The 287,035-nt window shown below is 35.1% G+C and overlaps 11 protein-coding genes across 15 annotated transcripts in view; 4 read left to right on the plus strand and 7 right to left on the minus strand.

The window, feature by feature from the left end:
• Window positions 1–3,012: 3,012 nt before the first annotated feature.
• Window positions 3,013–45,516, minus strand: LOC144436346 (contactin-4-like). The gene is made up of 20 exons (XM_078125123.1): window positions 45,422–45,516; window positions 32,463–32,544; window positions 24,026–24,331; window positions 22,863–22,958; window positions 20,249–20,470; window positions 19,718–19,814; window positions 19,061–19,269; window positions 18,368–18,664; window positions 17,186–17,476; window positions 12,162–12,325; window positions 11,066–11,183; window positions 10,589–10,747; window positions 9,960–10,121; window positions 9,504–9,574; window positions 8,690–8,921; window positions 7,740–7,855; window positions 7,120–7,309; window positions 6,681–6,796; window positions 5,358–5,538; window positions 3,013–4,703 (listed from the first exon to the last, which is right to left on the minus strand). The coding sequence occupies exons 2-20, from the start codon at window positions 32,524–32,526 to the stop codon at window positions 4,600–4,602; spliced, it is 3,195 nt and encodes a 1,064-aa protein (XP_077981249.1). The 5' UTR covers window positions 32,527–32,544; window positions 45,422–45,516; the 3' UTR covers window positions 3,013–4,599.
• Window positions 45,517–57,036: 11,520 nt separating this feature from the next.
• LOC144440915 (neuronal cell adhesion molecule-like) lies at window positions 57,037–138,931 on the minus strand. 3 transcript variants are annotated; one of them, XM_078130384.1, is made up of 24 exons: window positions 138,820–138,905; window positions 117,904–117,933; window positions 103,734–103,900; window positions 94,724–94,832; window positions 93,333–93,508; window positions 92,764–93,054; window positions 89,392–89,509; window positions 88,558–88,745; window positions 86,850–86,981; window positions 86,392–86,529; window positions 84,929–85,056; window positions 82,769–82,913; window positions 81,968–82,252; window positions 80,015–80,385; window positions 79,450–79,678; window positions 78,404–78,519; window positions 77,083–77,284; window positions 75,870–75,989; window positions 74,715–74,891; window positions 73,786–73,908; window positions 67,546–67,716; window positions 65,987–66,118; window positions 63,770–63,857; window positions 57,037–59,795 (listed from the first exon to the last, which is right to left on the minus strand). In XM_078130384.1, exons 3-24 carry the CDS (start codon window positions 103,813–103,815, stop codon window positions 59,558–59,560), a joined length of 3,759 nt encoding a protein of 1,252 aa, XP_077986510.1. In that variant the 5' UTR covers window positions 103,816–103,900; window positions 117,904–117,933; window positions 138,820–138,905; the 3' UTR covers window positions 57,037–59,557. The 3 variants fall into 3 exon arrangements, with proteins under 3 accessions (XP_077986510.1, XP_077986502.1, XP_077986518.1); XM_078130376.1 differs by lacking the exon at window positions 117,904–117,933 and having other exon boundaries at window positions 138,820–138,931; XM_078130392.1 differs by lacking the exons at window positions 117,904–117,933; window positions 138,820–138,905 and adding an exon at window positions 111,975–112,083.
• A 4,252-nt stretch (window positions 138,932–143,183) lies between these two features.
• Window positions 143,184–156,783, minus strand: LOC144453757 (calcium-independent phospholipase A2-gamma-like). Its single transcript, XM_078145103.1, has 8 exons — window positions 156,617–156,783; window positions 153,961–155,386; window positions 152,861–153,012; window positions 152,384–152,650; window positions 151,494–151,554; window positions 150,756–150,947; window positions 149,115–149,313; window positions 143,184–148,210 (listed from the first exon to the last, which is right to left on the minus strand). Exons 2-8 carry the CDS (start codon window positions 155,299–155,301, stop codon window positions 147,957–147,959), a joined length of 2,466 nt encoding a protein of 821 aa, XP_078001229.1. The 5' UTR covers window positions 155,302–155,386; window positions 156,617–156,783; the 3' UTR covers window positions 143,184–147,956.
• Window positions 156,784–158,157: 1,374 nt separating this feature from the next.
• On the plus strand, window positions 158,158–166,545 carry LOC144433776 (protein SHQ1 homolog). Its single transcript, XM_078122142.1, has 11 exons — window positions 158,158–158,312; window positions 159,283–159,347; window positions 159,839–159,964; window positions 160,597–160,796; window positions 161,230–161,342; window positions 162,157–162,281; window positions 162,825–162,979; window positions 163,849–164,026; window positions 164,592–164,752; window positions 165,313–165,781; window positions 166,469–166,545. The coding sequence occupies exons 1-11, from the start codon at window positions 158,170–158,172 to the stop codon at window positions 166,543–166,545; spliced, it is 1,812 nt and encodes a 603-aa protein (XP_077978268.1). The 5' UTR covers window positions 158,158–158,169.
• On the minus strand, window positions 166,392–173,662 carry LOC144450335 (protein lifeguard 4-like). Its single transcript, XM_078140967.1, has 5 exons — window positions 173,323–173,662; window positions 171,917–172,025; window positions 170,596–170,701; window positions 169,783–169,934; window positions 166,392–168,016 (listed from the first exon to the last, which is right to left on the minus strand). Exons 1-5 carry the CDS (start codon window positions 173,447–173,449, stop codon window positions 167,761–167,763), a joined length of 750 nt encoding a protein of 249 aa, XP_077997093.1. The 5' UTR covers window positions 173,450–173,662; the 3' UTR covers window positions 166,392–167,760.
• Window positions 173,663–175,034: 1,372 nt separating this feature from the next.
• Window positions 175,035–206,234, minus strand: LOC144439860 (endoplasmin-like). Its single transcript, XM_078129099.1, has 28 exons — window positions 206,034–206,234; window positions 203,690–203,792; window positions 203,267–203,408; window positions 202,583–202,699; window positions 202,130–202,255; window positions 201,528–201,733; window positions 201,265–201,376; window positions 200,595–200,697; window positions 200,103–200,214; window positions 199,368–199,557; window positions 198,686–198,856; window positions 197,772–198,014; window positions 196,933–197,178; window positions 194,339–194,475; window positions 193,626–193,860; window positions 192,989–193,126; window positions 188,252–188,329; window positions 187,235–187,317; window positions 186,703–186,757; window positions 184,876–184,984; window positions 184,297–184,335; window positions 183,606–183,655; window positions 182,914–183,040; window positions 182,177–182,278; window positions 181,225–181,407; window positions 180,589–180,723; window positions 179,990–180,040; window positions 175,035–176,260 (listed from the first exon to the last, which is right to left on the minus strand). The coding sequence occupies exons 1-28, from the start codon at window positions 206,083–206,085 to the stop codon at window positions 176,004–176,006; spliced, it is 3,702 nt and encodes a 1,233-aa protein (XP_077985225.1). The 5' UTR covers window positions 206,086–206,234; the 3' UTR covers window positions 175,035–176,003.
• A 516-nt stretch (window positions 206,235–206,750) lies between these two features.
• LOC144438489 (uncharacterized) lies at window positions 206,751–228,551 on the plus strand. Of its 2 annotated transcripts, XM_078127539.1 has the most exons (19): window positions 206,751–206,834; window positions 207,563–208,265; window positions 212,461–212,647; window positions 213,488–213,722; window positions 216,632–216,837; window positions 217,250–217,410; window positions 217,958–218,438; window positions 219,249–219,488; window positions 220,104–220,305; window positions 221,210–221,393; window positions 221,880–221,931; window positions 222,475–222,585; window positions 222,631–222,834; window positions 223,503–223,630; window positions 224,533–224,719; window positions 224,940–225,090; window positions 225,774–225,923; window positions 226,433–226,539; window positions 227,164–228,551. In XM_078127539.1, the coding sequence occupies exons 2-19, from the start codon at window positions 207,651–207,653 to the stop codon at window positions 228,327–228,329; spliced, it is 4,767 nt and encodes a 1,588-aa protein (XP_077983665.1). In that variant the 5' UTR covers window positions 206,751–206,834; window positions 207,563–207,650; the 3' UTR covers window positions 228,330–228,551. The 2 variants fall into 2 exon arrangements, with proteins under 2 accessions (XP_077983665.1, XP_077983655.1); XM_078127529.1 differs by having other exon boundaries at window positions 222,475–222,834.
• Window positions 228,552–231,431: 2,880 nt separating this feature from the next.
• LOC144442039 (tubulin alpha chain, testis-specific) lies at window positions 231,432–235,079 on the plus strand. Of its 2 annotated transcripts, none has more exons than XM_078131320.1 (4): window positions 231,432–231,713; window positions 232,875–233,097; window positions 233,507–233,655; window positions 234,003–235,079. In XM_078131320.1, the coding sequence occupies exons 1-4, from the start codon at window positions 231,711–231,713 to the stop codon at window positions 234,981–234,983; spliced, it is 1,356 nt and encodes a 451-aa protein (XP_077987446.1). In that variant the 5' UTR covers window positions 231,432–231,710; the 3' UTR covers window positions 234,984–235,079. The 2 variants fall into 2 exon arrangements, with proteins under 2 accessions (XP_077987446.1, XP_077987440.1); XM_078131314.1 differs by lacking the exon at window positions 231,432–231,713 and adding an exon at window positions 232,614–232,765.
• Window positions 235,080–235,951: 872 nt separating this feature from the next.
• Window positions 235,952–242,715, plus strand: LOC144438701 (large ribosomal subunit protein eL29-like). The gene is made up of 4 exons (XM_078127849.1): window positions 235,952–235,971; window positions 238,115–238,183; window positions 239,636–239,700; window positions 242,497–242,715. Exons 2-4 carry the CDS (start codon window positions 238,147–238,149, stop codon window positions 242,572–242,574), a joined length of 180 nt encoding a protein of 59 aa, XP_077983975.1. The 5' UTR covers window positions 235,952–235,971; window positions 238,115–238,146; the 3' UTR covers window positions 242,575–242,715.
• Window positions 242,716–256,739: 14,024 nt separating this feature from the next.
• LOC144443624 (dual specificity protein phosphatase 7-like) lies at window positions 256,740–264,446 on the minus strand. The gene is made up of 3 exons (XM_078133201.1): window positions 263,673–264,446; window positions 262,368–262,733; window positions 256,740–258,972 (listed from the first exon to the last, which is right to left on the minus strand). The coding sequence occupies exons 1-3, from the start codon at window positions 264,043–264,045 to the stop codon at window positions 258,629–258,631; spliced, it is 1,083 nt and encodes a 360-aa protein (XP_077989327.1). The 5' UTR covers window positions 264,046–264,446; the 3' UTR covers window positions 256,740–258,628.
• A 17,933-nt stretch (window positions 264,447–282,379) lies between these two features.
• The window catches only part of LOC144438751 (uncharacterized), a 9,387-nt gene continuing 4,731 nt past the window's right edge, over window positions 282,380–287,035 (minus strand). Inside the window, exons 9-13 of the mRNA XM_078127945.1 lie at window positions 286,638–286,706; window positions 286,249–286,404; window positions 285,006–285,092; window positions 283,770–283,970; window positions 282,380–282,620 (exon numbers count right to left, since the gene is read on the minus strand). Coding sequence (XP_077984071.1) covers window positions 282,516–282,620; window positions 283,770–283,970; window positions 285,006–285,092; window positions 286,249–286,404; window positions 286,638–286,706 — 618 coding nt within the window. The 3' untranslated portion in view covers window positions 282,380–282,515. The remainder of the gene's footprint in view (window positions 282,621–283,769; window positions 283,971–285,005; window positions 285,093–286,248; window positions 286,405–286,637; window positions 286,707–287,035) is intronic.

Consider the following 287,035-nt stretch of genomic DNA (forward strand, 5'->3'; position numbering starts at 1 on the left):
TTACCGAGTAAATTAAAAAATTCTCGCGGCTTCTGCTAAGACGTATATTCAGTGATGACTTGGGTGACAGCCATGCTAGTGTATTTGTGTATGTCTTCCTCTGTCTGTTTGTTTGTTTGTCTGTCTGTCTGTCTGTCTGTCTGTCTGTCTGTCTGTCTGTCTGTCTGTCTGTCTGTCAGGTCTCTCTGTCTATGTCTGTCCCCTCTCTCTGTCTCTGTCTGTCTGTTTGTTTGTCTGTCCGTCTGTCTCTGTCTGTCTGTCTGTCTCTGTCTGTCTGTCTCTGTCTCTGTCTGTCTGTCTGTCTCTGTCTCTGTCTCTTTGTCTGTCTCTGTCTCTGTATCAGTCTCTCTCTCTCTCTCTCTCCTCTCTCTCTCTCTCTCTCTCTCTCTCTCTCTCTCTCTCTCTCTCTCTCTCTCTCTCTCTCTCTCTCTCTCTCTCTCTCTCTCTCTCTCCTTTGTTGAACAAACCCCAGGAGCAGTCGTTTCCCTAAGCTGTAGTTTGCAATTTTTTTGACTTACCAACCATACATTTAATTATGAGGCACTCAATAGCCAGCCGAATGTGTGTCTGCCACCAAAATATCTATGCATACGTTCTCACATTTGTATAATAATGTATTTAGAGTAAAATTTGGGTATTGAAGACAATTTTCAAGTACTCTATAGTTTTCGATAAATGTGTATTGTTTGAAATTTTATGCCACTAAATGGCACCCTACATGTCGTCATTTTTTAAACCAGTGCTTACCGTGGAGGGGGACACCCCCACTAGTTGTCATAGGCGATGCTGTTTCCGCCCAAAGTCAAGATTGAAAGAGAAAGTATTTCCAAGTACAGGTTACAGCCAAATGTGAAAACTTTTTCGCAAAACCCCACATCTATTTTTAAAGTAATCTCTCCGCATGTTATGTGTGAACGCTGAAGTTGATTTCCACAGTTAGTTTAATGTAGTGTACCACACTGTACATTTCTGAAGTAGTGCGGGGGGGGGGGGGTTTACTGCATAATTAAACATTAAAATATGTGTAGCCGGGAGTGGGGGGCACGAAAATTCTTGGGTTCATTTCGGGATGGGTATGATTATTTTGGGAGCGCTAAGGGGAGGGGGGGGGGTGCAAAATAATTTCTCCCAGCCCCCCCCCCCCCCCCGTCTTAAAATTCTAACTCCAGCCTAATACAATCAAATTGTTGTGAGAAAACGTACTGATTTGCATTTCGATATTTCTAGATAAGTGCTTCGTTTGGCACTTTTCTTCCTAGGTCAATGTGAAGTCCCGACATGTCAAGAATTTGAAAATAATGACCTGTGGCCTTTTCAATACAATACAATACAATACATTACAATACAATACAATGCAATGCATCTGATCTTCAATGTCTTTGTGAGATCTTATAACTCAGTCTAGACTGAAACTAGTCTATCTGCTAGACCTCGGAGGTTCTTCCGATACAATACGACACACGGCCGAACATCGCCCAACACAGCCCAGCCCAGCCCACACACACATGAACGCTCACAATCCCTACACAAGCTAGGATGATTTACATCGTGAATTTTGGTTTAGTGGAAAGCTCAAATTGAGTAGGAAAGGAAAGCCTTGGAACAAACATCAGTAATAACATGTTGTGAGGGAGGGGGTGGGGTGAAGGTGGGGTATTCCTCTTCTGCAGTGGAAGCTTTCACAAAAATTACTCAAAATACATTTGAGTAGTACCCCCTCCATCTATATGGAATTTTCCAGTGACCACCTCATCCCCATCTCGGCTGTAAATTAATAATTTCGGACAATAGATAGATACAGGGTGATTTACACACTAATAAACAGATAAGTACCAGATACCAGACTTACAGGCCAATAGACAGACGAGTGTAGCCTAGATACCTGACATTTAGCACACTTACACAGACTTACACACAAAGAAATGAGCACTACATACCAGACATGTACACTAAGAATACAAACACCAGAATTTGTATACCTCGGTCTTCTTTTCAGATTTATTGTGTTCATTCACAGAATAAGTTTAACACATGTAGTGTAGAAACCATTCATTCATGACAATGGCTACAGTTTGCATTCAAATATTGAAAATTTTTACCCAATTTATATCAAAAAGTTAGTGTTAGATTCTTATTCTCAAATTTTACATCACGAATGGAAAATGAGCTGGGTTTTTTTCTTTGATTGACAGCTACGACATGATTACATCTGACAAAGACATCACCCCTGGAGTATTTTTAAATTTACTGTAAAAAATAAATGTTACATGGCAGTTGGGAGGGCAACGTAATGCCATAACAGCTGATTAATTGACCCTGTTTCAGTATGACCTTTCAATCCTTCCCTCTAGCATCTATTCTGTTGTTACACCCCTAAAGCAGAACCAGTCGATTTCAAATAATAGCCTGACAAAGATGAATCATCAGAAATTGATTTGGACTTGTAATGAGGTGAACTTGATGACAATTGGAGCACTTTACGTCAAGTAATCGAGTGCAGATGGGTTGTTAGGTTACAACATGACAAATTGTGAGACAGTAGTGAATAACACGGCTGCACACGAACACTTGCAGTAAATGATGTCTGCCTAATTTTGTCAGTAAATTGCTGATTTTACAAGGTTGTTTCATTGTATTTATGACTGGTACTAATTAGTTAGTCGTGTTGTGTGTAATGTAGGACTTGATTGTAACAGTGTCTCTGTGAAATAATTCCTTTTATACACAAGTGAGTACATCATCGTAAACTTTATCAGAAATAGTGCTTCTATTTTACAATAGCAAATTCATCTCTCGTTTCAATTTACCATTAAGACCTGATTCACAGTGAGGCTGAAATTTGGAGATTTGAATATTATACAATATTTGATTTAGCTGAAAACATTTAACAGTTCTATCAGACTGTTGTCTACGCCTCACAAAATGGCTGCCATACTATGCATGCACTATGTGTGTAAATCCATTATGAACAACCTCCCCTCCCCCCACCACCACCATACCCCTCAACCCCCCCACCATACCATACCTCTCATACACTACAACAAACTAATAAAATGGTCCCTTTCGTTATCAACCCTTCAAATGTTTCTTTTTCATTAAAACCTCTCTAGTGCACGATATACAGTTAAAGTTTTCTACAAAGAAGTTAAAATCGTTATTATTATCTACATCAAGACGAGAAAGTATAAAAGAATATATCAGTTGAGAAACATCACATATACGATAATCAGCAAAATCTGATTGGCTACTAGACTGGTTGGTTCCATGATCCAGCTACATGCTCAACATCTGTGAACTCATATCAATGCAAGAACAACATTTGATTGGTTGAGCCATAATGCAGACAAATACAGTCCTTGTTATTGGTCCATGATGTATGTGTAGTGTCAGGTGACTGTCATGTGACCAACGCCCTCAACGACCACCAAGGACTGCGGGGGAATATTCCAAGACATGGCAGAACTGATCTGGACTTGGACTACGAACTGAGGAGCTACATACGAATACCCACTGATTCACCGTCTAGATCCCAGATATCTCTACCCAAGTATTTCTACAGCTACTTTATTACGGTAAGCCAGTTTCCGTAGTTACAGAGATACTTTATATGCACATGTACACTGAAATACGATAACTCTGATTGGATGATTCAAATCCAAATTTAAATTATTTGAAATTCTGCTCTTTGACTTCATCCTGTATCAACCAATCAGGGAATGTGTTACATCAACCAATCAGGTCTTGCAGACTAAAATGCTTTAAGTTACACCAACATAGATAAGCCACCATATTTGTTCAATCCATATATATTACATAGCTTAGACTTCATGTCAAAACACTTTTTTTTTGAAGGAAATTAATAATAATAAAAAAAAAACACTTACAAATTGAAAAAATGTTCAGCCCTGTGTAAAATACAAAAGGTATACGTAACAGTTAAAAATAGTCTGGTATTATTAAAACATAAAATGAGCTTTCAAAAAGATGATTGAGATGAGCAAAACATGTATGTTAAAAATTTCTGAATAAATGATCTCACCAAAAGAGGTTTACAATAGTATTTACAAAGTGTACAACTTTGGCCTATTTAACTTTGATGAGAAATAACCACACACACAAAAAAATCTTCTTGCCAAGTCTTACCACAAGTTTTGGGTAGCTCTTATGGTTTGCATAAATAGTTTTTTGTTTTACTGTATCTACGTTAGACTGCAAGATACGTCGTATCGTTGGTTGCAAGGGCAGAATGATGTGTCGTATCTTACAGAGTCTATCTACATCTACTCATTCTAACTAGCCCACATGGCATAGAGTTTAGAGTCATTTGGGACATTCACATGCAAATTAATGCACTGTCACTCAAAATGACTGGAAAGTGAGAGATTTACCACCATGCTAGGGGTGCCTAAACTGTAAGTACTAGTTTGTTGGTTTTTATTCACTCAAGTAAATTTATCAGAGGTCAAATACTGTCCAGTTTATTGTCATTCTTATTAGATCTACATTATTTGGTTTTCAATAATTTTAGAAACATGATGAAACCTAGTTTACGACATTATTTTTTTCTCTTTGATTAAAAAAAAGTGGCAAAAGTTGCTGCTACCATAAATATCTTCCAATGTGCAGTAAAAGGGACATTGACAATAAAATGAAAGAGAAGCAATGCATGCTGGGAGCTCTGCTAGTCTGACGTGCAGCACCATCTGAAAGTAAAAAAAATACAACAATAAGTGTTGAATATCGATTACTGAAAACCTAAAAAGAAATTTATTATGTATCAAAATCTTCATAAATATATGTAATAATTGAGTTCTTTTTAAGTGACAACTTCTAATGCAAAAGAAACAATTATGTAGGTGCCATGCAGTTGGTAGAAGTAGTCAAGTTGATATGTTGATTATCAGTTAGAAAATGAACAATTGCAGCCATTAAAATTATCAAATCCATGTGTAATGTTTTCATTAGAAGCCTGTTTTACTGCACTGTGAACAAATAGCAATGCTTATCACTGTTCAATGTGATTGGGTAAAGGATCCTACTGTGTTTATTGTGTCTCTATTATTGTTAGTCTAGAGTTGAAAAAAATGTCTATCTTTGTCAAAAAACCTAATGTCACATGAGGGAAAGACCAAGCCAACATCATTTTAGCTGTAAATTGGGGAGAAGGGGTGGCATATATGGTTAAAAATTTGACATACAGAAATTTCATAAAAAGTGTACTGAAATTTATTTCTTGCAGGGAAATATTAAAATATATGAAAATAAATCTCAAATATTCCCTCTCTATTCAGATACTGGAATCAAACTAATCCACTTTCTACCTGAGGACTTTGAACTACAAATATATAAATACTTACACAATCCGATCTTGATGGGGTCACTTGACACTCCATCTCCTCCTAAACTGTAACCTTGAACTTGTACAAGATAAAATCTTCCTGGTTGTAATCCATCTACGGTTCCTTTAGTTGAATCAGCTCCTTTGACCGTTACTTTGCTTGCATCACTTTCAAACAAACCATCAAGGTAGTACAGAACCTGAGAAACAGGCAAAAAAATTGATGACTATAACTCATGCAAGCCAAGGTGAATGTGTTCAAACAAACAATATGTAACTTATAACATGACTGTTTTACATTACAACAACAACAACAACAACAACAACAACAACAACAACAACAACAACAAAACTATATCATTGGAGCAGTCATGTTTGAAATATGAGTCCAATCAATCAATATCCTCATTATTTTTTCCAATTTTTCATAAATTATTCTTGCAAAAGGTAGAATTATATCATTCCCTAGTATATCTTTCGATTTAGTCTAACTACTTTGGACATAAGGGTTTTGTCATTATTCATTTTCAACCTAAAGTGACAAAGCCCCTTATGTCACCCATAATTTCCTAAGCCAAAAAAGAAAAAGGGGGAATATAATATCAAAGTATCATATTATCCTGTCAAATTATAAAAGATTATCATTATGATAAAATAGATTGGAGGGAACAGACAATAATGAATTGTTAGTATTCTTATCATGATATTCAAGAACCTGGGATATAGCCGATGTACTAATTAATAGTTACATTGTATTTCCCTGATATTATTAAGTTCTAGTATTACTATCATGATAGTCCAGAAACTGGGAGAAAATATGAACCAGATGCAGGGGTAATTCAATCTCAAACTGCAGTGACTGGCATCAAATTTCTTCTCAAGTTTCAGTAAAACTTTAAAGAATTTAAAATATAGAACACATCAAATCTTTCTTTTGTGATACATATGTACACACGTGATATGCTCCAGGGCAAATGTACTTTTTTAATACCAGTAAGTGGTTCATGTAGACTATCTGCTTTAGTTTTTGGTTGTCTATAGCAAGATTTCTGTGGTCCATATACGGTAAATATCAATGTTGGAGTCATTTTGTCTGTGGTTTAGCTATCACTTTTGTCTCCATGTGTATTTTTCTTATAGAAATCGCCAAATGCTTTGACTAAAAAATTCTTAAAATCTCTGCAATACAGAATCTGATAAATCAACTAATGTACACATTATGATCATGACCCAAGTATACTTTGTACTTTTTCAAACAACACCTTAATTTTGTCACCTTTTGGCAAAACAAAATGTTGGAAATGTAATTTATTTGATTCCTGTGTGGTCAATGATATTTTACCTTGTAGCCTTCCAATGGTTCCTCACGTCCACCGGTAGAGATTCTATTCCAGGTCACAGCAACACTGGTTGATGAACTGACTGCTGCTTTGACATTGACAGGTGCCTCCAATGGTGCTGAAAAAATACAACAGAAAGTACTTTTAAAATACGGCCACATGCAACATTACATTTGCACAAATTACAGAAAAAAGTCAGTAAAGAATGTATGACCATTGCAAATAAGGACAAAAAATTTACAATTTGCAATAAAATGATGCCTTGATCAATCTCTTATATTGACATAAATTCAGTAACCAGTAGTGACAGCCATCCATTGTCAGAAATTCTTCAAAATTCAACCACTTTCTCTAGAGGGCGCTATACCTTACCAGTCACATGACTGTTTTTGGCTCAGACACAAGCCAAACACTAGAGGGTGCTATCACACACGTACTGACCTGCTTTCAAAGTCTTAGCTCTGACAGTATCCCTACTAGTTGGTCCATTGCCACCTCCACTGTAAGCCAACACACGTATGTTATAGGAAGTTTCTGGCTCTAAATCTTTGATTTCAAATGTGGTTCCTGTATCAGCTGATGATCTTACTGATGCCATTGACTCACTCAGGGAAGTTGACCAAAACATAACCTATTCAACAGGATAAGAAAGACAAACAATTTTCATTACTAAGTATGAACCCAGAATTCACAAACATTCAATTCTTGCATCACTTAGAAAGTGCACTGTCTTAGATAATACATCTACAAAAGCTAACTGTTTTGGTAGAAAAACAAGAAATAAATTACTACTGTCATTGAGAAATAGTTGAAATATCATTTTACAGGTTTCAAGGTATTTCCATAAACCTTTCATATGTGGGGACTTTTTTTGTAAACACAACAGGGTAAATTCTCACTGAAAGTGATAACTGACTCCTTCATCTCAACTTGCTTTTGTTATTCACGGTTTCATATAAATATACACGGATATAAAAACTTGTAAATATTAGGAAGGGAAAAAACAATGAAATCCGTGTACATAGCACATACTTCTTCATATTGTTTGAACTTGTACTTACCTTGTAACCCTGAAGTTTTCCCTGCAAATTGGTGGTATCTATTTTGGTCCATGAAACCTTGATAGAACTTCCAGATGTGGCTTCAGCGTAGACATCACGTGGATAATCATTAGGAGCTGTAAGGAAACAAAAGTTCTCATCTTAATGATCACGGTATAGTGGATCAAGATTGTGGCTTGCAATGCAATCATTTACAACTCCACCCTTGCAGCAGTTGTCAAGAGATGCTGCCAACGTTCATCAGAACGGCATTTTATCAGTAGTTGACGATTAAAATTAGCTTCAATGGCACTGAAAAATCTTCCTTATCACATCATCAAACTGACATATTGCTACAAAAAACAATAGCGGGTGCCTATAGTTAGTCACATGACAAACAAACACGGTGACAACCTACACCAGAGAAACCTGCTATTGTTTTGTATTGATTGATGTGTGTCAGTTTGATAGTGCGAGTCTTAATGTCAACCACTGATAATGCAACGTTCTGATCAGAAGCATCTCTGGACAACTGCTGCTACAAGGGTTGTACTTTTAATTTGAGTAACAAAATGCAGTATACTATGAAAGCGACAAATGTGATGAAAAAGGCAAGTCAGTGAATCAATCATATTGTAGAGAGTGTAGTAACACCAGGACCGTATTTTCACACTGGGATGTGTTTAATGTGACCAACTTTGAAACAGGTTGAACGGTTACAAGCTATCCCAAAAAGTACACAATTTCTCTACCAAACTAGTTCATATCGTCACAATCTGTTGACGAAGTGATGGATGTAAGCCTTGAAACTAAGAGAGGCCAAATTGACAGTTTGTGTCTCTAAATGGAAGAATACTGATATCAAGATCTTTATCTCAAATTCAACATGGTCATAGTTTATCAAGAACTGCTGTACATTTTTTATTGTCAAAGACATCATGAAATAGAAAAAAAAACCACCAGATTTTTACCTGCTTCATGTGAATGTATAACAACAATAGTACTGTTTGGACCATCTCCCTCACTATTATATGTACCAACACGTACATCATACTGTACATATGTAGGGACACCTTTGACAGTGTATTCACCAACATCATCATCTGTGACGACTCCTTTAGTGAAATCTCCACTTTTACCAGTTCTCTTCCAGTACACATAATATCCCAAACCAGGAGCATTCTGCCTCTGTCTCAAGACAGGCTGTCAAATACAGGTATACAAAAGAAAAAGTGTGAAAACAGTAGCAGATAGGCTTATGGCAGGGGGGCGCTATGTATACATGAACAGGCTGTGAAACAACCACATAAACAAAATGTGAAAACAAAAGCAGATACATTTACGATAATGAGGGCGCTATGTATATGTCATAACAACATACTGCAAATGAACTTTCAAAGCCCATTTCTGATATTTTCCTGCCATGGTTTCTAAATGTTGGGGTGGGGAGAGGGGGGGTTTAATCAAATTTTATAACAAAATGAAAATATTCATTAGTTGTGATTTTCTAGACTGATTGTATATCCTGATTGAATATATAAAATATGTCACTGGGTGTTGTGACATGATAATGGTTACATTGACTGAAATAAATAGATGAACTACATGAAGAATGAAAGAATGTGTGATGTGGGCTCAAAGTGGGTACAGAATTTGAAATTACTGAATGGATTTATTTTAAAAAAGTGTTATATTTCATTACTACAGGGACAATGATGTACACAAGATATAACAAATGTCCTGGAGTCTCCGAGGAAAATATTGAATATGTCAAGAAGTACTCACCTCCCAAGTAATTCTTAGATCACCAACGTTACCACCTCCTCCACCTACGTTACTTGGTGCATCATATGGTTCTAAGAGGAAAGAATTACACAAGTTTATAACATTATGTCAGGCTGCATTTTGACTTTATCTTCATTTACACTACATTTTAGACTAGTCCTGTCAATCCTATGCTATGTACTTTTTTACTTTTACATTTTCTTTCGATTTGCCTGTTTTGTCTTTTAAAACTAGGTTGATTTGGGTAACAGAAACAAAACAATTTTTTTTTGGCCTTATATGAAAATTTGACCGAGTTAACACATTGTTGAATAACAACTCCAAATATGACCTGCCTTTACATACAGTTCCATCCCTAAGTAATGTGACTTCTTATAAATAAACCACTATGACAGGAGGACGTACCATGTTGAGTAAAACTGGACAAAAAAAAGCCTCTATATCATGTTCACTTACTATCTCTGGCAGTGAGTGCTGTATTCGGTGGTGATGGCCAGCTAGGCTGTCCTTTTCCAATGTCGTTGGTTGCTGTCACACGGAACTCGTAAGAACTCCACGGTGACAAGTTATTTAGGCTAGCTGTCAGACTTGCTGCTGAACTATCACCTGGAGGAATGTCTGGAAATATTCACAAACAAAATGACTTATGAACTACATGTATCACCTGGAAGAGTGTCTGTATTACAAAAGCAAATAAATTTTGAATGTTTTGAATGTCTTTAGCAAGACAGTTCTCTCTCTGTACATGATATTCTGAGACTATCATATATGTGTATGCTGATACACAACAAAGTTTATAGCTATGTATGTTTTTTGATTGACAGAGGGCAGTATTCAGTCGCTCCTACAAAATTCTATAACCTTACACATTTTGACTGATAGAGGGCAGTATTCATAACCTTACGTTTTCACTGACAGAGGGCAGTATGCAATGTCGCTAGTACAAAATTCGATAACCCTACATGTTTTGACCAATGGTGGCAGCAATCATTGTCTCCACTACAAGTTCTACCTTACACATTTTGACTGATAGAGGGCAGTATTCATAACCTTACATGTTTTGACTGACAGAGGGCAGTACTTACTGTCTCTTTCAACTTTCCATTCAGGATCATTGTCTGTACGTGATTCCACTGTGTATGTTTTGATTGCATTATTATTATCTGTTCCCCGACTCCATCTGATCTGACATGAGTTGGCAGTGCAATCAAAGGGTCTGACACCAGCAGGAGGACCAGGTGGACCTACAAAGAAAAGAAATGCAGTCAGTGAACTAAAACATGATGTACCACACACACAATAGGGTAAACTTAGTCTCTGTAGACGGCTGAATTGATGACAGGTGGACCATCAGGCCTGGTATTGAAACAAGGGTAACCTGACAAGCATGCGCTCCTGGTCTCCAAGTACAGAGTTGGCAAGCTAGGTGGAGAGAATGCCTGCCAGGTTTGACCACCAAGCCAAGCCTACTACACTGGCTACGCTAGACAGGTTTTGGTGGTGAATTATAAATTGATTAATGTTTAGATAATCTATGTTGAAATGATAATTGTTCACCTTACCTCTGATTTTGAGTTCAGCTGACCTAGACACTTCATCTATGGTGGTATGTGCTGTACATGTATAAATACCGGACTGACGTAACTCTGCTTTTACTATCTCCAGATTTCCATCTTTTAGCTGTCAACAGAAATAAAGATAGTTTGAGAGTATGATGCAAACCAACAAAAACTATTTACAAAAGACAACGTTATCTAGATCTCAGATTTAAAGTTGTTGTCACACTCATCACATCAACTCTTACCAAAACCATGCAGTAACAAAAATGACCACCAGTGAACGTGGTTTACATAACATAATACTGAATTTCAGATACACCACATACTCACATCCATATAATGTCATCAACAATTTTTTAAATTTTGAATTCTGAGAAAGGGAGTGCTTTAGTCTACTTATCAGGGGTCGAAATGAATTTTTTTTTTGTGTGTGTGTAAGCATGCATATAGTGCACCTTGACATTGAAATTTACCTGCACATGACGTACACACAATATTTTAGTTAAAGTCTATATATTTCACATTGGATTGCAGTAAATATATGATGCCTCAACTCAAAAATGGAATTTATAATGACAACATTTTAAAATTACCAAGACAAGAATGGTAGACTCAGTTTATTATTTCATTGCCTTGAATATTTTTTAATTATTCGATGACTGTCATCATAATACATCATTGTAGGCTGATATCACAAGTTGTCACATTAAATACTACACTATACATTTACTATGACAGTTTATATCATCATTATCTCATGTGATTCCTATACTTGTATAAATAGGGTTATGGTAGGATTATAATGCATATTTCAAATGGTAGATCACTTGGTGCAATTTCCATTGCTTGCTTCAAAAGCCACAACTTGTACATCGGTCTAGTACGTCGATCATCAATTTACTAGACTGATGTACAAGTTGTGCCTTTGAAATTGATCCGATGACTTGGTACTCTACGGAAATGGAATAAATTACAACTAGAACTAAAGTACTCATATCGGCAGGTCACCGTACACTTTATTTAAACTGCTGACAAATGTTACAAAAACATAATTTACAACCAGATGTAGGTCAGATCGAGACATGACAAAGTGACTTACCCTCCTGTAATGTGAGTCATCATCAAAGTCAAGTTGAAAGCCGTCCAATAACCAGATGTAGGTCAGGTCAAGAAGCGAATCACTTGTAGCTTTGCAGGTCAACGTTGTCTCTTGACCAATGCTGATGGTTTTGGCTAACGGCCATTGTGTTATTGCTGTGCCATCTATGGACAAAATAACCACACATATCAGAAGTCTGACTGGAGAAGAGCACTGTCAAAAGTAGAAATAATGCCAATGGTACTGAAGCCAAACTGGTTGCTGTGTTGTTGCCAAAATTTAGGAACCCTGGGTAACAGAAATGTTGATAACTTATTGCGTAATCTCCATCTATACTGTACCACCAGTTTGATTGGGAACCTAGTAACACGACATCGGAGTTCAGCAGATTTTACCAACGAAACGCACTTAGCAAAAAACATGAGGTTGACTATCTTTATTCTAACTTCCTATATAGATATGACCTCACTTCAACTGTTAACAGGGTAGAAATAAACTTTGTAGTTTACACTGATATTTTCTGTTTCAATACTACAACAGTGTTTACCATCAAAATTTGCTTGTAGATATATTTATTGCAAATCCTGAATCTGTATACCCCCCCCCCCCCCCCCCCCAGTCAGCTTCTCATTAAAACAACTGTTATCAAGCCTGCATACTTCTAGGCATTTCCCAAAATCAGTTAGTCTGTATTTTCAACATCAGAAAACTGAATTTCAAGAGTGCAAAAATTAGACAAACTGGACGGATATGTCAACAAAAAACTGAAGTCACTGTTTACTAATAGTTTACAGAATTCAAGGTGCTTTACTTTATAATATGCAAATCTCTAAAAAAATAAGGACTTGATAAATTATTTATATGATAATGTCAAAGCCTAACCGGAATGTTATCCAATATTTCATGCAAGGCTTTGCAAAGAGTTGTTTTCATCTCAAATTACAGCTTTGAGCATCAACTTGGCTGAACTTATTCAGTTTGAAGCAAGCATAGATTTTATCGATCTTACCAAAACCTATTTTGAATACTAGTACATTTTGATGAATGGCAAGACTAAATTTGGCCATAAGGTTGAAATGTGAGTATTCAAAGAATGTGTACTATAACAACTATATTCTACTTGAGAAAGAATGGAATACAAGATCCTGGAATAGTCAAGATGGGAAAACATGTTAAAGTAGTTATTACACATCTAGAGATGATAAGCAATTTAGTCTACAACACATTATCAGTATGTAGCAACAAGTAGATTTCTATGTTTCATGCCAACACTTCTATATGGTGTTCACATCTACAGAAAAACACAGCATTTTCCACAGTTGTACTGCAGTCATGCTGTTAAAGGCCAAAAAAGAATGGTTTCTGGTCAGGACAATTTCTCTAAAGTGATTGAATGATTGCAGCTGTCTCCTCTGAAGCAGCAATTAATGAGGGGAGGGTTATTTTTGTGTTCCCGGATCTGCATGGGCCTCGACAGCGATTTTTTTAAAAAGTCTCAACAAACCTGTCACTCAATCTACTATTTATGGCAGTTACTGTTCTTTTTAGTTAGTATTTTAGAGCAAGTGTGTATGTGGAGCAGATGTCATTTGCTTGTTCACGATTGCAGCTGTCTTCACTGAAGCAGTAATTAATGGAGGGAGGATTACTAGTATTTTTGTGTTTCCCCCTGGAGCTGCAGACTGCATAGGCTGGACAAACACGCACACACACAAAAAGACTGACGCAAGGTTATTTAAGTGATGTGTGTGCTGACCAGAAACAATTCTTTTTTTTTGACTAAAGTGGCCATATGGATGAGGCTTGGGTATTTATTTTGGATTTTTAATTTATAAAACCATTTTATCATGGCTTCCTACTCAAAAAATCAATGGGAAACAACATTGACTATAAAAAGTCAGACTCTGTGTTTGTAACTTAATACATTGCAAATTTAAAGTATAATAAATATGTAAAAAGTTTGTTATTGTATTGTACGATAACAAAGATTTTACACATTTATCAGTCTTTTGTTGCAATTTATTGAGTTACAAACACAGACTTGGCATATGTGATTTTTCAAGTAGGACACCATGATAAAATTGTTTCACAAATTACAAATTCAAAATAACTACCCAATCCTCACCCATATGGCCACTTTAATTGAACTTCTACCACACACTGCTTGAAGACAACTCTAGCTAGCCAGAGAAGTTTAGCGTAATAGTATTACACAACGTACTCTTGATGGCACAGCAGCTTATCAAGTGAGAAATTTAAGCACATAACACATCACCCTCTTGAGGTGACTATGCAGTACTTTGCAGCAGATTATGAAACGGCACCCTCCGAAGCTTAGTTTGGTACATGCACTCAACATGCTTTGCGCTTACCCAAAGGTTCTTTAGGATGGGTTTATTGAAAACCAACACCAATAATTCATGAAATTAATCCCATTCAAGAAAAGTAAAAGGATAGATAAACAAAGTAATTCAGAACTGAGCATGACGTTCTAGAAAAGACAAGCTGGAGTACTCTATGAAGATGAGGATGTTGCATAGCAATGGTGTGAAATAATGCTACAATGTACCTAAGTTAGGCTTCAAGGTCAAGTACTGACATCATTAATCAATCACACATGCACTTGAATGTCATTTCTGACATACACTGTAGACATGTTTGTCAGTGGAATCCATACAAACTCTTATCTGTGTACAAGGACATCTTCCTGTTTATCACCATTGCATTGTCTACTGAGAAGTTCACAGCAATGCAACGTTAAAGGGGAACATGCCACTCCAGGGAATAAAGGTATTTTCATAAACTTTGGTTTTTGGAGATCCATTTTATGACTTCAAATCACTTAATTTTCACATGATTACCAAGAAACACAAAATTGAAACTGTTTTTTTTTTTCAACTCTATTGTTCTTTCAATTATACACTTATCTCATGGTCTCAGCAGACATGAATACGGATTAGATGAACACTGAATATTCATGACTCCTAAGTACTCATTTCCTTTAGATAAAAAGTGATCAACATACATTGTTCATCTAATAAATATTCGTGTCTGCATGTTATGTTCCCCTTTAATGAATATGAAAATAGACTTGACAATCAACTGAGGTACAGGGTAGCATATTTTGATCATTCAATTACAGTTTAAATTAAAAGTAATTGTCTAAAAGTTTGAAATTAAATTTTGGTTTAAATATAACATAACATAAAAATATTGACACTCTAATGGAATTGAACAAAACAGAACAAACAAAATACACAAACAAAAAACAAAATGAGGCCAACAGAGATAAAATTTTACACCTTAAAAAGAAGTGTTTCCTGGGATTTTGACAAATTGACAGACCGAAGTCACTGAATAGAAAGGTTTTGGTTACTAGAAAGGTTAGAAGTATAAATTTCAATCGTACAAAACAGTGCGCTGAATGAAATAAAACAAGCCTTCACTGAAGACATAGCCCCCAAATCAAAAGTCATGTCAGTGAAAATGGAAGAGTTATTTCATTGGTACAGAGGGTTAAGCGACATAGTGACTAGAGAGAAATGGTCGTTATCTCTGAGGTCAAATGGAATACAATCACCAAATAAAAGATTGTATTAATATCAGTGATGGGTGATATTAATATTTATTACTATAAATCAGATTTCCTTCCTTTTTTACAATACACTTTTTCTCAGATTTTAATGGATATATGGGTAAAATTATTAAAATTGAATCATAAAATTGGAATTTCAGATAGGCTTTACCATAAACATTACTCATTGGTTTGCTATATAATCAATTTTGTTTTCGTTTTATAAAATCTGAAGAAAAAAAAACAAACTATTTTTACAGTCCAGTTTTAAAAAGTACAGTTAGTGTGAAAAGTAGGGGATGATGAAAATAATCCAGGAAATATGATATAGAACATGATATTGGGGAAAATGATGGTTTTTATCACAGCTTCATTTTGCAGACATTACACAAAGCACACTAACCACACTGGTAATTTATCAACAGACATGTCGTACATGCATATAACTATAACAAACATTCCCTTTACGCTGACAATACATGGCAATTATCATACCATGCACAAGACAAATTATACACATTCAAACAGAAAATACGGAATTTACACCCCTGGTCATTCTACTTCAATATGACACGCATTTCTATAATTGATTCAGTGGTGCTTGATCTGACACCACATTTTTTCACCATTTTTTTTCTGAACTTCAGCTTACACAAGTATATTCAAGTGATTCTCTCATACATATTATCATTCGACCAGAAAATACTTGTAATATGAAATTCAATGAATGTATGTCCCTACAACAAGTGACAGGGCCCCACACCCTTATTATATCATATATACTGTGTCTGACCACATCATTAAAATGTAACGAAACATCATTAAAATGTAACGAAACATCAGTAGATTGTAACAAAACATCAGTAAACTGTAACAAAACATCAGTAAAATGTAACGAAACATCAGTTAAATGTAATGAAGTATCAGTTAAATGTAATGAAATAGGAAACAAAATGATCTCAACATTGAAGTCAATGGGTACAATTTCACATCTAGCAGAGGATTCAACCCTGCAGCATTATTCACTGCAACATACATGTCAATACTATTCTTCATAAAATAGCTATGATCAACATGACCTTTGACAAACACATTATCATAGCATTTTAATATTTGTAGTGTTGTAGGGTTCCTGTATCTTGTAACATTCCATCTAAATCCTAAATCTGACTGTATTACATTGTATGGTATTCTACATACCATTGCTGACTTTACAACCCCATATAAAATTCACACCGACATTTATAACATTGTCAACTTTGTCAATTATGTAAAGCCAAGGTGCGGTATCATGGCTTTAGGTAATTGTACAAGTGTACCATAATTACCAAAAATCATTTGATATACCGGTAGTCAAAAAATTGTCTATGTTCTCAATAACCTAGCCTATATACTTGTACTCACCCACATACTATCTATCTTACAGTCCCAAAATATGCCCAGTACTCACCTCGAATTAAAAGATAACCTTGGCTCCGTGCATCTCCCAGGTAGTTTTCAGCAATACATGTATACTTGCCACCATCACTATTCTGTACGTTGTTTATCTTGAGATGACCATTCTCTAGGATTTCATAGTGTGAACTAGCTGTGATTTCAACATCCTTACCCCTGACGGTGTGTAACCATCGGAATGTTGGTTTTGGTGCAGCTTCAGGGTTGCACTCAATGATGACGTCACCATTCTTTGGAGCTGGCTGATTCTGAGCCAATGGTTCCTTGTCAAAGGAAGGTGCCAAAGCTGTAAAAGTAAACAGTATTGAGTTAAAACCCCAATATCTGAATCCCATGTTCTTGGATTACTACTGTCTTATCAGTCAAGCTATAGGGACTAAACAGGGTTGTTTTGTTTGTTTGTTCTGGAGCAACTTTTTAAATAGTTCTACCACACAACAATTTTTCTGACTCAAATTTATATTGAAATCATTTAAACAGTTCCACAGTAACAAATAGTGGAATCGAGTAAAATTGCAGTTCCACAGTAACAAATAGTGGAATTGGAGTAAAATTGCAGTTCCACAGTAACGAATAGTGGAATCGAGTAAAATTGCAGTTCCACAGTAACAAATAGTGGAATTGGAGTAAAATTGCAAAGTATATCCACTATCACTCATTTATGTAATCTACTAAATACAACAACAAGACTTTTTATTTATGTTTTTTTTTCTAGTTTGCTGACAGTTTGTTTTTCACAGTGATAACATAACCACCTTATAATAAATCAAGTTGAGATTCAGTGTTTACACTATCCTGATTACGGTGTTGATAATGATTATATCCACATAACCAAGTCAGCAATATCACTGTCACCCAATTGTGTAATCTACAACATAAGACAACTGTAATAATTTGTGTCTTTATTACTTTGCCAATAGTTTGAGAACCACCTTATAAACCAAGTTGAGATTCCATGTTTCCACTTTGTTGACAACAGGGTGATTATGTCCACACAACCAAGTCACCTGCTATCACCCACCTGTGTAATGTACCACATGCAGAACAATAGTTTGTGGCCATCTTAGTTTGCTGATAACTCATTTTCCTTAGTTAATAGAGGAAATTCACCATAATGGATTTGAGACTGCAGGACAACAGGTAGTGTAGACAACATCAAATTTTTGTGTAAACTTACCAAGGACTTTCAACTGTCCGGTTGAGTAGATGGCTCTTTCTTTATTCAGCAGATTATTGTAAGCTTTGCATTGATACATAGCACTATCTGACTCATCTTCTGCCTCTACTAGGTTGATGATGTTCAATCGTTTAAAATTGTTAGTAAAACTGTGTCTGGGTCTGTTTGTCAGTTGTTCTCCGTTACGATACCATGTATATTTCAATGGTTCAGTCCCCTCAGCTTCACATTCAAACACAGCGCTGCCCTGGATATCAGCTTCAATGTCTTGCAGTTGTTTCACCCATCGTGGTGGAGCTGTGTTAATACACACAACAAAATAGTCCCCAAATTATACAATTGCAGAGTTATCATCTTTTTTTTTGCATTATACTCTTTCACAAAAATGTAAGAAGTTTGTGGTTGTCTGCAATCAACGGGTCAAAATGAACAACTTTGTGATGCTATTGCATGTCTACTTGTCATAAAACTTCAATGTACAAACAGCAAAGAAGATATACTATAATGATATGCATTTATCATGTATGTATATCCACAGCACTGTATTGCTATGGATACAAATTTGTTTTAATTTTCATCAAGCTATAATTCATACATTTGATGAAATTTGGTCACAGGAACATTGTTTTAGTATTTAGCCAAGGTATAAATCTTATCTCTGGGTTAATGAGATTTGGAGATGGTTGTCTTTACCTCTGACATCAATGGTACCAGTAGAACTAGCCCTGGATGGGTTTCCACCTCCACTAGGCGTACTTTCAGCCGTACATTCATAGTTGCCTGCATCCTCCAACTGGATATTACGAATCAACAAAATTTGGTTCCTGTTGTCATACACAGCTGATGTTGGAATGCTTTTACCCACTGGTGCAATACGTCGCCACGACAACCTGGGTACAGGACTGTGAGGATACAGAAACATGAATTAGGATCAGTAGGTTACCATGACAACCGAGTAACAGGACTGTGAGGTAACAGAATTGTGATCAATAGGTTGCCATGACAACTGAGTAACAGGACTGCGAAGATACAGAATAATGAATAGGGATTAAAAGGTCGCCATGACAACCTGGGTACAGGGCTGTGTCCTTGGTTGAATGAAGACAAATATTGGGTAATAATATCTAAATGTACACCACTATTCATATAGTTAACTAAGCTAGAGGGAATCTGGTCAATTTGAAGTATAGTTTTATTGAACATTTGACCACAATTGTGGTGAGAATTTTACAACAACCTTGAAAAGTCAACTAGATATCCCATCACCACTACCACCAACACCACTTCCTCCAAACAAAACAGAAGTTAATAGGCACCACAATGTAGAAAGATCATGACTGACTGACTGACCTGCCCTTAAAGAAACATTCCAGGGTGACATCATCTCCCTCGAGGACAACTTGATCTTGAACAGAATGGAATACCGCTGGCTGCACATATCCACTTACTAAAGCAATATAAAAGGATATCATTTATAGATGTTGAACATTTCATAAATATGAGAAAAACAAACAGAAAAAAATTATCAGCAGTATTTATGGCATGAGACTACTCAGTAACCTGTAAACAGTACAGTTCATTACATACATACTCCAAGTCAAAATTTTACACTGTATGTCTTTTGATCTGTCTATACGTCAGTCTGTTTGTCTGCTTGCCTGCATATGTGTGTGTGTCTGTCTATGGCTGATTGTCTGTCTGTCTGTCTGTCTGTATGTGTGTGTGTGTGTGTGTGTGTGTATGTATGTATGTATGTATGGCTGTGTCTGTCAGCATAGCTGCCTGTCTGTCTGTCTGTCCCCTTTATGATTACAACTATGGGAAAGGTATTGAGATCACATGCATAAAGAAACATGACAGAATTGTCCTCCAACAACTTACATGTATTGGTATTGACAGAGAGACTAACTGCTGGACTATAGCGGAGATCTTGGCCAGCTCCTGAATTGGGATTGAGTATGTTCTTGACAACACAGTGGTAATTCCCAGCATCTGATTGTTCAACTTTAGCAAAGTACAGATTTCCATTGTTGGCCACCATTACGCGTTCATTCTCACGCACAAAGTTGGTAGATACGTCTTTATACCAATAGATTTCAAGTCCTGTAGACAAAAATATGTCTCTGGTTATTCATCAATCATACCCATGTGATTTAAACTGTAAAACACCATACCAGGGACAATGAATGGAACTGTTACAAACAGGGATAACTGAGTTGGAATAAGAACACTTGGTACAGCATGTTGTTGGAAGGATAGGGACAAATGTTAAAGCTAGACAGGAATATTGTCTGCAAAACTGTTTTGACAACACTTTTTTTCCCATTCATATTCCTAACTGGAACCGAGACAGACTTTAAAAGGCCCATGTGGAATTATTATGATATTTCAGTGAGGAATATAATTTTCTGGCACAGCTATAGGAAAAGTTCATTCTTCAGCAAATGAACAACCTTATTTATTGCATAACAGACTCAAAATTTAAAAAAAATGTTTAAAAGTGTAAATTGACTTGCAATAACAGGATTTAAACTATGAAATAAAACTGGAGTTAAATTCTCCCAAGATTGCTAGATTTTAGGAGGAAATTGTGTATCAAAAGAAACATATTTTGATATCCTTCAATTTCATATTTTGAAATCAGAAATGGAAGATTCACACAATTAATTGAAATATATCATGGAGATTTCCAATCTGACTAAAATCCAATGTAGATGTCGGCCAATCGTTCATTGCTATATTACGTCAGAGGCAATCAGGACGAAAACGTAAACATTGTACCACGAAGGTGAATTCAGGCAAAATAACGAAGGTAAACTAGCACTGAACGATTAGCCGACATCTACATCGGATTTTAATCAGAATGGGAGATTTTGAGACTGCTACCAGTCAGATGATTAGTTCAGTGCAGACTGTGACATTACATGCCTATGTACAGATCAAATTTATTTGTCATGTGACATCATGACCCAAGATGACCTTTGACCTAGGCAACTCAACTGAGAAGCCTCACCTGATAGTGCTGACCATTCCCTTATCACCTAATACATACATCATGCAATTCATCCTCCTTTATTAGTGTCAACATAAACATTTACAGTAAAAAATCAAACCATTTTACACAAATTCCGACCAACACAAAGTGTCCCTATAAAATACTCAATAACTTAAACTTGGTTACATATCACAAGATTTAGGGTTAAAGAATATTATACAGTAATAAAACATGTTTGAAACGTACAGCATGCCTTTCAAAGTCCATTGATTCAGAATATTAGTCAACTACCTGTATCACATTTTATAAAACGAAACATGATGAATACATGTTCATACTATAACTTTTTACACTTGCATTGAAGATACTAAAATAAAGAATCATTGGAGCAGTGATATAAAAGGCAGGGTACTGCTGATTCAACATGTTTTACGTACAGAACAAGGAATTCACATCATCCAAATACTGTGTCATCTTTTATTAGTAATTGTAACTACTTTTTTTACGAAGTCAACACATATAGTTTGCCAAATCAAATGAAGTAGCAATTTATGCCAAAAAATACTTTCTACATCAGCTGTAAGTTAGAAACTTAATTGACTTGGTGAGTTTCGAACAAGATGACAAAGTTGTTTGGATTGAAAAGTTACCATCACATAGACACATTGATTAGTTGATACCCTCTGACAACTTGGCATCAGAGCTTGTCAAACTATTCAAAGATGGGTTAGGGTTAGGGTTAGGGTTTTTGACAAGCTCTGATATCTCACCAACCAACCAAACCCAACCAATCCCATCATGACAATTGGCAAGAGCCAACCAAATATTTGGCCATATTTTCAGAATTGCTCACCTCCTGCTACAGTTATACATTGGGTTGACCACGACAAAATTATACATATAAAAAAAATAAAACAAACAAACAAAAAATAAACAGAGACAAACAAGAGGGATAACATTAAAACATGTGACAGTGGTAGAGCAAGCACTAGCGAGCATACACACATGACTCAGAATACTGTAATTTAAACCGGAAACATTTTCACTAAAGACTTTTTTTGCTTATTTCACTGGAAAGATATGAATGCCAAAATGTTTCCACATAGTTTTATGATTTATGTTCACTATTGTAGATCACTTTGGAGCAAAGTTTGAAAGAATTACATTGCGCACATACACAATGAATGGCTTGACAGACAGATTGGACACACTTGCATTACTATTTATACCTATCTGGTGTTACAAATTCACCATTTAAATTTTTTTTTTGAAATATGCCATTCCACACATTCAGTTTTTCTTTCCAACACACACACACACACACACACACACACACACACACACACACACACACACACACACACACACACATACACACACACACACACATGATATAATTCAATGTTTTTCTGCCTAAATTGTACATATTATGATTCAACAATTGATCACCAGGCAAGTCATAGTTTTACATTTAAATATTACCAACAGTCGTGGTCTTACCTGGATATGCTGATGGTGGTTTACATTCCAACATAAAACCAAGGTTTTCAGTTGCAGTTCGAGGTGCTTGGGCTTGTGTTGAAAATGGGTCTAAAACTATAATGAAAAGAAGAAATGATCTCAACCTACGAAGTAAAGAATTGTTTTTTTTCTGAAAAAAAATATGATTTTATATGGTGTTGACAGCAACTATCTGCCATCAATAACTAATTTTACTATATTTCAAAGGTTTGGTTTGTTAAAAGGATGGATATAATAGTGTGAGCAAACTTCCGAAAAAACAGCTAAAAGAAGTTTGCTGTCTAGTTAGAGCGCCCTCTATCAGTCAGTCAGTTGTATTAGACTGAGACTGGTCAGTTTCTTTGATGAGGGGGAGATTCAAGTCAAGAAAATATTTACATATCATCAATTTCAAATACATACTTTCATATCATTGATTTGTACCAAGAAATTAAAGAGTTTATTTTCAAGACTTGTGTTTTGTTACAGTGTCGTATATATCTGCAATGAATAAGTACAAAACAGTGTAATATTTCCTGACTATTTCTATACCCCAGTGGGATTTTCACAATTACCAAAATTCCAGCCATTCTGTACATAGAGAGAACAAGATGTGGTCTGTATAAGGTCCGCCGTGATGGGGAACCCTTACACATCAGTCAAACTCTCTCACATCGGGAGAGAAGGCTGGAGAGGGCAGAGAGACACGAAGATGGTGTTCCAGATTTGGCCAAGTCAGGGTTAAAATTGGTCATGGCCACTGTTTGTATAGCAATGCACGAAGCCATCAGAAAATGTGTAGAAAAGAAATCTGAATTTTTATAATAGCATTACAATAATGATAGACGTAGTTTGATTACTGGTAGAACAGTACTGTAAGAATTACATGGAAAGGAAAGGTATGTAACTTCATGTCTGTTATCTTTCTGCTACAATACTCAACTATTCCGGTCCTAACTTCTGACACAGAACAACTCACGAACAGTGCCCCTTATGGCCAAACCATGAAATCTTTTACCTCTCTCATAACCAGAATATGGTATATCAAAATATCAGTACAAACGTTTAGGACTAGCAAGTGAAAGTGAAGTTATCTGTGTCACATACACTTCCATCTATACTTTGGTAGAAGAAGTCACAACACCATCTAGATTGATACTTACATCCAAAGTCAAGACTAGCAACTCGACTGATGACAATACCAAACTCATTCTCAGCATAACATTGATAGTTGCCTTTGTCGACGTTAGATGTTGGCTCTGTAATGGTAAGTATTCCTTCCATCAACGTTAACCTGGTATCATCCAGGATATTAATGAGACGTCCATCTTTGTACCAAGAGTAGGTTGGTCTCGGGTAACCGTCGGCTTCACACTCTAAATATGCACTCTGCACTATGGAATCTTGATCAAAAATGGTGTCTTCTGGTTCTCGTGTTATATGTGGTCCCCTTGGAGTCTCGTCAACATCTGAAAATGAAAAAAACAAGAAGACAACTTAGCAAAACTCTGGAGACAGTTCGGGATTATTCTAAAAAGAATCTATATATAACATCACCCTTTATCTAAAAATAATTTCCTAACTCATCATTCAATGATTTCATTGTCTACATTCCTGTTACCACTCAATGTAAATACTAACAATGAATGTACACAATGATGAGTCTTTCAGTCTAAACTTTACATGAACACTAAAATAAACAGCGCCCTCTTGCAGATGTACATGGGTTAAACCTAGATAACAATGAAGACACAGTGCACTTACTACTATATACAATTTAGCAATAATCTAAAAATAAACACTACCATCATACAAATACTATTGTATGGATATATTTCATCTATTATGTCAGTTTCATACAACAAATGGATGTACATTTACAGGGTTCTTCATTCAAACTAAAACATTACAGAAAGTCTTTCACGGTTTGACTTTGGTGTCATTTTGTTTATCTCTAAGTGTCAAACAATACACAAAGCTCTGACACTGATGTCATTTGTTGTACCTAGGCCATCATAAAGTTCTTGTTTTAACATATGCTACAGTTTGTATATACCTTGGTCCCATTATCATACATGCCTGTCTGGGTGATTTAAAAAAAAAATATTTTGGCCCAAAGTGGAATATATTGTACAAGCTTAGCCTGTACAATGTACTGCCTACAACCGTATAAACTAAGTACAATCCCCAAAACTTATCTTTTGACATTAAATCCAATGCTACAAACTTCTAAAAGATATGGAAAACTTACTCTATTCACCATTTTTTAGCAGAGATTACACGAAGCACTTCAAATATGATATTGAATAGTCAGACTGTTTATCATCAATATTAGAGTCACGACTTGAATTACAAAGTGTTGTCTCTCACTCCACATATTGATTTTCTGGCACGCTATATTTACAAATATCCACAATCTAACATTGAATTTATTGAAGTCATTTATTGACGTATTTTTTTAATGAATAATACCTTAGATTCACAACATTCTGACAATATATATATAAAATATCAAGCTGATATAGAATACTGCATCTATCGACTCATATTCCCTTGGAATATATCGTACAGCTAGTAGGTGGTATCAGGTCATGTTTTTTTGTTGCTGGCATAGTTCCAGAACTAACATACAAGAAGCTGTGAGTTGCAAATATAAGTCAACTCTCTCTCTCTATCAGGACAGCTCTGTGGTATCCATGGTGACAACCAGGCTACTGATGACCCCTGACCCTACCAGCATGGCGTCTTCACTCTATCAGCTGACCTAATTTGCATTTTGCTATGAAATAATCTAGATCTACATCAAATTGTCTAAATAATTTGAAACATTATAAATATTCCAAATGAAATTTGAAATAGTAGATATTATTTTCATACAGTGATTGAAGAATAATTTCTAATAAACAAATTTTCAACTACAATGTGTGCAAAATTACCATCTATCTGAAATAATGTAATAATAATATAACATACAGGGTTCGTACACTTAAAGCAAAACAAAATTCCAGGACTTTCCAGGGGTTTTTCGTCAGTTTTCCAGGGGTATTCATATTGATTTTGGCCATTTTCCAGGGGTGTTGACACTAAAGTATATTTTTTGAATGACATCTAATTGTCTGATGTGGACGAGAAAAATCAAGAACAGTTCCCATATGTCACAAAACATTTTAAAGACAATCGACACTATGCAAGATATTGGTTTCAAAACCACGTTTACACGCTAAGATTAACGGAGAAACCTCTGTCCTACCCCCTAAGTAGCCGTTTCGTCAAGCTGGTGCATTGATCGTGTAAGATTGAGTCGCAGCATTCGTCAGTCTAATTCAGACATATCCAGAAAAATAAATCAAAAACTAAAGTTTGTCCTCGTTATTGTATGGTTTGATGTTACTAGATTTATAAGTCACCTAAAATAATTTTTTTCTTCCAAATTTTGAATAAAAACGTCATTTACGTAACGAAATTTCGAGCTATGAATAACTAAATACATTCATCGCTTGCGTCTCGATGTTTATGTACCGATGCCACGAGTTGCGGAACATCGCGATTTCAACTCAAATTTGACCATTGACGAATGTTACTGTACCGACAACATAAAACAGTAGTTATTCTTTTAGAACATGTAACACAAATACCCATTTATCGACAAAATAAAAGTCACAACCCGGAAATTCAACTGCACTTCCCTAGGCCCTAGCCCTAGCTTGTAGTATCAGTCGACTCGTGCGCCGAACTTGTAACAATTTCTAATCGAGGTTGATGATGCTTTGATACTCGCTACAGTGTTACGATAATCTTGTTAACAGACTTACTGTACATGTTACCCCGGCCGGGACTGTTACAATATCATGTCCCTGAAATGACGACTGGGAGATGTACGGAGTAGCAATATATGCAAGATCGAAAGAAACAGTGCGGCGCCCATTCAACTAATACGCACGGTCTGTGGGGCAAAGTGTCTCGTGGAACGATCGCTTGACTGTCTGGGTTCAATCGGCGTGAATTTTAATTCATCACCCAGCGTGGCGAATGACTTTGAAAATATTTTCGCGATTTCACATTTACGAGATTCAGAATCATATGAATGGGTGGCTCGAGCACGGACATGACGATCGTCAATATTAATCGATCGATTGAACATGATCATTTTCCAGGGTTTTCCAGGGGTAGGGCGCATTTTTCCAGGGTTTTCCAGGGTTTTCCAGGGAGGGTTTGAAATTCCAGGGTTTTCCAGGGTTTTCCAGGACCGTGCGAACCCTGAACATAATATGATTCCCTTTCCTCTCAATATCGGGAAATCGTCTTTATATTCTATTTAAATCTCAAAGCACAGTATGTTACATTTTGTACTCCTGTCTAGACCTACAGGTTATAGCTAGACAGACATCACATTATCATCACCTTTACAATTGTTGTTATTCAATCCGAGATACTCAAGGTCAAGGTACACAAGGTAACAACACAATATATCAACTGAAATCAATAAGTTAACATCTGAAGGATACATTTATGTGTTTTATGATTTTAAAGAAAACGGAAGGTCTCTGTATTCAAATATTCCAGAATCACTATTCACAGGAAGAGAATTACAGAAATCTGATTACCTACCAGTATTGAATTCAATGTGTAGAATTGTCGTGTTCAATTCTGTGTACTGCAAGTCAAGCTTTGTTACAACACAATAATCTGTCTATTCTGATTTCAATGTGGTTTACTTTTTATTATACAAACTACACATATATTCTAAATTACAAGTTATTTAATAATACTGATGTTCTTTTATAATTGTGTCTGTGAAACAAGATATGACTAGTATAAATTGTAAGCAAACCCAACCCTGAAACTACAACATATCCAAAGCAATTCTCTATTTTGACTAAAATAACCTATACCATGATTAACTATAAACTAAGAGATAAAACATAGTAGACAGTATGTTATGATTGAAACAATAGACAATAGGACAATTCTACAGGATGACAGATGTATGGGCAGATTATTTACAACTCAGTGTGAGTGCTGGACTGTTGTATACAGCATGGCGCAAATGGGGAAGGGTGCACAGTGTGTGCGGAATGGTTGTCCACAGCACGGCCCTAATGGGGAAGGGTGCACAGTGTGTATACACTGACGTCTACAATAATGCCAAGGAGGAGGATGTCAGTATGTGCTAAACTGCCAAATACCGGTACACTGGTACCTGGGATACCAGGGGAGGGGGTGTCAATGTGTGCAGAACTGCTGTATAACTGTAACACTAACAGTATACAGTACATGTGGCCAACAGAGGGTGGAGGTGTATGTGTGCAGAACTTCTGTATACAATGATACATAGGGTGTCACAGGGATCCAATGGGGGGGGGGGGCAGGGTCACTGTCAGGTGAGGTAATCGGCAATAACACATCTCGAAGTAGGTATGTGTGTGTATGTGGGGGGGGGTAGTCAGTGACCGTTCTCTGGCTCTGGACATTTATACGCAAACACTGTCATCATTCAACCCTTATTTCTACTATCATAGTTCACATCTAATATACAACACATGTCTAACATAAAACACCCAGTAAATGGTTTGTTTACCCTACCAGATATCAATGATATCTCACCAATAGTACATTACTGCCATTTATATGTCACTTAATCAGTGTGTCTGAAGTACTACAGATAAGTTTATCAATATTATCACCAATCCTCCCTACATCTATCTCCAAATCACACCAATATGAAAACCATATACATTTATGTACAAATCCAATATTGTGTTTTCAATCATCCAAGAACAACAACAAATACTCTTTAATTTACTGATGTGTGATAGATTATTTTCAAAACAAAGAGTACACACAAAGACAAATTATTTAGTCTCCCATATTAAACTAAGTGTGCAGAATGACCTGAATGGATGAGATGGACCAGATTAGGTCAAATTCATTGTTGACAGGACATATATCATACCATGTACTGTTTTGGTGCATCAAGCTGTTACAATGTCAATAGAAATAGAGTGTATTGTCTAGATCCAGGTCATACATTGTTCACTATAGACAGGCTAATGACAAAATGATAAAATATTGGGGTACAGCAGATGTTTAGTTTTGTTGCTGACTGACATAAAACTTAAAAGCCTTGTCCCAACCTGACAGATTCAAACTGAACGATTCAGTTTCTGTCCCCACAAGAAATCTAAGCTATAGATTTGAATTGACTAGCTCACCTTTACTTTTGTATTGGTCTAGAACTATTTTGAATCCTTCTCCATCCCACACACCCACCCACCCCCACCCCTGTTTTTTTTAACTGATTAAACTAACTCAGTTCAATCCGGTTTCAGTGCATGTTGGAACAGGACAAATGATTCTGATTCTATTTCAAACCAATTTAAAATTCCATGTACTGACACGGCTAAATCTCATATGAATATATTCAATGACAATTACATGTCATATTGGAAAAAATAGCACCAATGGCATTGTAACACAACTGTATTTGGCTGTTGCTATAGGTGTTGTCCTGTTACTAAGTATATTTGCATACATTTCTGGAACCTTTATTAACTTGCCTACCCTTCCCCCCAGTTTTTCATCTTTGCAATATAAACTATCATTTACATGTAACTGTTGCTATGGGTGTGGTCCTGTTGCTAGGCATATCTGTAATCACTTACCTACCCATCCGTTATCTTTGTAATATATTTATGCATCATTTCACTGTTGCTAAGGGCATGGTCATGGTTGATAGGGCCAATTGTGTCAAAATGTTTTCAACAATAACTGCAGAATAACACCGTCAGAAACATCCCTACCAAGTTTCAACCCCATTCACCACACAGTTTCAAGATATAAGTTTTTTTTACTTAATTTGCATATCATTGATGGGATCATCATGTTGTGAATACAGCTTCATCGACACATGCCCACATGCATCTCCATTAAATTTCAGCCCAATCTGCTCAGTAATTTTGGAATTATATATTTCTAACCAAAAAGACACATTTTTGGTCTAATTTGCATATCACTAATGGGATCATGTCATGAACAATTCATAATCTCAACACCCCTAAGAATGCTCCCATCAAATTTCAGACCAATCTGCCAAGTAGTTGAATTGGTACTACAAGTCAATTATGTATACATTTTGGTAGTCTACTGACTATCAATGGCTTCCAAACTGGGGAGAGAGATTTGAGATTTGACACATGGATAGCCTCTAGACTGACATTTTGGTATCAGTAAACACCGGAAGTTTTAACCTACAAAGTATGAAGTATCGCTACAGGAAAGGACTCGTAATATCAAATATTTGGCTCCTTTAGAGTGAACAAATCTGACAGCCATCACCATACTAACTATTCATCATATTTTACACAGAATGTGTGACATGCAAATATAAATTACAGAGCTAAAATTATTTACACTGGATTTATACCATCTGTATTTGCTTTTAAATTATCAAAACACATTTCAACCAACAATTACATAAAGCATAAATCTAATTGAAACATTTTTAGGTTTAATTTATTTCTCACATTTCAATATGTATATCAAAAAAGAAATTCGTTGCAAGTGTTAATTTGCCCTCAGATATTACACTCTAGCACCAAATAATGGTTTTTTTTATTAGTAATATTGAGTTCGGAGCCAGTGAATTTTAATATACAATGGAAAAGATGTATTTTCACCCTGAAGGTAGAGATATCGTACATTATATTATACCAGTATATTGATGGTGGAAATCGAGGGATCTGATTGGTCTAGACATCGAACTAGCGCGTCTAAAACAAGTGATAATGCACTGCTGGTACGATAATGCACTGCTGGCACGCGTCCAAATTTTGTTCGTCTACGAGCGTTGAGTTGTAGTCCGCCGTGATACTGATAGTGAACTCTTCGAATTGTCAGAGGAGGATTTTCTCTCAATGAGACAATATTTTATGAGAAATTATGAAGGAAATTTCGAAAGCAACCCAGTCATCGCGTATTTGTTCAAATCATCGCCTACTACATGTACTAAGGTCAAGGTGCTAGGCATGCACGAGATCGGTCCCAGCCTCGGCGCGGCACGGCTAGCTGGAGTGGAAACATTGGTGAGCTGTCCTGTCCTGTCATAAAAATGAAGCAAGTGAAAGAGGTTACACTGGCCGACTTACCATTAATCTAAATAGAAATTTGTCTGGGATCCCGTCCTAAATCTGCTGAGGTAACTTCCAGTAATATAAATACATTGTAAATATCAACCTGTCTATCACTTCACCGAGTCACGAATTCGGCCGGGAGCGATCGAAGCGAGTCACGAATTCGGCCGGGTGCGATCGAATAAACCACTTCAAGTTTATACCTTGAGTCAAACAGGTTGTTTATTCATCACTGTGCACTTTTAATGAGCCGATCAATGTACAGATTATCCCTAGAAACGACGAGCAGATAAAATAAATCCAGTTGCTGCACGACGTTCACATTATTGAGGCCAAGATCAGCTGTCTTGAAAAGCAGCGTTATTGTTATGCAAATTAGACACAGAGGCGCATACTATGAAACGCGAAAACGTTAGTTCTTATCTTGTTTCCGATATTATCAATATACTAGTATAATATAATAGCGATAAACCACCCCCTGGGGAAGGTATACCATCCCCAGGGGGTGGTTTATTGCTTAAATATAAACTAAAAGAAATACTTTATCATGAGGCATTGACTTTGGCAGTGTATTATTAATGAATCTAAAGCAACAGTAACTATAACAACAACTATAATTGAAAGAAAGTGTTTATGTTGGCTTTGTATTTTCTATCACTTCTGTAGATTGATAAAAATCGCACAGACATGAGTATCAATGTTTGATATAGTGTGGTATGAATTACAGACACATGAGAAACACAAGACACCATTATCATACAGAGGACGCCAAGGGAAACATAATATTAGATGAAATCAGAAAATGATGAGATGAAATGTTAACAGTTGTAAACTACTGGAGCAGTGACTCAAGACATCATTATCTCACAAAGGGGGCTCCACGGGAAACATAATATTAGATGTAATGTTAACAGGTCTATACTAAAGGAGCAGTAACTCAACAACACAGCTCATAAAAATTAAATATTTTATACAGTTACCATGGAAATACACAGTAGACATACAAAACATTATATTTAGAATGATGAATTGTCGACAGTGCTATGCTACTGGAGCAGTAACTCAATTCTGTGACTCCTAAATTAAATGTTACCATGGAAATAACAGACACACAAAACAAAATAACGTGAAATGTCAACAGGTCTATACTGTAGCAGTATGTCAGCTTAATAACACCTTAAGTATGCTGTAACATTATCCTGGAAATATTACATTATGTTTACAAAACATAATTTACATTCGAGGGAAATCGTGAAATTCTGACTTCTCACATATCATGGTTCCTATAAGTATGCTCCTGTAGCAGTATGGCAGCTCAACGACACTTTAAATATATGTTATAACGTTACCATAGCAATACAAAATAGACTAACAAAACATAATTTAGATTTTTAAATTTTAACAGGGAAATTTTTGAAAAATTGACTATCTACACATCATATGGACTAATTATGTAATTTAATATTCTTACCAGCAAGGCAGGCAATGACAGATGTCAAAACTACTGCAATCTTTACCCATGCCATTTTGACCATATACAGGTTCTTGTCAACCTGAAAAGGAAGGAAACACATATCAAATATTAATAATGTTGATAGAGTAGTAAGTAACACAAACGTACATGAAGAAATAGACTGACCCTAACATATTCAATAAATGATGCATTTACATACATAGACTAAAAATAGACCAAGGTCTATCTGTGCCACAAATACATCAGTTATGACCCTACCACTATTTCTGGTAAATTAAAGCATTCTAAATTCGAAAGCTTAGGGAGAAATTGTTTTCAATCTTTTAAGCTGACAGATATAATTGAAGTCACTTAAGGGGGCCTTGTCACCACACTCCAGACTTGTTTACCAACATAATACAAAAACCTGATACATTTTTCCACGCTCAGTAAAGGAAAATATTGGGAATATGACATTAGAATGGAGAAAAATATTTGGGAATTTGACATCAAAATAAAGGAAAATATTGGGAATAATCTAATAACATATGCATATTTTAAAACTATACAATTTCAAGAATCTCTATATTGAATATTTTACTAAGTTTCAGTATTCACTATACAGGTAATGGTATGTTATTTACAAGCACACATAATGAGATAATTCTTGGGGCATTCAGACTTACCCTCTTAAAAATTGCTAGCTAGGACTCAGAATTTATAGTAGTAGTCCAGGACACATAAACTACTGAACATCATATCTAGACTACCAAATTAATAGTAGATCAGGACACATTGACTACTAAACACTGTCCTAGACTACCAAGTTTATAAGGCAGTGGTAGGCTATTAGACCAATGGAAATCAACAGAAAATTATAACTGAAATAGTTGACTTGGCTAAATCTGACTGGCAGTAGTCCAGGACTATAGACTACTGAACATCTGATCACTATCTCTTGATTTTCAAATATACAAAGCAGCCAGTTTCACCACTGGAAATCAACAGAAAAATGTAGCTGAAATAGTTGACGTGGCCATTAAAATCTGAACAAATTGCTACAAGTCCTGTTTGTCCACAGATTAAATATATTGGATACACTGTGCAATGACTTTTTCTCATTTTAAACATTATATAGATATCTAAAATACTTTGTGAAATGCAAACTTAACTAGTTATATATTAACTGCCACTCATCACTTAGTTGATGCAACATTCTAATCACACATTAACAGTTACTGACAGATGATGATGAGTAACAATTAACAACGCAAAACAGTAAGATGTATCTTTACAAATAAATTCAAACTTTGTACTGCCCCAAAATACTTGGATAAATCCTAGCTTTCGACGCAAGTCTTCAGGTCTAACTCAGGGATGTGAGGTCAAGCATTGTTGCAATCAGAACATTAGAACCATCGCTAAACAGAGACGCGGGCCGATACACTTTATCACCTGTCTGGGACAATATTCTGAGGGCACATATGCGTAACCAATGTGTGACTTCACATCCCTGAAGAAGAGACCTGGGGAGTCAGTATCTTGGTGAAGTACAAAGTTTTAATTTATTTGTAACTATGCACCTGCACAGACGAGTCTTCATCATAATAGCAACATGTATCATTAGTGTATACTAGCCTCATATATGTAACACAGACAGACAAACAAAAACATGTACAGACCAAAACGCAACACAAACGACAGGATTTCTTTGGAAGTCATACATCAGATCATTACATCCACATTTGCTTGTTCAGCAATTCAATTTCAAACCAGTTTTACCCCTCAGGCGTCTAGGTCACTTTGATGTGCCACTGAAACACAACAATTTCTGGTGACACAGCAACATTTGACGTTATCCGATCACTTACTGATGACAAATGTGCCCTCTGGGCACTACTCACGCAAAACAATTTCTTGTGATCCACCATAATAATAAGGTGTTCCCCTTTCCCTTACTTGTGAAACCCCATTTTTATCATTTTGACCGACATCAAAAATATATGTCGATGGAATACTGGTATAAAACATAAAAATGACACAATGTTCTACATACACGTTGGTAAAACCTATTCACTGATGACTGACAAGAGTATTGTTGCCACCCAATTATTTATGTACAAGAAACATGTCATGTTAACCCTGCATATCACACTATACTACTATGTACTAGCAGCTTGGTTCATGTAGAGTTCAGTGACGGAGCTGAAATTACATTTTCTAATTTAGTTTTTGACTTCAAAGATGTCGGCGCTTACAGGGCTATCTAATAAAGTACTTGATACACACCACTGCTAGCGTCACCAGTATCAAATGATTTCTTTCAAAAGGTCATCGTCTTGTCGTCTAAGGAAGAACAACAGTCTCTGCCTTTTAACATCGACTCTATCAATTCTTCTGTCTGCATAAATAGGTTTAATAGTTAATGTGATATTTCACTAAATTTCTTCTAGGAATTAGGATAAATATTTGCTACACCTGTAGGACACATGGATATTTCTACTTAACAGTTACACGAACGCCAAACCCTGTGTACCATAGTTGTCATGCAGTCTGACATTGCTATTATATTAATCTGGCATTAGATTCACAATAATACTGGTGTACACTACAGTGACTTTCACAATGTATTTTATGATCATAGCGATATCCCATAATTACCAGTAAACCAAACACAAACCTACATGTATATCGGTACAACAGCCCTTTTATGAATTTCTCAACTTTGTAGGGAACATACAATCCATTTCATCCTTTGTACACACATAGGATTAAAGCATTCACATTGCAACCTCTACCCTACCAGGTCCCCAAATTTTACAGCTACGTTGACTGAGGCACAATCGTGGTTCAAATCTTGCACAAAAAATTGAGTCATTAGAAACAAATGGCAGCAGCAAGACTAAAGCCAACAATGTGCAGATTCTAAGCCTGCCATTCTAACTATTCTGATTTTGTTTGTTACGTACAACTTACATGTGACTTACATCTAGAGGTTTCAGCCTGCCATTCTAGCCACTCCGATTTTGATTGTTACGACTTACAAGTGACATACCTCTAAGGAAATTCTGTATAATCAAACTGTTAATATCAAAAATATCTTTCATTCAAAAAATAGCACACACAAAAGCTACCTAATGAAAAGTTGTTACATAGCACAGGTCATGAAATGTTTAAAACCATACCTTCAACTGAGCTGCATTGGCAATTGACAAGTCACCCCTACAAATTTACTAACAATGAACTCTTACAAATAAAAAGTCTGATGTCAAAGACATCCTTATATATAAGGGTGAGGTTTTTTTTTTTTTGTTTCTCATCTCCAATGGAATAGTCAGGCGGGTCGGGCGGGCGAAATAAAAAAAAAAGGGGGGCAAGAAAAAAAAATGTATTTTTTCAGTTCTATTCTCTGTCCTTTCTGTCCTGTTAGTCTCTATACAACTTCATTTCTCTTCTCTTTATTGAATTCCTTGTTACAAGTCTCTTTCCTTCATTTTAGCAAGGTTGACAAGTCCGTAGAACAACTTTGTAAGAAGATGATTGAATACTTATCATCCTGATGGGTGTATATCTGTAGCCATGAACTATTGTGTGATTTTATCAGGAGTACTAATACATTCGTCCTATTAATCAAACTGGCATTGCCATCGCTAACAATGTTTTCAAGTTATCCAATTTGAACTTTAGTATGTAACTTTTTGAAACATTTACGTGATTGTCATCAGTGTGCTAGATGAATTTTCATTTATATAAACCATTACTTCTATGAAACATTTTTCTTCAGTGTGAACTTGTCAAAATAATCCACCAGATAACATGTAAACATTTCTAGAACTCAGAACCCCTTTGGGATTTACTGTTTAAAAGTTTAAAAGGGTTGGGTGGGTGGGTGGGTGAGAGGGGGGGGGGGGGGGGGTTAGACGGCGGTGTTCTGCCAAGGTTTCCAACAAGTGGGGACACAGGCCCCTTGGTTCCAAAAAGTGGTGTCATTTGACAGGGAGTGGGGTCAATTATTATTGTCTATGAAATATTCATATAAATTATCTCAGACCACTATAGAGATACTGTGGTCTGAGATATTCCATTACGTATAGACTATTACCTAACTACATAAAAAAATTCCATTCATAATAACAGTTCCCAGTAAGCTATTTTTTGAAAATTGTGTACAACATTACACCTTAGAAAAAGAAGGCAATTAAGATTATGTAATTTTAAGTATATATATATATATATATATATATATATATATATATATATATATATATATATATATATATATATATATATATATATATATATATATATATACTTATATATATAAATGATATATTTTTTAGAAAGATTGGACAGCCAGGTAGTCACAATTTTTAATCTGAATATCAATGAATAGCAGTGCTCAAATCTATAATTCCCTTTTTTCAGACAAGGACAAAGAACAACTTCAAAATAAGTCACAGTGAACATATGATTGAATAAAAACTTTGAGAAATCCTAAACTTGTAACCACTTGTTTCATTTTTAAAATTGTTAGTACACTGCTGTGCTTATCATTCCCTCTTCAAATTCATGACATTTTGAAGAAAAAAAATCCCTGACTTTAAAAAGTACCAAATGTGAACGAAAAACTTACAAATAATAGTCAAACAAACTTTAAAATAATTTATTTTTTATTAATTAACCGTTACTGGCTGTGTATCATGATTTGGTCCTGCTATATCAAATGACAGCATAGTTACGTACCGTAATAAAACTTGCAATGATACGGAAAGCTGACATTAGGTGTCCTTGAAACTCAGAACTTGAATCTTTAACTAAAACTATCAACGAAGTCAAAGTTGGGATGCTCTGTAAATATTACATTAATTTTTTTCTGATTTGCACAACAAGTTCGTTCTTCATGTCTGACCGGGCGCACATGCATCGGCCGTCTGTAGTGGCCATGCCAGTGATTACGCATTGATTCAGTGCCCAACATTCACATGTGTCACTAGCACTGTCAACATCATGCAACACGATCCCCTAACACAGCTTTTTCGGAATCAAAATACACATGTACTCATTTAATTTAACCCATCAACAAATGAAAATCACAACCTCTCCCATAAATTTGGTTCACGAAGGCTTCTGAGCTGTGGCATGGCAGATAGATGTTCCGGAAGCAAGTTCAGTGTTTCGCACACGTCAGTGATTAGGTCAGAGGTCACGACAGTGACAGTAGACAAAACATGTGACGAGAGACGTCCATTTCGACGTCTCATCTAATCCCTCTAATGTTTTAATTTGTAGATTAAGTTTATCAAAGTTGATCTTTTTGTGGCATTTTTTATGTTAACAATAGAACTGCGCGTTGTCACTGTATCTTATATGATGTCAACAAAACTTTCCCTTACGCAGTCAGTATACTTCTTGTGGGATTCATGTCACGTCGAGTCAGAGCCTGGCCTGGTCCGACCGTGGACTTAGATAATTTTGATGTCTGCCATAAAATGAATGCGCCAAAGCGGCGCAAGGTGGGAAAATTATTGCTTCATTTGTAATTTTAGGGGGCCAATGTCGCAAGGTCGTGGCCTCGGCAGAACTGGCCTAAGACGCCATGGGGAACCTTACAATTTTGCTGTGCTCAGGGGTCGGTCGGAAATAAAAAAACTTTTTTTTTCTGATGTCGGAGCTGCAAATTAGGGTCGGTCGGGAGATGAGAAACAGAAAAATAAAAAGGTCCGCCCTAACAGACATGTGTGTGTATGAAAGTGAAACAATGTTTAAACCAGGTACAAACAAACCAACTATTAATTGTCAGAACACACCAATGTGCAACCATGATGTGAAAATGATGTCATGCCATTGTTAGTGGTATTGACAATTTAAATGACTGTATGAATACAAAATACCATTCCCATGGTGTCATCCTATAGATAGCTGCTCTCCTTTGGGGGCAATAGTGTCTACAAAGTTCACATAGTATTCTATAGATAGTTCTTTCCCCATGTATGGGGGATAATAGTTAGTATTTGTATTTCACTAGACATAGCATACCAGTAGTTATTAGCTCACCCCATTGGTACTTTACATAACATGGTTATTACCTCACTGCATACACTACTATGTTTGTCATATCATATCTATCATTAGTATGACTTATTTTAACTATTAAACTGTCTTGGTAAATAGAAAAGTTATTCCATTCTTTTGTAACAAATCTCCTGAGAAAACATTTCCTTTCAAATACTTTATTTCTGTCACTAATACATTTTCTGTTTTTAAAGTAAATTTTTGATCCCGAAGGTAAAGGTCACCATGTTAATATAGATTTCTTTCTTCAAAATCTCACACAAAACAGAGTATTGAAACTAATTTCATTTTTGGGTTGATTTATGACAAAACTTTTAAACCACAGGTTTTGATAAGGAACTGGTGACATCAAATAGTTGGGGTTTTTTTTAAACACACTTGACAGATTACATGGATTATACATAACCACAATGTCTTAATTCAAAAGAACAAGGATGTTAGAAGTCCTTGGAGGTTCATACTTCTTCAGTAATCATCAGGTAACAACAATGTCAATGTGTACACATCCCCTGTAATTGAAATGGTCACAGAGGCAATTCAAACACAGATGACAGTACAATGTACATAAATGAAAAAGGATTACATGGTGATAGTAGATAACCAGCACCATTAGAACTGATAATGTCAAGTACCATTAATATCATATACATACAGACAAGTCTGTTAATATTGTCATCAGTCACTTGTGGTAAGTTACCTTTGTGAAATTTACAGCTACACATAGCTACCAACTTACTAACTTACATGGATTCTGATCTCCATATTGTTTTAATGGTTTCTGGTGACACCATTATACCAACTAACTTTAATACATGACTTCTGATGTCCTCATTTTTTTAATGGTTTCTAGTGATATTAAAAACTACTATAACTAACTTGTCAGAGATATGGCTGTCCATGGATTGACATACAATGTATACACAAACAGACATGGGTCATTTGTATAACCACTCCTGGACTGTAATGACCAGGGCCTAATATATTTATTATATATTTATTATGTAAAATCCCCATCAAAAGACATAAAGTATGGGTTTTTATTATCAAGTGAATAATTCAAATAATAAACAATACAACTAATAGCCGGTATAACATGATATTTTATAGGTACTGTACCATACTATGTCTAGCCCAAGATAGGAAGAATTCTGAATACTAAAAACCCCTGAATACTATAAATTCTTAGAGACTGACGTCACATCAATTCATATCATTTATGACTAATCATATCAAGTGTTCTACAGCTTCTACAGTGACGTATGATGATAAATATCACCATTTGTGCAGGAGAGGGGAGGGGGTCAAATTATAGATATTAATAGTAAATATATGAGAAGCTTTTTATGACCAGTTGGTAAAATATAATCAAGTATGATTAATCTGAATATACAAACACGGTGTGGTATACTTTGCAATAAATTTTTTGTCTACAAATAATACATCAATTTTAAAAGTTTATTTTTCTACACAGTGATGGATGACACCAACTTAAAAAAGGTCATTTTGCTACAATTTATATACCTGCAAATACCACAACAGTATTTTACTATTCCCTGGTGACAAACAGTTGAAATTATAGTGAAATGTACAGAATTTTGTCCAAAAAATATGAAATCATATGAAATCCACAAAATAGAATTAATAATAATAATAATCTTTATTTATACTGGATAATTCTTTAAGCATAAACACTTGTCTCCCAAGAAGTCCAATGAGGGCCATACCTCAGGGGTTCAGTGTTAATGCAGGAGGAAATCAGAGTACCCGGGGAAAACCTGTGTTGTTCGGTAGAGTCAAACTGAACCCTGAATGGGGTTCGAATCCCGACCGCAGTGGTAAGAGGCAAGTGGTTTAACCACTCAGCCACTGACAACCGTTAATTGACTGAAATGACCAAAAAAGAATTCAAGTGAAATATTCCCATAAGATGTACCAGAGTCTAAAGGAGATGCTGGTAAAATACGTAGAGACCAGTCATATGAAAAACCCACACACTAACCGGGGAACAAAGTACAAAGTACAATGAAATGAAACTGTTATATCATTGTCAATTGTTTTTTTCATCTAAATATAGTTATGATTCACATATTGCATGGTCTGCTAGTTTCTATCAATATATCATGCGAATTATTTTTATGCTAGACAAGATATAAAATTGTTATTCTTTTATCAAAATATTCGAACTTCAACATGTTTCCTAAACTACTTCATCCTGGAAGGTAATAATTAATTCTTGTACCACTACCAAGGCTTCTAATCACTTACAAGTAGTGAACCTTTTGCATGTTCAGGCCGACAGGATTTGTTAAACTCTGTTTGCTGTCATCACTCAATATGTAGCTACTACATTTACAATCCATGTCATTCATGTCACAAAAAATTAATTCTGTTCACCTTTCATGTAAAAAAAAAAAATTTCTAAAAAGGAAGTCATTCTGCACGATTTCTGATTCTAAAACAGCCAAAGTGTTCCATCCCAGGAGATGGTGATGGATCTCTGTCGACAACACTGATTATCTAGATAACCCAAACGATAAATTCCAGTATTATGTACTATTTATGTATCCAGAAATTCATCAATCATGTCTTTCTAATAAAGGTTAATTGATAACTCAACCTCAGTCTTTTTTTTTGAAATATATCCATCAGAGATATTTAGTGTCCATATTACATGTCTCTGGTTGTCATAATTGGAGACATCAAATCATGGTTGTCTCTCAGTCTGAACTGATGACTACACACAATTAGTATTCTCCATGGCTGATCTGAATCTAATAGTTGGATACATCGGGGTAATTGACACAGGAAGAAAGACCATCCCTTGTGTTTACAATGAAGGGATTCCACCTGGAAACTGCCATCTATATTACCATTATCACAAACTGTGCTCATTCAGTTGAATGATTACCTTTTGATCTCACAAAGCTGACGCTGAATTAATGATAATATGTACTTAGAATACAAATATTCACAGTCAGCATTTTTCAAAGGTACGTAGAATTGATATTTTTGCTAAAGTTTTAAAACCCTGATGATGAAAGTGAGAATTGAAGTACGTACACATGTACATCTATTTGTGTCATTAAAACATGATTTGATTAAAAGCAGTTTGCACTTGATAATTCTGGATAAAATTTTGCACTGGCAAAGTTGATTCATACACTTTTGGACTGAGTTGAGTCCCTGGTCATATGATCCTCAGATGACGTAGGCGGACACTATAATAACCTGTCATCGATCTGGAACTAGATACCCTGCAGCAGAGTGAGAGGGCCAGGACAGCAACGATCTTCAAAAGAATCATCGAAAAGATCATGTGATCAGGTACTCGACTGACTCTGAAAAAGACAGCTTATGATCCAGAGTTATCAAGTTTAAACTAAATCAGTAATAAATTTTGTAAATTGCATACAGTTTCATGTTTTATTATTACCTTCATTTCTTGGAAGCCAAATAAAATGGCAATAATTTACCTACTTCCCTAAGAATGTACCAACATTACCGTCTCTAGTTGACAAAATGCAATTTGTGAACTTCCAACTTTGTATTTCATAAGGTACACACTACGAACTTTCAATTTGTAAAATATATTAAAACTGTCTTTTTAGATGCACTAAGGTAGCAAGGGTCATGATACATACAAATACATAAAGACTTTGAGGCCTGCTGATTTTCAAAATTACCAATATTGAACACATAGCAGATACATTGATGTATTCAACATGGCCAACGTACCAAGGAATCAGTTGAGGAGCTACGTATTCAAATGAGATTCAGTTTTCTCCGATAACAATCAGTTGTACAGATATACAGACAAAGAAGGTAAGTCTGGAAAAGTTGTTTTTTACTGTAAATTCATTAAATGAAGAATGACAAAAATATAGTTCACAGTGAAACTGAAGGGATTCCACTGTCATATCACTTTTTGAGTACTTGTACTTTGATATGAATCTTGAAATTCATTCCATGTCCTACATGTATTATTCTCTTCTCCTGTGCAAACATATATTAACTTTGATGTCAATGTATTTGGCGTATAAAATAGTGAATGTTAATTGTAAGAATCCTACTACATAAAATAGTGACTTTAATTGTACAGATCCCATGGGTCAACTTAGAGTCATTTAACATTGTCAACTCCAAATAAATCCTACGGGCCTACTTGTAAAAGTATTTTAATTTGTCAATCTGGAAGTACCAGTAGTACAGTTGGTGTCTGTCTTGTAATGTATATCTACTTTACGCAGAGTGAACTACAAATCATCCAGTGTTTTCTCATTCCTGTCATCAGTGACAGAGTAACAATCTCCAGCTGGTTTTCCAATTGCCACTGAACCTATTGCCCACAAATCACTCATTTGCTGGAGAATTGTAGAAAGTCTATTCTACTCCACATGAACGGTAATGTCAGCTGAAATAAATATATATATATATTCTAGCATAGTTTTCCTTTGGTTCAGTGTTTTTGTTAAAGGAATGTACACAGTAAAATCTATCTGAGATCAACGGACAATTTACCATGATATCCCACCCAAATTATGGTATGGAAAGCATTGCAACTTTTTACCAGATTTCTATCCTCCGTTACAAAGGTTTCCAGACCTAAAAGCAAAAATATTGGTTGCGTGTTTTATCTTAAAGTTCACAAAATATACCAAGTTTAGTTTGTTTATATTAAGATAGTTCTATATAGACTAAACTTTCCACTTCCCTATTCATTTCAGCAGTAATTCTGTTTTGCTCAACTTCTAATTTTTTGTATACAAACAAATACCCCCCTCCTCACCTCCCCCACCCCCCATTTAAAGCTGCACTAGCTGTAACTGAAGTATTATTTTTTCGATTAGTTATAAAAATTTTAAAGTACCAATAATTAGAAATTGTACATGTTAATTACAGGTCAATAAAAATCATAGTTTATTTCAGGGTATTAATATGGGCCACCAACCCAAAATATTAATACAATTATTGTATTAATATTTTGGGTTGGTGGCCCATATTGAATATACATTATACATTCAGGGGCACAAATAGTTCCATAGTGTCTATAAAATATACTATGGTGGAACAAATCAAAGTAAACTAGAGAGTACAACAAATATTAAATAAATTTACAAACAGTTACAATTATTCGTCTTTTTACTTTAAAGGCGTGAAACTAAAATAAAGCTAGATTCCTAGTAAGTACGTCAACCCTCAATTCCGTCAATTGTTTAATTTATAAAAAGAGGCTTTAAGTTGTACAGTAACAAGTTGATATCATGATCACATTGGGAGCATTGTCTTTTGGGTGTGGACCCAAAATCAATTTGATTGGATTTATTGTACTATATTATGAGTAAGCTGCAAAAATACATTCTATACTGTTCAGGGTATATGATATGAGTAAATTATTATTTATATACCAAAATACTTTCCAAAAAAATGTTCCAGCTGCAGCCAGTGAAGGCTGAATTTCCTTGCAGAAGTATATGAATAATCAGAATATATGAGATAATATCATTGGTTACAATATGCAGTACAACAAAACAAGGAATTTGTGAATATGTATTTCATGGCAAATATACTAGATTAGTGAACAGCTAGCTTACAATTTGATTATAGACATTGAAATCAAATATTCAAAATGCAATACAAATAGAAGTACATGTGTAACCATAAACAGAAGTGAGAAATTTCTCTCCACTTGTCTATGATAGATCATTGCCTGTCTGTTATATTGAAACCATACATGTGTTATTGAAACCAATTGTTAATTATACCTGAATCTGAGTACATTTTGAAAAAGTATTGACATTCCACTGGCCTGACAAATGTACAATATTATTGACTCCTACATATACCCATATTGTTACTGTATTTAATTATGTATTGTTTTGTTATTGAATGTCCATGGAAAAGTAACTAAGTAAAATTTAAAACATTTCATTCAGTTTCACAAACTCTGATCTCTGTCGACTGACACCACCCATCCGCACCTGAGCTGTGAGTCCATCGACATGGTGAGTCAGAACATGGTTGGCGTTCCATGAAACCATACAACACAGTATGTCGATTGCATTGCACTGTATTATTGAAGTAGCTTCCTTCAAGTTCAACCACCATGATTGAACAGTACATGGTTGTTTTATATATTGTCTTTACGTAGTTCAGTATTACTTGTCTCTTTGTGAAGAAAATTACAATTCACCCCATTTCTGGATAACAGTAACTAAATTATGAATCAACATTGAACAAAAGCGATCGTAATTTGTAACACAATTTTTGAAACGTTAGAGTGGTTCACCAGGTAGCATTACGTTTGAAGCCAGGAAATTACATTGATTCTATAATAATAGAATTTCCTCTACGATCTACTGTTGCAATATGACGCCATCGCGGAATAACTAAATCTTTTAAACCTTTTGGGTTTTTTTTACAATGTAACGATAATCATATAATTCACAAAACAAAACAATCCAATGGAATTCCGAAAAGCCAAAAGGGTAGCCATTTTGATTTCACCTCCAGGTGCGCGGCGACCTCGATTTTTATGCGTGAACATGTAACACACGCAAACACCACTGCTCCTTTGCAGAAACGTTACACGAATTTAAGCAGACACTCGACTCTGCAGAATAACAAGCTCCTAAATTCACATTGAGTTTGTCTTATCTTACTACTAACGCACACGTTTACATTGTCGTTCACCACCAGACGAGTTATGGAGGCGCTGCCTAGCTTGCCTTGACAGTGAAAGGTTTACAACAGTTAGTCTGGCAGATTTACGACACCCAGAGTGTCAATCGCACGATTTAATCAAATATTAACAACACTGTCTAACTTTGCAGAAACTAACCCTCCTCTTAAAACCTTTGACCATTCGATAAGGAAACGAAAGAAAAACAGTAACCGTGTGTACTAACCTTAGTTGCAGCTGGGCGCCTAGCCTGGTGGTGTCAGAAGAGATGAAACGGCAGCCACGCCGTAATTTCACCCCATATAAGGAAGTACCGTTTCCTTATAAGGTAAAAAAACACATTCACTCAAATAGGTCATGAATATGTACAAGCCTGACCTCTACACCTTTTTACCTGTTTATCAAGTTAGGCGAACTATAACAATGGATCGAACCATTTCGTACTGTGTTACAACCGGTATTATCATAACGAAACAAAAACAATCAGCCTACCTATTATGGTCTTCTTTTGAAGTTAGTAAAACAGATTCATCTGTGTACCGGAAAGGTCGGTTTGTCGGTTGTCGGTTGACGGTAGTGCGCTTGGAGGGAAGTTTAGCGAGACAAGCTTAGCATCTAGAATCACAGTGTGACTGTATATGTCCTGGGTCCATAAAGCCAACGATTTTTAAAACCTTTTTTTTTCTTCTTCTTCACATTTCACGATTCCAAGAGGCTGTGGTCAGAATTTACAGGAAGGGAGTTATTTATGAAAAGTATCTTCCAAGACCCTCTACAATTTCAGAATATATCTTGCTCAATCATCCATTTTTCAAGTTTATGATTGTATTACAGCCCTCCGTCATCCAATTCAAAGTAGCCAACACGAAATTTAAAACGGATTTCATTGGACGCCTCGCTAATATGTGAACATAGAGTGATGTAAGTGCAAACATTGCTCATGACACGGTTCTAAATATTAGGCATACAGCTATATGTATATACATGTATATGTGTATGATGCTCTCTGTAAACCACAACATCATCATGACCATAGCCTGTACTTGATGATGCGTAAAGTAAACAAAATATCGACAAACAGACAATTTGTGGTCGTACACTATTTTTATTTGTTCGTTCGTTCGTTCATTTGTTTGTTTGTTTTATTTACGGATTTGTTTGTTTATCTAATTATTTATTGTTTGTCGATTGATTGATTGTTTGTTTGTTTGTTTGTTTGTTTGTTTGTTTGTTTGTTTTAAACTAAGAGAACCAAGTGATGCCCCAAGTGACAGGTTTTTTCTAAATAGCAAAAAAAAATTTAAAGTAGAAAAGAAAAATACGATCAAACATGAAAAAATACCCATAGTGTTTAAAGCTTATTAAAAATTAGACGACCGCAGAGCTCCTCCAACGTTGAGTGTGGGCGGTTAATGAATATATATGGTCATGGTAAAATGAAAAATCTGAAATTGTAATAAATCAAATATTATTTCAGCATTGCAGTGGCTATAGTTTAATTAAACCAGTGTTTAATTAAAAATAACACTTTCTGATTCATAAGAATAGAATATTTAAAGTAAACATCCAATGCAGATGTCAGGACTTTAATTAAATTCCATTTTATTGAAATCGGCGCCTTTTAATTCGCCAACAACAGTAGATGGGAATTATGACACAAAACCGCATATAAAGTCTCTTTCGATGTAGTAAGGCTTTGACCGATAAACTTCTTGTGAAAATTGCACAAGTCGAGGAACTCATGGATACACTCATTTGGAAGTAGGTTACAGATAAACGAAAACAATAAATTCGTCCAACGTTTACCATTGACAGATATGATGAGAAATATTATTCAAGGTGTACTGCTATGCTGCAATTTCTTCACTATTTTAAACACTAATCACTGAAACATAAAAGTGTCTGTAAAATTTAGAAAGGTATCAAAGTTCTAGTTGAAAACAGAATATATCAACAGACAGGGAACTGAATAGATGTGTTAATATTTTCAACTAGTTTATGCAAGGAACTCGTTTTCTATTTTTATACATATATATATAATATCGTTACAGACTCATGAGAATATTAGATTCTAAGTTTAAGGTTCGAATTTACAGAGGCAGATAGAGGAGTTATAATATTCTAATTTTACATTTTAAAAAAAAAAGTGTTTTTGAGGCTGTCCTCAGCACTTCCGTCTTGCTACAATTCCTGAAGCCTTTAGTCTAGTGCTATCCATACCCTTCATCGCATTTTTCAGATCGTTCTTTCTTGGTTTAAAGAGACCAAGCTGTCATCCAAACCAAAGAAATGTGGTTATACTCATCCTAAACTTGGAAGAGAGATAAAATATCGTCATTACAGGTTTCTTAGAATCAATGTCATTCTTAGGCCACTTGGCTCTTCCAGTCCTCAAGAAACCCCTGCCTAATTTAAAGGTTTTAATTTTATATCTTTATGACAGCTGTACGTCTCCCGGGTTTAGTTAAAGACCAACCAATATTAAGAGCTTACAAACTGCATAAGTTCCTTATTCGATAAAAATTAGTACTTTCAATAATTTCTTTATGATATTATGCAATGATCATTTCAAGTTTAAAATACCTCTAAAAATATGTTTGCATTAAATACATGTCACGTGGTATGGACTACATACAGTGGACACTCTTCATGTGATATTCTCCCTAGGGCACTAGTACTAGCAGAGAGGTCGCTATTATTTATTAAACAGCCTTTTTGTGAAATATAAGTACTCCTCCAACACCAGCCATTATAGTCGGCAACGCAGTCAAGCAGACCATGGGCTAACATTTTATAATTAAACACGACTTTATACAGACAAGTTTCATTCAGTATTCATAATTTAATTAAATTACATTTTAATTAAGTTTTTATTCTATAAGAACGGATTATTTGAAGAACAATTGCAGAGGTGAGTGGTTCAATTAAACTGCATATCTAATTAACTTTTGTAATTAAATGAACACGTTTTTTTCAGAACAAATAACTGAGTGTAAACATTCATTGCAGTATTTAATTATAACGTGTTTTTTTTTAGTTCATAAGAACAAATTATTGCTCCATGCAATTGCAAGTAGCTGAGACTAAATTGTATATAAAGGAATATTGGCGCGAGGAAATTGCCACTCGCGTGATGTTTGCTCAGAAGATTCCTCTCGTGTGCGCCAGGCTTTGGATTTTTTTCATTCCACAATGACGTCACTAAAGTCTTCACGGCGGTACATCCTTGTTGATTTCATAGAGGGATCAGTTTATTATAATAACTGTTGTTACTAGCACCTAGCCATCATCCAAGGCACCTGTCACAATATGCCCCAGTTCTGTCAGTTTTTACCTGAGTGTTTCATTGATTTTTATTTCGTACATTTCGACTTTTACATTCACTGTTTTAAATTTACACGTCATTAATTTTGTCACTTTTTGCCCTGTATCTAATGTTTACTGTTATATTTCTAGTTGCGGTATATATAATTACCTGCCATTTTATTTACGTAAGTTTAACATGCAATTTCGTGCCTTTTCGGATTCCCTGATGAGGGCTAGATCTTTGTGTGGCCGAAACGCTGGAAATTATTAAGTAATTTTAAATTTACGGAGGACAATCAAACTTGTTTTTCAAACATATTTTCACAAAAAATAATTGAAATCAGTCCATATTTTTTCATAGATTTCTTGCTGATAAACATAATATAACCCGTCCTCCGTTCAACCCCCCCCCCCCCTTTTGAGGAGGTAGTTACAAAACTGCATCACAATAAGTGATTTACAGATTTTGGTAATAGTTATGGATGTGAGTAACAGTTAACAGTATAGAATTTATTCCAGCAGGGAAACTAGGCGAAAATGCAATTCCATCCTTCTGTCATATGTTTACTAACAATATAGAATTCTTAGCACAAGCCACACACATCTTCCTCGAGTAGGCTACATAGTAGTCCTGCTTGCATATGGAGTAAGTCCATCCTTCTCCTTCCCGCGAAGAAACAGTCGTGAAAACTTGAAAATGGATATGGCGCATACTGTGGCTGATTTGTGCCACCTTTGAACATTTTCAATCTAAAAATATAAAAGAACCCAAATTCTTATCAAATATATTCGCATCATTAAATAAATTGTCAAGTCTCTGTGTTTTTTGTGTAAGCAGAAAAAAACACGATATGGCTAGCTAGTCCTGCTTGCAGACGGTGCACGCGTTTCACTCAACACCTTGCAGACAGTGTACGCGTTTCGCTCACCTTCAAGCGAAAAGCAATGTAACCACCTATTTCGAATGCGTCAGCAAAATACTGACGCATAAATTACAAAGGAATTATATACCCAGCTATCAAATATTAGCAATCGATCGAATATACTCTCATTTTACATTTCTTTGACGATAGAAGTCGCTGGTAAGATAAAAAAAAAAAAAAAAGTGTCAAAATCGGAATTTTTCCAGTTCGAACTGTAATTTGAAACGTCCCACCTTACGAACACCCCCTGAAATTACGACTGGACTTGTGATCTCTGGATATTTGGTCTTCCGAACTGGGACGTTTGAAGCCAAGGCGAGGTAAATTTACTAAACAGTCGATTTATTGATAACATTTGACCACAGGGCGTGTTAATTCTTCAATAGTTACATACCAGCATTTCTAGTAAGCCCAATCACTTGAATCAACTACAACCTGCGTCTGAAACCATTTGGTGGTAATATATTCATGTCATTCAAAGCATGGGAAATGAAGAATTTGGATAAACTAAAAGGAACCTCAGACCACTATAGAAAATGTTCTATTATGGTCATGAAGTGAAGGGGGGGGGGGGGGGGACGATGATTTGTTCATGTCTCTCTTCCGCTATAAATTCAGACGTCAGCCCACGATTATTAAGGCCATGCTAGTATTCTATACTTTAATTTTTTTTTTCTACTTTTGTCCGCCCAAAGGTTACTGGTGAGATACCCTATAAAAAGATAATTGAAAAAATAACACACAAAGTCAATTGTTCCAATAAAAGAAAATATAGGCTGAAGACTCACGTGCAAAAGTACTGCTTCAATGTCAAATCGATCTACGATTCAAGCATGCATCGTCGAGCTGGATTTGATGGGGTAAAATATAGTTCGAGCACTTTACTTTACTTTATTGATCTATGTGTCACTTTTAATCAAAATCAAACTCGAATTTAAAGCCACACTAACAAAGAATTTATAGCGTGATACCCAACATTTTCGCATATGAATATTGATAGCTTGTCCACGAATGTTGACACATTGGACGAACGCATGAGGGCGCTAGTACTATATATTAATAATCGTTCGTCGAATTATACTCAGACCAATAGAACCAGACACATATCTATATATAGCATAGGAGCGTGTAGTATTTCTTTGATTGTTGTTTTCCTTGTCTACAATTTAAATATGACAATGTTTTGACTCGACAACATTTCCCCTACCTCTACGAAAAGAACATAAGCATTAATTTATACATTTGTAGTAGCATGATTCGTGTGATATTTTCCTTAGGAAAACAGTAATCAGCAATCTAAGCAATACTGCGTGTCCGTCTAATAGAAAGCCTGGTAATAGATAGTTACAACACTCATTTGTTGGAAACAAGACGAAAAAAATCACGGTCTGCCAGTCGATGCTAGTCAATATGGAGAAAAATTTATACCATAACATATGTGTGTGATAACATAGACGATGAAATAAGAAACCGCGATACTTGGCATCAGGAATGTAGCCAGAGAGGTTTAAAGAGCCTAGGATTACTAATATTCAATTTGGAATTTTCCTCTATCGAGCGGCAAGTTTTGTCATTTTTTAGTCTGAAAACACGTTCGACAATAATATATATAAATTGGCAACTATTTATATCTAGTCTACTGCCATGAGAATTATCAACGAATCTAACTAATCTAAAAGACGTCTACTTTTTATCAGTGATTGAAGTGCAGTCAGTCAGACGTGGACAATACATATCTGTCTGTGCCTCCTTCAAAATGTCCATCCAAAATATTAATACAAACTGCTATCCTTATAAACAGGTGCAATATTGGTGATATGAAAACGCAAACAAACGAATAGGAAAATGACAAAATGCATTCAACAAAAACGTCGACGAGCAAGCTAAATTTGCATAAACCTGTCAAAGACGCTGAATGTTTTGAGTAGTGAGATTTAGAACGACTTATCGACTACGTGTATAGAAGAAAATATCAAATCTCATTACAGTATCATGTGTCGTCACATAATATTGTCTTAATATTCTGACAGAGAGTATTTATCCTGTTCAACGATATAGTATAAACTATGTTTCCTGTTAGCAGCAAAGTGGGAGTTATTTTTAGTTTCGATTCTATGTGGATAGCTCTGGTACGGATGTAATTCACATTATAAACAATTGTATCATACAGGATATACTGATAAATTGTTGAATGAATTTGTTCAAAGTATCATTTACATATATATATATACACCTGCCATCTCGATCTTTGATCACTGACCTTGTAGATGTCCAGGGGGCCTACCCATTTGCTCTTTGCATTTGCGTTCATGTCTTCAGGCAAACATAAATAAACGATATTTTAATATAATTCAATTGTGATTGTTAAATCAAAAGAAAGAACAGCCGTAATATGATCAATATATAATGCGAAGAACTTTGTGAATAATCCACAGGAATTAAGAATAAAAAGTGACTTGAATTTACGATTAATTTCGCTAGTGTTTTTTTTCGATGTAATATATTCGGTGAACAACTTGAAGTGGTAAAAATGGAAAGGACGAAAAACGCATTCATCGAAGACATCGGCTTATATTGTCCTATTATATTGTCGGGTTTAAGTGCGTTAAATTAAATTTATATAAAATACGAAAAAATACGAACAATATTACAAATAATTTACTATTGGAAAGAATGCTTCCTAATTTTCCTGTTTTACAATGTTTAGTTTATCCTTAGAAACAACTATTTCTATTCCTATTCCCCTTACATACACACTAATTGGGATAATGATGCTTGTAATGAGATAAGTAAGTAGGGGATCTAGTTAATGAAATTAGGAGTGGGGGTGTCGGTGGCTGAGTGGTTATACCACTGGGCCAGGCCACTGAGAACTGTGACTGGGATTCGTACCCTGGGTTTATAGAGTGTCATTGAGTTTGACTTAACCAACCAACACAGGTTTTCTCATTGATGGTTGGTCCTTACTGGACTTCTTGGGAGAAATGTTTTTAAAAATTAAAGAACATTATAGCATAAATAAATAAAATAATAATACCATAAACCCTTGTGTGAAATTAAAAGTGTAGAGATACCATGCATCAAATGTGAAGGACACTCCTACACTGAAAACAAAATAAACCAATGAAGGTATGACCTTCGACACCCATGTTTTTTTTATGCTGCCAGAGTGGATCATAGAAGACTGACACCGCAAGACTGCAAAGATTCTCGAAAAGCGTCTGGCATTGCAATAAATATACAATTTATATTTTTGTTATATAGAAATAAAAATATCATTTAATAAAGTGTCTTTTCTATTTAAACTGCTTCGAAAAGATATAAACAATTTGTAAAAACCAACAGGGGTTATCCAAATCATGAATGCTGTTCATTTGATAGAGGTAGAATTTTGGCAAACAGAATTCCACTTTTATCAAATGAACAGCATTCATGAACATTTTATTCCCCAAGAGCGAAATTACGAATTCCAAAGTGTGTTTAACAATATTTCATACACATAAAGACATAAAGAGGTAGGAATGTATTCTTGGTTTTTGGAAAATAGTATCAGAACATAGTTATAACTAATGACAGTCGAATCTATACGAAGAATTGTGAGTATAGTGGTTTTCTTCCGGCAATACCACCATGTACCAGTGATATATGTGTAAATTACCCTAATACTCTTGAAACCCCTCTATCTTACATGTAAAGGAGAACATAGGCGAGGGTAACCTTTATCTCAGCTCTCAAACCTGGCCAGTATATTGCCAGTGTTCCAAGAATGTGAAACTCGTAACATTATTATTTCCCATAGTGCCTCGCCCCAGTGTAAAGCAGGCCTTTTTTTCTAACCACAGGGGACAGCAAGCATGTAATTGATTGCTCGATTGATTGATTGATTGATTGATTGATTGATTGATTGATTGATTGATTGATTGATTAAAATATTAATTTTTGTGTGAAATAAAATGATTTTATGTGTGATATAGATCAAAGGTTTTTGTGGAAACATAAAACCTTTTTCTTCTTTCCCTGGCTGGTTTTATCTCTTCCAGCAGTATAATTCACCCTTTCTTGACTAAATCTCAGACCACTAAAAATAGACTAAATAGAGACATCTTGTCCATTCCTCTCCTCTTATCTAAATTAAACCATTCCTAATCTTATAATTACCAAGGGATCGGTTACACCAGTGGTTTGCTTTATCTCTTATCTTCTGGGATATTATCACGCGGAATAAACACTCAGCCATGCATGGCTTATTACAGAAGAGAGTTACAGCATAGTAATGTGTTCACATATTCAATATTCACGTCTGACAACAAAAAAAGCAACAAAGAATTCCATATTCTAATTTTAAAAATTCACATATCAAGAAGTGGGGAAAATTTTCGAAATTTATCACTAATATCTCCAAACACAAACGACACATTTATCAGTCGAAACTAAGATCACTGTCTGTCATTTACAGCTAAAATGATGTAGGCTTGGTGTTTCACTCATGGGATATTACAGCTAAAATGATGTTGGATTGGTGTTTCACTCATGGGATATTACAGCTAAAATGGTGTCGGTTTGGTGTTTCACTCATGGGATATTACAGCTAAAATGATGTAGGCTTGGTGTTTTACTCATGGGATATTACAGCTAAAATGATGTAGGCTTGGTGTTACACTCATGGGATATTACAGCTAAAATGATGTTGGTTTGGTGTTTCACTCATGGGATATTACAGCTAAAATGGTGTTGGATTAGTGTTTCACTCATGGGACATTACAGCTAAAATGATGTTGGATTGGTGTTTCACTCATGGGACATTACGTTTTTGACACAAAGATAGACATATTTCAACTCTACACTAAGAATAATAGTGACACAACAAGCACAGCGGGATCCTTTGCCTAATCATGTTGAACAGTGATAAGCATTGCTATTCTTTTACATTGTACTGTGCAGTAGAAACAGGTTTCTAATGAAAACATTACACATGGACTTGATTTGAATGGCTTCAATTGTTTATTTTCTAACTGATAATCAACATATCAATTATACATCCCCACTGTGCACGACACCCGTGTAATATTAATTTATTCTTTTGCAGAGTGTGTGGTAAAATGTCATGTTACATTGCAGAGTGAAAGAGCAAACCAAAGTCATTCGTCAAGAAGTCATGTAATATTTTTGTAAAGGGTTTTGTATGCATGAATGAATGTATATGAATAATTGCCGGTTATGGATTATTGTAATATGCTAGAAAAATAATTAACCTAAATTTTTATATATTAATTTTCTTAATTAATATACATAATATCATAAACCATACAGTTCTGACCCAAATATTTCGAAGAGACTGAGCTCCTCTTCATCGGTGGGTCTCCAGTTTAAGTATGAAGAGGAGTTCAGTCTCTTCAAAATATTTGGATCAGATCTGTATGGTTTATGATATTATTTATATATAGAACCTCAGTGTAAAGTTATATACATATATATGATTGAGCACTCTACTTGGCAAAAGATGAATGAAACTCTATGTATGTATGTATATATTGCAGCATGTAAAGAAATACTGTCATACATTTTTTATGACATTATTTGATTGCACTTTCAAACCTCAAGTCACCTACAGTGATCAGTAGTTTTGACTGCTATCAAGAAAACATGCAGTACTTGCTTGTTTTTACATCCTGGCAGCCTGTAAACATAGTTCACTCATTGATCAATGTCATGGTAATTGATTGTCTCTGGACAGGACCATTTAAAGTCCATAAAGGGATAAATGATATCTTGTCTCCAGCCCATATAACACTATATATCTTTTACTTTAGTCTAATGTTTATGTGATATAAAGCTACTTGATTCAAAGACTGTATCTTGTATTCTGCCTCCCTGTCTGTCTGCCTGAGTAGTTGCTTTCATCAGACGACCAATCAGTCATTAATACAATGATCAGCATTATGGACTGTTGTCATGTCATGTCATGTCTTCGCTTTTCGCTTTTTGTCAAAAGTAATAATATGGCTGCCTTTAGTACCACACAGAACAATTCAGTCAAGTCCAAACTCTAGATCGTACACTGTTCATTTTTATTTTTGTTGAAAGTAACAATATGGCATGCCTTTAGCACCACACTGAACAAATCAATCATGTCCAAGTTTCTAGATTGTGCACTGTTCCATTTCAACCTTGAACTGTGAATTATGCACATTTATCACGTCCCCCATTCAACCTTGGACTGTAAATATGGTAAAATTGTGTAGCAGTTCCACTCAAGCAAGGACTGTACGTTGTGTAGCAGTCCCGTATATATCTAATTTGCCTACTTGAGTAAATAGTTTTGGATAAACGTGTATATACATCTTCATCACTTTGTTATTTAGTACTTTCTCATCAGTTGTAAGATTGGTATTTCATGTATGTCAGAACCAATCTACAGATAACAAGGCTATGTGTAATACTAATAGTTTTATACTGCTAATGCTGTACGTAATATGAGAGAAATGTAACAAAAGCCTTTGATGCAAATTTAATCAAAATAATTCCATTATATCAGCATGAATTATGTAATAATATAATTTACATCAAACTTGCAGGCAGAAATCATAAAAATTCATATTAACATAATGAGAAGCTGTGTAGCCTTGAATTATACCAGAAATAAATGAATAAATTGAATTGTTGATTAGTTAAAAACTGTCTGACGCTGTTACGAGATTAATTTAATAGACATTGAAATAGACCACTTATAGTTGTGATGTTGAAATATACATCGTTTGTGAAATGTTATGGGGTATCAGACAAAATGGAGACTGACTTTGCAAGTAAGTATTTATTGTTCACAATTTCTGGCTAGAATTAGTTTAATCTTACTAACTCCAATGTAATCATCTCCAACCATCATTTATTGAAGGATTTTCAAGTTGGTTACTAAGTATACACCCACTCTAAGTAGTCCCTTCCTTTGACTGTAAATATATACTGTAAATTGTGGTATAATGTAATTTGTATTCTGGTAGGACCCAGGGATTAGGACAACATTTTAGTGTAATTTACAAGAGAGATTTGTGTCAATACTTCTCAATTTACAAGTAATTAGGGTGATTACTTCTAAGTGTGTCAAGCAATCTCAAAAACAGAAATTCAGTTCTCTAAGGATTAGCTGTTGTTGTCGTAGTAACATACCCTGTCAGACAGTCAAGGTTTTCCTACATCAATCTGAACTTTCTTGATTAGATACCCCACTCAGTATTTTGGAACTATGCCATTCCAGTTATCATGCTGTTGTTGTAGTCAGTCAACTTGTCAGGAAACATATTCAACAACTCACACTAGCATCCATTTCGTGGACTACACATCAACTCAAGTATTACATGTACTTAGTAATTCCCAAAGGGGTACACACTCATTGTTAAAGAAGTTCATGGAGGAGACAGCATCAGCAGGCAGGGAGTAGCATGCACTGTTAAAACAGTCCATGGAGGAGACACCAAGAACATACAGGTAGCATCTCACAGTGTACTATAAGTTTATGGAGGAGGCAATGAGAGCACACAGACTGAGCCAGCAACTCACTATTGTCCACTATTAAGGTCATTTAAGAAGACAAAACAGCCACTACTACCAATTTCCACACAACAACAAATCTTTTATTGAGCTATAGTTAAGAACATTTCAGTGAAGTTTGGAAATACAGTAATAATCATCTGTAACAAATAAAACCAGCGAATTCCATTATTGAAGATTTGCTTTCCCTTCTACTTCAAGGCATCAAACTATTGAGATGTGTTAAACTTCTCATGGAATCAATCACTCACTCCAATCATCAACTTTTTACTTAACTACGTGTAGCGATCTGTACAACAGTAATACTATTTTCTTTGCTACAGCCGGTGTTTTTTTTTTTTGGTGGTGATTTTTAAGTATTTACCATGATGCTAACGTCTACAGCTTCAATCAATTGCACTTACATAATCTGGAGAAAATTAACCCTAATAATCTTATTATATGATTTGCAATAAAAAACACTCGACCAAATTTTCAGCTTTGCGAGACACAAGCATTAAACAGAAGGTGAGTCATTAAAATTCACTAAAAGTGGCAGTAAAACCATAGTGTTTTTTTTTTCTCATGATAAAAGCCCTGCTACAATGACACGCAGTAAAACTAACAATACTGACCCCTATACGCTGACTCAAACAAGTTACTATGATTATACCACGGTAAATTTGAAGAGGGACTTGCATGTCTTGGCAAGAGGCTATGTTATTGGCTGGCTGGTCCAAAAAAAAAGGCACTCTAGTATGGCATCGCTATTCACACACTTCTTCAAAATCCTCTCAAATTTACCTTGGTAAAACTAGCCTACAGTTTGTTTGGCATCTCTACAAGTTAGTACAATCACGTAAATATAATCAAATTTTTGACCACATAAAGTACAATGACTTATATCAAAAGACATGTATACAACATTTTGAACAGCTTTGAGATCAGCCATGCATTGATAAATTTACATTAAGAAATGTTTTGACCACAGTAGTCATCCAATATTGGCAAAAAAGTCCATCTTGATAAACTTCACTGATGTAACACTAATATAATAGGTTTTATTTAACATTAAAACACCGAACACATGGAATTTGGAGCTGCCAAGTACAAGAAAACAGACTTTAACACTGTTTAGTATACAAGGCTTAGAACAGCTAGTACGTGGAGATCACTTGATATAATCCACCAAATTATCAACATGTCGTCATGGCGATAAATGACTTTTGGTTGCCATAGTGATGAATGACTTTGTGAAAAGAACTTCTAACACTAAGAAGTTACTACGATTGTAATCATTTGTAAACTCCACAAATCAAAAGGATGTAATTTCTTTATATTCCGGTATAAATAAAACCACTTAGTCCCCAGCTTTTTGAAAATGATCTACTAAAATTTTAACTTTTTTAAATTTGAAGTATATTCTGTCTCTGCTGTACTACATTATTATAATATTTCAAATGTTCATGATGACACAGCCTGTCAAATTTGTTTGCCTGAAACAAATGGGGCTCTTTATTTCGCACCATGAAACGCACTAAAACATTTACAACATCTCTTCAAAAAAATCTCGTCTATAAATTGTTATACTTATACTTGTAAAAAATAATGACTTATAAATCTCTGCAGAATGAATTTAAAGAGACTAAATAATAACGACAATAAAACAAATATTTCAATTAGCAACTGCAGCATTGCAACCAATGTTCAGAAATATTTCAATTAGCAACTGCAGCATTACAACCAATGTTCGGAAATTGAGAAAAACAAAAAACAATAAATACTCTTGACTTAAAAACAGTCCATTTGGCTGACGTCTGGCATTGCGTGTGGTCCCGTAAAACAACAAAAAAATAAAAAATATACAGTGATTATACACGCATGGGACAAAATACAACCAATGGACTGTTACTGCATTTAAATTGGACTTGTAACGCTGCAGTACAGTGGTAACATTGAAATATTGTCACCCCTAAGGAGCGACTTCAAGTAAGAGAATGGTTCAACAGAAAACAAAACCATAATACACTTTTCTCAACTTTTTCATTTTACAAGAATACAAATAATAATTGATTCTTTTTCTTCTCTTTAAAAATTTCAATTGAAAGCAACTGATATGTGCCACTCTGGATGAAGTCACTACTTGGTCTAATGACCAGTTGTTTACGTAACCATAGCAATAGCTAGCTAGGGTGTGATCAGTTGTTTACGTAACCATAGCAATAGCTATGACGTAATCAGTACTACTATATAGTATTAAGTTGGAAAATGAAAATATACAGATTGTCACATTGCCTGTCTGATGAGAGAGACTAGTGTGTTTAAAAATGCCTGTGAAACTACTAATCTAAATCTCGGTATACACATATGGATGAACCATTTATAAACAACGGTCTATAAATTCTAATAATGTTCAAGAAATTGAAAGAGGTTTAGCCTTTGTGTCTTACACAAGGACATACAAACCCAACACAGAACACATAATGAGGCACCTTGCAGGTGATCCTGTTACAACAAGCATTGACTTCTTCCACAGATACTGGCACTTTAATAGCTGCCTTTTCTCATTATAGTAACTTCCACCACCCTCAGTAGTATTTTAGAGATGGTTACACAAATGTAGAAAATGCAGCGGGTGAGGACGCATCTCCATCAGCTGCTTGATCTTGCTGTTTCCTCTTCTTCTCATCACCGTACTGGCCAATAAAAGAGCCATCTTCATTGAATTGTCCGGTGTCACCACCATCGCCGTACTCAGCCATACTGTCCGTGTCACTGCCAACTTTACTGCTGCGGTGACTGGCATTGTCTGGCTTCTTTAGAGGTTCAGTCTCATCAGGGGAGTCTCTGTAATATGGATGAGAACAAAATGAACCGGTTTCATCATTGGCCATTGTATCTTTACTAATACTTGCCCAGTTTCTGAGAATTACAGACAATGGGAAGTGTTTGCCAGAAAACAGCACATAATGTAAAAGTTGACCATTTGGCAAGTTTGGGGTTGTTGCTAGATTAGAACTGTGATTGAAAAGAGAAATTTGTTAGCTTTTTGGAGTACCCTCAAGAACAACCATACTGTGTCCAGCTGTAAATGTGTTGTTATCTACCCAGTAAAATAATGACCTCAACTTGCCAAATGTATAGTCTTCTGGTGAATTCTTACTGTCTTTAACTGTAAAGACATTAAACATACTGAGACAACCACTGCATTATACTAGTATAAACTGTGTATTTTAAAACTGTCACGTTTTTGTCAAGTCAAGGACTGCATACAAATAAAAGCTTTGACCAGCCTTGGAAAAGTCAAAATAATTTTACAATCAATTCTACAAATCCACAACTTTTCTTCTCGGTAACGAAATATTGGTAATTTAGAAGTGTATAAGAGAGTGGACCAGCCAATGGCGTGAGTGTGAAATGCGCATAGCTGGCTAAATTCTTGAGAATACATAATTCAGCTGTTCTAATCATGACTGACAGAGAGGGTCGAAGTGATATAATCACCAGCAGTAAAACCTTATTCTAACATAGACATTTTTTTTATGTTCATGAATAATTGCCCTGGCCATACCAAGGCCTGTCAATGGTTTGTAAAAAATACATGCTGCCATAATTAGATATTATTCACAATATTTTTCCTTTTTCAGCCAAGGAAAATACTCATGAGCTAAGAGGCCTTTGTCACTATGAGTTGCTAGTCGTCCAGTGACTCGTAGTGACAACCCTTAGGTCCCAAGTATTTTCTGACTGAATGAAGCAGAATATTGGAGAATAACATAATTATACCAGTGCCACTATGAGTTGCTAGTCGTCCAGTGACTCGTAGTGACAACCCTTAGGTCCCAAGTATTTTCTGACTGAATGAAGCAGAATATTGGAGAATAACATAATTATACCAGTGCCAGTAATATCAAAGAAAAAATGGGCGAGACCAATGGCAATTTTGAATATTTTGACTCATATTTCAAACACTGCAGAACAAGTGACGGAGACACGCAATGTTGTGACATCTAACAACCAGAGTATATATTCCATATTTTTTGTTCAACTTTGCTCATGCACAATATAATAATAAAGCTTTACACTTTCGATGAACAAATGAAAAAAAAATATGTGAAATTCTTGACTCTAATTAACACAATACCACGGTAATTTGCTTTGATTTTATCAACTACACAGTATTATTATTATGTTAATCTAAAACTACCATAGTATCCATAAATTATTTTTAGATGGCTGGGTTATTTTGAGTTCAGTGATATTTGTCAGTGCTGGTAGCTGGCTACAAATACATAGTAGCATGTATGTTGTAGTCTCGTTACAATCCAGACATAACAAAGTTTACAACTACACATCACCATATGTTAATCTCACATTTTATTCATACTTGGTTTGGTAAAATGTAGAAAATATGTACTGATAATAGAAACTGTATGACTAAACAACTTTTAAAAAAAAATATATATACTTTATAATTCTAATTCCAATAATTAAGATATTTACAGGGTAGTAAACATTAAATAAAAAAATATTGTTTTGTTAAATGATAAAAGATGGGCTAAGCCAACTCATGTGATTAAATGTAAGTATTTCATTCATTTTATCATCCTGGGCAAATCCTTTTCTTTTTTTTCAAATCTGTGTCTATAAATTTTGATTCCTATACAATAGTTTTTATTGTGGAATAATTTAGACATAAATAACAAGTCATGCTGGAAAACTAAGTTGGAAAGCTAAACTTTGATGTCATGCTGGAAATCGGAAAGCTAAACTTTGATCAAGTCATGCTGGAAAACCAAGTCGGAAAGCTAAACTTTGATCAAGTCATGCTGGAAAACTAGTTGGAAAGCTAAACTTTGATCAAGTCATGCTGGAAAACTGTAGATATGTACAAGTAACAAGTGGTGGTGAGAAAACTGTTTGACATTCAACAAGTCTTCAACGCAAACATAACTATTACCATCCTGCACAGCATGAGATATGAGTAAAATGTTGTGTCACTGGTCTAATCATAGTTATTTCAGTTTGTATGCCTAAACAATACAGACAATTACAAGAGTAGATACACTCAGGGCATGACACTAAACTTAGACTAGATACAGCAGGACTTGACGCATAGAGATAATTTACAACCCACAAAAAAAACACTGATGCATTTGCTTGCTTGTGGTATTAAAACAGGAATGAGACAAGGTTCATGCAAAGACATACAATGTAATTAGTGTGAGCTAACTAAAAAGTATATATACCACATGGTGGAACCCTGAATCCCTTAATTCTGTTTATTGATAAAACTGTACACATTTATAACATATTGTCTGAAGCTACATCTGAGGCACCACCTGTTGTTGTTGTATCAGTTGCATTGTTATTTTTACCTAATTTTATTTGTACCTAAAGTCTTTCCATGGCTCACTTCATTCAAGCAAATGCACTGGTGTTTTTTCCTGGGTTGTTGACTACCAAGGTTTGACACTTTGCCAACTAAACATTGGAAAACTACCGTATCATACATCACTTGACAATTACTCATGAAAGTATTACTAAGGGATGATTGCACAATGTCACACAAGCTGAATAACTGAAACATTGTTCATTTAGGAGGGGAAGGGGTCTGATGTCAATGCGATTGCTGGACTTCATTTTCGTACTTCTAACCAAATTTCGAAATCTTTCATGCCTTCAATGATAAGCTTCTGTATTTACTAGAGATGTTGATAAGGTGATACAAATTTACTGATGTGAGATACAGTGCTGGGTTTCCGGTAGTATTTTGATGTGTTTACCATTGTCTAAGTAAACATGTTTACCATCATGTCTTTACATGCTACAGATCTCTCACCATGGTTTACATTGTACATAAACATGTGATATCACACTTGTGAAAATTTGTGGGGTGGGGGTTGGGTGGGGGGTTGTTGTTGTCCTAAAAGAACAATGTTCATTTATTAAGCTTGTGTGACATTGTGCGATGGTCCCTAACACAATTGGGTTGGGCACCATGAATATGTCACGTATGATGACACACACACATTCTACCGGTACATGTCAAAAATTGCAATATAACCATCTCTATTCTGCGAGTCTAATGTCAGAAAGCTTGGCCAACACAATTTTTTATTGTAGTAATTCACATCAGGACTTGTCAAAAACCATATGGTTCAGGGTATTTGCAGTCATTAGTCGCGTTGCCATTTAGAATCATTTATTCATGATAAATATCACATATGGTTGATATGTACAGTATAGTTTCACTTACATCTGGTGATCATGTTGAAAATACCAATACTGGGTATCTAATACGGCAATTACAATGATAATATAATAATAATGTGAGTAATACTATTATTATATATTATTGCCTTGATATTGGGTTATATGCATGAGGTGAAAGGGTGACATTACATAAAGTTTATACAAACTGACACTGTTGCAAAGTAGTATTATGATGTCACTTTAGTAGCACGAGTTTGTTTTACGACAGAATTTCTATTTATAAATGCATATTCCTCACAAATAAATGTTGATTTTGATGTACAGAAATGTGCATTTTGCTTCTGCATGTCAAAATAGTTCCAGGTTGATTTCAGTCAATATGAAAGAAAAAGTTCCGGGCTGATTTCGGTCAGTACCAGAATATACGGATCGCTACGTCATCATCACTTTCTCCATTGAAAACAATGCATAACGAGGTGGTCCAATATAAGTGACATACAATAAAACACTTTTGCCATACTGTGCTTTGAAGTATTTTATAACTGTTACCCTTAGCATGGACCAATAACGACACAGAGGATTACAGTCTATTTGTTTGTACTCACTTTCCCTTGTATTCTCTGAAGCCATCACCATCATCCTTGTGAGGATCACTCTCTATATCGCCATGGAGCTGATCTTCCTTCTCAGAAACTGAACGAATAAAAGATGTACGGTATGAATATTTCTGAGAAACTACATGAGTATCTAATGGTATTCTATGACAATTCTCACTCAATCAAGTCGTACAGTACATGTATACTAATAATGTATCTTATCACTTCAGATTACAAGATAGCAGTATCATAATTAGTCAAAAGTTACTGACTCTGAGCCATAACAGCAAAATATATCAAATTTATCAATTCTACTCATAGAAACCAAAGTTTTTGTCAGGAAGAATGAAACAAAATTATCAACGAATTCTAAACATATTTCACACATGTTTTATATATGTATAACATGTCTATAATATTCACGGTAAAACATATTTCAAATAAAGCTAACGGATGTCTTGCCTTGCATATAACCGTTTGTTTACTAGTAAGCTCAGGCTTTTGTGGGGAACTCTTTCATTGGAAAAATATGCTACGAAAATTTCATGAAGAAATTGCAATGAAAGTAATGTGATATTTTATTGAATTTGTATCAGCCACAACACTAATTTTTCCTTACTAGAACAAATTGTGTGATAAATTTCCTTTGTTGGTTGGCAAAACTTGGATGTTCTCATCAAAATTCCTTTGACATAAGTTCAAATTACAAATGTATAATAAATGCATATCAAACAATAAGACTTTCATCATGCCATGAAATTTTCAACAAATATTTATGCACAGAGGTCTTACAGAAACTTGAACTACTAAACAAGTCATCTAACTTATCTAGTGAGAAACCCACATAGCAATCTTTGGGCAAACTTCAAGTATCACTCTGTCAAAAGCACAAAGTTGGATTGGTACATGACGTTCTCATCAAAATTCCTTTCACAAGTTTCATTTTTTTCTGATTAAAAATGTCAATGAAATTGGTACATCATATGTTTGTTACACGAACTTTGATGAATACAATGTGTCCTAATGTGACTAAAGGCTTGAATCTACTGCTGTCTGCTGATGACCTCTCTGTCAGACACACAGAAAGAGGCAATGCCCATATGGTTACATGGTGAACTCTTTAACCTTTACAGTTGCATACCCTTTCCCACAGAAATTAAGCAAACAAAATTCTTGTTTTTTTTCAAAATTTTTGGAACAGATTAATTTTGTTTTAGAGCCAACTTTTAAAATACAATGTATGCTACTGAAATTCTGTCAATGTTTTTGATAAAAAGTGAAAATAACTGACAACTGTCATAAAAATATGGACTGACTATATTTTTATAACACATGTCTGCTGGTTTGAGGTTAACAGTTGTTTCACATTGTATTCACAGTGAGAGTCAAAATGTGGCACTCCCCTGTACAGCTGGAATTGAAAGTAGTTGATGTATTCCTCTAAGCCAGTAATCAAACAATATTGTAAAGAACAGAAGCATTGTACAATACGGCATTGACACAAGAGTGAGACAAAGGCCAGCAGTGAGGGTCAGACTACAAGAGTACCTCGGCATAGTTCCCGTTCCACTGACATGCTGATATTTCTAGTCAGTGTACTATTATTGAAATGTACTGATACAATGACATCACTTGTTGATGGGGGTCCCATATTCAGTTGTTGAATCCCACCCCGGTAAATGTAATACTATCTCACATGTAGTCAGGGGTGGTAGTGTTTCTATATCATCGTGTGGTTCAGTTTTTCTACATATATATATATCTCTAGTATGCATCTCTGCATGTATATAGTATGCACCAAGCCCAAGTCAGTTTCTGTGCATATGCACCGAGTCAGTTTCTCTGTATATGTAACTCTAGTATGCACCCAAGTCAGAGTTATTTAATTTTTTTCTGTATATACTATATCTCTCCAGGATGTGCATCAAGTCAAAGCTGACCAGTGTGCCCTCTAAGTCAATTTGACATGCCACTGACACACACAATTTCTAGTGACACACCAACATTTGGTGTTCCCCTATCTCTTACTATGTGGTGACTCACAAGAAATCCCAGCTTTTTCTTTCATTTTGACCCACAGCAACAACAAAACTTAACTATCATGAGAGGGCACACACTAGAGCTGACATTCCGTAGCTTTGAGATCAGATTTTTGATTTCAATATATCTATAGCACCTTGTATGATACAATTCTGACTATAACATTAATGATGTACAACAACTCACCGTGATATTTGCCACCTTTGTTCCTCTTGATCAGACAGATGATGAGAAGTATAATGAGAAGGAAGACGATAACACACATCAAACCGATGAACCATCCTTTCTTTACAACTGAATCTGACGCCTCCAATGCACCTGTCACACAACATTATACATAATGCTTAACTTTAATTACCAGCAATTAAAACCACAAGCCTGTTCAGAGATAGGGTAGTGAGTAGTTACGTAAACGGATCAATATCTGGACCTTTCAGATTACCTTCATGCTACAACAATATATTCTATAGACCTAATATCAAAAACAACCTTCTAGCAGGATCATCAATGGTATATATTTTATAACTCCAATTTTAATCAGTTTTATTTCTCAACAATACAGCAGTATATTAATGATTCAACATAGAATGATGTACAGTAAGATTTCTAATTAGTTTCAGTTCCATCTGTTCATAAAATCATGTAACTTTCATCAGGATGGTACATTTCCCAAACCTTAATTAAATTTAATTTCAACAAACACATAATATTTATTCAAACTTTTATCTGGATGGTACATATTATAAATATAGTGGTTTTTACTTTGTGTAATGCTAGACCACTAGCCCATTATATAATATACATAAAAATTACACACATGACAGAAAAAAAAAATGGTTGATTTTATCATTTTAATTAGTTTGATTTCAACAGAGACAGAGAGAACCAGGACATCTAACTACACATACTGGACATAAAATATGAATTCATACAATGAATGCATTTATAGTGAACACTAACAATGAATACTTTCACACCAGTGTGTTTTTTATAGAGAACAATAACTGTACTTATTTATGTCCAGCATGCACACAATAACAACTCTAATTTGACTGAGTAAATGACTGACGGTGTTTATAAGGATAATTAGATTCAGATTAATTTCTGTATGTATAATATCTCACATCAATATTATGTCTATGTCACTGCACATTCAAAAACTACGTTTTGTAATTCCAACATATATACAAACTACAGCATATTATCATGTATTGTCGACATCACTAATGTTAATGTTACCATCTTCAAATTAAATGTGGCTATTTCTCAATGCTGTAATTATCACGATATTATAACTTTACATTTTTATTTCCAAGTTATTTATACTTCTTTTATCAACTGGTGGATCTGAGACAGCTGTAAATGTGAATGACTTCATTAATACATGTATTATATTATATTGGCTATATTAGGACCCTTACATAAGGACTACCTGTTCTGAATAACTGATGGAACTGACAGCAGGTTACGTTATCGATACCGTTATTGATACTCACTGGTAAAATATCACATGATCGATCCAAGAGTTTTTAAAGGAACCCCCGCCGCCAATTCAATGGTCTTTTAACAATGCTGGCTATAGTACTATGTCATTCAAGACCAACTGTTAAAAGGTAACATTAACTAAATACTCTACTAAATATCTCTTCTATTTCTATATAGTTTAATGAGCCCGTATACAGAGTCTAACTTTGTTAGAGTACAATAAACAAGTCTAAAAATTGGAGAAAGAATGTGTACTTTACCTGCACCGCTAGTTTGTTCTGTTGCCAAAGGTGACTGGGCTGTACCCTTCATGTTGAATGCTGCTACTTGGATATCGTACCAGGTCCCAGAATCGAGATCACTCAGGACATGCCACATACGATCTAACGGGTCTATTTCCTCAGAACTTGTCCAATCGTTCTCACTGGTACCTACAGGGGTACAATTAAATGACAACACTTTGTAGGTAACATTGCAAACAGTACCGACACAGTCATAAGCAGTGATGAACTTTACCTACAAAGGGAAAGTTAATCCACAAAACACAACATGTACTAACTAGCCGAGCCCTGTACGTGTGTATGGCTTCACAATGGCCTCCCCCCAGTACAATAGGTGAAGCCAAATCTAGTGATGCATAAACCAATCTACATACAAACAATAGCCCGACCACAACCCTTACATTCACGTGTAGCATACAGAGTTAAAATGGCAGTAAGGGCACATACCTAAATCATTTCAACAAGTCAAAGACCCCTTTGAAAATAAGATGACAACACAGAACAGATGCTGCATATGCTGACAAGCATGTACAGTATATTCCACAACAAACTGAAGACCACTAGATATAACAAATATGGTGTATATCAACACAGCGACACTGCTGGATTTCTGTCTTCCAAATGTCAATACAGACAGTTACGAGAGCTCATCAGAATCAATCAATTGTCCATTCCATGCAACATAAATATGTAAGACGTAGAACCAACCATAATCTATAGACTTTCCCCTGGCTAATCTATTCACACAGTCTGTGCTGATGTCACAGCCAAACCAACAGTGTATCATGGGAACTCATTAATATTCATATATGTTAATGCAGCCCAGCAGCTATATCCTTATACTTTCCTTATATAGTTGTCACTTGATATGTCTCTATAGCATACCATTCCAATGACAACAGTAAATCATTTGCCACGAAAACACAACTGATCCCTCCCCACTCACTCACAACCACACACCCATCAACGTACACTGGGGACTGACTTCCAGAAAATTTCACTTTTATTCTACACAAAAAAAAAACACGAAATAAAAAAAAAAAGAACTCGTTCCCAAGGACTATAATTCACACAGTTGAGTCCACACTTTCATGACTGCTGACAGAGAGCTACCAATCTATTCTCCTTCGACATTCCAATTTGAAGTCTTGAGTAAAGAGAGTAAATTGATGGTATAAAAGAAAACAAGAGGTACAAAGCTTCAAGCTAGCATAGTGAGATGACAAACAACAGACACATGGCACTAATAGATGCAGATTTGCATTAACTAGGCATAAATCATGACATGAAATGGCTCTCTGTCACTCAATAAATGCTGGTGCTTCTCAACTGTGTCACACATCATACATTGGACAGTATATTAAAATTTAACAACGTACAACAATTACTTCAAAAGAAACTACACATGCCCACGCATAGCATTTAGTATTTTCATTAATATTATTTTTTTGGATAATCACGTATCACATATCAACCACTGGTAAATGTCAGTACAGTTGGAAACGTATTCTTTTCTAAATGCAAACAGTGACTCTATTTTGAGGTATGTATGCATTATGTGAATGGCGGTTTTGATCGAATTTGTGTGAATGGTTTTTTTTTTGAATTCATGAATTAGGGTAATCAAAATACAAACTCCCCTTTCGGTTTTTTTCCAGGCTAGCAGGTACATCATATTGCCATTCAGAAGATAGTAAAAAGCAAGGTTTTAGCCTAAGATTTGATAATTTATTTCTAACATTCAAAATGTACTTGATTATGGAAATTCTGCAAAAGAGATATGAATTCTCTTTACCATCAGTAAGTTAATCATTAATCTTATGGGTTTTGTAGACTGAGGTTGTATGGAGGAAGGGCTCGACTTTAGGAGGGTCTGTAAGCCGTACTACTACCGAGGTCTGCAAAACCCATAAAGGTTTTTTCATATCCCCCATGTAGTGGCGCAGAAACATCATTTGAATTACATAATCACATAAATTGGCACTGAAATATTATTTTATTCGGAGAAACGGCACAATAGTGAAGAAACTTACAAAGTCAAATCACTGAGTGAACGGATATCAATGAGCACGTGCACTTGCCATGTTTGGGCAAAGTGTACTGGGCTGTGATACCAAAAATTATTGCCTGGGTTTGATGCATGTGCTCTTCATTGAATCGAGACTGGGTATATGATAACGAACACTGTGGTTTTATTTTGACACATCAGAACACTCACTGTGTATATATGGTATATTCTGGCAGAAATTAGAAACGGCCAAAGGGTAAGCCACGCTGTTATTTATTATACAGAGGGCAGTGTTGCCACAATATAATCTAAAACTTAAGTTTCACAAGTTTTTTTTTTTTTTTGTTTTGTTTAAATATTTTTGGCAAACTTTTGTATGTACAATCATTCATGGCACATTGGATGAAGTAAAATCCTTGCACAAATTTAAGAAAATTGTAGTGAAAATAACACATTGCAATATTTTGCATATAAATCAAATTCTCCCACAAATATCTTGAAATTACAATATTTGACTATATTTGGTATATAAATGCAATTCTAGTAAAGATAAGTAGTTCTATTTCTTAAAATGACAGTATTTTACGTAGAACTTCTATTCTAGTAATGATAGGTTTATATGTAAATATCTTAAAATGACAGTATTTGGTGTATAAATTCTGATCTAGGGATAATCACGCTGCCTGTACTTGTAACTAGTAATTAACATTCAGGATAGTATGTAGCTAAGCTATATTAATGATATAGTATTTATGTCATGTTCAACATTGAATTATTTTGTTGAAATGAATCTCAACCTGTGACATGATTTATCTCCTTAAAGTGATCACTAGATTTCAAAGTACCATATTTTTATATTTCATCTCCCTACAAATGTGACACAAAAATAGTATATTAAGGTGGCACAGGCTGAGTTTACAAGCTGTTTACTCAAGTGAAAATACTTAAATAAAACCACATTCCCGTATAATGTTAATGTCTATGTATGCCTTCTTTAACATTATGATTGTATTCAGTCATTGTTAGAACAGTTGATTGTAAAGTAGGAATTTCCTGAACATTTTTTGATATATATCATAAATTATGTCATCGTTACATTGTATCATTTATGAGTTATATCTTAATACCATGTTTGAGTTCAGTCAATTGCAAGTGGTGGTTAAGGTGTGCTCCAGTAGGTGCAATAATGCGAGTACCTTTTAAGTATGCAGTAAAAACTACACCTAAACATGTATCAACTGACTTAATGTATTTAATGACTTGATATCACTTATCAGACTCGCGGTGTCAGCTTTTTAAAAGGAACCATCGTTTACATTGAGAATCTACAAGTCAAAATGTCTACTTACAACATTTTTTTTTCAAAACATTTGCCCTAAGTTTTTTCCAAATTCTAAATTAATTTAAATGTATTTGTGAAGTTATGATTCTTCTGCTTATTTGCTGCTAACTTTTCTCTTCAAAATTGTTCTGTAGCTCCAACACAGAGTATATCCTTGTTCTTACTGATGATGTATACAGGAAATATTACTTGAAAACTGACACGAAAACTCCCCATTCTGCTAACAGTTTACATACTATCTGATGGTACACGGGAGGTATAGTTGCCTTTTGAGTGGCAGTAGTTCTAGTAAATGGGAGGTGTAATTGCCTTTTTTTGAGTGGCAGTTGATGGCTGACATGGTCATAGCAGTAGTTTCTAGAAGTTTGAAGGTATAGTTGCCTTTTGAGTGGCAGTTGATGGATGAGGTCGTCATGGCAGTAGTTCTAGTAAATGGGAGGTATAATTGCCTTTTGAAAAAAAAAGTAATTTAAACACAATTGTTTACCTTTATCCAAGGAAATTACGTATATAGATATTTGTATGACTGAGTAAAATTCAATTATTTCCCAGATTCTGTATTTATATTTCTCATATAGCCATAAATTTCACTGGTAAGTACTAGTACATTGTAAGAATTTGCTTAAAACACACAATTTCAACGTGACAGTAGCAAATGAGACTATGTTACTAGTTCAGCATGCACAGACGGCAAAGTAGTTACGATTCATCTCATGCATGGAAATGGTAGATTAATTGACAATGTATACTAATCAACTCTAAAGTAAGAGTATGGGGGTGGGATGTAGATTTCAACAAAATATCTAATTATGTGGGGACAGATTTGAACAGATTTCAAGCTAATGATGGTGGTGTAGGAGGATATATATGACTCCAACCCCCTGTGGTATCACATACCACTCACTGTATAGTAACAACACTTCTTGATGGATACTTAATTAATCCCATCACAAGTGTGATTTAATTCCAAATTATTTTGTAACAGTGAAAAGACAAAAGGACAAAAAGATGATTGTAATGAGGGCGCTCTATCATATTCCTTGGTCATGGGTTAGTAGCACTACAGATAAGACGAACATGTAATGAGGACGCTCTAGCCCTGTTTTTGTAATCAATTCACACTTATGTTCCAAAAATGAGATGAGGAAAGGTGAGAATGCAATGAGGGCACACTGTCACTGCTCATGGTTTACAGTCTCTATGCATCTACCAAAAGTATTCCAACACCAGGCCAGCAGCAGCCAGCCAGGCAGGCAGGTATGAACAATAAATGTACAACGTGAGTGCTTTATCAAAGTGTGTACTTTTCAACACAATGAAGGAATAAAGGAAACCAAACAGGCAACAGAGTTGACACTTTTTCAACTACTTAGTATGTATGTGTGTGTGTGTGTGTGTGTGTGTGTGTGTGTGTGTGTGTGTGTGTGTGTGTGTGTGTGTGTGTGTGTGTATGAATATGAGTATGTGTGTGAGTACGTATGTATGCATACAAATGTACTAGATCACACACTGTATATGGCAACAAAGTATACAATTGTACTAGATCACACACTGTATATGGCAACAAAGTATACAATTGTACTAGATCACACACTATATGGCAACAAAGTATACAATTGTACTAGATCACACACTATATGGCAACAAAGTATACAAATGTACTAGATCACACACTGTATATGGCAACAAAGTATACAATTGTACTAGATCACACACTATATGGCAACAAAGTATACAATTGTACTAGATCACATACTGTATATGGCAACAAAGTATACAAATGTACTAGATCACACACTATATGGCAACAAAGTATACAATTGTACTAGATCACATACTGTATATGGCAACAAAGTATACAAATGTACTAGATCACACACTATATGGCAACAATGTATACAAATGTACTAGATCACATACTGTATATGGCAACAAAGTATACAAATGTACTAGATCACACACTATATGGCAACAAAGTATACAAATGTACTAGATCACACACTATATATGGCAACAAAGTATACAATTGTACTAGATCACATACTGTATATGGAAACAATGTATACAAATGTACTAGATCATATACTGTATATGGAAACAATGTATACAAATGTACTAGATCACACACTGTATATGGCAACAAAGTATACAAATGTACTAGATCACACATTGTATATGGAAACAAAGTATACAAATGTACTAGATCACACACTGTATATGGCAACAAAGTATACAAATGTACTAGATCACACACTATATGGCAACAAAGTATACAAATGTACTAGATCACACACTGTATATGGCAACAAAGTATAAAAATGTACTAGATCACACACTGTATATGGCAATGAAGTATACAAATGTACTAGATCACACACTGTATATGGCAAACAAAGTATACAAATGTACTAGATCACACACTGTATATGGCAACAAAGTATACAAATGTACTAGATCACACACTGTATATGGCAACAATGTATACAAATGTACTAGATCACACACTATATGGAAACAAAGTATACAAATGTACTAGATCACACACTGTATATGGCAACAAAGTATACAAATGTACTAGATCACACACTGTATATGGCAACAAAGTATACAATTGTACTAGATCACACACTGTATATGGCAACAATGTATACAAATGTACTAGATCACACACTGTATATGGCAACAATGTATACAAATGTACTAGATCACACACTATATGGCAACAATGTATAATGTACTAGATCACACACTGTATATGGCAACAAAGTATACAATTGTACTAGATCACACACTGTATATGGCAACAATGTATACAAATGTACTAGATCACACACTGTATATGGAAACAAAGTATCAGTGTATGTCTTACCTTTTTTCTTATGACGCACCACATAATGATTTACAGATGGTCCCTCTTCATCTGTTGTCCATGTCACATTCATTGAAGAGTCACCAACCTGTACAAGCTCAGGTTGGCTAGGTGACCTGGGAGCTGAAAATCAAAATCAGAGGATGTATGCAATATAAACATATGCCAAAATTTGAAAAACAAGCTTTCAGTTGAAGACATACTCCCCAACAGTGTGTTATATGACAAAGTCATATTGCAAATTTGAATAGTTTCTCTAGATACAAAGTTGCATAACTATTGATCAATTTGAAATTTGACCTTGATTATATATATATGGAGATCAAACTCAAAGGTCAAGTTATAGACCCTACATGGCTTGGTGCTTCATCTGTACTGCACATATCATAGTTATGTTATGCAACAGTTCTGACAGTAACTAGTTATGATTTAACAAGAGTCAGCAACTTGAATACCATGTCTAATTCTCCTCATTACACAAAGATATCGCAGAAAATTGTTCAGATCTGACCCACGCCCCTTTAAAGAACTTTCATTTTGAATAGGCCATTTCAGACTGCAAACAAGAAAGTGAGAATACAGTGCTCTCACTCAAATTGGGGGTATCATCACCTATTTGTACCATTTCTTAGGAGCTTTGTCCCTTGGTATTCGGTAGAAGTGTAAATCAGGGATGTTTTTCGTATTGTTCAAACATCGAGGAAAGCACCGAGTGCTCTATGATTAATCATGCAAGTAACCTATACCATGTATACCCTCAAGGTACACACAAACACGAAGTAGAGCGCCACCATGCCATATTTTGCAAAGACATATTCATCTGTCTTGTGCTACTCTTGGCAATTTTTCACAATATTATTTTGCAAACTATATAAATAAATGAATCTAAAAATAACAAATGTACCTTGGTACACCAGGTATATACTTACGTGCTAATTCTCTTGTTGTCTCTTCTCTTCGGATATATTCACCACCACCCACTTTGGTGTGGGCTCTGATTTTAACAAGGTACTGCGTCAAGGGTTTCAAGTCACCGATCTTCTTCTTGAATATATAAGCATCTGTGATATTATAGGTCAGTATGTGGCCTAATTCTGTTCCAAGCACTGTATTTGAAGAAGAACATGAGACAACACCAAAATTAATCATATAAAAGTTTAAACTGTGACTAAGTATTTTGGTTCCTACATTTCATTTAGCCCTGTGAGGGAAGAAATATGCTGTGTAAAATGATACATGGTACACCACTGTGACTAACAGAGTGTTGTCATACTGCATACCCAAAACAGGACACAGGTTACTCATACAACTAGGTTTGATCATGGATGGGTCTATGATACATGTGACGTCAGTTTGAATGATGAAATAGTTAAAACCTGATCAAAATAAGGTGTTTTTGAGAAATGAAATCTTACTTTTAACAATTGTAAGCATAATTTTTAAAATTATAGAAATATTCTGAGATAAAATTGAAGCAAAATGTGCTGGTCCAGTTAGGCATTCTTTTCCAAAATCTCCAGGCCCAAAAAAGTTACCCTTTCTCATACCTTTTTGAGCACAACCCCACCCTCCCAGGAGGCCCTCCTTGTGCGATATATATGGGAGTTGTGTACCCCCCCCCCCCCATAATTGCACCAAAATAAATCAACATAAAAATGGAAGCTGAACAGGTATCACAACAATTAACATGATTGGCAATGAAAGTATTATTACATATGTACCAGAGAGTACTTGCACTGGTGCACTCGAATACTGGTGGTATTTGCACTGCAGTGCAATATTGAAAACATAATTGCATACCTGCATGCAAATGGTATGCAAGTGAAGGTGTGATCATTCGCATTTGATCATACAGTGTCATTTTTATGGAAATTTGTTGCTCTAGATAAACAATATAAGAATAATAGAACCCCATTCAGCTCGAGTTTCAGTGTTGGTACTCATGCTTGCAGTGTTTTCTGCTGCATTTTCTCTTGCTATACTTGTGAAAGTACGGCAACAGAGAGCATTGCAAGCACTTGTTCAAATGCCTACAGTACACCACACTTGCACTCACGTGTCATGGATGCTGTCATAATACTTACTCTTTTCACAGGTTATTTCATAGCCAGTAATTACGCCATTAGGATTTTCCGGAAAATCCCATCTCAGATAGAAGCCATTGGATAAAGCAATCAATTCGTAGTCAGCCACTATACCAGGTACTGCAACACAACAAAACAGTCGTAAAGTAAGAACGAGTCTTTGTCAAACTCAAAGACATATCCCCCAACTAGTGTACTGAATTTTACTTTTTCAAACAAATATGGCCATCCTCCAGTTAAAGTTGAGAATCAAGATAATTTATGCGTCAAATGTGATCTATGTAGAAGCTTTTAAAGACACCTGTCACATTCAAATACTACAAAGCATGTGATTCACCAGAAAAGGATTGATTTGGCATTTCACTATAAAGGTCAAAGTCAAGGTAAAATACACATGTAATTCTAAAATTACGAAACATTATGTTTGATACTATAGGGGTAGGCACTTCAATGATGTTTCCATGTATCATATCTTACAAGCTACAGTACAAATACTTATTCCATCTAAAATTGCATGACCATGAAAACAACTCTGCCTAAATATGCCCCAAATGTATGTGTTACTTTTTTCCCAAGCTTTTTAGCAAATAGATCAGAGCTGATAACATGGGGGTAGACACTTGAACCAAGTCTTTTTTTTTTTCTTTTTTTTTTATATTTATAAGATTTTTATTGGTAACTTCAGTTGTTTACAATATAAGTTGCTCTTGTATTACATAATAAGATGGTGTATTGTTATCCATTTGTTACAGTGCCTTTCAAGTTTGTCTTTGTTAACAGCTATAATATACTCACAGTGATAATTGTATTTTACATGGTTCAAGTATAGTGCAAAGTGCGGTTTCAAGTTTTTCATCTTCATAGAGTAAATGTGTCTCTTGGCCAACAGAAGCAAGTGGTTATACAGATTTGTGAAAGTTATGTTTCCAAATGAACCAAGTCTTTATGTATTACAGTTCCTTAGCTATTGTACAAATAGTTGCTTTTTACAACAAATATGGCAACTACTCATCCAAATTTGAAAATTTTGCAAAACTACAGTGACAGTGAGCATATGCCAGTATGGTTTGTCACCTGTGTACCAGGTTTGAATGAATTTGACGGGTTCATATCAGAGATACAGGTGCAAACAGGTGCACAGACACACTGACAGAACCTGATGTAATGTTTCCTTCATGTAGCTTTGACTGTTGGGGGCTAAAAAATACCTTACCTCCTTCTGGTGTATCCGCATTCACAGGATCAGAAGAGGGTCCATCACCAGCACTGTTCTTAGCTTGCACTTCAATGGTATAAGTTGAATATGGTGTCAGATCACTTAAAATGGCTGGTGCTGTATTCACCACCAGTTCTTTAGTTTCTACAGCCCGCTTCTGTCTTTGCTGCTTTGCTAAGGAAACACTGGTGTACAGGATCTAGTCACATAAAAATAAAAAAAAACATCACTTGTAAACATACTGGAACTTGACAAGTCTCTAGACTACTCAATATGGACAGATTTAAAGTTTATAGAAAAGGACATGGTACCAGTTTTGCACCTTATAATATGGGGTAGACACTTGAATGGAGTCTCTACATACAGTTTTTGAGTTCAGCGATAAATTGATTTTTAACTGCAAATATGGCCACCCTTTGGTCAAATTTGATAAACTTGTTAAACAAAGCAATGTGTATATGTCCAATATGATATGTCACCTTTGTGCCAGGTTTGAAGAATATTGGATATTGCATGTTAGAGAAATTACATATTGTGGACAGAGACACTGATGGAACCCATTGTAATAATTGGGGAGGCGGACTAAAAACCTATACTAATTATGTTAAGAGTACCTATCAGAAAAATTAACTGATTAATATGCAAATAAGGATAGCTACTCTATATGTTTTTTCCACAAAAAAACTAAGCAGATCCCCACGTTATCGGAAAGAATCCCTTACTAAATTCAATTTCAAGGCAGTCTAGAGTTTTTGAGAAACTGGTGATACAGACAGACAGACAGACAGACAGACAGACAGACAGAGACAGATAGTCATGCCCAAGTATCTATTAAGCTCCCCCTTCAGGAGATAAAATGCCTCTAAACTACAACTACTAGTCTATATAATAAGGTGCGACTGCTAGTGACAATGTCTGTCACATATTATAGACATTATATATATTATTAGAAGATAGAAATGTGCTCTCAGTTTCAGGTATACTGTATTTCTTAAGTGTCACTCACCCTTTTCTGGTTTTGTTGACCTCAAATTTGAAAATCATTTTATTTGTTGTGTGATTTCAAGTTAGACATGAAGCTCAAAGTAAGTACTGTGTCTTTTCCTTGGGTATACTTCAGCGTACAAATTCAACATTTATGCTTGCTAATTAGATTGCAAGTTAACTTTTTTGGTTTTAATTTTCTATTGATTTCCAATGGTCTAAATGTCTACTGTTTTATTACTTTATTAAGTTGCCATTCGGGAAATTTCTGTGATGCCTGTAATGATATTTCACATTTAAGTTATTGTAAACAACTTCAATCTCTGTTTTGTACCTTGTAACCTGTAATTTCACCATTAACTGTGTCCTGAGGGGGCTCGTTCCAATCTACCATAATTTCTGTTGGGCCATTGACTGTCAGAACCACATTTGCAGGTTTTCCAACTGGTGCTGTAACAGAAGAATCAACATTTTGTTTGAATATTCATTTGAAGACTGAGAGAAAGTAATCGTTTTGACAAAAGTTCATCTCAGTACAAAATTAGCTCTACTGATGTGTTCAATCTCTTAAATGAAAGAAAATGAGAGTGTATATCTCGCCAATACTGGTTAGAGACCTTTCAGAAATGTTGTTATGTAGCATAGGGAAAAAGAAGGTCAAACTGTTCATTTTACATTCAAAAGGCTTGGTAAGGCCTAATAAAAAAAAAATTGTGTGGTTCTGATTACGCTCACTTTTAGAATAGATGGGGTAGGTATATAGATTTTTTATTTTATTATATATTTTTTTTCATGTACGAGTGTCTAGTTCAGGTTTTCCATTGTTTTCAAAATGGTCTCTGTGTTATTTATTTCTTCCTATCAGATTGGAAGAATAGTTTTATATTTTCTTTTTAAGTTGATGTCAGATTGGAAGAATAGTTTTATATTGTCTTTTTAAGTTGATGACAGTTTCCGCATCCACTATTACTTCACAATTTTTGCGATTTTATTATTTTTTTCTCAAATATGTAAACAAAAGTTTGGGGTTGGCAGTGAAAAACTGGAAGGGTTAAGTAACCGGAACCAAACACTTATTTTTTTGAGGCCTAATACAAGAAACAGTCAACAAAATGGGTGTAAACAAAATTCATGAGCTTATTAATCTTAAATAATTGAAAACAGAAGGAACAGAACTACTTCAATTGACCAAATATACTATAAAAATTTGCCATGAAACATTTGAGAAGGGTGATTTTAAAAGTACATGTAAGCTATAGCACAGAATGATTCTGATCCATACTTCTGGGAAAAAAATCAGCTGTTGAATAGCACCATCTAGTGGCCAAACTATACAATCTTTTGTCTTTTCTACAACTATAGGTATCTAGAAAATGTTACCTGATTCCCCTGAAAATCCAACAGCTTCCACTGGATCTGGTCCAGTACCTTGCATGTTACTGGTTTGAATGGTCATTTCAAACATAGTCCAAGGTTTATCAGTGTCAACTCTGAAGCTGGTTGTTTCCCAATCTCCAATCATTTCCGGTGTCCAATCTTCATCACCTGCTTTTCTCCATTTCAAAATATAGTTAAAATTTGGTCCATTGTGTGTTTCTGGTTCCATTGCCTGAAATTGACACAATATTCCAAGATTTATTTCCAGCAAGTCTTTTTATGTTCAAATACATAGCTCCCCCCACTCACACTACATGCATTGTGTTGTTGTATTAATGTCTGAAATATGGTCCTATGATTCACTAGCATTAGCAAGTTCATAACATCATGTACAGCAATGTCACTTAATGTACATAAAGTGACAATAATAAACAACTCCTCCTCCTTTTCCTCTTCCTCCCCGGGTTATTTAGTTATATATTCATAGTTGATAGATCATGAATTCTATACTGGATGGGTTCACTGTTGCTATGATTCTGTCTTGAAAACCAAAATTCACGGTACTTACATCCCAGCTTATCACCATGTGGTATGGAGTATCTGGTGTTCCTTTAAAGTTGGTTGGATTAAGAGTTGGAGGGGCTGGGTCAGTTGTTAGGGTTCCGACTATATCACTTGGTTCTGATGTTCCAATTCCATTAACGGCAACCACACGGAATTTATAAACTACCCACGGAGAAAGCTCTAATGCAGCTGTAGTTACAGCTCCAACCTTTGTCTGTTCTTTCCACTCTTCGTAATTGTCAAACTCTGTTGTGTACTGAACGATGTACTCTGTAATGGGTGAGTTATTGGAATCTGGTTCTGACCAGTGCAGGTTTACGTTTAAGTCATCATCCGTGTCCTCCACTCGTACATTCGTTGGAGCCTTAGGAACATCTGTGTAAGGTGTGAAATGTTATGACTTTTAATTAAAATAGATTTCACAGTACCTGTAAGTGTTTAACAATACCAAGTAGAGTGAATAGACCTGTTGATGTTCCAAGATGCATTGTGCGTCTCTCCATACAATGTCATGTATTGTGTATGTGCTGAAGGGTTTGCACACACTACTCTGGGAGATAGTTGTCACCTGACTGTACCCTGGGTTCCCCCTAAAATCCCTCTCTGCCATTGATGGTATTTAGTCAACATGTCTATTTCCATCATTTCCTGATAAAAATGTTATTTCAAACATACTAAAAGACAACACATGACTAGATGTAACAACAAAAGGACGTCCTCTCGCGCAATGCATCTTGGAACCGGAAAATTGAATATTAGTATGTTGCATTCCAGCAAACTCATATAAATAATACTGCCTATACTATTATGCTAATGTTACCATTCACACTATTTCATTGTGACATTTAGTCAGTTATCATCATAGCTATGAAAATGAATTGTCGAAAATATGACATAAAAAAGAAGGTATATGTATAACTTTACACTGAGGATCTGTCTATACATAATATCCTAACCATACACTGCTAACCCAAATATTTCAAAGATACTAAGGTCCTCTTCATCGGTGGATCGCCAGTTCCATCAAAGAAATTAATTTCTGTCACACTTTAACATGCTGAAGACAGCAGCTGTTGTCATGCAATAATATTCATACCATACCAGACAAGGGTACTGTATTTGGGTTAGAAATGTATGGTTAATGTTATTTTAAAGGTATATGTGTATGTATGTATGTATGTATGTATGTATGTATGTATGTATGTATGTATGTATGTATGTATGTATGTATGTATGTATGTATGTATGTATGTATGTATGTATGTATGTATGTATGTATGTATGTATGTATGTATGTATGTATGTATGTATGTATGTATGTATGTATGTATGTATGTATGTATGTATGCATGTATGCGTGTATGCGTGTATGTGTGTATGTGTGTATGTGTGTATGTGTGTGTATGTCTGTATGTATGTATGTATGTATGTATGTATGTATGTATGTATGTATGTATGTCTGTCTGTCTGTCTGTCTGTATGTATGTATGTATGTATGTATGTATGTATGTATGTATGTATGTAATGTATGTATGTATGTTATGTATGTATGTATGTATGTATGTATGTATGTATGTATGTATGTATGTATGTCTGTCTGTCTGTATGTATGTATGTATGTATGTATGTATGTATGTATGTTATGTATGTATGTATGTATGTATATATGTATGTATGCGTGTGTGTGTATGTATGGATGTGTGTATGTATGTATGTATTTAGGTGTGTGTGCACACATGCGTGCATGTATGTGTGTGTGTGTGTGTGTGTGTGTGTGTGTGTGTGTGTGTGTGTGTGTGTGTGTGTGTGTGTGTGTGTGTGTGTGTGTGTGTGTGTATTGGTAAATCATACAGTTGTTATTCAATGTTTTATGGATGAATTTCCAAAAGTTGGCAATCAAAGAGATGCAAAGACAGGAACATTTCTAGGTTGGACAGATTGAGTATTAAATACATACTTTGAACAGTCAGCTCAGCAGTTGCCCTGGCTTCATCCAAAGCAGTTGCAGCAACACAGGTATATTCATTAGTGTCTAACATCTGTGGTCTTCTGATGGTTAGTGTTGAAGTAGCTGGATCGACTCTGTATCGAGATGTTGGTCTGGTACCTAGTCGTTCACCATTTTTTTCCCAGTACACCTGTAGTTCTAGTTCTGTATCTGCTGTTGCTGAACACTCAAAGTTGACATCTGTTCCTTCAGTTGTGAACTTATCGGTGGGTGGTATATCAATAGTTGTTTTTCCTGCAAATTGATGGAAATAGTTGGTCAATTTCAAATTGTCCATCAAACTGGGGGAAATAGTGGGCCTATTTCAAAATGTCCTGCAAATTGGGGGGGGGGGGGGGGGACAGCTGCTGGTCAATTTCAAAATCTCGTCTTCATCACTGTGGTAGGTAATTTGAAAAAATAGCTTCTGACAAATTCATGATAAAGTAAGTCTTTTAAATGATGATTTTGTAATTACATTAGACTATTGAGAGCTGAGCAATATGCTATATCAAACCCCAATGTCATACATTTTTTGAGGTGATATACCAGTAAGGGCGGTTTTAAAGACCAAATCAGCCACATGGATGAGGATTGGGTATTTATTTTGGCTTTTTAATTCATAAAACAATTTTATCATGGCTTCCTGCTTGAAAAATCAATGTGAAACAACATATACCAAGTCCTTGCTTGTAACTCAATAAACTAAAAGCATAATGAATGTGTAAAAGTCTTTGTTATTGTTGTTGTTATTGTTACGATTCAACTTACTCAAAACAATCAGTTTTCCCTCTGCTTCTTCTTGTCCAAAGGAATTTTGTACATCACACGAATAAGTACCTGCATCACCCACAGTAATACCAGTGATGACTAGAGTGCCATTCTTCCAAATTTCATAACGATCGCCACTTACCGCCTGTCATCAAGGCAAACAAACATTAGCGCATTAGTCTTTTTGGAATGAGTACACAAGCTCAGCCACCCGAGTTATCAGAGTCAAGGAATTATGATCACCAAATCCAACTACGTCCTATCAGAGTATTAAAACTAACATTTGTATATGCTTCAATACTTTATACTCAGTAGTGTCTATTAAAGTGGCCATATGGATGAGAATTTGGTATTTATTTTGGATTTTTATTTGATAAAACAGCTTCACTAACTTTTTCTACTTGAAAAAATAATGTGAAATAACATATACCAAGTCCATGTTCATAACTCAATACACTGCAAAAAGATGCAAAAAGTGCAAAAAGTTTGTTATTGTACGTACAATAACAAACATTTCACACATTGTTTAATGTTTTGCTGTTTATTGAGTTGTGAACATAGACTTGGTATATGTTATTTCACATTATTTTTTCAAGTAGAAAAAGTTAGTGAAGCTGTTTTATCAAATAAAAATCCAAAATAAATACCAAATTCTCATCCATATGGCCACTTTAAACATCTGTGGTCTTCTGAGGGTCAGAGTTGAAGTGTATGGATTTATTGAGTATAGAGATGTCGGTCTAGTATTACTCTGGTAGTTACAACTTCAGTTTTCTAAGATAGGCACAAACTAAAATTATTGTCGCAACATCTTGATACAACAGTGATAAGCTATATTGAATGGACGTTGATTTAATTATAGTCTCAGTAGGGAAGTGTCTCTGAAAACTAGTTTTTTTTAGAGTGCCATGTAACTTGCGATGCTGTTTTGGGACTTCCAGTGTTTACACTATGTTGATCACAGGGTGATTAGAATCGCACAACAGAAGAACTGCTATCACCCACTTGCATAAGGCATAAACAAATAATTGTTTGGTTCTAGTTACGCGACTCCACCTAGCTTTTCACTGCCAACCCTAAACTTTTTTTTAGGTATTCGAGAAAAAATTGTGAAATCGCAAAAATTGTGAAGTCTCAACTTAGAAAGACACTCTAAAACTGTTCTTCCAATCTGTAATGGCTGTACATCTGATAGGAAGAAGGAAGAAATAACAACACAGAGACCATTTGGAAAACAATGGAAAACCTGAACTAGACACTCACATGAAAAAAAAAATCTATATACCTCACCTATTCTAAAATTGAGCGTAACCAGAACCACACCTTTTTTTATTAGGCCTATATATTTCACTGAGAATGAGTTTAGGTCATATACCGTATACCTATGCCAACATCAACTGTTCTCGATGAATATCTTCTATAAATATAATGATGTTTGTCCTCCCATATCAAGTGACATTGGAATGATAAACGTTATGATATTCCTGTTAAATGTCATCCGGAGTGTCTTTCTGATCGGACAAAACACCACAACTCCAAATAAATGGTGACTGCACTTTGTCATTGTTGTTATAGTACCATATTAAACCACGAAAATGGGATATTTTTCAAAACAGGGACATTTCAACAAAGAACAACCATATCTCACTAGCACTCTACATACAATGGGGCACACGATGAGTTTTGACATGTTTTGGGGCATAATTTTTGTTGCATATTTAAAAGATTCTCGCAGTATTCTACTTTACTGAAGAGTACTTGACAATCACTTGCAATTGCCTGGACTTACACCTGATATAACTTATATACGATGTAATTTATTATATATATGTACATAAACTGTTCAGGAAATTCCAACTTTTCTAACAATGTCAGAAGACAATTGTGATGTCATAGAAGACATGCACAGATATTAATATTATACTAAGAATAGTTTAATCAAAGTTTTATGAAAGCATTTTCACTTGAGGAAAAAGTTTATAAAGTTAGTTCATGTTAAGGCTTGGAAGAAAATACATCAATTTTTATGGAAGTTTTTTATTTTGTTCACCTGACATATAAGATTGGCTTTTTATAGTACATACATCCATCATTGACTTGAACAGTGGGGAAAATTTGGAAAAATCCACTAATGAATAAAAATATTAAAGAGGCCCTTACCTGTCCCTTGAATTTCCATGTCACTACGGGAGTTGGGGAACCAAATGTCTCGCAAGTTATTTTGGCTGTGCCATCCACAACTGTTTGTGTCTGCTCTGGAGGAGGTACAACTATCTTTGCAGGGACAGCTGTAAGAAAGGTATATCAAAAACAAGAATACTTTAAAACATAGACAAATCATACACATGATTTAGAGGAAAAGTCCAGTCAAACTATTTCTACCTTTGGTACATTTGTATTGATTACTGCTATCAACTCAAAGGAAAAGTCCGGTCAGACTTATTTCTGACTTTAGTACACTTGTATTGATTACTGCTATCAACTTAAAGGAAAAGTCCGGTCAGACTTCTTTCTACCTTTAGTACACTTGTATTGATTACTGCTATCAACTTAAATAGGATTTCTGGGTGATAAAATAGTACCCCAGGAACTTTTAATATTCAACTTTCGAATCTTGTAAAGAAGCCCTACTGCAATTTGCATGTGGTCTGCCAATTTGAGGATTTCCTGCAAGGGTTTATGGGAAAACCTCTGGTGATGACATCACATTTATCTTCATCTCTTTGTCTTGATACTCCTTGTGTTTGTCAAGACAAACAGATTAGTGCATTGATGTCATCACAAGAGGGTTCCCATAAACCCTTGGCAGGAATTCCCAAAATGGGCAAACAAATATGAAGAGCAGTAGGTCTTCTTTACAAGAATTCAAATTTGTATAAGTTAGAAAGGTGCTATTTTATAATCCAAAATCACATTTAAGGTGATATCAGTAATCAATACAAGTGTAAAATGAGCAAAAATGAAACATTCTCATGCTTCTCTCTGTTATTCATTTGGTAATTACCACTGGCCAGGTCTGGTAGGGGTGTGTGGCCAATGCTGTCAACCCCAGACCCCATTTTAGACCAATTTTGACCCAAAACCAATACCCCGTTTTAGACCGTTCAACTTTTTTAGATAGTCTGTAAGATACGCCATGACGGGGCGCCCTCAAACATCAGCCAACTCCTAACACGAGGCCAGTTAGGGCGAAACGTTACGACGTATCTTACAGTTTACTTTTTAGAAGACCCCATTTTAGACCAATGTTGAACCATGCATGGTTGAACGATGGATGCAATTTTGCGCATGTGCAGTTAACGTAACGATGCATTATGGGGCGATATCTAGGACCAAGCGTTTCAGGGGGTGTGCATGCTATCTCAACCAGTGAATTAGCAGGGGAAAATCCTGAACAAACAGAATAAAAAATTATGAAATGTGGACCCCATTTTAGAGTCATTAGCTCTCAAAAGACAGTACCCATGTTAGACCAGAGAGCGAAAAACCCTACCCCAAAGTATACCTATACCCAATAGGTGCCCCCCCCCCCCCCCCACCAGCCTTCTCTGTGTGAGGGCTTCCCATCATGGTATAACTTACAGACTATGTGAGTACCCCTGATAGAATAAACTTATACATACCTTGGACATTCAGAAACATACTCTGCATGATTTCGCCATGTTTATTTGATGCAACACACTGGTATACAGAGGTGTCACTGACTTGGGCATTAGTAAAGGAAATTTTATTCCCCATAATTGTCCTTCTGTCTGCAGTTTCTGAGAAATAAATCAATTTTGTAACAATCAATACGACATGAATTAAACTAACGTCCATTCAATAGCTTAACACTATTGTATCAAGATCTCGTAACAATAATTTTTTTTTTAGTTTGTGTCTATCTTAGAAAACCGAAGGTTCAACTACCAGGGTAATATTTTAAGGGACCCTTCTTTTTCTTTACTTATAAACCGTTTGCTATTTATCGTAAAGAACACTATCTATGACTGTAAGATTGAAATGGTACACCTATTTTTTAATTTAGTGACAGTCAACATTGGAGCTGTAAAGCAAACCCAAGATATTCAACTGAACTAACCCGTTATTTCTTCACCATTCTGAAGCCAGGTGACTGTAGGGGTTGGAATACCACCAGGTTTACACTCGATGGTTATGTCGGATTCCGGTGGAATAGTGTAATCTTCCGGCTGCTCTTCCCAGTACGGCTTAGCTAAAATAAAACAAGACAGACACACAGACAGGGGATAAATCTCAAGATTCAATTTATTTCTCATCACAACTTAGTCTTGCTGCTACATCCCTAGGGCTATTTCTCATCACAAATTAGTCTTGCTGCTACACCCCTAGGGTTATTTCTCATCACAACTTAGTCTTGCTGCTACACCCCTAGGGTTATTTCTCATCACAACTTAGTCTTGCTGCTACACCCCTAGGGTTATTTCTCATCACAACTTAGTCTTGCTGCTACACCCCTAGGGCTATTTCTCATCACAACTTAGTCTTGCTGCTACACCCCTAGGGCTATTTCTCATCACAACTTAGTCTTGCTGTTACACCCCTAGGGCTATTTCTCATCACAACTTAGTCTTGCTGTTACACCCCTAGGGCTATTTCTCATCACAACTTAGTCTTGCTGTTACACCCCTAGGGCTATTTCTCATCACAACTTAGTCTTGCTGTTACACCCCTACGGCTATTTCTCATCACAACTTAGTCTTGCTGCTACACCCCTAGGGCTATTCTGTTTACTGTGAAGGCAACCGAAGGTCGCTAGTGAGGGCAAGCACCCTCATATTTATCAGAAGAAAGCCCAAGGTCTAGCAGCTAGACTAGTCACAACTAGGAAAGAAGAATTCTCTCTCAATCCCGTGCTTCTACAAAGTCAATCTAATCCATAGGATTAAAATATTAATCCCCCTTGCAAGAAATACATTAGCTTTGAACAGAGTTGTAAATATAAAGTAATCTGGTGTAGAATAAATCAACTGACATTGGATTAAAATCTGAAATAGTCCAAGACCACGTACATGAGGGTACATTTTGTCTCAGATTTTTGGAGTGAGGACAATTGTTTTGTTGAGTACAGTAAAATCTACCTGAAATTTTACCTGATTATTTACACCCCCATTAACTTAGCAACAACAACAACAACAACAACAACAACAACAACAACAACAACAACAACAACAACAACAACAACAATGGACATTATAAATTCGGATAAAGAAAGTTTTGTTCGCCATGCGACATAATACCTCAAACTAACCAAACTGAATACATTTCAACAACAACAACAACAACAACAACAACAACAACAACAACAAATGAAATTTCTCAATGTGTGTCTAACTCGTTGGTTTTGCTGTGCTCAAAATATGAGTGAAAAATTTCAAACTTAAATTTTAATGAATCATAAGGGTTTTGTCTTTTGACTCGTAGTGACTAGGCCCCTTAGGTCACTAAAATTTTGCACAGCTAAATGTTTGTGAACAATGTTTGTGAATTAGATATTGCCACTATAAGTCAATACACAAGAGCAATGACATTTAGATCGCAACCATTTTCTGGCTGAATGAAGAAGAATATTGAGGAAAATATAATTATGTCTCTGAATAAAAACTTTGGAAAAAATACTTGTGATCTGGAATACTTTGACGCACATTTTGAGCACTGGAGAACTGTTGTGTAGACACACATTGTCATGACATAGAATGACTGGGGTACAAAAACCACAAGTTTACTTTTTGTTCAAACACATTCAATCTGTCTGTGCAGTTACTACACACCTTCGACTTTCACAGTGACTTCCTTGGTGTCTGTTCCACCACTATTGGTAGCAGTGCATCTGTATTTACCCTCATCTGAATATTCTACGTCTGTAATTTCCAATGTCTGACCAAACGACCGGGAAGAGTGACGATCTTGGGGAATTTCTTCACCCTGTGTTTTTTCCCATGCAATAGAAGGAGTTGGACTGGAATAGAAAAACACAACATGTCTGATATTCAAAAATATCTTTACAATATCAACACTACGTTATACATGTTGTACCTAAGGTGGGGGCTATAATGAGTACACGAGGTGAGAAATGTGTTGTACCTACAGAGGGAGCTAGGAGTACCTGAGGTGAGAAATGTGTTGTACCTACAGGGGGAGCTATGAGTACCTGAGGGGAGAAATGTGTTGTACCTACAGTGGGAGGTATGAGTACCTATAAGGTGGGACTTCTAAGTACCTATACGATGGGATTTATGAGTACCTATGGTGATAACTTGAGTTGGTGAGTGCGCATACAAGTGGTATTTGCACTGTACTGCAATACCGAAACCATTACTGTATGCAAATGAGTGAGCTAGATTTTTTCCATGTAGATGTATATAACATAGCATTCATGTACAGCTATGTGTTTCAGATAAACATAATATATGTAAAAAAAAAGAAAAAAAAAGAAGCCCATCATATATGTAAATGCCAGTATGAGTATTTTGTGTATTTGCATCCATACTTTCAGCATTCTCTTCACCACACTCACTTGCTTCACTTTTGAAAGTACGATCGCAGAGAACATGGCAAACACTCGTCTGTCATAAGGGAATGCATGATGACAAGATAACACTTACAAGCCTTCAGCCAAACACTTCAGTCTCATATCTTCATTTCTCAACACAATGACGTTACCGTTCCCATCAGGAATGGGCGAATACAGCATTGTAGGTTTACGTTCTGCAGCAGGTAAGGCTGTCAATAACAAACAGTTTAACATTTGGTTATCAATAAAACACTACATCACAATTAGGTGTTTCCCCATCTTCATCATGCTGTAAATTCTAGCTTTCACATGTATTATTAACACTAGGCTATAAGTCATCAACAAACAAAAGTGGTGGATTTGTGGACAATTAGGAATTTCAAAGAAAAAACAAATTTCAAATATAACAAAAGAAAACTCAACAGAACATATAAAGAAAACAAACTGAGTTCAGACACTTCCTGTAACCCCAGAGGTGTGCACACTCTACTGATCTTAACTGTTTATTTATATTTTCACCAGTAAAATTATGAAAGGCGAAAAAAGTTTTGCTGAAAAATCTAAGACAAACCGGTCATGTTCGTGAGTGAAGATACATCATAAAAATTTCCATAAATACAGGTAAACGATAGAAATGAAAACATTTTTCAAATTATTTAAGAAAACAAATAAAATTGACCTAAAACAACTTACACGGAATGAAATTAAAATATTTTTTTTTTCAAATACATATAAAAGTTGACAAAAAAAATTCCTACTAATATGCAGACTATAAAAAAGTCCTAGGTGGTGTTCTAACAGACTCCCTATATTACTTCTACAAAAAATGTCTGTGTATGGCTATTGAAATGATTCAAAAGTTTGTCTATGATGTCGGAAAACATTCAATGTACGAGATACTGTAGAGTTTAAATTTGACTGACCTCTTTGGAAAACATTCTACTATTACTACATGCTTTAACTGAGCTGCAATTTTCACAACAAAATCTACCTTTCCACAAAGAAACCTCATGACTTTTCAAATCAATTTACATGTGGTCACAGAATAATAACTGGTACTGTCTGGTTAAATTTCAAGAGAGTGAGACAAAAGCCACTCATCAGTCACTGCTGTTTGTATAATGCACCACTTGAGGGCGCTGTGTGGAGAGGTAAATTTGGTCGTGTATAAATTGTTCATGCCACGAATACGAGCGTGCAGGGATACAATGCTTCACATACAGGTATTATTTCCCTATTTTCATATCAATGGCTACCTTGACTGGACTATCAATGATTTGTACATACTCTTTGTAGGTATGGCCTTGCAAAACATATACTTTAATATGATATACAAGTATTTTAGTATGAATGGAATGTGTTTATTCTGAAATGAATCTGCTTGTTTTTTATGGATATAAAACAAAAGATTTCAACAGGAATGCCACACAAAATGAATGGTAAAATGATGTCAACTGCAAATACTATTATATTTTGATACTCCAGTCAATCTACACAGATTCTGAGTCTTGGTTTAATGTTCTGATGGGGAAACACTTGTTTGGTATACACCAAATTCATGAAATCAATACAAGTGCAGGAGGAAAGAAGTACTTCTTTAGTCAAAAAAGTGCTACAGGAAAAGACTTGGTACAGTTATAGTTGGACACACATGTACAAATAAAATTACATAACATTCTAGTATTGCTGGTATTAACATTGTTTTCATGTGAACGTGATAAAAAATGAAGGAAAGACATGCATGATGATGATGATGAAGTATGTATGTGGATAAGTCTCTCGCGAGATGACGATGTATATTAGCGGAGTATTAAGAGATGTCTTAAAATAGATATACAAACAACAAGATGACATTATGCCATGTGGCATGTGCCAAATAAACAAAGCAAATGAGAATAGACTTCACTCGGTGTCCCTGAGGAAGGTTTATACCTTAGTGAAAAAAATGATAAGGGCCATGAGGAAAAAAAAAATGTTTTTTTTAGGAATTAATGACCGAGATGAAAATAGAAAAAAATTGTCACTATTTTATAGCATGAATGAAAAGAGAATATATATACAGGGGAGATATTAATCAAAAGAAGAGTTTTGATGGAAATGAGGGCGAAAGGTTCCTGTTGGGATACCAAGTGCAGTGTAACGTATTAAACAAAATGTAGTCTATGAATGATCTGAAAATGACTGATGATAGTATTAAAGATATATAGCTAGCTAAGCTTGAAATGTGGTCAATACAACCCGTACTTGCTGCTGAATCCATTGTAAAAAAGAATGCATTATGTAGAGAGAAAGAGTATGATACAAAGAAATAGAGGGTATGTGATCATGTGTGACATGTGAGATTTGGAGAAAAACAATTTGATAAAAAAAAAGAGAAGAGATTTGTACATCAGCCGATTTATTTGTTAGTGTTTAGTTGTCCCAAGTCATATTATTGTTCTTTGTTCAGAGTAAAACATAGAAAGACAATTGGTATATGTGAATGATTATATTGTATCAGATGTGCAGATGCACAAAATACCATGATACGGAGGTTTAGTTAGGATGTATTTTTTGGAAAATTACAACAAAATCACCTACTCTGTTGACTCATTTAATAATGACAAAATGTAAGCAATATTTGGTTATATTCAACTTTGATAATGGTTTCTTTGTCTTTAAAAAAAATTCAATTCAATACAAAGTTTGATCTAATATTTGTAGCTGAATGGTGAAATTCGAGAAAAAGGTCAAAGCAGTGTCAAAGGTCAAGACAGGGTTAAATAAGGCTTCATGACAATATAGTTGATGCCAGTGGTCCACAACATTGATTGTTATGTAGTGTTTCATATGGACAGGTTGGAGTTGGGGTGGGAGAGGAAGTGGAATGGGGTAGGAGAGGTTTAAACATTTGAATAATGGGAGGGGGTACTTTTGAAACTGTATGACAGATGGGGAGGGCGGGAGAGGGTTATTCTGAATTGATTGGGGGGAGGTACTTTTGAAACTATGACAGATGGGGAGGGAGGGGGTTATTCTGAATTGATTGGGGTGGGGTATTTTTGCATGACAGATGGGGAGGGAGGGGGTATTCTGAATTGATTGGGGGAGGTACTTTTGCATGACAGATGGGGGGGGGGGGTTTATTCTGAATTGATTGGGGTGGGTTACTTTTGCATGACAGATGGGGAGGGAGGGGGTATTCTGAATTGATTGGGGGGGGGAGGTACTTTTGAAATTATGACAAATGGGGAGGGAGCGGGTTATTCTGCTGAATTGATTGGGGTGGGGGTACTTTTGAAACTATGACAGATGGGGAGGGAGGGGGTTATTCTGCTGAATTGATTGGGGTGGGGGTACTTGTGAAATTGATCCTTTCTGTGAAGTCATGAATATATGGCAACAGATTTTGAAAGCAACTATAGGAATACATGATAACATTATTGAGGATGCTCTGCCAGGATCTGATAGAAGGGTAACTTACTTGTAGCAACAGTAACATTGAATACAGGAGACTGTTTAATTTCACCGTATCCATCTTGGATGACGTTACAAAAGTACTGAGCACTGTCTTTTGCCACCACGTTGGAGAATATCAAGTTGCCCAATGGATCTTCAGCAACACGTTCACTCAGTTGCAAACTTTCAGGTAGCTTTTTACTCCAGAACACTCTAGGCTCTGGCACACCAGGAGGTGGGAGGCATGGCAATTTGGCACCTTGTTGAACTCGAAAATTGAAAGCACCTGCAGAATCCAGTGCAAACCTGTCCAGAACTAAGAACAAAGTTTTATTTACAGTGATTATTAAGACTGTAGCATGAAAAGTGAAGCGGTTACAATAACTGCTAAAGTGTACACTGAAATTGGTAACAATTTTCAATTTTGTTTTTGAACAAACTTTAAAATGATAAATTGGTTTACCAACACCAATTTGCATTGTTGATCATTCTCACTTGCACCTACTCAAAGATATTTGCAATATGTTATCACTACTCTATGAATGATAAGACATTCACTACGTAACAAATAACAATGTTAATCAATATACTTACAGCTGACTCTCAAATCAATCTTACTACTCAATGCTGTACCAAAGCTATTTCTTGCAAAGCACTGATATATTCCACGATGGTTCCTGTCACTTGCCACCAGGAGTTTAATAATTCTTCCATCCACTTCATAATCTCGGTCTGTTGATAAGACTGTACCATCTTTTTTCCAAACATATCTGTACAGTTTAGGATGACATAAGAATGTTATCTATACCACCTGTATCACATTCTAATTGGTCTAAAGGCCTCCATTTATTTTGCATGTAATTTGAATGTTATCAATACCACCTGTATCACATTCTAATTGGTCTAAAGGCCTCCATTTATTTTGCACATAATTTGAATGTTATCAATACCACCACATTCTAATTGGTCTAAAGGCATCCATTTATTTTGTACATAATTTGATTGTTATCAATACCACCTGTCTCACATTCTAATTGGTTAAAGGCCCCATTTATTTTGCATGTAATTTGAATGTTATCAATACCACCTGTCTCACATTCTAATTGGTCTAAAGGCCTCCATTTATTTTGCATGTAATTTGAATGTTATCAATACCACCTGTCTCACATTCTAATTGGTCTAAAGGCCTCCATTTATTTTGCATGTAATTTGAATGTTATCAATACCACCTGTCTCACATTCTAATTGGTCTAAAGGCATCCATTTATTTAGCACGTAATTTGAATGTTATCAATACCACCTGTCTCACATTCTAATTGGTCTAAAGGCATCCATTTATTTTGCACATAATTTGAATGTTATCAATACCACCTGTATCACATTCTAATTGGTCTAAAGGCTTCCATTTATTTTGCATATAATACGAATGTTATCAATGTGTCTGTGAATATTCATGAGAACTGTTTTACACTGTTAGGGGTATAGGCCCTCAAGACTCACAAATATTCAGTGTGCAACTTGAATACATTATTTCTACAGACTCCCATGATGCAATAGCCCATAGTAAAGATACCCTACAAAGGCACAAGATCAACTTGATGTTTCTCTGAAATCGCAAATAATTGAAGGTGATGTAAACTCATGAAATGACTTTCCAGAATCAATAGTTTATGAAAATGATTTTATTTCCTTGAGTGGCATAAGCTTCCCTGTCAACCATTAGTTGAATGATGTGATTAAAGGACCTGGGAATCAATCCACAGTTCTAACATTATCTTATCAGTCGTGACAGAAAGGTTACATAGGATCATTCTTTTGTTCTACAGCTTTGCCAGACAACTGTTTTCCACACTTTCAAGTTTAATTCTGCAACAAACTTGGCCTTTAAAAAGTGTACATAGTAACAAATCTCTCAGTCTAGCTGACAGCTATACTTAAATTCCCCGTCTGAAATTAAAGTTTTTAGATTTTCACCGATAACTTACGTAGGTGCTGGGTTTCCTGTTGCTTCACACTCCAAAGGATATTCTTGTTCACGTTCATCCACAACTATGTTTGTTTGGGGTTGCTTTGTAATGCTAGGTGGCGCTAAATCTGTGATGAAATAAAACAAAATGTCACAATCAATGAAACAGACAGCTGAGAATGTTAACAACTGGTACTGGAAGACACACACACACACAGGGACAGACAAAAACATCAACATTATTATTTTCATTTAGTAAAGTTTGCCAATTAATGGATATTTAATTTTATTGTTTTAAAGAATTTGTTAATTTAGGAAGTCCAGGAATCTTGATGACATTTCTCCTTCACCCGGGCTAAGAGTAAGAGCAGTTAAAAATTATATCATGGTGTTCATGTACCAGCAATGCAGTGGCTGATGATGATAACATTACAAACCATTAGCTATTGCTTATAGCTTTTCTATAAGATTCCCTGTTAGTACAGGCTGTGCCAGCTGATTTGCGGTTATATCACACTAATTCCTGTGTAGTGTTAGCACAAGCCATTTCAGCTGATTTGCACTGCTGTTACACTGTTTCACTGTAATGGCAGGCTAATTCCTGTGTAGTGTTCGCACAAGCCATTTCAGCTGATTTGCACTACTGTTTCACTGTAATGGCAGGCTATTTCCTAAGTAGTGTTAGCACAAGCCACTTCAGCGGATTTGCAATACTGTTTCACTGTAATGGCAGGCTAATTCCTGTGTAGTGTTAGCACAGGCCATTTCAGCTGATTTGCACTGCTGTTTCACTGTTATGGCAGGCTATTTCCTAAGTAGTGTTTGCACAGGCCATTTCAGCTGATTTGCAATGCTGTTACACTGTATTACAATAAAATGCTGGTGTATAGAAATTACATGAAAGACAGCACATTTGAATGACGTCATCAACTGTGAGGGCAGTATTACATTATGGAAAAGAAATTGTTAAACTGTAAACATGGATATTTAATAACCATTAATATATATATAAAAGTGTTAGAAGTTGTATAACACAAAATATGCTTGCAATATATATTGCTTACACATTAACAATAACATGAATTACAAACTATTCATACGTAAAGTACATAAGGATGTTCATACATGAAATTCTATATTTCTCATCGTAACACCTCAAAAATGATGGGTCAGTCGGTTAAAAAAATTGATCCAAAGTTGCAGGTGTTGAGTAACCAGGGGTGTGAAAAGGTGGCCATGTCAGATTTAGTAAGACAATGAAGAAGGACAAGTGACTTGTTCAAAACTTGTCTGTTTCTCAATCAAAAGTGGAAGAAGAGAGAACTTGTGTATGAATCACAGTTCTTCCATGATGAACATACATAGTGTTATAAAAAAAGTATTTAAAAAAAGTATGTGTTGGTGATACCTTCATTTCATAATCATACTTTACTGTCTGACAAACTTAGAAACGACAATTTAAAATCAGAAAGAAACTGTGAAGCATATAGTTGAGTCAAATTCCCGTATTTCAGCAATAAACAACAATTTCTGTTGAGATACGTACTTGTGAGGTCACCATCATACAATCAGTAAGGTTGTAATTCTTTTTCTAATCTGCCATAGAGGGCGTCAATATTTTTTATTTCGCAAAATTGAAGAACTATAGGGTTGGCTGGGTCATTAGAAACATAGAATAATGTACAATCACCCTTAGGACTAACAAAAAAAATTGTTTGGTTCCGGTTTACCTGACCCCCCACCTAGTTTTTCATGCTGACCCTAAACATTTTTTTTTTATGTATTCGAGAAAAAATAAATAAAAGCATGAAAATTGTGAAATCTTGCAAGAAATATTGGATGCGAAATCTGATATCAACTTAAAAAGACAATATAAAACTGTTCTTCCAATCTGTAATGGTTGTACATCTGATGGGAAGAAATAAATAACACAGAGACCACACGGAAAACATAACTACCTGAACTAGACACTCACAATATGCAAAAAAAAATTTAAAAAAATGAATACATAAAAAATCTACCTACCCCACCTATTCTAAAATTGAATGTAATCGGAACCACACAATTTTTTGTTTATGCCTTGAATATTAAATAAGTATTTGTTGGAGACAAAGCTCACATCTAGGTATTATGACTACTTGTATTAAAATACTATGAATAACAAATCAAAGTCAAAGTGAAAATTCTGAAAAGTACATCTCTGAAGCACTAGTAATATAGGTTTTATTAATATTGTAGGGATGGGATTATTGTTAACTTGACAGGGAATGTTACAGGGCTTGTTGCCCATTTTAATGGATTATCAAATATGAAGTGAAATACGAGGAAATTACAAATAGAAGTGTTATGAACTTGGAACTTAATATTACACAAGATGAAAAGTACTACAAAATCAATACAAAATCATTTGTTTACTTTAAAGGTGTGATGTTATAGTTGTCATGGGTTACATACACCACGTTCCAGTTATCAGAAAAACAAAAGATTACAAAGTTTGGCCACTTGGAGTGCTGTTTGTTGGCAGCTGTTGGACCAGAAATTAGGACTATACTAAGCCTCCTTCATTGATTATAATTTGCAAGTGTTTCGCAGCAAAAGTTTGTTGTATTCTCAAGGCATTCAGCTAACTTAGTCCTGGATAAAGTATCATAATTTTTTGTAACTTTATTGTTTTAGCTGCATTTTGTTGATGCCTTTGTGCATTGGCCATGTGATTTATGGCACACCTCTTGAGACATTTCTTTGCAAATATGACAGCAAAATGGTAACTGGAATATGGTGTATTAAAAAAAAACATCACTAACACCAAGTACATCTCTTAAATAATCAAGGCTTTGTTCATTCAGTTTTTCCTCTCTTTTGAGCAGATGATGACACTGGTTTGATTTATAGTGGAAACAGGGTTTGTCTGGTGTTTCACTGACAAAGGTCAACATTAGTTTAACCCCAAATGAACATTATAATAGAGACACTCACTCACAAACAGTAGGTAGGGTCCTGTACTTACTTAATCACATGACAAATCAATGCAAATTTTTACAATGCAGTAGATATAGGCTTCTGCCGAAATGATTACACAAGGACTTGATGATTTTATTGGCTTCAATTATTTACTTTCCTACTATACAAATAATCAACTTGTCTGATTCCATATCCCAGCTGCTGTGTGGAACATCTTTATTGTGATTTATTTTGAGTTTGAAATTGTTGGTGTTTGTATACAAAATGCTGTGTCCCATCAAGGAAATGCCACATAAACTTGATACATAAACTGGATATAGATGCAAATGCATAGCATGCTCCAACTTAGTTATATAAGGTCTGATAGGTGGTAAATGACTTCTACTGACCAATACAATGATTCCTTACATAGACTTCAAGAGAGGTGGTAATTCACCACTATTGACCAATACAATGATTCCTTACATAGACTTCAAGAGAGGTGGTAATTCACTACTATTGACCAATACAATGATTCCTTACATAGACTTCAAGAGAGGTGGTAATTCACTATTGACCAATACAATGATTCCTTACATAGACTTCAAGAGAGGTGGTAATTCACTATTGACCAATACAATGATTCCTTACATAGACTTCAAGAGAGGTGGTAATTCACTTCTTTTGACCAATACAATGATTGTTATTATTTTTATTATTACATGTAAACTTTACTTTGTGAAAGAAAAGAATGCAAAAATGCTCCTAAACATCCATTTAGTAATATGAACCCACATTTAAAGATGGTTACATTTATCTGTCATGAAAAACTTCTCAAAAATGACATGGGTTGTTAATGAAAGTTTTTATTACTAATTAATATTATATCTTGATATTTTATTCCATTAACTTACCAATTTATGAGTATTTTAGTTGATTATTACTTTAGTTTGTTCATATGTTTATAAACTTGTTAAATTTTCTCTCTATTGAATATTTCAAAACATAATATTTCCTTGAAATACTTACCAATTGATACACAAATGGCTAGTTTGTTAGTTTTTATTTGTTGTATATTTGTTAACATATGTTTCCTCCACTGAGTTCAGATTTGAGTACAGGGTATATTTTTCTGTCTGTCTGTCTGTCTGTCTGTCTGTCTGTCTGTTTATTACGGTAGTGTTATTTGTTCTGTTCACTATTATGTTTTGACCATTCTTATGGTCTTATATTAGTATAGGTATACTTTTTGTTACCAAGTTCTCTTAATGAAGTTAATTCAATTTTCAATGTTGAATTTCACACAATTTTGACCTGTAGAGTTCAGGTTTTCGGACAGAGTGTATGTTTTGTATATGCATTTACTTACCAAGCAAAGCTTGATCTGTAGTATGTGTGATCCAGTAATGCATAAAAATGGGAAAGGCAGGAGGAAGGTAGAAGCAAGCAAGGTAAAGACAGCGTAGTAATCATAGATACAGTGACTTCACACACACACAAGACATGAACAAAAGGTGAGTACGGTACGTTACGGTTAATACCAGTACGGTTGGAGACCTCAGTCACAAATTAACTTACACATTACCTTTCTTTTTGTCAGACACTGCAACAGCCACTTGTAATTTAAAGCAGTAAACGCATCACCATGTATCGTATACAACACATGCAAAAACAATACAAAATGACACACACAAAAAAAGGGGAAAACATAATTGAGAGTGAAGTCTTGAAAAAGTCTCATTCTAAATCATAAATAAAAATGAAAATATGATAGTCTGACATGATATTATAACATAATTTAAAATAATAATATAATTAATGATAATCAATGTCAAATTATAGTTTACATTTTGTGAAATCCATACATGAAATATTTATAATCATTTACTATGAAAAAGTAAATAACAGAAGGTGAAATGTTTGAATTTTTTATGTTTATGAGAGCTGAGGGGACCATATGGGTTTTATTTGGTATGACTCAATGTATGTATGTATGACTGGTATTATTAACATATATATAGAAATATATAGTATGAATTTCGCAATGTTTTGCAGCCAGTGCCATTCAAAGTACTGCCACCATATACTGCGATAATCACATAAAACTGTTGTCAAAATCACATGCCTGTATGAAAACAACTCATATCTTTTCTGAAAATTATTTTTAACCAATTTCATACAACTGTTATTATGAAACTGTTACCCAATACCTAAAAAAAAAAGAAAAAAAGAATTGTTTCTGGACCAGACATTTTTTTAAAAGTGATGTGACAACGCATTTTTATTGTTGTTTTAATCGTCAAACCTGTCACTCAATCTACTATTTATGACAGTTACTGTTCTTTAGATTTTCAGAGCAAGTGTGTAAGTGGGGCAGATGTCATTTGCTTGTTCATGATTGGCTCTGCAGTTGTCCTCACTGAAGCAGCAATGAATGTATTGTAGGGTTATGTTTCTGTTTTCCGCCTGGATCTGCTGACAGCATGGGTTGAACAAAAAGGAAGATCGATGCGAGAGTATTTAAGCGATGCGCTCGCTGACCAGAAACAATTCATTTTTTTGGCCTATTACAAATAAAAAGCTTTGGACTAGCACCTCCAACTTTTTCCACTTGCTACCACTAGAGGGCGTAGTAGCAGTTCTTATTGTAAATATTCCTCATATTGTTTCATGAACAATACTTTCAATGCCATTAAAATTATATTCTTTCCCATACATCTTTATTTATACACTTGTCTCAACTTATTACACATGGCAATAATTTTTTATACATACATTTATTGAATTATTTTTCTTTCAGCAACTGCTGTAAAGAATGTCTGTGGTCATTCATTATTTTTATCTCTTGGAGTCCAACATGGATATGTCTGGGTGGTAAATACTTTCAGATTATTTTATGTTTAATATATTCCAATAAATTAAAAACTTCACAAATAAAGACCACAAAATACTGAAAACTGTATTTGTGTGTTTTCTTTTAGATAAAGACCTAACAGTTATATGATCAGAAAAAGAAATTACATATTAAAACTTTTATCGATATTTTAGATTGTGGTAAGCACTGCTCATCTCTACTTTTGTTAAAAAAGTTTTGAACACTGAAGAATGGAATAAAGTACTACTATATTTCTACAAAATATTTGTGAAGGACTAATGTTTAAAGTGGCACAAGCTGAGTTTATAATTTTTTTTTTTTTACTCAAGTGAAAATACTGACGTAATAACTTTGATTGAACTATTTTAAAATGATTTTAATGTTGATGTGTTCTTTCTATAACATTATGATTGTCTTCTGACCAGTGTGTCCTCTAAGCCAATTTGACGCGCCACAGACGCACACATTTTCTAGTGACTCACCAAAATTTGGTGTTCTCCTATCTTTTTCTATGTGGCGACTCACAAGAAATGCCTGTTTTTATCATTTTGGCCCAAAACAACAAAATTTGGCTATCATTAGAGGGCATACCGCTTCTGATATTGTTAGAACAGTTGATTTTATAGTAGGGGTTTCTTGAACATATTTTGATACACATTATAAATTATGTCATCAGATCGTTTAGAAATTATCTCTTGATACCAGGTTTGAGTTTAGTTCATTGCAAGTGGTGGCAAAGTGTGATCCTGTGTGAGTACCTTATAAATATGCAGCATAAACTACACCATGGCCCATAAATGTAAAAACTCAGCTTGTGCCCCTGTAAATAGCATGACACTATCCAATACAATAGACAGTGATGTCCACTTTAAAGATACGTGATCACTCAGAGGAGACCAAGTGAATAATTGGGTGCTAAGTAAAAAAAGTCACGTAACTCACTAACTTATGGAACTATGATTAATAACAATCTGATTTTGGATTACACACTGCGTATTTGATACAAACTGAAAGTCATCTCTCTATGTTTGTACACTGAACATTCCTTGTTGTTTGCAATTTATGTTTACAACTACTTTGGTAGCAATAATACTGACTGCAAAAAACAACAAATTTTTCAGTCTATTGATAATTTAGTAACTTGTGATAAGACCTCAATTCCTTAAAAATTCTGTTTTAAAATGATGTATTATTGGTTTGATACACATGTGAATGATACACATGTGAATGCTAGTGTGATCCAACACTAATTCCACCATCTGCTCAATTTCCACAAAAAAATGAATGTTTGGGGTCTCAGGGTTCACAGTCACAAATTAAAATTGCTACTCACAGAGTCGAACAAATTTTCTTGGAAGTGAATCCAAAATTTTCAGGGATGCCTTGTCAACATGATCAGGACTGTGACGAGATGTCAATGAAAATTTAGGATTGAAATTTTTTCAATTTTTGCTGATCATCAAACTATGTCCTGTGATAATTTACTACAGAGTAAAAGTTGTAGTACTTGGACCACTTAGCTTTTCTCATCAGCTAAGTGATCTCATGTTATTCATCAAATCAAGGCAAATCCACAGGACAACACACGCACATAGAACATACCAACAGCGGTAGCAGCAGCAACAACTAAAGGAGAAATAGCAGTTGAATTGCAAAGTGTAGCGTTGAAGAAAGCAGCAAAAGTTATGTATTTACACACATATATACATATTAAAAAAATGTAATGTACTGCAATGTAATGTAATGTGATGCAATGTGGGGTGAAATGTAACTCTAAAACGACATTCTACAATATGAAGAATTGTCTTAAGACTGGAATATCATTGTTTTTAGGCATTCTGGTACAAACGTCCCACAAGAGACTGATAAATTTCTCCAACAATGATCAGGCCAGTCTCTATATATAATGTGTATGTAGTGACATCTAGCACAATGTGATCACAATGTGGGATGGTTGCTATGGTTATGGTTGCTATGTAACACCTTGGATTACCACAAAGGGAGAAAAAGATACATGATACATATAATAATGTTTATATTGTACACTAACAGACATTTTGCTCGGCTGTAAGGTTTCCTTTATACTGGTATTTTCAATGTCCAGTGACAACATAATGAGTAATTCACTGACAGTTTAAATTAGATATTTTCAATCACAATAATGCTTCTAACATGTCTGCTGTGAATATGCACCAAAATCTACCAGTATATATACATCACAGGACACTTTCCAGCAGAAGGAAATGTCTGTCATACATTTCAAATAACATCTTTTGGAAAAAAACATCTCGCAAAAGTTTTCAACAGTACATAATATTGAAAATGAAACAACCATATTTTAAAAGATAGATTTGTCTGAGTAGAAATTAATCCAGTCTATTATGGACTGGACATCTACTAAAACATCACATGTTGATAACAGATGGTTTGGTAATCAATTTTCTTTCACTTACTACATACGTAACCTTTCACAGACAGAGGCCAGGTTAACTACTAAACTCAACTACTGAATAGAAAATGCCATGTGCAAATGAAATACACAATGTACTTCCATCACAGAAGTTGTCTGGAATGGTTTTCACACGGAACACTATTGATTGATAGAACATTTTTACATCAGAGTCCAATTGCGTAGACATAAGTGGCCACGCTAATATATTTCACGATTTGGTTCTAAATACGAATTACAAATATTAATGTTGAGCTTTGGAACTTGAAACGTTCAATTGATCTTGAAATTTTTAATGGTTGTTCCATTACAATTTGAATAAAAAAATCAGCTGTAATACCAAAAATTATGGCAATATCAAAACATATGAAAAGAAGATATTTTCTGGAAAAAAATAATAATTCATAATTTTATAATTTTCTCTTATTTGGCATGCCCCTCTCATTAAACTTAACCTTTGGAATGGGTTGACAGATGGAGGTTCCTTCAAGTTGCAATGTTAGACCTACACCTTGGTACTGGTAGAAATCATTATTATTTTATTAATTGCCGAAACAAGACATAAATTAATAACAGAAAAAATAAATAAATAAAAAAAAATGCATAAAAATAAAAGATAAAAATATTTATACAAAAATTCTTAGATCATTAACTTCTTTTCTAAAATTTAAAATGCAAATTATTAAATGTAGTAATTAAAATCGGCTTGGATGTTGGTTGTCAGGGGCAACAGGGTATAATGAAGATAAGTGAAACCATACTTACGAGGCTCATCGTCTTGTGCAAGGATTAAAATGGAAAGAGTTGATAAAAGACATATCCTCAACCACCAGCTTCGCTGTACCATGATGATTTCTAGGTGGTAACAATGGCAATAAAAACAAAACCACTCAGCCCTTCCTGCCTTTCTCTTCTACTGCTTTGCTCAAATTCTGAAAATCACAACAAATGGAAAAGTCAGACGTTACTTTTCATGACTCTTTATAAAACTTTAGTGTTAGGTTATTTAGTAACAAGATTTCAAAAGCAGACCAGGCAGAGCATGTGTTATGTTTTACAGACACAGACCATATAGTGTATGTACATATATCATGTACCTTTCACAAATCAATGCATGAAGTGGGCTTCAAAACATATCTACAGCAACTGATGACGTCAAACTTGTTTCTATTTGCTTAGTTTGATATCACTTGACATAAAAAAAGCCCCATAATATTGTTGGCCAGTGAGGGCGCTATTCTTCTTAGAATCTTTGTCCCAGTGCCAGATGAGTGAAATTGATTTAAGCTCAGCTATAGGTTCTCATATTAAGTTTTAATGAAGCTTTGGCATCATTGCTAATTTTTCTAAGAACCTTGATGTCAATTCTAGGTTATAAAGCTACTTGATATATGTAACTGTTGTTGCCTACTTCTATTTCCTTCTCTCTAATGATTTATTTGGCTGTCTTTTATGAGCCTTGGGCAAGGTAAGTTTCACCCGTCACCTTCAAGGCTTTGATGTTGGAATGCCTAATGTCTGGGTAATCATCAAGAACACCAATGGAGTTCATGTCACCTGACTGAAACTCTTTAAAACAACCATTCACTTGTTACAAGATGACAAGATTTTTTTAAGTACTTCAGTTACTAACACAATACATATACAACAAAACTCCTACAATACCATTACTATGGCCACACTTGATTAGTTTCAAAGTCAAAGCCTATGTCCTATATTAGTCTCAAATCTTATCTTTCATCAATGTCTGTGCATGTAAGGTTAGAGTTCAATAAGGACAATCTCCATGGCTAAATTTCAACTGAGAACTGAGCAATGGAAGCAAACTTATCCATAAAGATCTTTCTCTCTGCCGTGTGTCAGTGGCATATCAAATTGGCTTCAGAGGACACACTGATCCAGATTTACGTGGCATTGATTTATACAAAAAGTTGAACTTTATCAAATCAATTATCTTGTGATTGTGATATGACACAGCAGTATAGGAGTTTTCCCCTCTTCACACTTTCAGTCCCCACCCACTTCATGCTGTTCATAAGGACGGCTTGCCAAAACCTATGTCATGTTCTCACACATAGATAATCTATACTTCATGTACCCTTTGCAGTTGATAGATAATTACATTCAAGTCATCAATGCTTGTGTAAAGACCTACAAACACTAGAATTCAGGACATACATAATGTTGAGTCGTTTAATTATTCATCGGATAGCAGACGTTTTGTTTGATTTATTTGCCACCTTTTTTCCTAAGCAATTTCCAGTTACTGTGTAGTAGTATTCAGACTTTGTATTAATGATATATAACACGTCTATAGACAGTTCACTGACACACAATGAATGCACTTTACTATTTAATGTCTGTATTTACTCAGTAATGAAAGTCTACGTGTACCTAACAACGTTCTAACTTGTGCCTATGCATAAATATATGTGTGTGTATGTGTGTGTACATACGTACGTACGTACGTACGTACGTACGTGCGTGCGTGCGTGTATGCATGCATGCATGCATGCATGCATGTATGTATGTATGTATGTATGTATGTATGTATGTATGTATGTATGTATGTATGTATGTATCTATGTATGTGCATGTATGTAACTATGTATGTACATTTCTGCGTGGATTACCTGCAAAAAAAACCTCAAAATGAAAATATCACACTTTTTTGTTGAGCTTTTGTGGCATCAGTATTCAAATTCCATGCTTGAGAAAAATAAATATAATTGTTTTCATTGGTTGAAAAAAATATGTGGAACACCTTACATAAAGTAAGCTATGTTCAACCTGAATGTATTCCTGTCATCTTAAAGAGAAAGAAAAGAGGCATTAGGCTAATTCCCTTCATCTGTTAGACTCTAGCTAGTTTAGTTTACACGTACATACCTTATATCATCATTTTATACCTCTTTTGAAATCATAACATAATTTGCAATGACAGACTGTTGTAATACATACATAATTAAACGATAAGCCAAGATAAAGTCAGTTGTCATTTCGTTAAATAAGATATATGTAATAACTACCTACATATGAAAAGAGGCCCTGACAAGGTGTCCTTTGAATTACACATCTCAATCTAACAGTTACACTCATATGGAATACATGGCCATCTGTTGTGTATGAATCACACACAGTGACACTTCATGATCTGATCTGTTGTTTTATTGACATTTTATTCATTCATTCAACATTTTTTTTTTTACTGGAAATTGGCAACACGGTATCGATATCTAATCTCTTGAAATCTGGGACCTGACATGTGTCTGTGTTACACACATCAATAGTAGATTACTACACAGTGAACACAATCGTAGAAACTACCCATACACGTTCTGACATAATACAGAATGACTAGCCCTCAATTAACATAATATATCATTCAAACATAGATACGCAAGGTATGTTTTGACCTTCTGACATAACTACTGTACCAAATGTGATAATGTGAACATGGATATCCAGGGACTCTTATATCTCTGTGGCAAGGGCAAAATGTTTACCTTTTTTTAATAACAAATATACACGTTGTGAATATGCTTTGTAAACATGTTTAATGTTTATTTCATCCAATAAAATTTAATAAAATCTTTCAAATTTGAGATCTACATCATGATGATGATGATGGATTGTTTTTGCATGACTCACACTTTAATAAAAGCAACCTAGATTAATCATTTTTTAAAACTGGAGTCTGAGACATTTCAGGAAAATTCATTCATTAGTGAAGAAGGATTTCAAGCGACAAGAGAAATTAGATACGTGATATTTGTATGACACTCTTTCCTGGACATCAATTTTCAAAATTGGATATTACACTATTAATTATTTATTTAGGTTAATCATATTCAGTGGTACGCAAACTCAGAACGATAAAACCATCAAGAACTAATCAAGATATTGAGAACGCATTTTTAATGAAGTACCAAGAATTGAAAACAAATTAGTCAAACTACTGAATGCCGACAAGGTCACCATACATATAGTCAATCGATATTTGGAATTACTTTCATTAGAGCTGCACTAGCTGCAACTGGAATGTTTCTTGAAACTATTTTGTAAATAGAACGAATTGATCATAATATCGTACACCTAGAATACTACTGAATCACCTGTGGGCAAACAATTTTGTGTAGCTGTATATAATGTTATCACAAATTCTATGAAATTGATTTTTGGGTCCGCACCCTAAAATCACACTGACAACCTGTTACTGTATACTTATGGATAAAATCAATCTCTAATTATAACGTATACAGTGTCCAGTTATTAGTATTTTAAATAATTTTCAGTAAATAGTTTGCCGGTTGTCTGATTGAAAATATGATATTCCAGTTACAGCTAGTGCAGTTTTATGGAAAGTGGCGTACTGACGACATGTCATATACTCAGCTGTGTCTGAGAAACTTGTACACCCACCACCACACCTATAACCATTTCTACACTAATTAAGATTATTGTAGACATTACCTTTGTCAACATCTATCCACTATTTCAATAACTTATCATTTAGATCAATACAATTATCTCAGAAAGGATAGACATAACTGTCAACTTTTATTTAAATTGGTAGTAATTATGATAAATTAGAGTCAATTCCAGTACCTTACCTATAGTTCGCGATAATTATTTTTCATTTTCATCACTATTATCATGGTGTTTTTCTTATGAGTCGGTTCTTCAAGGGAATATGGTGGTAGATGGTTTAGTGGGACTGACTGATACACTGGTACCGTCTATCACAGGTTTAGTCCAGAGTTTGGGCTATCTGACGTACTGGCTTTATGAATGACGCCAAGACTCTGGGTCATCATAGTTTCGCAAGTACAAAGTTTTCAATCTTAGTTAAATTTCACCTAAATACCCTCCTCCCCCTCAGTTCCCAAACTAGTATTGAATGAACATGACAAAATTGATGAAAAATATGCAAAACGGCAAAAGTGAAAGAATATAGCCAACTACAACTACAGAGTAAACCACATATAATATAAATTTCTACACCCTTAGAACTAGGACACACAGCGGGGTATATCCAGACAAACAACGACATCTGACCACAGTCATCAGGAAATTCTGAGTACACCAATTGACATGTTTCTTATCCTTCTAACAAGTTCCATACCACATTTTCCACATTACATGTTTCATATTTCATGCTAACAAGTAACATATAACTTACTATACTTCCTGCTAAGTTCGCAATGTGAAAAATGTACAGCAATTAAAAAACATTAAGACTCTGAAACAATGAATACCAGTGTACACCAATCTTACTGCTTAGTTCAAGCGTTAAGGTCAGATTGTCAGGTTAAAGGTTAAAGGTCAGTGAAAAAGTAATATAAATGATATCAACATGTGAAATATTCATATCTGTGACATTACAATCTAATTTTCCCTACTACATATTAAACTTATAAAATCTATATTCAAGTTGGTTTTTTTTGCATAATTTTGTTGTTGATACTTTTTGCTAGGTTTTCCCCAGGGTTCCTATTAAAACTCATGTTAAAAAATATACGCAATCATATTTAGTTTTGCTTGCACAAATTTTCCCTGTCTGTGTTTACCAGGGTTCTAAAACCCCAGCAGAAAACATTTCTAAGGGTTGTTTGCAAGGATTAAACAGTACCTCCAAATATAGTGATGCTGGATTCAAGGGAATATGGTGGTAGCTGGTTTACAGTGACTGACTGAATTTTGAACTAAGACAACCACAAAAAAGAATTCAACATATCTACTTGTGTTTCCATTGGTGGAAATATTATATATGCTTTACCATGGTAACACCTATTGAGAGGGGGGGGGGGTATGTTTGAAACCTTCACCAACATACAGAAAAGGTAAAACTTTTAACTTTAAAAGGTTACGTCACACATATAAAAAAAATTTATTTATAATATATATGAAATTTAAATCCTCATGGAAATAGTAGCTGTTATGCTTCCACATATATAATTATTGGTAATCACATTCATGGGATAAAAATTGACAGATGACTACCCGTGCAAATCATAATTGACAATATCATTAATTCAAGAAAGATACAACTACAAGTCTTGCTCCAATGTGGGAATGCTGACTTGGTTCAAAATCGAATTGAAGTCAGTTCTCCTGTCCTACATGCACTAAAATTGATTTGGACCAATTTAGCTGGGTCAGTTAAAAAAACTGACTGAAGGGACGGGATGGTTTTGAACATTTCAAAGTAAATTATTCTGAAACCATTGTAAAAGCAAAAGTGAATTGATTCCAATCCATCACTCAGTTTTCTTGTGGGGACGAAATGTTTTGAATTTTTCACTTTAAATCGGTTTTGAATCAATTTTAACTTCGATCAATTTTAATCATTGATTTGGGACAGGGCTACAGTTTCTGCTGATTCATATGCTTCTATTATTTCTTAGTAAATCTCTGTAATATACATATAAAATACAATTTAAAGTTACAAAGTACTTGACGTAATATCTAATGCTCTGCCTGAAGCTTGAAGTATGTTCAACTAGCCTAGACTAGGCTGGCACACAATCAAAGCTTCGATCTGGAAATCCATGATGAGAAAGTGAATTAACAATATCATAGTGTGTATGCTATCAATACTTAGGCATAAAAAAAATTGTGTGGTTCTGATTACATTCAATTTGAAAATAGGTGGGGTAGGTAAATTTTTTTTCTTATTTTATCATATTTTTTTTTTTTCATGTGTGAGAGTGTCTAGGTCTGGTTTTCCATTGTTTTCCAAGTGGTTTATTTCATCCTATCAGATGTACAGCCATTACAGATTGGAAGAACAGTTTTATATTGTCTTTTTAAGTTGATGTCAGTTTCCGCACCCACTATTTCTAGCGAGACTTCGTAAAAAAAAAAAGGTTCGCACCCACTATTTCTAGCGAGACTTCGTAAAAAAAAAAAGGTTTATGGTCGGCGTGAAAAACTAGATGGGGTCGGGTAACCGGGACCAAACAACATTTTTATTTGGCCTTATCATAAATTTTGCCCTAAACCATAAAACCTACATCTCATTATAATAAAAGACACTTACAAAATGGAAAACTGGGTACTACGAGTATGACAAACACTAATGTGACCTGCTGACTTTTTATTCATGACTGAATTAGCAATATGTTATCATTTAGTGAAAAGCTACAGCAGACCCATACCACCACATTGTAGGAACACCTGTAGCTGCTACTATTCTGAGAGTAGTAGTGATGTAATTATGGGATATTTTAGGATGTGTACTAGACTGAGAGATTATGTACAATCCTGTAATCTTTCATAATACATGCAGATTATGGTGACTTGGGAGTCCACAACAACGAAACTTTCAATCTAGATATGTACGAAATATTACTTTTCACCACTCTTAAACTACAAATATACATATTCCAGATACCTTTCACGAAAAATATTGAGCTTACATAATTAATATGAGCTTTCTATCTTTTCACTGGATTGGTTATTCTGAGCATGGTAACATTACTTTTCAAATATTAACAGTATAAAGTGGCTTGAGGCAATGGATTACAATCATATATGCCAAATACTTCCCGCTGATGTATTAATTTATATAGAATTTCAAACTTTTTCTGGATATTACAAAAACACACACAGGCTATTCCAAACTGTCATATTATCTATCATATAATCAGCCAGCAATTTATACTTATAAGTTGTAACAGAGCATGCCAACTTAATGTCCCTAAAGTTAAACTTAGAAAATACTGTTGGGAACAGGAAACCATTGATTCAAGATGATCTGTTTCCCCCCAATATCTTTAACAAATTGAATCCAAACTTATAAAGATACAGTTTTTCTAAAGATAATTTATAATAATCATATACTTATGTATTCATACAGCACAGACATTTGCCTATCTGACTCAACATACTGGTTTGGTTCTGATGAAACCAACAATATATCACGGCTAGCATTTGTACTGTTTGTGTAGAAATAACAGCATTTTTGCTAATCAGGGCTCGAAATTAACAGTAGTCCCATGCCCACAGACTACCCATTCTTTGTCATGGGGCTATCATAGTTTGCAGCGGGTAGGCCACTCAGGCTAACACAGATTACGTGATGAGGATGGAAGATTTATGGACATGAAAGTATTTTAATAATACAAATATTTCCAATAGAGGAAATCTGTTTTCAGTTCAGGAAAATCGGACTACAGGTCACAATCCTTGGGTTACAAATTTCTGAAACTGGTAGCCCACTAGGACTACCAAAGAAAAAAGATAATTTCAAGCCCTGATAATTAGGAACACCTGTAACAGAGGGGTGAGTTGGGGTTTGGGTGGTGAATCAGGTAAAATGTACTAAAAATTTCCTTACTTTTGGTGAGAAACCCCTACAAAATACCCCAGGGGAGCTGAGATACATACATTTACATTTTACCTAGTTACCACCCATGGCAACAGTGAATAATATGTACGATCAAAATATGTAATCAGAAAAAGTGTCATTTGATATGAAATATTAGTAAATGCAGCCAAGTACTATAGCAAACAAACACTGAGCGAGAGGCTAATGAAGAAAAAAGTTGGCAAATAAAGCGGTTACCTTTGACTTTATCAATAAATCATTCATTGATCTTGACAACTTTAATATGGCTATCTAACATATAATTATGCTAATGTGGGGGCTAAAAATAAAAACAAAATGTACATAGGGTATTGAATTATGACTGAGTAAATATTAAAAACAGATGACTATTTCAATAAATATACGTATTAAATGTCATACATGAATTCTAACATATTTTGTTTATCATTTTATGTATTTCTTATCCGTAACTCTCTCAATACACTTTGATATCAATATCTATCAATGGTCTACGAATAATTTGATTGCTGAGAAAGATGTGAAATTTTGAAAATAACAGTATCTCTTTATCATCCTGCTGTTTGATTTGCTGTCTCTTGGTTTACAGACAAGGTATTCTTCTCCTGACACGGGTCTGACCTTTTTACGATCATAGAATTCATAGCATCACCTACCCAACCACTATTCTCTCGACACGGCTTGACCTCTTAGAATGACATGAATTCACAGCATCACCTACAAACCATACATCTTAGTCACTAGCAGGGTCAGAGAGGCAAGGTTTTTATTCACATCTGTACTATTACACACTGGAGAACCTTCACTGTGTTACTCCTACTCATTACATATTCCTAGGTTGTTTTCATGTACATATCATTATCTCCCCTGGTTGGGTAGCTGCCATCTTTTTTTTTTTATTATGTCCCATATTTGTCCTCTACTATTTTGCAAAACAGGGAATGTTGGATGACATGTTTTTCAACGTTTATGATTGTTCAGAAAACTCATCACCAGAGAAATGTTTATTCATATAATTATTCAAACAATTCTGAAAAACTCGATTTTGAATTTTTAATAGATAAAAATTATCAGCTGTTTTATATTTGAGTGTATTGGCCACAAAAACACTGTTTAACTCTAACAACAATTCCAACCCACTAAACTGGCTATTTAAAATGACAATATACTGCTCAGTAAACCATGGTTTATACAGCTTGTGCAATTATAAAGTAGAAACACTAGCCTAGTACTTGTGGGATAATTTCATGAATTTCACATGCTTGGCCCCCTTCACTGCTTCTGAATGAGCACAGTAGCTAACCTATACTGATAAGGCCTTCAATTACCACTACATATGATCAATCTAACCCCAGCGATCCATCCAAAATACGTTATCTCATATGTATGGTATGCATGAGAATGAGGACACCGAAGTCTGTTGGTTCATCTTAGTGTTTAAATGCCTGCGCTGTTTTCATTTAGGACACAGTGTTTGTAAAGGCTTTCAAGTACCCCTCTTTGCTTCTATTGTGTCGATCTGAAAAGATTCATGCAAGCATGACCGGACTCTGTCTCCAATATTACAATATGAGAGAGGTATGTGTAACCATTAAAGAGACTAACAATCTTTTAACAAGGATGATCAGAAGGGATTAACAAATCCCATGGGATGAATACTGGAATATTTCAGCCTGGCTTGAATTTTGACTGGCAAATCAAAGGGAAATTGTTGTCGTCGTCGTCATCGCCATCGTCGTCGTCGTCGTCGTCGTCGTCGTCGTCGTCATCGTCATCATCATCATCATCAACGATGGACTGTTCTTCCACCAAAAAAGTTGACAGACAAATTGAAATGGAAAGACAAATTTCGATCTGCTATCACGGCTCACCAAAATTTGGATACAAAAATCCAAAGAAATACTATTTAGAATTCTCCATGCATTTAAAATCCTGGGATATCCATCCACCCAGGAATAGTTTGCCTGGATACAGAAAGTTGTTTTGATAGATCAAATTCAAAGAGGAATTACTGTATAGTTTGCAAGGCCAAGTTTAATGATTTAGACAACCTGTTACATTTACAAACCTCTTATAACAACACCAAGAGTGTGGACATTTTACAAAACACAGAGAAAAGTATATTTGTTCAGTATCGAAGTCTGTACAAATCTACAATATACTATATGCAGAAAATCCTGGATTTCATTGAAATAACATTACTTTCAAGAAAGATTTGTAAAACCGACAGCCTTGTCAGTCTATAAGCTTCATCATGAGTTATCTCTCAGCTGTGGGAAAAAACAGATCAACTTTTTGAAGAAAAAAGAAACCAGCTTACTCTAACTACAGCCATCGAAACAATAAATTGTAATGATAAATGTTCTTCACCTGACCCATGGGAGAAAGTATTTAAAAGAACAAGATACATGAATATTCAGGATTACTCAGTGTATGTATATTGAATTTTGAAGGAAAAACTGCCTAGTCAGCAATTTCACAACCCAATCACTCAAACACTCAAACACTCATCTAAATTGTCTAAAATTGTGAGTTTTTATCTGTCTATTAAAATCATACTTATTAATTCAAATATGGTCATAAAATGATAATTGATTGAATTCTGTATCACTTTACGACTATTTGACAGATCATATCTATGTTAAGAAATGCTGACAATAATATTGAAAATTTGGATCACTCTGATAAAAAGAAACATGACCTCTTAAATTAGGAATTCAAATTCATGAGATAAATTCAGTTAACAACTGACCAGAATGACAAAATGAATGATGTACGTGACCTGTTGTGTGGCAATGGTACAAGTAGAAGGTATTAATCATCACATCAATGTGAAAATTATCTGTTTGTGGTTTAATTGTAAAAATACAATTGTTTGTAGTACAAGAAATCATTTATTTGACTTTAAAGTGTTTGTTTTTGTTGTCATGGTATGGTTAACAAAAACAATAGTAGAATCACAGAAATTTTGCATAATGCAAGGAATACGTCCTGATCAGATAACTGTAGTAAGCTTGTTTTGTGTTGTGTTGTGTTGTGTTGTGGAAGGAATCACAGGAAGGAATCCACCAGGAGAAGAAACATGAAGACACTGTTATTTTTCCAAGTATCCTTAGGATTCTACCTGTCAGCCATTTTAAACAGAGTACAGCATCATCTTATTCTCTGTCTGTTAAATAACAGACATTGGTCAAATCATTAGAGTATTATTGGATTTGGGTGACACTCTATTCTAACAAGTCTTTCAACGTTCCTAGTAAACAAGGAAACTCTACAGTGTATGTCTTAAAAGACTTGGTCTCTTTAGTCTTGTAATTCAATATTTCAATTTGCAATCTAAGATATTTATCTAGTATTTTTTAGTATTTTAGCGCCATCTGATACTACAACCATTGATTATTATCAATAGACAGATTCCAATCAAGCTTTATTTTACTATCATTTTTCACTATCTAATTCCAATTCCTAGACATCCTAGACAATAGACAGGGTCAGACAAGGTCACTGGGGATTATTCTGTTTTGTAATTTTCAACATTGTCTCTGCTGTCACCTTGAGGAAACAAACCCCAACTAATGATCTGACTATCAAGCAAAAGCTGGTTCATTTTTACTGATAAAGTCATTTATATCATATCTTACATCACACTATTATACCATATGAAAGTACTCTAGTGCTATCCTGCATCAAATCTCAAGATCCTCGACCAGAGATAATTCAATACCATGACCATCTGGGACTAACATGAAAGCAAAGTTGTATGTATTCAAACACAAAATAAGGAAATTATACCCTGGGTGTTCTACATCACAAAATGTCTACGTCATTGGTTCTGTGTGGTGCTCTACACAGTCAAAATTTTCAGAATATATTTACATCTCTGTACGATAACCGATACCTTGATCTACCTCGATATACTGAACAGGGTGGCCTATTTTTCAGTTTCTAAAACTATCATGAATGAGAGTTCAAAATGTAGACAAGTTTTATCTTATTTTTTTGCATACTTCATGTTGTAACACATTGGCAGTATTTATCTAGCCTTAGAAAATGAAAGTGGAACAGTTTGTTTACTCAGCATTGACTAAGTCTAAATAACTGTATATTTTATAGTTTCAATTCCATGTATGGCTAGTACTAGTAGAAACATAACATATGAAGCCGTGGGTGTTTTAGAAGTACAGCAGTGTCATGGTAAAATGGCAGACACCTTTATGACTGAATTTTACTGTTGTGTCCTTGAGTATTTATAGGAATACTGCCCATTGTAGCAAATATTTCTATGGTGTGATCTCATATCCTGTACTTTACTTTTACTACACAATTGAAACAAACTTTGTGTCTTGTACAAATCCTTTAGATTTTTGATGGTTGATAAATCTTTAAAACTGCACTAGTTATAACTGGAATATTTTTTTTTTTTAAAACTACTTTGTTAGCTATGATGATTTATACTCAATATTGTACCCCCTGAAGAGTACCGAATTGCATACTGAATTGCATATGGATAAATGTGTATTTGTGTAGCTGTACACATAATATGACACAATAAATCTAGTCATACAAAATGTATTGATTTTTAGGTCTACACCCTAAAATCAGCACCTCCAACATGATCATGTTTTCAACATCTTACTTACTTTCCTCACTAACTGATCTCTAACTTATATATACAATATCTAATTACTGGTATTTTGGAAATTTTCAGTGAATACTGTTGGTTTTTCGATCGACAAAATAACACTGCGGTTACAGCTAATACAGTTTTAGAACAGTGTATCTATGTCATGTAGTCGTGAGTCTTATCAGAAATATGTCTAACTGAACACCCAGCTATTTCTCTGTCTCGGTAACCTATCACATTTAAAGAATTATGACTAAAATCACATTCCATGTATCATATCATATCTTGTTGGCAATTTACAAACTTGAAATGATACTGTTGTGTAGGCATAATTTCACTTTTAATAGGCTGTACCCACCTCTTTACTTGGCTGTATAGGATGAACGGTTATTATTTTCTAATTACAGATGACCCTGACAAACTAACACAACTCAGCAGGGGTGTAAAGGATAAAAAATATCATATCTCACAACAAACAATTACTCATAAACTGTTTAACATACAATCTAACATCTCTTTCAAATTTTTACTCACTTTGAATTGGCATCAACAACCTAATTATTTAGTATAATGAGTCATTCAATGCTACTATGTTTTTTTCATCCAGAGTCCAGAAAATTCTTGTGGTTTGTGTCAATACTTGGACCCTGGGTCTACCGCCAGCTACTGTGTCTAAAATTGAATCATTATTCAAGCAAGGCCATCCAAGCAAACAACACAGGAACTGCCTGTGTATCAATATCGCCGGCTATAATTATGAGTCACTGGCGAAATTCATATTAAGTATTTATTTTAAGACTTCTATGTATTTGCTCATTACCTTGAAATTTATCAAGTTCTATCAGTTACCTATTAAGTTAATGAACTGATGAATAATTAGATGTTGGAAATTTACAGCAGCAAAATCAACTCTCCAGGGGATTTCCTGTATAGAATATCATAATATATTCATGCATTTTGATCAATTGGAATTTACAACTTCAAAATTATAAACACCCTGCAGGTATTTTTTTTTTTTTTTTTTTACACATTCTCGCAGACCAGAGTACAATTTTTCTGCTGAATAGCCATGGTGAAAAATGGGAAGGTCTGAATAGCTAATGATTATCTTGGATCAATATTTGATGACATTATACATTGTAGTAGAATCTCACTTAATTAATATTGTAAGTGGTAACTAATGGCCTCATGCAATTATGTAACATTGTCAATAGAGAAAAATTGCTTATAATTTGCATTATTAATCAAATGAGTTACTTGCAGTACTGAAGAAAGACAATTTTAAAAGTGTGACTGTGTTGGAATCTGAAGGCCTAAGAGTATACAATGTGCATGAACAATTTCATTATTTAATTCATCTAGAAATGGCCATGAATAATTCTACTAGAAGTGACCTTGTCCCTATTAGGGTATTATGACTTGAATGTCATTGGTCAAATTCAGCTGTTCTCATAGTCCTCAGATTGGTTGAAAAGCCTTCCAAGTTCACGCTGAAAGCAAAGCTGCCTGCAACATCCTAACATTAGTTGAAAAGACTTCAAGTGTAATGTAAAAGCATATTGTTCAGACGCCATGTTAGCATAACTACAGGACAGGACATGTTATATCCCTATTTCAATAATCTACTCCTACATGTGCTATGATCATCTCCACATTATTTATAGACAAATGGATTCCTCTAGCGCCGAATTCCAGTTATTACCTCAACAGCCTTAGTTTTACTCTGGATGCCAACGTTGTCGCTAACTAACCTGTGAGTGGAGGTGTAAATTGTAACGATACCATACGGGAACTAGACTACCTTAGTTTATGCTTTCGGAGCGTTGATATTAGTCAGGATGCCAATGTGGTGGCTAACAACTGAGTAAAGGTGTAAATGGTAACGATAAAGTACATGAACTAGACTACATTGTACATTGATATAAAATGTGATGACATTTTTGTGTCATCATGTCACTTACTTTCAAACTGGAGGTTGAGTTTGTTGTAAACTGAAAGACATAAACCAATTACAACTGCCTGTCAGTATGTGATGGATAGCTAGAGTTTTGATAGAATTTGTTTGTTTGACTACAAGTGGGGAGAGAGAGGAATCATAGAAAATGAAAATAACTACATGTATTATAACTAGACTACTATTTCAAAGTAGAAAGAGAAAGCAAGGATTCCAAACAGGAACCACATTCATTCACAGTAGAACTAGACAGCATGGATCCGGAATAGAAACCACAAACTCATTTCCTATTCTACAGTAAAGTAAGACCGCAAAGATTCTGGAAAAGAAACTTAATTCATTTCTTATTTCACAGAAGCAGGGATTCCAGGGAGGGGGGGGGGGGGGCGCGACCACAAATTCATTCCTTATTTCACAGTAGAACAAGACAGCATGAACATTTATATTTTATTTCCTAATCATTCCATACTTTGAAGTAGAACAAGACAACATGGATTCTGGGATAGAAACACAAATTCATTCCCTATTTTGAAGTAGAACAAGACAGCATTGATTCTGGGATAGAAACACAAATTCATTCCCTATTTTGAAGTAGAACAATACAGCATGGATTATGGAAAAGAAACCATCATTCATTCCTTATTTCATGGTAGTACAAGACAGCATTGATTCTGGGGTAAAATAGAAAGCACAACCCCTTAACAAGACAGCATGGCTTCCGGAGAAAATCCACACATTCATTCACTATAAAGTCACAGTCGAACAAGACAGCATTGATTCTGAGATAAAAACCACAAATTCATTCCCTATTTCAGAATAAAACAAAACAGCATGACTTCCGGAGAAAATCCACAAATCCATTCCTTATTTCACAGTATGAGTAGAATATGACAGCATGGATTCCCGCTAAAGAATAAGAACCTAAATTAGACTGAATTCAAGTGAACAAAAATTCAATGAGATACAGCTACATTGAACTACAGATGGGAAACAAATAGATGTATTAAAGTACAAATTAAACCACTTCTGTCCTGAACAGAGATCACGCCTGACCTACTGCAGTGTATGTAGCAGTACATGTCAGTTAATACGCCTTTCTTTTTATACCATAAAAGTATAAACAAAAGACTCATAACAAATAAATACATTACCTTATAACAGAACATAAAATTATGCAGTCTACATATGCTTCACTGTTATATATCATAATATAAAAGTGCCTATAGGTCCACTGAAATGATGTTGCTGGTTATTACCAGTCTGTCAAACTATTGTGTCAGTCAATACAGAAATACAACCAGACCATTAATGTGTAGGTCAAAGGTCACGGGTGTTCAATTTCAGCGATAAACATAACATGATTGCCCAGCTAAATGTCTAATGATTAATATCAATGTGGAGGAGTCTCATGTCTTTACTTTTGTCTCATAATTTATGGCTGAACAATTACCTCTGAGGTCAAGTCATTCTGAAAACATCAACTCATAGTCATATACTTTTTCTTAGTGCTGTCTGTAACCAAACTGGAATATAAATACCACTACTTGGATCTAAATCACACTTAACCTTGTCTTTCCATGATCTTGACTTTTTGTTTATATATATCCCAAATGTTTTCCAAACTCTTGGGAAAAGTCGTTCATTTTGACAGGAAATGGGGTTAAGTAGGGTTTCCCACAGCGCATGTTTTTTTTGTTCTTTAGGGGCATATGAGGACATGCCACACACCAGCATGGCCTGGAAAATATTGATTAGATGCAGGTGTATAGAGTAACTGGGTAGTTAAAATTTGCTATCATCATTCAGTCATAGACAACAATACAGTACTGTGTTAAGACTGTTTTAGTAGCATGGTAGTTTAGTAGAGTATACACCATAGTTTGGTTGCCTTGATTATTTTAATGTTTAACACACTTGCACTTTTGTTCAGACCCTTTTTATATTGATATGCAAATATCACACACACCACACCTTTGAATGAAGTTTTGTGTCTAGCTTTATATATACATTGAAAAAGGGCTACAATAGAAACAAGGTAATACATGACATTCTATTAATACTTCATAATGTATCACATTATATAAACACAATTTGTAACTGCAATACACAAAATGTACCATTTGTAATCTATCAATGCTGAACAATTTGAAATAAAAAACCATTGTGTAAAACTGTACAAATTGTCCATTCTCTCAATTACAATAGATAAGTTGTACTCTTTGTATGTTAAATTGGAACAATATGAAACAGCAACAACAGAAACTAACTGTACACATTGTCAGACATACCCAGATTAATTGCAATCATGTGAATAACATTGTCTTATTTCAATAGCATACAAAATTACAGGATGTGTGGTTTTGTTGGAAAATTCACCTAATTATTGACAAAATTATTATGTAAAGTATGAAAGTCTGATAAAGGAAACATTACAACAACAGATTTCTTACAATAAGTTCCATTACTAATGTTATGTTGGAAACATCACTATACAAAATTATTGCAAACAAATCCTACAGAAAATACAGTGACATGGATGTCTATGTTTAGGGCCTGTAGTACTACAAAATTTATGCCACAACTTACAATTGATAAAACACCTATAAATATGGAAAAATACAGTGACTTGGACATTCATGTCTACAGCCTGCAGCCCCAGTTTGGAGATAAATCAACAAAATTTATGCTACAACTTACAATTGATAAAACACCTATAAATATGGAAAAATACAATGACTTGGACATTCATGTCTACAGCCTGCAGCCCCAGTTTGGAGATAAATCAACAAAATTTATGCCACAACTTACAATTGATAAAACACCTATTTATATGGAAGACATAGCAACATAGATCATTCATGCCTACAGCCTACAGTGCTACTTTGAAGACATCAGTCAACACAATTTATGCTACAACTTACAATTGACAACCATCCATAAATATGGAAAAAACACAGTGACATGGACATTCATGTCTGCAGCCTGCAGCCCAAGTTTGGAAATATTTAAATAGTAAATGAACATACAGCTTACATTAACAAATACCAATAAATATGGACAAGGATGTCTCTGTCTAGAGCCTGCAGCCCAAGTTTGAAGATATTTAAATAGTAAATGAACATACAGCTTACTATGGACAAGGATGTCTCTGTCTAGAGCCTGCAGCCCAAGTTTGAAGATATCAGTCAACAAAATTTATTGCACTACTTACAACTGTCACACCTATTAAATATGGAAAAACGCAATGACTTGGACATTTCTGTCTACAGCCTGCAACCCCTGGGACCTAAACTGTATGTCTATGGATTCATTCGTCAGTGTTTAAATACTGGATTTTTTCTTCAAGAATATATCCATTTATCTAAATGACCACATACTTCACAACAGACATATACTCGACAACAAAAATTTACATTTCTAATCATCATCATCATCAATAATACATACCTGTCGATTCAATCAACAATGAAATGTACACTTATTTCCAGACCAAGTGAGATAAAAAGTACACCTTTCCATTAACAATAGAATTTCCACTAAGTATATAAGTAAGATGTTGTATTCCTTATCAGACTGAGCAGTACAAATATACTTGAAAACCCACGTACAGTACTTGGATTTTTTTCATTTCCAGAGCTGAATTAAGCTGTGTAAATATACCCAGGCGCTCTCTTTACAAGTGTTGTGAGGCACCAACAGAAGGGGTGTTGTGTAATACTACAATTACAGCCTTTACATTCTTTGCAGTATAGAATCCAAGGTGACATCTGAGGGCACATCAAGATGGGAATAAGAAATGCTTCAATTCAAACTGATTAGATTCATGGCTACCTGATCACTCATCCAAGTACGTGAATTCAGATATGCCCAAGGATACGAAATAAATTAGTTCCTACATACACACCACATTATTCATACATTCAAAGGACGGAACATTACAGACTTAGGTATTTCAATACAAAGAATTTATACCTAACAATACTGCTGTAATCGATTCATCATTGAAAATTCTCAATGAAGATCTTAGGAATAAATTCTCACTACTGAGTTCTCTCAAGTTTGAATATATTTCAGTCAAATAACATCACAATAAAATGCAATATCATTTAAAACTTTCTGATCTTAAATGGTTAAATTTAATCAAGAAAAGTTAATTTTCAATGTTATACCTTAAACTCAATTACCAGACAGCACATTTCATATACAAGAATGTATTCAGAACTCCTTGGACTTGCTGTTTGGACACTTCTCTAGCTGATTCTCCTGGAGACTAAAGAGGAGCCCCATGAGTGATGACTCTTACAGACTACAATGCAGTCCATCATTCTTTAAACTTGAAAGTTCATACACAGCTGACAGGTAAAGTACACTTGTGTGAAATCTGACAAACTAGGTAGGTAGGTCTGTCACGCCTACATGGATGATATATAATAAATAAATAATTTTATTCCGTACTGTAGGCCATGGGCCTTAAATGTACATAACTGAACCTAGAATAATGATCATGATTACAGAGGTATGTTCAACATATAGCTAAATTGACAAGTCAGCTTATGTAGAGAGATTTTCTTCCAAAAGCTGTTTACGTATTTTCATGGCAAAGAAAATAAATTTCGCAAGGTTTTGATATATACATCAACCCCCCCCCCCCCCCCCCCCTTGATTCATCAGAGGATAGTGCCATATTATACAGAGAAATATATAAAAGTCATTGTACTATTATAGGTCTGTGCCGATTAATAATTGAGAAACACTTTGAGCCCACTGTAGAATATAAAGATAATGAGTGCTGGCTGATAGCGTGGCATGAATGTCTGTATCTTACAGACTATGTGGAATTAGTATTAGTACTATACATGAAGTCACATTATTATTATTGACCGAATATTGAAATGCTCAGTAAAACAATCAACCGATGTGAGAACGGACTATTTTTGACAACACTGGAATCCAACTAAACATGGATATTGTGTTCTATTTGTTGAGATTCTTATTAACTGTAGATCTGGCTGTATTACAGAATATTAAAAAATCATCACGCCTCATTGAGTGGCATAACGTGATAATTTGAGATTAACAACACAAAAGTATGACAAAATAATTCCCTTCTCTGCCATGGCATGTTGTACATTTAATCTCTCCTGCGTCTACTCACCAATATTATCGTATTATATACAATGATGTCGAGTACAATCCGTTTTTAACAAGCTATTTAATTGTGCTGCCAGACACATTTAAAGACAGGCTGATGAAGGATCTTATATGAGTTGGGGGTTTTAGAATAAAATATGCATATTGTAGCTGGTAGAAAACATCCTGAGATCACTGTCAGGGTTTATAAATAACAATACCGTAATATATTACTTGTTGTTTTCACTTTCTGATTGCCTTTCTAAAAAGAATCTCTGGGACATCTTTAATTACATTATATATTAAAATCAATATGAAATATAGCTCGCTGTCAAAAATAACAATGACAGTATAAATATAATTCTTGGGAGCAGGTATGGTGAATACACTGAATGTCTATAGATTTCAATTTGATAATTATACGATATGATTCAAGCTACCCCAGTACTCACAGTCTGTGTAGTACATCAGACGACCAAAATAATTAGGGATATTATTTTCACTGTATGATGTACATTCAATTCCACCAGTATGACAATCGTTCAATGACCTCATGCAAAAGATATGTAGATGCAGTAAAAATAATATCGTCGACGGCTGGTAGCTATTAAATATGATCGGTTCTTGATGTAACATCACTCACTGGTTGCTCTAAACAGATCTACTTTTTTTAACTTATGGTCTATACAGTTGATGACATCACGGATACTACATGTAATTAAACACCTGTTCTTATCACAGTCACACCCAAGTTGTATGCATTCAAACAGAAAATATCATCAGTGGAATTTATACCCTGGTTGTTGTAAGTCATGACAATGCATATCCAAGTTCTGGGTTCTGTGGTGCTCGAAATATGGGTCAAAACATTTGGAATCTTTGTTCTTTCTTCCACAATTTTTTCTTAAATGAAGCTTGTACAGATATAACTATATTTCTCTCAACATTTTTCTTCATTCCGTCAGAAAAATACTCATATGACGTAATGTTTCTGTCATGACTTGTCTTTGACTCATAGTGACAATGTTTCTTATCTCACTTCCATTTTCCATGGCTGAACAAGGAAAAGTATTGGGGAATTAATATCAAAATGACTCATTTGTAAAATCCGATTGTGGATATTGTCTAATATGAAAGGAAGGGAACTATTAAAATGAATACATCTTCCTTCAATTGCTACTTTTGTAAATGTTGACTTCATTCCGAAACTGAAACCAAACTTTTGTAAGCGTCATTCTGAAAGCATATACAGTAGTAGTACTAGTACTAATGAATTCTATTTCCGTGGGTACGAAAAAGGGCAAAAGTATGACCTGATATTTTATAAGTAGTTGACATTTAATGCCCACTCCAGTTTACATCAGTACATCTATTATCTCGCTAGGAGTTTCAGAAGTTTAAGACAATCAATCGTGAACAGCTCAATTAATTATTTACTCACTGTAATGAAAATTGTGACAGTTACATCATACATGAAGTACTATATCATCTATGTTATTTTCCGAGATGGAAACACCCTTCTCCATCACCTTGGCATTTCAGAAGTAATCAAGTTCTGTTTGACCGATAGGGTGTTAAAGAATTCACCAGTGTACAATCCATAGTGAATGAATCAATACACACAGCAAACGATATCCATGATTAAATTTGGTTTATAGTAGTTTTGTGAGAAAGATACATCTAGATGACGTTTGCCAGAGCCCTTGATAAATACAAGACTCAAATAAAACATCTAATTAGAAAATGTATTAAATTCTGGGACACTATATTTGATTGAACAGAAAAGGAATGGAGAATGGAGAAATGGTCATGCTACAAACTTTTTCAATTCAATTAACGTACTTCTACATACTGAGCTTCAACATTTGAAGGGGTGGGTGGGTGGGTGACACAAGGGTTACACACCTATGCTATCTGACCTCCTAATAAGTAGATTATCTTCCAGTAAAACCAACTTGTGGATTTTATTAGTGTTTCATTTTGAAATACTGACATATCTAATTTTCCCCATATTTCTGTTTGTCTCAGTGTCAAATAGAGAATGTTTTCTCTTGTATCTACCTATCTCAATCTATTTTAACATACAACATTTTTTAATATCTTTCATGATATTTCTATTTCTGTCATCGCCAAACTAACCTATTTCTCTTTAAATTTTTGAGAGATGACACATGATAGTGATTGATCTACATTATTTCACATACGATATTCTTATTTCTAAATCAACTCCCTTTAGAAATGAAATATAGATATTATGCACTGCCTTGCTGATGGCAATAAGTCATAAATAAATTATGCTAATTACTAATTTACATACAAGTTACAGATCATTATGGTAGTTAAAACATAAACACAAAACAATGTGACAACTGCTGCTCCAAAGTACCCCATGTAGCTTTAGGAGATCAAGAAAGTATGTCTGGCAAGAATACGTGAAATACTTCATGCTCACTGATGCTGAATTAATGTGGGTGAAAATGTCACGTCACCCGAAGTGAAATGTATACTTTGTTTGATTCTAATAAATCCAGACAACCTCTTCTACATATTAATTTATCAGTGTATATAAGTATACTTAAAGTGTACTTACGTCATTTAAAATCCAGTTTGGATTAAGGATCAAAATTTAGGTCTGACAAACAGTTGTCTGGTAGAGGTATAGAAATAGCTGGTCTACATTAAAAGAATGATCCTATGTAATTCTAATGGCTTCACTGATAAGATAACACTCATGTGAAAACCTGGGATTGAAACCCTGGCCTTTAAATCACACTCCAAATACTTCAAAGTAATGATATGAGACTTGACAGGAGAACTAACATGTCAAACTGCCTCTCCAAAAGGTTAGGTACATAGAACAGTAGTTTTGGGTCAACTAAAGATAACGATGGCGTAGGTGGTCATCTTACACTGACATCTGGTAGTCATGAAATGACCTAATTTCCTCCCAAGTCTGGATGTCATGGTGAATTGTGGGAGACACCAGGAAAGTACTGTTTTCTACTTGGTTGATTCTTGGTAATCAGCAAAACTAAGTGGGTATACACAACAATTGAATGTTTACATTTATTTTGTAACACTAGTAATTGTTATATGCACCTCTTTAATTCTTAATGGACTATAATTGATTTTCTCTCCCCTTGTTTTGTTCAGTTTCAGGCGACATAATTTGAAAGTGGTAGACTATACATACTGACAGAATAAAAGGCTAGTCCACACATTTCTTTTACTGACAGGCACTTGGATAACAACTACTGGGGTACCAAATGATTTCAAAAGTAAAACTTCAAGTTCCGCCCATCCATCCACCCTCATTTATCAAATATACAACAACGTCACTTTATGACAGTATTGAATTACAGAAATAAACATTATTACTTTTCAATGAAACTGACCGTGTAGAATTTTACAACAAAACAGTCATGATGAATTTTATTTCTAGAAATTCTACACCTACAGGAAATGTACACGAACACAGTGTGCAATATGGTTTGTACTTGATTGTGAACTTGGCAGGACATCTATTACCCAACCACATACCATGGGTGGGTTTGGTTTCTACATTCTTTTTCTGCTCATTAAATTACAGTAATTTTCAACATATTTTCCACCCACTCACATAAATCATGAGGAATCAACTATATATGTATTAAGGTTTATATACATAGATCGAATATCATAATCTAAAGAGCTCAGCTGTTACTAATACAGCCTAAACTGTAATTCTACAAAGACTTACTACTTTATCTCCAAGGTTAGCATAATCTAACAAATCCCCATGACAACTTAGTAGAAAGAGTTACAACACAACATATATGAACAGCTGAGTTTTCTACATTCCAAGTTTATTAGCAAGTCCACAGGACTTTATTTCCTCCCCTTGATTTACATTCTCTAACTACTGTTCCATTTCATTTGCTTGAGTGGCTGGTATCAATACACACTGACACTTTTATGTCTAGCCATTTTACTGTTAAATGTAGGTAGGTTAAAGATTTACAGATGAACGTCAAAGTACATGGAACACAGAACAATGGCCATGAAGTAGTCTTCTAAAAACCACTTCAATGGCCAGTATTATCAGAACTGATTTAGACTCTAAGTGTAATGGTTCTTACTTTACAAAAGCAGGGATATGTAGGCCAATCACTGCCTAAAATAACACTTAAAATAACTGGTAGCCATGGCAAAACTGATAACCTTAAGTTTATCTTCATAATTTTCAGATATATGGGAGCTGAAGAATGATAGAACAATTTATACTAATGCTATACACATACAATTACTTAAAATTTTAAGCATTATCTAATAAATATATGATATGAATGAGATATCTTAAGTTTTAAGTGAAATAAATTACTTTTATCGATGACATGCCAAAAATAACAGCTCATCAGAGTTTTGTGTGTGTGGATAAGTTTTGTTACATTGAATAGAGAGAGTAGCTCTATAGGATTACCATCTTGCTGATTTGTAGATGAAAAATTACACGACCTTGGTATTATTTCTACTTGAGTAAGTCAGTGCCAACATTTACTCAGGATCCCCTTTATAGCAGTACATCAGTGATGTATAGCTATATTAAAAGGGGATTCACAGTAAACTCTGACTCAAACCAATGATATGTTAAGAATCTCATACTTACATAATTATCAAAATTCACATTTACATGGAATATCAATGTCAACAACGGTTTACAAAATTACTGGAAATTAAGCAATGTATCAATGTGTTAGTTTATAGGAAATTGATGTCATCTCAAATAAGATTCCACATTCATTACATTTGATACTGTGAGCAATTTCACAGGCTAATGAAATTTATAGCCTTTTAACAGAAGAAACCTGATAGCCAATGTAAATGAACTTTAATCCACACAGCAAATACACTATGTCGATTATAACGAAATATGTTGCATTCATACATGTAACACATAGTTTGTCTTGAGACTATTCATATATGATTTACATATATTCCATTTTATCAAAGGAATAGTGATGCCACGTTTATATAACTTTAGTCTAATTTTCTGTCAGTTGTGTACAAAAAAAAATTAAGGGTGTATGTTGGTAGGTATAAAATCTACCTGAGCTCACCAGAAATTTTATTGGGGTTTCCTTATCATCAATTTATGGAGTAAACTATTGAAATCTAAGCAAAGTTTACCCCTTCTCCTTACTGAGGTTCCCAAACCTTCAGAGAAACATCGGTACAATCTATCAAATCTGTTAAACTTGCCTAATTTCAATAATTTAGTCATTAGCTTAAAATGTATTCCACGAGGGTATAACACCGACAAAATAACATGGTTTTTACATTATTATCACACCACCTAGTACATATGAAACATGATGAACACATCAAAATACACACCAAAATGTGTTTTTCAAAATATGTTTTCAAATAAAGGGATTTGATTTTAAAATTAGACCATCTGTGACAGATGACTACTTCACTTAATTACATCCTAGTTCTATTCATATTTGATTTCACACTGCACAACATGAAGTCCCGAAATGACTGCAGAGTTCAAATTAGTTCACTCCAAGGTCAACACTGCCATCTGTCAAATTCCTCCCTCTGGGACTCTGTATCATCAAAACCACATGACAAAATGACAACACAAGAAGAACTAAGTCTATAGACATGAAACTTAATTTCGCTACAAATATGACAAGCTTTCCACTTCCAGGGCTCAAATTTAACATCTATGCTTGGTAGTTAGATTGTGAGATTGTACCAATTGAACTGTTTCAGCTATACTTTTCTAGGGATTTTCATTACTCTAAGTCTAATAGACTACCACCTTATATATTTGGTAGTCTACCTACAATGTTTAGTAGTCTGTGTCCTGGACAACTTCTCATTTTGAGCTCTGATTTCATGGGTTTTCTGGAGTGTTTCAAGGGACATTCTGCTAAATTGCATTAAGCATTCTTGTACTTACCACACTTATGCACTCATTACTGCAGACTGACTGACTGAATGGATATAACACAGCCAGCATAAAAAAGAAGCCTTTAACCTACTATAAATACTAAAACAGCTCTTCTCGTTGTACTCTAATAGAATTCTACATCCCATCACGCATACAAAATGAGGACGCCAGAAGTAACATATATATATGAAATTGACACTTATTTTTAACCTACAACTATGGCGAAGCTTTTACGTAAAAATTCAGACCCTTATTTGTGAAACTCATGTCTGGAGCATTTCAAGGGATATTCTTGTATGTGTATCATCATCACACATTCTTTTGCCGACACACCCACTTAGAGTTGGACTGAATGAATGCAATGGCTGAAATAGAAGCCCTTAATAAATCTTAGACTGACGCTTAATGGCCAAACTTTGACCTGGTGTAACCCTTTTCAATATATCATGTATATTATCAGCAATGTCTCTAACATTCTACCAGTAACCACCGGCCTACTTTCGTGTTAGTATACACAAATTATTCTTTAATAATATCCTAATAATTAGTAACGTCTTCATTCAGACATGGTTAAAAAATGCTTCAAAATGTTCAACGCTACTCTCAGATTGGGTTGGTATGGTAGCTATTATGTTCTGAGATATGACCTTTCACCTTCTATTCACTGGCTTGGATTCAAATCTAAATGGCTATTCTTCGAAAGATAAATATCGCTCTTTCAAGGTGTAATTTAAACCAAAGTTTCTCACAGATAACATATATATATAGGTGTCTGTCCATCTCTAGTTGAGGTGAGATAACACATATTCTGTAGATTATTCAGGCCTTTCCTGTTGGCTATTATTTGGTTTATCTATCTATGCAGGTCACCCATATGAACAATCATCACAGGAAGCTATGTTAGTTGAGATATGATTGCAACCACCATATCATAAAGACAATGGCTTCCTGCATTAGATCAATTCCTACTACTATAAAAAAAAACAAGTATGAGTGATATATAGTATGTTTAGCAATATAATGACATCATCCTGAAACTGTTTTATGGCTTTTTTCATACATAGGCACAAACTCTGTTGTTTCTATTTATGGTCAACAGCTAACTACCAGTAGCAGTACATTACTGTTGTTCTTAATCATAATTATTGCATCATATTGATCGATTCTTAACAACACAAGAAAAATTGACACAATGTACAACATTTCTTTTTCTTGCAGCGCAAACCTTGGAATTCTTCCAAGTATGGATATAAAAACATATCATCAGACCTAGTTAAATTATCAAATTTGACCTTTTCATGAGGCTTCAGCTACAAAATATGTTTTTTTTACATGTAAATATGTTAGACATTACATGTAATATTATATCTTCAGACAACTTATGATGCATAATTATAGAACTACTTCAAAGGAAAGTTTAGCAAACAATTTTGAGAATTATATGAACATTAATTGTCAACATTCAAAATAACACACAGAATAAACTATTTTTTTCCAAGAATAGCAAAAATTGTTCATCTACTTCTACTAGCATTTTGGAAGAGCTTACGAGACACTGATAGTATGTCAATCTGACTATGAAATAGCATCACCTATATTCATAAGGCAAATGGTGTGTTTCCGATAACATGACTTTATGTATTGAAAAATATTGCTTTGACCCAAAAAACAAACGAAATGTTGGTCAGTGATATTTTGACGAAAGGGGAAAGAAACAGACATACAAAGTTTTAAATGTTGTGTTTTAGGGTTGGCAGCTTAAATTAGGGTCGGTCACTTTATCAGAAACACAAGTTTTTTTTTATTTAGCCAAAAGTCTTCCAAACACACATCTGCATACAATGGTTGTAATGTCTAGAATACTCTTCTACAAATGGCAGATGTTAGCTTCATATCTTATCTTCAATTTGTCTGACTATCATTCACTCTGCCTCTCAGGAGAATTATACCTCGACACTGACCAGGAATGAAAATTAGATTGTTAAGTTATGCACATGTTAGAGCTGCCGATAATACCATAATTAGTAGTGTACATACTTGCCATCATGAAACTAGAAAGATGTAACCAGCACATTCACCCAGAGACTTGGCTATCTGACTTGACATACCTGCTTGAAAGTATAGTCCTGAGACTTGGCTATCTGACTTGACATACTGGCTTGACAGCATAGCCCAGAGACTTGGCTATCTGACTTGACAGTTTAGCCCAGAGACTTGGCTATCTGACTTGCCATACTGACTTGACAGTATAGCCCAGAGACTTGGCTATCTGACTTGACACACTGGCTTGACAGTATAGCCCAGAGACTTGGCTATCTGATTTGACATACTGGTTTGACAGTATAGCCTAGAGACTTGGCTATCTGACTTGACATACTGGCTTGACAGTATATACCAGAGACTTGGCTATCTGACTTGACATACTGGTTTGACAGTATAGCCCAGAGACTTGGCTATCTGACTTGACATACTGGTTTGACAATAGCCCGGAGACTTGGCTATCTGACTTGACATACTGGTTTGACAATAGCCCGGAGACTTGGCTATCTGACTTGACATACTGGTTTGACAATAGCCCGGAGACTTGGCTATGATGATACACATACATGCTTTTCTGGCAAATAATAGTGTCCAGCCAAATAGCCAAGTCCCTGGGCTTGCAAACAACATTGTCAAGCTGAGTAGCTAAGTCCAAGGACTCCCAGCAATTGGATACCATAGTACTTATTAATAGTTATATAGTACTGGTGAACAGAAAGCATCTCATCTTTACAAACAATATTTCATAATTTTGTAATCTCTATTAGCAAACTTTAGTCTGTCTACTAGTCTGGAGGCTATCCATGGTTTTGAATCTTCCCTGAGAAAGACTAAAAGCCACAGAGAAACTATAGACTACTAGTACATGTCTACATCTACTGGTATTGGCTTGTATTTAGCATTCACCACGTGTCAAACACCAAATCAACACCAATATCTGTAGACAGGTTAGATTTTATCATAGTTCATTTTGAACAATAGATTCAGTTTAAATCTACTTATATATCATTTCTTGTTCAAACATGATTATTCCTCCATTCATGTATTAAAGAAACCTGCACAGTCCCCCCCCCCCCCCCCAATCATATGTTATCTTATAGCCGCTATACTTCTTCGATAGGAGATGGACAGCAGTCATCTCAACCCACATATACATATCTGACAAAGTCAAAATCATCCAACAGCGATGTGACTAAGCAATTTACATATCTGCTGACACAGCTCAGACATAGCCAACAGACTTGTCGTTGACTAGCAAGCCTACCAACTCTAATATAGGCCCACTAGATATGAAAACCAATGACAGGTCTCTGGGCAAGAACATAACAGTCAAACCTCACCTTTCACCTTTCACCTTTCACCCCAATATAGTGGGGGGTTAGATCATTGACCAAATCAAATCATACAGCCATCAATCTTTACACATACCTTATTATTACGGAGGTATTAGAATTTCAATCACACAATGAGTTACTTTATGTGAATTTTTAGCGTGCCTTCTTCAAAAACACTCTGCATGTGAAACACACCCACAAAACAGACATATTCAAGGAGAGAACAGACATGTTTGTGTTCTCTACACAGCACTGAATAGCAATGGCGATGTGTACAGAATACATTATGACATTATTCAAGTGTTATAACGCACAAACAAAGTTTATGATACTGGGGGACAAAAACAAATTATGTATGAGTAAAAATTTGATTCTGTGTAGAACAACACTTTGGGCTCTTTGTCTACAAGTTTTTGAATTGAAATCCCTAAATGTGTTGGGAGAAATACTACATGTAGCCATGTGTTTAAGGGTATTCATGCAGACACTACAAGGATGGTGATGGTTAACAAAACCTTACCATATAGCAGGTTGTTTGTGTAATACATGTTATGTGTTCACAATAGTGTGCCCTTTAATACTCATAGCCAAATGTTGTTGTTGTGAGCCAAAATGAGAAAAACTGACATTTCTTGTGAGTAATCACATAGACAAAGATAGGGGAACACCAAATTTTGGTGAGTCACCAGAAATTGTGTATGTTAGTGGCACGTCAATTTGGCTTGGAGGGCACACTGGTTCACAACTTATACACAAGTGGTTAGCAAAGAACGGAAGTGGTCTAAACTTGGTGAAATTTCAACAGTCCCTTGGGATAGGTCAAAAGGCTATTGAATAATTACCAGTTGTATTCCAGAAAATTGACATTAAATACATACATACATATAAATAATTTTCTTTTGAGGTTTCTGTATGAAGAATTAAAATTAACAATGGAATTTCAACATTAATAATTATGATGTAATTATGCATTTGCCTCAGGATTTATACTGTAGGTGTATGGCCATGAGTGGGAGCTTTAGAAGGTTACATTAATATTCACAAACAATAATGACATGATGACATCATTGGATCTATTCACAATGAACAACACGGCCTTACTAGAGAGTGGCCTCAATACCCTACCCACATATAGTATCGATAACACATCAGCTAAACTGTATATGGCAAATTAACATAATATGGTAATGTCAGGTGTGAAATTGCAAACTGTTATATGAAAACTAACACTGGAGTAAGATAATCTAGAACAAAGACAGGTAAATAATGAGTAGGGGTCAAGGTATGCTACATGATACAACATTCATGTCATGTCCGTTGACCTAGCCCATTGAGTAAATACGGACATCTGTTATTTAAACAACAGGTTTTTTTGACTCCCTTGTTCTATTTTTGAATCATTTCAAAGAAAAACATATTTTCATTTGAATAGATAGAAATCAGTATAGCAGAGACACTGCCAAGTGCAATTACAGATCTCAACTGATGGATCAATTTTGACCTTCAGAACTACTATGTGTCCACTGATAATTGAGAGTGCACTGTATGTGAATATCATACTTGTAGCTTTTCATTTTGTAATTAATCGTGAAATATAGATACCAGCCGTCAAGGTTAGAACAAAACAATCTGACAACAACATGTTAGGTTGTTGACAGATGTGTATGAAATTGATGTGGTTTTTTCCATGAGACTGCCACACCCCACCTTACAAAATGACATCTTGAACATTATGGTAATTCATGTACATAAATAATGTTAATACACCTACTCTCACATACACAGCACTTTATATGAATGATGTAATTTCATCATTATATCTACATCAACTACTTATCTACGTTTCACCTCAGGTGATACATTTTTGGGGATAATACTCATCTCCAGCGGACCTGATTAATACAGGAAGGATGTTTAAAGGGAGGAATAGTTTTTTACGTGTCTTCCTGTCTCACCTTAAATGTTCATATTCATGTATTCTCTCGCTAGATTCTGAGTGTAAGTCTAAATGAGTCATGCCGTCGTTTCCCAACACCTTCTCTTTCATAAGGTATTCAAGTTTTGAAACACAAACCAGGTATTCTAAATTTTGAAGGAAAAAAAAGAATCACTCCAACATTTCTCAACACCTTCTTATAAGGTACTAATCTGAAAAAACAAGCCAGGTATTCAGCATTAAAAAAAACACAAGTCAGGTATTCTACATTTAAAAAAAAAATCAAGCCAGGTATTCTAAAATTTGAAGAAGAAAAAAGTCATAACGACACTGACATTTCCCAAAATTGTTGAAAAAAAAAAGAAATCATTCCAACATTACCTAACACTTTCTCATAAGGAATTCTAATTTTGGAAAACAGGTCAGGAATTTTACATTTTGAAACACAAGTCAGGTATTCTAAATTCTGAAAACCAGTCATGTTCAAGTCCTGTTCCAGACATTGCCTATCTGTAATTTGTAATGCCTACAGACTATCACAGCTTACTAGGATTACAAAGTCAAAACCTTTGATATGTCAACATTATGTCATCATGTTTACAGAAAAAATACTCCAAAAGGGAAAAGCAAATGTTTGTTTTTTATTCATAGACCACAAGGTACAGTAAATATCATTAGGTAATAATGTAAAATTATGTTTTTGATTACTCCAAAACTGAAGATTTGAGTGACTGATTTTATTTCAACTGTCGTCCTTATGTTAAGACTGTCCTTTCATTTTCAAGTAGCATAACAAATTGATGTGAAGGATTTCAAAGTCCATGTATGCTCCTCAACATGGGTATAAAACTGGCATGTCTCCAAATCTACCACATGTTTGTAGTACTGGTAAGAAAAAGGTCTAATTTCTAAAATTTGAAAGTGCAAGGTTTTACTGTTCAGGTATCAAGGCTTATCCTTCCTTTCGTTTCCACATCATTTACTAATTCAAGACAATCATTGTGACTTCTCCTGTATAATTCAGGGTCAAGCATTATTCTCAAGTAAAATCTAAAAAAAAAAACCCACCTATTCTCTCCTGATCTTTCACATACATGTAACCTTATCCATAGTCAACACAAATAAGACCGCAATGTTTATAAAATCCTAAATACATCTACACAAGTGCTTTGCTAAGTACAAGCAGTTTGGACAATATGAACATCAGCAAGTCACAGTGAATTAGAAGGTTTGAAATTTGATACATATCAGATGGGTATGTTGTGCTACCCTAAGCAGTAAATCATCACTAGTTAACCTGAGGTAAAGTTCATCAGATGTTGTGTCAGTCTGTACAGATGTGAAACATAACACTTATCATACTCATAAAATTCATCCACACACACTCAAGACAGGTGACCAGTACATATTTTTTTACCAACAAACTCCATCACCTATGAAATTGGTTTTAATTTGCTACTCATCGTCTGCATGCAACAGCTAGTAAATTTAAGGCACTGTTGCCTGCAACTGTTACTGGTAATTACACTATACAACTTGTGATTAATGGGCAAAAATATTCACCGACTTTTTTATGCTTCAATCAACCTGTGCTATTCAAGGTGTCTGGGACAGCCTCCTCTACTTTATATAAATAAACACACGTACTAGACAAAACATCCACCACAGGTCATTCATATTCAAAGCTGAATTTAACCTCATTAATTAAAATCTTAGGACCAGTGCCAAAAAACCCTTTCTATAAAATTGACCCGTGCTAGCTGCCCTAGCCTAGTTCCTATACTGTCATCATTACTTACACCTCCACATTGGCACCCAGACTGTAGCTACCCATGTCACAACAAAACTCTATGACTGTAGTGTAGTTGTCTTGTTCTTTTTCACACTTCACACCAATTAAATGAATGTGTTGAATTTAACTAGATGTACAGAACTGAACAAAACCTTGGGTATCATGTTATTGACACATAAAAGACAATAGAAGACATACCAAAACAGGTTGAATGAGACAAAATAAAACTAGCCAGCATTGTTATGTAGATAAGTCAGCATGACTGAAACTAAAAATGCCTGTGTACAGTATTAGAAGTCAGAGTTTAACATAATTAACCAGAAGATTTTCAAATTGCATGCCAACTTCACATACCTGACCACTCTTAAAACAACTGCTCAAGGAGAGCATTATTCACTAGCTACTAAATCTCTGATAATTACTGATATCTATCTTTAGACTAAACCAAGCTGTAAGTTTCTAATTTTGGGATTAGAAGAGGAAATTTGGCTGCTTGTAAAAGAAAACAAGAAATATAACTAAAAAGTTCAACTACTGTACTGATCTGTTCTAATTCTTCAACTGGTTTAGTTGTGTTGGGGGTAGGAGACTTAGCTTTCTGGTAAAATGAACACAGATACAACAACTACTGACACCAACTTTTATAAACGAACCAACAAATACATATGTTCATGCTGGTAGAAATTGTGTTTTGTGACCAATGCCATATGGTTTCAGTTAAGTCCTTTAATTAAACTAACATTATCATTAAAATATAGTCTGTTATTTATTCTATAGTTTAACTTGAACTACTGTAATAAATCAGTTCGCTGTCAAAGCCACGGAACAACTGACTTTATCAGTTTACAACTATCTCCCCCTCTACCTCTGTCTAGGCATCTCCTATTTGTTCAACAAAGAAGACAGATTAGAAGCTGCAAGTCTGTTTACCCCATACCATATTTGGTAAAAGCTCATGCCATTAAAATTGCCTACAGCCACTCAGGTAGACCACTCATAGCTTGGGCTGGGGTAAACACATTGCATCTATTGTTGTCTATCAATTTCTTTCCATACAGCTGGTTCCCACCTTTCACACTACAGGGTTTTAATTCTCAATTCATCTGAACAAAAAACACAGTCATACAATTTGAACACTGACAGGATGTGAAGGGCCACATACTACAACGCTGCTATGCACCACAGGAAAAGTACACAGATAAAAGTGACCCAATTTAAAGAGTAAAATAAAACAAAATGTAAATTGTAACTGAAAACATCATTTTCAAAACATGATGAAACTGTATTCAAAAATGTGTATTTGATTTTTTTTTAACACAATGATTCATTCATACCATGTTTGTTCATACCTATGCCTGGACAATTCTCTAAACAGTGTGCTGCATCATTGAACAATAACTTTACACTTTTTATTTAAACCTTACTGTCAAGAGATATTTTTTGATGTGGTAACAATAGATGGAGCTTTTAAAAAAAATCTACACTGTCCAATCAAACGTCATCTCTCTACAAACGACGCTATGATGAACACTAAAGCCTGATGACTCATCCCTGTGCAAATAGTCACAAATTCAATTTTCTATATTTTCCATCGTTTTTGGAAACCTTTAAAGCCCTCACTGAACAATTCCGAAATGCTGGTAATAATTTCCCTCTCTCACTAACAACCGTGCAAAAAAATGTATATGTAAAAACTAACCAAAGTGAGGAATTATAAGTTTGATTTCAAGCCTTATCAGGCCTATACAGTTATGACCATGTTCTGGCTGAAACACAAAATCAGTCATGCCCTAACATTTTGACAATTATATTTTAGTACTCTGGGCTTTGATATTCAAACACCCTCAAATTAAATAATCTATAGAAAGCAGTAAACGGGGAACATTTAAATCTTGGTTGATCATGTCGAAACCCGTGAAGCTTGCTATTATTCATGCAACAAAGGCAATGTCCTCAGCGAGGATAAGTGTGACCCACAGCGGAGGTCATCGAATTACTGATGAAAATAGCTTTTACCTTACATATTCAAAAGGTATGTCCATGGCCTTCTATCACTGTCACTCAAACAATTACAACTACGATACCGTTTAAATAATACACTTCTGTAGTAATTTCAAAATTCATGTTGTTTGAACACCTTACAAGTTAGGATACATTACTACTATTAGGTAAAACTGTTCACGCAAATGTGCGTACCCTGTACTGAGACCAAAATTTAAAAATAAACATGGGTATTCAACTCAGTCCGCTTTGCTAAAATTGGAATAATTATGTCGTGGGGTACAGTTCACCAACACGTGAAGATATCTCTACGATCTACATCTTGCCATACATGAAAGAAAATACATATAGTATGATGTACACATATTTCCTTTCGCAAACGTGTGGCCCCAACTGCCAATCTCGTATCGATATTTTCATAGAAGTACATGGTTGTCCGCACGATTATGTGTGTTTTAGAACATCGTGTATTCTATGATCATCAATGGCCCCCCATATCCATAAGGCAATTATTAACTTGTGCCCTGTGATAAAAAATATGCTGATAACATGAACCCAGACACCTGAGTTTGAACGTACATCGCCGCCATGATATGCAGTCGTGATACCTAACGGTCGACCCTTTACTTGCATTGATATTTCGATAATACTAAATTGTTCAATTAGCAGTCGTTGACGGACACATCATTTTGGTACCATTCTAGACCCCTTAATCTCTGAATCGAAAATTTTGACAAAAATGTAAAACTTACCTCGTGTGAAAAGATAACACAAATCGAAATTCGGACTGTCTGATCACCTTTTCCGGTGCAAAGCAGGGGTAACCTAATCAAGCGTCGCTCCCTCTAAGTGACATAAACCACGTGACCACATCATGAATATTAATTTAGGGGGCGTGTTTCAAGTTTTTATCACTACACAAGCGAAGGCCACCGGATGACTACTACAGTACATGTACTTTTGTTGCGTAGGATCGGAATTTGTATACCTGTGCCCAATGGTAATGAAACAAGCCCATGAACGAGTCCTGTGGGGGAAATGAAGTCATACCTTACGCGAACATGTTATTGTGTGCTAGTGTCATTAAAACAATAACAAAAGGATGTGGTTGTCGAAGGAGGTACATACACAAATTATGGAGCTATAAACTCAGTTAACTTCTATATCTATGATAAAAACCAGAAGAATTAGGCCCTAAATAAAACAAATAAAAGAAAACGTACACATTGACTGATAAATGCTTCCCCCTGGTTACTTGTGTAAGCAGTGCAAGATGCCGTTGTCATAGTAAAAAGAATATATATATATATATCAACATTGATGGAAAATTATGTTAGGATTAAAATTTAGAAAAATTATTGTCTGGCAGAGTGGAAAAATTGGTCCAAAATGGTCTCTGGGCTGTGTGAACTGCCTGCTTTTAACCAGTCAGGCTTTCCTGTTAGTCTGCCTGGCACGGCTTTTGTTCACATTTGCATTGTATATTTGAATAAAAAATGAAAAATGAAACAACAACAACAACAACAACAACAACAACAACAACAACAACAACAACATGATCCCATGTAATCCTTATTGCTTCATTGTAATATTTTAATATGCACTACATGTATGTTATTTCCAGGAAATCATCCAGACTACTATTAAAAGAAACACTTTGTAAAATCACAGTTGTAGTTTAAACTTATCAGCTCATCTTTCACAGAATACTTTAGAATATTTCCAAACTTTCTGTTCTTTTACAGTCGATACGAAACAAAAATGTTTACATAGTTGTTGATAGATTACCAGTATTGGTTTCCAAGTTTGTCTCTCCATTTTACTACAAAATAATAATATACTTTGTAAATCCATTTACAATAAATGTCATGGAAGTTATATGGCGTTAAGCCAGATCAAAATATGATGTTTACTACCAGGCAGATTGCAGTTGTTGACTGTAATGCTAAAACAGAAATGTTGGTATTAATAATATTCTGGGTAATATCTAAAACAACATGTTTTGTATTTGGTGTCAAAAAAACACATCACCATTGTGATAATACCATGTAATGTTGTGGAAGTATGTATTTTGAAACACAAAATATTTTATTGAAAATATTTGGCACAAACAAATTTGAGTGAAATGATAGCTATTCATACTTGAGCAGCAGGTGTTTTCACAGATTAAGCAATTAGAGATATTTCATAACAGACATGGATTTAAAACTGACCATAGACTCTCCCCTGTGAACTGACCAATTCAGTTATTATTCAAATCCATATGTATATATATATTGTGTCCAAATGAACAAGGTCATTTTCTGAAAATCAAAATTCAAACTTTCTTGATTCATGTTGTATCATTTCACAATTGCATTTGTGGTGTTTTCAGATCATTTCAAATATCAGTTCATAATCCTATGAATATGTGCATTCATTGAAGATTTAAATGCATGTTTTATTATTTCACTGGCAGAATTTGCAAATTTGAAAAAAAAAACACTTAAAGGGGCACAAACTGAGTTTATAAGTTTTTGGTCATTAATTTTTGCTGTCTATTTTACTATTGCAGTATTCTACTAACAGAAGACTTAGCTAGTAAGCATCACTTGCATTTGACTGTGGATCCAAACCTGGCATTAAGATTTTAACTTATAAAAGAGCCGATGACTTGATTTATTATCTGTTTAAACATGTGCAGGAATTCCCTACTATGTTGTAACTAGGCCAGTAGACAATTGTAATGGTATAGATGGCATGCATATTAGAATACTAGAATCAAGGTTACAGGTATTATGTAAGTATTTTTGCTTGAGTAAAAACCTCAGTTTGTATTACTTTTAGTGATACTTATGAATGTGTTCATGAACATAAAGTTGCTTGACTTGACATTCCTTTCAATTCATTAAAAGTTCTTAATTTAGAATAATTTGTATACCAAATGAACTATCAATGCTATAATACCCCCCCCCCCTCCAACTATAACAATGGAAAACTAATCGTAGACAATCCAGTGGGATAGACAGAAGTACCTGTGGTTTCTAAAACTGTATCAAATGTTGACTGTTATCGACAGGTTGATATTAATATTCTTATCTGTCACAGATTCTTCGGAAAATGTTGACTTAAAACATCTACCACATATAAAATAGATTTGCATATCAAATTGTCTAGACGTTATAACCCCCTCTCCCCCATAGCAATGAATAGCTGATTGCAAGCAATGTAGAGTTGAACAAAACTCTCCTTCTTATATATATATATATATATATATATATATATATATATATATATATATATATATATATATATATATATATATATATATATATATATATATATATATATATATATATATATATATATATATATATATTGAACAACAGTGACAATAACAACAATGATGACGGCGACAATATCAATGATATACAAAGGTTATCAATATTAAACAACAACATTATCAATGTATGGAGCCTGTACCCATTGCATTGGTTAGAGAGTAGTCATGCCAGAGACTGAGCAAGTCAGGATTCCATTTGAGGAAAAGGAAAATGTCACAACTGACTACAGACATTACTTCTCAGATCTGAAAGGAGGACTAGTTGTAAATGTATGTGGTGACACATTATTGGAATAAAAGACATATAAAGTGACTGACTGACTGACTGACTGACTGACTGACAAAATGTAGTATACTCACATTAAACACCACTGAATACACTGATTGCAATGAGAGTTCACACTAGGGTCTATGCATAAAGGTATCTTGTTTTCAATATAGAAATGTAGCCAAGGTCATGTATAGAAATGTAAATCAAAGCCCTCCCCCCTACGATTCAGCAAATTATCAGTGTCTATAGTTGTGGTGTTGTATATTGTATAATAACTTTTTTTTAACTCTCCTGTAAGAGTGCAAGTGAGACACCAACACCAATCACATAATTCACAATATTGAGTACGTATCGAATAGAATAGAATCTTTATTGCATCCATTAAGAAAACTACATTTCTTCATTGGATTTTCTGCAATAAGATTTTGGTGCTAATACAAACTAGTAAAGATATAAACTAGAGTAATAATAGTTAACAAAATAAGGTTTATACGAAAGTGTATCATATACTAAAGTGGTGGTAGCCTAGATTCTAAACTTTATATTATATTGATTTGGGCTATTACATGAGAATTTTGGGTAATGACCAAAATCAACTAGCATTGAATCTAGGTTATGGGGGTGGGTATAGGGTGAGTAACAGTTGGAGCATTGTGTTGTATGTAAGGGTTGTTGCATGGTATTGCATAATGTAAAGGGGGGGGGGGAGGTGACTATAGTTGTAGAATATGGTATTGCATATGTAAGAGGGTGGGGTAGGGGTGACTATAGTTGTAGAAATTATGGTGTTGCATATGTAAGAGGGTGGAGTAGGGGTGACTATAGTTGTAGAAATTATGGTGTTGCATATGTAAGAGGGTGGAGTAGGGGACTATAGTCGTAGAATAGCAATGTGTTGCATATGTAAGGGGGTGGGGTAGGGGTGACTATAGTTATAGAAATTATGGTGTTGCATATGTAAGAGGGTGGAGTAGGGGACTATAGTCATAGTATATGCAATGTGTTGCATATGTAATGTGGTGGGGTAGGGGTGACAACTCGATGATTCTCTAGGCATATACGTTAACATGGCGTATAGAATCACTATTTCTTTCCACACCACTCACTGATCAAAACCATATAGTGGTTCATTGTTTCTTTTCCACAGACTATATTTATGACTCTATGGATTAGCTTAATAGCTGGGGCAATGTGGTCTTTGCGAATAAACAAAACATTCCAATCCTTATAAATTTATCCTCACAACAGAGAATCCTATAAACAACTGTCACAATAAGGAGGCAACTTTTTCAAATAATGACGGCATATTAATAATATCATACTAAACCATTGATACAGAATTATGATATGATTTAGTAGAATGACTCCTCAATGTGTGTAATTTCTTATTTCATGCATGGTTTCCTCACATGTTGGTACATAAGTGAGGCACACAACAAGAATAAAGTACTAACACGCAATTTTTATCTACATGAAATTGCACAAGTTTATTGTCAATACTTATAATGACGAAAAACTGTCAACTGCAAATGTGATAATGAAATAAAGACTGAAGTGAAAAGAACATATAATACATATAATCAGTGTAATAACAGATATTGGATGTATATGAGGGACACTCATTTGTGCATCAACTTTCCAAGCTGTAATAATTATATAATAATTTTGGTTTTTATATATAGCGCTTTCCCACTCCGAGCTCAAAGCAAATGACAATTATTACCCCTGGCACGGATCTATAGTGGCACAACGGCCCTTTTATACTTCCTCAACTCCCAATCCATTGCAGCCTTTATAAGTACAGAGGATTGTTAAATCATTCACACTGCAATCTCTATCCTACCAGGTCCCAAATTATACAGCTGGATTGACTGAGGTACAATCGTGGTTCAAATCTTAAATTACCCAAGGACTTTGGCCATTCTAGGAAACAAACAGTCACAATGGGGCTCGAACCTGCAACCAGCAGATTCCAAGCTGGCCAATCTAACCATTCGCCCATCATGACATCACTGTTTAGATTTGTATGCAAACTTGTTTCGAAAGGTAAAGTAATTCCTTGTACATGGGTACAAAGGTTTGAGAGAGGAACACATGTATATAGATAACCAGATTTATAATACAACATCTTTCACTTCCTTAATAATTGTTACTGTAAGTGTGTGATAAAAAGCAATACAATGATTTGTATTTGGCAATGACAAAAACTGTAAGTGTGTGATAAAAACAAGAATAAACATTTGAATTTGGTAACGACAAAAACTTATATGAGTTCCATACAGAAAACACAATGGCATCAAGTTGAACTTTCGTACCAATGACTCATTATGTATAATACAAATCCATACACATCTACAAGTTTTCATTATGTGATCCCTTCCATTTATAACCATTACCCAAAATTCAGTCATATGAACTCCATCACTGTTTGAACACAAAGTCATCACAACTAGTATTCATAGCTTGCAATCAGTCTTTTCTGTCCAATACAATATTATTTCAAACTACATCTCATGTACGTAATTTACACTCTTGGTTTTTTTGAAATATTTGTCTTTTTTTTAATCAATGGTCTCAGTCTTTCAATGTTATTTTCCAACAAGTTCGTAGTATACATTACACAAGGTGCTGATTTTCAATAAATGCATTACATAATACTAAGAAGTCAAAGTGTTGACAAAACAAGTCCTCTTTAGGATGGCAACAAAACAATGATAAATGATAACAAAGTGGTCTGGTTGACTGAACACTTTCAAAACGGTATAAAGTTCTTTGGTTTTGATTTGGTGGGGAGACGTTGACATTACTATGAATTAGCCATCAAACTAACCATGACGTTGTATTGTGTCATGCAGACAACAAAGAAATTGTGTTGAATCACAAAGATATTGGTTGAGTTGATTACAGGGTCTATGTTTACTCCAATTAAGGTCTAGGGTAGATTACAAAAAACAAGCTTTTGATGTCTACCCTTGTCTAAACAATAATTATCTACCCAAAAAAGTGTGGGAACTTTTTGATTTTTGAATAAGTAAATAGCAGGTATACTTGTTGTACATGACATAAAAGAATCTAACTCATGCATTCCTTGACTGATTAAATAGACTGGGAGGATTTGGGGATTAGCAAATTGTCTCTGTGACTGTAAACAAAAGTGGTCCTGATCTGTTCATTCATAAAATAGTGAATGTAGGAGGATTATAAACCACAACATGTGTTGTCCTATGGCCAAGGCAGTAAAGTATTAGTGACTTCACTACACACAGTCACTATCAGCTGACTGGCTGGCTGAAGCTGTGACTTGAATTCACTACACTTCAGACCACTGAAGAAACTATCAGCTGGTTGGCTGGCTGAAGCTGTGACTTCCACTGCACTTATTCGTTCACTTTCTATCAAACAAGTGTAATAGTCAGTCACTGATTCAGCCAGCAAACATGGCTAAGGCAGCATAGAATCACGGCTACAGAATACAAGTGTAATAGTGTCACTGACTTAGTATGCAGTAAGTAAGAATATCGTCAACCTATATAGGAACTGAGTGGTAACAACATGGCGCCAAATCTTTGATTTGATTGATCAGTACAAAAAGTTACATTGTACCATATTTATCACCATGGTAACAACTCAATTATCTCACTATCAAGATCAATATGCATTCAATGAATTCAATATAAAGGTTTGATTTGATTAAGTTTTCCACAAAATTGCTTTATGTCACCCGAAAAAACCCTGAAATCTCAGACCTGCTTTTAAAACATAATTTTTCCTAATTATTCCTGTTAGTTGATGTTGGAGTTTCCGTGATAGCAAATATATTGCGAAAACAAATATGCTGATAAAAAAGCGTTGTTTTTTTATGTCTTTTGATTTAAAAGTTATACATCAAAATACATCACTGGAGGTCAGTTTGGTTGAAAAAATGGTTGTCAAAACAGATGCAATAAAAATGTTAAACAATTTGACAGATGACAATTCTAATAAATAAATGAATTAATAATTGCCTCTTCCAATGATGTTTGTATGGTTTTCTTGACAAGTGACAAGTCAGTATATAACTGTGTACAACTTGACAACATAGTATGTGTTTTGATTCAAAGTGCATAGCATGATTTCATACCAACACGATAACATACACGGTGTAAATATTGTCTATTGATATTGTTTTTCCATTTTCTTGTCTTGTTAAACTTTGCTTCTGCATTGTTTGCACATTCTTTTTGGTATGTAATGTTTTTGGTGAATGGTAACAGGGCCCAGGTGGAAATCAGCTTCTGTTGTTTCCTGGCTACCCTGTTCTTAAATAAATTTTACTACTACTGCTACTACTACGGTACTACACAAATTTTGTAATGGTTTTTGCAATTCTGTTCACTTTCAAGTAAATTTGTTCATTATCTACAGCTTATCACAGAAAGATAAAAAGAAACTTTTGTTGCATGAACTGACAAAAACAGTGATATGACTGGTGGCATACATTGCATCCAAATTCCCAGGGTCCTTTACCAGGGTTCCCCACCAAAAGTGTAGTGCAACATAATTGAAATCTATGCATATATTGTTACCGGATTTCCCCCTCTGTTACTATGTTCCCATATCTTAAAACATTGTTCCCATAGCTTAAAAGATTGAATATCAAAATGTTTCTGATAGGTCCCAACTCCTGTGTTAACAATTTGTATGAAAGCAATTGACATATCAGAAAACCAAAGAAAGGCGGATATTACAATTAAATATACTTGCAGGATCTAGGAAGTTGTCTGTAATGGGTAGACACTGATATCAGTGAAAACTGGCAGTAAGATGTGCCGAAAGGAAAAACACTCTCAATATTGCCACGTATTATTTCCCTATCTATTTATATACAAACTGAATACAATCTTTACAACTTGGTATTTCAGTTACATGATCTCACGATGTTTAAGATTTCAGCTGCAACATGTCCTGTAAGTCAATTAAAAGTGACATAACATCCAGTTAAAAACATTAATTCACTGGCAATATCAATGATAAATTGTGTAAGATGAGGAGGTGTCTTGGTTTGTGATTACATTATTAATAAAGGTGTCAACATGCCAGTATTTCAAGACATTGGTCACAACTTACAAATCAGTCATTTTTTTAATGTAAAAAAATTCTTACATTTTTTGAAAACTCTAATCAGCCTCTCAATAGCAAGAATACTATACATGTATAAATTGTGCGTCAGTTAAAAAAGGAAGAGACATTTCAACTCATGACTGATGTTAAGTAGTTTAATTTCACAATGCTAATTATCAGTAGTTACTAAAGTCTTGCTGTCAATTATTACACGGTATTCATTCATGTACCAGAAAATCATGCAAAATTTCTTTCTGGCAGCGATGTGTATACAAGTACAAAGCCTATAAAACTTTGTATCTGGTCTGGCCAATAAGATATTGTGAGGTTAACATGGTTATAATATCTTGTTTTCATAACTTGAAATCAAAACTATCTGTATAAATACATACTTTGAAAACTATATCACAATTAACAAATGTGTCAACTTGCAAGGCTTCATAGATAGACACAGTAGATGTAAATTACTCAACTGACTAAATACAATAATACAATCTGACCATAAACAAACTATATACATTGAATATGAACAATGGTAATTATTGCAACATAATTGTAGTTTGCAGCATGACAGCAGCACAATACAGTATAGTATGTTGCAGCATGACTGCAGCACAATAAAGTATGTTTGCAGTGACCAGCACAAAGTGTGTTTGCAGCATGACTGCAACATGATTGCAGTGCAATACAGTATGTTTGCAGCATGACTGCACCACAAGACACTATGTTTGCTGCAAGATTGCAGCACACAACACTATGTTTGCAGCATGACTGCAGCACAATAAAGTATGTTTGCAGCACAAGATAGCACATTTGCAGCATGATTTCTTGTCACTTTACATCAATACAAATCTGTATATTTCATAATACAATTGTTTGTTTACTCAATAAAACCCTTATTTACAAATTACAATTACATCAAATTGGTATTTCAGTAACCTGTGGACAGCATCTTTGAAATTTCTTTCAAAATAAATGCATGTAATTATCGAAAATGAGATAACTTAGCCATGAATAAATTAAATCTAAAACAGTGACTATTGCATTCAGTCCAAGAAAGAAAATTCTTTTTACAATATTATCATGCTTGCAATTATATTTTGATCATGTGAACTGCATTTGATGATCATGTGATGTTATTCTAACCAATCAGAGAGCCTCAAATGTTCACTCCCATTGTCATTTTTTTCCCCTGGTTATCCATAATGGATATGTTTCTTCATTTCCACCCAGTCCTTTGATAGATGGTACATGTTTTTTGTCAAACCCAATGTTTTGACAGTTTCCTCTACTTTATATGAATTTCTTCTCAGATACCTTCGTGTGTCGCGTTGTAATACTTCAATCTTTTCCACTCGGTTTTCATCCAGCATAATGTCCTCACTAAGATATGGGTTAAATCTAAAGTACGATCCTGGAACTGTGCAATCAGACACCATTGAATGAACCACTGTAACAGAATTATCAACAATATTTAGGTTGTGAAAATGAATGTTCATGGACTTTGGGTTAATATACACATGTAATACAAATGAAGTTACGAATAAAAATTTCTATTCAGTATCAAATTCTAATTTCTTTTGAAACAAATCCTGAATTTCCAACCTGGCATTATCAGGGTTTATACTATAATTGTCTCGTCTTGGATGAGACCCATTAATTGAGTTTGAGTGATACAGCTGGGATTACGATGCCTGAATATTTTTACTCTGTGAGCCAAAATTTTCATTTGTAATGTGATGTGTATTGTATGTGTACAGATAGTTATTACACTATTGGTACAAACATGATGGGCCTGACAAATTTTCAAACAGAGGATCAATTTTCATTTATATATGTATGTCTATCTCAGAATACAAATAGATGAAATCATACCCTATTTTGTTTTATGATATCACAGTACAATTGTTGCTGACTAAACTTACAAGATAAATCATTCTTACATCATCTTCATTCAAGTACAAAAGTCTGGTTTCTTCTTGCAAAAGACATTTTGGATTTGAAATCCTGATAATGGCACGTATTTATGACTACAGAGGTAAGTAAATTCATACCAAGAGATAGAAGTATTCTTAATAAACAGGATAATATATCATGATATCACTGTAAAGTGTCATCTTATGACTGTAAGATATATTGTCTTGTTTCACCCTCATTATGCCTTCTCTCAGCTGATAGATAGTATGGCATCATATAGCATATCCTACAAACTAAGCCATCTTTTAAGTTTCACTCTAATTTGAAAAGTTTCAATATTACACCTATATATGTACAGGCTACATTGGTAAAATACAAAGTGAATATTTTTATTTTCTCATCACACTCACTCACTAAGACCACCAGCCCTTCCTTACCTTCTGTATCAGTGGCACTCATAACAAGTTGCAATATTTTAGTCTTGAGACTGCTAGAGTTCTTGGTACCTGGGTCAGCTTCAGGTATGTATCTGCCTGTACCAAGTGAGACAATACACTGAACTGGTGTGGTCGGCCATAGTTGTTTGCATTCATGTAATGCTATAGCTGTGGGATTATTACACATCAACCCTCCATCCTGTCAATACAAAGGTAATTACAGTTGGCTATTGTTCTCAAAGTATAGACAAATACATATTACCTGGATGGGATGTACCAGACTGTAATTAGTGATTCCATCAGATAATTTCCCAAATACAAACATAATTTGGTAGAGTTAGCCTTTTTTGTTCATTGAGTGCTGTTGTTTCAATTTCAATTCCAGGTTTTCATTATTATTGTGTTGTGTTATCAGTTCATCCCAATAGGATCATTCTTTTGTTCAGGACCAACTTTTTCTATTACGCTGCTAGACAACTCTTATTACACCTAAATTTTACTCCTGTACCAAACAGGCAAGGACAGAAACACAGTCAGAGTTCTGGTTGTTTCTTTCTGTCTGCTTGTTCGGGTTGCTAGTCAAACAGAAATAATGAACTATAACAGGAATTTCGGTCTGTCTGCTTGTTTGGGTTGCTAGTCAATCAGAAAGAACGAATTTCAACCTCTGTCTGTTTGAAGAGACACAGGGGTAGTTCACTGCCTTTCTTTTTGTCTGCTTGTTCGGTTTGCTAATCAATCAGAAAGAATGAATTTCAACCCGAAATTTGGTCTTTCTGATTGAAAACACAAATGGGTAGCTAACTGCCTTTCTTTCTGTCTGCTTGTTCGGGTTGATTTTCAATCAGAAAGAATGAATTTCAACCCGAAATTCGATCTGTCTGTTTGGAGAGACATAGGGGTAGCTGACTGCCTTTCTTTCTGTCTGCTTGTTCGGGTTGATTCTTTGACACATTTCCAAGTATTTCTTGACTCTATCATATAACAAAGGTAGCCACTTCCTGTTGACTGGGTTTCAAACATTGTGCACAAAAGCTGAAGTCTATGTTACTTGTCAACTCAACCTAGTTCACTGCCTTTCTTTTTGTCTGCTTGTTCGGGTTGCTAATCAATCAGAAAGAATGAATTTCAACCCGAAATTTGGTCTTTCTGATTGAAAACACAAATGGGTAGCTAACTGCCTTTCTTTCTGTCTGCTTGTTCGGGTTGATTTTCAATCAGAAAGAATGAATTTCAACACGAAATTCGATCTGTCTGTTTGGAGAGACATAGGGGTAGCTGAGTGCCTTTCTTTCTGTCTGCTTGTTCGGGTTGATTCTTTGACACATATCCAAGTATTTCTTGACTGTATCATATAACAAAGGTAGCCACTTCCTGTTGACTGGGTTTCAAACATTGTGCACAAAAGCTGAAGTCTATGTTACTTGTCAACTCATCCTAAAAGCTTTCAGATTACAGATAAGCAATTTACCAAAAAAATATGGCATATGTGTTGTTGAATTAATTTCATGATGAAGCAGAAAACTGACAATGGAATTGATGTTGTAAACCATTACTGAGCATGAGACAAGACAATTGTACATATCAAACAGAAAAATTTAGTACATATTTCTAAATATATTGAATTTAATATTAGTCTACCTGGTGTACAGAACCTCCCAATTTGCACTCTTCAAAATATCCAGGTGCTGCTGTTGATGCTTGCAGTGCTTCCCATAGTTGAAATTGACATGTACCGGGATAATGTGATTGGACAGTGCTTGGAACATTGTAATTACGGAACAGATGTGGCCTCACTGTGTTTTGATTAACCAGAGTAGACAGGGCAGCAATCTGTAAAATTAGAACAGAGGCTGTAAGTACTCTTTTCTATCAAAAGCTTCTCATGTTATCTTACTTCAATGTTACAGCGCCCTCAACCATGATTAAGAGCAGCAGTTAGAGCGCCCTCTTTGAAGACTTCAGTTGTATCGGTTGTTTCTGAATTTAAGACTGTCATCATTGTTTTCCTCTTCTTTACACTAAAACATCTAATTTTCAAGTATATGGATAGTACCATTACATGAGGAAAAAGTCCAGTTAAGAATAAAATGTAAGAGGTGTACAAATTATGAAAAATATATTGGAATCCTGGTATTGAGAGAAACTGAAAGGAAACGACATTTTGTTTTAAACTAAATGATAAATGATTGTGTGACCTTTATCAGTCTGGAATTTCAACAGTCCTATCAGATTGACCTTTCACCTCCACCTGAAAAATAACATTACTAAGCAGGTGCATCAAATTGACCTTTATCGTCTGCCATTTCAACTGCTACATTACTTTGTCCATTCACGTCTATTTGATACCCAAACACAACAACAAATGTCTGGTCTTACCTTTGGGATTGATGGATCAGCTGCAGTTTCTATCAACAAATTGGTGCTTGGTTTATGATCCCTATGAAAAGTATGGGGGAAAGAATCAATGAACAGACAAAAGCAAACAAATTCCTAGACCAGAACAGTTACTAGAGGCACTATGGAATGCACTCAAATGCAATTAACACATTTTTTCATCTCAATATTTCTTTGCAATGAAAGTGAGTTTCTAGTTCATGAGTGATTTTGATCCCTACTTTTGTCCAATTGTAATAATTTCACTGCAAATTTTCCACTTCACCTTTGACCCTTGCACTCTGTGTTGGGACAGTACCTTTCTGAGTATGACCCAGCTTTTTTGGTTTCAACCGACAACCTTTGCACCTCATTTCAAAAGGGCAAGTCAGAAGTCATTGGATGAATTTTATTCTGTGGAGACTAGTCAAATTTCCACTATCACGACATGATGACCTTTGTACTTCAATCATGTTGAGGTGGTTCCTTCCTGAGTATGTCACAGCTTGCACTTTGTTGTAAAAGGGGTAAATCAGAAGTCATTGGATAATTTTGGGGTTTATAGGAATTATTCTATCGTTTCAAGCAGGTTAGTTTTAATAGTAGGCATACCAACCAAGTAATAGATAGTCAATGAGTTCGGGAGGGTTATGTGCCAATAAACGAGGGGGCATAGCCCCTGAGTTGTCTATCTTACTTATACTACGACGTGATTGGCTCAAACGGATATATAGGTCACACCCCTAAGAAAGAGTGGGTTATGGCTCTAACCAACCGAAATCAAGGCCTCTGATTGACAAAGTCGGTCTAGCCGTAGCATAAGTATTTATTAACATCTCAAAATAATCCAATGTCTGACTTATCCCTGAAATAAACACATAATTGGTCCGTACCTGAGTATATCAATCCAGGCATTTGTATCATAAAATGCGTGATTCCACACCAGTTTACCAGTACCAACTAATGCACTTTGTTTAAAGATATCTTTGGTCAGAGTATAGAACAACTGCTCACATTTATCCATTGAAACCTTTGGTATAGTTACCAAGAATGCTAGGACAGCACCTGAACTGACGGCGCACACATAGTCAAACATTTCATGCACTCGTTTACCACACTGCCGTTCAAGTTCACGTAGAATTTCTACAGCAATGATACCCCTGTTAAAACAAAACGGATAGTCCTGAATTAACAATATATATAAAACAGGCTCCCACATTTAGTAATGATTCAATGGGTCTGATGATACGAATCTCAGTTAAACTATATATGGCAAGGAAATTTTATCTCAGTTTAGCACTTTAGAATGTATGATGAACAAAATGCACCAACTTACAGCTTTGGTACAATCAATAAAATGATTTGTTTACCTTGTGCCTCCACCATCAATAGTGAGAATTCGAATTCCTCTACCCTTGACTGGCTCTGCATAGCCAACCAATGCCAGTACTTTCCTAACTTCTCCTTGTAAAACTTTATCTTTGCTGTGGAGGTGCCCCAGGAGTGGCCCTATCACACCTTGCTGTAAACAAAAACAACAACAAATTGCTAGTGTTAGAAGCTTGGTGAACACTACAATGTCTTTGTGGATGACTGGACAAAGACGTGAAATTCAAACAGTGGACCCTTGCTAAGTAGCACCTTTACTCGCCAACTTCTGATTTTAACCGAGTCATGGCTATTGTGTGGACTCCAATTTTTTTCTATTGTTCTTTTTCATTTACATTAAAAAAAAACTTGGTGATGGAAACAGTAATGGTAGTCATTGTTATAATATCTATTACTAAATGCATACCAACATGTGTGCCTTTTACTCCTGAAATGGAGCACATTTCTGTGTTGTTTCATATTAGATGTATGATTGTGAATATATAATTATCATCTTACACACTAGCAGCCCTCGATAAGTCGTGGTGTTCTGATGGACTTCATGACCTGTGACTTAGAGACTTGAGAGTCCACTGTATATCATGTATTATACCATGCATGAGCCAAGTTGAACAAAAAAATATGGAATATATACTCTGGTCGTCCTATGTTATGACAACGAATGTCTACATCAATCGTTCTACAGTGTTAAAAATATGAGTCAAAACGTTCAAAATTGCCATTATTTTCCCTGATTTTCTTTGACATTTCTGGTGCTGGTATAATTATGTTATTCTCCAATATTTTTCTTCATTCAGCTAGAAAATACTCGTGACCTAATGGTTGTCATTATGAGTCGCTAGACGAGTAGTGACAAAGGTTCCTTAGGTCACTCATATTTTCCTTGGCTGAACGAGGACAAATCATGGGGAATAACATCTACATATTACAAATATATATTAGAATCATATTATAGTTGTCTTGATGTCGTCAATTTTAACAAACAGAATGTTAAGAAACTTGTTTTATAGCAGATAAGAATTTAATGTTTGTGAATCTTGGAATCTGAAGTAAAACTTGAACTCAAAGAATTTCAGCCTACCTTTCTTGCAATATGTCTGCCATCTGGATATTTCAACAAATGTTTATATAATTCTTCAATCCTGCTTCGTCTGGAGTCTTTACTTTTAGCATTCTTGATAGTTTGAACTATTGCCTTTGTTCTGTAATCAACACTACTCTGTGAAATCACCATCTTAGAATTCACTTTTGGCTTCTTTTCCTCTTTTTTGGAGATAGGCATTGCTTTACTGAGAAGTGTCCTCACTGTGCCATTAGCCGTAACTGATTCAGTTCTGGCATTTTGTTTCGCAACAGGTTTGTGTGTTTCAAATTTATTGAGAGAATCTGTTGGTGAAAATTTGGTACTCCAGTAGGTATCAGACATGGCAGACTCAAAATCATGTTGTTCTCTGGGAAATTCAACATCTGATGAAGAGCTGCTGCTGTCCCTGTAGCGTTTCACTAATTTCTTCACATCTACCTCTATCAGTCTATTAATGGCAGGCAGAGAGTTGGCAAATGTCGCTAACATTCTGTAGACGTCCAAATTGTTCTCTTTTGTGTCTGGTTTCTTCTTTAGTTCCTCAATTTTGTCAATAAAATTCATCACTTTTATGTGGACATCTTGAAGAGACTGAGATTTACTCTCCATTTTAAAGACAATGAGTTCTTCATTTGCATGTAACATAGCATTCTCTAGGTTATGCTGTTCTCTTTCGAACACCTCTGGGGCCACTGTTTCCTTCTTGATTTGCTTTTTTTCCATTTCCTCTGAAATAGTGTTTTCTTCCTGTTCTTGTAATTTGGGAGCAGTGATTAATCTCTGTGCTAACACAAACCTAGGAAAGGAGGGTAGCTTCAGGTTTGGCAGTGATGGCAGTTTTTGCTTTGCTTCCATGACAGTTTTTATTAAATTCTCATTAGTATGGCTGACACCAGCTGCTAAATGATCAACATGACCTTTGATCTCTGACATCTTCCTTTCTCCACCTCCTCTTTCCTCATTATTGGGTCCATCTGGGATATATTTCTTTCCGACTGAAAGTGTCAGACTATGTTGCATCCCAATCAGCCACTGCCTTGCATGCAGGACTGTCTTTCTCATATTACTACTAAATTGTTTTGTTTGACTGAGTCTAAAGTTTCCAAGGTGATATCTGGATCCAGTTTTCATACCCCTCAAACTTGACTTTTTGTAGTTGACAACTTGCACTCGATGTCTTGGTCTACATAGTGTGCTTTCCTGCCTGACTTGCATTGATAGTTGTGTCTGGATTTTGTTTTGAATGTATGCAGGTAGACCAGTTTGTCCTTGTAACCAGGTCTGACTTCCTCTACAAGGAGTCAATCCACCAAGTAGGATACTATTGTAGGCAGACATTGTGTTCTCAGTCTTGTATAATAACCTGACTTCAAATACTATATATGTAATATTAATCTCTCTTCATGAAAATTTTGTCGGCATCCTGAAAAAGTGACAACACAAAATGAAATTAGTTGGTTGCAAAGTTACATAATACAAATCTGGTCTGCTGTATAATTTTAGTCAATAACTATTCTATATTACTCTAATACCGATACTCATCAACTCAATCTGTATTTATGTTTATCCAATTCATCCATCCATCCATCTGTCCATCCATCTGTCAGTCAGTCAGTCAGTCAGTCAGTCAGTCAATCAATCAATCAATAAGATTACATTCACATTAATTGGATAAATATGATGAAATAGTTCCTTTCTGATACCCCTACAATAACTATTAGCAGCATATAGTGGAGAAACAACAAATTTATTACTCATACCACACTAACTACCGACCAACCATATACCTAAAAATTAGCAATAAATGCAGGAAAATTTACATTACTACATGTACGTACAATCAAAATGCAGTGGAATTTGCATGGGCTGGGAGTTTACAAAGGCAATTCTTACTAAGCATACATTTTTTCAGATCTTTGACAGGGTAATTTATCAAAATTGGCATGCAGAATTATTGTATGTTCAAATACAAATATTTATGTTTGTTTGTAAGTTGTAAAAAAACTAGTATCACTTACATTTAAAACATAATACTATTGTTGTTGTTGTTTTTGTTTTTAAAAAAATGATTCGCCTGTTCTACGCTATATCACCACGACATGTTAAGGCATGTTATAAACACTGATATTTGGTCAGTATGTATCTCAAGCGGATCTCTGTCAGTCATCAAAAATATACGGTTGTCATAGTTTGAAAGGTATGGCGTCAATATTCAATAACATACCTATAGTCTAATATCCTGTTTGCTATACATTGAAATGTTGTGAGAATTGCGTGGGGTGCTAATTTGGGGTAAGTTAGTAAGTCCGAGTATCGATCCTGGACAAACTCAGAGTCACAAGGGTTGACAATGACGTCACCGCCATGCTGGTTTTGTTAGTAAACAACGTCATGGTGTGGTACGATGTGCCAACGCACTTTTTAGGGTATCACGTTTTCATGCATACGTTTAACAAGTATGACAGAAGACATCTCTGATTTTGAATTTTGATTCAAACATAGAGAAATATAAGGTTTCATACTTGAGTAATGGAAGCATTGATGTATATAGCAAGGCTTTTACATGTCATTTAAAAGGCGATGTGATTAATATTGAATTCGTATTCATAAAGACATAACAATAACATTACCGTAAACCGCTATGTGTACTTACGTCAAAATGGCGACAACAAGCGAGCTCAAATTCCAGAAATCATACGACCTATGTGCTTATTACATAGATATGATAGCCAAAGCGTTGTTCACACTCGAACTTGCTTCTTTCTTCGACTTTCCTTGTAAGTATTGGACACTGTAACGCTTACCAGTGAGTCACAAAAAACAAAAATAAAGGTAACGTCGGGGTGTGTCAGAGGTAACTGGCCTCTGATTGGTTAATTTTGATATCGGACGATGACGATTTAAAAATGCTCGTGTATGCTGCCCTCTATCGTCAAATAATGACATTTCAAAAAGGTCAAAGGGGATATCCACCAACATGTGACAAACGTTTACATCAACACGAGTGTGAAGCTACCATCATATTCATATTCATATTCACTTTCAAAAGTTGACCTCTACGATCAATGTGAATATGATGATAGCTTCACACGTTCATCATCAGATTCGAAGTCTTCCGAATGGGTACGAACAAGCGTTCGGCAAATCACAAATCCTTCATTGGCAGGCTGAAATCATGTGATTGTAGTTACTTTTCACTTGATTAGCGTGGATTTGCATGCTTTCTTCTTATTTTTGCCAGAGTATCCAATTTGCACCATGAATCATTGTTGTCATATAAAAAACTAATTTGGATGTTTAGTATGCCTTTCCCATATCTTTGAAAATGAAATATCAACATTTGAGTGTACAAAAAACCTGTATGAGTAATGTAATAAAATACGGCCTGGCTGGGTATGTTTTGATTTCCCGCAGTGCCGCTATCTTTGAAACCCTACTTAACACTTACACTGGTGAAATTTACGCAAAATAGTGTTGTCAAGACTACAATTACCGGGATCGGTCAACGCAATTACGGATTGTGAAAAATAATGGTCCATGACAACAATAATTCATGGTGCAAATTGGATACTCTGGCAAAAATAACGAGAGCATTCAAATCCAGGCAAATCAAGTGAAAAGTAATTACAATCACATGATTTCAACCTGCCAATGAAGGATATGTGATTTTACCGAACGCATGTTCGTACCCATTCGGAAGTACTTCGAATCTGATGATGAATGTGTAAGCTATCATCATATTCACATTGATCGTAGAGGTCAACTTTTGAAAGTGAAGATGAATATGAATATGACGGTAGCTTCACACTCGTTACATCAACACAAGAGCAAGAGAGAGAACCACACATGTACAAGTAAGTATATTCCCCGGTAGATTACGAAGTGGGTGTCGTAATTAGCTTTGACTCTCACTTTTGAAGGCAAAGCGAAGGAAACTTCTTTCATGGTCTATAAATGTATAAAGTATTTACTGTACATGCATGGCCCCTTTTTCACCTCTAATTCCGATTACCTTCGTTAATTCTGAGTGATTGTAGAAATATGGTACATGTATTTTTAGTTACGTGGGTTAGTTGTATCATGGTTGTATTAATAGTGAAATACTATATATCCATGGTTAGTTGTGATTGGCCAGTCAGTGACCACCTGTTTTACCTGTCCAACCAGTCAGATTTATTTTTCTAATTGCAGGTTACCCATTGCATAATGTTGACACCTGCCTTTGAACTTAGCCAAGACCAAGACTTTCTGAGAATCCTCATCAAAGCTAAGTTTGCGAAAGTAGATGATGCTGAGGTACATGTTGATGGAGATGAATTTAGATTTTATTCCTCACCATACTATTTGAGGTAAATCTTACTAAAAATCATAGGCATTCAAGGTGTGCTGTGTCAATGCACCCTCACACATCAGTCAAACATTTTAAAGCAAGACCTGGAGTGACACAAATGGCGAGTTCAGGATAAAAACTCTTTGCAATCAACTAGCTAGACTGTCCATGGTGCTGATCTGTAACTACGATAATTCTCACAATAGACAAGAGCTAGTGTAGTTGCAGATCCAGCACTGTGGACTGTCGTCTAGCTAGTGGATTGCAAATGGGTCTTATCCTGTATCTTCCAGTCTGTTGATGCAAGATATCCGAGGAAAATCATAGACCCTACACATGTAGGGTCTATGGAAAATAAAGTTATGAGAAATAATTTGGTGGGTTTTTTATATTTTTTTATTTCACTCAGAGATCTGCCTCAATTGACTGGTTATACAATCACCTAATACTTTATCATATCTGTATTTAGTGTAATCAATCAATCAATCAATCAATCAATCAATCAATCAATCAATCAATCAATCAATGATCAATTTTTATCTATGCCATGCACTGTCAGACAATGTGGTTTGCTACCGAAGAAATAAACATCACTGTAAACAGTACAAAAGTACAAAATTTGACTAATCTCAATATTCATATGTGCATGCTCAGACCACTATTTTAGTGACCTGTATAAGTAATCTTCAATGCTAAAGACTAGCATATGCAAATTTGTATGCTATTGATATGTAAATTGTCATGCAAATTGAAGACCACCCATGCTATCGATGCTGGGGAGAACACCATTATAAGTAAAGTGTAGACTTAAGTGATATTGAATTATCACCCAGCAAGTCAGTAAAAAGTTATGTCCAACTGTAAATGTGCTTGTTGAAATACCTGTATATACATGAACAATGTGATTATTTAGTTTGTAATGCAAGTCTGTACAGTATAATATACAACATTCAAATAACATGTGCCATGACACTGTGGTTTATTTCCAGACTCAGTCTACCAGGAAGAATTGTAGAAGACGGAAGAGAATCAGCCAAATATGACACTAATACAGGTATGTTGTAGGTTCCTTACTTTGGCACAATGAGGCTTTATAACTAATTTATTGTAGGCAGAAGACAATCTTGTTTGATGTGTGTGTATAGTGCAAACATATCCTGAAAGTATTGTGATGGATATTGTGACACAAATTGAAGTACGTCCTCTACACATAATCATACTAGTAAAAATAGTATATTGTAAACCCAGATATTTTCACCTATTAGAAATGAAAGTTTTGATGTAACATATGAGAGGCTAACAAGATGGGAAGTAAATGTGAAACAATGTGAAACTGCAATATTGTTCTGAAATGTTTCAAAATCTAAAATCGTGCATATTATGAGTGTTTCAATTTTCCTTTCAAGGACTTGTAGTCTGGCATGTACAGAGTTTAATACTAGTAATACAGAGAATAACAAAACACTCAATGAAGAAAATTCAATATCATAGAAATAGTGTAGAAAATGCAAGATAACTCATTTTTTTTTATCATTCATATACCAGGATACTTTGATTTCAAATTTGCCAAAGAAAGTCCAGGTGAGGAGTTTGAAGGGCTGGATATGCTGACTAAATTGCTGGCTCCAAAGGGTACTGTTTGTGCTGCAGCACCACTCATTGAAGTCATTGGTATGTTATTCAAAGTATTAATGGTCCAAAGACTAACACCCTCCCTTTGATAAATATATATAAAGATGAAAATGAATACCCGTGACACAATGATTTGAGAGTTCCAAACCTGTACAACCATATTTGAAGAGCGCCATCTAGTGGTAGGATATATTTGTTAACCCTAAGGCTTTGTATGTTTCAGGATGCTGTGGTCGTTCTTACTAGGATAGACAGGAGATTACTCACCATTTACATATTGAAACATATTAACTTTAAACTTAGATTCAAAACCACTTTTTCTTATATCATTTTTACCTCAAAATTGTTAAAATGTTTTAGGGCACTGCAGCCTAAAGTCTAGTGTGCATGTCTCCCTACCATGGGACTATTCTATGACTGTCAATACACGTTAGTAATATTATATGTACATGTACATTTAGTATAAAACACTGGAAATGAAAATTTAACCATAAAAGCCATTGTGAGATTGAAAAAATGATTGTCTGGTAGAGCTATACAAAATTTGGTCTTAAAACAAATGAATGATGTAATCCTTATAGCACCAATGATAAGATAACACTAATGTGAGCACCTGGGATTGAATCACAGGCCTTTAAATGTACTTTTATTTTTTGGCTTTACACTTACAGGAGAGGAAAATGGTACTGATGGCGCAGAAGAGCCGCACTATGTGGAAGATAGCGAAGAGTGGGCAGAAGATGTGGAGGATGAGGACGACTTTGATTGGCAGATTGAACAAGAGCCATATCAAGATGAAGCAAGTCTGCTGGCTTCAAACGTCAAATATGGATTTGCCAATCAGAGAAATGGCGTATTCCAGCAATTAAGGGTAAAACACCCTAAACACATTCCAGATCATCTATAACCAAATATTCATTATTTGACCATCTATTTTAACTGTGTGGGTAGTTAGTATTTAGTAAAACATCATAAAACATCTTTAATTTTGCTAAGTATTAGCACTAAAGCTGTATTGTTAAAACTGTGCATTGTGTATTCCAAAATTTTAGTGTTTTGGTAAAGTGTGGGACCAGTAAATAGAAAGGGGCAAAGGGGTAAAAGTTGGACAGTTTCCTATAGAGTCTAGCATAATTTTGATTTGGAACCCTGGTAAAGTAACTTAGTAACCCCGTACATTTACTAACTTTACCACTGTTGGCAAAAATACTATTTTAATATTATATCACACATCTCATATAGAGTTATTATTATTCAGTTGATGATTTGCTTTGAAACTAAACGATCATTTGTATTGTTTGCAGGAAGAGTTTGTTGGGGTCATTGACCTTCCAGACCCAGATCACACCAGCCAAAATGACCGAACAAAGCTAAGAAAAGAAGATGAAAGTGATCAATTTGATGATGATTATTATCTGTAAGCTGTGCTCTCTTATATCAGTACTGTGTGTTCAAGTATAAGGTGTAAGATTTTTAATACAACATACAAGCCAAGTTGAACTCACTTGAACAAAAAATATGGAGTTTACACTCTGGGTTGTGTGATGTCACAATAATGTACATCTACATCAATCATTCTGTCGTACTCAAAGTGTGAGTCAAAATGTTCAAGTTCATTACTCTTCTTGATTATTGGTAAATTATGTTTCTGCCGGTATAATTATATTATTTCTCAATATAATAATTCTTCATTCAGCCAGATAATACTTATGACCCAAGGCTTTTGTCACTTCTCAATCAATCAGTTAATCAATCAATCAATCAATCAATCAATCTATCAATCAATCAATCAATCAATCAACCAATCAATCAATCAATCAATCAATCAATCAACCAATCAATCAATCAATCAAGCAATCAAAAGAATTTGTAGAGTGCCAAAATCCAATATGACAAATTCACAATGTTCTATGGTGCTAACAGGAACATTAGTAGACCATCATAAAAAGTTAGAGAAAGCTCTTGCAAACAGATGTGTTTTGATGTCCTTGAATTTATCGACAGATGACGTAAAACAAAGTCCAAGTGGTGTACAGTTCCATAAGCCTCGTCTCTGACTCAAAGTGACAAGCTCCCCTAGGTCAGTTGTGTTTTCCCAGGCTAAACAAAGAAAACTATTTTGGAATAATATCCAAGTACTAGTATCTAGATTTGTTCCATGTATCCATTACATGTGACTATAAATAACATATTAATACATCTCATTTTGTAAATCATGGTTTCTCTGACAGAGCTGACCTATATCAAGATGACATCATACAACAACTGATAGCCTACCAACCACCATGGAATCAAGAATACATGAAATTACAGGAAAAGGAGAAAGAGGGCAGTGATGTCACTCAGCATACCATTGGTAATGTATTCACTTCCAGTTGTGGGGTTTGAAAGTCTTTATAATTATGTTTGAATATTTGCATTTCAAAGTCTTGCCAAAATCGTTCTAAATATTATGTCTGTTTTACCTGGTTTTACATTGTGAATGATGTGTTGTTGTTATGCTTTATATACTGGTATATGCATATATGCATATGTGCACATTGGTTTGATTGTGTTTGTTTGTATGTGTGTGTGCATCCATGCATAGCGCATACACTCAACCTACATGATACCGTGTACAAGAAGTACAATGTCTTACCGCATTGTGGTGAGCCAAATTGTGATTACAATGCACAAAAACACTGATGTGACCAAAACATCATGCATTGACTGGTCTTTGATTGATTTAATATCCAGTAAGTAGAAAAGTTTAAGTTTGTAAATAAAAAGGAAACCCAATTTGTCTATTCTTGCATCACTATGGCAATGGTAATATGTTTGAAATGAATAAAGATTATCCGATTATGTTACGTTTTTATCTGTTATCATAAAAAATATTCACATCTGTTTGTCTTTGTAGTGGAGCTTACAGAAGAAGAAAAGGACCAATTGAGAAAATTACCAAATAAGGAATATCTAATAGATAAACAAACACGGAATGTTTTAATGCTGGGATTGGTTGATATTTTGTTTGCTTATGCATACAACCATAGAACAACGGAAGGGGAAAACACAGTGAGTTCTTTGTATATTATTGAAAACTTGATTTACGACCGATAACACCTAAGTAAAGTGATTTCACCGTGTCACAATCATACAACCTATGACATGTTCAATAATTGTCTGACTTTGTGAGTAACAATATTGTATGTTTTTACAGGATTATGTTTGTCAATGGAAATTGGTTAAAACAATCTCAGAATGATTAATATTAATTAATGAAAACAATTTATTTCATTTTTTAAAACTATTTTGTTAAATGTGAGTTTATGTGTCTTAAGCTTGATGATATGTTTGGTGGTAAATATAATTTTATTTTTCTTCACCAAAATGTGAACATTATGCCACATTTAACAGTAGTCACGACAACAGTAGTCATGACAACAGTGATTATATGACTCATGTTGTGTGAATAGTATAATTACAGAATCACTACTATACCTACAATGCTTACAATAATGATATGACATCTGTGACATAAAGCCAGGCTCTGATGCTAACCAACAATGAATTTATTGAACCATAAATAGTACCGCAGTACTTAAACCCAGACAGTAATTCTTTTGCAGCAAAGATTATATGTTTTGTCATTATTGTTTGATCCCTAAAACTTCTAACATTTTAATTGTATTTCACTCCTGACATGACGATCCTGACAAGACGTCTATAACAATTTAGCATTTGCTTCTAAAAAATGATATGACTATGTGAGTAGAAATTTCCATTTATGTAAACCCATAGGCTGTAGACATTCACTCTTGTACTTCCACCATCACATGAGATTACATTACATTTTTTTCGAAGTGTAACTGTTTCCAGCTATTGATATTATTTTAAAGTATTCTGTAAATCTTACAAATTTATAAAAATTGATTCTTCCATAGGTTGAATCAGCATGGACAATTTGTAAACTGAGTTCCACGTTGTCATGGCTGGATTCATTCTCTTCACTGCAAGATGTAGTCTTTAACAGTTATAGAAGGACTCTATGCTATCCCTTACATAGACACTGGGAACTAGCATGTACTGTACACCATGATGTGGTCAAACTATTTCATCTTGGTAAGTTACTGTTGTATAGTTTCTATGCTATCCCTTACATAGACACTGGTAGCTAGCGAACACTGTACACCATGATGTTGTAAAACTATAAATTTTCATCTCGGTAAGTTATTGTGTATAATTTCTGTAATTGTTGATAATCATGCTTTCAAAATAAATCACAAATAATACATACCTAAGTCATAATTAGATAAAAATCTGCAATGTCTTTCTACATTCAGCCAAGGAAAATATGAGTGACTTAAGTGGCCATGTCACTACAAGTTTAAGAGTCTGTGAATACAAATCTATGAACATTCACTATTAATCTCAAAAGATAGGCACCACTGACTGATCAAAAGCTGAATGATACTATGATAGTCATGAATGCCTGTAATTATTTGTACTTAATAATAATATACATTTATTCCGAAAGACATCTAGTTCAAAGAAAACTGTGTTATTTTTGTATTTGCTACAGTTTATTGGAGATTTTGAATTTAAATGTCAAGGAATGAACCACACTCTTTCAAAGTGCTTGCATCTTATCTCTTCTAAAATGAAATATTTCTTCTATTATTTACAGGTCGTAGAAGACTGTTAAAGTGTCTTCTAGAAGTCCATCATTGTCTGGTTCATGATGATACACGATACATACTGAATGACCTGTATATCACCGATTACTGTGTTTGGATTCAGTCTCTCAAATCATCCACCATTTTGTCTCTGGCTAAAAAACTCAGCCAGGTAATGTACAGTCATTTCTATAACCAGTAATACATATCCGTGCAAAGAGTTTGAGATGTTTTCTGATGATAAATCTTGCCTACGTTATTTTGAAGTTCATTTCATACTGAACCATGGTTGTGAAGTGGATGGCATGAATTCAAAGTTGACCTTCCTTCACTGCTTCAGTTTGTATGTAGGGGCAAAATACATGTAAATGCTTTTGAGAAAATCTTGAAAGACATTTATACATTTTGAACAAATTTTTGAATCAAGTGAACAAATCAAACATTTTTTATTTAATCAAGTGAGAAAATCTTTCAAGACCAGGACATGTATAACAAGACAATGTACTTGACATTTCAGTGTCTATGGTGACATTGACAATGTAGGCTGCAAGATATGTCCTGGGGTGCCCTCACCTAACAGCCTACCCCTCTGACGAACACAAAGGGAGAAATGACATACCTTACAGTCTACATGTATAGTATCTGAGTAAAATTTTTACACTATTAAAACCCATCTTTCGAAATTAAACATACAAATATTTGATACGTTACTGTGTATATTATTCATATCAGGTTGAAGTCAGTAAAGGGGATGTTGACCTTGACCTTGATGACCTTGAACTTGCTGCCAAATTAGTGACCAATGAAGAGGACAATGAAAATGCTGTTACAGAAGGTATTGAGAATACCACTATTCATCAGTATGGTTATCCCCATGTATTGAAAGAAGACGCTACCCATAGCCATGATGAACATGGGAGTAAGGAGAATTGCTGTCTTCATCAGAGTGATGGCAGTGTGAGTGACATTAAAGAGAATTGCCAGGGCCATCAGGATTGCGTCAAGAATGATGACAATCTAGCTGAACAAATAGCAAAGATAACACTTGAAGATGACACACAGAGGAATGAACATGATACGAGAGGCAGTGAAACTGTCATACTTGATAACAACAGAACAGAACATACTGCTAGTGGCTACAGCACAAGTGATAGTGATGGCAGTGACTCTGAAACTGACTCCAGCAGTACTACAAGTAGTGGTAGTAGTAGTAGTAGTAGTAGTAGTAGTGGTGATGATGGTGGCAGTGGTACTACAGACATAGATAGTAGTACTACTAGTGGGCTGAAGAGTGCATGTCAAAATCAAAATGGCAATTGTCCCATTTCATCGTAGGCATGTTGTGCCAGGTATTCTTAGCTTTTACTGCTGACAGAATGGGCTTGCATTAACATCTAGGTCTGCATAAGCATGTATGTGTATATGGATAACATGCAGAACAAGTGTGGACAATTTCTGGACACATTCACATTTGCTATAGACACCAAACCAACCATCTTTAAATGTCACATTTGACAGACATTTTTGTTTCAGTATTTTCCTACATACAAGATATACTTTTATTATTTTTATTTATTTTTTGTCAGTCAGAAAATAATGACAACAAATGTGTCTGGTCTGGGTATGATTTGTCTTTGACCTGTGACAAGGCCCCTTAACTCACCAGTATTGCTGACTTGTCAACATACTGTGGCAAGTCCCCTGAAGTTACCTGTATTTCAATCAGAGTAGTAATATCTCATTGTAATACATTCATGTACTGATTGGAAAACAGTTGCAATAACGATGACACATTCCATAGTATAGCCCAGTGAATAGAATGAGATTTTTATTCATCTATGTACAAATGATTCCAAATATAACATCCTTTTTTTCTTACAAACTCAAGGATTTGACAATATCCAAAATCTGATTAGAGTTGTATACACCAGCCCTATTATTGGATTTACTCCTTTTTTCACCTAAAAGTTATAGGACTATATTGTCTTGTATCTACCAAATAAACTTGCCTCATGTATTTTGTATTCATGCAGTGTCTAGTCATTATAACTTTGAATTCCAAATAAAGTTTGTAATTTTGACAAAACTAAAGTACCTTTGCAACATAACATAGCATTCCAGGTGATTATGTAAGTGTGTTGTGTGTTAAAAAACATGCCATTCATCAAAGTTACTGCATGTACCTTCACGTTGTCCCCTACTGTTCCAATATTATTACAGAAATAAAGTCAAACATTCAATGAAAACAATTCTGATAAAAACTGAAATCAGGATATGAAACCCATAGCAATATGCAGCCTGTTGTATGAAATTTGTAAATAGATATTTCTGAGTAATAATCTTGTATATTATAATTTCCATAATAATTTTGACAATATCAACCCATCCCCTCTCGCATACTTTTATCTGAAATGACACCCGACATTCTCTGAGTTGTTGATTCATGTGTAATTTTGTTAAGTAAACTAGCATCAAGTGTGTTATCCTTTCATGTACAGACACAGTAATTTCAGTGATATTTCCATTTCATTATACATGTATCACATTAAGGATATTACTATCCCCATATGTAGTGAAGTGTAACAATATCTTTTGTACTACATTCTTTCAATAATTTCATGTCAATTCATGTCAACACAACCATTCTATTGGATATGTTGCGTGGCATTATAACGAATTCCAGTGTTTGTTCACCGACTAAACTACACTACAGTCTAGTGCAGTGTGATACTTGGCTTTGTTGGGTTTTCCTAGTTTATTTCATTAATATTAATCTAACATCCACTAGTGTGGTATTTTATACTCAGCCTAAATTCTTACTGTAATTTCCATTGACCTAACTACCACCCCCACTAGAGTCAGTAGTGCAGTGTGGTACTGGGTATCACTGAATTCTCCCATTGAATTTCATTGACTAAACTACAAGTACACTCCATTAGTGTCTGTGTTGTTGTAGTGTGGTATAATATTATCCCAGTGCATATCATTGACTAAACTATATTCCACTAGTGTCTGTGTTGTAGTAGTGTGGCATTATTGACTCCCCCAGTGTATTTTAAGACTCCCATCTTCTTGAGTCTGTATTATGTTACAATATTTAACAAGTATGTATTTTAATCTCCTGGTATATTTCCTTGAGTACACCCCATCACCCCCCTCAGTCAATGTGAGATGTTTCATTTAGTTTTTCTTGTTGAGTTCACTAAGGATTCTAAGTATGTACATGAAGAGATTGATAAGATCCAGGTACAGGTTGATTGTAGCCACTATGTACTCTTCAGGTGATAATTTATGCATTAAGACGTGGGTATCGTAGATGATGAAACCACAGAAGACAAGGGCACCAGCTATGGCAATCACAAGCTCCAAGCCGTCACTTTGGAAGAAGAAACGCAGAAAGCCAGCCATGATAAGGATCCATATAGCTGAGAACAACCTGTAGAAACATTGGAAATAAATATTTCAGAGTCGGAATACTAAAAATTAATCAATACATAAAACTTAACCCTGTTTTCCTAATTTTTAGTTTTTGTGTACAAACAAACATCCCATCCATCAACCTCTGGTAGAAAGAGGAAAGCTGAGAGCTTTAGTCAGTCTTGTTCACTCTATATGATAGATGGCAGTGAAGTAGTCAGAATTTTTCATTGCCTTTACTACTCTCCATGTTCAATTATGGTTGTGTTTCATCTGACAAAAAGCCGTTTTTTTCTCGAATACATAAAAAAAAAGATTAGGGTCGGCAGTGAAAAGCTAGGTGAGGTCGGGTAACCGGAACCAAACGATTAATTTTGTTGGTCTTACAGGAAAATATGTGTTGATACACTTCACAGTTCAAAACAAGTTCACATACATAGATCTCACTACATACAGCGAGTGAAGACAGGTATTTCATGATCTCTGACACCTTCCTTCTAAATTCATATTGTTTCCTATTTCTGTCCGTCTTACAATTAATTACTAATTCTCTTTATTATTTGTTTGTACGCAACTAAGTATAAGTTGGGAGAAAGAGGATTAAGTCTTTGCTTACTTTCACAGCAGTGACTGATCACTGATACTTCAAGCAAACTATTGTATAATAGGTACAGGAGTTAGTTTTCTTTTATTTGTCATTACCAGCTGTACAAAAAATATCTACAAAAACCTGTGTAACATACAGCAGATCTATTATATACCTTACACAATACAGGTGATAATATATCACAACATGCAAAATGTGTACTGATGTTAAAATAAATGTAAAATGACCTGATACACTAATAATTAAACTAACATTCGGGTCAGAGGTCAATATCTGCTAAGGAATAACGTCCATTATTATGCAAAAAAGACCATCCCATCAGGAAAAGGACCAAAACAAAACAAAAGGTGGGGGAACTTCACTCATGACACATGCCCCCCTAGGTGTAAGTTCTGTTACATTTGTACCCAGTCTGTTACATAAAGTAGTGTTTTTTATGACAGCTAAATCCAACAACAATGCTACTCATGTAATCAGAAAAGATTCAAGCTGTGGTAACAGCTGTAAACAAAGATTTTTTTTATTCAACAGAACATTATCATGAAAAACAACAATATGAAGCACAATGTATTTCCCTTTTTACAAAATTAAATACAGACCTGGGGGGGGGGGGGGGGGTTAGTGTTACATGCTGTCTTTTATCATATGTATATTATCAGGAAAATACCAGTAATTTTTTTTGCTTATTTCAGGTCCCTTTCAATGACTCATCAGAATTTAGCTCTATTTGTTCCAATTATTACACAATTAAATGAGAGATTGGTGTCATTTGATAACTTTTAACATTAGAAACAATTAATTAATTTTGTTGGCAAGGTGATGTCTGAAATTTGGCATTGGTAAACGTTATCACCACTCTCATCATCACACAAACATTGAAATATATTACACTAAGTTTTGAGCCTCACTTTGCTGTAGTCAAAGAAAACCATGCTTACTATAAAGAAGACATGTACTACACTCTGTTCATCACTCATTATCAATATAGGTGATCTCACATGATTCTGGATCAGGCATTAAGTAGTGTGATTTATTGAAGAACCAGCATTATGAACACACACGCACGCACACGCGCGCACACACACACACACACACACACACACACACACACACACACACACACACACACACACAACCAGTTTAGCTGAAAGTTTTTGACAGCTAGGGTCACTACTTACCCAGCTCCCCATGTACTGAAATCTCTTTTACTTTGAAGTGTGTAGGCAGTAAGACAGACAGCGACAGAGACGGTCAAAACAAAAGCTTCCAGAACTACCAACTGATCATAAAATGTCACTACAGTACCAATGGTATAAGCCTCAACAAATGTCTGTAAATACAAGTTTGAATGTGTTAGGGCATTGTTAGTTGAATCATAGTCCCTTATCACTGATAGAGGGACTATGGTCGCATTGAGGGATATAGTATAACACATGTACAGTAAAAGAGAACCTTGTTTGGGCTGTCAGTTGTCATCATTATCTATTCAGGTACTACTACTAATAAGAGATATTATAATGTGCATGTTCTCTGAAGAGCTCCAGGTGCAGACACAGAACTACTAACAACATGTGAGGATAAGTCACTACCACCACCACCACCACTACTACTACCACTACTACTACTACTACTACTACTACTACTACTACTACTACTATTACTACTAGTACTACTATTACTACTACTACTACTACTATTACTACTACTACTTTTCTCTTTTTAAGAAAGTTTCCCATTGATGTGAATCAGTTTGGTTTGATTTATGTTTCCAGGTGACTTCTCTTCATAGTTTGTAAACTAAGATACAATATTCATGCCATACTATCAGCTATCACTCAGTCTGATAAGGCTGAACAACACAACATATTTACAGTAAAACAAACCCCCCCCCCCCACTCCACCCCCTGAAAACAAAACAAATACACCTAGCTTATGTCCCTTAAATAATTGATTTGAAATCACAAACACATATAGAAATGACATGTACTTACAAAAACTGCCAAAAGAATCATATTTGTTGGGTATTCATGTCTCTTGAAGAGCAAGGCAATGACAGTGACCATTGACAGGACGAATGCAAACATTATCATAACAACACTACAGATAAAAACAGTCAAGACATTGGTGTATTAGAATCAGTATAATATATAGTCAACAATTCAGACTATTGCCAGATGTATATGGAAAGGGTTTCTAGACCTGCTGTATGTTTTATGTTCTGTTAGTATTTCACATCTATTGTCAGGGAGGGCTCAAAATAAGCAGTAGTCTATCGTACACAGACTACAAAACACTAATCTAGACCACCAAATTAGTAGTAGTCGAGGACACATAGACTACTAAACACTGTAGACTACCAAATTAGTAGTAGTCCAGGACACATAGACTACTAAACATTGTATCTAAACTACCAAATTAGCAGTAGTCCAGGACACATAGACTACTAAACATTGTATCTAGACTACCAAATTAGCTGTAGTCCAGGGCACTCAGACTACCAACTTTACAAGGTGGTGGTAGGCTTTTAAACTAATAGAAATCAATAGAAAATTGTACCTGAAACAATTCACTTGACTTAACAAGCATATAAGCCCTGATTGTACAGGCATTCTGAAGTTCTCTGGGGAATTTAGTGAATACATGTATCCATCTCTGTATACCCTTATTTTTTCAGTATGGTAAAATGTTTCTTTTATACCCCTGGATTAAACTTTAATTACGTTTATTCATTTATCAATGTTAAATGACGAATGAAAGTAATATATTGAAAATCGTTTCATTTTACACTGAGGGTTTAGTTACTGAGACAACATGTTGGTGTTCCACTTTATACAATGAGGGAGGTACAAATTGAACCCTTTCATGAACTCTATAATGATAAATGTACCCATAGTTCATGAGCATTCATTCTTTCATAAGTACAAAATGTATCTTCTGTACGAGATGTACACGTTATGGTAGTCTAGAGTCAAGTCATTTGAGGATTTTGACTATTGCCTTCCCTCATGTCAAACATTTACCTAATATTTTGTTACGCTGGCACGAATTGTTCTTGGTTTTGTTTAGTTTTAATTTGTTGGCTGTGAGATGATATCAATAGTGTCACCTGGTGATTAGTGATTCGATTGAAACAGTACCATGTACATATGATTACCATATTATGAACATCACTGTCTGATTCTTAGGTTTGAATATACAACCATTACGAAAATGCTAGGCATGAGGGCAGATGGGTCCAAATCCCCCCACACAAGTTGACTCTAGGCTAATGTTGAGGTATTGTAAGTAACTTTGTAGGGTAGGGTTCCTTACCTCTCCTGTACAAATGATTTGATAGGTTGCACAAACATAAAGAGAGCACCCGTCAGGGTGGTGATTATCAACTGTACTGTCAAAATACTGTACACTTTACGAAGGAATCCTACAGGTGAAATAAAGGTATAATAAGAAATTAAAATACACATCTCATCAAAATGAAACTAGATCATTTGAGATAGTGGTAAACTGCACATCAGTTTCATTTTACATAAACACAATCACAACTTTGTCTTAATTTTTAAAAGTGTTTTCTAAATAGTATAGTAGATTTGTGCCTGTGCAGTCATGTTCTTTTGTTTGTTCAAAGAATTGAAATGCTATGAAAATGTAGTTAGCATAGACAGGTGTAAATGGTTTCCATACACTTTGAAATAAGATCTATAGACAAGAAGCAGCTAAAAATTCTCTAGCATTCATTTCTACCACAACAAACGTCTCCCTAGTATTATCACCATGTACTAGAATGACAACACATTGTTACTTAGGATGACAGAAGTAAACCAAAAAATTACCTCTTGTTGTGTACAGAAACTCAGTATATTTAGTTTTAGGCACAGTCCCTCTATCACCAGACCAGTGATTGAGAGTCTGTGTTTGAGGGTTAAATAAGTTAAGTTGGGTGCTGTGCAGGCCAAAAGGGCGTTGACCTAAGAATGTTAATCTTTAAAATTCTGCATACTAAGCTAAGCTGTGTATGACTTTGTTTTTGTTGTTTTTTGTCTTTCAAAAAATAAGAAAATCTGATAATAAAACACAAGGACAATATAATGCTGCAAATTCACAGCTGGAATCAGATATGTATAATCTAGGTATTATACTGACATAGAATTAGAAAAGTAATTCATACTTATTTTATTCATGGAGGAGCCTGTTGTGAGTAAATATTGTCATTCTTGTTATTTTATTTTATTTGGTTATTTATTTATTTTGGGGGGATTGCAATTATATTTGGTGTACAGAGGAAAACACAATACCATGACATCTCGTCTCTACTATTATTTATAATACATCATGTACTTTTAAACTTTCAGTTTCACTTCGTGGAGGGTCTATGCTATTAGTATTACCAAGGGTCTTTGTACTGTATGTACAGTGTGGGTCATAAACCTTCTGCCCTTACACTAATACTAGTGACTTACAGCAACACCGAGTTCATCGTGAACTGATTTATCAAGGGAAATGGCACAGAAATACACACTGTTATATATGTGAGGGTGTCTTGAAACAAGGTAGACCTCATGTATGTTCAGTAATACACATAACGTCACAGTTCAAGTTGCACACAGTGTACATATTATCATGGATGTATGAACATGATTACAGTAATACAGATTCGATGTGAACCTCCAACATTACAGACGACACAAACTGTGTGACAATAAACAGGAAGCCCTACTTACCTAGTCTGACTTGTACATGTGATGATGCCACATTGCTGCCGTACATAAAGTCGTCCACGATCGACTGTGGTTGTCCACTAAGTGGCGTTTGTGTCGGATCCATTTTCCGAGTTGAACTGGTGGCCATTTTTTTTCAGATATGTATTTCTTCTGCACTGGCAAAAAATGACAATGGCCTTACTCTCCACTAAGATTCTACGTTAGATGAAAGAAGGTGAGTTCACGATGTAGTTGCACCAATCCTCGCTTTCTATTTGTGAGTACACGTCTTATACTAATTGCTACCGTTCGCTGTTAGGACGTCCCTTACTCCAGACTAGTCAATGGGTATATTTTGCGTTCAAGCTGTCGTTTGATGACGTCATGCTCATACGGAATGTTGCCCTCCACAGAGGGCGCACCAGGAGGCGATATTCGTGGTGCCATCACGGGGATGCCTCTCATACTAGATAGTCTGATCGCACCATGGATGTATTAGTGAGACAAAGGACCAAAGGAATTATTCTCTCGTAAATCACTAAACATGTTTGCCCTCACTTCTTATAATTATTGAGAAGTTATTTGTGAGTTAGTAATCTGCAATCAATTTTGTCTTCTAGTCAATTTCCTAGTATTTTTCTGCAAATATGATTGTTATTTTAATGTGTTGTAAAGTTTCATCATATAGGAATCCAATCTGATTAAAATCTGATGTGGTAAAAGCGGCTAGATGCATTTACTTACCTCTATATGTACATCATTTTGTGTCGTTTGTTTTCTTCCGAGTGATTGCTGCCTTCCAGCGATTACTCAGAACAAAACAAACGTCACAACATGATGGAAATAGAGGTAAATAAAGACATCTAGCCGCTTTTACACCATCGGATTTTAATCAGATTGGTAGGAGTCATACCAAATGAGTGTCACCACTGCACTAATGATGATGATGCTTTAACATTCGCAAACCTTGAAAATAAATCATGGGTATTTTAAACACTTCTGGAATGGGAAGTACTAGCATTACACAGAGACTTGCTTCTTCATGACATTGTTCATGTCAGATAGCCAAGTCCCAGGGCTTTCAGAGAGGACTCATCAATGCCAGTGTTAAAGGAGAAAGAACAGTGGGATTTATATTCAAGGTGTAGAAAAATTTGGTGCCTTTAATGTACTTTCTATGTGAATAAAAAGAAGTCAAAGAAATTGCTTGGACAGAGAAATTAGGGAAATGCATTTTTTTTTAAAGAACAGCCAAGTAATTAAAGACTTCCAATAAGCATGCAGGTTCCATCGTGTCTCAAACCCAGGCAATACCAGTACTGCAGATGATTATGCATGCTAGCAGCCAAACAACATGTTTTCATAAAATACATAGGCTAAAATGAACTTGAAAAATAGTGATAGGCATTATGGGAACAGGGAAGCAAGACCATTGCAGCTTCTCATTCATGTCTCAAAACCAGGCAATAACACTGGTTAAAGCATAGTGCATCTTTCATGAAGTGGTCCAGTACTGCAGAAAAATTATGCATGCAACCAGCAAAACATGTGTCATTAAAATACATAGATCCCCCTTAATGAAGGCAACAAATAAACTTTGACCTTCTGAGAATGACAGTGATAGGCATTATGGGAAGCAAGATCATTCTCATTTAACTTGGTCATAAAGTTCAACTCAATTTTTATGCACAACACTGATGACATTTCAGTATGTTTTATTTATTAGATCTCTCTTTATTTCTTCATTTAAAGTCAGGATAAAATAGTCAAGAACCATGGACTTTAATATTTTTGGAAAGGAGTTCACAGAGGGTCAAAGGTCATAGTTCAAATCGTGATGATTACCAGTCATTTCCATGTGATTTGAAGTACTGAGAAATAAGGTAATCTTTCTGTAGAGTGTAAAATAAAGAAACTCAAGAAGTGTTACTTTTCTGATACTATACAGCATCAATTGGGATTTGCTTCCAAGAAATTTTTTGTGACTGTGAGTAGAAATTTCATTTGATACAGTATCAATTGTTCATAGATCATCTCATGTCAACTTTTACACTCATTGCTATGGTTGTTTTCTATGGACCAGGGTTGAGTCAATACACAAATCATACAAAAACACAAAATTCAAAATGATATTTTCCGGTCTTCTAAAATGAAAATATATGTAGCATGAGTGGGATAACAAAGATGAATGAAGTACAGAGAGTGTGAAGATTTAATATCGTTGTTGCAAGGTAACTGCCATCAAATCATATCTTTACTATAAAGCAATGATGTCATACCACTTAGCCTTCAATATTGACTTTGATATCCAAAACTGTCCTGAGAGAATAACTGGGTTATCTTTAAAGTTTGACAAGTATCAGTTTAATGTAAAATGTATGAGAAACGACTAAAATATGGATTTGAATGATAAGAAATACAGAATTAGGTGTGTACATTTCAACAAACAATACTGCATCTCCACAGAAACGTACAACAGGTGTATTTCAACAAACAATAGTGCACCTTTACAGAAACGTACACCAGGTGTCAATTTCATGAGTTGTGACAAGAGGATAAACTGATGAAAACAAAACAATGTCATGTCATAGAAAAAAAAATGTACATGTCGGAAAGTAAATCAAAAGTTAACAAGTACAATAAATAAAACAAAACATAGCAAGTCATGTATTAAACAGTAAAGAAAATATTCCAAGTCAGTGTCATAATTCTTTATGGATATCATCTAAATGAATGTTATGCTCATTAATTTTTAATTTTTCATCATCCAATGGTATGTCACTGTTAACATTCTGTGCATTTTCATTTATGTTATCATTCCCATTGGACCCTCCTTCCACCCCTCCACCATCGACAACCTCATGTGCATCCTTAGCCCCTCCATCCTCATTGTTGTCATGACTACCAACATCACCCTCGACAACATCAACATCATCATCACTGGACTGTCCACTGACATCTGTCAAGAAAGAGGCATACAATTATTACATTCACATGCTTATGACCAATGGGAAAAATTATTTACAAATCTCAAAGAAAAGAAAAATGCAGACGACATAGTCATATTTTCAAAAATTTACATTTTTTATAGATCTTGCAAAAATTAGCTCAAAATTCTCAATTCATCTTGCAAAAAATGAGTGAAACTTTGAAAAAACCTTGTAAAAAGGGCCACACAATTGTTTTACTCAGACAAACTAGACCACTCTAGTGATAAGAAGCAGTGTCTCCCTCATGTATCCTATCAGTTACAACAGTTTCACTACACGAATTGAAAACCATCCACACCTCAATACATTCAGCTCATAAATCATTCCTGACAGCCAACCTAATCTTTTCCTTGATTAATGCCAGTTGTCCAGTGCTAGGTAGCTTTTTGTTAATAATATGTGGGTACTTATCATATCTAGATTATTTCCCAGCAAGCCACCATGGCACTATGTTGTTAACATACAACCAACATAAATTATCGCACCTCTTCACACCTTTCTCATCCTTTTTGCTCTGTCACACCTTATGACATCTTTCTCACCACTTTTGCTCTCAGTCACACCTTAATACCAGTTACGTTTTCTCTCCCAATTTAACCTTGTCATTTCCACTTTGCATCTGAGGAAGACCTACTGTCTTCAGCAGCTCATACCATTCAAAATCAAGTTAATTTAGAATCATTTTTCATCAAAACTCAGGATTAGCATGTGCACATTTCCATACTCATTAATTATTGACTAATATTCACTATGCAAATATACAGCCAACTAATAATTTCTCCTTTGAACAGTAACAGGGTTATTTTCCATCTTAAGTGCCCCGGAGAGCAAACGTATAATATGCTCCGAAATGCTGGCTCACGCAAGAAGAAAGTCAGAGGCACTAACAAGAAACCCTTTGGTATCGAAAATAGTCACATGAGACAAAAGAGTATCTTGACAGGAATCCAAACTACAAATACTACAGGCCATTTCCCCTCACATCTGATGTAAGCATTCTAAATGCACTGCTTCTGCCAATGATAGTGCAAAGAAAAGAAGAAAGCAAGAGACAAGAAAATACCATAGCAACAGTTGCCATGGTGATATCCTACTCTGAAAGAGTAGAAAAGATGCAATGATGGAGGAAAGATAGAAGTAAAGAAGTATGAAACCATAAAAGGGTTTGACTTTCCTGACATTTACAGACTTTTCAAAGAAAAACAAACAGAGAACCCAACAACATGCATCTCTTTAAATTACTTTTTACATATCGTTACTGATTTTAGTAAACAACATGAAATAAATTAACACTTTGTCATAAATATTACACATATACTTAGAAATCATGTATTTCAATCAATATTTTAACACATGTATGTACCTAGAACACAGATTACAAGAGCTATTGTTTAAAAAAACAAATCTTTAGTAGAAAGTAGGAGTAATTCATTTAAAAGATCCAGTAAAGAACATCAAACGATAGATTTACCAGGTTAGAAGTCCAAATAATACACAATTGACTGAGTTATCGAAATCATTACTATATAAATATCAAAAGCTGTCTCTATTGTAATTTTTCTACTATTGGTCAGCTAATAACCAATAACATACACCGTACAGTGCACCTGTGTTTTGAAACTTGGGGAGCCAATGAATTGCTAGGAGTTGTTTACTTGGTTTGTCGTCGTTCTTTCTTTCATAACTGAAAACACTGAATCACTTCTTGCAAACTTCTAAAACATTTTGACGTCAGTATCGAAATTGTGCTGATTGGGGAAAAGCTGAGCAGTTTTATTATGATCTGATGAACTTGAAATAACTGACAGTAAAATTTTCTTGGTGCACTCAACTTGTCGTAAACTCTACAGAAGTTGTAGATCGGGAAAGCTTTAGTTATCATAAGTGCAGGTTTTGAAATGAGACACACACATAATGATATGATTTGAGAGAAAAAGCATGAAACCCAGTAAAAATAAGCCATAAATCTATGAACACACACAATAGATACAACTTTGGTTTAGGAAGGACAACAAATCTAGATATATAGAGATATCTTTGTTACGTAACGACATTTTATTGCTATTTGCCACTTAAAATGACCCTGTTTGAATTTCTAAATAAATATCAAGGGACTGTAATTCAATAAGAGTGACTCTACCCTGACTGAATTACCACAGCACTGAATCAGTACAGGACTGTAATTCAACAGCAGTGACTCTACCAAGACTGAATTACCACAGCACTGAATCAGTACAGGACTGTAATTCAACAGCAATGATTCTACCCTGACTGAATTACCACAGCACTGAATCAGTATAGGACTGTAATTCAACAGCAATGATTCTACCCTGACTGAATTACCACAGCACTGAATCAGTACAGGGTTGTAATTCAACAGCAATGATTCTACCCTGACTGAATTACCACAGCACTGAATCAGTACAGGACTGTAATTCAACACCAGTGACTCTACCCTGACTGAATTACCACAGCACTGAATCAGTACAGGACTGTAATTCAACAGCAGTGACTCTACCCTGACTGAATTACCACAGCACTGAATCAGTACAGGACTGTAATTCAACAGCAGTGATTCTACCCTGACTGAATTACCACAGCACTGAATCAGTATAGGACTGTAATTCAACAGCAATGATTCTACCCTGACTGAATTACCACAGCACTGAATCAGTACAGGGTTGTAATTCAACAGCAATGATTCTACCCTGACTGAATTACCACAGCACTGAATCAGTACAGGACTGTAATTCAATAAAAGTTACTCTAATACCCTGGCTGAATTACTACAGCATTCTTTTAGTATGTGCAGGACTGTAATTCAACAGCAGTGCCATTACCCTGGCTGAATTACAGCAGCACTGCATCGATGTGCGCAGGATTGTAATTCAAAAGCAGTGACTATACCCCGGCTAAATTACAACAGCACTGCATCATTGTGTGCACAACTGTCTGTACAGGACTGTACTGGTACTTCATTATCGTAACATTCACTTTTAGTTTATTAGAAACAGTACTGTACTTGCTTTATCATAGACAAGGCTTTCAATAAACATTACTTCTATCTGCCTGTACTACTGATTTGTATTCAATTTTAGATGTTTGCACCTATCTACACTTCTGATTTGTCACGTTTCTCGTCACAAATTTTTGTCATGCAGAATAGTAAACCGGGACAAAATGTTTGCCAAAACCATGCTCCTAGCTTTTCTGTAATATTATTCTATTCACATGGCATTTCCAAACAAGTCTGTAGTAGGCTGCAGATTTATGCAGGTGAAATGACAATTCTATGGAAACTGTGTAATTTACCAATGGTAAGAAAGTAATTCAACAAAAATTCTGAGAATTAAATCATTTGAGTAGGGTAACACAATAATTTTTTCAACAAGAAGCCTCGATGGAAGAATTTGTAATGAATATAAACCATAATTTAACCGAAAATTTCCTTCCAGAGAAGAATGTCAAGTTTATTTACGATGTAAAAAAAATAATCCATTTTTGAATATCAACTAAATTTTGACATCTTTCACCCACAGACCAAAGGGGTATCTGTTAAAGAGGTTTGTCTGATAATCGGTAAATATAAAGTCCACCCAACATCAAACCAAACACTACGGCTCCTAACGGACTTCCTCTGGCCGCAAACAGTGAGACCAAAAATATGACTCCATACGCTATATAGCGAAGTGGATCACCTTGATTGCTTTTTTCTTCATCAGCTTCAGCAGCCCTTTTCAATTCTTCAACTGTAACAAGAGACAGAGAGAGAATATCCTGACTACCTGGCTAATGGTAAACAAACCTTGTAATGCTGACATTTTATTTTGGTGGCAGAAAGATATTAGATGTTATACGAAAGACAAAACAACAAATCAAATTATTAGAGAGAAGGAATACCAGAATCCAAACTGTAAAGGTTACCAGGGATGTTCATAAGGACCGATAGACTGCAAAAACAACTACCTACGCCGTAATTTCCTGCCAGCTACATTTTTAGGATCTTGTGTTAAAACATTCTTTGTTTCAACCAATATATATAATTGTTGGGCATATTCATGGGTCTACCTCGTTGGTTTTTTTAATGTCTATTTTTCCAGTTTTATCTGCTACTTTTAAAATTAGCTACATCTCTTGTTACAGAGGTAAGTCATCAATGATAACATTCACACTACACTGGATACTTGACTTGGCAAGCATTCTCTCCACACAGCCTGTGGACCTGATAGCTACTTTAAATCTTACTATGTTTGTTCATACCTCTATATCTAGATAGAGAAACTATAATGTTACTTACATACTTCTTGCTCGATGCATTCTTCACCATACCGTTTATAACCTTCCTGACAATCACAATGATAACTGCCAATGTCATTATAACATGACATATTGCTGTCACATTCAATGCCTAGTTCCTCACATTCATTGATATCTACAGAAACAACAAAGAAATAATTTATACTATCTCCCATCAACTTAACCAGCCACTGTGTGACAATGACCTTACAACGACATTAAAGTGACCTTACAATGACCCTACAATGACCTTACATTACCCAACACTGACCCCACATTTGAATGTCAAAAAGCACAGGCTATAACATTTTCTATTCTACTACAGCAAACCTTCATTGATAATATTTCAACTCCAACAAAGAACCCCTCAGAAAGTCAACACAACTTTACAGATACCACTATCAAAATCTGGAACTCTTTTTTTTTCATCTTTTATATTTTGTTACTTTCATCATGTATGTAATCTATCTTGTTCACTCTGTCGTGGAATAAATCTCAATTTTTAATCAAATTCTTTGTTCATGGCACCAAGTTAAAATTAACACAAATGCAACATACTACTATTTCCATGGCTAAATCTTGACCAGTAAAGATTTCACCAATAGACACATAAGTTTGACTACTTGTCAGTACTTACCTTCACATTTACCTTCCTTCATGTGAAAGCCAGTCTTACATTTAACACATTTATCAGGTCCATCCCCTAGACATGCATCACAAGCTGGGTCGCATTCTTTACATGTATGTGAACCAAGTGTATTGGTACAGAATTGATTCGCATCACATGGAGGGTCTTCTGTATCTGCACATTCATCAATATCTGTCAAATACAGGATGTTATACATCTCACAAAATGATTCCACTGTACATCGTGTATTTTACATTGTTCTGATTCACCACAAGGGTTCAAATCTTGTGAAAAAAAAACATGCAATCCTATTCAAGGTATGTATTATCATATAGCAAAATTTTTTTTTCAATTTGTTGATCTTGTATTGATTATTTAATGTGTTATGTAACTGGCAGACTACAAGATACATTGTGTTGTTCAGCCCTAACCTGGCATCTCAAGTCACACTTGTGTGAGTGAGTGAGTGAGTCACTGCTAGTAGATAAGACGGCATGATACTATATCTTACAGACTATTAGCAAATGGAATATAGAAAATAAACTCATCCATGATTTGTTCTCAAAATACCCCTTATGTAACTCATTTATAACATGTACTGAAAAGGCCCCACAGGCCATTCATATTTCTATCATCTGAACATGGAAAGGTATTTATCACACGGCTACACTCCGTCCACCAATCAGGGTACAGGATTGCCGTAGATTATAAGCCATAACCCACTCTTCACTAGTGCCACCTGACAGACTTGGAATACATGCAAATTCTATTGTTATCGCCGTGGTGATAAGTAAGATAATGAACTCGTTTGGTTGATTATGCGTCAAACACTCGGGGCTACGCCCCCTCGTGTTATAACGCATAATCAACCAAACTCGTTCATTATCTATCACTTATGAGTACATTTTTAGTAAAAAGCAAACGGGAATCCCCTACTTTAAAATTCAGTTCGTAAAATTACCTCTACAGCCTTCTTCCTCAGCTTCTTCCCAGCCATCACCACACTCATCACAGTCTTTAGGTAATGGTCCCCAGCATGTACTTGCACAGGCTTTATGACATCCTGAAGATTTACATAGAGGTAAAATACACTGTCAGTAATTATACAATGCCTACATGAAGTGAGGTTACATACAGCTGACAAGTTCCTAGTCTAGAGGCTATCTGTGGCTTCCAATCTGTGATGAGAGATGTTGAGATTCAAAGTCATGGATAGCCTCTAGACTAGGTAGTTCTTAGACACAAAATTACAGTTTTATGACACTGGCTGCATTATATAGGATATGAAATTAATTTCCCTAAATGATGGAAAGTTCCTGGAACTTCAAAATAATATAGTAATGTTTTTTGATAACACAACCAACTTACTATTGTTCATGTCTACATTTCAGCAACAAGACTGTTGCCTTCCTCTGAACAAACTGATGATGATTACTGTTCACCACTAGATGGCAGTGTTGTGAATAAATTGATCTAAATACTGTTTTTTTGTGTCATTTCGTTTTAAATAACATATTGATATATTCACTAGATAATTCATTTATAGGTGCTACTTAACATGGTATGTGCCTCAGAAATAAAAGTCTTTGAACTTTTGCTGTTACTTTTTGCCAAGAAAACTCAAACCCATCCTCAGTTAATATCAAGAAATGAAATCACAGGTTACCATACAGCTAAGTTAAAATGTAGGTGACTTACTTAAACAGATGACATGTGTATTATTTTTAGATTCTTCAAAATATCCATCTTTGCAGTCTTCACAGATTACGCCTTTGTATCCATCAGCACATTTACATTTTCCTGTTCCTCCACGAGTTCCTTCCCCCTGTGGTGTATGTAGGAACCTAACTATTATGATCACGTCAGGGACCAATCAAATTCCTACATTTACTCTGCAGATACTGTTTTACTGTGTGATGGTCCAATCAAATTGCTAATGGGGTATATCTAATATGCAGATGATTTTCAACTGAGCAATGGTCCAATCAAACGTCTATATTTAGAATCACATACATGTATATCAATCATTTCTATCCTGACAAGGTTTTGAAATCCACACCTTATTTTTTTACCAACTGTCAACTAATCAAATATACAAATGATGTAAAATGTCATATCTGCAATAAAACTTTCCTCAATTTTAGTTCGTCGACTTAGACATGTTGATATCTGATCTGCATCAATCATGTCAAACTTACTGTTAACCATCTAAAAATATGTAGTTATGTACAAACTCCAATTAGAGACATCCTACTTTTGCATTAAGCAATAGAGCGCCACCACTGGCCAGAGTGTAGACACCAGTATACAAAATTTTATGATGATGAACATTAACACAATGACTTAGACTATCAAAATAAACAAAAGAAAAAAGACAAAATGCTACTTACACTACATTTTCCATTTCCCATACAAGGCCTCTCGATTCCACCAGGACATTCTGTAAACCCCAAAACAGAACAAAAACAAGTACAAATCTAGCCATTTCATTTACAGCCCTGATAGACAAGTAGAACTATAGAGGCAATCTTGTAGTAAAGCAAATAAATTGTCAATAACTATAGAGAGTAAACATATATGTCATAAAATATTATCTGGATCTCAGTGAGAAGGAAATATTATCATGGTTGTGAGGACTCGGTTATCAGTCAGCAATTTCTACTGGCTGAAAATACTGTTTACAAATTGACTATGTTCAAAAGGATATGTACTAGTCCTAGGCTTCTGAAATAATACATTTTTATACTTAATATGAATGCTATAACTGAGTTTGGCCAGCAGTGGAATAGGTTTACTTGTGTGTTATAGGTTGCATTAATTGGTATGGTTACATGCCTTGACATGCAAACTGACTTCTGGAAACACATCTCGTTTGACATATTTTTATAAACATGTTTGTGATAGATAGTGACTATAAAAATAGAAAATGGGAATATGTGTCTATTTACAGCCAAATTTTAATGATAACGTACCCAACAGTACCGAGTAATACTTAACAAACTACAGGGTGTGTGTTTTAAATTTATATTTCAACATTTTCTAAAAGATAATTCCATCAAATTAACAATAAACAGTACATACCTTTACACTCTGGACCATATGTATTATTAGGACAGCAAACTAAAGAGAGAAAAACAAAACAATATTTCATGAGTATAAAATTGTACTAGACGTCACATGATAGCTAAAAAGTTAGAAGGTGCCAATCATTAAATAAACTCAGTAAGATATCTCATGTTGTACTGCCCTCACCAGCCTGCTCTAGTCATGAAAGGGGTTGACTGACGTGTGAGGCGCACAGTGTCACAGCGTACCTTACAGACTAATCATTAAAATACCATTTTTCAAATCCTACACGTAATCACAAAATACTTGCAGTATACAAGTAAATGATGTTTCCAAGGTTACATACATACTGAACTTCATAATTTCATATTCATGAATGTAAGTTATAAAATTCATTAAAACAGCATTATTCATATCCTAGTTATCATATGGTTACATACATACTGGACTTCATAAATTCATATTCATGAATGTAAGTTATATAAATTCATAAAAATAGCATTATTCATATCCTACAGTTATCATACAATACTTGTTCAAACAACTCTGTTATTTTATAATCAGATTAAAACCTATGATGTAGAGTGTACACACCTTTTATTTCTCCAATACAAAACCATTTATTTAAATCTTCATTTTCTTCCCTATGATCATTCCACCATTCCTCTATCACCTCTTCATGTTCTTCAAACATTCTATGGCACTGCAAGGAAACCAACATAATACAAGCTAAACAAAAATAACTAAATTGTGATTCGTAAAAAAGCAAAGGTTACTATAAATTAAATTTACAACATACTTTATTTAGCAGACATTAGTTGTCCCAAGCTACACTAAAGTTGGACTGTGATGTTTTATTATGTACATGCAATTCTCTAAGGCCCAAAAAAATTCTGTGGTTCCGATTTTGCTCAATTTTAGAATAGGTGAGGTAGGTAGATGTTTTGTCATGTGTGAGTGTCTAGTTCAGGTAGTCATGTTTTCCGTTGTTTTCCATATGGTCCCCGTGTTATTGGTTTCTTCCCATCAGATGTACAGCTATTACAGAATGGAAGAACAGTTTTATATTGTCTTTCATCAGTTTCCACATCCACTTTTTCTCAAATTTTCGCAATTTTATTTTATTTGTTCTTGAATACATAAAAAATAAGAGTTCAGAGTTGGCAGTGAAAAACTAGGTAGGGTCGGGTAACCGGAGCCAAACAATTTTTTTTTAGGCCTAACATCATAACTGAATTGTTACAAAAAGAAAAAAACTTGTGGCTCTTTTCTTTGTAACAATCATTTGAGAGTTACTGGGGTAAAAGGAGATATCAACATTTTTCACAAATCATGAGAAACATTTTTGACACAGAACATGCAAATTTGCTGATCACAAGTCACAAGAAATATATCCCAACCAATAATTTTATTTTGCGTGATCACAAATCATGAAAAGATAAAAAGTTTCAATCACGGGTCACAGAAAATATTGTATCTCCTTTTGACATATGATAGAATATGTTGTAATGGTGTGTCTCACATTACATTTCATAATGGCAACTATTAGATCAATCATACAAACCCGTAGTACTGGAATTGGACATATGGACATCACAATACGAATAACTTTCATGCCATATTGAATATTATATTCTTACTGCACTGCTACAATGGGAGATATGTCGTACAGTACAACAAAGTATGCTGGCTGTGTATCATTAGATTTGCTGGCTTGTTAGATTTAAGGACTTTGCATGTGGTAGTTCTACAAGTGCAATAGACAGTTAGACACATTTCATTACACCATGCAATTACTGGCAAAGAAAGTGCCTAATTTGTCCTTCTGAATAATTATCAGAGAATGATGTGTACCACTGGCATTACTGTGATTCCAACTACTTTGATAGACAGTGTCATAACTTACCCTATGTCTACCACTTTCCCAAGCTTCAACCTGAGAATCATCAAGTACGCGTCCCTGTTCATCAACTTTAATCCTAGGTTTCAATACTTTGCCACCCTTCTAGGAATTCAATATCATGTTATTCCAAATGTTTCATTTCCATGTAATTAAATCTGACTTGTTTTGACAAGTTTTTAAGTCCACTGATTTATACCAGTAACCTACTAGACAGACTTATTTACTTACAAAGACAGAAAATAACGATGCTGCATATCAAAACACCCTATGTGGGGAGGGGGAAAGGGGAGGAATGGGAGTGAGGGGGTGAGGCACAGAGGTCCAGAAAGTGCATTTTACCAGTGTACAATACAATGTTTATTTTAATTCTCCAGGGGGGGGGGGGGGGGGGGGGCATTCTTGCAAGATAAGTCTCTTTGCAAACACTGTTATTTTCTGTGACTAGTAGACTGTTTAACATACACACAATATGTACATTACCTGGAGACAGAAAAAAACAAAATGAAACAACTACCTACCTTATGGTCTGATTTGTCACATAAAGTCTCAGATATCTCAACAAATCTTGTTTCACTGAAATCAACAAAATTTGAAAATTGAAATATATTACAATAATATAGTACAGATTCAGAAAATAGAAATAGAATAACTGTATTGATCAATATTACAAATATTTCCAGATATATATATTGAATCTAAGTGATAATACAAAAGTGTTATCAAACTGTTATCTATTTATTTATTTATCCATCCATCCATCCATCCATCTATATACCCATCTATATATCTATCTCTCTATCTATCTGATATCCTGCACTTCAAATATAACTTTCCTTTTATCAACAAACTCATGTCTGTCTGTTGATTTTTGTGGCCACCTCTATGATGTAAATTGACTTGAAATAAAACAGTAGGAACAGTGACTTTGCACTTGTACCATCATTAGCATCTTGTGATTAGTTTTAGCTATTATTGATGATATGCAATTTCACTGTGAAAACCCTTTGTATGTTCATTTGTATATATAATTTATATATTATATCAACTTACCTGTTTGCATAGCTTCCTAATGCTCTTTCTTCCCATGCTGTGTTTCCACCTCCAAAATGACCTTTGGCAGTACGTTTTATACCCTTCGAATAAAAATATATCAGTAAATACATTACAAATAGTGACAGTAAAGTATAACACAAAATAATTTCATATATTTCATAAATCTTTGACAACTCAGTGGTGAGGTGTGTCTCCTTGTGCATTTTTCAAAAACCTTTTTGACAAAATAAAAATCAAATCCCAAACAACTTCATTAAAATTGATCAACATTCTGGAGGCTCTTTTTGGCCTCAAACAATTATTACTGAATCTTTAAATATTCCTATACAAAACACTTGGTCTAAGTATCATATATGTATCATATCAAAATATGTTCGGGAACACCCAAAGAAACCTTACTTTGGACCAGAAATCAACTTACACTTTTTCGTTTGTCTATTTTTGTATTCAAAGCTTTTTTTACTCAGAGAAAAGACGCTATTATCTTTGTAATTTCTATTTTATTTGTCATTGTGTTCCAAAACTTACAGTATTATTTATCCTCTTTTTGTTGAATGATAGGCGGTGGCTCCTATTCTTATGAAATAAAACAAACAAATGTTCAGGAATTGTCATTCTGAACTTTTATCTAGTGTGTAACTGTTGCATGTTCTCTTCATGATTTAGCAACATGAACAACACAAAGTTTAAAAAAAAATTCATATCACCTCTACACTATTAATAGTATTATTTGTCATGGTTTTAATTTTTCTCTTATAATGTGGTATCATCAAACATTCTGATAACATCTGATGTATGAGGTCTGCAAGTATTTCAAGTCGATTTTATTATTTTGCATTTTGCATAAATTGTCGTTTGTAAAGTGTATAACCATTTACATTTTTTGCAAACGTTGTATACCAAGATACAAGCTACATGTTCAGATTCTGGACATTATCTGGATATAATTACACACATGGATTTGTTGGTCAACTTGAAGACATACACGAAGCCTATTTCAAAATCGATATTTACCTCACGAAAAGCTTCTGCTATTTTTCTGCATGTTTCACAATCAGACTTCAGTTCATCTTTCTTCTTGGAACTTTTCTTCTTGGCAAGGGAGAATGGTAGAAGAAGTAGTAGCAAGCAGATCACCAAAGTTCTAGATAGCTTCATCTCACCTTCCTATCGCTGTTACACACACAGACTAGCGTAGTACTGAAATACTGTGCATCCACACCGTTTTTTGCTTGGCCTGACAGATGGAATGATAGTAGGGAGTGAAATATAAGGCTACGTATGATTGGTTGGTTGTTCACTGAGAACTCTTCCGTTCCGGTTAAAAAGTCAGGAGAGAGCTGTGTAATTGAGAGTGTTACAAATAGTCATGCGATTGATTGGAGTACGTACTTAACTCAGTTGGTTGGTTTAGATAGGAACGATGTACACACCGAGATGTCCACGTTGAATGGGATGAGACAAGGTTGATCGTCTCATGCAGCTCAACGTTCATTGAACAACAAAACACACGTGTCACTATTACGTTCGTTCTCGCCGTAGGTGTAAAATTTTCTTCAAATCAAGTGAAATTTTCCAAAATATGTTAAATGACATACCCTTCTGTCCTTTACATGGAATCAACAGTATCAACCATTTGTAAAATTATATTTAGTTGTGGATACAACTCACGGAGTGAATAATTTCACAATGTTTCACCCGGCTTCGATGTTATGGGCGCATCCATGATGGAAATTTCAACCAATCAGTTATCGCCACGACGCCACTACTGCGCATGACTTCAGAACTTTTCTAGAAAAACAAAAGGGCAATGAATTCATGAAGTGCGCCGCGGCTCAGGAGCACCGTTTCCCATCCAAGGTACTACTAGTACACTAGACTAGTCAGTATGGTCCAAAGTTTGTACTTTATCGTACAAGGTCCGGAGAGCGGCGGGGGATTATCACACCTAATGTTACTTACGATCCTCATATGCATGTAATATTTAATCATTAAGAACATGAAACCCAGTATGTGATGAAACTTAACATTAATATATTTTAAAATCCTTTATTGACAATGTTTGAAATATGGAGCTTGAAAAGTACATCATGGCATAGTCAAACTCCCAGATCCTTGACTAATTACAACCCTTCCACTTGCATAGCCTTTAATGTATAACTAAGACAATTTGCTTTTGTTTCCCACAGAAAGGTATACAAATATAAGTAGTATATGAAGTCCTGCTTGCACACGAAGTATAAGTTGGGACTTGATTCTAACATTGCCCCATTTACACCATGTCAGAATCGAGTCCCTACCTCCTCTGCCTGCAAGCAAGGCTAGCATATAGATGTTCTTCACTGGGTTTTTTTTATCGACCGAAATAAAGTGGGTCAGAAGTAGGAGAGATGTTGACACACATTCAAACTGTAAGAAATGAGTATTGAAGAACCCCTTTACCTAATCATCTTTGCAATATTGTTATTTTTATGACATGCTTAATTTTGTGGAAATATGATTTAGGTTCAGTATTGAATGACAATATATCAGAATGGTCTGTATAATTTTTGTGGATTACTTTATATAGACCTGTAATTGTCTATATATATATATATTGTGGATTACGTTATATAGATCTGTAATTGTCTGTATATATATTGTGGATTACTAGATCTGTAATTGTCTGTATATATATATTGTGGATTATGTTATATAGATCTGTAATTGTCTATATATATTGTGGATTAATCTATATAGACCTGTAATTGTCTATATATATTGTGTATTACGTTATATAGATCTGTAATTGTCTGTAGTTATTGTGGATTACGTTATATCACTAGATCTGTAATTGTCTGTAAATATATATTGTGGATTACTAGATCTGTAATTGTCTGTGTATATATATTGTGGATTACGTTATATACAAGTAGATTTTTAATTGGTCATATCCTATTTGAATACTGGTACAATATTGACGAACTGACATTCAACAAGTGTGATTATCTCCAGCTGTGACCTTGTGTGAATACATTGTATATGCCATACATTACATAAGTGTGTAGTACTGCCATTCATAGATTATATCCATACAATCATCTTCAATTTCCTTTTGTTTCCATTCAGTAATTAATTCAAGCTTTCGATCTATTTCACAATACTCAATTTATATAATAATCTATCAACAAGTGGTAAAGAAAAAGACCAACAAGCTTGTACCTTGCTATTCATTTTATCAACATTTACTCTCTTTGGTTGTATACTGTTTTGTCGTTTTTTATTGTTGATTTTTCCCCTCTTTTTGATAATTTTAACTCCATCATATTGTAATTTAACTTGGACTTTTGCTGGTTGATTTTGAAAATCCCTTTCAACTCATAGTTTAAATCAACCAGCGAAGGTCTAAACTGTAATTTACATGTGCTATTGTTATTCTTTCAATGTTCTTCTCCCTTTGCTAGTCTGCACGTTGGCTTCTTATCTTACAAATTCCCAAAAACTCATTGTCCTGAAGGTATTTTTCTAGCTTTTACAAGTTTTAGCACCCAATGGGCACCACTTGGAGGGGCTATTACATTGGGTTCTGTCCGTCCGTGTGTCTGTGTGTGTGCTCACAATTTTGTAAACTTAGGGTTCTGGAGAATCACTTAATGATTTTACACCACATACATTATACCAGATTGCTGAGAAACACTTGCACATTGAAACTCTCACAAGAAAATTCATAGAATTTGATAGCTCACAGGGGACTATCACAACTTCCACAAGGGTCATCTCCGAAATATTTTGTTCTCACTTTTTAATTACTTTCATGGATGTTTCTCTCTGTTTTTCGGAAGAAAAGTAACACAAGACTTCCATTCGACGGATGCCGCCATTTTGGAAAGTTATACCCTCACATGGTGATTCAGAGAAACTGGTTTGTGACTTACAGGTTTTTGGGGGATAATTTCTGGTCATAGTATATGATTTCAGTGTTTAAAAATTTGACTCCCGTCTCTATCCCACCCCTGGCTTTGATCTTCTGAAATAAGGGGTGGGGGTAATGAATATTTATTTTAGGAACTTTGTATACGAGGTCATTGTCAATCAGAGTCCCTCAATTTTTCACTTCCCTTAGTTTTGGAGTAGTAATTATAAATGGAAAGAGAGTAACATCCTGGTTTGACTTCTGTTAGCACAAACAGGGACTCTGATACTGATACTTGGTCATGATTGAGCTGTCCAATCAAAATACTAAGTAAAAAGAGTATAACATCAAATTCAAATAATGACTACCACTTTCAATTGTACATAGACAATAGCGAGACACAAAGACATTTTGTTTTTAAGAAATAATTTATTACTTTCATCGTCTCAAATGATACAATTTCATACTTTTTGATCGTCAAATCTGATGTGGTCCAATGTTAGCATTTAAAGACGCAGCAAGGCAAGATGAATCGTGGTTGCAGTTTCTACGCCATTTGTTTTTGTAACCAAATGAAATGTTTTTTTTTTCAAAACTTGGCTGACCCAATAATGTTCTGTACACAGGTCACATCCTAGTTAAAGTCTCAAGTGTATAGGAAATCTTGAAAGTCTTTTTTGACATTTATAAGTCATCTTTTCACAAATTTGAATTATTTGCACATTTTTTGTCATATTCATCAAAAAAGAAACTTAGAAAAGGAGGCAACCATGTGTCATAAAAGTTCCCGGAAAATGATTTAAAAGAAAATGGACAACACACAGATATAAAATATAATAACTTTGTTTTTGAAAGGACTAACAAAGTGCAGAGATGCTAATCAATAGCCCAAACGGAACTCTTTTGATAACCATGGTAACAACTATTCCTGCAAGTCAATAGCAGACATAACATCTTTTCTATGTATTGGTATCTATGACAACTACCAAACAAGAATATTTAATTTTACAAAACTAGCCTGACGTCTCATTGTTATGTAGAGTTCAAGTCATAACTATTGTACATCAGTGTACATCTAACATCATACCATATGTACATGTTATTTTATTTGCTTTCTACAGTTTACGATTCACTCTAAATGGTTTATTGACAAAAACAAATTTCAGGTACAGTACTGGGGAAATAGCAAAAGAAAGACCCTCCAAACGACAGACATTGAGACAGACAGACAAACAGATAGACACCAACACAATCACAAGGCAAAGTTGCTGACGCTTTCACAAGTGTACGAATGGTTTGACGTTCTTCTACCGCAAGATGTTGCACTTTTTTAAAAATAAAAGATGGCAGTCAGTTGATGTGTTTTAAAGTTCATCATGGCTTTCCTCTGTTGCATCCTGTGAAGAGAGATAGTGAAATATTATTAGACATGTTGGTTGGAAAAAAAAGTAATACAATGACTGAATATAGAGTAGTTATTATGATGTGAGTATGTGGTAACATTTTCTTTCAGGTAATAAGATGTCATGTAATTCAACTAACGTGCCAAGTCATGTGTGTATAAGCGCACGGAACACAAATCATGGTGTCAAGCAAGAAATCACAGGTTGCGTCTAAAATGCAAAAAATTAGTACAATTCTATTTCAGGTAAAGGCAGCCGTATGATTATGAAATGAAAGTATCACCAACATGTACATATACACCTAAACATACTTTTTAACAATTTATTAACTGACTGACCATTTTTAAATTTTAAATGACTGACTCATCATTTTGAAGGTTTTACAATGAGAAACATGTAATTAAGTACGAGTGCCCTGTCCCTGAACAGGAATTGATGTCATGTATTTCAACTTACATCAGTTTGCGGTGTGTCTTCTTCATCTTTGATAACTTCAAGTTCCTCCTCCTCCTCTTCTTCTTCCTCCTCCTCATCTGAAATTTCTTCATCTTCCTCCTCTTCATCCTCCTCAATATCTTCAGGCCATTCTTCAACCTGATACAATGAAATAGTATAGTGTTATTAAAATGTCGATAACTGGGTGGATGTAAACAACCCTGCCTCATTGAATGTCAGTGACTCTTGATAGTTAAACTATGGGCCACAGGTGCAACTGGCACAGACATAAATAGAAAGCATACAAGTTGAACCAAACACATGGCTTTTCTATTCTGAAATCTGAATATGCCAAATTTAAACGATCATATTTTCACCTAATGATTTTTTGGACTACTGATACACATAGAGTATTGCAAAGTAGAGAATCTATTGCCGCTGGAAAAGAAGACAAAACTTGTAACTCCTTCAGTTGTTGCCAGTTAAAGAATGGGAAGGGAGAATCTGGGGTACAATGGCAGATTTAATACCACTTTTTTTGCAAATTTTAAGGCGTTTTGAATGTGATTTTCATATTATCAGAGGATACGTCTTAGAAATTACAAGAAATTACACATTGCTGAAATACGAGTTAACATGTCTTGAATCTCATTCTTACCTTTGCTTCTGGGTCGATATCTAAACTGAGTTTCAACATTCTTTCTATTCTGCCAGCAAATGATGCAGAGTCTTCCAACTGATAGCCTGATCTAAGTACGGCTGTTTCAAACAAGAGTCCAGCAAGATCTTTGGCTGTCTGGTCTTCTTCATCTGCCTCAATCTTAGCCTTCAATTCTTTGACCAATGGATGACGTGGGTTCACTTCAAGGATCTTCTTCTGACCAGAGTAGTAACTGTAAGAAATAACAAATGTTAAGAAATTAGTTCTATTATCTGCTCTGCTAGCTTGCTACATTAGCACTTTATAGGAGATTTTGCCATTCATGTAATAGTCTTATTTCTAAATTGATTTAGAAATGAACAAGGACAAGTTCTCTTTCCTTGCAACCTATCTCAACCAAAGAAGGCCACTGCAATGACTTTGATGAGCATCATGCGTTTAATTTCAGTGAGGTGAAATTGGTCTTGAAAAGTAAAAGCTGTACAGAAGCCAAGCTAAAGGTCTATCTAGTCATACAACTGTTCTTGTCAAACCATACATGTCTCTACTCCTAATATACTGTGTTTAGTGTTTTTAATTAATCCAGTCAAATTCAGTTTACTTTCCCTATTTGTAACAAGGTCTGCTTATAAAAATTTGCCTGTTGCTGGTTGTACAAATGGTGTACTACGCTTGTACTGATTTGTGCTTGGCACAACTTGTTAGCTTACCTTGACTGTGTGTCTTTAGCCTGTGCATAGGCCTGGGCTTTCATAATACGTTCCATGTTTCCAGACCAACCATAGGAACTTGCTACCAAAGCACATGGAGAATCTGTCAAACGTTGAGAGACAACGGCTTCCTTGATCTGTTCAGGAAAAAAGATTGCAAAAAATTACATTTCAGAACTACAACATAATATTTTATACAAGCGACCTATCGGTCAGAATAGCTCCGCTGTTTTTTTTTTTAATTTAATTTTTTATTTTGGTGACATGTAGAAGTGGTTCAGGTCTTCACTATGCAGTTTTGTTTTAGCGATGCAATAAAGTGGTTAGTGGTTTCATATGATGTCTTACTATAAAACACATTTTACACAGAAGTTGGTAATGTATTGTACTTTTATACCATAGTCACCATTTTATAACAGAAATCTACTGTTATGAAAAATTGCACAAAATCTCAGGGAAAAAATGACTGGGAAATACACACAAGAAAAAGAAAAAAAGAGGATTTTGAGGTTGGCTATAAATAATTCCAGTGTCTTACAGCTGTAACCCTGGAAAATTTTAATGATGAATGAAATAAACTAGGGATCTAAAATAATTTTGAGGCAATTTGAATTTCAATTTTCTAACAAATTTACAAAGTCAACAACATTCAACTTGTACTAGTTGTGGTAGATATATATAGGGAAGAAATGTATTAATCGCCATCTTAGTTTCCGTACGGCGACAATCTCAAGTTAAGTACCCGGAAGAGAGTCATTTTCAGCCATACGTTACAGTGGTAACACTCGTTCATGTTCGGTTACCTTTCACAAAGAAAACACAACGAAATGGTTGAAATGATCTTTTTTTTTATTTCTTTTCATCACAACAACAAAATCTGCGTGATTGATCAAAAGTGTTGTAAACTAAACCAGAAAGAATTATCGGACTGGCTAAACTTCCCGATGAACTGGAGTAAGGTCCTACTACTTCCAAGTAAGCCTCGATAGTACTATAGTACGTGAGAAAATCGTCTCAAACTAGCGATACAACTTTCAAAATATAACTTGACATGTCTTCATTTGTTAGAGTTATACAATTCAAGACGGGTTTTCACTCGAAAACAACAATTCTGTGAATAATGACACTCTGAACGCAGCGATTTCTCGGACGATGTTACCACTGTAACGTATAGCTGACAACGACTTGCTTCCGGGTTAGTCCCTCGTGCATACGATTGTCGGCGATTAATACATACATCGTCTGATATTTTAATTCACAGTGTTTCTTGTGACCGGCGCCTGTCAGCAGACTCTGCCATTTTTTTCATCATTCCATTGTATTTAAACCTTGTACTTGACATTTCGCAATATTTATAATTCTCAACAAAATACCTCAACATGCCTCACTTCGCTCGTACTCAAAGCAGCCCCGCGCGGTATGATCACTGACACTGATGACATGATGAGAGAGAACCTTTTCGGATTTACATGTAAAACGGGGAAAGATACGCAAAACATAATGCAAAGTCTGAAGCCAAATTAAAGTTGTAATTATTTTAATTATTTTTACTTGCCAAATATTTGCATTTTGGAAAGGCAAGACACGTTCATGTCGTTTAACTTTACATGTGAACTGTCGGCCATAACTTCAACCGCATGTCTGGCATGCCCTTCCTTACGCAAGTTGTCTGAATTCTGGTTCACTGTCATTCCAAATTGCACGACAATATAGAATTAACCACAAGTTACATGTTATCTGAAAACATCACACTTTTATAGTGGGTCTGAAGTGTGATTTTAGTGAGTACCAAGAACGTCCTGTGTTGATACTCAAGATGCTTGCTGTGGAAAATCGCTCGGTCAAATGAGGTCACCTTCAGCTTCTGGTCGAATCAGGATAGAGTATGCAAATGAGGATGTTGCGGACTGATTTGAAGTGTACAACCCTGTTTCGAACAAACGCTTGTCATTTGGGCGCCCAATGCGTAGAATTATGACTATAGCACATATTACATTGCTTGTTTGACGTCAATAGTGTCTTTTGAAAAGTGGCAGTTTACTTAAAGTCTCGTCGACTGATTTCCAATATGGCGTCGGTCATTATGCTCATTAACATATTCATTTTTTTTTCAAATTACAAAAAAAAAATCATAAAAAATAAAAATGAGGATGTGCTGACTTGAAATTAACAAATCTGAGTAAGCTACCCCCTGCGCATCAACACGCCAGATATCAAAGCAATCTAATAAGAGGTTTTCAAGGAGTTGATGAAAATGACATTTTATGAAAAAAAATCATAAAAAATTTAAAATGGCACAGATCAACTTGGCATGAACAAATCTGAATAGCCTCCCCCCAGGGAACATGCACACCAAATATCGAAGAATTCCGACTGTCACTTCCAGAGTAGATAGTAAAAATATAAAAGTTTGACGGACACCTATGATTCACTCTACTCTCTATACCTCAATACCCACCTATACCTAAAGCTACGCTTTCAGCTTTCGCTGACAGCGGAGCTAATAAAGGATGGAAACAATATTTGGAAAAGTTTGTCACAAGATGGAAACAAGCATTCTACAACATGTGAATAAGCCCAAACTCCCATCTTACCTTATCATTGAGAGCACTGTCCTTCAGCCATTTCAGAAGTGGTTCATATTCTTTTTCAACTTCTTCACGTCTTTCTTTGGCTTTCTCAGACTCGTCCAATTTAAGACCTTCCTTGGCCACGTTTTGGAATTTTTTACCATCATATTCTGGTAGTGATTGGATACAGTATTCATCTACTGCTTCTGTTAAATACAGTACTTCATAACCCTTCTTTAGTAATCTTTCAACAAATGGAGATTTCTCAACCTGAAATATTAAAAATATTTGAGGACTTTAGTTTTATTCCATTTGACGACAGCGACCTTTCTTTCCCATAAATCCTTGCAGGAAATCCTCAAAATGACTGAATACATGCAAAGTGCAATCGGGCTTCTTTACAAGATTTCTGAGGTGCTATTTTTTCACTTAAAATAATATGCAAGTTGACAGCAGTAATTAAAAGTGTACTAAAAGCAGAAATAAATCTGACTGGATTTTCCATATTACAGTATCACTGAGCTGTAATTTTGAAGTAATTCTGAAAAACAGGAAATCTACACTGAGAGTAATAGTAGTACACCAGGGCCTATGTAATACAAAATTCATTTGCAATCATAACAAATATAACAAGTTTATTTAATTCATTATCTTGGTAAACTAATTATTACTTTTAATATGAGTTATATTTCAAAACTAGAATAATATTTTTTAACTTTAAATGTGAAAACACATATGTAGCATACCAAATTATAACACAATGCATATACGATATGTGGATGCCACGTTCAATTTCTAACAATTACAAATGTAATTTTGACACAAACAATTGACAATATAAAGTCATAATATTTCAAACAAACCTCTTGTCTGCTTGTACCAGCCATGAAATAAATATGTTCTTGTTTCTCTTTCATTCTTTCTACATAGTCAGCAAGGCCTGTAAACTCTGTGTCTGAGTTGGAGGAGAAGAATCGGACCAATTTTGCAAGACGGGTTCTGTTGGAATGATCTTCAATGATTCCAAGTTTAATGTTGGTACCAAACTCCTTCCAGAATTTCTCTTTGAAGTCTTCTGGATCCATTTTCTTGATCATATCCAGAGTCTACAGAAAACATTGAAGAGATTCACAACTGTTATATTAAGGTACGATGAGTCTTAGGAATCAACATCCCTGAAAATCACAAGTTATTAAAATCTCTCCTACCTTTGTCACTTGAAAACTACTTCTTGTTGAAATAATCAAAGAAATTTGAGGTTCATCGTCTTGTTTTCAAGGAAATCAACATATCGTTTATTTTTCCCATAGAGTTAACATGCTACCGGTATTTGGCAGCCATTTTGGATTCTAAAATGGCTTAAAGTTTGACATCATTTTGACACAGATTTCAAATATTTGTACAATGACCCCTAATCTTTTTAATTCTAACTTGAGAATGGGTTGGCGTTTTCTTGAACAACATAACTGCAAAAGTTTGAGTTTTATTTCAATGGTGCCTACTACATGAAAGACCAAACATGATATGATATCAACTGCAAGTGTACCAGTAGCTTTGAATGGTTATTTGTTTTTTCAAAATACACCCAACATATTTTCTGTTCCAATTTCTTTAACATCAAAGTTGAAAGTTGACACCTTATGGCTATCTTCTCCAACTTTCAAGATTAACCCCAGGAGACAATGGAATTATGCTTATGTTGAACAGATTTTATTCTACTGTATTTTTATCTCGGTGATATGAAAATCTGTCGTGTTTTTTGTCATAAATTTCTTACCTTTCTGACAAGTTTCTTCTTGATGACTTTCAATAGTTTGTGTTGTTGAAGTGTTTCACGAGATACATTCAATGGCAGATCATCAGAGTCTACAATACCTCTGACAAAGTTCAGATATTTTGGCATCATGTCTTCAAAGTCATCGGTGATAAAGACACGACGGACATACATCTGTAAACACACAATATGAAGAAAATTATTATCATCTGAAACCCAGAAGAAAGTTGGTACATAAATTCACAATTCACTTTCTTGTTAAGACACCATCTCTTGGAATTACAATCCTTATGTATTGCCAAATTTACTACCGAGCACAAGTTGATTTTTATCCACTTGCTAGACTGTGATAAAAATTCAACTTTATGACCAAAAATGTTCAACTGCTTGGCAGATCAAATGACTTACACAGGTTATAACAAGCAGTTCAAAGTATTTTAGCATTAGGCTTTTGATCTGTCTTGGTCTGATGATCCCCATCAGTATGACAAATTACAGTTACACCTGACCACTAGGTGGCAGTATGATCTGTCTTGGTCCAATGATCCTCATCAGAATGACAGATTACCGTTATGGCTGACCACTAGAAACAATACATCCTTCTCACCTCTATACACTATTTATACGACTACTTTTAACATGAAAGGATCTAGAACTAATGATCGATACAGATATAGATTAATACCTTAATGAAATCGGTTTTCTTTCCGTAGTCTTGGAACATTCCGGTTGGTGCACCCTTGGGAACATACAGGATGGATCTGAATGTGACTTCTCCTTCAGCTGTGAAATGAGTTTTAGCCAGAGGTTCATCAAACTCCTTGGTAAACTGCTTGTAGAAATCTGTATATTCTTCGTCTGTGATTTCTTTAGGACTGAAGAAAAATAAAGACAAATTGGGGGAAAATCAGATTACGTTTAAGTAAATGATGACACTACCAACGTAACATAACAACAATCTAACCATGATGTGTTGGATTCTTGAATCTAAAGAGTAGTATTATTCATAATCATTCTCACTAATTCAACAATGATATGAAAGGTCAAAAAATGACTTACTTTGAAATCTAATGAAATGCCTTGTATTAAACTCATTAAGTTGTCCATACATTAAGTTCGAAGTGTGACAATTTTTTCATCCTTTTTTAACTAATCAAGTGACATCGATGATGCAACTATCTTGGGGATATGTCATTATATAACAGCGAATTTATTACAACCAAAAATGTGGTTTCCTTGCTTTGGAGTCATATTTTGTAGTAGTCCCAATCTATATTTACCTAGACGAATTTCCATGTTTTTTATTTACAACAAAGTATATCTCATCTAATCTAGAATAGTTTGGCTAAATCACCTGACCTTCTTCAGCTTATATTGTACATGAGTTTATCATTCTATCGATAACAAACTTGAGACTTACTTTCTAGTCCAGATAGGTTTGTTAGCATTCATTAATTCCCAGTCCCATGTGGTCTTTTCTACTTGTTTAGTTTTAGGTTTTTCTTCTTCTTCCTCTTCTTCAACTGTAGCGTCTATAGTTATCAGGAAATACAACAATTAGTTACATTATTACATCATCAAGACAAGTAATGGACTGTAAAATCTACCAGAGTAGCTTTGGCATAATATTATACTACGGTTCCTCATCAAAATTGTGGAAACATAGGAAATAATCAAGTTTAAGATTTTCTTTTCAACAGCTACCTGGGATTAAACAGAGAATTAACAAGAAGATTTCTGATGTTTTTGTCTGTACTATAAATATGATGCCATATTAGGTACAATTACAATAAGTGAACTTCATTTGTTTATGACAAAACCCCCTTCCCTCCCCATAAACAAACGTTTGCATTTACTACTGAGTACATTTTTTTGAAATCTATACTTTCGTTGAAATCTAAAAGACACTCACCATCTTCATCTGTTTCTTCCTTATCTTCTTCAGCTGCCTCATCTTCTGCAGCTTCCTCCTCTGCTGCCTCATCCTCATCAAGTGGTTCATCTACCATTTCAGTCTGGACGGTAAAACACAGGTAAAATGTCATCATTTAGAAATTAAAATGAATATTATATGACATGGGACCTTTTTATAAGGTTCAGTACGACTGATTAGAAAAACCATGGAACAATATATTTGTTAACTGAATTGCTACTGCTTATAGTATCATTACCCATACTTTCCAGTAAGAACCTTGTTATGGCTTCACAGCACTCCTACCTTAAAAAGAGGAACCTACCACGCTATCAGTGCCTGTATTTTGTTTGTGTAATTCAGAACAATAACCTTTGTGTTGTGTTACCCAATTGAAACTTTATAGTCTTTCTGGTTTGATAGTATATGTTGATAAATTTAATCCACAATGACTCAAAACATTTGTATTACAGTAAGTTACAGTGTAACATTTGTTCATTCTTCTGATAGGACTTATTCTCAAACTATTGTTACTAAACACACACTTATACAGTAGCTAGTGTGTTGCTGCTACTGTACTCATATATGCACTGTTGTTAGTGTTAGTCACAATCACAGCTGTCTTTGTATTAAATCAATTTTGAAACTTTGTGATTTTGTTCTGACTTACCTTGCTAGCCCAGAGATAAATTGGGAAATTGATAAATTGACTGTATTTCTTGACAAGATCTTTAATGGTGTCTGGTTCCAAGAAATCGTAGGCTTCTTCCTTCAGTAACAAACTGTAAAAAAGACAAAGAGAGAGACGTTACTTTCAGCAAAGATTTGTAAACACCCTTGTGTAAATGTACACATTTTTTGAATTATTGTTCTCCAAAAGTAATATTTGAAGTCAAATTGATAACTGAAACACTTCATTCAATATATTCCTACCTGACAGTTGTTCCACGTTTCAGTGTATCACCACGTGGATCCTCAGTGACTGAGAATTCACTAGCATCAGATTCCCATATGTACTGTGAGTCAGCATTGTTTTTGGATGTTACAATGACTCTTTCTGACACCAAGAATGAAGAGTAGAAACCAACACCAAACTGACCAATCATGTCACTCATATCAGTTTGTGATTGGGCCTTTTCCTGTAGAACAAACAAACAAACAAACAAACAACACATCTATTACATCTACTACCACAAGTACTACATTTAATATATAAAATATTTGCATGAGGTAGTTCCTATGGTAACACTAAGAGTACAACAGTTGCAGATCATTTATCATTTTCATTTTCTTGTAATATCTTTATGTAAACTTTTACATTTCCTTCACTTATGATATCAAATAGAACTTGTCATCAGTCAAGTTATGTCACAACTAACCATATCATAAAATAATTAAACACAGGATACACGACGTGTGCGCACGCACACACACACACACACACACACACACACACACACACACACACACACACACAGCCATTTTACAAATAACAAGGGTATTTATTGACATCATGAGATGATGTATAAACTTACAGCCATAGTGTTAAGGAATTCACTGGTACCAGACTTGGCAATGGTTCCGAGATTTTTCACAAGCTCTTGTTTTGTCATACCAATACCAGTATCTGTTACATGCAACATGTGATTCTCTTTGTCAGCCTAGGGAGATATAAGATATACATGATTATAAGCTTTGCATTACACAGTGATATATCATATATTGCCTGTATATTAGTCTGTAAGTTACACCATGTCTGGGCTCCCTCACACATCAGTAAACCTATTAGGTGCAGTTCTCACATAAAAGTAGATATTTCAGAAAACTAATTTCATTTAAGTATGTGAAAATTCCCATGTACTTTACAAGCTGTTACCACAAATCTGAAATAAAACACCACTGGTAACAATTTAGGAGTAATTTCTTTTATAAAAATATCCAGATCTCACTCAGAAAATATCAAACAACATCAAAGTTGCATCTCGTACCTTTATCCTAATCACAAGTTCTTCCGTTGCACCTAATGCATCAGAATCAGTCAGTGACAATAGACGAATCTTATCCAAAGCATCTGAAGAGTTGGAGATCAATTCACGAAGGAAAATCTGTGAACAGAAGAAAGCAAACATTCTTATTACTAGTATTCCACCTGGATTATTCTTACCTGACAACAAAGCCCGGCAAAAAATCTACTTTTTAAAACATTTTTTCACAATTTTGAAAACAAAACAGTGCAGTACTACACTAGTTTCCAAGTATAATTTCTTACAACTCCATGTATACTTTCTTGCAGATATATTGCAGTTTACTTCTACTCTAATATACATCCATGTAACACCACTTTCTACACAAGTAACAAGTTTGAGCAGGGTACTGTACATTACTCCAGTCATATTGCAGACTGGACATGACAGATTTTGTAGGTACATGTACATAGTACATAATAGCCTACCTCGTACCTGTAGTCTAGAAGGACTAACACTACAACACTAGCTCAGCTATCTTAACAGATATTTCAAATATTTGAATTTTTGCTTGTCCGTTCAGACTATAGGTAGGCTAAAGCACATAATAAAATCTGCATTTTCAATAAAACTAGGGATACCCATACCATCCCTTCCTCAACTGATAAATGGAATCCTCAAAATGAAGATGGAAGATTTCATATTTACCTCTTTGTTTTTGTAGAGAGAATTGATGATAAGTTTCATCATTCTGTCTACTTCTGCTTCAAATACATGTTTTTCTGCTTTTTCTCGTAATTCTTTCACTTGAGCCACACTGAGGCCATCCAGTTTGATGGCTTCTTCTTCCCTGTTGATACAAAAAGAAATCCAGATATTTAACTTCAAAATTATGAAGATTTCTCAGTCTTCAGATATCAAGCGCTGGTAATATCCCTGGCTACACCTGTTGAGTAAAATACTCTAAGTACTTTTCCTGAACAGCATGGTTTTAATTTACTTTATACGCTTGTTCAGTGTGTCAGGACCTCTAAATTACAGGAACCCTTACTAATATTTCTATCTGCACAGCAGTTTATTATAGTGCTGTAAATTTTACTATTGTCTACTACAACTAGATACAAACTGTACCTTTGCACAACTTCATCGTCTGTTTTTGATGCATCACGACTGCTTCCAATATCATCTTCAACAGTAACTTCACCATCATCAGTATCGTCTGCCAAGACACAACCTGAATGGAAAAAGAGAAGAGAAGTTAGTAACATGCAGTTTTTGATTGACTGTGTGAAGATTTTCTACCATCTATAATAAGTTACACTATTTTCACAATTTGTACACAACATCCAAAATTCAGCAAGTTTATGACAAAGAAAATGCAAATTCCAATAGATATGTTTCCAGATTCGACTCAATTTGAACAAATGAAAATTCATACACTGTTACTGTGGCCACGAATACATGAATCAATCAGTCATGAACAGTTGTGTCTGATTGCCAGTTACTGGTAGGATGCGATATAAATAGATACAAGTTTGTAGAAATCTAACCCTCACTGTGATGTCATCAGGTCAGAGGGTCAGAGACTAGTGATGCCATTGTGTCAGGTCACTCATAAATAACTAAATACCAGTATTTTAAAGGAACAAATCATACAACACAGATACCTATAGTGACTACCTTTTCTCTCAAGGCAATACCTATACTACCATGTGTAGAATTTCATGCAAGTTAGGGAGCCTCCTCCCTTAAATATCTCATGGACCTAGTGACCGTCTACTATCTAAAGATAACTGATCATTCACAACTGAATATTCATAGGTAAGTAAGAGCATGTTCCAAACTTGTTTCACTCCTCTCGCTCTGTGGACACCTTTAACTGGAATGAGTTCAGTTACAGTATAAAAGTAGTAACAAACTAATATTCAAACGTTCCATTGAAATAGTCGAAGACTCATGACAACCAACACTTTTTCTCCAAGTGCAAGACAAATGCTAAAAGCAATTATAATGCTGTAGGCAACTGATCAACTACTATTAGTATTACCAGCACCACAGGCTACCTACCAATCAACCAGAAATACTGTAACTACCTTATCTTAGCAAAATTATTGAGTATTTCATGTATAACAGTTCATGCTTGTTAATGAACAAATTCATATCTTTATGGTTGACACCTGTTATATAGTTCATTGGCAAGATAACAATAGGTTATAATTATTGGTGGGTTTATTAAATATTCATTAACTTCATTCAGTGGAATAGTATACTAAAGACTGGAAGGAAAAATTACAAGCTGTTGTAATTTAGTAAATTTGTCCAAAATCTATTGGCTGGTTATAATTGTAATATCAAGTAGATGGTGACCTCATCATTGACCACGTGTACTAAAAAGTATGCTTCAAATAGTAACTATAATTACAAACATCTACCAGCAAATTGATAGTTATGGTGTGTGTGGTTTGCTGAATTGATTAATTTTGGAGATTGATGTTTTTGTCTACACCATTCAATCATAAAATTACTATATGACTATCTCATCTGAAACTGAAACTCACATATATATATATATATATATATATATATATATATATATATATATATATATATATATATATACAACTGTATATATGTGATAGTGTACTATGGATAGGAAACAAATTATTTTGAATTTAAACATTCTGCACTGTACAAATATTTGTAGTCATGTCTGTGATGTACCAAATTAATATTTCAAAGTAAATAAGTGAGATGAGGTGCACAAAGCATGGTAATTATCAATATCAGATACATATATCAGGCAGCAGTAATTAATCATAAGTCTACTACTACTACTACTACTACCACCATCAACACCACCACTACTACCTACACTAATTTTAGGTGTTCTGACTGCACCCAATAGATGTCCAGTACAAGAATATTTTTCAATAAGCAAATAATTCATAAAATGTGAATCTTGATATGCATTTCTCTTATTATTATTTTTGCTAGGATAGTAGGATTAATAAAACTCAGTCATTCGATTCTTTTGATCATTTGCCACCAAATTTACAATACATGGTATGTACACTGTAGTGGGACAAGTCTAGTACTTCTACTAGTGGGAACTTGTAAAGCTACGTGTACAAACATTAGGTTGGTCCGTTTTAGCGGAGTGACACGTTCACTTAAAATTATAGTCGAATTTTATCAACATAAAAAAAAGAAGACAACAAAAGTCAATACAAGATGAACTTCCACAGGTGAATACATGCTATTTTGTACCCCAACTGAAAAGTAGGCATGGCCATTCACTGAAAGATTTGCAGAGCAAAATTCAGTTCTCTACCACTTCCGCGTGTACATGTGTGGTGCACCGCTCTACCGGTGTCCTTGTTGTACAAGTTGTAATGGAGCACATGTCCTCACACACGCCCCATCATCATCATGTAGCAAGACATACATTACAAAATATTGGTAATAGTTCACTTACTTGACGCAAGAAGTAGGCCAAATAGCCCTAATAAAAAAAGCTTGGTCTTCATCTTGCCTTGCTCAGTCTCTGAATCTAGAAATCTGACGGAGTACCTGCAGCTGACTGAATCAACAAGGAAATCCCTGCCTGTTTAGGGAATACCAGGCACGTTCTAGACCAATGAGAAAGTACCGCGTATGCCCATGTGATCGAAATTGACGAATGAGAAAATTCCAAATCATTAAAACCTGGTCCAGAGCGTGGCCTACTCTGATTGGCTAACAAAGTAACCTGGGTCACCTGTGTCATATGTATGTCATTTGGGTCATGAAATTATGTATGCTAATTTTATGCATTATAGTAACATGTATTTTTTAAGAATATATATTATTTATGCACTTTTATTCCACATAAACTTAAGCAATATTGTCAGAACAAGGTTTCTGAAGTATGAGTCTTCCACTTAGGCCCTAAATTTTCTCTCAAAGCAACAAAATAAGTGATGACCCTAGCCTCGTGTAAATATAACAGAAAAATATTTTTGTAAACAAATTTTGTATAAAACAGATAAGAAAATCGAATGATTATAGTAAATTAAACCTAAAGTATTAGTTTTATGTGATATATTTGAAGAAATCAAACTCAGTGACACAAAACTTAAAATTTTGCATTGGTAGAGACCCATTAAAAGTAAAGTGCTGGAACGAGGTTACAGTAGTTTGTGAGTAGCTGAGTTAGTGCTTTGCTGCCTAGTGATACGATTAGTAGTCGGCTGCTAGCGACTCCCGTTATTACCCGAGGGAGATCTGCGCTTGTAAGGTATTATAGTTTTAATTCCTCTGTTATTTACATCTTTAGACATTGATACACTTGATTCATTTAGTGATTATCGCAAGTGACGAATTCTGGCGAGTGTCAGCTCACCGCGGTACACTGCCAGTGCCATTCAAAACGTATATAAACAATACCGATGTTTACTATCCACATAATCAATATCACAATGTGTCAACTCGCGCTCGCATGTCGACAGTCCTTCGTAATATACATAGGCAAAACGTTATCGCAGAGAGATGACAGTTTCACAAAACACGTTTCAGAGATAGTTCAATATGTATACGAAGCAAATTGCTGTCGATATGGTAAACTACGTGTGATTTTTCTGTTACCTTTCGCGAATTTCGGTGGGGAGGGGGGGGGGGTATTTTGAGGTTTGACAGTGATCTCTGATGATGCAAATTTCATGATAGGCCATGTCATAGCGTTACCAGTAAATCAAGTTAGTACATCCATAGGAAACACGGAACTCTCAATGTGTAAACTTCCTAAATATCAAAACTCAAAGTACACCATCATGATTTTTGTTTATATTGATTGAATGATTGATTTTATTATAATTTTAATGTTTATTAAAAGTCAAAAGTTAAGTAAGTCATAGGCTCTGATTTGATGTATCGAATTTTCAGGAGTGTTCAAGTTTCTACAACTGTGTATGAACATGGACTCACTATTGTCACCACCATCAGTAATTATTTTACTATCACTTTCAGGAAATAATAATACAGAAAATAAACTGTGGAACAGTTAATGATTCGAAGCACACATACTTATCATGAAGAAAGAAGTGACTAAGTTCCCATGTCCAACATGAAGTCTTCCAACTTCAGAAAAAGACCCAAGCTACAACGTAGCATAAGTACACTTAAAAATCAATTTGGCTGGAGGCAACCAATCAGGCCATTTTTAAGTTCAACATTTGTAGATTTTCAAGAAGAAAGAGATCATCTTGTAAAGAAAATCTTCCCCCAGTTGGATAAGTTGTGCCGCAGTCGTGGATCATACTATGCTCCTGTGGACCTACGTTGGGGAATCAATGATGAACAGACAAGTTCTGGTAACGTGATCAGACTATGCCTAGATTACATCAATCAGTGTACTCCATACTTTATATGTATACTCGGTGATCGCTATGGATCTCACCGACCGACCGATGCACCGTTATTACCCAAGGACTACAGTGACTTGCCAGAGGATGCACACTGGCTGGATAAGAACTTCCTGGTGGCTGCAAATAATGGCTACTCATGGATTTTAAGAGAATCTCACCAACATTGCAGTGTAACGGAACTTGAAATAATACAAGCAGCATTTCTCAACGATAACACGCATTGTCATTTTTATATTCGGGAGTCAGCACACATTGATTCGTTGTTTACTGATCTTCCAGAAGAAGAGAGAGAGGAGAAACTGAAGGTGAGAGTGATATTGCATACTTCATTCACATACCAGCATCCTGTTGATACATATATTCTGTCCATATATGATCTCCCTACTAAACTACCATGTTCCCCTTTTTAAGATCACAGATAGAGAAATGATCCATATATATGTGATTTATTTAGTTATGTTATGTTATTGTTTATTATTAATATTAAGGTGTCCTATGTGGACTTATTTAACCTATACAATACTTAAACTATACTTACAAACAAAAGAGCCACATCCAGCCCTCTGGCTTATAGGACACAAAAGAAAATTTCAAAATACATAAATAAATAAATATCACATACGTTTTAATCATAGAAAAAGGTTTTCCTATGATTAAATGCTTCGTGTAGAACGTTTAGTAGTATTATGAACTTAAAATGAGGAACATGATAGTTATGAATGTGATCAAGTTACCATGTTCAACAAATATACAGTCACTTAACTGTGAAGTTTTGTGAGGTAAACTTGGTTGTCATGGTATTCCAAAGCAAGTATTTGATTAATTTGACTTCAGTTGTTAGATGTCAAACTCTGGACAAATCACATGTCACAATGTCAGAAGAACTTTTAATAAAGATAATAGATGGCTATAAAATAACACACTCATCACGTTTTTAATTTGACGGCTCATAGCAGGGGCCAACCATTCATATTCACATTCCCATTGATGTTGTAAAAGTTCATATTAGTTTCCATGGTGACATCAATGAAAAATTGTCAACAACTCATGATTATAAATTAGAAACGCTCCCTTGTTACACCACAAATTGACTTTGTAACAAAAAATAAAAGGTATTGCGTTTTCACTTCATTACCTACGAGAGATAGCATTGTTGTTGTCAGTGTATCAAATCTTGTACATGTATATACTGTTGTAGGAGGTTGTCTAATATGTTTGTGGCAATCAAAAAGGTTGTTGTCGGCAACCTTTGAGCAATATTTGCCACTTTCAAGTTTCCATTTGCCCTGTCTGTCATTGACTGGCAGCCGTAGAACTTTGTTTGTCCAAAATTGACAATTCCAACCTAAAAGACTAATACATGTATTACAAATTCGAAATTTGCTAATACATAACTTTGTCATAATTTTACTACTAGTCTCTTCATATTTTAAATGGTGAACCAGTTTTATGATAAATATAATCTAATATTTGGATAATGACTACATAATAATGATAATCATGTATAATAGTGATAATATGCAATTTTAAAAATAATTTGTGAGGAATAGCTTAATTTTGATCATTCCATTGATCAAATATGGAGGCAAGAGCATTGTAGTTAAATTCTAAGAGTAAAAATACCCCTGAGGTTTTCTGCTTCATTTCTATATTAAAATGAACAGAAATCCAACCTTTTTTTTTATAACTGCTCACCTTTATAAGGTAGTAAATTATACAGAATAGCACTTCTAGCCTTAGGTAGACTCTGTGTGATGCTAAATGGCTCACAATCATTTTCTTCTTTTACGGATATCATACACAGTATTTTATTAGCAAAACCAGCCGTGTGGTAAATTTGCTGTTACGATTGATATTAGTTTGAGTGGTTCTTTTGAAAATGGAATGAATATAAATTACTTTACATGTATTCCTGTATGGTGTTGCCAACAATACAACGTAATTGTCTAAATTGTAATTGAATTTTCTTCATGGAAGTTGTTTTTGGGGGATTTTTTTTTTTTTTTTTTTTTTTTGGGGGGGGGGGGGTGTTTTGATTTGAAAAGAAATGTTGATGTGAATAGTGAGAAATCCTGAGTCACTCAAAGTCAAATATGTAATGAAGTATGTTTCTAGATATTCAGTTGATAGCTTATCTTGTTGTGTGATCCTAAAACACAATGAGGTGTAACAATGGTTGATTGTTAAACATAGAACATTGTTATCATTCTGTGTGGTTGTGAGGGACTTTACTCAAACACGTACTGCTAAACAGTTCACATGGAATAGAGTCAGAATACCAAAATGAGTAATTAAGATTATAAGTTATACAGTCAGAAAGAGTGTGTACCATATGTAGGATTTTCTATGAAGAGTGTAACAGATTGATATGTGAAACTCTAAACATCAACAGGTGGTGGTCATATTTCTATAATGACCTTGTAACAGACTGATAAGTTTTTTTTGTTAGTCAGTTTAGTTAATAGAGCCCATGTGTCTATTTTAATGTAATATTCTTGTACATTAATCTTGAGCAATTCAGTATCACTGTGAAATTACATCTTCTGGCAAATTAAGTTGACCAGAAATACTTCATTTGCTAGATTTCTGTGGCATGGCCTGTGTCAGCCAGTCAATTGTCTTATGTAAACAGTTAGGTTCCAAATACCACAGTGGTGTCAACTGCTAGGGTACACATACACATGTGTGTATATACACTCACGCCACAGCTTCAAAGTGTACACTACCAATATCAAAAAAAAATACAGAAGTCAGAACAACTTCAGCCCATTTCCATAGCAACCATGCAAATACACATTGTCTCCACAATGTGATAAGGTAATGATTTATCAACAAATTAATTGTGTTTTGTACACAAATGAGATGTCATTTTAGTTTGTTACTATTTTGGTTTGTCAACAGACTCACCACTGTTGGTAGACTATCTCCTAGCTACCGTAGCTATTAACCTAGCAACCATTCCTTACCTATTCATTACAATAAAGTATCTATTGAAAAATAATATGTATCTAGGAAGTACAGCTATGTTAATTTCGTAAACCTTTCATAATATGCACACAGTAAGATCATTCTTCTCATTATGTACTTTTCAAAAGTATGTTTGGTATGAAATGTCAACTCTGTGTACATTTCAGTGCTGATTTCATATTTGTGAGACATACAAATTACAACTCAAGCTACAATTGAAAAATCTGATGGCCAGTTTCCTTGTTCATCTACTTCAGCTTAAAATATTCATGATGGTCAAAGTCATTGTTGCATTACAACTACAGAAGATCCGATTGTTGTTGTTGCTTTGTTATAACACCATTACCACATATACAGCAAGAAATGTACAAACTGTTGTTAACACCCACACCTTAATAATACACCTAGCAATGTCTTGGTTAAAAGTGAAATGAATACCAATGTCTCTATTCTATAGTAAACTCTCTCTTTCAGACTACAATAGCACAGTATGTGACCATAGTGTTGTTGTAAAAAATTAGGCCAAAGCTCAGAGTACACTTGCAAAAGTTGTACAATAGCCAAACTGATCCCTTAAAAAGAGGGGAAGGGTCTAAAGTGCTATTTTTATTTTGTGGTGAGATATCAAACTGAAGCCCCAAATCAGTTTATTGTAATACCTTATTTCTCCATGTCTCACTTCTGTATGTCAGTCTACAAGTTATTTATGTATGTCAGATCAGTGAATGAATTTACAGCTTCATTTTCCCCTGCTTTTTTTCTTTTCCCTTTTAAGAAATAAATGTGAAGAAAATGTCATATGTAAAATAAAATGGACCGTTAATGTCAAATTATAAGAGACATAAATTGCGGTATAACAGCTACAAACACACACCTGCAAACCACAGTTGTAAAGAAAATCAATATAGTGGAATAAAACAACATTAAACTATGAAAGAAATTCATTGATTTAAAGAGATCATCAGCTGTGCATATCCTCACACACATACATACACACATACATACACACACACACACACACACACACACATATATACATACATACATACATACATACATACATACATACATACATACATACATACATACATACATACATACATACATATATACACACACACATACATACATACATACATACACACACACACACACATACATACATACATACATACATACATACATACATACATACATACATACATACATACATACACACACACATACATACATACATACATACATACATACATACATACATACATACATACATACATACATACATACACACACACACACATACATACATACATACATACATACATACATACACACACACACACACACACACACACACACACACACACACACACACACACATTTGCAAACCACAGTTGCATATACAAAAATGTATATATATGTACTCCGGGCAATTTCGCGCGCAAGAGTCAGGCTAGATTGTTATGTCTCACCTTACTTCCAGTGATTTTTCCACGCTAATAATGTCTTATCACCCTTTTACCTATTCTGCAGATGTATTTCAGTGAAAGTGACTACGCAGAGTTAAAGATGAGAGATCTCAAACAGAGAATTGCAAATAAAGGTTTACCAGTCAAGTTTTTCAAGACACCTCAAGAACTTGGTCAGCATGTCTTACAAGATTGGACTGATATTATTGATACTATGTATCCAGAAATTGGCGACATTGTTGCTGGAATGGGTAAATACACAAAAAATATCAGATTGATTAGTGCGTGTTGGTAAAATTGATTCAACTTGAAAATCTCATTTGATTCAAAATTCATTCGGTTGGTTCTCCTGTCCCTGCATGCACCATAATGGTTTCAAAACCACCTCAAGATAACACATAAAGAAGGAATAAATGTTAAATATTGTCATGACCATTGAAATATATTTTTTCCTATATTTGTATATTGCCAATTAGAGTCAATTTTTCTGAAAGCAGCTTATAAATTGGATATTAATACATTCTGTTTGCCATTTTTATATAAAAAATGAGAATAATATCATTTGAAATTTGTTACTTAAAAGCCAAATAAAGAGATCCAGCTCATGTTTCCATAATATCCATGTGTATATATAGAATTATCAATCTGGTGTGGTTATCTTAGTTTCTTTATACATAATTTGACTGTACACAGGGATAGAAGGAACTGTACACATTTTAACTGAATCTAAATGATGGATGAAAGAACATAAAAATCATGATTATTGATTACCGTCATAAAATCTACACAATCATAAACTTCATACATAAATCATTCCTACAGTATATATATTTATATACAATATTTAATCCTGTTTTGCTTAACTTGCAATTATTTGAGTGTACAAAAAATACCGCCCCCCCCCCACACCCGAGGATTATAAAAGCCATAACACAATTATCTGAATCTTCTTTGTACCCTCCCCCCCCCAATAAATGATTCATTATCCTCCAGTTCAAAATCCTCTAAATATATATGCATACATGTATTAACAAACTACTACTGGCCAACACATTTTATTTATTATTTTTGTGTGGTCGTGTAATCTACAGGAGGTGAACAGTTCCAAGAATGGATGGCGCACGAAGCCTTCGCAGAAACCAGACGACGGGTGTTTGTAACAACTCCAGAAATTCAATCTTTGTACAGTAAACTAGATGACTTCGCTAGGTCAGCTCTTGAGTATCCTTCAACTCAGTCTGTAGGGAGGTCGGCTCACCAGAACTCATCAACTCAGTCGGTCAGCAATGGTGGAAGTACAATGCACAATCAGCTAAGACAACTCAAGTAAGGCCTCGTTTTTGTCATGAATAAATTACTCTTTCTTCACATGTTACATGTAAAATTAATAAGGTTTAATATTTTACTGTAAAGCACTTCATAAATAGTGAATTATTGCTGTTTGCAGTAAATAATAAATACAACTTAAATTTTGTTTCTTGAATCCCTGCCGGTAATAAGTTGAATAAGACATAATATTTTTGTAACTTTTAATTATTACTATTACCTTTTACTTTTAAAATTAGTGTTTTACACGGTCGTGTGTCTTCAAAGTCAGTAATTGACTCATCAAAGTTTTCATTAATATCATACTGTGTATGAACGTAATTATGATAAAATTGTTCACATCAGTGATGGACACAACTCTATGATACCATGTGCAAGTAACAGCTGTTGTGAGGATTGATGCATCAGCTTGTTGCCATAGCAACTCAAAACAGTCTTTAGCTACATCATTTTACAAGGTGATAATTGTGTTATTAAGAGTTGTGTCATCTGTTTTAGGCTAAGAAGTGATAAGTGGATGAATTATTTCCCCTTAATTTATTTCCCTTTTAGAGAGATTTTTCTATGGCCGTCATTGAAAGCTTTTTTTAGCTTGTAGAGAGACACATGTTGTTCTTTGGTATGTGTAACCGTAGACTATGGTGTAACTAAAGCAGCCTTCTTGAGTTATGTGAGTTGTCATCAGACAATGCATGCCATGTTATGAACACTTACAAGGCAATGTAAAGCCTGTTTTTTTTAGGAATCGGTTTGCATCAAGTGATCTTGTGTGCCTACTCACTGAGAGTGAGAGTATAACAAATCATAAATTTGAAACTATAACTCCAGACACATATTTTCCCATGACAACTTTTGTACATACATATATACATGCATGTTTCTATAGCAATAAATCATATTGTAAGCAATTGAATTGAACAGTAAGTCAAATGTGTATTTGTCCATGTAATAACATGTCTCTGTAATACCATGGTAATTCCACGTTCAAAATAAATGTATAGTTGACAGTGTTGTATCAGGTGTTCACTGCTTGGGTTGATAATTTTGTTGTAAATGCATACTATTTCCAAAACCAAGCACACACAATATAGGAAATATTCAGAACTGTAAAAATTATTGGTAAAAAAAAACGATGCCAAAGTGGCGATAGAAATAGCTGTTGTTTAGTTTTTGTTATCGAGTACAAATAATGAATACAATTTAAAACTGATAACAAAAGAGGAACAACTTCTTGAAGATTTATGTGTTTTCTAGGGCATTTTCTCCATTGTTGTGACGTTCCTAGTCAAGAGTGATTTAGTGTACTAGTTCACAAAGCTATTATAGATCAGATCACATGACACAATAGACATCTTCTGTTGTGACTTGACAAAGACATACTTATTTCAGCTTCACAAACTTTCAGTTCTTTTTGTACCGTTTGATTGTACTGTAAAACAATGTATTGGCCGTTTAACTGTGTGAAAAATACTTGGAAAAGACCTAGTCAGTTTAGAGTTATTGCACTTCGACAATGGTGTGCTGTGATATTTATAGGCTTGAAAGAATTGGAGGTGTGATGTCCTAGTATAATGTGCTGACCTAGTATTGTTTTTGTACTATTTTGATAGAAACAAAAACTAATAAATCACAATACTGTCATGAAATATTTGGGTTTTTTGCTAACTTTTGGTGACAATGATTGCAGAAGAAAGTATTTAAGAGTACCATTGTCACTTGTCAGATTACTAGCAAAATATTTTCGTTATCATTATAACATTTACTTTATTTTCTTGACATTAAAAGTTTAGAAATTGTTCCCTTTTAAACAGTCAGTGATATGTGTAATTTATAGAAAATAATGCAAGATGAAAGTGTTAGGGTTACTCGGTCAGAAAAGCACTAAAATAAATCAATTTGAATTTGACAGAAGTGCCCTTGTACACATGTACATTGATGTATAGCTGAAAACACAGTGATATACAGCGGGGTACAAACACATGAAGATGAATTACACCAAGAATTCTGCCAGACAACTATCCGTTTAAAACCAAAACAGCCACACTCTTCATCATAAAAAAGACGTTATTCTTCCCAACTGACACTTCTCAAATTTTAAACTGAACAATTTCCAAGGTCTAGCTTGTGTAAGATTAAAGCACAAACACTGCAATATTGGCACAAATCCAAGAAGTGTGTACGGTGCTCTTCACATAACAATACAAGTCATTCCGTTGTCTCTCTGCAATGATGACATTTTGGTGACCCACCAATCTTACTGTACCTGTCACACATCAAATCTCTATTAAACACCATTGATGGATGAATCTTGGCACATTTACATCATGATGTAAGAATAAGAACTTATGAGAGCTTTTAGAAGGCATTCAAAGTATGTCAGTCTAGACTGCTTTATGTCGATACCTAGGATTGACATAGATCACCAAAGGGCAGACAAGCGTTTGTCTGGATGAACAAATTTTTCAATAGATCTCTTCTATAACAGATTTCAATAAATCGTTGGACTTTTAAGTGTTTGTGCTGAAGTATTTGATTTTCCATGCCTATTGTATCATCACAATTTTCTGTTTACATCCTCGTAAAAAGACTCAATTGGTCAACAAATTGGTGACACCCCCTTAATTTGCTTGCAAGTCTGTTCTATAATACAACTTTGTACAGAGATAATGTTTAACTCATACTTATACTAACAAACAAATCTTTATTGCATGCCAAATCATTTTGGAAATTATTGTGTATTTCATAATCAGACAAATTCTTTGTTTTTGAAAGAATGGATCCGACAAAAAAGTGTATTTTTGAATGAATCACAGGAAGAGTCAAAATACCAGGATACCTTTCATAATCCAATGTAAGCTGTACATTTCATGAACAAACCAGACTACAATACTTTACTTTGTATTTTACAGGGAATCATGTCAGAAGTCTGTGTTTGTGTTGACTGGCGAGAGAGGGTCTGGAAAGAGTAGTGTTGTATCGAACTGGTTGAAAGAATTCCAGGACACTACAACTGACATCAAAGTAATGAGTCATTATGTTGGATCCAGTGCAATAAGTACAGATATCACTAGTTTCTTGAGACGTGTCACTTACGAATTACGAGATGAATACATTGGTAAGTCACAAAGTATGCTTTTGTCCTTCCGAGTCACTAAATATACATTAAAGTTTTGTTCCACCTTAGACCTATGGTCCCACCAAGTCACAAAATATACAAGAATCTTTTGTCCCACTAGTCACAAAAATATGCAATGTAAAGTTTTGTCCAGTCCAAATTTAACGTCATAATTGTGCCTTCAAAGTAAACAGTCTGGTTGTTGTGATCCTTGTAAATATGTGGACCGTTTATTTGTCAAGATCAAATGTAAACAGTCTTTTGTGATTTGTGTGCAATGAAAAACAGTTATTTTGGTCCAGTGCAAACAGTCTGACCCAACCTCGTTGTCTGAGATCCAATGCAACCTTTGTGGTTATGTTGACAATGCAAAGTCAAGTTATTTTGAGCCAATTCTATTTGTGTTCCATAGGTGAAGCCAAAGACACTGCATCAAGTAGCAGTACACGTGGTGTATCTGACTTTCATCATGTCAGTGAAGCATTCTCTGCTGCCATTGGCCTGGGACCATGTATATTACTTATAGATGGTGCAGATGAGCTGAGTACAACATATGGGATGGGTGCACAACAGGTATTATATTCAGTTTCTTCCTGCTGGAAAATGATTTTCTTGTGTCATCAAAACCAGTATTGACAGTAAGAATAAGTGATATTATCTTATATGCAGCAAGTTTTTTTTTTCAACAAATATCAATTACTTCAATATTATCATGTACATCATGTAATGCAAGTCCTGATATTCTTTCTCTCAAAATATCTACTAGCATTTGAACCAAACTGAAAACAACATTGAAGCTGAATGTTCATGATCTCTGGGTTCATAGTTACAAAACTAAAAGTTCTACTCACAGAGTCAAACATTTCTTGGAAGTGAATATCAAATTTTCACCAACATCTCATCTGGTCCATCAGGGGTGTACTCCACCATGCTGGCATTGAGATACCAGCTGTTTCTCATAAACTCATTTCATGTCTGGGAAGAGACACAATAGCCCATTGTATTTCACCCATGATGATGCTGGTGAGATGAGCAAAAATTTGGGACTCGCTTTCAAGACATTTTTTTTTCTTTGAGTAGAAATTTTCCTTAGTAATAATTTTGATGGTATAATTTTCAGATCAAAGAAATGACATGGCTACCTACTGTCATTCCACACCAGTGTAAAATCATTGTTACGACAGTCAGATCAGATCTAACTTACCACGGTTTATCGCAACGGTCTGACGTCATCATCCACTCTCTGCCATCCATCACAAACCCAGACATCAAACAAAGCATCGTAGAAGAACACCTAGCAGTCTATTTCAAAACACTAGACAAGGAACAAGTCAAGGACATCGTTCAATCAAAACTCAGTGAGAAACCTGTCTTTCTGTCTGTCTTGGCCAATGAACTGCGAGTTTTTGGTAGTCGTAGAAACCTGAATAAACAGCTACAGCTCTACTTGGAGGCATCCAATATACGAGATCTGTGGAGATTAATCATTGAGAGATGGATTAAGGATTATGGTTGGACTACAGATCATGTGACATCATCCATTACAGCCAGTGTGACGGGTTCTACTAGAGGGTCAACTGTATCACATGCACAGCCTATTGGTAAGGGACCTCATACATGTATTCAGACAAAATCGTGCAACATGGGTGGAAAGTTGTTAATCTTCTCTTAGTCACCTGCTTATAATTTATTCCTGGTATTCCTGTACATTTCATTAGTATATGAGAACAAAAACTGCTTTAATTTTTGTCTAGTTTCACACATCAGGCTTTCTCAAGAAGGTTGATTCAGATTTCAGATATCTTGTGTGTATGTATACACTGACTTCGAATAATGTATTACCAAGATAATTTACGTGTGTAATCATGACACAATAAATGTCCTCTCTGAAATCGATCAATAGTTTTTCGTCGATTCAGTCATGACACAAAACAACACAACAATAACCTCATTTACATGACTTGAGATATTCCAAGTTCCTACACAAGGTATGGATCAGAAAACTCTGTTGTCAATCATGTAAATGTGAACAGATCCTGAAATCCTGAAACTGACTTAGGACATCTACAGACTGTATCCCGAAACCCTCCTGAGTATGTTAAGTGTATGAACAAGTGTGATACATAGCATATTGCCCTTTGTAAATGCCAAATTATCCTACCTCACGTGAAATATACATGGACCTGATGTATTAAAGATGTGTACGTGAAACTGAAGTTTATAAAAACAAAGTACAAATAAAATAGACATTTTGCCTTCAAAGCACATTTATATGCTAAACTTTTCTCTGCATTCTTTGTAGCATCTCATATTATACCGGTATTTTCTTGCATAACCACTGAATATAATATTGTCTATTTTTTGGCGACATTTATTCTGAACTTCATCTTTTCCTTCATTTTGTTTACCAGCTTTGATTGGTTGGGTGGCAGATGCACTTAGACTGATTGCTGTGTCTAGACAAGGTCTGACAGAGAGTGAATTACTGGAGCTGCTTGAGATGATTGGCTACAGTGGAACTGCCCAGGTGTCCTCCATAGACTGGGCAATGTTTAGAACCGCTACATTGGATGCGCTGATCGAGAGACCAGGTGGTCTTTTAACTTTCTTCCATCAGCATCTAAGGGAGGCTGTAGAACACACATTACTTGGTAAGCTAGTGTTTTATAGCCCTCTAAGTTCGATTTAAAAAAAAACTCCTCTTGGCTTGTAATGTTCTGTTCAGGCCTTTAGAAGTGTATGGTTTCACTCTATATTAAAACAGAAAATACAAAATATGTTATTTTTAGATGCAAATTCCATGATATGCTAAGATTATTTCCTGGGGTGAGCACTGGAAATGTATTTTGATCCATGTTGAATTACACCTACATATCTCTACTATTCTCTGTCTTTGTTTTTTACCGCTATTGTAAATAAAGCTCTTTAAATTTCCCATATTTTGTAAATAGCGATAATATTTCATAATATGGAATGGGTCAAATAAAATCAGTAATTTGTAAAGTTAGGTAAAAAGTAGTTACCGTATTTACTAAAGTCTGAAAATGAAATGTAAGAATAAAAAAATACATTTCATAAAATTAAACAATATTTTTTCATGAAAGAGGTGACACAGCAGCCAACTCTGGCCAAAACTGTTAGGTCATGTCAGTTTTCTCATAACATATGACTCCTACGTCCCTTGAAGCTATGAAGTTTACAAAGAGTCTACAAAAATTTGTATCAACCCAAGTTCATCTTTTTAGTATATATTTGTATTCTTGCAGGTATTGTAGGCAATATGAGCAGACCAACGTCCAATCCTAATCTACCACAGCAATGGGAAAGAACTAAACAACAATATCATAACTATGTCGGCCGATACTTTATGCAACAAGAACATAGTCCCAGGAGAACAGAGGAATTACCATGGCAACTACAACTAGGTGGAGAATTTGCAGCACTCAGTAAGGTGCTGACTGAATGCAGGTAATTTGTCAGTTTTTGATAACAAATCAATGGCGATCATACTGTGTTTATCTTGACTGTATAATTAGTCATAACCACCCGACACCAAACATTTTACCCCAGCTTTGCAAATTAGGGTAGAATGCAACTCAGAAATACAAGTCTTAAAGTTTAGCAGTTACTTTGCTCAAGAGAACTCCATCTCATTGTCAGTTAAAGTCAAGAAAAAAATCAGGGTGACCATGCAAAATTTTTAAACCCAGTCAAAAATTAACCCATTGCCAGTTTCAAAATGGCTGCCAAATAATGTGTTAAATGGGGAAAATAAAAGATGGCTAATTTCTTTGAAAATAAGATAGTGAACTCTAAAAGTTCTTTTGTTATTTTAAAATGACTTCTAGGAATGAGCCTCCATTTTGGAAAGTTTGAAGAGATTTGAATAACTTTAATTTTCAGAGAAATTTGTCTGTGAGGCACAATATATAAACGTTACATACAAGTCTGTTTATGACACTGGCATTGAGACTATCTGGGTATACCAGTTTATTTACATTTGAAATAATAGTTTTAGTTTGATAATAATCTAATCTTTATTTATTTACACTGGATAAACACTTATCTCTCAAGAAGTCCAGTGAGGGCCATCCCTCATGGGTTCATTCAGTAGCGTCAAACTGAACGACACTCTTCTTACTGACAGCGTAGTAAATTTAATCGAACCCTGGATGCATTTGAACCACGACCGCAGTGGTACTAGGCAAGTGGTTTAACCACTCAGCCACCAATAACCCTTTGTTTGTATCTTTCTTAGTTTGTTGATAGTTCATCTTCCATTGTTGTAATTGTTTTCATCCAATAATTTATGTCAGTTGACAGTTTTCATGATTGGACATAAATATTGAGTTGTCTCTTTTATCTCAAACAGAATATTTACATCGCTATGTGCAGAAGAACATAGTAGACTAGATCTACAGTATTACTGGAAGACGTTGCAAGAAATGGGCTTTGAACCAGCTGTCCTGTATAAAGAAATGATAGAGAGGGCTGGGGAAGAGAAATCAGAAGAAGCTGTGTTTGGTGAGGAGGGAGAAACATTAGTTAAAATACAGGTAAATAATGTCATTTTTTTTATAGAGATGGGAGATGTGAAAATATGATATGTTAGCTTTTAAAGGCCAATGTTTCAATCCCAGGCTCTGCCAGACAACTATTTTTACACCTAAATTCTAACTTAATCCTAATCCGAACTGGGCCTTCAAAGAATAATGTCATCAAATTGTTGTTCTGAGGAGTTCACGCCAACTTTTCATGGATTTATGAATATTGTAAATCTGGAAGTTTGCTTATCGTTGGAAACTAAAATCACAAAAATTACAGTAGTGACTAAAATGCCATCTTACAGATGAACACAGTGTACCAGTCTGGTTATTAGTGATAATTAGTCTTTGAGAACTAGCTGAAGATTGTAAAATCAAAAATATCTAGGTTTATAATAATTCATACTTTCCATGTTTGTCATCAATGTTAGGGGTTTGCAGAAATGTTTTAGTGAAATCTACATATTATTGCTAAAGTACATTCTATCTCTTCTGCAGCTTCCGTCAGATGATGCCAGTAACCATGGTGACACAGCTATACAAAGTAAAGGTATGTTCTCTTTTTATCTTAGTTTCGTGAGAAGCTGTGTTTCCATTAGAAGTTATACAAGTACTTATTGATTGACAAATACAATTACCAATTAATTTGATAAATAAACACAATTATCCTCATCTTCACTGATCATACAACATTGCATAAGTCAGGTGCTGACACAAATCATCCATGAACATAACTATTTTGATTTTTATGTGGTCTTTGTTTATGTATGCATGTGTGTGTGTGTGTGTGTGTGTGTGTGTGTGTGTGTGTGTGTGTGTGTGTGTGTGTGTGCGCGCACGTGCGCGCGTGTGTGTGTGTGTGCATGTGTCTGTATGTATGTATGTATGTGTGTGTATGTATGTGTGTGTATGTGTGTGTGTCCATGTATGTGTGTGTATGTGTGTGTGCATGTGTGTTTGTGTGTGTGTTGTTGTTGTTGTTGTTGTTGTTGTTGTTGTTGTTGTTGTTGTTGTTTCTCTTTTACTGACCTGTAAGATGGTTATCCTTTAAGGACTATAAATGAATAATAATGCAAGATATATTTATTTGTAGATGAACTTGACATTGAAAAGCCAGATTTGACAACACAACTGTCAGTTATTGAGGAGGTCAATAGTGCTGAGAACACAAACACACCAGCAACACCAGCTGACAGTGAGAAGGGTGTTGGTGAAAGTGCCACACCCACGCCAGCTGAAAGTGACAAAGATATGGATGAAGAGATACAGGCTGTAACTGATGATATAGAACATATGAGTGTAGATAGTATGAATTGTGGTGCATTTAGTGATGTCGGTACTGATGACCAACAACTAGATATCATTAAAGAGATTCAAGAAGACAGAGTCAAGTTTGAAGACCTCTATCTTACAAGTACTACACCTGGTAGTTTGATTGAAAGTCAACAAAGAGGTATGTTAGTTTCACAGTTTTACACATTGAAACAGACATCAGATATGTTTGTGTTGAGACTTTACACAGTGAAATAGAGAGATGCGAGTTCAAGATTAACAGGTTGAAACAAACAGAGAGATGTTAGTGCTAGGACTTCACACATTGAAATAGATATTGATGCTATTTCAAGGGCTTTATCTATTGTATTTCAAAAATAACCCAGAGAAATGTTAGTTTCAAAACCTTTTGAATTAGGCAGTGATCGATTGTTTCCTGGGTTTACTTATTGAATTAGCTAAAAAGCTATGTTAGTTTCATTACTTTACACTTTGAAATCAACTACAGTGGTATGGGGGGGGGGGGGTTTAGGGGTATATTAGTTTCACAACTTTATACATTCCTCAAAAAGTTTATCACACATTCCTGAAAAAGTTGATCTTCTTTAAAAAGGGCCACTGAAGTGCAAAAGTAGTCAAAATTCTATCCTCATTTACTGCAGATCTTAGTTCATTGAAATCAAATGTGATATATTGGTTTCAGAACTTTACTCATTGAAATCAACAAAAAAGGTATGTTAGTGAAAAATCAGTTAACAAAAAGCTAAAAGCGACAATCCAATGCATGTTATATACACAAAACATATACTTTTGCATGACTGTCAATAACTCTGTGATTTCCTTCACCAGATGAAGAACCTCTCAGTAAAGATGAGTTGGCTACTTTGGCTCGTTATGCAGGACAGTTTTTATCAGAATTATCCCAGTTTGATGCTGCTGGAGAATTGTTATTTATGGCATATAACTACATCAAAGAGGTATGTACCTAAGTACAGTGGTAATGATAATGTGGAACGTGAAGGTAAATCTGTTCTCATTTTCTTTCACCACTTATATCATGTACTTTCTTTTCTGATGGATTAAGTTCAATTTAATGTCAGTATTAATCCTTTCTCTCCGGGCTGGGATGGGGATGGGGAGGGTGGGGTGGGGGGTATTTGTGTGCACACAAACAACTACAAGTTTAGCAAAACAGGATTAGAGAATTACGGTAACTGAATTGAATTTTCCACTGTGACAGAATTATGTGTGAATAAGATAATAATTCATGATTAATAACTATGGAAAACTTACAAAGACATTTTAGATTAGATTTCAGATTAGAATACTTTATCAACCAAAACTACTGTAAAACTGAGCAGGAATGTGTCTCAATTGGTGTTGTTAAACATCAAAAAACAACAAAGACAAAACATACATACATACATACATACATACATACATACATACATACATACATACATACATACATACATACATACATACATACACACACACACACACACACACACACATACATACATACATACATACATACATACATACATACAACAAAGACAAAACATACATACATACATACATACATACATACATACATACATACATACATACATACATACATACAACAAAGACAAAACATACATACATACATACATACATACAACAAAGACAAAACATACATACATACATACATACATACATACATACATACATACATACATGATACACACACACACACACACACACACACACACACACACACACACATATATATATATATACAATTTAGTATGAAATTGTGATAAAACAGATTAACCATAAAAGATGTACAAATTGTGTTGAGTAATTACTATTGTTGTTATCATTTTATCTTTATCAGAAACAACCCCTTGAAAGCAATGAAATGGTGTTGATGTTCAAGATAGAGGAAAGTCTTGCTGAATGGCATCTGTATCAACTAAAAACTAGAGAAGCAGAGAAATTTTATAAGAAGGCCTTGGCAACTCTTACAGATATCCCAGAAGAAGAATGTATGGTAGACTATGGCAAACACATGGAAAGTCAAGGTAAGATGTATGATAGCGCCAAGGTATTAAGATACACATTGGAAAAATAACAGAACAAATTTCATTTTGTATCATGATCTGTCTTGATTTCATATCAGCTATCTTAGTTTGTTTCCTTTCCAAATCCTATATACTCCCCCCCCCCCCCCCTCTAACCCCTATCTGTCAGCACTCACCTAGAGTCGTCTGTCAATGATACATTTTGTATATTTTTGAATAGGTCGTCTGTTAAATAGACTGGGTCATCTCAAAGTTCATGATGGCAAATTGAAGGAAGCACAAGAGTTCCTAGAGGAAGCCAAAGAGTGTATGAGGGCAGCTAGAAGTACAGCTGGACGGGCCACAGTCTACTACAATCTAGGGGTATATTGGTAAGAATAAATTATTGATTTCAGCTGCTAAATATGTCTTTTAACCTCTCACGGTTTTATGTCCATAGACACATGTACTATTCTATTTATAGATAGGTGAATGACCTCTAGCGTGAAAAATGGTCAGCTCATGTATACTTATACATGCTGATGTATTCTGGAGTATTGACAATCAAATGGTTAGAATGGCTTGCTATTAATTGAATCTGCAGGTTGCCAGTTCAAGCCTTACCATCACCACTACTGTTTGTTTCTGAATAGCTGTAGTCTGTTGACAAGATTTGAACCATTACTGAGCCCTAGTCAACCCAGCTGTATAATTGGGGACCTGATTGAACAGCTTTCATCCTATGTGCCTCACTGTTGACTACAGGGATTGTATACTTCCCAGCAAGTTGAGGAAGTTAAAAAGGGATTGTTATGCCATTGTTGTTCAACAATGGCAGAAAGCACTATATGAAAATAGGACATTACATGTAATGTTATTCAGACTATGTACATATATGTAGCTAATGTCAATTTTTCAAAATGATATCCATTGTACTCAGTAGCTACAAAAATAGTACATTGTAGCATATAGATACAAGGTAACAATCCATTCCAGCATCTAAATTGTAACCATTGCATTGCAGGATCAGCTAGTTATTAACAAAAACGATTCCTCTGTCTTGACTGTTTTTTAGGAACAAGAAACGTAATTATGAGAAGGCAGAAAAGTACTATCGTCAAGCACTGACCTTAAGAGAAAGTTGGTATGGAGCTTCTCATCCTCTCGTAGCGGAAGTGTTGGATGATTTAGCATGTCTACTGTCAAACCATAGGAATGAAAAAGGGTGAGAGAATTGAATGATTAGATTTCTGAATTTATAATATCTATTTCTGAAATATTGACTACAATATAATGTTTTCAATTTGAAGTGAAAGCCAGTAGTCTTTTCAGTGATCTTTTCACTTGTGTACAATTTCGGAGTTATTAAAATTGATGTATGAAAGAGTTGTGGTTAGATCCACAGATTACCATATTATCAGAAAGACAACAGATTTGTATATTGTGGCCACTAGGGGTGCTGTTCATAAACAGCTATTGGACCAAAAGTATTGTTGAGTACTGTATGTAGCCTTCTTCTCCTAGTGTTTCATGGCAAAGCTGGTTCTGTTCTTGACCAGTTAAAAGATTCTATGAACAATTATCAAATGGCGTAATATATAGATTTTCATGTCATTTTAATAGCCCTCACTTGTCCTCATATGGGGCACCCATCTTTCAAAAATGACCACAAGTTGGGTAACTGCCATATTGCAGTTTGACTGACTGTATTGTCATTGTCATTCATATTGACAGTTTAAACCGAGCTGAGGCCGAACCAATGTTCAGGAGAGCACTGCAGATAAGAGAAACAACCCTTGGAAAAAATCATTTGCTGGTAGCAACAACATTGTTTCATTTAGGTAGGTAAATCACAGATATACACAAAGCTCAGATGAGTTTGCAATAATATTGCAGCTCAGTTGAGGAATTTGTAAGAAGTAGCTAGCTTTTTGTCCAATTCATTTCCCTACACCATGAATTTGCCATTATCTCAACTAAACACATCTTTCTTCATTATGAATACTGTGTGCTATAAAAGTTTTTCAATAATTAAATATTACCTTTTTTCAATCCAAAATAAATGATGTTCTGTTATATACAAGTGTAGTAGAACCAAAGATAAAAATCCTCAATACACATGTGATATTCTCAAAAGAGACCACATGAAGAGCAGTAGTGTGTACCATATACGTACATCAGAAAACACATCTTTGAAATTTTGGCATTGATGCAGAAGTTGATGTAGGAAATGATGTCATGGCAACTGTCAGTCAAATATTAGAATGTTGAACTTAAAGTATGGTTGACAGTAGTAAATAGTGTATTCACTATTGGTGTTAAATGTAGTACTAATAAGTAAAATGTTACTCTACTCGTATATACTTCTATGCTAATTCTGGTTGAAGCCTATTCAGTAACAGTAGGAGGGTGCTACCAACAATGCATCTAATCTTGCATATAACTTTTATCATTGATGTGTTTAGGGAGGTTGTTAAAGGAAGATGGTAGCAGACAAAACAAGAAAGAAGCTGTGCAGTTATTGAAGAGATCCCTAGACATGAGATCAACTCTACTTGGACCAAGTCATAGAATAACAAAGGCTGTCATGTTCAGTCTCAAAGAAGTGGAAAATCAGTTACGTAATTGTGAATATGATTACGCACCAGTCAAGCAACCCGACAAACGAACAACCAAACTACCTTACAGCAGCATGAGTTGGCATGATCAAGAACTGGAAACACTGGAGAAGAGAACCAAGTCCAGAAATTCCGATCGTTCTTACTCTCCTACTAAGTCTTTCAGCAGTGGGTCATCCAGTCGAATGTCATATCGTGATGTTGATAGTGAAGTTGGCTCTTCTTCGTATAAATCTACGGGCTATCAGAATGCAGATAGGACATATGGTGCAAGTCAAATAACTCTGGACAGTGAAGATAATAGCATGGCAAATAGGAATGGGTCTGCTACAAGTATTGCTGGTAAGAGCAGTTCGGGGGATTCACGGCCTTTAAGTGCCAAGGCACCTAGTGTTGCTAGTTCTTTGCATCACTCAGTCAGTATACGCTTCAAAGATGACTCCCAGAGTAAACGAGCAACAAGTGCTACAAGTAGAACATCAAGTGCCTTTAGTATTCCCAATGGAAGGAGTGGTATGTGGTCTAGTTATAGCCGTCCAGTGAGTGCCATGGATGATAACTCAGTACATCGACATAAATGTTATATTCCGGGAAAATTTACTCTAGATCCTACCAATGCAAAGGATGTTCATGGCCCACACAGTCCCATAAGGACTCTTCTAGGAGATCCGTTATGTCCAAGACCACGTAGTGCACTGGTTCATTCAGCAGCATGGTACCATGTACCTGGCCGTTACTCAACTCCAGATAAACTGTATCCATCAAAACGAAGTCAAATCCGGCCATTTAAAAGAATACCTACAGGGGCCTATATTCAGAAACAGAGTAGGAGCAGGAAAAGTCAGCTGATTTCTCCCGATGTGAAGAAGTTAACTTCAACAGAGAATGAAACTCAAGATGTTATTAATGGTGGTGGTATTATGAAAAGCAATACAACCGATAAGAGTACAGATAAACTTCTTGCTTCACCATCCAAAATCACTTTCAAAGATGACATAGAAGTGAAAGACTGAATTTTGAGGATTTTAAAATATGGGAAATGAGTATAATGTAAATGCCAACACATAAAAAGTAGTGTAATAATGTAAACCTGTATGTGTACGCATGATACTTCATATATAGGTTTCTATGGGGAACTGATTCAATATGGCTATAGTTCTTGTACATACATGTAATATTTGATACAGCGTTTAGAAAAGTATAAATTATGAAGCAATTGAAGTGTATGTGTGTGTGTGTGTGTGTGCATGCCTGTCTGTCTGTCTGTATGTATGTATGTATGTATGTATGTATGTATGTATGTATGTATGTATGTATGTATGTATGTATGTATGCATGAATGTATGAATGTACCTATTTGCATGTGCATGCACATGTGTGTGTGTGTATGTGTGTGTGTGTGTGTGTGTGTGTGTGTGTGTGTGTGTGTGTGTGTGTGTGTGTGTGTGTGTGTTTGTTTGCAAGTGTATGGATGAATATTCCAGTACACTATATGTATGTGCATATTTGTATGTAGTTCAAGTTGTGTGTTATTGTAGATGCAGCATTCAGGTAGTAAGTAAACATATAGACTCTCCTGAATTACTACAGATTTAGTCAAATATCCAATGAAATAGAAACTAAAAGTCATACAAAATATCGATATTCTGTAAATATTTTTAGTGAACAAGTCTCTGCATTGTATTTTTTAAAAGTTTTCTAGTGAACATTTCACTGTACTTACTAAAAACCAGACGTGTATTTGAATCATGTAACAATAGACAGTACCTTTTTGTAAAGAAAATCATTTTATTTTTAAAAGTATTTAGCATGTTATTTGTATATACTGTTATGAATTGTATGCCAGATTTATCATCCAATGAAATATTATATTATGTAAAATGTTATTTGTATATTTGATTGAGTGCCAACTTTCTAGACAGAAGTGTTCATATTTTACTCTAGGAATTTTTTATGTCTTTTGTTTCATATTTCTATGTTGACCCTGAAGTAAATGTGCTTTTACTTCTGTACCAGACGTACGGTAGTTTTTGTGTTGTAGGAATCTTCTGCTCTACTGTCAATGTTTTCATCAGTTTATCAATGTTTGTTTAAACACTGTGGTATGGTATGATACATGTCAAATAGTGTCAAATGTTGTTGGGTTGTGGGGTTTTTTTTTTTGTTTTTTTTTTTGGGGGGGGGGACTCTTGACCGGAGCCAAAGACTTAAGACAACAGGTTAATTTATGGAAAAAAATTATGCAGAGGTTTGTCTTCTTAGTGTCAAATGTTTGTTTTGGGGAAACTCTTGACAAAAGCCAAAAACTTAGATAACAGGTTAATTTATGCAACAATTATGCAGAGGTTTGTCTTTTTAGCTATATATCTAGTTAAATACAAAAAAAAAGATGTATTTGCTGTACTTTTAAATATCTCAAGAACATTATTCTTTCTTCACTGAGTCTGTACACTACAATTCATAGATTACTCAAGAAGTAAGAAGGCTGTGTGGAATATATTTTTTACACATTTCTGCTGCAACTTATTAGTAATACCAGGTACTATCACAACGCATAAATTTACAACAAAATCTGAAACTCTTTCTGGACCTCATATGTATTTGAACATGTGTGGCCCTCTTTTTCATGTATCACTTATACTATGGTAGGGATGAGGTGGAGGGAGGGTGGGGGAGGGGGATGATTTGGACTCAGGATATTATATTCAGACTATCTGTACAGTCACACATGATTGTTGTTTTACTGGCTTTCTTTGATATCACTGACATAAAAGTACCATTCTTGATTTGCCAAAAATGACACTTTTTTTTGTGTATAAACATAGTTTTATAAGACCAAGATGACAATCTTTATTCTGCATTTATATGTAGATATTAAAAATCATTTACATGGTTAAAAGATCTTCAAATTTCTTTACAAGGGCAAGACTGCATGTATACAGTATTTGAAGCTATTGACTGAATAAATGGAGTACTTGTTAATTATACATGAGTCTGCAGTTTGTTATTTCTTGTTGAGTCCACTATTCACAGCAAAGTCTTAATTCATAATAAAAGGTGACTTGGCCTATACCTACCTATATCACACTTTTACCCCATCTGAAGTTTATTTTAAGGTTGCCTTTGAAAAATAATGCATTAGCCCTATGAACTTTATTTGCATTTATAGTTTATTCTCAGTAAATTACTGGGGGGGGGGGGGGGGGACCATGGAATATCAAGCACTGTGACCATCCTCCTATTTTATTAAACCCATTTTCTAAATACTACTAGCCCTCCCTGAATTTCCTTCCTGTTAAAGCTGCACTAGCTGCAACTGGAATGTTTTTTTTTACAAAAATGTTTTGTAAGGTACAAATAACTTACTCGTAATATCAAACACCACATGAACAGAATTGCATCCCCTATGGGTAAACATATTTTTTGTAGCTGTATAAACAATCAATCAAAGCAAATTGATTTTGGGGTCCACACCCAGAAACTGCGCCCTCAACGGTGATTACTATTTCAACCTGTTTATTTACCTCTTATTGAGAATATTGACTAATGATTACCATGTGCAATGTCTAATATTGATATTTTAGCAATTTTCAGTGAATATGTTGTGCTTGTGTGATCGAAATATGATGCTCAGGATAATTGTGGTGACAGATTCCTAACCTTTAGGCTTTTTCTTGCCACTAGCACTATGATATACTAGTAATATGGGCTACTGATCAAAATATTACCTACAGAACTCAAGGTACACATGATCATGTACTTTTTTTGCTGTCGAATAGTTGTACTTTTCATTACATATCAACAAAATATCTCCACTTCAACATTTGTGTTTGCAGAACGTAAAATGCAAGCTACGACTTAACGAGACTCCACTCCAGAGGATCAAAATATTGACATCATTAATATACTTTTACATTCAAAAAATTCCAGCTACATATGCCAAACATTCCGCATATTCCAGTAGCAATATATCCAGGACAAGAAAGTGTAGCTTTTAGCGCGGTTATAGCGCTCGAGGCATGCGCTCGAGGCGAGGAACTGAGTGAGGAATGATTCGAAATATGTATAAGCGCGATCCGGCGAGCTCTCGAGATCTCGTGAACTAGTTCTTTTTGCGCTTTTCAACATTTTGAATAGAAAGCGACAATCAATGTGATTGGTCTAAAGTGTAGCAATCTGGTAATGCAGCCTGACGTCAGAAATTAAACAATAGTATTGCCAAGCAACAGATGCGTTGCTGGTGGCAACGAAGCTGTATAAATACAAGCAACTGCTTACCAACCGTCATATTTGCTGTTCCAAAGATCCGTTGCGCATCTTGTGTTAGCAGTCTCCACAACAATATCTTTTTTTCCTCTAGTTACCCGTGAATCTTCACAGAAACTTCTATAAAAATGGTAAGTGTGAAAGCGAAAAGTATTGCCTCCGAATATTGCATTTTTCATGTTCTTTTGGAGCTTTGAAAGTTTTGCAGACGAAATCTAGAACTCATCATCCGCAAACAGTAGTGAAGTATGTAAATGAAATCTCTTGCTGATGAAAAATAATATTGCTATAGTATAATCTCTGACGAGGTATTTTCGCAAAACAAGTTATAAGTATTTCTGAACTAAAGGAGCATATAAGCGTGTAACTGTATTTCGTAGACTTGCCACAGAAATGAGATAGCCGCACTCGATCGTCCTCAAGTTCTCACTCATCAAAGGAAAACCTGTCGTCTGTAAGTTACATTGTAATAAACTCAAGTCACGATATCTACCGTCGACGTTCATTTCGTTCAATTTTCACTTAGTATTACGACTGTAAAAATGGTCTAGAATATTCATGATCATTTATTTACACAAACTACACTAATCAAGAACAATTATGAATTTTATAAGGCGAGAACTTTCCGGTTCTTACTACGTGTCTCGCGCTCGCTATCGGTAATGAAAGGTTCCCGCCTAAATAGATGCGAAGTGCGCTTTCACGTTCCAATTTCTTCACGGACGTTCGACAGTCTAGTATTTCACGAACGATTCCATAACATTTCTATTCACAGACCACGTCCTTCTTGAGTTCTGTCTGGTCTGTTGACATTTTTCCCGAGGCTCTGTCATCTCAAATATGTAGTTGAAATTAATATCGTAAGCAGAGCTGCAAATTGCAATGACATCAACAGTACAGCATTGCGTCTTGTAATGGTCGGTTTCGTCACGTCACATCACACATTTACCATCGCAAATACTCTGCCTTATATAGCCACGTAAACTCACCAATCAGAATTAATCCAGAACAACTGATACTTCTAGTCATGTCATGTCATTCGAAGTGACCCCAGAAAGGTTCAAACGGTTCTAAGTCTGCTTCCTGTGAAATTTATTAGCTACAATTATTATTTAATTTCGTTGACTTAATTCATAGATCATACAGTTGGTCCGTCTCGAAAGCAATACAGGAGAAAATGCCAGTAAGAGCATCTTTTCATGTACTCATAATCATATTCACTAACTCTAACTAAAATTAACCGAACTGATTTCTTTAAATAATTTGACATTTTTTTTCATTTTGACTTCTAGCGTGAGTGTATTTCAATTCATGTTGGCCAAGCAGGTGTACAGATTGGCAATGCCTGCTGGGAGCTGTACTGCTTGGAACATGGCATTCAACCTGATGGGCAGATGCCAAGTGACAAAACCATCGGAGGAGGTGATGACTCCTTTAACACCTTCTTCAGTGAAACTGGTGCAGGGAAACATGTCCCCCGTGCTGTCTTTGTGGATCTGGAACCAACAGTAGTAGGTATGTGTGCATAGAAAATCATTGTACATAGTAAGTGAATGTGTAATATGGCTGGCAAAAGACATACAATTTGACTTTAAAATGTTCGAAAGAGTATAACCACAGCCATGATAGTGGAGAAGTTATACGTTTGTAAGCCCTTCACCTTTTCTTTTCATTAAAGACACCTGTTTAATAACAAGGATTTTCCACTGCTGTCCCAAAGAATTAATAAACCATGTTTTATTGCATTTGCTTTTTGTATAATTGAGGTTTTTTATTTTCCAACTGAGGCTTTTTGTAATCTCCAGTGACAGCTTGTAAAAAATTGTTGCCTAGTATTACAACGTGTGACAGTAGTAACCAGTCAGTCCTAAACTATAATGTACTACACTATCACCTAACCAATTGAAATATCTTTATTTGACAGATGAAGTACGTACTGGTACATACCGTCAGCTTTTCCACCCAGAGCAGTTGATCACTGGCAAGGAAGATGCTGCCAATAATTATGCTCGTGGTCACTACACTATTGGCAAAGAAATTGTTGATCTTGTGCTGGATAGAATCCGTAAACTTGTAAGTATTATTTACAGGTGTATTAGCACATTCCATTTTTAATATGGGAGGGGCTGATAGAGATTCATCATTTACAAATTTGGTGCATGTTCTTTTGATTTCTGAAGTCATGCATTGTCTAAAATATCTACTGGGGAAGTATTATTTTATGTTGACAGTCAACATAGCGTCTTCATTTTCAATATATTTATATACATATTCTCTCTCTCTCTCTCTCTCTCTCTCTCTCTCTCTCTCTTTTAAATGACGATTTGTTTGCATGCATTACTAGCTTACCATATGTCTACACCAAATCAAATTTGTAAAGTTGTATATTCATCTAACATTTAATTCTACTCATTTTACAGGCTGACCAGTGTACAGGTTTGCAGGGCTTCCTTATCTTCCATAGCTTTGGTGGTGGTACCGGTTCTGGCTTTGCTTCACTGTTGATGGAACGTCTGTCTGTAGATTATGGCAAGAAATCTAAATTGGAGTTTGCCATCTACCCAGCTCCCCAAGTGTCTACTGCAGTTGTGGAGCCTTACAACTCCATTCTGACAACTCATACCACCTTGGAGCACTCTGACTGTGCATTCATGGTTGACAATGAAGCCATCTATGATATTTGCCGTCGTAATTTGGATATTGAGAGACCAACCTACACCAATCTCAATCGTCTGATTGGTCAGATTGTATCATCAATCACAGCATCCCTTCGCTTTGATGGTGCACTCAATGTTGATTTGACCGAATTCCAAACCAACCTGGTTCCATACCCACGTATCCATTTCCCACTGGTTACCTATGCACCTGTTATCTCTGCCGAGAAAGCATACCATGAGCAGTTGTCAGTAGCTGAAATTACCAATGCCTGCTTTGAGCCAGCCAACCAGATGGTAAAATGTGATCCTCGTCATGGCAAGTACATGGCCTGCTGTATGCTGTACCGTGGTGATGTGGTACCAAAAGATGTCAATGCTGCCATTGCCACCATCAAGACTAAACGTACCATCCAGTTCGTCGACTGGTGCCCAACTGGTTTCAAGGTCGGTATCAACTACCAACCACCAACCGTTGTCCCTGGTGGTGACTTGGCTAAAGTCCAACGTGCTGTCTGCATGTTGAGCAACACCACAGCTATCGCTGAAGCCTGGGCTCGTTTGGATCATAAATTTGATCTGATGTATGCCAAGCGTGCCTTTGTCCACTGGTATGTAGGTGAAGGTATGGAAGAAGGTGAATTTTCTGAGGCTCGTGAAGATCTGGCTGCTTTGGAGAAGGATTACGAGGAGGTTGGTGTGGATTCTGTTGAAGGTGAAGCTGAAGAAGAGGGCGAAGAATATTAAAAATGAAAATATCCCACCACAAGCATGTTAACTTGACTTTGTCATGATGTAAATTGAAGCAAGAAATAAATAATTTGAAGGCCTGTTATAAACTGAGAGATGTATTGTGTCTGTTTATCTTTGTACAGTTATTGTATGTGCAGTGATGATATAGTTTCCTGCTGAAATCCTGTTGTGTGTGTGTGTAATTTGGAGCACTGTATGAATGCAAATATTGTGAGAACAGCAAATAACATCTAAGCCCCTTATAGTAGACGCAAAATTATATGAGAAAGCACTTCATTGCACATATTCTAACAGCCCAGCAACCAACCCTGGATGCCCTCATCTACATGTATTGTGAATAAATTATAGGGAGAAGACTATCTCCTGTCTTTAAAAGAATGTCAATAGAAAAGGTGAAACTGCAAGATTTTTGCTGGAATCAATTGCATTGTGAAGAGATCTTACTGTATAAATGCATGAATTAGTAGTGTGGTCATACATACATTTTGTAAGGGTTTCTGTGAAAGTAATCTGATCAAATGGGAGATTGGATGGTAGTTGCAACGAATACCAGTTTCTATCACAACTGTCTGCCATCAGTTCAGTTCAGTGTGTGTGTGTCCAGCCATTGTCTGTCGGCTCTGGAAGTTCAAATAATTCAACTTCAATAATCCAATAGTTAAAAGTTAAGAAAGTCAAACAAGGACTACAGAGTAGTGGAAACAGATGGAAAATTATGAGTTGATAGCTGCAATTAGCTAGCAAAATTGTCTACAGATTTTTTTCCATACCTCGGTCAAACTAAAAAAAAATACAGAAGTGTGGATGGAGTATCGATAGTGGAAGAAACAAAACTCTCTGAAATGACTTGAGGACAATATATAGTTAAAAAGTTCTTGTTTGCAAGTGTTGTACAACTGCGCCATCAACGGTTTAATTTTCATGTTTTGGATAGTGCGCCCTCAATGCATCCTTTCGGATCCGCCATTTTGTGACATCTCAGGTATGTCTTCGGTGTCGAGCACTATCAACTAATAATCTGACGTTTAGTGAACCCATCCATCCAAAATACTCGTTCTAACAGATGAATCAATAAAACATCGATGTTCTTGTGAAATATTTTAAAGATTTGTTGTTTACTAAGACAAATACAATGCCGTCAATGACGGGCAACGTACATGGACTAGTGTGTTTATGTCACGAATAGGGAAGAGGTCAACATGTAATTCAGCGAAAAGTTGTGATGATTACTTTTTGCAATTACAAGAACATGACAGAAACATGGGAAACCATTTACATAAAGTACGAATCGTTGAAATTAATGTTATTCAGCTGTATGACTTATTGTAAGTTGAAGATATAAAGTCACAGAGCTTCGACATCATTATTTTCAGGTCAACGTGCAGCTAGCTGATAACTCGCATAAAAAAATATTAGTCCTGCTTGCAGACGGTGTACGCGTTTCGCTCATGGCAGGGACGACTTACTCCGTATGTAAGCAGGACTACAAAATGATGAGCATACAAAACTGATGATTTGTAAAGCCATACAGTCTATGTTTCTTAAAGAACCCCCATCCGCTCTAAAACAATTATTTATCTTCATTTATATACCTTAAACCATGGAAGTAGAACCATGGTTCTACTTCCATGCTTAAACTCACTCTCAGGGAGCCTGAACGAACAAAAAACACCCCCACGTACACGAGATATTGCATGGATGTATTACTAGAATAATACATCCATGGTATTTTAGTAATCATAAAATATAAGGACATGGTTTTTGAATTCACAAGTCGTTGCTTCCAAAAGGCATATGCAGACAAACATTTATCACCCTTTTTCCTCTAATGCACCATGACAGTAAAATTTCACAACTATAAAATTACGTGCATTCCCTTGCCATGTATAGTACACTATATATTGTCAGTACAGTACAAATATGTTTGCCAGACACATTAAATTTAACAAGAAATTGTTCCATATACTGCCAGTGCCACTGTACTTCCATATAATTATTATTGAGACCTGCATACTGGTCTCAAATAACATAGACGATTACATGTGACAGAACATGGAACTATAACCCATGGGGTTCTACTTCCATGGACAGAACAACATTTTTAGGTGTCTGGTAAAACTGGCTCTGACTGAACAAAGGACTTTACACAACTACAAGTTCAGCTTCATTGAGTCTGAAGTATCTGAAAATTCTTGTCAAATTCACATGCAAGGTGTAAAGGAATGTGTGCCTGATTGTACATGTTACTAATTCAGTGGTAATGCACCATCCATTTTGAAGTTGTTCACACTGCCTTCCAACTAAGAATAACAATAGTCACAGTCTCTGGCCATCTGTTAGACTTTATTCTCACCCTTCCATGCTTTCACCCACAGACAACAACAGTGTTTGACCCTAGTACACCAAGGTGTGCGAGACCAGATACAAACCATGTTAACATTCAAGTCTGTGCATGACACAGACTGGTGCTTCTTCACACTACCTGTTTATCCCATTTTTTGCCCATACACCCCACACATTTCCATTTGAATTTAGCTTTTTGAGACAACATTGACAGCCTGGTGACAATTTTTTTTCAACAAAGAGCCCAAACTTCTATTATAACGCAGATAAATTTCTGTCTAGGAGTCAGACTGCTAAAGTCCAACCACGACAATTTTCCTAACAAAGATCTGTCTGCCTGCAACCTCCCGGAGGGGGGGGGGGTTACACTATACTTCTGTCCGTGTGTCTGTCTGTGGACATGGTATCTCAAAATCTACAGCATCGATACTAATGAAACTTGTACTTCATGATAGGTTTATAATCATCTATGTTGGTCCTGTACTAGTAGACAACAGGATAATAAAACATGGTTATTTTGTCATGTTAAATTGGAATTGAAACCAACATTTAGATTTGTGGAACCACAACAATGTCAATACATTTTCCACAAGGGGAAAATAGATAAAAGCATTAAAGTCAAAATTTGGAGAATTATACAGTATTAGTTATCAAATTGCAAGAAGTTCTCTCCCCCACCCCCCTCCCCAAGAAAAGTTTTTTTTTTTTCTCTGTTGACCTATGTTTTACAAGAGAATGGCAAACTAAAAGTGTTCTTTTCTCTCATATTTGGTTCTTGACAGATTACCAATATTGTAATCCAAGACACAAGACAATGGCCAAGTCAAAGAACCATACCAATCACAATCAGAGTAAGTATTCATCAAAGTTTTTACATGTAACAGTGCCAGTATTTGTAAAGGAAAATGCAAACAAAATGCCAGAGGATGACCATGTCATGATGAGTCTCTCTCATTTATAGTGACAAGGTCTTGTTTGTATTTTCAGGCTGAATGGTGATTTCATAGTTGAGTGCAATGGTGATGTAGACACGTTTTGTCATGGCCATGTTTTTGTTGTAGGTAAAATCTACCCAAGTTCCTCAGTCATTTTACCAGGGTTCCCTACCAAAATAATGATACCATGTATGGGAAAGCTATGCCAGTTTTATCAGATTTACCCCTGTCAGTTACAAGAGTTCCCAGACCTTAACATTAAAAAAACACACTGATCATGACATGCAATAAACAGGAGAATCATGCTATCTGTTCAAACAGTACAACTTGATACCCATAATATATTTGACTCATCTGAGAAGAATGTGTTCCTGTTTTGTTGTGTGTAACACAGTTATGGTTGGCTCTACAATAAAAAAGATGCCAAAAATAACAAAATTTGGGTCACTACATAGTTATGGGTGGGGGGGGGGGGACACCACATTTTAGTGGATCACAAGAAATGACTGTGCATGACAGTTGCATAAAATTGGCTGACAGGGTTCCTTTAGACTCAACCTGCCAGAGTAACTATAATATACTCCTCCGATTCCATTAGCAATAGATTGCATTGATCAGGAAATTTTCCCCATTTTGACGGATCATGTCTACTGATGGTGGTGATTCATTGATGTGTACATCAGTGTAACACACTTTGATATTGTGGTTTGACGATACAGCACTGTATGCATCTCATTTGAAGAGTTTAAAAAAAGCAATCACAATCAAAAATTCACTCTTCTGAGGTTGATATCATAGTATGAGAATAAAGTAACAAAAATTTGATATTGAAATCATTACCTGTAATGCATCTTTGTGGTGTGCAAAGAAATCAAGTACAGTACAGTATTTTGTGAAGAATTGACATTGTTTGGATGACAAACACAATAGAAAGTGGACCTTTACTAACCAGGTGTTACCCATTCATGTTTGGTATGGTGGTGTTTGTGTTGGTGTCATTCACACAAGACCAATACTTGTAGTGCACTTACAGAAGTGACACTGAAATTCCAAGGAACAAACACATATGCTATTTACACTGCATAAATGCATAGAGAAAGAAATGGCACATTTGTCAGAGTATGTGTTCTGACACAACTAAGTTAGGTATGATACACCCTTGGCCCCCCATGTTTTGCCAGTTTTGTGAATGTACCACAGTTGGCAAACTATTTATCACTATCATTGTAGTGGGTCTGTATTGTTATGACACACAGTAAAATAACATGCTATGGATAGTCAACATTTTTCAATTTACTACTGTAAAACACCCAAACCATTTTCTTGTTGTGCCAGTGTTAAGTCTAATGTGATTATTTTTTTCTTCAGATTACAAGAACCATCGTAATGGTATCAAGAGACCTAAGACCAATAGATATCCATCAATGAAGGGGGTATGTAATACATTTATATGACGCCCTCTAGTGGTGAATTTACTCTTTCTATTGTTTATATTTACCATAGTATGTCTGTTCTACTGCAGCGTGAGTTGTTCCTTCTGGTTTACATATTTTAACATTTGAAGTTAAAGGATGTCAAAGCGTACTTGCACAAAAGTCATCTGGTATCATATTTCTGTTAATGTTTACCTTGAAATAACAAAAAAATTGTACAGCATTGACAGATTTATGGATAGAATAACATGGTATTTATCACATGAAACAAAATGACATAAAAAAAAAGTATTTAGATCAATTTATTCACAACACTGCCATCTAGTGGTGAACAGTTATCATCGTCAGTTTGTCCTGAGGAAGGCAACAGTCACGTTGCCGAAACACAGACATGAACAAGAGTAACTTGGGTTGTGTATCAAAGAACATTACTATATAATTGAAGTTCTAACCTTATGAACCTGTCCACTAAGTATTTAGATCTTGCCCATATCCCCTTAAATGTACTCCTAAGCTTGCCTTTGTCCACATCTGTGAAATAAATGGACATACACTATGGAAGTGCTCACAAGAATTATTGTATGCTATCACTGTACTGCAGTATCGGAAATTATGAAAGAGGAAGTTGATGAACTAGAACAGCAAAATAATGAGAACCGAAAGTGGATGATCATGTACCAAATGATAGACATCAAAAGTATATAATAGTCATAATGTTTTTGCTTACGTTTGAGAATACAGTTGTGAAGGTGAATGAGGAAACTCTGTTACACCCCACACACACACACACACACACACACACACACACACACACACACACACACACCCCGCCACCCACCCACATATCATACTGAACGTTTAATTTGGCATATATTCTCTGTAAAATGCCTTGGGAACCACTTTTGGTTTCTGTCAAAAACACTGCACAGTATTAGCAGAATTTGAATCTAATTTCTAATGTTTAGTAGTCAGATTTATCCAAATGAACCGTTTCTGCAGCAACTTTCTATTGATTTCCATTGGTCTAACAGACTACCACCATATAAATTTACTGGTCTAGATACAATGTTTAGTAGCGTATATGTCCTTGGCCACTGCTTGTCAGATTCAGCCATGTGAGTTGTTTGATTTCCATTGATCTAACAAACTACCACCATATAAATTGTCAAGTTACAATGGTGAGTAGTGTATGTGCCCTTAATCTAGTGCTATCCATGGCATTGAATCTCCAGATCTTTCTTTAGTCTAGTGTTATCCGTGCATTGAATCTCCAGATCTCTCTTTAGTCTAGTGTTATCCCTGCATTGAATCTCCAGATCTCTCCCTAAGTCTATTGCTATCCGTGCATTGAATCACCAGATGTCTTTATGTCTAGTGCTATCCGTGGCATCGAATCTCCTGATCTCTCTTTAGTCTAGTGCTATGTGTATGTTGTATCTCCTGATCTCTCTTTAGTCTAGTGCTATGTGTATGTTGTATCTCCAGATCTCACTTTAGTCTAGTGCTATGTGTATGTTGTATCTCCTGATCTCTCTTTAGTCTAGTGCTATGTGTATGTTGTATCTCCAGATCTCACTTTAGTCTAGTGCTATGTGTATGTTGTATCTCCTGATCTCTCTTTAGTCTAGTGCTATGTGTATGTTGTATCTCCAGATCTCACTTTAGTCTAGTGCTATGTGTATGTTGTATCTCCTGATCTCTCTTTAGTCTAGTGCTATGTGTATGTTGTATCTCCTGATCTCTCTTTAGTCTAGTGCTATGTGTATGTTGTATCTCCTGATCTCTCTTTAGTCTAGTGCTATGTGTATGTTGTATCTCCAGATCTCTCTTTACAAGAGATGATTGAAAACCATGTGTAGCACCTAGACTAATGTGCCCTGGGCTACTGCTGAATTCATGCCCTGAATAGTGATTTTATAGGGACCTGGTACAAGTGGGAAATGCTATTTTCTACAGTGTTATTAATTTGACACCAGTTCAGTAGACAGAGAGGCAAGTTCATTAACCTGAACAAAATCTCGAATACTTGCATTACTTCTAAAGGTTATTGCCCTTTTTATATTCCAAACAGAAATGTTTGACCTTGATATTGGCTAACGTGGTTAGATATGGACATATTTCCTGATATTAACACACAAATCCAAGTCAATATGCTGTAGCCAAAACAATAGACAAGGTTGTTGAACCCCATTGAAAATAAAGCTTGCGTTCTCATGGGTACCATATTGTAATTAAACAGTTCTTATGTGCTGGTACAAGCTGTTGTATTCTACAACACATATGGTGTATAATCTGTATAGGATTGAACATTATTGGAAGAGACAATGAGTAACCGTAATACATGTGGTTGATTATATATGCGATTAGCTACATCAGTGTGTGTACTGTATTTGGGTTATTTTTACTGATGTATGTGTTGGTGTTCTTCCGTTGACCATTAGCAAAGGGAGAAATTGTGTGTGTGTTATCACGTTCTCAGTGGTCCATCAGTTTCCTACTTGTTTTGCAGGAAGTACTAATTGAAAGTGTGATTCATTTCTCTGCTTTTTATAGCCGAGGCAGACAGTGTTGTTGTATTAGTTGATTTGATTTCCCCCTTATCAACTCATCAAAACCAATTATATATCTGCGTTTTCACGATTTGTAATATCCCACAGTGACAAATACCATTTTGAAATATAAATACAAGTTTTATTGATATTTTTGAAATTAATGTTTTGTTTGCGGTGAGCATGAATATGAAATGAGAAAAATTGTGTGAGTCATGAGTTTTGACATACCGTACTTTGTTTACAGGTGGATCCTAAATTTCTTAAAAATCTGAGGTTTGCCAAAAAACACAACGTGCGTCATCCCAAGCCAAAATCTGAGTGATCATGAAAACCCAGTTGCTGATGACAAGACAAGAGTAGTTTTCTATCTATAAGATGATGTGACTTGATCAGATTTTGTTTTCAAATGATGGACTTTCCTTGTACACCATTTAACCTGTAATAAAGGGAACGTTGACTTGGACCGTAATGTTGTGTTGATCTCTGTGTTACTACATACACCAATATACGTTATTTAGCTTTTTAGTTTTTCGCATCATTTCAAGTCTAAATTTGCTGTTATTTGTTCTATTCGTAGTTACATGTAGAGAACTTAATCAGATTAAAATTCAAATTTTTGGTGCAAAAAAAAATTGAGAGGGCTATAAAATGGAGTTGCTCCATAACATACTGATAATACTATGTATTATTATGGCTCAAGCCTCTGCTGATGAAATAACACTAATGCAAGAACCTGGAATGGAATCTCTGGCCTTTAACGAGTTCCACCAAAAGACGAATTAAAAAAAAAAACAGCAGGTATTTCTTAGCAATATACGCAAAGAAAAACAAAGATGAAAAGAAAGTGCTCCACAAAATTTGCATAAATTATACTTGGTAATGAGACTAGTAGTAAACCTGTCAACAGTTTGCTCCGAATCTAAATGAAATGACAATGTAGACTAGAATTTTAAATTTGTGTAGACTTTTAAATGAAAGTCATTATTACAGTGGGTATCATTGTACAAAGAGTTTAAAGTCATAACCGTGTATCAAAACTGAGAAACACCAATACATGTAGATGGGTGTGTACTTCAGTCAAGAATTCCAGAAATTCTCGTACCATTAGTGTGGTAGACACCAGTAGGTAGCCATGTTCAAAATTTGATACAAAAATTATACCTAGTTGAGTTTAGCCCAAAGGGAAAACAATTTGATCTAAGTCAATTTTCACCGAAGTGAAACACTAGGTGTTGGTACAGACATGGATTTACATCCATGCATGGTGGTACACGTGACAGATTGTACACGGGCTTTCACCAGAGGTTTTTAAAATCAGAAATATCGTGATTATGTCCTCTCCAGCCATGCAGTCAAGCAATTTTAAGTGTGAAACTGTGTCCTTTAGTACAATAATGTGTTAATGAGTGTAGAGAGTGGGAACCACTTCAAATGCATGTCTAGAGTCAATACTTGGAAGACTTTCCCAAAAGCTGCTAGCTAGTACTTGACGACCCAATTGTTGTTTTCTCATCACTTTAACATCTACCTGCTGTCAGAGAATAGTTATTTTATGAAAACTATCAAATGAAGCTAAAAATATATTTATCTGTGCGTCAGTATAAACATGAAACACATGTAGTCTACACGTGTGTGTTGCCATATACTTTGATAGGACCAAAAACATTACATTACAAAACATCTTCCTCCAATTCTGTTTTTTTCAAGTTCCAAGTTTTGGCCAAGCGCTCAGAATCTTCACACTTACATGTGAGAAAACAAAAAACAGTCTAGTGGTATTTCCGATTGATGATGTGAGATGGAGGACACTTCAGAAATTTGCACATCAATCAGATATGGTTTTGTTTTCATGTAAACATCACTGCTGGATCTCTGGATCCTTTCGAAAAATGAGAGATTTTAGTGACAAGGTTTGACGATTGAAACCCCACCCCCACCCACCAGTGATGCGGTCACAATATCAGACTTGGTCTGGGTTAATGTGATTCCTTCAAAGATTCTGTAAAATGCATATAATAGCTTTTTCAGTTACATAAAAAACACATACTAAATGGAATAGTGAATTTGAATTTGGAATCAAATAGCCAAACACAAATATGCCAGGGAATTGCAGTGTGAACATATTTATTTCTATACTGGGTTTGCATGTACTTCAGCTAAGTACGAGCAGAACTTTTTTCCAAAAAAATATAACTCCTGTGATTTGGATATACTAAGTATCCATGGTAATACTTAGTAGCGTCTTATTTTGATACTCTTCTGATATGTATTCACAGATATTTCTTTTGTAGGATGTATGTCATTTGAGCCCTGATTCTGAAAACTGAAACTATCTGTCCAATGGTTTACAGTTACTCACTCAGGTATGTGTTTTGCAGACCATGGTTGTATGGCAGAAGGACCCCGTAAGCTGAAACACCAAGGTCCACAAAACCCATATATAAATATTTTATTCCATGTAGTGGGGCATGGAAATATCACCTGAATCACACAACCACATACATTGACAGTGAAATTTTATTTTTTTTGCAAAAACATAAAAATAATGGAAGAAATTAACAAATCCAAATCACTGAGTGAACAGATATCGATGAGTGTGCACTTGTCATACTTGAGCAAAGTGTGCTGGGGCGTGATATGAAAAATTATTGCCCGGGTTCAATACTTGTGCTCTCCATTGAATTGCATTGGAAGCAATACTGGGTATATGATAAAATGATAATGTCACCCAGCTAAATGTTCCTGTAGATTTTGTTTGTACACTTTCTCCCTACAGAAAAGTATTACAGGAAAAAAACAATGCATGTCACAGGTTTCATTAATACCTGTGCACATATGCATAAAATCTAGTGGGGCAAAATTCCAGATATTTATTTCATTTACAATCATTTGAAACATAAAGAAATCCTTGTATACAAACTATTAAAATTTGTACTATCATTTTGTAATATTAAACTATTCACCATCGCCAACCTACTTCCGTATTTATTGACTAGTTGACAACAACAAAATGTTATCAATATAGCCTAGTATCTACTCCTGTGGGGCTTTTAACTATTGTCTCCCATCACAACTATCATTTCCCTATTTAGTTTTTTTAATGAAGCTACTACGGACAGAAGAACGGCGCAAATTCGTATTAGGTATTATTTCTGCTGAGACATAACATTAAAAGCTTCACTACATCACTGATTAGAACCAACTCAGAGACACATAGGGATAGATTTTGTGATGGCCATAGACATTATCTGTGGTCTGGAGACTAGCTGTTTGGTTAGAATCTAAAGATCTCATTTCTAAAGATCTCAGATCTTCAGGTTCAAACCCAAAGGCTAGTCTCTAGACAAATATCTGTATGAAATCATAATCTAATGTTAGATTTGAATACAAGACCATTACAGGAAGTGCTAGTTGTGATGATAGATAAATAGTCAAAATACCCCCCCACGACTAGCTCTCAAAAATACCAAAGCTGGCTTGATTCAGCCTTCTAATGTCTATGTCTCTCAGTGTGTTCTCTGTGAGATAAAATTTGCTGTGGGTCAGAATGGTAAATATTGGATTATCTTGTGAATTTCCACATACATTTAGTAATGAATAGTGTTGTAACTATACGAACTGTCATTATCTACCATTTCTCCCTCCACCATATATAGTCAAATGAACAAATTCTGTCAAAAATCTTGCTAAATCTCCCGCTGGGGAAAGAATGAACAGCACATGTTAGTAGTAATACATCACACACTGACAGGCTGTTCTAATTGGTTACTTCATTCAGTTTACTACAAACTCATCCACCAGTCTTAAAGTAAGTCACATGAGAACATGATTATGTCATCTTTATATCAAGTCTCCAAAAACTACCACTGTCAGTGGCAAGAACGAATATAGAAATGTTGTGGTAGAGAAAGCCATTTGACAATACAGTGGAGAGAGAGATCATAGAAAATGACCACATGTATAGTTACTAGACTAAGTAATAAAGGAATGTGGGATTTTGGTGTATCGGAAGAAATTGTTGTACATTTATTGGTTCGACAAATTGGTGTTTTTCAGAAGCGTGTATTGGTGCCTGAAAGTTGGCTCTATTCAGGAATGTTATACTAGTAAGAGTGGCATAAAAGTACTGAACAGTGCTTTGGAACAGTGTAGGCTTTATGAAAGGACATCTGTAGAATCCATTTTTGTACAGAAATATTACCATTAAATCAACAGTAGAATAGCTATATCAGTGGTGAACTGAAACATATGACACAGTCCTGGGAAACAGTTTAAATTGTCTGGGCGCTGTCCAACTTTGAAATCAATTGATGTTTAGAGAGAGTCGGCAATAAAAACATAACAACATGGTTTGATTGTGAAGGTTCATGGTTATAGCATGTGCTGTAGAAAATTATGCTGTCTTTGAAACAGGCTATACTCCGGAAATGTTTATTTTGTTTGTCAGGGTTAAGGTTGACTATCTGTAAGTCAATGACACCATCAGGGCTATAGTTAATAATGTTTGCAGCTGTTGTTCACAGTGGAGCTTTATTACACTCTTGTATGATATTGACCTTGTAAATTCACAGTTGGCTTTCACTTTTGCAGGAAGGTAGCAATAAATCAAATATTGTTATTACAGGTTTGTGTGTGTGTGCGGTGTACATGTGTGTGTACCTTTACACGCATGCATGTGTGTGTGTGTGTGTGTGCATTACAAGTACAGATCATCATACTTGCCCCCAATAAGTGTTTTTTACACAAATATTATTTTAAAGTCTTTGCTATATATAATTTTAGGAAAGTAAATTAGGAAGTTAGTTCACAGACAACCCAACAGTCATCGCATTCATATCTGATCGCCATTTCACTGGTATATTGCATATATCGTCTCCTTCCTAGAATTCATATTTGGGGAAAATGTTACTTCTGAAGTTTTGGCAAAGTATTTTGCATTCCCATGCTTCAAAAAAAGACAATATTTCAAGTTCTCATGCAGTAAGGGACAGAAACACAGTCAGAAATCGGGTTGATTTCTTTCTGTCTGCTTGTTCTGGTTGATTTGCAATCAGACAGAAGGAATTCCAGGCTGAAATTCGGTCTGTCTGACTGGACAGACATAGGTGTAGTAATAAATCTTTCTTTCTGCTTGTTCGGGTTGCTTTTCAATCAGAAAGAACAAATTTCAACCCGAAATTAACTGCCTTTCTTTCTGTCTGCTTGTAAGGGTTGCTAGTCAATCAGAAAGAATGAATTTCAACCCAAAATTCAGTCTGTCTGTTTGAAGAGACACAGACTGTGTTTCTGTCCTTGCCTGTTCTCATGAAAACTCTTTGTGTGTATGTGTCTAATGGATACTATAGTAATCTGTGCAACCAAGGCGCATCGTCATTTTTTAGTTCATTCATAAATTATCATCTACTGTATGTAATGACAGTACAAGAAGAGATATCAAGACTGGGTTGGACTTTCTGCCAGAAAATTGCTAATATAAACAATAAACAAAATAACATTTGAAATTAAAATTACTAAAAACTGATTTCGTGTTAAAATATCAAGCCAAAACTAACATAACCATTCACGTTGGTATGAATGGTATGCTAGCCAAGTTTACATTGCGATGTGTTTTTGCTTCACTGTCGAAGCAAAAACACAGATCGTGATGTAAACAGGCTAATGGTATGCTATTGATTATGTTTTTTTTGTAGAGATTAATCAATGTTTATGTACATTTATTGAAGAAGTATAACACAGACTAGCTTACACTTGTTTTGGTTTGTTTTGCTATCTCAATATGCTGATGTAGAGAATTTCTTGAGATAGTAACACCGAGCCATGTCTCTTCACTAAACCATAGACACTGCTAAACACAAACAAATTGCCACAAGGAGCTAAAATCCTTCTAAAGAAAAAAAATGATTGAACATTACCGTACTACCACAGTGTCTTGAAAAATACAGTACAAGAACTTTGAGTATTATGTATTTAATACATTTGTTAATCTAGAATGAAACATCTCTACCTGAGAAAAGGTAGGATTATTTCAAAATTCCTTTTACAGCTAAGAATTCTGTTGGATTGAAATTTTTTTTTTTTAAATTTTTGTGTCCATGGATTTGGTTGTGTTGTTTTCCATTAAACTTTGGTATCTTTGTTTATACAAATGGTATCCTGTGGTCCTATCTAATTAATCAGTCTATTTCACTAATTAACTATAATTGCTAGAAGAATGTCTACAATTTAACAAAATAACAGTCCTGTTTATCAATTAGCATGGAATTTAGGAAGTTGTTAGCTACAGTTCATTTCATGTGTGGACACCAGCTCTGTTTGATCAGTTTCAGAGCACATATTTCTGCTGGTGGGGTGGGGGTGGGGGTAGGGGTGGGGGTAAGCTTTGGATGGTGCCATAAAGAGGCATGTGGTTTATGATGTTGTGTTTGATACAACCACACAGAAAGCAGTGAGAACCCTGTACACCCTACACTTCAATCTTCTTTCTACGAGAAGTTTATTTCATTTTAAACAAAAAAAATTATTACAAGTTTGGAAAAACAGAATTATTAAAGATAGCAAGATTGAATAAATACAGTTTCTTGCAACATTTTGTAGTATTTTGTTGAAATGAAATGAACTAAAGTGCAAACATCAAATGCAGATGTCAAAACATTGGCACCCATGTGTCTGTATCTTGTTGCAGTATGTTTCAATAAATTATTTCTTCATAATAGACAAATTGTAGCAAGAAATCACGATCTTGCTGTCTACATGTAGAATATGCAATTTCTTATTGGTTTGTGTGTGGTTGCATCAAACAGAGCCGATGTTATTCTGACTCTTGACTGGATCGACATACTGACAATGTTCTGGCAAACAACATTTACAAGCCACACAGTCAGGTCTCTGCGCTAAAACAGATCTAATAGTAAAAAAAAAAAACATTTGAAATCATATTTGTAGCTCTGCGATAAAAGATACAAACAATGAATTGTTGTGAATCTATTGATTTTGGAGCGAAAAGACAATTTTTCACATTATTCCTCCATTTTATGTTGGCTAACAATTTTTATACTCCATAATTGTACTTCTAGCCACATCACACTTTTGTGAGTATTTAATTAAATATATTTGATTTGATATAGATTTATCTTTCCTATGGTTATATTCACAAAAAGTTATTCTATTTTTATGCTAAATTTATTATTTTGGCACAAAAAGGGATTCAGCAAGATCAGTGAAAATGAGTTAAGAGCTGAAATACATACATTGATAGAATGCCAACAAGTACAACATTGTACAGTGTTTAGATTGTTGGGAGGAAACTCAAGATGAAGGAACAGACAAGTAAACACAGAGTTGGTCAGATTTAGTAAACAAACTCCTCCTTATCGGCAGTAGGGGGGGGGGGTATATAAGTAAACAAACAATGCGAATTGATCTAGGGTAGGACAGGAGATGAGATATCTCAGTTAGAGTTTTATCTACAGACTGTCATCAAGTTCTAGAGGGGAGGGATGTTATATGATAATACTGGTAAACAACCTCATTTCTTTCAGATCGAAGGGATGTCTGTGAATACATGTGCTAATGGTAGAATATATCCATGGTCCAAAGAAGTTTATGAAAGGTTGGCAGTTTAGGAGGGGTGTTATCTAGAATAGATGGGGGGGGGGGGGTTGCTGAGGTTTAAAAGGGGTGTTATAAACTACCAGTGAAGGGCCAGCTACAATACTAGAATGAAACTCTTGCTTACATTGATTGGTATTTTGAGTGTGTGTAATGTTGATGAATTGATAGTTTCATTGCTCATACATGCAGAAAATCCAACCTGTTCCACTCTTTTATACTAAAGAATGTTAACATGTTTTGAATTGTACTGTCTACCATATTAAATTACATGAAACCGATTTAAGATTATATAATGATTATATATATGTTTCACATAATGTGAGGAAAAGGTCATACATACATACATACATACATACATACATACATACATACATACATACATACATACATACATACATACATACATACATACATACACACATACATACATACATACATACATACATACAGACAGACAGACATACAGACACACACACATACATACATACATACACACAGACACACACACACACATACATACATACATACATACATACATACATACATACATACATACATACATACACACACACACACACACATACATACATACATACATACATACATACATACATACATACACACATACATACATACATACACACACACACATACATACATACATACATACATACATACATACATACATACATACATACATACATGCATGCATACATACATACATACATACATACATACATACATACACACATACACACATACATACATACATACATACATACATACATACATACATACATACATACATACATACATACATACATACATACATACATACATACATACATTACAACACAATCTATTTACAAACAAATCTTTAAATAGCACCCATGCCACGTGTATTAAGGAATAATAAGGGGAAGTGAAAGATGAAGTGTTTATATTATGACAGTTAAAATACAAAGACTTTATTTTGGTAACAATTTCTGTGAATGAATTCTCTTTCTATCATGAAATATTACTTTAAGTGGTCATATCAATGAAAATTGGCTCTTTAAATATCAATTTTAATTGATAAAACAATTTTACTATATAAAGTAAAAGAACATACATCAAGTCCTTCTTTGTAACTCTATAAATTACAAAACATTGGAAAAATTGTGAAATGTTTGTTATTGTACGTACAATAACAAACTTTGTACACAATGTTCATTTTTTTTTACAATTTTAATACCGTAATATTGAGTGTAAAACATGGACTTGGTGTATGTTTTTTTAATACTGTATTTCCAAGTAGAAAAATATAGTAAGGTTGTTTTATAAAATCCAAATCCAAAATAAGTATCCATTTGTGATCTATATGACTCAGTGAGATTAGGCGCACTACAAATCACCTTTATTATTATTGTTATTATTATTATTAGGCTTCTTTAGGTCTGTTACTATGGTAACACCACATAGAATATACCCATTTGTAAAAACGAACAACTATGCCGTGTAAACTCTTGTCTAAACTGGTATACTATAACTTAGAATCCAGTCATGTGGCCATTTTTGGTTCTTGCTTTCCCTGAGAGCCAAAAATCCCCATGTGACTGAATAAATTGTAGGCTTTATATGTTACAGATGTCATGGTATTGGTAACAAATGTCATGGTAACAAATTAAGTGATAAAAGTAATAAAATAATTGTTTCAATCACTGCAATACTATAATTCTTTATCAAATTAAACAAAATTAACAGAAAAAAACCCCAAAAATATTCAAATCTGTCATTGTAATTTGAAATAAGTAGTGTCCATTTCTGAGTCTATTGGAGATATAAAGTGCCAAGTGACTGATTTTTTTAATGTTAATTTTGAATTATCATAAATCACCCCCACCCCCACCCCAACAAAATAAAAAGTAGATAAAGACTAGAGTAGGTTTGTTACTTAGCAATCTCTTCACAACTAATTCAGTTCATGTTAAGGGCATTTTGTAAAATTCTACGTATATTGCAAAGCAGAAGTGAAATATACATAACTAGATTATGAAGTAATGGTTGCTATTATTTATTAGTATATGTTACTCTAGGTGATCTTGTAATTACACGTAGCTTTCCGGTATTAAATACTGAATTTTTAACGCAACTGAAGAATTGATGAAAAAAAAATGTCAATGTATTTGACAGTGTAGTGAAAGAAAAAAAATGTCTTTTAAATAATGAAGTCGTTCTGTAAGAAATTGAGAGAGAAGACTTAGCGATGTACGGTTTGTTCTTTTTAGTCACACTGACTATTTAAAAACGATACAGAGGTTACACTAGCATATCCTGATACATAACAACAATACAACACAATTACTGGGAATTCCCTCCCACTTCCTGCACATCTATCCATAAGCTTATCACAGTGAAAAGATGAAATCCATCCAATTACTCCATCAGACCATTCTGTTTCCACAGCAACCGATGATGTCATTACGTGGGTGGATGTGCTAACAATCTTCACATAGAAAGCAGGCCAGGTGAATGCGAATGCTGAAGACACAGTATTTGACAACGATGGCAATATTTTAAAGAAAATGGCATAAAATGGAATGCGTTGGAAAAATAAATTTTGAAAGAAGAGAAATTTATGAAATCATTGAACAGAGAAGTAATATAATGAAATTTACAAAGGGGAAATAGGCAAGCAATGTCAATTCAATGTCATAATGTTGACATTGGGTTTAGCCGGAATAAGCAAGCAAGGATTGGAATGCTATGCCGGATGTTAGAAACACTGCTGTCAAATGATTCAGAAGGTAACATAACACTGACAATATAAACACAGCCAGTATCCACAACTTCACTCTAATTAAGTCATATTTACAAATATTTCAAACGTCTCTACATGATATGAGTAACACACATGGATGAAGAAATTTGAATGGTATGCCAACCATCTTGTAGTATGTGCATTCCTCCTTTCAATGGAATATTACAAGTAAAAGTCACTAAAGGAGCCAAGCAAATCCATCATATTGTCATTAATGTGTAGTTTTACCAAAGCATGAAATGTAGGCCAAAATTTGAATAAAATTGTTACATTTCTTTAATATATAAATGATATCTTGCGCTACACACATTCCTGTATTGGCAATTAAATAATTATTTTTTTTAAAGCGATTCTTGTAATTTCTGAGTGCATCTCTTTCAATATATTTAATAATTTCATAATTTTTTACTTCATTAGAACAAGTAATTGAGTTATCATTAACAAGATAACGTGAAATGTGTTGGCCATTTAAATATAAAATTGCAATATTGCCAAATTCAGCTAAAATTGTTTTTTTTAAAGATACTTAAAATTGTAATTTTTGAGTGCATCTCTTGTCAATATATATATAAAATGTTATAAATTTCACTTCGTTAGAACAAATTTGAAGTGAGGAATAAATGAGTAATTAAGAAGATAATTTGAAATGTGTCGGCCATTAAAAAATCCCAAATTAATTAATCATTACCAGAGGTGAATTACCCATATTATGAAAAATTAATTGACATGTTATAAAACACTTTCATGTAAAATATATTGATAATGGGTAGAAGTAAAATTCCACTAATACTAGGGATGACTGTTGAATTTATGAGAGCGGTGTAAAGATATCACATGACTCGTCAGACAATTTGTGCAAACATCTTACTCCAATAACACAGGAAATTGCCAATTTTTGACTTCAATAGCACTGGACATAAATGGCAAAAACTGTTTAAAATTCAATAACACAGGAGGCAATGTTTTTACTTTAATTACACAGGACTTAGCAAATGTTTTACTTTAATAACATAAAACATAGCAAATATTTTACTTCTACAAATCTAAAACTGATAATAATTGATGGCAACTGTTTTAGTACAATAATAGGACGTTATTCAAATATTTTATTCACTCATGTACATATTTTTTTGTTTTTTTATGTTTATTTGTGTACTTGTTGTTTATTTTGTTTGTTTGTTTGTTTGTTTGTTTGTCTGCTTTCCTTGGTAACACAGTTCATGGACTCACTCTGAGCATAGAGGAGAATGATATATAATATTCATCTTTAGGGGCCTTAGGTTTGATAGTTGGGTTCAAACTCTAAATGATAGATAATATTCATGTGTAGGAGCCGCTAGGTTAACCCTCAATGATAGACTGTTCATGTGTAGAGGCCTCTAGGTTTGTTGGTTGGGTTAAAACCCTCAATGATAGACTGTTCATGTGTAGGGGCCTCTAGGTTTGTTGGTTGGGTTAAAACCCTCAATGATAGACTGTTCATGTGTAGGGGCCTCTAGGTTTGTTGGTTGAGTTGGTAATGCTCATCTTCAAACTTTATGTCTATACAGACATTGAGGATGATCAGCATATACCACATACATAAAGCCAAACCTAGTCGAGAAATTTGGTGTTGAATATTTCCTCAAGAAGCTCTCTTGATGTAGTGTCACAGCTTCTTATTCAGATAGTGATACCAAGACAAGTCACTGGGCCAAGAGATTTGTCATAGTTTCACTATCTCATGCCAAACTAATACTAGGGATGACTGTTGAATTTATGAGAGCGGTGTAAAGATATCACATGACTCGTCAGACAATTTGTGCAAACATCTTACTCCAATAACACAGGAAATTGCCAATTTTTGACTTCAATAGCACTGGACATAAATGGCAAAAAATGTTTAAAATTCAATAACACAGGAGGCAATGTTTTTACTTTAATAACACAGAACTTGGCAAATGTTTTACTTTAAAAACACAGGACTTAGCAAATGTCAGCAGTTGTAGAAACATTATTTCAACAGTGTACAGGCCTGTATATACATACCGCGGTATATACATGTATCCATGAGTTTAAAATATTTCATTTACCTATTTTGTTTGTTTGTTTGTTGTTTTTTTTATTTTTTTTTATTTATTTAGTTATTTGTAACACAGTTGCTAAGAGTGATACAAGCAATATCAGTAATATGTTTCATGTACTCCCTGAATGTACATAGAGTATCAACAAATCTTTGTCAAAGACTTGTCCCTAAACTTGTATACTAAAAAATTGTAAACAAATTGTGTGGTTCCGATTAAGTAGTAGTTCAGGTAGTTATGTTTTCCATATGGTCTCTGTGTTATTGGTTTCTTCTCATCAGATGTACAGCCATTACAGATTGGAAAAACAGTTTTATATTGTCAGCTTTCGCATCCACTATTTCTCGCGAGACTTTACAATTTTTGCAATTTTATAATATTTTTTCTCTAATACATAAAAAATGTTTAGGGTCAGCAGTGAAAAATTAGGTGGGGGTCGGGTATTAACCAGAAGCAAACAATTTCTTTTTAGGCCTAAGTATATTTATTCAAACAAATATGCATGGCCATCCTCCAGTTTTAAGTAGCAAGATAATTCATGCATCCAATGTGATCAATGTAGAAGCTTTTACAATGTAAAAATACCTATCACATTCAAATACTACAAAGCATGTGATTCAGCGGAAAAGGATTGATTTTGACGTTCAACAACAAAGGTTAAAGTTGACCTCAAGTGTAATAATACCTAAAGAAACATCATCTCTGTTATTATAGGGATAGATAAACTACACTATTAATTTTCAATGTATTGTATCTCATGACCACAGTTAGTAATTTACAAATATGGCCATCATTGCATAAGCAATTCATACTAAATATGCCTTATATTCCTGTGCTATCTTTGCACAAGATCGTAAACAAATTGGCCATCTTTAAATATTGCTATATGGCAAAAATAGGTTGATTTTGATATTTGACCTGGAAGCTCAAGGTCAAATCAGATTATACAATCAGAGAGATTATATCTGATAACCAATTGAGGTACTGTTTACAAGGTCCAAGATTTATGAGTGAAGCCAAAACAAACCTGGACAATCAAATTGGAATCTTGTAGCCCTTGATTGGCTGATGGTATCAAAGGGTATGCACTAAGAAAAACTGAGGGCCAAGTTTAGACCAAAATCTGCCAAGTAAATAACTTCATATACATTGTAATATAATAGCACACACACCATACCATAGACCAGGGTACAATATTACACAAAACACACATCATACCATATGGTACAATGTACACATACATGTACCACATACCATACAACCATGGTACGATATACATAGCACACATATCATACTACAGACCAATGTCATACAATGTACATAGCACACACACCATACCATACCATACCATACCATACAATATCATACCATACCATACACCCATGGTACAATGTACATAGCACACACACCATATCATACAACCATGGTACAGTCAGACACAGCACACATCATACCACCATGGTAAAATGTACACAGCAAACACACCATACCATACCATACCATACAACCATGGTACAATGTACCACATACAGTACAACGTACACTGCACAGCACACACATACCACACCATACCATACAACCATGGTACAATCAATGTACACAGCACACACATACCATAACATAACATAACATAACATAACATAACATAACATAACATAACATAACAAAACATACAACCATGGTACAATGTATCACATACAGGACAATGTACACAACACACCATACCATACCATACCATACCATACAACCATGGTACAATGTACACAGCACACACCCTATCATACAACCATGGTACAATGTACCACATACAGGACAACGTACACTGCACAGCACACACATACCACACCATACCATACAACCATGGTACAATCAATGTACACAGCACACACATACCACACCATACCATACAACCATGGTACAATCAATGTACACAGCACACACATACCATACCATACCATACCACCTTGATACAATGTACACAACACACATATCATAACCCTGTAGACCAACAAATTCTTTTGCACATAATGCAGTGTCTTTTATTGATATTAGAAAACTGTAATGTACAGTTAACACGTATCACTTGAGTTAAAACCTTGTTGAAATGACAAGTCTCGGATTAAAAACTTGAGTCTATAAAAAAGGTGTGTGGAAAATAGGATACGATCCGACAGATGAACAGTGGACTATAACCAGTCACGATATTTTCTGACTTGGATAACTTTTCTCTTGTCACAAATAGTAACATTAACATTTCTAGAGTATTGCTTGATTTCAACAAAATCAAGTATGAATGAAACCCATAATAACAAAGACATGATTAAAGACAATTTTTTTTCATAATACATAATTGTCGGAATTAGCTCTAGTATATTTTATTGCTATATTATCAGTCATTAGAAACTTGGAAAAAAGTGATGGACTGGGCCTACAGGATTGTGCTCCCCTTACTTTTTTTCATTTTTTTTCTTACATATGTAGTTTTCTGGTCTTGAAAGATTAACTCCCTTCAGTGAGTTTGATTGTACAGAAACATAAAAAATTTTGATGTTCCAAAAAACTTTCACAAAAGTTCCAAAAAATTTCACGAACAATTGCAAACTAATCCCAGTTTTAACCCTTAGAATGGATACACAACCGTGTCTCTAATTGACAGAAGTAACAACATTTATTTCAGTTTTGAGATCTTACATGAATAGTTGTGCAAGTATGGGTTTTTTAAGACAGTAAGTAAGGTTTGGGAAGTTAGGTGATGTTGGGAGAGGTTGTGAAAAGGGTTCCAATACATCACTAGAATGGATACCATAGTATTGTTCTACATATCCCAGAAGACAGATGGACTGATTTTGACTTTCACATTTGTAACTGCTAATTATTTGACTGCATTTCTCTGCTTTAGTGCAGTTTTCAGGACTAGACTGGAATAGATGGTGGAATCGTAATGCAGCCAATTGTCAGTTTCTTTGCTACTGAAACCCTTGTCTATTCTTCCCCCTTTCAATCACATTCAATTATTATCTACGGGCGGGTTTTTTCCTTCAAGGCTTTTCTTCTGTCTTCCATTTGGCTGACAGTTGTTTCAAGGATTCTGGCTGTCTAGAGGAATGACCTCCTACAGTCTGTCATCAGCTAGAATCTACTTGCCAGTAAGGTTGATACCATGGAAACATCCTTTACAACCATCAAGGGGATTTTCACTAGCCTTGGTTCATTTTTTATTTTTATTTTTTTTGAGACACAATATTAGAATTCAAAAGATACATCTTGAAACAAGTTTAAACATGTATAATAAATGATGAGAAATGAGATGTAAAAAAAAAGCTGTGTGATGAAAACAATGAATTGAAGTAAATTAATCTTTGAAATGGCTCTTGTTGCTAGGGGTGACCATACCCCAGAAACATGCGTACACAAGTGTTAAGCAACTGTTTGCAGCTCATGGCCTTGTCACCATCTCCTCACTTGAAGTTCTCACTTATGGTAGATGGTTCCATTCGTGTGACTGAGCATCTCAGTGGCAAATTACGAATTCAAATTAGAAAGAAAACAAAAAGAAAACACATGTACATTGCTTTGTTGTACATAGTCGTTGATACAAATGGAGAAAATAACAGGCTGTACACAATATACAGAATGCCTTGGTCAATAATATACATACAAAGTTTTTAACATAAAAATCTACACAAAATTTTGAACACTTGATTCTGTTTTTTTAGAGACTGTCTTTGACCGAGTGTCACAGTGCTATGTCTCCTCTCTCTTTACAAACTGACAAACAAATTCGATGTCAGTTAGTTTTTCCAAAGTTCTCTTCACTCCTAATCAATCCCTGAACTCATTTGAACAATGCTGATGTCATTTGATTTTCATAGCTTTCACAGCTGTACTTGCTCTTTCTCTCCTCAGCTTGGTGAAATGTCAAAGTGAAACTCGTAACTACTTTTCTTGTCTGTGGTACAGGAAAACATTGATGTATCTGGACTCATGCATTTCCTTCCTTCCAGAGCACATGTACATGTGCCTTTCCGACACGGACTGTTACTTAATGTACTTTCAAAGTCTAGTAATTGTCCCATAAAATTGAAGTTTGGCGAGATGTTGGCTTTCCTCTTCTTGACATAGTCATATGCATCATTGAGTGAAAGAGCCAATTTCTGCATTAAGTACGCCACCGTTACGGTAACAGAACGACTAATACCAGCTAAACAGTGAACTAAGATACCACATTCGGCTTGCCTTGCTTCTTCTGAAAAACATAAAAGAGAGAGAAATGTTTGGTTAGTTTCTCTGAGTACTTTCATTTTTCTCTTTTTAAAACACACCTACTCAAAACTTTTTTCTTGTCTATTTTGAAATGATCTCTTTAAAGTACTTGTCACCTTAAGATCACATGACGTTGCCCGCGAAAAGTCTGACGTACATGAAATAAACCCCTCCTTTCATTCACTGAGCCGATTAGAAAAGCAGCAGCACAGTTAGTGTGGCTAGAATGAGGTGATCAATATGCAGCTACATTAGCCAAGGACTGCAGTAAGAAAAGGAGTTGTGAATTGACCACATAAAGTATTAAGGTGTGTGTTAGATGAGACACTGACTGAATGCAGACTGAGCACACACAATACAACAAACAGATGAGCATGAATGAGCATCTATAGAATACTGACACTACCGCTTACAAAGAGGACAAAACAACCGCATTGACAGGATTGTGAATGGGGTATTTCCAAAGAAGCCTTGTAACATGGCATAATTCATAGATAAATGGGATGGGACAGGCTAGTCAATGCCATTGTCTGGCTATTCAAGTCAAGATATTGATTATATTAACAATTGTTTATGCCAGTCGTTTAATCAAGACAACTGGTGAAGCAAATCCATCATGACATGAACTTCACAAGGAAAATAACAGGTGGCCAATTCATACACCTTCATAAGAAAATCAATTTTCCGATTCTTGCCTTTTATAAACACACAACCTCCAACCTGGTCTTTTCCTTTTGTAAGTTTATGGATCAACCAAGAGAAAGTATTCTTTATTGCTTCCCCATAAATGTCAAGGCTCTGTCTGTGTGTAGTAGTTAACTATAACAATGTCATACATGACAAAGCACTCAGGTTTTCCTTTCAATTCTGATGACCATATTTCAATGCCAACCCTCCTCCCTCCCTCCCTTCACAGGAAGTTGTTGTTTCCTTTCACACACTTTGAAATTTGAAGGTTGAAATGACACTAGTACTCAGAACTGTCATTACGTAAATAGTCTTTTGAGGTTGACTGTCAGAAGGAACAGGCTATACAAACAACGGTTTTTAAAGACATGTATGTGTCTATCTTTAATGTCTTCCCCTTGTTGTGAAAGTAGATATGTATGTGCATTTGTGATGCCCTCTGTAATCTTACTCCAGTATCATAAACCAAGCAACTATCAAGTTTCCATGACATCGTCATGGTGATGGCATCATTATGAAAATCACTTTCAATCTGAAGGATATCCTTCTACCTTGTAGCATATTAACAGGAGCCTCTCAAGTACCCACATTACAACTGGAATTACCCAACTAAAATGCTGTGGTGTATCAAATCAACTTGAAATCATGGACACAATGTAGCATTTGAGTCTTGCCATTGTAGTACTTTGTCACATTGTGTCATTCTGAAGTAAAACTACTGACAATATAGCCTTCAGTTGAAATCAGGCAGAAAACTATTATGGTTTTTATTGATTCACAGACACACTCTTGAATACCTGTTCAATTGTCGTCTTAGATTTGAAGTGACAACTGCTGGAATGAAAGCTAATCTAATTATCAATAGCCGGAGGTTGAACTGGTTACCAGTGGTTATACCTAGTTACATGTGAACTTGCCATACAGATTGTGCACCATAATACACTTGTCTATTCCACTACCTTCGTTAATTAAGATCACCAATATTTCTCCTGGTTAGTCACACTAAACCTTCCCTTTTCATTCTTTGATAATGTTAGTGTACTATCGTATTACCTGAGCCAGTAGAGTATACTTATTTTAACAAATTTCCAGATGTGTTGCCTTGGTAACCTAGTCTGATCACACCATACCTCATTGCTCTGAATCTCTATGTTAATCATTAATGAAATCATATCATTAACTAAAGCATTGACAATTTGTTACTCATGTTTCTGTAAAGTTGTGTCTTGCCATATCTGTATCATACCATTCTTGTGAAGTTAAATTATGGAAGTAGGCCAGTTGAGAAAGGTGATAGCATGATCGGAAGGCAGACTTTTAAATTGACATAGGGCAAGCAACTTTACATTGTAAATAGTAATGCTGTTTAAAAACACTTGGCTGGCTTCCAACTGCTGAGTCGGCTGCTCCCTACTCTCTCTCTCTTTAGTCATGCATTTATCTAAATTACATACTACGAACACTGTCAAATGTTGTGGCCTATTCCGAATAACAGCTCAACCTTTTATACCTGTGTGTCACATAAAACAGGCCCCTCTAAAAAAAAGTTAGTTGCACACCAAAACCACACAGACTTGTCATTTCAGTTATAGATTGAACTGGATGGTATGAGGACTTTCTAAGAAAATGTTCATAATGAGACAGGAAATTCACATAACAAAACATCTAAAATGACAAATAACAATAAAGCAGGACTTTTTGAGTGGAACTTATGGGTTCATTTTCTCCTTACTACAGCTAGAAATTAGAGAGTTTTAATTCTGTGTGAAATATGACCGATACTAACTATTACACACTGGGGCACAGCCACACAGGTAAACCACATGGCAATTTCGTCATACATACAGTCACACAGACTACTAGTATCTTTCCCGCCAGTTCTGACTGTTTACTTGAAGTACTAACTTGATGTAATCTCACCATACTGTTATGAAACTCTTTATCGACCAAAGTGGTGAAGTGATACTCACTTTGATATGTGCAATGTACGTACAAATGTATTTCCTTCTCATTTGTTGAATCAAGTGCTAAAATTGGCAGATATTTTGTCAGTTTTCAGTGATTGATCCATGTCAATTTCATTCAACATCTGTCACTCATTCATAGAGGTACTAGACCTCAATAAAACTCTTAGTAGGTGGGTGCGGAAAGAATCAATGTTTGCACTGTCTTTGCTAGAGATAGGGCTTCATTCACCAAATAGTGATTTACCATACAAGGTATTAGTCATGGTGTTAGGTTTGGTTTTAGACAAGTGTTTGGTTGCCACTAACGCTATCTCTACTGTAATTTGTAATAGTTTAATATTCAACTTGTTTATCTCACACAAAAACACACTTACTCAACAGTAGTGACAGATACATATGTGGGTAAAGTTGAGGAAATATGAACATAGCACTGATTTGACAAGTACAGATGACAAACAGATGTAATACATAAGGAACCAATAAATATTGACAATTATGCTGAGAGACAAGTTTTCTAATTGTCACCCAAGAATACACATGGTACCAATAAATATTGACAATTCACTGAAAGCAGAGCTTTCTTAATCATAATGTGTACCCCCAACATGAATACACAGTTTAGAAATATTTTGGTTTTGAAATCAATATATCTGAGAATCAAAATAAAAGGAAACAGAACACTAAATAACTAGATACATTTGTTATAGTAGTAAATATAACTTACCAATGAAATCAATGGCCTCAGGAAAGAAAACTGACAAGTTCTGACTCCAGTGGTCACTAATTGGTATCTGCAAGTATTTGAAGTCACCCTCATGTTCAAAGCAGTTTGGCATATTAGGAGTCACATTCAAAACATACTTTATCCCACGTTTAGAAAGCATGTCAATGTTTTTGGAGTCTTGTGCTGATCCCAAAAATAAGTATGGCAAAATTTCTACAGGAAAACTATTGTCCAGTGGCGTTTCTGGGTTCACATCATCATTACAATTGATATTGAGTCCCTGCATGCCTATCCTCAAGGTGTCTTCATCACTGTCATGCTTCTCACAGAGGTTGGGATACTTCTCTTTAAACACATGGAAGCCTCCTGTATTAGGAAATCATTAAGAGAATACAATGTTACACTTACTATTCGACGACCGCTGTACATGTGATGTCACATTGTTGGAAGTGTTAATTCTGTTTATAGTAATATTCATTTACCTATGAGCTTATTTCATTGTTGTTTGTTCATCCCTTTAGTTTATTTGACGGTTGTCACTGTTTGTACGTGTGATCACATATCAAAACATCCGTATTTTCTCGTCGAACTCAATACTCCGCGATCAATGTCATTGACGGCGTTCTTGTCTTGCTCCGCATTATACTTCGATCACATGTCATTTTACTGCTATTTCAATGAAGCTATTTACATGCGACTGTTATTAGCCCGCCATCCATTTCTGTGATGGTTGACAGACACGATTCGACGCCAAATTAGCATTCATTCTAGGTTAGCAAACCAATCTCAATATAGAGACACATTTTATCGTGTAAAGAATGCGTGACAACATACCCATGCCCACGGCAACACACGGGAATTATGAAAATATCAGAAAGGGGGACATTTTATTCATGATAAAGAATGTGACACTGAATACAGACGATTCCGGATCTCACCGATTTTTTATAAATAGTAAAAAAAAAATAGAAAAAAATGGCAACAAATTTGTTTCCGTTTACAGCTGATAAGGCTACATCAACACTACGTACAGAAATGTAACACTTCAATGGGCCCCATCCTTTCGCCATGTTGGTTTCTTGTCATCAACTAACTCCGCCCCCTTTCCTTGAATCTTCATCAGTTTTGGCGAAGTTGTGAACGCAAAGCTAAATGTAGAAACTGTCATGTAACCAAAATGGTACAAAACGCATACTATTATATCATATTAATGGACAAACGGTGGTATAAGTGGCGGTCGACATGCTAAATGTCATGGAACGGGGTTTTTCCCAACACACTCCAAAATATAATGAATGGGCCTACCTTGCAAGTAAAACACATGGCAGCCATCTTCTTTCAATTTCTTCAGAAGCAAACACAAGACACTATCTGCATTCTCGTTCAAATTTGAAGTGTGGTCATCATACACCATGACAGTTCCAATTTTAGATTTCTTCAAAAATTTCTCCTTGCCTTGTTCGCTTGATATAAGGGTCTTAAAACACACAACGTGTCCTTTCTTGAGTCTTCTAAGTAAGAGAGTTGGTAGAGTGACATTAATGGCTCCTTCGATGTGCGATTGGTTGAAGTCTCTGCTTGCTCGGCAGTCGAGCAGCACTAAATTATCGTTTGTCGCGAGCTGTTCATGTAACCATTCATTCCCTTTGCCTTGTGCCATAGTTTCGTCTAATGTCATGTCTTAAGAACGGTCCCAAAACATCAGCAAACACTTCAAAATAACCGAACAGTCGTGTAGTTGCGTTGGTTCGTATGCACTTCTTCGAAAATGAGTACAGACGTCAGCGTTCAATCACTCTTGCCGTTCATTCATAATATCCGCTGTTGAAAATTTTATATCTCCTGAATACTGGTTTCAAACTTACGAATTATACCCGTCCTATCGAGGGATAGTACGAACCGGACCATTGATTCGCAGTCGAAGAGTTACCAGCGACAGCGAAGTTGACAGCGACCTTTTTCCCTCACCACACGTAATATAAGAGGTTAGTTTGAAAACAACTCGGCAAATCAGAGGCGCGCACTGATTTTCTTCCAGCTTACTGCACGTTGACGGACAAGAAGTAGTGTGTTCATCGTGCAACATAACAGAAGCCGTAAATTGATCAATCGTGTTTTCTTATCCAATCAGCGGCAACTAGATCACTGACATCACTGATTTAATTAGGGTTACTATAGCAACAGCTCTGCTAAATTATTATCAGACGATATATTAGGAAAGGCTCCGCCCACAAATGTCTTGTGGTTTTTCAATCGATTGACCCCCGCGGCGATGGCATTTCCGGCCGACGTTTATTCAAGCAAGTTTGTGCAAACACAAATACAAGGTCTTTACTCATTAACCATTATCGGTATTCATTACAAAAAACAATAGCGAACTATTGTTTTGAGTGGTTTTTGATTACCAAATTTTTATGGTAATTTGGAAAAGATTACGTTTCATTGACTTGACTGAATGTGTAAATAGATGTAAAATGAGGTTTTGTCAAAAAGCGGGGGATTTGTGTAGGGTGACAGGACATGTTTTTCAAGAACCCAACAGTGCAGTGCGATGAGAGTACTGTGTAGTCTGTTTAGACGCGGCAGGGACGACGGTGAGCCGCGACTGACAGCCAGCGCGCCTCGTCATATGTTTGTCGAGTGTTGGAACTCAGATGTAGGCATGATCATATCGACGCATCTTCATCTACACATATAAATTTATAATTTAATTTGTTAATTGAAGCAAAAGTGAAGATATAGTAGGTTCTGCTGAATAGACCGTCACTGTTAGCAATTTGTTATGTGCATGGTGGTACAATGATACATGTGTTTGGTGAAGTGGAAATGGGTCAAACTCTCTCACAACCATGACCGTTTTTTTAAAAAACTTTATAATATGGACCATGGGTAAGCTAAAACGGGATTATCGCCAAGTTTTGACAGTAGTGGTCGCGATAATCGCATGTAGTGTCCGTTTGATCGGGTATCATATTATTTTATATCACGGGTGATAGTGCAATGTTACCCCTCAACCCTAGGGGTGATGTAATGTTTGTTTATTTGTTCCCTCCGAGTCTTGTATCTCACATTCGCATGAATCAGCTCTCTGTTACAAATTTGGCCGACACGCACAATCTGTGAGCAGCAACATTCATAGTGGTGAGTTACGTCCAGTCTCAGTGTAATAGTCTCATGTGTATGTCCATGGATCTATTGGTATGTCGGGGTGTATCTCAGACCACTATTCTCTCTAGTGTATGTAGGCCTACAATCTCGTAATATGTATATGCGCCGACTTCCATTTTTGGTCAGTATGACTTTATTTGGTAATGTTCGGATACGTATGCCGAACTCATCCGATCGAGTGCCCGACGCGAACAACGTCGCACTAGCCAGAGCACTAGCATTATGATCATATAGTGAAGGTCACCTTGACACCCGTTAACTGAGCTTGGCTTGGCCAGTGAATATTCAGCCTGATTAATTTCGATTGTACACAGTTTACGTGACTTTTATTTGATATACTGGGACATACTGGCAATTTTCTTCATTCACTTCTCTATATTTGACACCGAGTGTGTCTGGACACTTCGTCTACAAACTACGTCGTGAAAATTCCGATGACGTAGCAGCAAGTTAAAACCTTGGTACAGATCATGTAGATAGATGTCGCTATTACTTCCCATTTCTATACACGGCTATTTGTTTATTTACATCGAAACTTAGATTGTAAATTTGTACATTGGTGAGATTATAACGGCAAGAATCCAAAATTATTATGTATCGTATGACTTTGAAGCTCCTTTCATTGAGAAAGTCCGTGGACGGCATGACACGTGATCGACAGTGGAAAACTACTACATGTACATGTATATGTGTTTGCTCATGCATGGTAGCCATTTTGTTAAGTCACATGCAGTCCACCAGAGGGTTATTATAACAGCCAAATTAGAAAAAAAAATCTCGCTACTGGGCAAATAGTTGTCAAAATATTACGCAACAAACCCAAACCAATAAACAATAAGTTGAACAACAATTAAACTCCGATTCGTGGAATTACGTGTGTATACGCTTTAGTAAAGGTGTGGTCAAAAGACCACCAACACGTTTTTAGACCACGAGGGTAATTTGGTTCTCAAAAGTTACGTGTATACCATGGACACTGTGTTGTGGACTTCTTTTTAGCTCAATAGACTAAACTGTCAAAATTTCTCCACTTTTAAAATAAATCTATGATTTGATGGCGATCAACGTGGTAATTGACGATACATCTGTCATGTAATCATTGTGATAGATAGGTGAACCAAAAGACAAATGTTTTGGCAGACACAAAACCATCATGACAAAGTTGTAAATATGCAGTCCAACAGTCGAAAGTACAACAGTCGAAATGTTATTGTGCCAACAATGGGAGTTGGAATTAGCCTTCTCGCCTTTCTGTTTGAAGTCCTCTATTTAATATGTCATCAGTAAGCGCAAATCGGTGTGGATTGACCCTTTTGGCGCCATTGAACAGAGCTATATATGGTTTTAGAGTCTGCCACTACATAAATTCTTTTTGATTTATTGATTTATTGAATGGATTAGTGGTCGAAACATGCTATATAGTTATAAGCTTATGGCCAGATGAAAAAAAATACATTTCATAAGTATGTTTTGTCAATGCATGTATAAGACTGGTTAGGCTGTCAACATACTAGTCTAGAATTCTAAACTGGTACAGTATTACATACGTTTTAAAAACTTCATACTATGTATTAGTATGAAGGTTTTAAAACGTAATACTGTACCAGTTTAGAATTCTAGACTATCAACATACACCACTGAAATGTCAACCGTATCAACTCACTGTAACAGGAAAGGTGACCCCAAAATAGGTCCAACATTTTGGAACGCCACTACCATCGCCGGCTTAAATGTTTTAATATCCTAAAAGTTATTAGTTAAATACAGTGTGCCGTGGTATTACATAGTTTGGATGGCAACGTGGTATTGAATCAATGAAAGATAGCAAAAGACTTATTTAATTCAACTGAACTATTTTATTCTGACAACTATTGGCCAACTGATCATGAGTAAACGTTTGGAGACCGAACTGTGAGTCATGGTCAATCTCAGCTCTGGGTGTATTACTACAGTAATATACGTACTTGGTCAATATGAACACGAATGCTACCTGACCATACATGGTGAATATACCACGGACGCTGTACTTGAGGCCACTGTGACAATTAATACTGGCCAATTGGTCAAAATGACATAAACTATTGTTTTTGGTGATACGTCTGTTTATCGTTTATTACATCAATAATGCTTGCAAAAGTTACTGGTCAAAACGTTATTTTTGTCAATTGATCAAACTATAACAAATGAAGTAGAGGAACTGCGACTTTTAAATATTTAAAATGTCAGTACACAATATATCCAGTGTGTATCGTATCAAGAGTTTAAAAAAAACATTGCTATTGAGGCAGGTGGAAAACAAATTCAATACATTATTATTGTGCGATACAAAGTTTTTTTTTACCCGAAATGTGTTTACTAGTATTTTAATAGTACTGTAAATTACTACAATGTATAATCTAGTACCTACTACAGAGCCTGTTTGTACGTTTTTTTTTAAACAAAACGAAATTTCACATCCAAAAGAAATTCGATGGCATATGATACAACCAGCGAAAAAACACCAATGCATTTGCTTGAATGAAGTGGGCCAAGGAAAGACTTCATTTGAAGACAAAAGTAGATAAAAACAAGAGTACAACAAAAACAACAGGAAGTGCCTGATCACAGTCGTTGGAGGTCTCCTCCAATGTCTATGCTTCGATGTAGGTTCACACAATGTTTTATCAGTTTGTTTGTATCTGTGGAAGTTGTAATATAAGAGTAACAGTCATACTTAATATTACAGAGTGTAGTCATATAAAGTAAACACGGAGAATCGTGTGATCAGCAGCCTCCTGTGGTGTTCAGTGCTTTTATAAGTTACTGACACTAATTTCTACTGTGTGTCTTTGCACGAACCTTGCCTCATTTCTGCCTAACACAAGCAAAGCAAACGCACTGATATTTTTTCGTGCGTTGTACTGCAATACTAGTACCATATACTTCTAGTTGGTCAAATCATGAAATTGTCAAAGGATTGATACTAGTAACTACGAAAGGCACAGAAATCTATTTTGGATTCATTTTATTGTTTTAAAAATAAAAGAATAGTCATCTCCTACATTCCAGTTCTATTATACCATAGTTCTATAATTTGAGTTCGATTTGACCGACATTTCAACCGGTTCCCAATCACCCCATATTACCATGATAACATAATTCTCATATACAGGCACGCATGTATTGAGCACATCGAGTGTTTGCACTGCCATGCCACCATCATTCATTACCGGGTGTTAGGTATTATTCATGTCAAGTGAACGCTATATTTACAATTTGTCATGATGACGTATCAAGTTCTATAAAGTAAACCAATTTATACATATGCCATGGAGTAGCCATCGTATTATTTTTTTATTACCATACCGAGACTTTTAGTGTTAATTTGCATATCAGATCCGCCCTCCTTTTTACCCCTGACTTTTTCTATATATCTACCGAACACAAAACCCATGAAGTAGTCTGCTCTGACCTGGCATGGCGTTTTCAACAAATCTTAATGAGGGTTTCTACAGCTGTACACCTTGCACATACAGTGTGTAAAATTCATTTTCAAGTGTTACATTATATATCATTTATCTTGGCATTTGCCACACTTACAGACTGAGCGTGACATTCGAGTAAAAGTTATCACAGTGTTCCATTTCACTCACTCAAAAATTGAAAAGACCACACTGCTATAAATTCTATAAGTACTCATGTTTAGTAGTTGAAACGGGAGATTATCCTGTCTGCTGTCAATGTAATAAATGCAGTGGAAGGGTAGATGGACCCTACACGATATGATTGGTACTACCAGTCGCTGAATCCTCCAAGAGGATTTGTTTAGTCCGCAGGCTTTACAAGTCTTGGACGATACCCCATTTCAAGTACGATTGTCCTTTCCACGAGTCTCTCGTTCATAAGGAGAGGTTTGCCAAGTAAAGCCTTAGGGCTGTACATCGATACATGAAACTGATAGATCAACCCCCCCCCCATGTCCAACTGACACGTATTAAAGCTTGTCAGTCAAACACATGTGAGTTGATACAACACCCCCACCCCCAACGGGCACCACCCGGAGCGGAAAGGCTAGTACACTGGGTTCCGCCCGTCCGTCCGTCCGTCCGTGCGTTCGTTCACTATCATATCTTTGGCATACACCAACTGATTTCAACCAAACCTGGTACAAAGGTAATATGCTATCATGTGAGACATATACAAGTCACTTTGTTTTGTGACTGAATAGATATGGTCGAATGGCGGCTATATTTTGTTTGTTAAATTTCACAATATGCATAATAACTTTGGAGGTGTTATAATATGTAGTGACTCCACTCGATCAAGTGCTACACCCCTGACCGGAAAGTCTTCTCCAAGGTCAAATAGTCAAATTGTACTTGTCTTCAAAGCTTTTTTGCATCAAACATTTCAAGTGATAATATTTTAATCATGACGGGGTTTGAGTATATGAGGCATATGCAAGTCACTTAATTTCGTGACTTTGACCTGTAGAGCAAAATGGTGATATTTATTATAAAAAGTAGACGCCATTCAAGTGTCTACCCTCATATTATCAATGATGAGCTTCTAATAAGATCATGACCTTTGACCTTGACAAACATTTTCAAGGTGAAGAGAGAGAAAGGGTTACATTCTAGCTGTACACTTAATTCGACCAAATGTTATTGATAATTATACTGAAAAGTTAAAACCGACTACAAATATTTACATCCCTGGAAAGTTCAACAAAACATTTCCGTGTTAAAATTGCCAAAATGCCAATCCTTTTACACACTATAACACATAAGGTGGGATGGGGGGGGGGGCGACTATGTTTTCGACTGAGGATTTGTTTTAATAATCTTATTCTATTCATCTAAACAGTGTGTGGTACAAAAGCAAATATTATCTGGTTGTGTCTTCTATTAAAGGTAGCTTGTTACATGTTTAAAGTGATCATTGAGATATAACATTTCACGATCAATTAAGTCGGATACACTGTAACGTTATACTTGCATTATCTATTCACCGACGTCAACACAAGATCAATGAGTAACGTTTGTAATACAGTCAGCTTTATACCAGAGTTCTGATAGGCAGAAATAATAGAATATTATCATGTTACAAACACCAGTAATAACCGTATAAAATATCATGTATATGTGTATGTTTTTTATTCTTCTCTAGTTATAACTGGTAGAGTAAATAATTGATTATATATACTGCCCATTAATCGAATAATTAATATACTGTACATAACTATTAACTAATTGCTTCAGGACATGAATTGAAAAATTAGTTAATTATCTAATACAATAAGTGGTTAATGTTTTTTTATATATTTCATTTCTTTGCACAATATCCACATGGATTCATTTAGTTTATTACTATTTTTTAACAATTAAAGTGTATGTATATATGTATGTATGTATGTATGTATGTATGTATGTATGTATGTATGTATGTATGTATGTATGTATGTATGTATGTATGTATGTGTGTGTGTGTGTGTGCGTGCGTGCGTGCGTGTGTGTATGTATGTATGTATGTATGTATGTATGTGTATGTATGTGTGTGTGTATGTATGTATGTATGTATGTATGTATGTATATATGTATGTGTGCGTATGTATGTATGTATGTATGTATGTATGTATGTATGTATGTATGTATGTATGTGTGTGTGTGTGTGTGTGTGTGTGTGTGTGCGTGCGTGCGTGTGTGCGTGCGTGCGTGCGTGCGTGCGTGCGTATGTATGTATGTATGTATGTATGTATGTATGTATGTATGTATGTATGTATGTATGTATGTATGTCCACCTTGATATCTATCCGCCTACCTGAATGATCACCTGACTATAACATTTATTTCGTCAGAAGGAGATTCTTAAGAATGAACTACTTGAAACATCATGTTAAAGCCATCAATTAAACTAGTCCATTATCGTTAATACAGCCCGTCCTCTTTGCTATGGTGATGGATGTATGTTGTTTGTCTTACCTATAAAGTGCTTCTAAAATAAGACAAACGGGGGAAGTGTGTGACTAATATGTACTTGTGAATGGTTTTAGAAGCCGAGCCTATTTGTCCGTTCTGAAACCACCACATCATTCTAACTCAATGGGAAGCGTGGGTTTTGAAATCCGGCCAAAGGAAACCAAGTCTAACTGAATATCAAATATCCGTATTTCAGACGTTAAAATGAGACCGTCATTTTCAGTCTTGTTTGTTCAACTACGTGTATATGCTTACGTCTGTATCTACAAGTTCAATGGTGAAATAATAACAACGACACGTATTGCTAATAAATTAATTGTATTTGAAAGCTGCGTGTACATGTCGTCAATGTAATTAAAGGCCGCAGTAGTTATTACTTTGTACTATTTTTAGCTAACGGATGAAATGTAACGGAACTTGAAAAACTTGAAATTGTTATTTAACAGATCGACGTGACTGGTCACTGATGTTACCATGGCATCCAGTAAACGCTAATCTTAGCATGGTAGATGTATACTCAAATAAATGTCAAACATGTGATATTTTGTAAATTCATATAGTATTAATTTTACGGATTTTTGTTAATTTCGTTGTACGTACAAAACACCAATATGGTCAAGGTAATGAAATATATCTATATTATTAAAACAATGACTTAGAATAAGACACATAAAATATACAAGATATTTCACGTTCCTACATACTTTCTATTAGATTACCTGTAGACTTGAAGGACTATTGCTACTACGCTATTCTGCTTTATAAATGACGTGTTTTCGCTCGTGATAGCGGAATATAGTCTAGACTGTAGTGATAGTCCTTCAATACAGGTCGACTAGCTCTGGATGTATACTCGCGCTAAGGGGTTTCGACACGTCAAGACGTGTACACCACGCAGCGTATACATCCACAGCTACAGGTATTAACCCCGGAGGCTAACTTCTTAGGTTTGTATGTATTCTGCTTACTCGCCGTATAGAATTAAAAATACGAGCATGACTAATCTCTGTTCAGTTCGTAGGAACAAAATTTTATCATGATTATAATTATGGAATGTCGGCATATTTGGTTAACCTAAGGTTATCATGTATCAGTTTGTTTTATCATCCATTCTTGTATAATTTACCGCCTTATATATAAACAACTCGTCAATAACATACATAACATACACCAATGTGTAACTAACTGTCTGATAATTGGACTTAACCTGTTACCTGTATAAAAATCGCAACGTCAGCAAAAATATGAATGTGGCACGTAAGCCAGGGTTTCGATCTATGGTTCTCGCACTTATAGTGTCCTATCAGTTGGGCCATAAGGATTACATAGTCGGGATTGTTCTTTTGTTTTGGGCTATTTTTTCCTACACCTTTGGCAAACAGCTGATTTTCATCTAAATTTTAATCCTAATTCGAACTAGACTCTGAACAATAACTACCCATTACAGTTATAGTGTCATTGTACGTTGTAGTGCAATATAACAACTTGTAACATTTGAGTAACTGTTACAGAATTAATTGACCAGAACTGGCAGGCGATTCACCCAGTGGTCACTGTACTGTGGAGTTGAGTGAAAAGTATCGTTCATAGTGAATATACACGGGAGAATACAATAATGTCTAAAGTGATGATGATGATGATGATGACGATGATGATGATGATGATGATGATGATGATGGTGATGATGGTGGTGGTGGTGGTGGTGGTGGTGGTGGTGGTGGTGATGATGATGATGATGATGATGATGATGATGATGGTGATGATGATGGTGGTGGTGGTGGTGGTGGTGGTGGTGGTGGTGGTGATGGTGGTGGTGGTGATGATGGTGGTGGTGGTGGTGGTGGTGGTGGTGGTGGTGGTGGTGGTGGTGGTGGTGGTGGTGGTGATCATGATGATCATGATGATCATGATGATGACATTTTTTTACTTTTCACAAGAAACTTTATTAACTTAGTTAAAAGATACTTTACATAAGATTAAACAAAATGCCTGTTTCAACGGCATGGAAATGCCTGTTTCAAATATTGGGTTCAAGTCAAAACAAATTGACAATTGTGAAGAAAGTGTTCATGAAAAATGGTGATGGTAGTTGAGTTAGCGATTGCAGTAAGTAATTGTGCCATGGGTGGTGGTAGTGTTGGTGATATCGTAGGTGAGTTAGCAATGGTGGTGATATTTGTAATGGTAGTAGTTGCCGGAGGTAGTAATAGTGGTGGTGGTGGTGGTGGTGGTGGTGGTGGTGGTGGTGGTGGTGGTGGTGGTGGTGGTGGTGGTAGTAATAATAATAACTACCATTATGTTGGTATCAGTTGTGGTGAGTAGCATCCTGTAGTAATAGCTGTGGTGGTAGTAGTAGTTCTGATTATTGTGGTGGTAGTGGTTACTAGTAAAACATACCGACAGGTTTCAACTGCGTTTATTGAATGGTTGCACCTGACACCCAACAAAATGAAAACGTACTCTTTTGTGTTTTCAGTTCCTTGAGGAAACGAATGAAGTAGAAGACAAAGGACTGAGTCACAAAGTAAACCACAACTAAATACGTGTGAGTAAACACAAGGACACGACCTTTTAACAGAGTGCCATTAGGTGGTCCTTACCAGACCCATTGTCAATAAACACCAAAACCAACATCGGTCATCTTTTAGAAGTAAATATCGTGCAGAGAAGTCATGATTTTGTAATTTAACTGTAAAATGTAAGAACCATATTCGCCCACGCACCCAACTAAAACCATAATGATCGAAATTGCTCACTCTGGGTATCAAGGAGTGTCACCATTGAAAGTATTCTGTTGAAGTGTCGACACCGACCCACTTTTTACTAGAATTTCCCCTAAGAAGTTGGGTAAACAATGGCGTCGTAGACTCTGGGCTGTGTGCCAGATTTCGTGCTTTTAGAGTCCAAAGTTAATTACTATTCACATTCTTTTTTTACCCACCAAGTGTTCCATTTCCTTTCTCTCTTTATTACTCAAGTTGAAAACATTCGTCATGATTGCGTTTTACTTTTGTATATATATATAGACAAACAAATTGCAGACGTCATCATACCTCAGACCACTATTTCTGTATCATACTGAATGACTCAAAAGTACTCCAAATGTTTTACAAATGTAATATTTCCCGTCGGGTATTTATGTCTTGTACAAAATGGAAAGTAGAATATTGGTTTTGAAAACGTTTAGTTTCGCACAATCTCTCTCTCTCTCTCTCTCTCTCTCTCTCTCTCTCTCTCTCTCTCTCTCTCTCTCTCTCTCTCTCTCTCTCTCTCTCTCTCTCTCTCTCTCTCTCACACACACACACACACACAATGAATTTATTAATCTCAGTAATTTCACATTCATTTTAATTCTAAAATAGAGTAAACGCTACGATACAAATATCACCGATACGATTTATGTAGGCAGGACGTGTCGATCTGTCAGTATATCCTCCATGATCCACGCCAGGTGTGATGATGAAACCAGATCATATCCAATGACTTCCGAAGCGGATTTCCAGACATCAAGTAAGAAAGATTTATAAGAACTTGGTCTCAGAGGTCTGTTAGAATGTGTCAGATTGCCATCTCAGTAGACACTATAAACTAACAACCGTCACAAGAAATTTTCTAAAGTATCTAGCTTGTAAAAGTGTTAAAAATAATAGAACTGAAGTGAACGTGACAAAGTCAATCATGTCCTTGAAACTTTGTGTTATTTTTCGACCAGTTTCTGACAATTTGCCAACTAGACAGAATTGTGTAACGTCGTGTTTGAAAAAAAAAGTTTCAGGGTCAAAAGATATTTAGCATAAGAAAAGTAGGTTAAATACAAATTCTTGTGTTGTGAATGATACAACACTACAGGCCAGTACAGGAAATTTGGACAAATGTCAAGTTTTACTCAATAGCTTTTACTACTGTTTAAATGCTAAAGTTTAAACGGAGAATGTCTAACACCCCCCCACACACACACACATATACACACATACATACATACATACATACATACATACATACACACATACATATCCCCCCTCAACATACAGATATCTTTCAGAAGAAAAAGAGTGGTTGATTGGTGGCAATGTGCTGGGCTTGCAGTGCAGACTTTGAATGATGTGTGAATTCGGCCTTTCTCTTGTTTACATAAATTGCATGATTTTGCAGCCATGGTTTCTTCTATATCATAGTTTTTATATCATGTACAAATAAAAACATTATGTGTACATAACATTGGATATTTTAATCCAGTACATTCTCTTCGTTAATCCAGAGTTTTATATTATGAGTAGATCATGATCTGTCGTGATACTTCAAGGTCAGCTCTATTGAAACAGTAGAACTCTTATAAGTAGAATTCTGAATAATACAACTGACGCTTTGAGGAAAACTTTTCCTTTCCCATCTTTCACTTGCAGTATACACCATATGGATAATTTTTACCTAACAGTTCGTGGAATTATTATAAACAACTGACAAACTCTTAGAGGAAAACACTCTGAGGGAAAACATCCATGGATGTAACTTCTACGTATTGGAACCAGGATATACTACTATATCCGGCCACATCGTATCCTTTTCCTGGAAGGGTTGACAAACAGGTGTAACACGTTAAAATGGGAAGACCGCATAGAGAATGCTATATGTTTATCATTACAATATTACAGTTTGGTCTTAGTAACCATGACAATGACAGCGGCATTAATACCTACCCGTATCCGTGGAAGTATCACCCACACGTGCGGGTGATAATACTTCCATGGTGACACTGTGTAAGCTACTTGTATATTTTACGTTGTTAAGATACATTTCGTAGAATATTAGGATGATAACTGTTATGATAATACATAAATGAAGAGTATTGCATACGTGTAAAGTTATCGACGTTTGACTCTTACAAAACTGAAATATAAGAGATATTCAAGACAGTTGACGTGGTCTTTATTACTATCTCCGTCCAGCCATTACGGCTCTGTATGTTAGGATAGCTTGCGGCAGTAGGATGAGTCTCTGGCGTAATATAAACGTCTATTTTTATTTTATTAGTTCTCTCCACTTTTTATTTCCCTTTTTTACCGATTTCCTGCCCTTTGTTTTTCGTTTTTACTCTTGTCAGTATATAATAGATTACGTGTATATTTTATAGCTCCACCGACACTTATTTTTTTGTCTCTAATTTACAAAATTTACACTCTGCTGTATTTCTTTCCTCCAGATTCCCTATGATCTAGGAAGGTCTTCTGTTATAAAATCTCAAACGTCGAATGATTTTTATTTAAAATTAACGTGACCCAAATGAGCCCCGACTGAAAGACGCAGTCATGTTTCCGCTTATGTAATCTTAAGCTTCAACCCAAGTAACTTTGGAACTTGGGTTACTGCGACTGTGTAACAGTAAACAACGTCGTTCTCGAGTCTATAGCTACAGGTAGGCTACTATTACATAAGCGGAAACAGTTACTGGATCTTTTTCTCTATATGTAAGTCTGACTCTAGTGACTTGCATTTTATCAAACTAATAATGGTCGTACGTATGAAACAACGGAACTAAAAAAATAAAGCGAAAGGAAAGGATGTGAAGGCATTTTTCTGTTTAAATAAATGTTGTGTAGGTAGACAAAGTCACCCGGCAAGGGCGGCAAGACTTGCACAGTTTAAAAGTATTTAGTGAAACTTATATCTTAGATAACCTTTCTCCTTGTAGCATATTTGAATTGGAACAAGATGTATTTGCCTTTTTTGCGATTTTGAAATTCCTACTTCTGGCTGTGACTTTGAATGTTTCATGTAGGAATTGGATTGTACTTTAATTCATTTTTGTTTATGTAAACTTTCAGGCAGTGAGTACCAAAGCTTGGAATCTTGGAATCCGTGTCATCTTTAACATGGCGTGGGAGTTGTGTTGAAGTGGGCGATGTGGTGTCGACAGAGAGTCACATGTTGAAGTTTTAGGGCTGAGCTATAAATATACACAGCATTGTTGATTTTGAGTCTAACTTGAGTGTTGACTTTACATGTAAGTCTATGTGGGTTTACTTTCCGGTAGTAAATATCTGGATAGTTCACTCTAGTCTGGTTTCGTGTCCTTAACATTTTACTGTTCTATAGTTTTTTGTTAGGGGTCGAGTTTTATGTGATTTGAACTTTCCGGTAGTAAATATCTCAGCCGGCCTGGAATCCATGCTATCCGCCGCACTGGGCGAAGCAGAAAATGGGTAATGGTCCGTAACGAAGCCAAAATTGTTGTAAGACACGAAATCCTGGCTGTAGCTGTTGCGTTACAGCTAGCAATTGTGATGGTGACAGATTATATATCTGATCTATGTTCTCCAGTCCAGTCTAGTAGAGTTTGGATCGGATGATGGAACCTCCCCCCCCCCCCTGCACATAAAACTACATTTACACTTTCTAATCATCAGAGGAACGCTTTCCACTATACAGCTTGTAAGCGGTAATAAAATACAAAGATGTGACACGGAGAGGTAAAATATGATGGTAATATAATGTCCCCTTCACCCCTCTCTCTAATCTAACTACCGTTTGGTCTCCTCGCTTTGCGTTATATTTTATCACGACAAGTGTATATTTCCGATGAATACTTAAACATTATCACACTCTCACTTTCCTAGGCCTAGTCTATGGTGGCATTTTTGTGACGCTGATTATTTTGTGTGTTGATGTAATGACATGCCTGTGGAAGTGTGTTCTCAGTTGTTATCTTAGCACTGTGTTATATGGACAGAATAAGCCACCAACGATGTATTTATGTTTGATATAATCGATGGTGTTTTATACTCTGTATAAACCAAGTGAATTGACCAAGTGTTTTATATAGCACGTTGCTGACAGACAGGTACTGTTCTATTGGGATGCTCAATTGGACTTCCACCAAAGATAAAGTATGTGTATAATACAGTATATACAAGTTTATGTGCCCGTAAAAAACAACGCCCCCTATCGTTATCGTTACTTTCAACGCACCTTCCAGGGCGAAGACCGATGATCACTGATATCAATTTTCATGACTTACAGGAGTATCATAAATACAAACAAACAAACAAACAAACAAACAAACAAACAAACAAAACAGACAACCCCTCCCCTCCCAAAAAGGAAAAAAAAGCAAACTAAAAACAAACACACAAACGAACTCTTACTTTATCACAACTCGATATATTAACTAACGAACTATTACTTTATCACAATTCTACAATGTTAACTAACTAACTAACTAACTAACTAACTAACTAACTCTCTATTACTTTATCACAACTCGATATATTGGAATAGATATGCTAAAAGTAATTATAGTAACCGTATTTTGGAATAAATAAAATTCTATATCAAACTCTGTTGAACATGATAGGTAACATTCGTATGACTATCCTTGTACAAATACCATCGAATGACTTTTTACAGAAAGTTTGTCCTCAGAATCACATGATAATTACAGTCAATGATTACTGTCAATATGCATATCAACGTGTATCATCTTTTGCCATTTGGTCAACATTATTTCACACACACACACACACACACACAGAACAGACACACAAATTTCTGGTATTACTGTACTAACCCATGAAATGATGACATGCATATATATATATATATATATATATATATATATATATATATATATATATATATATATATATATATATATATATATATATATATATATATATATATACACACACACACGCGCGCGCGCGCGCGCGCACTGGGAGACTAGCCAATGGTTTCCAGCAGGACGTATACACAATAAAGTTTGGCTACACTGTAGTTAAAGACCTGGGTTGGTTTAGGATTATCACTTTGATATGAACAATAGTTATCTGGAAGAAATGTAGCAATAGTTGATCCAGAACAACAGGATGATTCTATTAAAGTCTAATAGCTTAACTGATAAGATAACACTAATGAGGGGACATTTCCGCTTGACATCAAAGTTGCACATCTTCTCTCAAAATATCCCTTCCAATAGTTCTATATTGGACTGTAGTTATCAAATTTGTGTAGGAAAGCACATATCTATAATTGCATAGCCCTGATTACGGTTATCACATTTCTATCAGAACACACCTATCTATAATTGTAAACCTTTGTAGTTTCAACTCTATACAGAGTTACTCTGTTACCCAGACATCGTGATAACTCTGGCATGGTTGTGATGCAGACTTTATCAATGGGGGCAGGAATACTTTTAAATAGACTTAGGGGGGATTGATTACAATTAGTCCTTAAACTAGGGAGACTGATTACAATTTCTGTGCAAAACAAAATAGCATTGCTACTAAGTATGCAAGGCATGGAAAATATCTGTCAACGCAAATCAAATGTTACAACTAAAGTGGTCATTTCCGCTTGGTATCAAAGATCACACACAAACAGATACACAGTTTGCAGTGATGGGATTTAGTAACAAATAAACCAATGTGTAGTAACATGGACAAAATTGGGCTACTATAACTGGATACTTCTCATGGTCTGAAGAAAAACCCCAAAATGACTACATTTCACAAACTTTCATTTCGAAAATATTTATTGGTTGAAAAAACAAAACTTTCAAAATCAACTGAAATTTAGCTGACAATCACCTAGACAAAATTGTTCATATGATGGTATTCAGTAATTATTAGTCTTACATGAATGTTGACAATTTGTGTCTCTAAGTAATCAAACTCTACAGGATATAATGTGTATAGCATGTGTAGTCAAGACAATATGGCAATTTGGCATGTTTCCATTTTTACATATTGATTGCGATTTACTTCCTTTACTTTACTTGGAAGTCTATATTTATGCGAAATATAAACAGTTAATAATATCATTCAAACGGTTTGTTACAACATATTTGACGAAACTGACGCACTGATAAATTTATATGAAATGTACATACTGGAAACATGGACACTTTTGCTCAAGACTTATTTTCACTTATTTTGCTGGAAAACAAAAACATGAAAAAAAGTATTGGCTATAACACCTTTTGTATATAAACACAGTGTACTAGGTTTAGAGAATTTGTAAACATTAATCTTTGGGAACTACTTGAATACTACAAAATTGCTAACTTAGATTTGAAGTGATTAGATACACATATGTACAATGTGGTAAAAATCATTTTATCACAAAAAAAGCCAGCCCAGACAATTGTCATGGCCTTACTACCTCAAGATGGTTTCGATATAATGAGACCACAATATGTCTAGGCTAAACAAGCTGGTACCTGTATAAAAATCATTCCTAAGTCACCTTGAAAAATGCCTGTCATTTGATCTCATTTGCTGTGTGCAATACATATTTGCTGGCAGAATTGAATGAACATAGTACATATGAAATGTGATCCAGATTATGAGGAAGAGAGAGGACAGTATTAGACACACAAACACCATTAAGTATTCAAAATAAAGTATAGAAGTTAAACCATCACCACAGACATCAATACACATATCACTCATCATTCACGCATTCAATAAACCATTTAAAATGGTAGAAGGTATATTTACAAAAAAAAACCAGATAGGATTTCTAATAGTATCAAAACAACACTATATGTATATATTTTTTGCTGAAGATTAAAAACTTCACAGCTGCTAGATACAAGACTTTGATGAATATTTGTGGTTTGTATTTACTCATACAAAAAGATGACATTTCTTTTTTGTGATAAAATTTTCTTAAAGGGGATGGGAAATAAGTATACTTAGGCTCAGTCATGGTATTCAAGCTATCAAAACAGATAACTTGTTGAGATAGTAAAACTGCAATAAGCTGTAGGCTAAGATATGCCATGCATTAGAAGATTAGAAGAGTTAGAGTAAGTAGACAGTAAGTACACCGCACTGTGTTACACATGTATATGTAGTTTTAAGACGGTTAGTCTGGACGTCAACGTAGTATCGAATCATCGTAAAGACGGTAGAGATCTTCAGATTTAAACCCCAATGGATAGTGTCTAGACTAGTACATGGTACATATAATCACACTTAACCCAAAGCCTTGTCAGTTGTTTTACTATCTCAGGGTATTTAAACCACATTGAGATAGGAAGACCATGAGATGTCTCTAGGCCAACTCGCATAAGTCAGCGTGAACATACTGTCTGGGACAGTGTAACATTAAAAACACTGTCTAGCTAGGCTGCTATGTCATCCTATGCTCTTAACAGTACTATGGGTTTACACAATGTAACAAACTAAGCATAGAACCACCCATTTGATGTTAGTGTTCACTGGCTCTGTTTGATACAACCATACAGAAACCAATAAGAAACTACACATTCTGTACTTTAAAGTGGCCATATGGACGAGGATTCCATATTTATTTTGGGATTTTTATTTTATAAGACAATTTTACCATGGCTTCCTACTTGACAAATCAATGTGAAACAACATTGAAACAGTCTGTGTTTGTAACTCTATACATTGAAAAAAGCTAAAAAATGTGTAAAAAATTTGTTATTGTACGTACAATAACAAACATTTTACACATTTATTAAATTTTTTACAATTTATTGAGTTACAAACAAGGACTTGGTATATGTCGTTTCATATTGATTTGTCAAGTAGGATGTCATGATAAAATTGTCTTATAAATTAATAATCCAAAATAAATTCCCAATCCTCATCCATATGGCCACTTTAAGATAGCAAGATTGCAAATTCTTGCTGCATGTAGTCTGAATGAAATAAACAATTTAAATGTACTGTAACTAGACGTAGACATGTGAATGCCAAAAGTTTGACGTCTGAATTTGATGTCTGCATTGTGGCATGTTAGTTTCATTACGACGAAATGTTGCAATCTTGCTATATTAAAGTTTCTTATTGGTTTCTGCACGGTTCTATCAAACAGAGCCAGTGAACACTAACCTGAAACGGGCAGTATGGGTGTACTTGTAGTAGTTATTACAAGATCACAATGTAAAACCTTTATTCAATCCACTATCTGACTTTCAAATACTCAACTATAAGAGCATAGGACTGACATACATTTTTAGAAAAAAAAAGCCACTGGTATGTTTTGAGTCACACTATTCATTGGGTCTAACTTGCAGTGTAATCTTCTGTTGGTTGTCTAAACATTCTCGCAATTTATTCTCTGTCATGGTCATTCTTTGTTCAAGAATTGATACGGTCTGAAAGAAACACAAACAAGGTCAATGTCAGGGGATGTTATGAACAAAACAAAAAGATAATATCTACTCTAGTTTGACATTACAGTTACAATGAATGACTTTTTTTTGAAAGATTCAAACTCATTACAAGTGAATGATTATCCCTTGTTTGTAAAAACAGACAGGTAAAAGATGGATACCATTTTTGTTTAGTATGTCTAGAGTATGATGATCTAAGTATATTCCAGACTATTTTTTTGACCTACCCATTCTCTATAAGTTCTATGTATTGTTAACAACCAAAAATAAACGCTTAATTAGACAACTTTCAAAATTTATATTTTTTGCTTTCCAGAAAAACAGCTTCATTTGATTGTAAGTTAGAAATGATGGCAACCACTGTATACTTTTTGTTTTTTGAATTTCTTGTATGTGTTAAGGTGCTAGGTGGGTGGCCAATTACAATGCAGGATAAAATTTATTCATTCATTCATTACAGTTACAATGTCCTTAGATACGCATGACTTAATAGTGGGGCCTTCAAATTCCTTTACCTTCATAGTATTTATGGCTATTTGTTGTTGAGTAACTAAAAATCTAATTTTAGAATCTTAAAACTTCCAAGTTTTATAGCGTTATAAATAAAGAAAATAGTACCACGTTGAGCTACTACCGTTCTATTTTAGAAACTCAAAACTTTGACGGGTTTTGTAATGTTATGCTGAGAAGACTATCACGTTGAATATGTATCATCTAATTTTTGAATCTTAAAACTTTACAGGGTTTTCAAGTTTTTATAGTGTTATTCATAAAGAAAATTATATGTCATGTTCATTTATAAATTTTTATTCATTCATTAATTTGTTGATAGTTTTATGATCATAACTTTATGGCGAGTCTTCATAGATCACAACTCTACAGATATGACACACTCTCAACCAAGTTCTGGGTTATGTACCGGTAACAACTAATGTTTTCAGAACCTGTACGTGATTCAAAGCCAAATACTCAGTTAAAACAGAGGTTTTTTATTAACATGAAACCACTCTTTTTATTTTTAGTTGAACAGTCCCACCAAAAGATTGAAATTTCTCAAGTTTCTTTTTTCTGGCAGATCAACAAGTATGCCAAATCAAAAACTGTACTGTAGCTTCTTGGCGACTAACTCACCTGTGTGATGACATCCAGTTGTGAAACAATCTGTTCAAGTGTTTTTGATAGTTGGGCTGGCATATTTCTCTCCTCTAGTGGAATAGTAACAGGGGCGGAACTTTTGTGGGCTGAATCTGGTTCATCCTGGAGAGCTCGTCTATCAATGTCAGCGGATGACATCTCTAGATGGTGCAGACCAGTCTTGGCTGAACCATTAACCTGACAGAAAGATAACTTATCATTAGAGGGATTTCCTGTGCTGCATAACAACACTGAAATGTAATTACTATATAGGGTAGCACAATCCAATATTTCCTGACACTTGAGTTGATTTATAACAACACTTTGTCAATTCTCAAGTTGACCTGATTTATCAAACCTGTGTTAATCATTCTATAAAGAGTCACATTTGCTGACTAACAGTAACATATAGGTATGTGTGCCAATTACGAATAGTACACCTGGCACAGGTACATGTTTGTATTGGTTTGGGGTTTGGACCATTGCATCATGTATGGACAATAACAAATTTGACGCCAGGCCAAGAAAAACACCAAAGCAACCACGTAGTCCAAAATCTCTAGTAGTAATTCCCAAATCAAAATATCCATGTCTCCCTTTTCAAAATTATTCCAGATAAATATCAAAAGTCAAGCAAAAGGCTACTGAGATTGAAATATTGAACTCTATTTGACCTGCCACCTGACTACATCTTTTGATATATTTCAAATGCTTAGATGAGTTCATAACTTGTCTGTTATCTGCAGAAACGTCCTTGAGGTCTGTGTATTCACAGTATAAACTATCTTCATGTCTGTGAGTTGACATAATGGATTGACAAAGTCCCTATCACATTTCATTATGAAATTCATATCCTCTATAATCTAACTCAACTACCTATTAAACTTTATTTGGGGAATTAATACTTAAAAATGCCCTTTACAAATATTGTATGCATGGGAAGGGCATCATAGATAACATAGCAATGACTAGTTTTCACTATCAAACTACAGGACAACTGAATCATACTATATCTGTCAAATAACTACTATATAAAAACTCCAAGTATTGAAATCTGTCAATATAGATGCAAATAATGGGTAGAGAGAGATTCTGTTTATGAGCAGCTGCTACTGTAGCCCAGAGACTGGACTATCTGGTTTGAAAGCCAGTATGTCAAGTCAGACAGGCTACCAATTCTGCTACTTTACAATGCCTAGAGTAAGATTAACTATGAGAGATTCACTTGCTTACCATGGGCTGTGCAAACATTGCTGGCCCTACGTTAGTTACAGCCGGTGGCGGCGCTGACATGTTCCTTGGCTCTGTTCTTGCATCCACCTGAAAAAAACAGCGATAGATGTTACCAAGATTGGTCTATGATCTTAACATGGCAAGGCAACAGATCGTTGCATCAGTGCAGTAAGGTGGTATCTGCTGTGCAATTGTATAGGCAGATACGACCTTACTGCACTGACTCGATGAGATGTAATAAAATGTGGACTAATTTTTCTGACCTTAACTTTTTTAATATCCAGTCTTCAAGACTAACAAGACTAACGTTTTAAAATTCAGTCTTCTAAAATTACTAGTATTGTTTTTAAAATTCATGATTCAATCATTTTTCTTTAAACTGAATACATTTGACTGTCTAGCAACTAATCCAATGGGGCCATATGGTTGTTTCAATCCGAGGTCATCACATTGGTGCTTTATCAGTGCAGCCATAGGGATTATACAGGATCATTCTTTGCTACAATAGCTCTGCCAGACAACTGTTTTTCACACCTAGATTTTAATCCTAATCTGAAGTGGGCCCGTAACCCAGGTAGCTACATGATGTGATTTAACACTCATTTCACACTTTGTGTTAGAAGGCAACAGATGTAAACCACTTGGCCACAACACATTATGATAGTAGTGATTCCTATTTACCCAGAAGTCTATAATGGATTGTTTATTCTGTATGGAATTACACATACATTCATAATCATTCTTGTCCAATTTTAAATCATGTTCTCGTTTATTCCCACACATCAATGCTGCACACGATGGGTGCCTTGCTAATCCAAAAGAACATTATTACTATTACAAGGGTTTATATCATATATCTAAGTCTGTGTTTTTGCAACTTAGTGCTGATATGACAGAGATACCACAGCAATGAGTATTTACAGAATCACACATAGTTGCAGTCATACAATGTTGAGGGCGCTGTCTTATGCCAAGTCTGTCTTAATTTGGAAACCACAGCAATAATGTATCTACAGGATCACATATAACTGCAGTCATACAATGTTGAGGGCGCTGTCTTATGCTGAGTTTGTCTTAATTCGGAGACCACAGAAATATTGAGTATCTACAGAAACGCACGTAGATGCAGTCATGTTGAGGGCGCTGTGCAAGACTGAGATGTCCGTGCTGAGGGTAGATGAGTGCTGCTAAGATGGTGACTGAACAACAGACTGTTTCTATAGCAATATGGAATTCTCCTTACCCATGGTGCTGATGAGGGCACAGCAGGTCGTTGTTGTGGTGATTTGGGGTGTATATCATGAATATGTGGTCTTGGTTCTTCAACAGTACGTAGTTTGTGAGATTGGAGAACTTCATTGTAGTCTATCTGGTCAAAGTTTGTCTTCCATACCATCACCTGATATACAGAAATTGTGAAATATATTATCATGATTTAAATCAGGTAATGTCGCAAACATACAGAAACTCATACAGGAACTGGATTATACAACATAAAGATACAGCATCCAGTGTTCTACAGTCTTGTTGATCACAATACCCAATCAACTTATGGAGGGAGGGTGGGGGTACTAAACCCCAGAATAAGAACATTTCCATCATCTACATAGTTCCTAATAGATTCTTGTTTACCTGTTCATCAGAACCTCCTGACGCAAAGTATTCACCAGACCTTGAGAAAGCAACAGCAGTGGCTGGTCCCTGTCAAAATAAACAATATATGTACATAAACTGTGAGTGAAAGTTGCTCATTTCAATGTCATTGTAGCTTGAGTTCAATCATGATCATTTTCACAACACAATGAATTGAGGTTTTCTTGAGTCAGACTTAGAGGGCGCCATTTACCTCAAGAATGACACTGTTGCCTTTCCATCTGCTGCATCACATATGTTGGAGAGTGTCATTTGTCTTTTAAATATCATACACTGAACAATTCTTAATGGATCATTGGGGTGATAGATTTACAGAAAATATATGATATAGGACTCAGCATATTTGGTAATGAAAGAAATAGGGGTTAGTTATTTCA

This window comes from Glandiceps talaboti, chromosome 1 (assembly GCF_964340395.1).
Source record: "Glandiceps talaboti chromosome 1, keGlaTala1.1, whole genome shotgun sequence".
NCBI lineage: Eukaryota > Metazoa > Hemichordata > Enteropneusta > Spengelidae > Glandiceps > Glandiceps talaboti.

What these genes read in the sequence shown, in the direction of transcription:
- LOC144453757 (XM_078145103.1), bottom strand. Translation starts at nt 155,301, where the DNA reads ATGTCTGCCTACAATAGTATCCTACTTGGTGGATTGACTCCTTGTAGA. An exon ending in GCAGACATATTGCAAGAAAG is followed by an intron (nt 153,013 to 153,960) that starts GTAGGCTGAAAT and finishes TTTTGTTTACAG; the next exon opens with CAAGGTGTGATAGGGCCACT. An exon ending in ATTGATGGTGGAGGCACAAG is followed by an intron (nt 152,651 to 152,860) that starts GTAAACAAATCA and finishes TTGTTTTAACAG; the next exon opens with GGGTATCATTGCTGTAGAAA.
- LOC144438701 (XM_078127849.1), top strand. Translation starts at nt 238,147, where the DNA reads ATGGCCAAGTCAAAGAACCATACCAATCACAATCAGA. An exon ending in CCATACCAATCACAATCAGA is followed by an intron (nt 238,184 to 239,635) that starts GTAAGTATTCAT and finishes TTTTTTCTTCAG; the next exon opens with ATTACAAGAACCATCGTAAT. An exon ending in GATATCCATCAATGAAGGGG is followed by an intron (nt 239,701 to 242,496) that starts GTATGTAATACA and finishes CTTTGTTTACAG; the next exon opens with GTGGATCCTAAATTTCTTAA.
- LOC144450335 (XM_078140967.1), bottom strand. Translation starts at nt 173,449, where the DNA reads ATGGCCACCAGTTCAACTCGGAAAATGGATCCGACACAAACGCCACTT. An exon ending in AAATCATTTGTACAGGAGAG is followed by an intron (nt 170,702 to 171,916) that starts GTAAGGAACCCT and finishes TTTTATCTGTAG; the next exon opens with TGTTGTTATGATAATGTTTG. An exon ending in TTCAGTACATGGGGAGCTGG is followed by an intron (nt 168,017 to 169,782) that starts GTAAGTAGTGAC and finishes ATGTTTCTACAG; the next exon opens with GTTGTTCTCAGCTATATGGA.
- LOC144438489 (XM_078127529.1), top strand. Translation starts at nt 207,651, where the DNA reads ATGTCCAACATGAAGTCTTCCAACTTCAGAAAAAGACCCAAGCTACAA. An exon ending in ATCACATGCACAGCCTATTG is followed by an intron (nt 218,439 to 219,248) that starts GTAAGGGACCTC and finishes TTTGTTTACCAG; the next exon opens with CTTTGATTGGTTGGGTGGCA. An exon ending in AAGGTGCTGACTGAATGCAG is followed by an intron (nt 220,306 to 221,209) that starts GTAATTTGTCAG and finishes TATCTCAAACAG; the next exon opens with AATATTTACATCGCTATGTG.
- LOC144439860 (XM_078129099.1), bottom strand. Translation starts at nt 206,085, where the DNA reads ATGAAGACCAAGCTTTTTTTATTAGGGCTATTTGGCCTACTTCTTGCG. An exon ending in AACTTGTGATTAGGATAAAG is followed by an intron (nt 202,256 to 202,582) that starts GTACGAGATGCA and finishes ATATCTCCCTAG; the next exon opens with GCTGACAAAGAGAATCACAT. An exon ending in TGAGGAAGAAGGCTGTAGAG is followed by an intron (nt 181,408 to 182,176) that starts GTAATTTTACGA and finishes TGTATTTGACAG; the next exon opens with ATATTGATGAATGTGCAGAT.
- LOC144443624 (XM_078133201.1), bottom strand. Translation starts at nt 264,045, where the DNA reads ATGACATTAGACGAAACTATGGCACAAGGCAAAGGGAATGAATGGTTA. An exon ending in CCATGTGTTTTACTTGCAAG is followed by an intron (nt 262,734 to 263,672) that starts GTAGGCCCATTC and finishes TTCCTAATACAG; the next exon opens with GAGGCTTCCATGTGTTTAAA. An exon ending in TGAGGCCATTGATTTCATTG is followed by an intron (nt 258,973 to 262,367) that starts GTAAGTTATATT and finishes TATGTTTTTCAG; the next exon opens with AAGAAGCAAGGCAAGCCGAA.
- LOC144442039 (XM_078131314.1), top strand. An exon ending in TCTGGAACCAACAGTAGTAG is followed by an intron (nt 233,098 to 233,506) that starts GTATGTGTGCAT and finishes TTTATTTGACAG; the next exon opens with ATGAAGTACGTACTGGTACA. An exon ending in TGGATAGAATCCGTAAACTT is followed by an intron (nt 233,656 to 234,002) that starts GTAAGTATTATT and finishes CTCATTTTACAG; the next exon opens with GCTGACCAGTGTACAGGTTT.
- LOC144433776 (XM_078122142.1), top strand. Translation starts at nt 158,170, where the DNA reads ATGTTGACACCTGCCTTTGAACTTAGCCAAGACCAAGACTTTCTGAGA. An exon ending in TTTGATGATGATTATTATCT is followed by an intron (nt 161,343 to 162,156) that starts GTAAGCTGTGCT and finishes TTTCTCTGACAG; the next exon opens with AGCTGACCTATATCAAGATG. An exon ending in TGGCTAAAAAACTCAGCCAG is followed by an intron (nt 164,753 to 165,312) that starts GTAATGTACAGT and finishes TATTCATATCAG; the next exon opens with GTTGAAGTCAGTAAAGGGGA.
- LOC144436346 (XM_078125123.1), bottom strand. Translation starts at nt 32,526, where the DNA reads ATGGTCAAAATGGCATGGGTAAAGATTGCAGTAGTTTTGACATCTGTC. An exon ending in AGCTGAACTCAAAATCAGAG is followed by an intron (nt 10,748 to 11,065) that starts GTAAGGTGAACA and finishes TTTTCTTTGTAG; the next exon opens with GTCCACCTGGTCCTCCTGCT. An exon ending in TATACATTCACATGAAGCAG is followed by an intron (nt 7,856 to 8,689) that starts GTAAAAATCTGG and finishes GTTTCCTTACAG; the next exon opens with CTCCTAATGATTATCCACGT.
- LOC144440915 (XM_078130376.1), bottom strand. Translation starts at nt 103,815, where the DNA reads ATGGTACAGCGAAGCTGGTGGTTGAGGATATGTCTTTTATCAACTCTT. An exon ending in GATTGATTTGAGAGTCAGCT is followed by an intron (nt 93,055 to 93,332) that starts GTAAGTATATTG and finishes CTTTGTTCTTAG; the next exon opens with TTCTGGACAGGTTTGCACTG. An exon ending in CATGGAAATTCAAGGGACAG is followed by an intron (nt 82,914 to 84,928) that starts GTAAGGGCCTCT and finishes CCTTGATGACAG; the next exon opens with GCGGTAAGTGGCGATCGTTA.